Consider the following 239,108-nt stretch of genomic DNA (forward strand, 5'->3'; position numbering starts at 1 on the left):
TATTTTTTAAAAAGTTAAACACACCCTACAATCCAGCAATTGCACTGTTGGGGATTTACCCCAAAGATTCAGATGCAATGAAACACCAGGACACCTGCACCCCGATGTTTCTAGCAGCAATGTCCACAATAGCCAAACTGTGGAAGGAGCCTCGGTGTCCATTGAAAGATGAATGGATAAAGAAGATGTGGTTTATGTATACAATGGAATATTACTCAGCCATTAGAAACGACAAATACCCACCATTTGCTTCAAAGTGGATGGAACTGGAGGGTATTATGCTGAGTGAATTAAGTCAATCGGAGAAGGACAAACAGTGTATGTTCTCATTCATTTGGGGAATATAAATAATAGTGAAAGGGAATATAAGGGAAGGGAGAAGAAATGTGTGGGAAATATCAGGAAGGGAGACAGAACATAAAGACTCCTAACTCGGGGAAACGAACCAGGGGTGGTGGAAGGGGAGGAGGGCGGGTGGTGGGGGTGAATGGGTGGCGGGCACTGAGTGGGGCACTTGACGGGATGAGCACTGGGTGTTATTCTGTATGTTGGTAAATTGAACACCAATAAAAAATTAATTTATTAAAAAAAAAGTTAAACACAAACAAACAACAAATCATCCTATGCTCCTTCCAGTAATTATATAAATGGGGCCATTTGTGTGCAATAGCTTGCTCCTTCAGCTCTCTATAACAAATACAGACTATGTTGGAAGAGAACATTAATTCTAGAATAACATGAAAACTGAAAATTACCTTTGCCTGTAATATCAAAATAGTGACAATATCACACTTACATCTTCGTCCTGGGTTGTGGATATCATATGCTTGCCCTTCACTCTATAGGCCTTGAATAACTCCCTGGCCTCTGCAGAGATGGGATTGACATCAGGGAACGGCTGAAAGAGAATATTAAGCTCTTTTCAGATGGCATAGTCATAAAAATCCAGGGAGGCAAGATCGTTTACTGTAAAGGCACTATTTGTGGCAAAAATTATACCACATCAGCATATTTGAAATAAGCATGGTATTTCTACGGTATATAGCCAAGAGTAACACAGTTTTGATGTCTGTCCCTAAAACTTAAGGTCTTTTTTTTTTTTTTAAGATTTTATTTATTTATTCATGAGAAATAGAGAGACAGAGAGGTAGATACACAGGCAGAGGGAGAAGCAGGCTCCATGCAGGAAGCACAACGTGGGACTCGATCCCAGGTCTCCAGGATCATGACCTGGGCTGAATACGGCGCTAAACCACTGAGCTACCCAGGCTGCCCAAACTAAAGGTCTTTCATTGAAGATTCATACATGCTGTGTAATATGTGTTTCATTCACATAAATGCACTCAAAATTTTAAAACCTTCCAAAGTTTGATCAAAGTTAGTCAAATTAGCTCACTACTTAACTAGGTAAAATTAGGGATACTGACATTTGAGTGTCTCAACACTTGACAAACAAAAGTTTTAGCCTAAAATTCCTCAACAGAGATTTAGCACAAGTGTGAAATGCTTATTAAGAAACATTATTCTGAGCCATAGTTTTTACAATGCTCATCTCTAAGAGTCTTTAGAATGCTACTTTTGCTTAAAAATAGTGACTCTAGGGGCACCTGGGTGGCTCAATCAGTTAAGTCCTTCTCTTGATTTCACCTCAGGTCATGATCTTGGGGTCCTGGAATCAAAGACCCCCACCATGCCCAGTTGGGCTTCCCACTCAGCAGGCAGTCTGCTTCTCTTTCTCTACCTCTCCCCTTGCCCCTCCTCCCCCAATATATAAATGAATCTTAAAAAAAAATAATGACTTTAAATCAATTGAATTTCACTTTAGTTAAAAACATACAAAACCTCACACCATTTATAGAAATCACAGATTATATAAATGCAAAAAATTCACCCAAATCGGAGACAGGAAATTAATTCTCTCCAAAGCTTAGGAATCATGACCTTAGAAGAAACTAGGTGTTCATTTTTCTCCCAAGTCTACATTTTTCTAACCTCTCATCATTCCAGTTACTTCACAGGTAACGTCCAGGAACAGCTCTGGTAGGATTTTTTAAAAATTAACTTAATTAATTTATTAAAGTAATCTCTACACCCAGTATAGGGCTTGAACTCACAACCCTGAGGTCAAGAGTAGGACGCACCTCCTATTGAGCCAGCCGGGTGCCTCAACCTTAGCAAGATTTTTAATTAGCCAAGATTCCAACATCTTTACTATAGCAATTACCAGGAAATACTAAAAGTTAAGAATCTAAAATCAGTCATCATTGCTCTTGCTCTGGTCTGCACTGAGGTGGTGGCATGAAGATGTTTTAAAAAACCTCTGGACCTACCTCCTCAGGTAAGGATGGAGGAAAAAACTTGCATTTTACAGGTGCCAGAGAGAGCTTTAGACTTTGAGGATGCCATTGGTAAACCAAGGTGATGGCAAAGCGCCCAGAAATCTCCACTTTAATGAACTTGTTCACCTGGGGGCAACATAAAGGATTGTCATTTCCTACACAGAATTCTCACGCTCATAATTCAAGTGGAAATCTTAAGACATGTGCATGATGTGTGGAAGGAAATTTGAGATCAATGTTCACAGCTTCATTCTGGTTCCATTAAGTCAGGGATAAGTTTTAGGTTTTGTGTTGCAAATTATTTTTAATTTTGTTTTTTTAGATTTTTAAATTTATTAATTCATCACACACACACACACACACACACACACACACACACACACACAGGTGCAGAGACATAGGCAGAGAGAGAAGCAGGCTCCCTGCAGGGAGCCAATGTAGGACTAGATCCTGGGACTCCAGGATCATGCCCCGCCCTGGGCTTAAGGCAGGCGCTCAACTGCTGAGCCACCCAGGCATCCCTTGTGTTGCAAATTTGTGTGTTGTTATGACTTCTTGAGGGAAGGAAGGCAATTAATGGGGTCATGTCTTATAAATAAAGTCAGATTCACTTTAGATTGAGAAAATTCTGGGTCAGTTTGCAGGTACTTCTGTGTTGTAATTCTAGCTCTTGAGACAGTCTCTTATAAAATAGAGTTGACAACATCTGATTCCCTTGATGATGAGGCAAGTCATTAATGGCTGCCAAGGGCTTAGAAGTTTTACAAGTCTTACTATTACTGGGAAGCTTATTGAAGCTGGAGAGATTTTATAAATGACAAGGATAGAAAAGTAATGATGAACAACTTTTAAAGGTCAATTGAACACCTGCAGATTTGCAAAGCATATTTTTAAAAGGCTTGCTGTAGATAAAGCATCGTAGTTAACTGTTCTAAGAATGCATGGACTTTTGGTTGGTTACAAGCTACACTCCCTTGCTTCCTGAAGCTTCCGCCTGAGATAATCTGAACTGAATAATCTATCCTATTAGGGATCCTGGTTTTTTATAGACGAGGAAGCTGAGTCCTGAGTGTCAGGAAACTTGCATGTACAGGCTTGCTGGAGCAGTTTCTCTACTGACTCTTTACTTTCTTAACTTTCAGAGCTAAGCAGTACTTCTTTAAAAATAGCAATCCAATCAGGATACATGGTCACTGTGTATGATTTTGTAAACTGTCTAGAACAGAGACCTGGAGGTACTTTCCACACAATAGTGTGTCCAGTATAAATATGATGTGAGCCATAAATGTGAGCTACATAAGTAATTCTAAATTTTCTGGTAACTACATTGAAAGGTAAAATGCAGATGAAATTACTTTTTAAAAAAAAAAAAAAGATGTTATTTATTTATTCATGAGAGGCACAGAGAGAGAAGCAGAGACATAGGCAGAGGCAGAAGTAGGCTCCCTGTGGGGACTCCAGTGTGGGACTCAATCCCAGGACCTTGGGATCACGACCTGAGCCAAAGGCAGACACTCAACCCTGAGCCACTTGGGTGCCCCTGTGGGTGAAATTACTTTAAAAAAACATTTCATAACTAAATATATCCAAATATTAATGTTTCCATGTGTAACTAATATAAAAATTATCAATAAGATACTTTACATACTTGTTTTTTATACTAAGTCTTTGACATCTGGTGTGTAGTTTACACCTACAGTGCAGTTTGAGGGACCACAGCCCCGGTGTCTAGTGGCTGCCATATTGGGCAGCATAGCTCTTTATAACTGGTACCTCTAAGGTTGGTTGTACAGGACACCTGCACAGCCATATGCAGTGGCCCTGGACACAAAATACAGCACACACATAAAGTAACTATTTATGAACCAATAAATTCTTGCACAGAGGTTACAGACTGGCATCTCAGAAGTATTTGGTTTAGTCATGTTAGAGTTTGAATTAATTGCCAACTTTGAAATATCAGGATATTTCATCAAAAAAATCTGAATTCATGGCATTCTTTTTTTGAACTCATGGCTTTAAAAAAATCATAAAATGTAGCAGGCCTAGGCCCACATTCCCATGTGGCAACAGTGTTTTGGCCCTCACTAAAGGCTGTCTCCTTTGGGGTAGGGGGGGACACATACTTTCCAGCTCACCGAAGTTCCCATTGGTAAGCTCACGCTTACATTATCTGAATTTCTGACCCTGGATCTGAGAAAAATACACATTAAGCTATTTACAAAGGTAATTCTGCAGAGTGAGATTCAGGAGACTTTCACTTTGAATATTATATATCGTCCTATTTTTAAAATATTTTTATATTATACACAAAATGCTATCTAATGATAATTTTTAAAAATTACTGTTTAAAGTAACTGCTTGGGGTGCCTGGGTGGTTCAGTCAGTCTGATGTTTGACCTCAGCTCAGGTCTTGATCTCAAGGTCATGAGTTCAAGCCCTGGATTGGCTTCCACGCTGGGTATGGAGCCTACTTTAAAAAAAAAGGTAACTACTGCTTAGCAAAGACAAATCCATAAGAAAGAACCTACTGAAATAGGGGCACCTGGGTGGCTCAATCGGTTAAGTGTCTGACTCTTGGTTTCAGCTCAGGTAGTCATCTCATGGGTTGTATGATTGAGCCCTGAGTTGAGCCCTGTGTGGAGCCCCATGTGAGGTCCCGTGTCAAGCCCTGTGCTCAGGAGGGAGTCTGCTTCTCTCCTTCTCCTTCTCCCTATGTCCTTCCCCTCTACTCCCAAATGCATACGCTTGCTCTTTCTCAAATAAATAAATAAATAAATAAATAAATAAATAAATAAATAAATAAAATCTTAAAAAAAAAAAAAGAAGCAAGTGAACTAAAAAAACTGAAATAAAGATTTGTCAGATTAATTGGCTGGTATAGACACCCAAACTGAATAATTTAGTCCTCTCAATCCTATTTTCCCTGATAGTATATTTTAGGAGCTTAAAGTAAATTATTGGCATGGCATAAGAAATAGATACAAGAAGGATAAATTGTAAAATAATACCCAAATGTCAACTGGATCATCAAGTTTTCCCTTTGAAGGCCACATCCATTCCCTTACGATTTTTCTTTTTTTGCTGATCACCAGGCCACCATCCTGATTAAACATCATTGATATTATTTGGCTACAAAAAAGACAGAAACATGACTTATTTAGAACCAGAAAAATTCATGGACTCATTGATTTGACTGAGGCAATGTAAGTCACCAGGTCGTAGCCTTTAAGGATTCCTTCCCATCATATTCTTGGAGGATGGTCATCTTGCCTCTACCTGAGTATTTTTCTTGAAGGGAAGGTTGATATATATCTGCTCAAATGATCAAGATTCCCCTTTCTGAGAAACACTGTTTTCTATTTTGGCAACTCCCCATTTATACAGTCATAGGAATGGGCTCTGCTGGCCGATTATTGTATCATGTGGTACCACCATCTTGGCTGTGGCTCATTGAATCAGGGGTGGACATTTGCCCATGAATGTGTTCTAAATGGTTGTATATGTATATATATATATATATATATATATATATATATATATATATATACACAAGGCCATGAGAAAGGTGGTAGGCATAATGCATTCAGGGGACTGAAAGAAAGCCAGTGTAGCTAGAGTCTAGAGTGGTATGAATGAGACTAGAGTGACTGGCAGCCAGGGGCCATGTGCAGGGCTTCCTACACTGTACCATGGATTTTATCTTAAGAGCAAAAAGTGACAGAAGGGTTTCATAACAGCAAAGAGGTGACATGATCAAACAGATTGATAAGGAACCAAAGTAGGTGCTAGAGACCAATTCAGAGGTCAGAGAGAAGGTAGTAGTTTGGACTGGGGCTGGGATGAGAGAGATGGAAAATACATGTATGGATTCAAGAACCATACAGATTTGGAAAGATGGGATTTGGGTGATGAAGAACAGGAGGTGTCAGTTTTATCTTCCCTATACTTTATATGTCTATCAGTGCAGCCTAGCATTTTATTAGCTTTTCTGGATCAGAAGCATCACACTATGTGTTCATTTCTAAGTTATCTTTGTATCTTCTTTCTTTTCAGCACAGCACCTGGCAGAGAAGGGGCTTAAAGTCTGACCTGCCCTGACAAAATGGATTCAATTTAACAAATACATATTGGGTAATTATTGGATGTAAGACACCACCTAGGCACTGTTAGGCATTGAGGGGTGCCCGGAATGAGGTGCTCAATCTGTTCTCAGGGCATTTTCAGTCTTATGATATTAATTATTTTGATAAATAATATTTACTGGGAACCTACTATCTGCCAAGTCTTAAATATCTCCTTTTAATAGGCAGTGTTTCTGGGATGCCTAGGTGACTCATTTGGTTAGTTATCTACCTTCCGCTCAGGTCATGATCCCAGGGTCTTGGGATGAAGCCGAGTCAGGCTCCCTACCCAGCAGGAAGTCTGCTTCTCCCTCTGCCCCCCACCCCCAGCTCTCTCTCTCTCTCTCTCTCTCTCAAATAAATAAAATCTTTTTAAAAAATAGGCAATGTTGCTTAATGGTTTCAAAACAGTGTAGAGCCAGATGGTTAATGATGTTGAACTTGGCTCTCCTATTACCTAATTGTGTGAGCTTGGACAGATTTCTTAACCTTTCTGTGGCTTAGTTTCCTTGTCTTTTTTTTCCCTAGATTTTATTTATTTATTCATGAGAGACAGAGAGGCAGAGACAGAAGCAGGCTCCATGCAGGGAGCCCGACATGGGACTCGATCCCAGGTCTCCAGGATCATGCCCTGGGCTGAAGGCGGCGCTAAACTGCTGAGCCACCCAGGCTGCCCAGTTTCCTTGTCTTAAAATTGGCAATAACAACAGCATCTGCTTCACAGAGTTGTTGTAAGAATTAAATGAATTAATAATGTAAAGTGCTTTCAACAGAGCCAGGCACCTTGTAAGTTCTCAAGAAGTGTTGGCTTTTGTTATTAAGTCCTCACAATTCCATCTATGGGTACTATGAGTCCATTTTCCAGATGGGGAAACAGAGGCTGAGGAATGTTGGTTAATAGAATACATGCAGCCTAATGTAAAGTTCAGGAAGGAAAAAAAAAAAAAGTTCCTTAAGGCAGTTCACCATCTAATAAAAGATTCAGAGTAGGTGATAGTATAAAAGGGGTGCTTTTGACTTAAGGAAGAAGCCTGCAGTCTAACAGACAGACAGGAGGAACAAAGCAACCAACCCAGTACAAACATCAGGAATTAGAAGTTCCACTGCTTGGACACATGGAGGGCGTTCCTCTCTTGAACAGCCTTTCACTCACCCTGGGCAGTCCAGCCGTCAGCTGTTATCACTCCTTGGAGGAGCCTCAGGGGAGATCTGAACTGTCCACTGGTGCACTGCAATGGGAGTTATCTCCCTACAGGCCCAGTGTTTCTTTCCACACTGGATCCTGGCAACAGGGGTCCCAGTCCACGCCCTCCTTTTATTCATCTTCTTGCTGGTACAGGCTGCTGAACCTTCTCATCAAGACACCCCTTTGGTGGGATGACAGATGTGCAAGAGGAGGATTGGTTTAAAAGATAATTAATGATTAAATAATGAAGTCTCTTTGAAGATAGTTTTTTGTTTTTGTTTTTGGCTTTTCTCTTTCAGAGGCTTTAGTTCTGAGGCAGACCATATTCTTTCCCATTGAATGGTATATGATGCCCACGATGAAATTGCACAGGGGCAGTACTCAGACGTGAGGCTTAGTGTTTTGGGCTTCTGTGACGTTCCCAAAATATCATCAGCAGATGGTGTTGTATTCATTTGCTAGTTACCATCAGCAAAGAAGACAGGAAGAGGATGAAGATGACAGTCACTCCACAGCGGCAAGTGGGGGGAAATCCCCTCCTGTTTATGAATATAACCCTCATCTTGGACATTTAATTTTATGTAACAAATAGTCAAGGGGACAATTTCCCAGTATAAGCTTAACTCTTAAGCAATATTAAAGCCTGACCAAGGCACTAAACATTCCGGTTTCTACCCAGAAAGTGAAGATTTGAGATATACTTTTATTTCAATTTTAATATTGTTGACTTGTTGGGATGCCTGGGTAGCTCAGTGGTTGAGTGCTGGCCTTCAGCCCAGGGCATGATCCTGGAGTTTCAGGATAGAGTCCCACACCGGGCTCCCTGCATGGAGCCTGCTTCTCTCTCTGCCTATGTCTCTGCCTCGCTCTCTGTGTCTCTCACGAATAAATAAATAAAATCTTAAAAAAAAAAAAGAATATACAACAAACAGAACCAATGAAATCTTTTAAAAAAAATATTGTTGACTTGTAATTCTGTAAAATTACCTGTAAATTAGTCCTAAAGGAAATCTCAGAAATCATGTGGCCCAATCTTTTGCATTACCCACTATTCTTTTTTCATTTATAGGTTTTATTTTAAATTTAACATGATTTAATGACAGGGGAATTTAAAAATATTCACATGATTTTTGCAAACAAAGAGTACAACATTTAGGTCCAATGTTGATGCAGGCAAAAGGGAAACAATGACATCTACATTAATGATGCAATATAGGACAGCAAATTACATATTAATGTTCTGAGTTCTTTCTTTTTTTTTTTTTTAAGATTTTATTTATTTATCCATGAGAGACACACACAGAGAGAGGCAGAGACACAGGCAGAGGGAGAAGCAGACTCCATGCAGGGTCTCCAGGATCACACCCTGGGCTGAAGGCGGATATAAACCGCTGAACCACTTGGGCTGCCCATGTTCTTTCTTTTTTTAAGAGATTTTATTTATTGGGATCCCTGGGTGGCGCAGCGGTTTGGCGCCTGCCTTTAGCCCAGGGCGCGATCCTGGAGACCCGGGATCGAGTCCCACCCGGGATGGAGTCCCACGTCGGGCTCCCGGTGCATGGAGCCTACTTCTCCCTCTGCCTGTGTCTCTGCCTCTCTCTCTCTCTCTCTCTCTCTGTGATTATCATAAATAAATAAAAATTTAAAAAAATTTAAAAAAACCTATCTAAAAAAAAGATTGATTTTATTTATTTATTTATTTATTTATTTATTCATTCATTCATTCATTCATTCATTCATGAGAGACACAGAGAGAGGCAGAAGCAGGCTCCATGCAAGGAGCTCGATGTGGGACTCGAACCCGGGAATCCGGAATCACGCCCTGAGCCAAAGGCAGACACTCAACCGCTGAGCCACCCGTGTCCCTTGAGTTCTTTCTTTTTCTTTCTTCTTTCTTTCTTTTCTTTCTTTCTTTCTTTTCTTTCTTTCCTTCTTTCTTTCTTAAGGTTTTATTTTTTTATTCATGAGAGACATACAGAGAGAGAGAGAGAGAGGCAGAGACACAGGCAGAGGGAGAAGCAGGCTCCATGCAGGGAGCCTGACCTGGGACTCGATCCCAGGTCTCCAGGATCACGCCCTGGGCTGAAGGCGGCGCTAAACCGCTGAGCCACCCGGGCTGCTCAAGTTCTTTCTTTTATATATGACAGCTTTATTAAGATATAATTCACATGTCATACTATTCACTATTTAAAATGTACAATTCTGTGATTTCTAGTGTATTTGCAGAATTGGACAGTTACCACCACAATAAATTTTAGAATATTTTTATCACTCTCAAAAGAAAACCACATGCCCATTAGCAGTAACTCCCCATTCTTCCCTCCCCTAGTCCCCCTGGCAACCACTAATCTCCTTTCTATCTATATAGATTTGCCTATACAGGACATTTCATGCAAATGAAATCATACAATATGTGGTCTTTGAGACTGGCTTCTTGCACTTAGCATAATGCATTCAAGGTTAATGCATGTTGTACCATGTATCAGTCCTCCATTTTGCTTTATGGCTGAATAGTATTCCATTGTATCAATAGACTACATTTTATTTATCATTTATTTATCAACTGAGCTCTCTTTTTGGGGATGTGTTAAGGGTGTTGCAATGAATGATTATAGGACCTCCCAAATGGAGTCTCGAATTTTAGCTCAGACTTTAGGACATGAAATACTTTTTTTCGCTAGGAATTTAAAATGCCTATCATAAAAAGAAAAAGAGAAAACTAAGCAAACGTGTGATTGGATGTATGTGTGGGGATGTAAATACACTATATTTTGAAGAATAAATAAAAATGTTCTTTGCTGTAGATACACTGATAGAAGGGGTATGAGGTTGAGAATTTTAATTTCTGTCCAATACAATTTTTTTGTGATGTCCATGAATTACTTTTATGTACAAACAGTAATATACCCACCCTCCTACATCATAGTGCACTTTCTCATTGAGAAGCTGTAAATAGTTAATTCTCTGGTTAGAGTTGCAGAAAGCTTCAGCAACCCTTAGTCAGAACCAGTATTTTCTGTTTGTTGAAGGAAAGTGAAGTCTCACACAGGAGTGAATTAATTAATAAGGATTTAACATTAATAAACAGTACTTAAGCAAAGATTTTGACTCAATTATCAGAATATTCATGCAACAAATGGGCATCTCAGGATAGTCTAGTGCTCTAGAGTCTGGGGCAGTAGGGTCCAGCCTGCAACGCAGGCCTAGTCCTGCCAGTTAGATGTTTAGATGTTTTCACCTTCTTAGTTATGTAAAACCAAACACTAATCCCACATGCCTCTGAACAAATGTCCTTTGCAGTTTTCTTTATATCAGTATATTGTAGAGGATTATTTGGAGTTTATCACCATAGGCTATAGGCTTAGACCTTTTTCTTTTTTAAAAGATTTTATTTATTTATTCATAGGGACAGAGAGAGAGAGAGAGGCAGAGACACAGGCAGAGGGAGAAGCAGGCTCCATGCAGGAAGCCTGACGTGAGACTCGATCCCTGGTCCTCAGGATCACACCCCAGGCCGCAGACGGTGCTAAACCACTGTGCCACCGGGGCTGCCCAGCTTAGACCTTTTTAAACAATTCTTTTTTATCTCCACAACTCTCCCGAGTGTCATTATATATTGATACCTAGATTAGGCCGACCCTATCAGACTATTAAGAAACAGATTCACGAGCCAATACTAGGAAAAACTAGCTTCCATAAGGGAGTTATGCCTTAAAGGGTTTTTTGTTTTGTTTTGTTTTGTTTTTTTGCTCTGGGTGAGTTACATATTATATCATAGGGTTATTTGTAAAAGACAAAATTAGACAAGATATACTTCTACAATCTGAAAGGGGTCAGAATCCACAGTTGTTACAATATATTATCTAGAATAGCTTCAGTAAAAAATTATAAGACATGCAAAGAAATAGGAAAATGTGGCCTACACATAGGGAAAAAAGGAGGAAATAGAAGCTATTTTTAAGAGGTGCAGATGTTGGACTTACCAAAGACTTTAAATCAGCTAATATAAATATGTTTAAAAAAACAAAAACTAAAGGGAATAATTTTTAGTTGAAGAAAAATAGGATTATAATGACTCCTCATTAGGGAATAGCAACAAAAAGAAATTTTTAAAAAATGATGAGGATATTTTGGAATTAGAAAGTACAATAATGGAAATGAAAACTTCGCTACCCTGTTTGAGTTGGCAAAAGAATTGGTGAACTTGAAGATAGCTCAGTAGGGATTATCCAGTCTGCAGAACAGGAAGGAAAAAGAGTGAAGAGAAATAGAATTTCAGAGTCCTGGGGTGCCTGTGTGGCTCAGTTGGCTAAGCACCTGGGTCTTCATTTCGGTTCAGGTCATGATCTCAGGGTTGTAAGATTGAGCCCATATTGGGCTCCACACTGGGCATGGAGCCTGCTTGGGGTTCTTTCTCTCTCCCCCGCCTCCCCTGCTCTCTCTCACTCCCTCTGAAAAAAAAAAGAATTTCAGGGTGCTATGGGGCCCTATTAAAAACACCAACATATATGAAACAGGATTAAATATTTAAAGAAATAATGGCCCAAAGCTTCCCATGTTTGATGAAATACACTAATATATACATCCAAGAAACTGAACAATTCAAAGTTCAAAGAGATCCACACTTACATTGTAGTCAAACCATTAATAAGCCAATGACAAACAGAAAATCTTGAAAGCAGCAAGAGAGTAATTAGATAAATAATGAAATGCAGATGAGCCTGACACATAGTAAGTGCTCAATAAATATTAGGTATTTATGAATTAAATCTTCAAGCTTAGAGGAGAATCCTTGTCTAAGAGTACATACAAGAATGAAAATGCTGATCCAACTTTAGCAAAACATGACTTCTAAGCTGTTTTCTCAATAGCAAGGATAATTATGTGATTATTATCCATGGTCTAGGTCAAGAATAGGCAAACTTTAACCTACAGACCAAATTTGGCCCACTGCCTGTTTTTGTAAAAATATTATTAGAACACAACCATGCCCACGTGTTTATGTGTTAGCTATGGCTGCTTTCATGCTACAGTGGTAGAGTTGAGTAGCTGCCATAGAGACTGTATGGCATGCAAAACCCAAAAGATTTACTATCTAGCCCTTTATAGAAAAACTTCGCCAGTCCCTGGTCCAGGTACTTTTCTCTCTTCCACTGACTATCACCACATCTTTGGAAATCCTCCTGCTGCCTTGCCCTTTCCCACTGGATCAGATCCTTACAGATTGCTGACCCAAATCAAGTTCTATCTACTTGACTGTTGATTGCCTACCTAGCATCCATTCCCTATCCCTCCCTCCCTCCCTCCTTCCCTCCGTTCCTCCCTTTCTTCCTTTTTTTTTAAATTGCCCCTTGTTTGTTTAAGAGCCTTCCTCCCTTCTGAACAAATTCCTGTTCATTCAGCTCTTCACCCTTCACTGAGTCCATCCCCATTTACAGGGGTTAGATGCTGAGTATCCAAGCCCATAGGTGCATGGCATTCCCTTGACATTGGACCTATGACTAAATTGGTCTAAAGAGACTGAAAGGAAGGACATATATATATATATATATATATATATATATATATATATATATAGTTTATTCTGGAAAAGAAGTTTTTAACTGCTAGACATAAAAAAGAGCATGTAGCCACTGTCACTAGTCGCCACAAAGGAGAACCACCTTGAAGGAAAGGATGCCAAAGATGGCTGAGTGGAGAGATGAAAAGAATCTGGATCCTTCATGGGACTCCTGGGTAGCTCAGTGGTTGAGCTGAGCCTTAGGCTCAGGGCATGATCCTGGATAGGGGGAATCGAGTCCTACATCAGGCTCCCTGTGAGGAGCCTGCTTCTTCATCTTTTTGTGTCTCTGCCTCTCTCTGTGTGTCTCTCATGAATGAATGAATGAATGAATGAATGAATCTTAAAAAAAAAAGAATCTGGATCCTTCATGACATCACCAAATCACAAATTATACTGTATCTAGAGTCTATCCTCTCTATAATTTGGAGTAGAATTTTCTGTTATTTGCTATAGCAAAGGATCCTAACTCTACTTTCAGCAACAAAACAAAACAAAACAAAACAAAACAAAAAACCCTCTAACTGCTACAACCTTTTTGATTACAATTTCTATGACTGGTTTTTATAGAATTCCATCTATCCTAGCCTCCCCACTCCCCACCACCCATTCCCAATAGCTTGACACAAATATTTCCAAGAGTCTTATTCACTCACTATTCAATCATTCAACAAATATTTATTAAGCACTCACTATATACTAGGGACATAGTAAGTATTTGGGAACAACGGAGTGAACAAGTTATAAGTGATCCCTCCCAACATGGAGCTCAGATGCTAGTCCATAGACCCAATAAATGAACATTTCATTTCAGATCATGATTAGTGCTAAGAAACAATAAAGTCATCACTAGAATAATGGAAAGGAGAGGCCTTCTTAAAATGGATGGTCAGAACAGACTTCTTTTGGAAAACAGTCTGGAAGTTCCTTAAAAGTTTAAAAATTGAGTTACCATATAACTCAGCAATTCCATTACTAGTTATCTATTGAAGAGCAGTGAAAACATATGTCCACACAAAAACCTGTGAATGTTCACAGTAGCATTATTCATAGTAGCACCCAAAATGGAAGCAACACAAATATTTGCCAACTGATTAATGAAGAAATGAAAGGTGGTATATCTATACAATAGAATATTATTTGGCTGTCAAAAGGAATGAGGTTTTGACACATGCTGCAACATAGATGAACCTTAAAAGCCTAATGGTAAGTGAAAAAAGCCAGTCACAAAAGACCACATATTATATGATTCCATTTATATGAAATATCCAGAACAGACCAATCTATAGAGGCAGAAGGTAGACTAATAGCTGCCTAGAGTTAGAGGTGAGAGTGTTGAAGAGTAAGTGGATGCTAATTAGTATAAGGTTTCTTTTCAGGGTAATGAAAATGTTCTAACATTAGATAATGGTAATGGTTGCAAAACTCTGTAAATATACCTCCCAAAACCTGTAAATATACCTCCCAAAACCTGTAAATATACCTCCACAAAACCCATTGAATTGTGTGTTTTAAATGGGTGAGTTTTACAGAATGTAATTTTTCTCAATAAAGCTATCTAAACAAAAAGGAAAAAAAAAAAGCTCTCTCCAGGGAGGTGACATTTAAACTGACACCTGAAAGATAAGAAACCCGTCTTGCAAAGAGTTGGGATGAGAACTTTCAGTCCCAGGGAACAAAGGCTATGAAGGCCACAAAGAGAGACAGAAATTTAGTAAACAAGGAGGTGAGTGGTAGGAGATGAGGTTGGAAAGAGGCTAGTACAGGAAAAAGGTCTTCTGAAAGTTTCAAAGTCACCAAGTTCCACTTTGATACAAACTCTCATTGGACAACAAAATCCACATGGAAGTCTTTATGAAATAGTTAATAGTGAAACCCCCGGATGAGGCAGCAGGTGAAGAGCTGTTAATTCCAAATGCTAGAGCTGCAAAACACCTTGTCATGAAGAAAAGAAGCATCAAGTTTCAAAAGGGAAAAGTATTTAAAGCATCATTAGCCTATACCTGGGGAATTCCACTAAATTACTTCCATCATTGTTTTAAATATCAATTTCTAGGAGATATTCACAGATATTCTAGTGAGTCCAAGAATTCACATCTCCAGACAGTTCAGAATGTAGAGATCCTATAGAATACCAAACAGTGAAAGAAATCATTAACACAATATAAATTTCATAGTATCTGAACTTTGTGAGCAGTTATAGATAACATACTTGAGACCTGAAATAAAAGGGCATGACCAACCCAGGTTGACTCGTCTACAGACTGTAGCAAGGAATCAGAGGATGACAATGACACAGAATTCCAAGTGAGAATATAGGAACATCTGGACCAAAATCAGGAGAAAGAAGATAATCAATCATTGCAAATTTTCATGAACATTCTTGAGAGGAGGGATTGGATGTTAACATACTAATACTGTTAAGTGATCATTTTATGTATTCATGATTCTCAAATTCTACTACATGCAATTGATTAAAGTAGAATCAGGGATGGAAAGAGAGAAAGAGAGAAGTCATGATTTAGATTCAAGTGTTGCCCTTGTGATCAATTCCAACAACGGCCGCAATATTTTGCAGCTTCTTCCAAGAAAAGTATGTCTATTTCTTCACTCCTTGAATCTAGGTTTGGTCACATGACTTGCTTTAATCAAATGAGTCATTAGCAAACATGATATTAGAGAAGACTTGAAAATTGTGTATGCACTGAGATTTATCTTTACTTTTACTGCTTTTGGAACATAGCTACCTGTCAAGAAGCCTGAGCTTAGCCTGCTAGATACTGCTAGATACTTAGCCTGCTAGATACACATAGCCCAATTTCTCTGTTGCTCCAACCTATTGCTAGATACATCTAACCCATGCTCATTACCAAATGATTATGTTTATGATTACTACTACTCTTTATTTTGTTTAAGAGAAGGATAGAGAGAAGGGGATTGGAGGAGCAGAGGGAGAGGGAGAGAGAAAATCTTAAGCAGACTCCACTCCCAGTACAGAGCCCAATGTAGGGCTCGATCTCACAGCCTTGAGATCACGACCTGAGCCAAAATCAGGAGTCGGAAGCTTAACCACTTGTACCACTAAGGTGCCCCTGATTATTACTACTCTTATTATTACTCATATGTTGTGTTCTCAGCTCTCAATGTATTAAAGGTTGGAAAGAGGAAAAATAGCATTGGGATTAGAGTCTGAAAACTGACTTCAATGTTTTTCTCTACCATGTAGCCTGGGAAACATTATCCACTTTCTCTGAGCTTCACTTTGCCTTAGCTAGGAATTATACCTAATCATGATAGTTCCTGGGAAAATGAAAAAACATGAAAAAGTGCCCTCAACATAAAGTGATATATATTAGCAGTCAATAAGAGTGAGATGTTTTAATTGAGCTCTCCAGAAACAATTTCCGAAGAATCTAACTTTAATGATCCCTGGAAAAACTGAGTGAAAATACATTTGTACTTCATGAAAGCAATTGTTACTTTTCCACTTTGTGGTGTCACAGAATAAAATGTTCATTTAAAATGCCATAAAACTAGGTAGTATTTATTAATCTTTCTTTTGAAACCATTGAGTTACTAGGGCTGGGAGAGGGAGTTTTTTGAAAGTATGTGCTTTCTCTGCCTTTGAAATGCTTCCAGATTCTGTCATCATCTTTTCATCACAACATCAAAGTTGGGAAAGGCTCTGCACATGTAGGGCAGGTATTTACATGCCACTCACCAAGGCACTTTGCTGCCCCATCCGTCTCTCTCTATTTGCATCTTGAGAATCAAGCATTAGTTTTTAAATTTATTTTTAGTTTTTTGTGGACCTGTACTCTTTTTGCTGGTAAACTTCTGTCACATTCAACAGGTGATTTGGCTCATAACAGTTAGGGAAGGGGCTTCACCCAAAGCATGGTCATCATATGAAATGCTTAACATGCCAGAAACACATAAAAGCATATCTATGAAATGGTTTTAAAAAGGGATGAGGGGGATCTTGCTTTCTGGATGACCTAACCTTCAATTCCCATCACCTTGAAATCAAGAGAATTCAAAACACAAAAGATGGGAAAATAAGAGATTAGGGCTCAAAAAAAATTCAAATGCAGCAAATCTGGAGGATGAGTTTACTGACATGGTGCCTTAGTTCACTGAAAAGCTGTCATATGAATAGGCTACAATGTCAATCTCTTCCTAAAACTTCGAAGGCTAGAAAATGTTGGTTTGTTTTTAAAGATTTATTTATTTATGATAGACAGAGAGAGAGAGAGAGAGAGAGAGAGAGAGAAAGGCAGAGACACAGGAGGAGGGAGAAGCAGGCTCCATGCCAGGAGCCCAATGCGGGTTTCGATCCCGGGACTCCAGGATCGCGCCCTGGGCCAAAGGCAGGCGCTAAACCACTGAGCCACCCAGGGATCCCCTAGAAAATGTTTTTTAAAGCCCATATCTTATGGTTTTCTTTTATTTGCTGCATATATATATATTTAAGGTAACTTTGGTCAAAATTTTCCATCTGTGGTGCTTTAAATATGAATCACCACTAAACTGAAATTAAGTACATGGACGGCGAGCAGGGAGAGGTATGAGGGTACATAATATCTCAAATAAAGGTAAATATAAAGGAACAGTAATTATTGTGAGTTGCCATAGTGTACCTCCCAAATTCCTGGTCACCTTGAATCTCAGAATGTCATTTTATTTGGAAATAGGGCTTGCAGATATACTTAAGACTTCAAGATGATTTAGAATGGGTCCTAAATCCAATGGTTAGTGTCCTTGTAAGAAGAGGAGAGGTCACAGAGAAAAAAGCAATATGGAAATAAAGGTAAAGATTGGAGTGATTGTCTACAAGCCAAGGAACACCAAGGATTGCCAGCAACCACCAGAAGCTAGGAGAGCTACATAGCATGGATACTCTCTCGGAGCCTTCAGAAGGAATCAACCTTGCTAGTACCTTGATTTCTAACTATTGTCCTCCTGAACTCCAGAGAATAACTTTTTATTACTTTAAGTCACCCAGTTTATGGCAATTTGTAATGGCAGCCCCAGGCAACCAACAATAAATTAACACCTGCTGGAGGTGGTGGTCTTGAAAAAGACCTGCAGCTTCTGCCACCTGCACTTGGTTGGCTGTGGACATTTTGACACTGTTACCTGACTCCTTCAGGCTACCTCTCTCCTTACTCTGACACCTAGTGCCATACCTTTCCCTCCTTTTCCTGATTTCTGAAATATGAGATAGGGAGGGATTCGAATTGGGGAAAGCTGCAGGTGGAAAGCAGGGGGAGCTTTGGATCAGGCACCGGTTAGGTTCAGGGATATCACTGGGATAAGAAGTTGAGATCAAGATCCTCATGGGCAATTTCCAAGGACAAATAGAAACCCCAGTATTATTGAGAACAGTATAGGTCTTCCAGGTCAGACTCCATTCTTAGTATTGTATCTCTACACTTAACCATCTCTGGCTTTACAAAGAAATATTAGCTATGGCACATTTCCTAAAGCAGTATAGAGCCATAACACTTTAAAACACATAATTTCATAGTCCCTATGATGGCATCTCTCAATGTTGTTCCTGCCTGTACACTGTCACATGTGCACACATTCTCAGTCTTGGTAGTCTCAAGACTCCCCACTCCACACACTCTCTGCCCCCTCTTCCTGCCACACAGCATCACCATTTCATGAACTTTTCAAATCTTTATCTATTGACCTATTTCCATCTATCTATCCATCAATCCATCCAACCATCCATCCATCTATATCTAAAAAAAAAGCCACTTTGAGTTATGACAGACATACAAAAGCTGTACAGATTTAATGTATACAACTAAATGATTTGGGAGATAAGTATACATCCATGAAACCGTCACCACATTCTATGCCATAAACATAACCATCACATTCAAAAGTTATCTCTGTCTTATCATCCCTATCTTAGGATGCCCTAAGAACTTACATAATAATTTGTCTTATTTAGGTCTTCACAACCATACTATGGGATAGGTACAATGTATATACATAAATTTTAAAATAATACTTAAGTTTTTATGATTATAAAAGCAAGAATGCATATATATTTCTTGCTAAATGACTATAAATACTGTGTATAGATTGCCATGTTTTTATGGTACAATATGTAAATGTATATACATACACATACACACACACACATATATACATTCTAAGTATTTACACTGTTCATGTACTTGTCATCCTTAATGGGAATGTTATGTAATGTAGTGGGAGAAATTTGCACTGTACCCTCTCCCCAGTCTTTCCTTTTTACCCATGGCCTTCTCCTACTCACCTAGATCTTGAACATCACCTGTGGTTTCAGGAAAGTGTTGTGAAAATAAAAGTGTCAAATTCTTGGCTTTTGGAGTAAAAAAGCTGAACTCTAGACACATGGCAAAAGGGATATGGGAGACTGCAATCTGTCAGGAGCAGATTTTCCCACCCTGAAGGAGTGGGCATGGAAAGGAATGTCAGAGGTAAGAGAGTTCAGCAATAGAAACCTTTAGAGAAAAAGCTCTGTGCCATCCTCCTGAGGCCAAGTTGCAGGATGGGGTGGGGGTAAGGGGAGCTCAGTAGAGGCCCCAGATGAATTTGAGGGATCTGAAAATCTGGATAGGTGGTGAGCCTTGGAACTGACCTCAGGCTCAACATAATTCAAGAGTAAGAAAATAGATACTGCATGGGGCTCTACATGGCTGGGAGTAGGACAATCTCAATTTCCCCATGTTCAGCATAAGACAGAGCCAAACAAATGTTTCCTGTGTGCTGAGAAGGATGTGAAAGCAGCTGAGAAAGAGTTTGGTCTTGAAAGACCATATAGTTAGAGTCAGAGGGATGCACCTATGAGCTTCAGAGACCAATCACTGCAGACCATTTGGAATGAAGATGCTTAAGAACAAAACAGTTCCCAACCACTGTCTTCTCATTTCATCAGCTCCTTGGAACTGAAATAAACTCTTAGGGCATGGATACCAGCATTTTAAGTTTCTGCCTAGAAATATACCTAGAAATTAAATTGAGGGTTTAAAAAATAAAGTTGTATTTCCTGCTTATTTGAACATGTGGACTAAAATTTGTATCCATGATAAGAAGACCTTATTCCTCAGCCAGTAGATTTTTGGGTTGGACTCTCCACTCACAGGAAATTATGAAGATTCCATCTCCCTTCCCTTGGTTAGAATAAATTCATCTTTGTCTTCTCATCAGGTTGATATTTTGGTGACATTTTCTGGGAGCCAGCATTCCAGAGATCATGGTTTAATTTGGATTTGTTAAATATGCTCATACTTTTGGTTTTTCCCTCTGCCTAGACCACTTTCCCTATTGACAGCATGGTATGCCCCACATTACCATAGTTTTCTGCTCAAATGGCTCTTTATCAAAGAGTTCTTCTTTAGCCATCAGTACAAAATAGCAACTTCCTATTCCCACGAATCTACTTCCCCTTATCCAGCTTAATAATTTATTTTTTTAAAGTCCTCTTTATCACCTGATATGGTGTATATTTGTTTATTTTTACTGTCTGCCTTCACTAAAATATAAGCTATATAAGGACAGGACTTTGTTTTAGTCTATGCTACATCCCTTGTGCTTAAATAGTGCTCACACCAGTAGGTCCTCTGCAAATGTTTGTTGAATCAATGAATATAAATAGTTTCTACAGATACCTTTTTGTTTCAACTTTATGCATTTATTTCCCTTTCTAAATATTGCTTTTCAGTGTTCCTATAACACATCTCCTGACAAACAGGACCTTTGTATTACTCTCTGAGTGTCTGACATGTGATAGATGGTCAATAAATATTTACTAAAGGAATGAAGGATGGGATACCTGGGTGGCTCAGCAGTTTAGTGCCTGCCTTTAGCCCAGAGCATGATCCTGGAGTCCCGGGATCGAGTCTCATGTCAGGCTCCCTGCATGGAGTCTGCTTCTCCCTCTGCCTATGTCTCTGCCTCTCTCAGTCTGTGTGTCTCATGAATAAATAAATAAAATCTTTAATAAAAAAAAGGAATGAAGGAAAGGAGAAATACACAAATGAATGAATGAGACGTATGGTAGTAATGGTGTGGCTGATAGCAATGTGAGGCAATAAAAATAACCTCACTCCTTCTTTGATCCCTCTTCTATCTCCTCACGCCTACTCCCAGGATGACTTATCCAGATTGTTAGCTAAGTGCCTGAATATACAAATGTTAATTGGTTGGGCATATAGCTATAAAGACCTGAACTTCTCTTTCATTAAGAAATGGATAGATTTGGAGGGTGGGGAATGAAAGGGAAGAGGGGCTCCTAAAATAGAAAGGATAAGAAGAAAAGAGGATCTTGGAGAGGAAAATGAAGAATTGGACAACATGTTGGATAGATGAACCACTTTTAAGAACATATTCCTACAGGAGCACCTGGGTGGCTCAGTCAGTTAAGCATCCGACTCTTGATTTCAGCTCAGGTCATGATTTCAGGATGGTGAGATGGAGCCCTGCATCAGGCTCTGCACTCAGTTCAGTACGGAGTCAGCTTGTCCCTCTCTCTCTACTCCTCCACCCACTTGAATGCTCTCTCTCTCACTCTCTCTCTCTCAAATAAATAAATGAAATCTTTATTAAAAAGGAACACATTCTTACATTTTACACTTCATTTGAGATGTTTGATGCACTAAGCAGTAAGTTACCTGTGACCCAAATTACCAACAAATTCAGCCATCCTCACAGAGGCCTCCCGTGAGTGGTATTTATGGAAAAAAAAAAAGCAATTTAAAAAAATTGGTTAAAATCAAAAGAAAGTCAAAATAAACTCATAGTTATAAGAGAGTGGGGAGAACAAGATTCAGAGGAGACAGAGTATCAAAGTCAGAGGAGACACCAGATCATAACCCTTAAGAATTCTGCAGCATTTTTGTGGAGGATGTGACTTTTTTTTTTTAAGGTTCAGTGAGTCCTTCTTTTTTTTTTTTTTTTTAAAGATTTTATTTATTTACTCATAGAGACAGAGAGAGAATGAGAGGCAGAGATACAGGCAGAGGGAGAAGCAGGCTCCACCCAGAGAGCCCGTTGTGGGACTCGATCCAGGGTCTCCAGGATCGCACCCTGGGCTGCAGGCGGCGCTAAACCGCTGAGCCACCTGGGCTGCCCAGGATGTGACTTTCTAAGGACATGGGATGGTGTGCTGCCAGCATGATCACATTCTTAAGGGGACAGAGAGGCCGAGCTGATACCTGGCTCACCTAAATAAATCTCCCTGTTTCACTTCCCAGCAGTTTGCATTCTTGGGGCCTTCCCTTCATTCAGGTCCCTCTGCTCTTGAGAGCCACAGCATCACTCCACGGATGGAACAATTGGACTCTCTCGGCCTGTTACAACTTGCCAGTCTGTATCTAGAGCTGCTGTGAACACATGCGTATGTTTCATTTTCCTTATCTGTTTTCCCAGTGAGATTGATCATGTGAAAGATCACTTTACTGTTCTTCCCCTCTGTTGGGATTTAGCTCTTGCTCCACCCCTCAGCCTACCCACAGATTCTAGTTTGTCTGGCAACTCACATACCCATTAGGAAAAGAAATGCTACCACATCCAAAAGGCGTGAAGGTTCCAAGGATAACTTGATTTGGCAAGTCACTGAATATGTTGGTGTATGTGCCACCCCCAGGGAGGGCAGAGTAGCTTTGGCAGATAGCTAGACGGCCAGAAGGATAGATAAAATACAGGTTAAGGAACTCATGCTGATAAAAAAAACAACAATGATGGTAATAATTATTCTTATTTGGAATGTTAACTCACATCCAATTTAATTTTTAAAAAATATTTTATATATTTATTTGACATAGCACTAGCAGGGGGAGGGGCAGAGAGAGAGGGAGAAGCAGGCTCCCCGCTGAGCAGGGAGCCTGAGGTGGGGCTCATTCCCAAGACCCTGGGATCATGACTTGAGCCAAAGGTAGACACTTAACCAACTGAGCCACCCAGGGGCCCCAATTTGATTTTTTAAATCAGCTCTTTACAGATAAGCTAACAAGAAGTCCAAAGAGGGTGACTCACTTTCCCATAGTCACTGAGGACAATAATGGTAGTGCCAGGTCAGCAGCCAGGTTCCCTGACTCCCACTTGCATGTTCTTTCCATTTGTCCACATTACTTGCACCCCCATTTTATTTATTTATTTACTTATTTATCTATTTATTTTTTTCAGGCGTAGAATTTAGTAATTCAACATGTACATACAATACCCAGTGCTCATCAGAAGTGCCCTCTTTAATCCCCATCACCTATTTAGCCCACCCTACCCTCCTCCCCACACCCACCACCCCTCCAATAACCATTAGTTCTTGGCACCCTCATTTTAGCCCCCAATTCTTTGAAAATAGTCTTGTGAATACTAACAAGGGAGTCTGGTCAGACTGGTCCTGTTAGTGGAAGAGTGACTGGAAACCAAAGTTGTCCATCGATATCCACTATGGCCCTACAGCACACAGCAGGAGGATTGTGTCTCCCTGCCAACATCTAAGGATACATAAGAGCAAAGGAGGGCTGAGGGACCATTATGGATATGTAAGCAAGTTCACAAAACCTAGCTGTACCAACCTTTTGAGATCTTTTTCATTTTGGATTTGTAGGAAATCTCTTTTCTCTAGGGAAGAGAAAATCTCTTTTGTCTCTAGGGTAGATCCTCCTGATGCTAAACCCCCATGTGGTTCTCTGTACTAATCAGTAAAGTCAAGGAGAACTCATTTTCTCAGAACCATGTGAGTGAGCCCTTAGGTGCTTCACAGAAATACCAGCTACAACCAGAGGTTCCCTTAAATAGAACTAAGGCTTACAAACTGGAGAACTTGCCCCAGCCTCTTTCTTGATTTGACTTCTCTTGTCCCCAGCAGGAGAGAATGTGGACCCTTGGGAGAAAAAGACTGAATAAACCATAAGGCACCTGACTTCCTTTTCCAATGTGATTTTCTGCTGAGACAGAAATGCCCTACCCATCACTCCCTTCCATCATGCCTGGCTCGCTCCCTCCATCCTCTTTTCCCCTTGGAATGTCAAAAGGATATTAGGTCAGAGAGGAGCCATCTACCAGCGCATAATGGAACTTCTTCATCTCTGGGTCAGCCTCTTTGACCGTTGGCATCTTAGGCTTTCTCTTCAGCAGCTCTAGCCAGAAACATTGAGAAACTTTGGAACTGTGGCTCACATTTATCATATCTTTTGGATCATTATAGTGGCATAGGATGAGTTGTTTGTTGAATCCCTCTTTTTTAAGCTTTGCTTCCTCTGCTTTTCTGTTCAAGACAAAACAATTCAATGGGGCACCTGGGTAGCTCAGTTGGCTGAGCATCTGACTCTTGATTTTGATTCAGGTCATGATCTCAGGGTCCTGAGATAAAGCCCCATGGCAAGCTCCACATGCAGCAGGGAGTTTGCTCCTCTCTCTCTCTCTCCCTTCTATCTCTCTCTCCCCTTCTGCCCCTCCCCCTGCTCTCACACTCTTTCTCTCAAATAAATAATAAACCTAAAAAGAAAAGAAAAGAAAAATTCAAGAACTAGCTATTTCCTGATCTTATCATCTTATCAAGGGCTGGAGGGTGCGTAAATGGCTGTGACTTTACCACTGTCAATCTAGTAGGCTTCCTTAGATCTGGACAGCTGGATTTGGAAATCCTCAGTCAAATGTTTATTGAGTGCTTACCATTTTTATTTTATTTTATTTTATTTTATTTTATTTTATTTATTTATTTATTTATTTATTTATGATAGTCACAGAGAGAGAGAGAGAGGCAGAGACATAGGCAGAGGGAGAAGCAGGCTCCATGCACCAGGAGCCTGACGTGGGATTCGATCCTGGGTCTCCAGGATCGCGCCCTGGGCCAAAGGCAGGCGCTAAACCGCTGCGCCACCCAGGGATCCCTATTTTTTATTTTTTAAAAGATTTTATTTATTTATTCATGAGAGACACACACAGAGAGAGGCAGAGACATAGGCAGAGAGAGGAGAAGCAGGCTTCATGCAGAAAGCCTGATGCGGGACTCAATCCCGAGACTACGGGATCACGCCCTTGACCAAAGGCAGATGCTAAACCGCTAAACGGCTGAGCCACTCAGGTGTCCCGTGTGCCTACCGTTTTTAAACAGTTCTTGAGGATCTGCTGTGTATGAAACACTGTACTAGAGGCTGCAGCAAATGCAGGACTAGTAAGTAGCCCCATAGGAACAGCATGATACAGGACAGGCTTTGGACAAGACCCGAGGTAAACACTGGTGCTACCTCTTGGAAGTATAAAAAGTATACAAAATACTTTTTGTGTGTTGTTTTTCTTCTGCAAAATGGGAATAACAATACCTCACAGAAATGTAGGGAATCTCTGGTTAATTGATGCACACAGACCTCTCGGCATAGATCCCAGTATTTAGCATGCCTTCTAAATATACTAGCTGTTTTTTTTTTTTTTTTTACAATTTGGTGAAGAACATATACATATATGTTTATTAATAATAAGGTGGTAGAAAGAAAGGATAGGTGAATATGAAACTATCTATGTTCTACATTTCAGGCAGAGACCCTGAAATTAAGGTAGCTCCCTTGGAACATTCATTAAACCATTCGTAAATATTCACTAGGTATCTTCCATGGGCAAAATTCATACATTCCTAGAGATAGGTGCTATCTATCCTCATTCTAAAGAGTGCTTGAGTTTTGTATCTACATGATAAAGCCAGGATGCGATGTCATTCATATCAACTCCAAACTCTCTACTCTCTTCACTTCATGAGACTGCTCCTCATATTCCTACTGTCAGGGGCTATAGGAGTTGTGGCCATAGCATAAAATGCAGATTCACATTTTCTTTATCTGAGGGTCAGCCAATGAAGCAGACCTTCCTACTTCTTACCCAGTTCCCTGCCCTCAACACATATGCACACACATATACACTCACATGCGTGCACACACACACACACACAGGCACACATGTGTTCATACATTTGTGCATCCACGCATGCCAAGTAGAAGCTGTTGGCAACATGGCATTAGAAAACTACTCCAGGGCAGCCCAGGTAGCTCAGTAGTTTAACGCCAACTTCGGCCCAGGGCGTGATCCTGGAGACCCAGGATCAAGTCCCACATCCGGCTCCCTGCATGGAGCCTGCTTCTCCCTCTGCCTCTGTCTCCTCCTCTCTCTCTCTCCCTGTGTCTTTCATGAGTAAATAAATAAAATCTTAAAAAAAAAAAAAGAAAAAAAGAAGACGACTCCGGAATCAGGATGGGAAAGCAGAGGCCATATACTAAAGACATTCTTGGCTGTCTTGGAGCTCAACATCACCTGAGGCTGGCTTTGCCTCTACTCTTTGGTCCCAGCTACTCAGAGCATGATTCTGGAGTCCCGGGATCGAGTCCCACATCAGACCCCTTGCATGGCCTGCTTTTCTCCCTCTGCCTATGTCTCTACCCTTCTCTGTGTCTCTCATGAATAAATAAATAAAATCTTTAAAAAAAGAAAGAATGTGGGGATGGAATTGGGCAGATCCATGACCAACACTTGAGAATAATCAGAAATATCAGGACTCTAACTAGGAGAAGTGGGAGCTACCTTCTCAGAGAAGAGTTAGCACTTTCGGCATTTCTAACATGGGTATAGAGTGGAATGCAAAACAAACAAACCTCAGAAACAGGATAAAAATAATATCTAAGGTGGCCCTCAGCAAGTCCCTTCAGATTCAGAGCATATTCAAACAGGAATCCTCAATGGTTTTCATTTTAAGGTGCACTTGAAAATTCCTAAAATTGAGCTGGCATCTCTCAATAAGGGTCTTGGAGTGTTTGGAAGAATTAGTCTGTGCGTATGTGTGGGTGTATGTATGCATACATGTGCATTTATTGGTTGAGTGTAGAATTTGGGGTATGAGAAGAGCTATGCTAAAAGGAAAATTTTTATTTTATTTATTTATTTATTTATTTATTTATTTATTTATTTATTTATTTTAAAAGATTTTATTTATTTATTCATGAGATACACAGAGAAAGGGAGAGAGAGGCAGAGACACAGGCAGAGGGAGAAGCAGACTCCATGCAGGGAGCCGGACGTGGGACTCGATCCCGGGTCTCCAGGATCTCGTCCTAGGCTGAAGGCAGGTGCCAAACCACTGAGCCACCCAGGGATTCCCTAAAAGGAAATTTTTTAAGGGATTAAAAATAAGTAATTGGATGGAGCACCTAACTGTTCAGTCAGTAGAGCATGTGATTCTTGATCTCAGGGTCATGAATTCAAGCCCCACTTTTTAAATTTTCTTTAAAAAAAAAAAGCAATTGGACAAAACTGGAGGTAACACAATTTCAGATTACAAGTTACATTACAAAATACCATTGACATTTTTTTACAGAGTTAGAACAAATAATCCTAAAATATGTATGGAACCAGAAAAGACCCTGAGTAGCCAGAAGAATGTTGAAAAAGAAAACCAAAGCTGGTAGCATCACAATGCCAGACTTCAAGCTATATTACAAAGCTATAATATCACCATCAAGACAGTATGGTACTGGCACAAAAACAGACGCATAGATTAATGGTAGAGAAGAGAGAACCCAGATTCTATGGTCAACTAATCTTGACAAAGCAGGAAAGAATTTCCAAAGGAAAAAAAAACAGTCTCATAAACAAATGGTGCTGGGAAAATTGGACAGCCATATGTAGAAGAATGTAGCTGGACCATTTTCTAATACCACGCACAAAAATAAACTCAAAATGGATGAAAGACCTAAATGTGAGACAGGAATCCACTAAAATCCTAGAAGAGACACAGGCAGCAATGCCTCTGACCTCAGCCACAGCAACTTCCTGCTAGACATATATCTAAAGGCAAGGGAAACAAAAGTAATAATGAACTACAAGGACTTCATCAAGGTTAAAAGCTTCTGCACAGCAAAGGAAATAGTCAACAAAACTAAAAGGCAACCTACAGAATGGGAGAAGATATTTGCAAATGACATATCAGAGAAAGGGCTAGTATTCAGGATCTATAAAGAACTTATCAAACTCAACACCCAAAAAACAAATAATTCAGTCAAGAAATGGGCAGAAGACATGAACAGATGTATCTCCAAAGAAGACATACAAATAAACAACAGACACATGAAAAATGCTCAACATTACTCGGCATTAGGGAAATACATATCAAAACCACAATGAGATACCACCTCACATCAGTCAGAATGGCTGAAATTAACACATCAGGAAGCAACAAATGTTGGTGAGGATGAAGAGAAAGGGGAAACCCTCTTATACTGTTGTTGGGAATGCAAGCTGGTATAGCTACCCTGGAAAACAGCATGGAGAGTCCTCAAGAAGTTAAAAATAGATCTACTGTACAATCCAGAAATTGTGCTATTGGGTATTTTTTTTTTTTGCTATTGGGTATCCCCAAAGATATAAATATAATGATCAAAAAGGGCACATGCGCCCCAATATTCACAGCAGCAATGTCCACAATAGCCAAACTATGGAAAGAGCTGATATGCCCATCCACAGATGAATGGATAAAGAAGATGTGGTGATATATATATATATATATATATATATATATATATATATATATATATAATGGAATATTACTCAGCCATCAGAAAGAATGAACTTACCATTTATATCAATGTGGATAGAATTGAAGGGTATTATGCTGAGCAATATAAGTCAGAGAAATATGTTTTACTCATATGTGGAAAAGAAACAGTGCAGAGGATCATAGGGGAAGGGAGGGAAAACTGAATAGCAAGAAATCAGAGAGAAAGATGAACCATGAGAAACTCTTAACTATAGGAAACAAAGTGAAGGTTGCTGGAGGGAAGGTGGGTAAGGGGATGGGGTAATTGGGTGATTGGCATGAAAGAGTGCATGATAGGATGACCACTGGGTGTTATATGCAACTGATGAATTACTGAACTCTACATCTGAAATAAATGATGTACTATATGTTGGTTAATTGAATTTAAATAAACACAAAGCAATAAATAAATAAATAAATAAATAAATAAATAAATAAATACAAACAAACACAAAGCAGTACTAATTTAAACACTATGGTACTAGCATAAAAATAGACACAATATCAATGGAATAGAACAGAAAATCCAGAAATAAACCCACAGTTATATGGTCAATTATTGTTTGACAAGGGAGGAATTAATATACAATGGAAAAAAGTCTCTTCAACAGTGTTGGGAAAACCGAACAGTAACACGCAAAAGAATGAAATTGGATCACTTTCATATACCATACACAAAAATAAACTCAAAATGTATTAAAGATCTAAATGTATTAAAGATCTGAAATCATAAACATCCTTGAAGAGAGCACAGGTAGTAATCTTTCTGACATCGGCTATAGCAACATTTTTCTAGCTATGTCTCCTGACGCAAGAGAAATAAAAGCAAAAATAAGCTATAAAATAAGCTATTATGTCAAAATAAAAAGCTTCTGCACAGCAAAGGAAACAATCAACAAAACTAAAAGACCACCTATGGAATGGGAGAAGATATTTGCAAATTACATATCCAATAAAGGGTTAGTATCCAAAATCTATAAAGAAAGGATATAACTCAATACCCAAAACACAAATAATCCAATTAAGACATACAGATGGCACATGGAAAAGATGCTCAACATCACTCATCACCAGGAAAATGCAAATCAAAACTACCATGATTCTCATATGTGTCTGAATGGCTAAAATCAAAAACACAAAAAACAACATGTGTTGACAAGGATGTGGTGAAGAAGCAAGCCTCATGCACTGTTGGTGGGAATGCAAACTGGTGTAGCTATTGTGGAGAACAGTATGGTGGTTCCTCAAAAAATTAAAAAAATAGAATGACTCTATGATTCAGGAATCAATCATACTACTGGGTATTTACAAATACAAATTATAAATTGTAAATACAAAAACACTAATTCAAAGAAATACATGCATCCTGACGTTTATTGCAGCATTACCTACAATAGCCAAATTATGGAAGCAGCCCATTCATCAGTAGATGATAAAGAATATGTGGTATATAGATAACAGAATATTATTCAGCCATAAAAAAGAATGAAATCTGCTTTGCAACAACATGGATAGAGCTAGAGAATATAATGGTAAGTAAAATAAATTAGAGAGACAGATGCCATATGATTTCATTTATATGTGGAATTTAAGAAGCAAAACAAACAATCAAAGGGAAAAGAGAGAGGCACACCAAAAAAATAGACTCTTAACTCTAAAGAACGAACTGACCTGACGGTTACCAGAGAGGGGTGTGGTGAGGCGGGGTGGGTGAAATAGGAGATGGGAGGACTAAAGAGTACATTTATGATGATGAAAAAAAGTAATTGGGAATATCAGAGCTGAGTAATGGAGGGAGAGAGAGGTATAATAGCCATAGTGCTGTTGGCACAGGAGGTGCTGGGGATGGGAGTCCCTAGCAACCAGCAAGGGTTGCTTGCCCCTCTCAGAAGGCGGGGGTGGGAGACTTCTCAGCAAGTCCTGTGAGAAAGGAACCAGAGCCAGGAGGTTGGACAAAGGCCAGATCTACCACTCAAAAATGGAAATGCTTGATTAAAACAACTGGTTTCTCTTGCCATTTGTTTCTTGTTTTGCTTTCCTTCTCCTTCCTCTGTTTCTCACATTCTCATGAAAATGTATCCCACTGTCAAAAACGAGGTGAGTGGGCAGAACTTTTTAACAATGTGACAAAAAACAAAGAGCAATTATAAATTGCCACTCTTCTCCACACAGAACACACATATGCCACTCCATTTATGAGCATCAAACGCTGGCAGGATGTCAGCCTAACAACACACATTTATAAACCAATTGAAAACCTGAGTCTAATGACCATTAACCCGGCCCACATCTTGGCTCTTTCATTCAATGCGGAGACATGATTCCATTTTTCTGTGACTCTCTACAAATGGACCTTTCGGATTATTCTTAAGAAAGGTAAGTATGCCTCTAAAGTGTTAATAGTTATAAACATTGGGAGAAAACAAAGTCATGCTCCCCCTCCTTACCTGCAAGGCCAGAAATCAAGATACAAAAGTTGTAGTGCAAAAAACTTTCATGCAAAATCTCCTACCTTATATGAATGCCAGTGGGCAACCATTATTTGGGGAAGTTCCTCATAACTCCTTTAAAAGTAGTAAGTGCTTCCTTTTCTAACCCCTTTAACAAGACTCTAGACAAAGAGTATTGGTTATTGTGTAAAGACAAACCAGCCTCTCTCCCAACAAAAGGCTGCCCTTCTCTGCCTTTTCTCAAGAAACTAGCAGTGGGTGATTTTGCTCTCCTCTTGCCTGAGGGGCAGAAATTGACCTCTGGATTCTCCAGCAGGTGATAATTATCACCAAATTGATTAGTTCAACAAAGGAGCCCTAATATTTGCATAAAAGGCTTTTTGGAAGTTTTGGGTGATTGGTCATTCCCAGGAAAAGTCATTGTTGGGGCTTACAAAAGAATCCTTCTCTAAATCAGAAGTTACCCAATTATCCCAGCCCTCTGGCATCTGGACCACTTTAAGAGAGAGGCTGGAATAGAAAGGGAACTACATCTTGAATCATCTCAAATCAAAACTGCCTAGGAATCTAAGCTAAATTCAATATAGTGAGGGCATTCACTGACTCTAAGAACTGAAGGATGCTTGAACAATATCTCATTCCATCTTACAGATGGAGCCAAAGCACAGAAAAAGGAATTGATAAATCCTAAATAATGGTTACTGTTTATCAAACAGTCACTATATTCTACAGTTTGTGCTAAGTTATTTAACCCCATGATTTCATGTAATGCTTTCAATAACCCTATGAGGTACATTCTAGCAGGACCTCCATCTTCTATAAGGAAAGTAAGGCTTTGAGAAGCAGAATAAGTGCCCCAAGTCACACGGTTGGCAAATGGGAGCATGAGATTTTTGTGAACTACAAAGCTCGAGCTCTGTACCTTTACAGACATTGCCTCTTGTACCCCAGGTCACACAAATAAGAAACGGCAGAGACAGGGCTAGGAGCAAGCATGGGATTCCTAGCCTAATGTGTTTGTACCACCATGCCATAATAGTAAATATGAATAAATCAGAAGACTAGACCTTCACTAGTCACAGCCCAGAGATCTGATTCAGGCTCCACTGTGGAGGATATGCTCTGCTGTAAGGAGCACTTTGGGATCTGGCCTGGGATGGGAGGGTTCACTACATTTGTCAGACTAGTCTTCCAGTGATAAGAAAAGAGAGTCTATTTGGCACCTGCCAATGGAGTTACAGAAGATTCTTTCTTCTCTAATTTCCCTAGGTCTGACTTGATATTAAACTTCTACAATGTTCTGTGTTGAGCAAATGTGATAGAAATTTGGTAGGGTACAAAGGCCAATAGTTCTGATTTGCCTAAAATTGCATTTCATCCAGCAATCATTTTTTAAATCTACATGCTCTATCTCTTACCCTGGGAACCAAGGGATGTTATAATTTGGCTGATTTTCTTACAGAAATGCTTTGTAATGCACACATTGTAAAATTACACGAGTTCTTTTTAAAGCTTGGATTCTGTATATGATAAATGCCTTGGGAATGAATTTCTACCAACATTAGCAATTCTCACTGTTAAAAAAACCCCTCCTTTGACATAGTTTATTACTATGGGTGATGTATAATAGCACCATACTCATCCTTGGTGCTGTGTGCCAGCTAAATTCACCTCCTCCATCTACTCTGCCAAGCCATCTCTTCTTGGTTCTAGGCTTGTTTCAATAAACCACTTCTGACAGTACTGGGTTATTAAAAAATGGTTTTTGCTTGCTTAGTGCTTCAGTGTCTGCAAAGTACGCTTATATATACTGAGTCACAACTACCTGCTGTGGTAAGCAGAAGACATGTTATTATCCCTAAATGACTAAAGGAGCAGAGGTTCAGGGAGTTCAAGAGACTTACACAAGATCCCACGCCATTGACTAATGAATCTAGATGTTCTGACTCCAAGTTTGTTTGTTTGTTTGTTTTCAATTTTTGCTTTGGTCTTTATTTATTTTTTTAAAAGATTTTTATTTATTTATTCATGAAAGACACACACACAGAGGCAGAGACACAGGAGAAAGGAGAAACAGGCTCCATGCAGGGAGTCCAACGTGGGACTCGATCCTGGGACTCTAGGATCACACCCTGGGCCAAAGGCAGGCGCTAAACTGCTGAGCCATCCAGGGATCCCCTGGTCTTTATTTTTTAGAGCAGTTTTAGGTTCACAGAAAAATTGAGTGGAAAGTACAGGGAGTTCTTATACTACCTATAAGTTTTTCCCCCCCTTAAAATACAGTGCCTGCTCCTATCACTTGAGGCCTTTTTAAACTTGAAAAACTAATTATAAGTTCACCTGGAAGAATAAATTGGTGAAATTATTTAAGCTGGGTTTTTTTTATTATTATTATTCATGAGAGACACAGAGAGAGAGAGGCAGAGACACAGGCAGAGAGAGAAGCACGCTCCATGCAGGGAGCCCGACCTGGGACTCGATCCCTGGACTCCAGGATCAAGCCCTGGGCTGCAGGTGGCACTAAACCGCTGCGCCACCAGGGCTGCCCTTTAAGCTGTTTTTGATGTTGAAATAGTAACCAGAGGAAGTTCGTTGTATCAGATATTATTAAGGTGGTGATAGCTAACAGTTATTGAATGCCTCTTCATTCCTATCCAAGCACATCCTCTTTGAATGTGCTAGGAAGCTTTACAACTACTCTAGAAGGTAGTTAGTTACTATCATTACCCTCATTTTACATATGAGGAAAATAAGGCAAAGAGAAAATTAGATGCCCATCCCAAGATCACATGCATGGATGGAGCTGGGATTGTAGACCAATAAATTTGGCTGGCTTCAAGCTCCCTTTCTTAACATTCTGCTTGTCTCTCTCATATTGTATAATCTGAATTCTTGAGATAGATGAAAACTCAATTAGGCAGATCAAGGAAATAGAATAGACAGCTCAAAAGCAGACTTTAATGTATGTAAGACTGAAGGTATAATTAAGTTGAGAACTCAAATCAGGGGATAACACAGAATGTATTCAATATGTGGCTCCAGAGTGATGATAGTGCTCAGCCCTTGGTATCAGACAAATCTGAGAGTATATAGCAGCTCCGCCATTCACTAGCTTTCTGACTGTGGCATAAAAGCAGTGACTTATGGAGGCTGTAAATTGCTTTGTGTAGTGGCTTATACAAGACAAGCACTCGATAAACATTAGCTATTATTATTAGCACTCAATAAATACTAGCATGGAAGAAAGAAAGCTAGAATCTTCATACCACACACAACAAAATTTCCAACTAAATGCAGAAAAAAAGAAATTAAAAATAGAGTAGGTTTACCTAATTTTAGCATGAGGAAAGATTTTTCCAGTCATAGAAACTAGGGGGAGAAATCTTAAAACATTAACTGCACAATAAAAGTTAACTTAAATACTATGCATAGTTGAGGGAGAGAGAGGAAGTGCACAGGAGCCAGGAGAGGCAGAGAGTGACAAAGAATTTTAAGCAGGCTCCATGGTCAATGCAGAGCTCCATGTGAAGCTCAGTCTCACAAACCTGAGATCATGACCTGAACTGAAATCAAGAGTCAGATGCTCAACTGACTGAGCCACCCAGGCGCCCCTAAGCATAGGTGTTTTATAATAATAGTTGTAATATGATGTAAATTTAGATACTAAATTTACCAATATAGTAAATTTAATAATTTATTTATTTTTTATTTATTTTTAAAGATTTTATTTATTTATTCATGAGAGACACACAAAGAGAGAGGTAGAGACACAGGCAGAGGGAGAAGCAGGCAGGCTCCATGCAGGGGAACCTGATGTGAGACTGGATCCCAGGACCGTGGGATCACGTCCTGAGCTGAAGGTAGATACTCAACCACTGAGCCACCCAGGGGTCCCTAAATTTACTAATTTAAATGTAAAAATCCCTGGTGATTCAACCAATAAAGAATAATTTCTAGTGAAACGAAGTTTAAAAATTTAAATACTAATTTCAATATTAAATTTCACTAGAAACTATTCTTTGTTATTAAATCACCAGGAATTTTCAGCACAAGATCTAACATCTTAACCAAGGCCCGGGCTCTGGGCTTACTCTGTCTTTTCCATTTCTTAAAGGGGTTTAAAAAGAGAGACACCATCAAATAGACTGAGTCAGATGATTGCAGTTCCTTCTTTCCTAGTCCTTGCACAAGCTGTTTGATTCCTGTCCAGAGCAGGAAAAGCCAGTATTTTAGAAAAATCTAATAAAGAATTTCACATTTCAAGATCTCTCTTAAAAATTTAGATTTATCAACAGTATTAAAATATATTTGCTTCTGATCTAAACATTTCTTGTTTTGCAATTTACTTTTTGTATGTAATTTTATTTTATTTTATGTAAAGTTTATTATTACTATTTTTTTTAATGATTTCTACACCCAACATGGGGCTCCATCCCAGGACACCAGAATCACGACCTGAGCTGAAAGCAAATGCTCAACCACTTAACAGACTGAGCCACCCAGGTGTCCCTTAAATAAGTATTTTAAATACTAAGCATGTATCACATTTAAAAGACATTCCACAAAGCATAAGTGGTTATTTTCACACCAAAGGTCAGGTGGAAAACTGGAATGAAAATAAAGCATGGTTGATGAACGTGGGTGCACTTTGGAGTCAGATGGACCTGGGTTTCACTCCTGGCTCTGCCTTTTTCTAGCTCTATGACTCCCAACAAATAGCCATACTTCCTGGCACATTAGTTTCCTCATCTGTAAGATGGAGATGATAATCGCCTTTCTCTCATGGGGTTATTCTAAGTAGTATAGATAACAAATGAAAACCATCAGCTCCATTGTCTAGTTCCAGAGTAGATATTTTGTCAATGCTTGCTCTGGTTCTTATCCTAATTGTTTCATTTATCCTCTGCTGATTGTTAGACAACTTGCTGAGATGGTTAGTTTCTCATTTTAGATGACATGTTTCTTCTTTTTTTAGGTGACATGTTTCTTGAACAAAGGGACTAGTTTCATATTTCTTTAGAATAGCTTTTCCTATTGTGGGCACTTCTTTCCCTGACTTCTTTTGTTCTCTCTCTCCTCTCTACTGTTTTCACATAGGATTCTGTACTGGTCACTTGACAAGGCTGACTAATGGATAAAGTTGTATAATGCAGTGATTTATTTCTGTGAGTTACTAGGAAAAGAGGGGTTTATGTGTGCATACAAGTATGCATTTTTTTCATATTACAGATACAAGGCAAATTGATAGAGTGACTTGCCCAGGGTCCCACAGACTTTGCATCTCTTCTTGCCTATCTACCCATCATATACCTCATAAAAGTATACGATTCTAAAGATTGAAGGGGTGCCTGGGTGGCTCAGTTGGTTAAGCATCTGACCTTTGGTTTGGGCTCAGGTTGTGAGATCCAGCCCAGTGTGGGGCTCCTCGGTCAGCGGGGAGTCTACCTGAGATTCTCTCTCCTTCTCCTTCTGCCCTTCCCCTTCTGTATGCGTGTGTGTGTGTGTGTGTGTGTGTGTGCGCATGCACTCTCTCTCTCCTGTTCTATCTCTGAAATAAACAAATAAATCTTAAAAAAAAAAAAAAAAAAGATTGCAGAGGGCTCCCTACATTTGAATGATGGCTTCTTGCAGTCTTTTCACAGCAGTACTGAGGATTGTCTTCCATTTCAGAATTTCCATGTTTGAATGAGGATGTTGAAAGATCCAACCTTGAAATAACAACAACATGACCAAACATATTAACTTAAAGGGGATATTTAAAAATTTACCCATTATATAAATCCTGCTCAGCCATCAGTCTACCCAAGCCTACTTAAAAAAGGAAATAAAATCTAGGGGCACCTGGGTAGCTCAGTCAGTTGAGTTACCAACTCTTGGTTTTGGCTCCGTTCATGATCTCAGGGTCATGAAATTGAGCCCCTAGTTGGACTTCATGCTCAGTGGGGAGTCCGAGATTCTCTCCCTCTCCATCTGCCCCCCTCAGCTTGAATGCTTGAATGCTTGAGCACTTGAGCGTGCGTGCACACACAATCTCTCTCTCTCTCTCTCTCTCTCTCTCTCTCAAATAAATAAAACCTTTAAAAAAGAAAAAAGAACCCAAGTCCATTCATATAAAATATAAGTAATTAGCTTAAGAATTATTCCTCCTCAGGAGATTTGCACTAAAATGGGACCAAATCTTCTACCCAAGGAATTAAATCCCTATGATGACTTCTGAAGTATTAGAGGACTTTTAAGAATCCTACACACTCTGCAGACCTACAGATGAGCTTCGTCAGCATCCCCTAGTCTCGAGATCCCATCTCTCAAGAGAGAACATTTTATTGGTAGTCCACAGACTTGGGTTCTGTTCCTGTCTCCTTTGTGGACACTAGAGGAAAAGAAGCACTTTCTTTCTAGACACAGAGCATGTGAATTTAGGGCTGGCAGTGACTATCCTCCTTCACTGTGTAAAGCAGCCTAACTGTAGAATTTAGCCAAGCAGAGATGGACAGAGAAGAATCTCTGCAAGTGTTGCTTCCCACCATCCTGCCTTGGATCTTTGCTCCTGCAGTTCTCCCTTTAATCTTGTGAGCTGCCCCCAGTACACTAGCAAAGAATTCTCTTGTTGCTTATGCTAGTGTGAGTTGGGCTCTTGTCACCTACAGCTTAAAGATTCCTGACTAACAAATCACATTCAGTTTCATCATCCGGATCATGAGAACCACCCTAACTCTAGACTAGAGAAGACTGAACAAACCCTATCCCAGTTTCCTAAGGGTTATACAATGTAATCCCAGACTCTCACTTTGGTATTTCAGTCTTGCCCCTTAATGACTAAGACTTTGCTCCTTTCTCACAGATTATCTGCTTGCCATTCAACTGCCTATCACTGACTCTACCCACCTATTTGGATTCCTGGACATTTTCATGCTGAACCCTCTGGATACCTCACAACTTACTTCATTCCTATTTGCTGTTTTGCCATGCTTGCTGAGCTTGTTCTTAGCATATGCATATTTCCTCAATACCTATCCCAATCCAGTGAGACAGTTCTAATAATAAAATTTTATTCCTTAATTATAGAGCATGGGGCGGTGTTGGAGGGATACTTGACTCCTAAAAGCACATTCTCTAAAAGTAGAAACTTTCAACAGTTTCTAAAGTTCTTAGATTATGACAAAAAGATTATGAAAAGCAAATCTATTAGACCCAGGGCAGCCAGCCCCAAATCTTACTCACTCCCTGAGCCACACAGCAGCTAGCTACATAATGTTTGTATTTCAAGGGATGACAAGGTTCCCTTTTCCCAACAACCCATATCCTATCCCTTTTACAACCTCATTTGGGGATAGACTGTATTCTTTCTAGATTTTTGTAACCATAATCTTCCTTGAGAAGTCTCCTGTATAACATTTAAACAGTTTAAGAAACAATATTTGTCTTTTAACACAGAAGCTTTAGTTTCTTATCCAAGTTGGTATGTCTTTGTGATGGAAGACCATGCCTGACCCTAAGGGGACAGGCATGTCATTGTTACCAAAGGTGGTTTCTCAGAACCATGAAGAAGAAACTCCCAGGTATAAAAGTGGAGATACCGGGCAGAGTGGAGATATCCAGCAGCCCCTGTGGCTCAGCGGTTTGGCTCTGCCTTCAGCCCAGGGTGTGATCCTGGAGACCTGGGATCGAGTCCCATGTCAGGCTCCCTGCATGGAAACTATTTCTCCCTCTGCCTGTGTCTCTGCCTCTCTGTGTCTCTCATGAATAAACAATTATATAGCTTTTATATTTTATAAACAATTTATAAAATTTATAAACAATTTATAAAAAAAAAAAGAGTGGAGATATCAAGGAAGACTGGGTTAGAGGAGATGCATTTGAAAACTTTGACTAAGCATTCATGAACTTAAAAGCCTGGCTTTGATTATGGTTATACTAAGAGGATGACTGGGAGAAAGTTTCCAAATTCAGGGAATGTAAGTGATTCTCACTGTGGTTGCTCATCAAAGTAGACCCTAATTTGGATGGGTAAAGGGATCTTACTTACCATTTTCTAAGCAGATCTTGGATAACAGTGAGAAGTGGATGACAACAGGTAAATTGCTATCTTGGGGTACATGACAATGTTGGTTTTGGTTGACATGAGCTAAAAAAAAAAGGAAGGAGGAGGAAGTTGAGGGGGGAGAGGGAAAAGAGAAGAGAAAGTGAGTATTTTTCTAGGTCATCATCAACACAAAAGTCAGTTGTCAATATTTTAATATTCTTACCAGGGCATCAGCAAAGTTTTCCATAAGAACCCATAATGACCCATGACCCATTAAATATTTTTATTTGCTCTGGAAATGAAACTGCTTTTTAAATTGAAAATTCCTCTGCATAATTTCTTGATTTACTAAAAGATTGTTTTAATGTTTTTGTCCTAAGAACTGCCCTTCCACATGAGAACTACTGAGAAAACATTCATGTTTTATTTTCATTTATTCTTTTAGCAACTGGAGGATAGCAGCAGCCTGTTGCTGGTAAAGACATTTTTTAAAAAAGGCTACATGGACACAAGACTTCTTTGTATCTTTATTAAGTTTTATGCTAAATGTAAATCTAAAACAAGAAATCTCATTAGTCTATGAAGAAAATTTTCCTATAGAGAAAAACTAGATCTTAAAAGCTGTCTAAAAACAAAATACTAATGGGTATTTTGAAAAGAGAGCAAAACTCATAGTAGCTTCAAACTTTATATATGAATTGAGAAGTCCACAAGTCCAGGATCCCATAGCAAATAGGCTACATCTAAGATTTTTAAAAATAAAAATAAAATTTAATTCAATTTAAAAGATGAGAAAATTATAATGATAAAAAGTAAAAGAAATAAGCAACAGATAAGAATGTACAAAATAACTATGACTAATGTTTATTGAACACTTACTATATCCCAGCCACTATGCAAACACATTATGTGCATTATATAATTTATTTCTTTCAACAAAGTTCTATCATTAATAATTCTCATTTTACAGATGAGGAATTCAAATAAGTCTAGATTTAGACCCAGAAAATTTGCTAGGACTTGTTCTAACAAGTTCCCAGTGATGTTGATACACTGGTTCAGGGACCGCACTCTGAGAACCATTGCTACAGAGACTTTCAATCTCTTAATAAACAGCAATCACTTGATCTTAAAAAGTAAAAATTGTATTGCTAGAACTATCTTGTTAAAGCAAATGTATTGGGCTTCATGAACCATCAGGAACCTATAATAATATGAACATACTGAAGGGTTACTCTGAGGATCATATGAGATAATGAAGATAATAATAATAATAATAATAATAAAATAACAAACATATAAGTAGTGTCTACCACTGGGTGATGGGTGGAAGTGTTGAATCACTATGTTGTACACCTGAAACTAATATGACATTGTATCTTAATTGGAATTTAAATAAAAACTTTAAAAAAATAAGTAGTGTAAAAAAAAAAAAGTAGTGTCTACCATACTTAGTTACTTTTCCAAGTGCTTTAGTGTTAACTTATTTAATATTCAGAACCACCCTGGAAGGAGATACAACTTGCAATACCACGTCACAGAAAACGAAACTGAGGCAAAGAGGGATTAGGAAATGTGTTCAGTTATACAAGTAGTAAGTGCGATAGTCAGGATTTGAACCCAGGAATCCTAAGAGCAAAGGTTACTCACTACACTGGGTTACTTCTCTGTCTCAGAGGGGTCTTGTAGAGACAGCTGCCACTACTAATTATTCTCCTTGTCAAAATCATTATCTCTCATATGATAGCAGAATAAGAGTTAGGGATAAAGTAGCAGAAAGGACACTATACTGGGAGTTAAAAGACTAGGGTTGAGATCATGGCTCTATCAGAAACTGTATGACTTTGGGCAAGCTGACCCTTTGGCATCTCAGTTTTCTCCTTAGTGAAACAGAAATCCTGGACAGGGGTGTTTGGACAACTAAATTAGATGATGGCTAGAAAGATCTCTATGATCTGTAAAATATTACAGACTAATATGATTGTAATATTTAAAATATCAGTTCTTTTGCTACATTGAATCTTGCTTGTATATATTCAACACAATTGAAGCCAAAGTGAAAAATCTTAAGTCCTGAAGATAAAGCTATACTCTGGGGATAAAAACGGGGTCTACCAGTACTCTTCACAATATAGTGCTAAGCTCTGGTGAGGTTCCTCATCCTTTTTTAATTGCATGTCTGTACCAGTGACTCATATTTCCCTATCAAGTTTTCTAAAATCATTATCAGGAAAAATTTCAGACCCCTAAGGCTTTATTATTATTTTTAACATTGTCAGGGGTGGTACTTGCAAATATTTTCCCCCTCTCCTGCCCTTTTTTTTGTAATGTGGTAAAATATACACAACAAAATTTACCACTTAACCATTAAAATATTTTTATTGTGGTTAAATTTGCATAACATAAAATTTACCATTTTAACCATTTTTAAGTGTATAATTGTGTAGCCTTAAGTTCATTCACATTGTAGTGCAACCATCACTACCATCTTTAGAAATTTTTCATTTTCCTCAACTGAAACTCTACCCATTTAGTTATAACTCCCTATCCTCCCTTCCCCTGAGCCTCTTGCTACCATCATTCTACTTTCTGTCTCTATGAATTGGGTTACTTTAGGTACCTCATATAAGTGGAATCATATTATATTTGTCCTTTTGTTTCTGGCTTATTTCACTTTGCATAATGTCTTCAATGTTCATCCATATTTTTAACCTGTATCAGAATATCATTCCTTTTTAAGGCTGAATAATATTCCACTGTGTGTACATACTATAATTTGTTTACCCATACACACGTCCATACACAATGGACATTTGGGTTGTTTCTACCTTTTGGCTATTGTGAACAATACTGCTATGATATTGGTATACAAACATCTGTTTGAGTCCCTGCTTCCAATCACCTCCAGTTGAAGACAATTTCATCTAGCCCTCAAATTATTTTTAAAAATAATTTTTCAAATACAATGTCTGACACAAAATTTAAAATAATCATATTCACAGGGAGTCAAGAGAACATGAATGAGAATGAACAGAAACAAAAGGAGAACCCAGAAATAGATACACATTAATATGCCCAACTGATTTTTTAGAAAAATGCAAAATCAATTCAATGGCAGAAAGAGCATTTTTCAACAAGTGATGCTGAAGCAACTGGACATCCATAGGCCAAAAAAATGAACCTCAACCTAGGTCTCACATCTTACACAAAAGGTAACCCCAAATGGGTCACGGGCTTAAATGTAAAATTTGAAACTATAAAACTTCTAGAAAAAAAAATAAGGAGAAAATCTTCAGTATTTAAGAGTAGGCAGTGAATTCTTAGACTTGATATCAAAAGTACTATTCATAAAGAAAACTTTTGATAAATTGGATATCATCAAAATGTAAATATTTTTCTTTGCAAAAGACACTATTAAAAAGTTGAAAAGACACTAGGAGAAAATTTTTACAAAGCACATATACAACAAAGGACTAGAACCTAGCATATATAAAGAACTCTCAAAACTTAACAGTCCAAAAAGCAAATAATCCAATTAGAAAATGAGCAAAAAAAAAAAAGATATTTCACTGAAGTGGATATATAGATGGCAAATATTCAATATTTTAGCCATGAAAGAAATGCAAATTAGGGGTGCCTAGTTGGCTCAATGGGTAGAGCATGAGACTGTTGGAGTTGTGAGTTCAAGCCCCTTGTTGGGTGTAGAGGTTGTTTGAAAATAAAATCTTAAAAAAAAAAAGGAATGCAAATGAAAACTACAAGGAGATACCACTACATACCTCTAAGAATGACTAAAATAAAACATGGTGATAATACCCAAACACAAGAGAGGATATGGAGAGATGGTATCATTCATGCATTGATGGTGAGAATGTAAAACAGTATAAAGCCTCTTTGGAAAACAGTTTGAAAGTTTCAGATAAAAGTAAACATGCAATTGCCACATAGCCCAGTAATTGTACTTTTGGACATTTATGAAAGAAAAATCAAAACTTTTATTTACATAATTCCTATACATGAGTGTTCTAGCAGCTTTCAAAACAGCCGAAAAATGGGGGGAAAAAAACAAAATACCCAGATATTCTTCAAGGAGCAAATGATTAAACAAACAGGTACATTCATGCCACAAACTGCCACAAACTAAACAATAAAAAGAACAAACTACAAGTATGTACAACCTGGATGTATCTCCAGAGAATTAAGCTGATTGAAAAAAGGCAATCACCAAAAGTTATGTATTGTATGATTCCATTTATATAATATCCTTGAAATGACAAAAATATAGAAATGGACAACACATTGGTGGTTGCCAGGATTAAAAAGGGGGTGGAGAAAAGAGGGAGGTGGGTGTGGCTGCAGAAGGACAGTATGAATGATCCTTACCTTGACGGAAATATTTTGAATCTGGACTGTATCAGTGTCAATATCCTGGTTGTGATATTGAACTACAATTTTACAAGATGTCATATGGAGAAAATGAGTAAAGGGCATATGGGGTCTCTCTGTATGTGGGTCTATTATGACCTTAAGATAAAAAGTTAATTTAATGCAGTGCCTGGGTGGCACAGTTGGTTAGGCATCTGACTCTTGGTTTTGGCTCAGGTGGCAATCTCAGGGTTGTGATTTCAGGGATGTAAGATCAAGTACTGTGTCGGGCTCTGTGCTTAGGCAGACTCTGCTTGGGTTTCTCTCTCCCTCTGCCCCTCCCCCACCTCTCTATCTAAAAAAAAAAAAAAACCTTAAATAAAATTAACTAAAAACATTATGTATGTGGATAGCATCATATTTCTGTTGGACCCTGCCACAGTAAAAGAATTTGTAGGATCCCCTGAGACAGAGTTCATAGCACAAGAAGTATAATAGATAATTTCATTGAAAGCATTACAAATTTTTGTATCTTTCTCCTGACTTTCACTAATACACATTAAAATTATTAACACAAAGCAAGTATCACTAATATAATGTTTTGCCAATATCTCACTCACTTGCTGTTTTTATTCTTTTTTTAAAAAACCTGGATGATTATTTATAAAACTAACTAATAACTTCTACTTACCAGATGGAACATGGTGGTCTTTCTTTACTTTCACAAGATGATTTTCCTTATGATATTCCTCCCTTGAATAGCTGCTGATTTGGGTCATAGCTTTGGGATCTCCTTGCAAGGCACTGTTTTTGATTGAATTTTTGGTTGCACACTCATAAGCACCTTCGATAAGATCATGCCAACTGTAATTCATAAGATTTACAATTCCTGCAGGGTATATACGGTTACACTCTGCATATTTCTGCAATATCTCTCCAAGCTCATGCAGTATTTCAGAAGCAAGGAGTTTATATTCAAGTAGATTCTTTTTCAGGTATATTTTGGAGACTTGAAGTTTAGGAGAAAACTTGGCAACCTTAGGCGTTTGTGAGATGCTGAATGAATGGACCTCATCTTTCTCCTCAGCTTCAGCTATTGTAGGTAGTCTTGCATCCTTTAGTTTTTTAGATATTGGACTCTTTGTATGTCTGTAAAAAAACATATGTAAGCCTTAAAGATATTTTATCTTCTTTAACCTAGCAATTCAACTTCTAGAAATCCATCTTAAATTGTAATAGAAAAGGTATATAACATGTGTGAATAAAATTGCTAACTGTAACATTATCTTTTGATAATAGAATTGAAAGAAACCTAGTGACTATAAGGATATAGCTAAATAAGTAATGCCATTCTCATACAATGGGTAGCATGAAAAAGTGTTTGGAGGGCAGCCCGGGTGGCTCAGCAGTTTAGCGCCGCTTTTGACCCAAGGCATCGAGTCTCCGTCAGGCTCCCTGTGTGGAGCCTGCTTCTCCCTCTGCCTCTGTCTCTGCCTCTCTCCCTCTCTGTGTCTCTCATGAATAAATAAATGAAATTTTTTAAAAATAAAAAAAATTAAAATATATATATATTATGTTATAATATATAAAGATTATACATAACTGTATATGTGGGATGTCCTCAAAGTGTGTAATGTCTATATCACATATCTGGTAGTACAGAGACTACGCAAATATCCTCCAAAAAGTACATTGATTTTCTTGGATTGTGGAAGTCATTTTTTATTGGATATTTTCCAACTCTTCCTTTTTTTTTCAAGTAGGCTCCCCACTTACTTAAACTCACAACCCTGAGAGACCCCATGTGAGAGTTGCATACTCTACTGACTGAGCCAGCCAGGCTCCCCTCTAACTTTTCACAATGAATATTTATTATGTTTGTACACAGGAGATAAAAACATGATGTATGTTGCTTATTAATCACTTTAATTATAAGACAAGACAGAGGTCATTTCTTCCAGAAAGCCTTCCCTGAATTTCTTAGGTTAGTGGACAAACATGTTCTTTGTTCTCTTAGCCTGTCTTACACACCCCATCAGATGTTACTATATTATACTGAAACTCCAAAGCAGCAGCATAAATAGATATACAAAGAGACTAAGTGTTTCAAATAATGGAATTTTTAGCCACAGTTTATGAAACAACTATGCATAGCATGTTTAAAACTTACAAGTGGTCTTCCCCATTTGCTAATAGCACCTAGGTAATTCAAAGTAACCCTCTCTTGGGGACAACTAGAAACGCTGGACAAAGTTTGAAAAAAATCTTAAAGACTACAGAGAGCTAACAAGAAAGTGACAAATTACCATCAGTATCTGGAAGAAGATGGAATCCAAAGAGAAAAACCCCATTATTTTCCCCCCTCGCGGAAGGTCAGGGGTGGGGAAAGATAATTTACTAATTCTATAAGAGGCATTTAAGAGACTGAAAGACTAGTAGGGCTTTTTATAGCTTTGTGGAGGCTAAGGGTTAAAAATTTGGAATCTAGGGCCTTCCATGGCAAGGTTACTGGTTGAGTCTCAAAAGGCTGCATGCATACTAGAAGTAAGGGTTATCCAGAAGTACACCTAGTCCAGCTCATTATAACATAGCTTCAATTATCGCATTCCCTGACATTTAATTAAGGTGACCCCAAAGTGTTGCTATCCCCAAGCCTCTGACAAAAACAAATGTAAATCTCCTCCAATGGAAGCTAACTCTGTCCTAGCCCTCAAATTATTTTTAAAAACAATTTTCAAGCACAATGTGTGATACAAAGTGTTTTATAAAACAAGATTCACAAGGCATCAAGAGAACATGAATGAGAGCCAGGAGAAACAGCAATTGATAAAATAGAACCACAGGGAGATACAGAGTTTAAAATATATCTGCTTACTATGACCAAGGAAATTGAGAATTTCTGCAAAAATTCGAAAACTACACACACACCCCCACACATGTATAAATATTAGAGCATATCTGAAAAAGAACTATATAGAAATTATAAGCTGAAAAATACAATCACCAAAATTAAGAACTCAGTAGATGGATTTAACAACATATTAGTTAAATGATTTAACTAATGTTAATGATTTAACAACATTAATGCCTGAGTGTCTCAGCAGTTGAGCATCTGCCTTTGGCTCAGGTCGTGATCCTGGAGTCCTGGGATCTAGACCCGCGTCAGGCTTCCTGCACGGAGCCTGCTTCTCCTCTATCTGTGTCTCTGCCTCTTTCTATCTGTGTCTCTCATGAATAAATAAATAAAATCTTTAAAACAAAACAAAACAAACATATAACATATTAAACACAAAGCTGAAGAGAAAATTAGATACATGAAAGATAAGTCAAGAAAATCTTCACAATGAAGTATGGAAAGTTAAAATTGAGCAGAAGTAAGATTATAAAAAACCATCTGTTTATAGTCATTGAAATTTACTATTAATTTTAAAAAATAAAAGGAGATCAAGGCGCCTGGGTGGCTCACTCAGTTGAGTGTCTGACTCTTGATTTTAGCTCAGGTCATGATCTCATTGTTGCAGAATAGAACAGTACATGAGGCTTCATGCTCAGTGGGGAGCCTGCTTGGGGTTTTCTCTCTCTCACTCTGCTCCTCCTCCACTCGTGCTCTTTCCCTCTCTCTAAAATAAGTAAATAAGTAAAAAAATAAAACAAAAACAAAAGGATAAAATGAAGGAGGATCCTTTTGGTGATTTAAAAAGTGTATAATTTGACCTACCCCATGAATTTATATATATATATATATATACATATATATATATATATATTCACATGATCGTACACACATACAGATGTTGTATATCTATATGTATGTATATATGTAATTTTTATACTCACTGGTTTTTAGAAGACAGAAATCTTATTTTAATAACCTTTGTTAACTATTGTAATAATGATACTATAAATGTATTCATCACTTTATAGTTATAAAGTACTTTCACATAGGCAACTTTATTCAACTCTAAAAATAACTCTATTAAATAGGTGTTATTTCTATTTCATAGTATTCTATATATAATATGATAGTTTTACTATCATTTATTTATTAAATAATAACTGTTGTTGATCTAAAAATTTTAATTAATAGGCAGTTGATATTGGACTAGATATTTCAACAACCCTAGGAGGTAAATTTTTTCTCTCTTATTACTGAAGGGGAAATGTTATATTTATTTCTAGAATAAAGACTTTTCACTTCAACAAAACTAAGTTTAAAAAAAGATTTAATATTAAGGAGCACTCATCTGGGTTCTTCGATTTCTTTTGCATTTTCTGGAGTGTTGTTAGATATAAAGAAAGGATTATGATTTTCAGATGAGTCCAGAAAAATACCAGCCTAAGCAATATTTTATGTGACAGTGAACAAGTTTCTGAAAATCCTGTAAACTAGGTAGCTCTAGGCCAGAATTCAGCAGCAAATAGCCATGGGGCAGAATTCAGAGATATATTTTGTTTGGCTTATCCAGTGAAGTGTACATGGCATTTTATTTATTTTTTTTAATATTTTTAAATTTTTCTTCAATTTATTTATTTATGATAGTCACAGAGAGAGAGAGAGAGAGAGAGAGAGAGAGAGGCAGAGGGAGAAGCAGGCTCCATGCACTGGGAGCCCGATGTGGGATTCGATCCTGGGTCTCCAGGATCGCGCCTGGGGCCAAAGGCAGGCGCTAAACCGCTGCGCCACCCAGGGATCCCCCCTGTACAGATTTTTAAAAACTAACTCTTACCTTCCAAATCACTTCTCTAGGTTTAACTGCTCTATCCCAACCCCTTAGTTTTGTCACATTTTCATAGTTTATCACTTTCTCCAATGTAGTATATAAGCATTCAGGTCTAGTTGACTAGGTCTTCATTCTTGAGAGGGCTTCTATATATGATGCAAAAATTAGTAGATAAAATTTGTATGTTTATTGGGGCGCCTGGGTGGCTCAGTGGTTGAGTGTCTGTCTTTGGCTCAGGTTGTGATCTCAGGGTTCTGGGATCAAGCCCCACATTGGGCTCCCTGCAGGGAGCCTGCTTCTCCCTCTGCCTATGTCTCTGCTTCTCTCTGTGTGTCTCTCATGAATAAATAAAAGCTCCAGAAAAATTGTATGTCTCTTACTGATCTGTCTTATATCCATTCCAGCAGATGACCCTGAAAGGGTAGAGGAGAAATGATACACCCTATATACCAATATACTCTATTCCCCTCACCCCCCAGTCCCTGGTAACCACCATCCTACTTTCTGTTTCTATGATTTTGACTACTATTAACTTCATGTAAGAGGAAGCATACAGTATTTGTTCATTTGTGACTCTCTTATTTCACTTAGCATAATGTCTTCAAGGTTCAACTATGTTGTAGCATGGTCAGGATTTCCTTCCTTCTTAAGGCTGGGTAACATTCCATTGTATGTGTGTACCCCACTTTGTTTATCCATTCATTTGTCAATGGACTTGGGTTGCTTCCACCTTTTGGCAATTATGAATAATGCTGCTATGAACATGGGTATACATTATCTGTTGAAGTCTCTTCATTCATTTCTAAAATTGGAATTGCTGGTCATGGCAATTCTATGTTTAATTTTTTGAGGAAATCCCATATTACTTTCCACAGCTACTGCACCATTTCACAGTCGCATCATCAGTGCACAGAGGTTCCAGTTTCTCCACAACCTTGCCAACTCTTGCTACCTTCTGTTTTTTGTTTTGTTTTTTAAAGATTTATTTCTTTATTTAAAAGGGGAGATAGGTGGGCAAAGGGAGAGAGATAATCTCAAGCAGTCCCCACTGCACACAGAGCCTGACTGGGGCTGGGGGCTCAATTTCATGATCCTGAGATCATGGTCTGAGTCAGAATCAAGAGTTGGATGCTTAACCGACTAAGCCACACAGGTGTGCCCATTTTTGCTTGTTTTTTTTTTTTTTTTTTTTTTGGTTTGTTTGTTTTTTGTTTTTTTTCAGACCAAAAAAAATCACATTTATTTCAATAGTTCAAAGTGCAAATACAGCAAGTCAGTTCACAATGTTTCAAGATACAGTTTTAAGAATAATGAAAACTTGATATATAAAAATGAAAGGGTAAATAGCAGAAATAAAGCTCAATTAAAAAAAAATTCAAGTAACCCAAAAACCTTTAGACTAAAATATTCCATTTATGACAATTTGAAAACACCTTATAAATACCAGTAGCACACTGCCATCCAAAAGGGCGTCTCAGGGGATCCCTGGGTGGCGCAGCGGTTTGGCGCCTGCCTTTGGCCCAGGGCGCGATCCTGGAGACCCGGGATCGAATCCCACGTCAGGTTCCCGGGGCATGGAGCCTGCTTCTCCCTCTGCCTGTGTCTCTGCCTCTCTCTCTCTCTCTCTCTCTCTGTATGACTACATAAAAAAAAAAAAAAAAAAAAAAGACAAAAGGGCGTCTCAAAGAAGGAGAATCACCCCAAACCAGTCAGCTCAGGATCAGATTGGAAGTTCTTGGGGCTGGCTATTCCTGATTTGGCAGCCTCACTCTCACTGTGGATCGATATGGTTCGACCCATGATACTTGGATGTTTAGGCAAATTCTAGAAAATGCTTAAAGTTCAATCTGAGGCCAACACCCTGATAAGAGACACTGAAATGGCCACTATATACTTACAAGATTTTAAAGACCAATCTTAGCTTCAGGCCTCTGGTGTTACCGGGGGAAAGAAACAGACTGATACTTCTTCCATTACTTAAAACCTTTCTGTAAGGTTGTAAGGTTCTGTAAGGTTGGCCTTTACAACCTCCTCACGAAAATCATACTTCGTTATATATTTACTTATTTCTACACATACAGAACTTCTATGTAAAGTAGAAAAAGTTCCCACTAGGAAGATAATTAAAGGTTGTTAATGTTCTTTGTATCACTTAGCTAAGACACATGTTTATTTCTGCTCCACAGAAGCAATGTTAGCTACTCGCTTTAATTCAGGAAAGGTGTGTGCTTTCAGGATAGTTGAGATAAGATATTTATTGCATCTTTTTCTCAATCTTCTTCATCTTTTCATTATAGACAGTAAACTGAGAGTCTGTTCCGAAAATTCTATCCCACCATGTAAATGTGGAAGAATAGTTTCCGATGAAGTTCATGTGGTAGAAATCATGATGCCAAGAACCAGCATTGAAAGGGATCAGATTTAAAGGGTTCAGGGGAATGTCATAGCCACTATGGACATCAATAGTTTCTATCAAACGAATAGTCACCCATACCCAAAGGAGAATGACATGATCACATAAAAGCATGATTCCAATGAAAAATCCAGTTCCAAGAATCAGAATTTCCAAAGGATGTGCATATTCAGCTTCCATTCTAAATGGAGCCTGAAACTCATGATGAACTTTATGAATATATTTATATATTCTTTGTGATGTAAGAGCCTATGCAGGAAATAGTGCCAGGTATCCTCAATCACCACACAGCCAAAGCATCTTGCCAAAAGCATATACCATCTTGGCATCCTTTCCCAATCATAAGGTATATTAAAATATCTGTAAAATAATAAGTTCCACAGATCAAAGGAAGCTGGATACAAAAGTGATTAAAGAGAAGTACTTTAAAACAATTCCATTGGTTTTCCCATGTTTCTGGTTTATCCTTTTGAATTTTGTACTTTTTTCATGAAAGGTATAAATTGAAACAAAAATCCAGGTAAACAGAACAAGAAATAAAGAACTTCATGAACTATCAAGGATCCCCATGTTGCAACCTGGAACTTTGTATAATTATTCAACATATAGTTCCAAGCATTTAAAAATGGTTCTTGTAGAGGGTTCTCAGGTAAAAGTGAATCTACATACTCCATAGCCAAGGATGCTGAACCAAAGATGCTGATACTTTCATTTGTTGCCACTTTTCAAATCTTTGTAGAAAGTCTTAGAATTCTGGCCAAGGGGCAGGAATGTTACATTTTTGTTTTTTAATAGCCATTCTATCAGGTGTGAAGTGGTATACAGTAAAAGTTGTTTTGCTTTGAAAAAGCAAAGCTTTGAAAGTTGTTTATACTTATTCTCATTTCAACCCTCTCTATGTGTCCCTACCTTTCCACAAATAGGCCTCTTTTTTTGGGTGGGGGTAAGATTTTATTTATTTATTCATGAGAGACAGAGAGAGAGAGAGAGAGAGAGGCAGAGACACAGGCAGAGGGAGAAGCAGGCTCCATGCAGCGAGTCTGATGTGGGATTCAATCCCGGGTCTCCAGGATCAGGCCCTGGGCTGAAGGCGGCGCTAAATAGCTGAGTCACCTGGGCTGCCCAAATAGGCCTCTTTTAAGGTCACCAAAATCCTTGATCATGCTGAATCCAATGGTCACTATTCAGTCTTCAACTCACACAACCCCAATGTAGCACTTGACATAACTGAACATTCTTAAAACATTTTCTTCATTTAGTTTTCTGAATAACACTTTCTCTTGGTTCTCCTCCCTCACTGGATATTCCTTCTCCAACTCTTTTGCTGGTTTCTCGTCAACTTCTCCCTCTCACACCCCTCTTCTTCTCTCTACCAATATTCCCCATGTAATCAAGTAAAAGGTTTTAAAAGCCATTTAGAACTTGACAACTCACAAATATCTAGCTCTGACTTCCCACCTGACCTCCAGACTTGTATATCTAACTTCCTACATAACATATCTAATAGGCACCTCAAGCTCAGCTTATCCAACATGTCGGATTTTCCCACCAAACTTGTTCTTCCCTTACTTTTTACTTCAATAAATAGCAATTCCATTCTTCTAACTGCTCGGGCCAAATGTTCTGGAGTTATCTTTGGATATCTTTATCTTCCTTCTCGCACATTCAATGTCCATTTCATAACAAACCCAGTCATCTCTGCCTTAAACTATATCCAGAATGCAACCTCATTGTCCCTCTTTCTAGTTACCATACTAGCTAACCTACAATCATCCCTTGCCTAGATTATTACTATAGATAGGCTCTTATTGAATCTTCTGCTTTTTCTCTAATCCTTAAAATTGAATTTCAACATGTAAGCCTGGTCATTTATTCAGGTCAAGTGACCCCTCTCCACTAAGATTCTGCAACAGCTTCCCATCTCACTCAACGTAAAAGCCTGTATAACAATGGCATCTAAGGTCTTTCAAGATCAGACCCTCTCCCTTTCCTCTTATTCTTGTGATCTTATCTCCTACTACTACTCTCTTCCAATTCATTCAGTTACACTGGCCCCCTTGCTGTCTTCCAACAGACAGGTATGATGCTTCTCACATTTATGTATGATACACCCTCACATCCAACTTCCGCTCAAATATTACTGTAGAAATGGTGCCATTCTGAACACCCTATATAAAACAGCATCACTCTCCTCCTCTTGAATCAGTTTTATTTTCTCCAAGGCACATATCACTATTTGGTATTCTATATATTAACTTGTTTACTTGGCTTTTTTTGTTTCCTTTTGCTTCAATGACAGCTCCATGAAGCAGAGACTTTGTTTTGTTCACTACTGTTTCTCTAGCACATATTTGCTCAACAAATATTAGAATAAAGAAAAAAAGATTGATTTAGGTACAGGTAGCAACTTTAGTGGGTTCAAGCTTTGCCCAGATGTGATCCTTCTTCAAGATAGGAGCCATGAGTTAAATATAGAATATTTATATCCCAAGCACATATTTCACTGAGCAACATCAAAGGTATCTTCAAGCCTCTAGATAGTTGATTAATAAAATCTAGGAGGATAATCAAGCATACATTGTGTGGACACTGTGTTACATAGAATACAGAGAGAAGACTCGGTCCTTCCCTTTTCAGGACCTAAAATCTGTAATCTGGCTACCATCTTTATTCATTCATTCAACAAATATCTATTGCATAAAAAAAAAAAACTAATTTCACTACACCATCAGAGGCGTGAACAAAAATACTTTAAGTGAACTGTCCTTTGAAATGTTCTCTAAACTAGTTGCTCAAAGATTTCTAAGACAGCTACCTAAGTCATAACAATTTCAAAGTGTTTTCTTTCACCAAGTCAATGTAGTAAAACATGTTGGCATTGGATGGAATTTCACCTAAATAAAGTTTTTATAAAATGGTAAACAGCACTACAGAGCCACTTGCATTTAACTTCTTTTTTTTTTTTTGCATTTATCTTCTAAATAATAATTCCATTCACATAGTTTGAAATAATACTAGTTTCCCAACTAAGTATTTAATGTAAAATAAAAGGGATGTTTTTTAAGATCAAAAGGTATTTTAATTGGCATAAGAATTCTAAACATAGATCTTAAATCCTGATCTTCAAGTAATGTTTATCTTCTCACAGATATTTAAAAGATGGAAGACCCATTTTTGAAAACTTTAAATATATTACAATAATAACTCCTTAAATTTCTATATATCTCTATGGATTTCAAAGCTGCTTTCATAAACATCATTATACCAACTCTAATACTAACCCTATGAGCCAGCTATTGTGTTATCTTCATTTTAAAGTTATTTTCTTTGCAACATTCTATAAATATCCATTCATAATTGCCAGATTTGTCTATTGCTCAAATAAAATGATAAAAACTGTACATATTACAATAATATTAATACCTACCATTTATTAATTGCCTCTGTTTTATCATATATAAAATAAGGTCAATAATTTTACCTCCTTCAGAATGTTAAGAAATTTAATGTACACTTAAAAAGTATTTATATGTCTGGTTTATTTTTCAGACAGAAACTTTAATAATGGACTATCCATTTTAAAACCAGACTTAATAATCTTAACAAGGGATAAGCAACAATAAAGGTCTTAACACCTGGCCCAATCTTAAAGTAGCCCCATCTCTCTAAGCACCGCAGATGTGAAGAAATGATTCATTCATTTAAGAAATATTCATCAGGCATGGTTCTAGGCACTGGAGAGACATGGTAAAGAGGGCATAACTCTGTCCCTGTGGACCTTAGACTACAGTTGGGGAAAGACAAGGAAAACATGAAGGGAGAAGAGGGAGAAGGGAAGGATATAACAAGCATGGGTAGTGTTAACTAGGATGATGAAAATAAAACAAGACACTATAATAGAGTGATGGGCAGGTGTATGATTGGCTTCTTTGGTTTGGTTAGTCAGGGATGGCTTTTGTGAGGAGGTGACATTTGCACTGAAACTAGAATAATGATGAGGAAGAGCCAAGCATAAAATAATATGGCAGAAAAGCATTTAAAGCAGAGTGTACAGCAAATGCAAAGAACCAAAAGCAGGAATGAGTTATGCTGTTAAAAGAATAGATCAGCCATCATGGCTGGGGAACAAGAGACAAGGTGTGATATCTGAGGAGGTTGGAGGGCCTGCAGGAAAGGAAATGACAGAAGGACATGCCATTCATGGTTAAGAAGTGTGGATTTTATTCCTGCTGTAGTGGCAGCAGTAGGATAGTCAGTGGTTGAAACACGGTGTTTCCAAGTAGAATAAACAGAAGCAATGCTTAAGACATACATCAAATGAAAAAGCTGGGCAGCCAACAAAGCCCTGGAGCTTGATAATAAACAGACCTACTTACTGCCCATATGACAACCGGAACTCACTTACTGAATGCCAATTATAAGCCAAGCAATGTGAATACAGAATAACCAAGTTGTGTTGAATCACTTTTCAAACAGAAAGAGTTGGAAATGAAAAACAATAGACTTCTGAAAAGAGCAGCAATTTGCAGTGGTCTTGAGAAAAGTTACAGCATGCTCAAAGCAAACAAACAAACTCTACCAGATTAGTATACACCAGTTTCTCAACCCTAGCCTTCTCGACATTTTGGACCAGATATTATCCTTTTGTGGGAAGCTGTCCTGTGCATTGTAGGATGTTTAGCAGCATCTCTGGTCTCTACCCACTAGATTAACAATAGCACCACATCCCTAGACATTACAACCAAAAATGCCTTCAGGCTAAATGTCCCTTTGTGAGGCAAAATTGCCCCTGCTCAAGAACTCACTGGTATAAGTGACAACTTTTAACCTTATATAACCTTGAGATATATGTTCTAAGACAGGTTGGGGTATTTTAATTTCCAAATTAATAAACTATAGTAAAAAAAAAAAAAGAAAGAAACTGTAGTAAATAGTGGGTAAAAACACTGTGAAATGGCTAGTTCCATTATTTCATTTATCTTTGATGGCTGACACAATCCCATGGTTGTCAAGTTACAGATCTCTCATAGGCCCACTCTATGTGCTCAAGCGTTGCTTTTGGGACTGGGTATAGATAAATGAGCAAGTAGATTAAAAAAATCTTCCCTTGGGGCACCTGGGTGGCTCAGTCAGTTAAGTGACTGACTCTTGATTTTGGCTCTGGTCATGATCTCAGGGTGGTGACATCGAGTCCCCCAAAGGGCTCCACGTCCCACATGGAGTCGGCCTGAGATTCTTCCCTTTCCCTCTCCTCCCTCTGCCTTCTCTGCCCCTCGCACATTCTCTCTCTCCCTCTCTTATTTTAAAAGATAAATAAAATCATAAAAATAAAAATCTTTCCCTTATAGACTTGATACTCTCATGAGGAAAGGGAGGGCAAACAAAGAAATAAGAATGACATTTAGAATGTCAGAAAGTGACAAATACAAGAGGAAAGTTAGGAAGACAGATAGATAAGCCAAGGTGGGGATAGGGTAGAAATTTGAAATAGGATTATCAAGAAAATCTCAACAAAAAGGTGCTATTTAAGTAAAAACTTAAGAGGAATAGAAAGTAAACAATGAAGAAAGCAAAGGGAACAGCTACTACAAACTCCCTAAAGCAAGAGTGGGGGCTGGGTGTGTTGTGGAATAACCAAAAACAAACAACAACAACAAAAAACCAGGGTAGCTAGTCAGATATGACCAATTATGCTTTAATTAATCACTGATCTGGCTAAAATAAAGTTCTCTGATCGGCATCATGGTCAGTTTTGAAATGGAAAATTCCTTGTTATGGTTTCTTGAAAGTTGGGGAATAGGGTAGGGAAGCACTGGTCCTGAACACCTTATAACTCTTTGAAAATGTACAGTAGGGATGCCCAGGTGGCTCAGGGGTTGGGCACCTGCCTTCAGCTCAGGTCATGATCCCGGGATCCAGGATCAAGTCCTGTTTTGGGCTCCTTCTGAGGAGCCTGCTTTTCCCTCTGCCTATGTCTCTGCCTCTCTCTCTCTCTTCTGTGTTTCTCATGAATAAATAAATAAATCTTAAAAAAAAAGAAAGAAAATGTAAAGTAACCCAGCAATTGAAGAATAATTCCAAATATTTTACTTATAATTAGCTCCTGAGGTGTATCTCAAATGGAGGAAATGGTCTTCATGTTCTCTCTTTTTCCATGTTTTCCTTTTTTGTTTCATCTAAGATGAAAGGAAATTTTCTAATTAAGAAAACAGAGAAAAAAATTAAAAAAAAAAAAAACAGAGAAAAATGCTGGCCCAAACTGAATTATTTTTAGAAGAGTAAACTACAATTTGATGAGACTGAGCTATATTATTACCTGATCAAAGAAATAGGTTGGCCCAATGTCCAAAGATTTAGCTTCAGTAAACAGTAAAGGCTTCCATTCTGCCATGAGACCTAAAAAGGAGAAATTAGTACTCTGAAGACAAGTTATCATGTTTGTAGCTGATATCCCAAAGCACTTCATAGTTTTAAAGTTTAGATGTTTTATTTTCAATGAAATATAAAAAAATTGTGGGATGGGGGAATGGAACTGTTTCTTTGCCTGTATTTTCACTTTATGGGCTATCAACTCGGTATAGATACAATCAGAAGGATTGCATGCTGTGGGCAAACAAAGCAATAGCATGTCACTACCAAGTTGTTCAACCTTGGCACTAATGACATTTTGGGCCAGATAATTCTTTGTGGTAAGAAGCTATCTTGTGCATTGTAGGGTGTTTAGCAACATCTCTGGCCTCTACCTACCAAACATCAGGAGCATACCTTCTTTCCCAGTTATGACAAGTGTCTCCTGACATTGTCAAATATCTCTTGGGGATCAAAAGTGCCTCTGGTTGAGAATTATTATGCCAATGCAATGTCCTGGGTTTGATGTGGGAGGAACTGATGAAGATAAGTGACACTGCTGATGACAGGGCCATTTATAGCAATGGCACTCAAAATGTGGTCCTTGGACAAGAGGCCTCAGCATCACCTGGGACCTTGTTAGAAATGCAAATTCTCATTCAGACTTAATGTATACTGTGTCAGAATCTCTGGAGGTGGCATCCAAGGAAACTGTGGTTGAACAAGCCCTTCAGATGATTCTGAAAAGTGCCCAAATTTGAGAAGCACTGACCAAGAGGACACATTTTACCAAGCAGGTTGTGAAAACCACCCTCGTGACTGGAGGAGGAGAAAGTCTAGGACAGGCTAACTCAAAGCTAATGAGCCTACCGGATTTACAGTGGAAAGATGGAACACACAATGGAGAATGGGTAGCAGCCACAGCATCAATGGAATGGGAAATGTGAGGGACTGAGGATTGTTAGCTGTTACTATTATTAGTGGAGAAAATTTTCAGAGGCCCAGGTTGGACTAGCTCTTCCTTAAAAAGAAGTAGGAGAATCTCTTTAAAATGAAGATTTGAGGGACAGCAAAACTCCTATTTACCTAAACATCTCCATCTAATTCCACTTTAAGTAAATCCAGTATCTCAAAAATCCTCGGTTAAAATGTAAAAATACAAGCATTTACATTGTAACATGTGACACACAGTAATGAAAAATCTCATGTCCTACAATGTTGTGCACTAAAAATAATAGGGTTTATGGAAAAAAATAGGGTTAGGGCACAACATTTAAAATCTACATTACTTTGGAACCAAAGCACAAAAAAACACGTGTCAATAATTGGCACCTGAGGTGAAACTTAAATAGCCCAGGAAGGCACTTATAGCCAGAAATTACTTCAGGGGATATTAAACAACAACAACATAAAAATAAAAATAAACTTAGGGGTACTGAAATAATGTGGATAAAGTAGAGTTTCTTGCCAGTGGGGTTGCTTTAAGGTGGACACAGAAAGAAGTGAAACCTGCCATAGTCTAAGAGCCGTAAGTCTGAGAGAGTGCCTTTCTGGGGAGGGATCCTGAGAACTAGTACTCTTTTTTTTTTTATGTTGTTATTGTTGTTGTTTTTAAGAGTTGAAAGAGTTCTTGCCTGTGCAGCAGCTGAGTTGAAGGCTTTTCTCCACCCTAATAAAGGTTATATAATTCTATTATCTCTACTGCTAGAAAAATCAACTATGAAAAGTTAAGGATGATAACTTCCATGCTATGCTGTATCATTCCCTTATTTAATTATTATCAGCTAATGTGCATTACAGAAACACAAATTGTGGCAAAACAGACTACAGTTGACCCTTGAACTATATGAGTTTGAGCTACACGGGTCTACTTATATGCACATTTTTTACAGTACTGTAAATGTATTTTCCCTTTTTTGTGATTTTCTTAATAATATTTTCTTTTCTCCAGCTTACTTTATTATAAGAATACAGGATATTATACATATTATAAGAATACAGGATATTATAATAAGTGTTAATTGATTGTTTATGTTATTGGTAAAGCTCAGATAAACAGTAGGCTATTAGTTAAATTTTGAGGAGTCAAAGGTTATTTGTAGATTTTCAGCTGTGTAGGCGGTCAGCACCCCAACCCCAGCATTGCTCAAGGGTAAACTGATATGTTTCCTTAAGAGGAGAAAAAACACCTTAAACAAGTAAATGTATACAGCGTTTCAAATCAGGTCATTATTATCTTGAAACATAGGGATTTCCTCCCTGAGGAAATCAGGGAGGTAGTATTGCAAGAAGAAGGAAATAAAAAGATGATCCTGAGAACATCAACAAACTGTAAACAGTTCTAGCCTAGACGCACAAGGAAAGGAAGGTTGGAAGTCTCAAAAATCAAGCATTAAGAGTACCCCAGACCCTTCAAAAAAGTAGAGGAGAAAAACCTTCCCAACTCCATATATGAGGCCTGCATTACCTTGACACAAAAACCAATGGCATTATAAAAAGCAAACCACAGATACAGACTCTTATGAATATAGACTCAAAAATCCTCAATAAAAATACTAACAAATCAAATCCAGCAGCATATAAAAAGGAATAGACACTATGGTCAAGTGGGATTTATCTCAGAATGAAAGGTAGCTTTAACATCCAAAACTCAATCAATGTAACAACCATATAAATAAAGGACAAAAAATAAATAAATAACAAGAAACCACATGATCATATTTATAGACACACAAAAAGTATTTGGCTAAATCCAACACCCTTTTATGACAAAAAATATTCAACAAACTAGAAATGGAAGGGAACTTCCTCAACCTCATAAAAGATATCTACAAAAAAAAACCCCACAGTTAACATAATATTTAATAATGAAAGGCTGAAAGCTTTCCCCTAAAATCTGGAACAAGATAAAAAAGGTATCCTCTCTTACCACTTCTATTCAATATTGTATTGGAAGTTCATGCAATGACAGTTAGGCAAAAAAGAAGGGAGGACCATCCCATTTGCAAAGGAAAATTATTTGCACATGACATGATCTTATATATAGAAAATCCTAAGGAATCCACAAAAAAAATCTATACAGATAATAGATTCATCAAGGCTGCAAGATTTAAGATCAATATAGAAAATTCAGTTATATTTCCATGTAATTGTAACAAAAAACCTGAAAGTAAAATTAGGAAAATCCCACTTACAATAGTATTAAAAAGAATAAAATACTTAAGAATAAATTAAGGAAGTTCAAGACTTGTACACTGATGGGACACCTGGGTGGCTCAGTGGTTGAGCATCTGCCTTTGGCTCAAGGCATGATCCCAGATTCCCAGGATTGAGTCCCATGTCAGGCTCCTTGCATGGAGCCTGCTTCTCCCTCTGCCTGTGTCTCTGCTTCTCGGTGTCCCTCCCTCATGAATAAATAAATAAAATCTTAAAAAAAAAAGACTTGTATACTGAAAACTATAAAATATTGTTGGAAAAAACTGGAGACCTAACTAAATGAAAAGATATTCTGTATTGATGCATTGGAAGACTTAATACTGTTAATATGGCAATATTCCCCAGATGATCGATAGATTCAGTGCAATCTCTGTCAAGGTTCCAATGATCCTTTTCACAGAAATGAATATGCTAATGCTTCTTTCTCTCTTTTTTTAAAAAAAGATTTATTTATTTAAGAAAGAGGGAGAGAGAGAGACCACAAGCAGGGTGGAGGAAAGTAAGAAGTAGGCTCCTTGCTGAGCAGGGAGCCTGATGCGGGACTCAATCCCAGGACCTTGAGATGATAACCTGAGCTGAAGGCAGACACTTAACCAATTGAGCCACTCAGGTACCACCTATGCTAACATTTCTAAAATTCATATAGGAATTCAAGAATATAGAATGGTCAAAATAATCTTAAAAAAAGAACAAAGTTGGAGGACTCACATCTCCTAATTTCAAAACTTACAAAAGCTACAGTAATCAAAAGTGGTACTTGCATGAGTATAGATATATAGATCAATGAATTAGAATTGAGTCTAGAAATGAACCCTTATGGGATGCCTGGATGGCTCAGTGGTTGAGCATCTACCTTCAGCTTGGGTTGTGATCCCAGGGTCCTGGGATTAAGTACTGCATCAGGCTCCCCCCGGGGAGCCTGCTTCTCCCTTTGCCTATGTCTCTGTCTCTCTGTATTTCTCATGAATAAATAAATAAAACTAAAGCAAAAAATAGAAACAAAACCTTATATTTATGGTTAATTAATTTTTGACAAAGGTGCCACAACAATTCAATGAAAGAAAAAACAGTTTTTTCAATACATAATGAGACGACTGGATATCTACATGCAAAAGAATGAAATCAGACCTCTATACCACACTGAATACAAAAAATCAATTCAAAACGGATCACAGAATGGGAAAAATATTCACAAATCATATATGTAATAAGGGTCTAGTACCCAGAATATATAAAGAACTTAAATTCAACAATAAAAAAGATAAAAGATGACGGACTCAATTTACAAATGGAGGAAAGTTTTGGATAGACAGTTCCTCAAAGAATATATGCAAATTACCAATAACACATGAAAAGATGCTCAATATTTTAAGTAATTAACTGCCAATCGAAAACAAAACGCGATAGCACTTTACACCTATTAGGATGGCTATAATTAAACAAAGACAATAATAAAGTTGGCAAGGATATGGAGAAATTAGAAATCTCATATACTGCAGGTAGGACTGTATAATGGCACAGGTTTTTTGTTTGTTTGATTTTTTGCGCAGCTGTTTTTGAAAACAGTCTAGTAGTTCACTGAAACGTTAAACATAGAGTTATCCCATAAGACTCAGCAATTGTATTCCTAGATATATATCCAAGAGAAATGAAAACACATACATCCATATCAAAACTTGTAATGTTCATAGTAGTATTATTTATAATAGCAAAAAAATAGAAACAACCCAAAGGTCTATCAATTGATGTATGAAAAATATTCTATAATTAGATAGTGGTGATTATACAGTTGTAATATACTAAAAACCTAAAAATGGTGAATTTTATGATATTTAAATTTACCACTTTTTAAAAAAGGAGTACCCAAGAGCTTCAGTCAGTTCCAGCTTCTACCCATAACCTAGAGATGTCAGATTCCAAAGATCAAAAATATCCAAATGCCTTTAAAAGTACCAACCTCTTGTCTCACCAGCTTCTGCAATTTTCAGACCCAAAGAATTCTAGAGATCTGTTGGTTCTGACTCCAAAAATAACCTTATACAAGAGTTCCATCCAGAACTTCAAGACCAGCTGATTCCATTCATGTCTTTTATCTCAGTCATCCTCAGTCACTGGGAATGTCAGCTTGGAATTTCTAGATTAAGAAAGCCAACTGAGGGATCCCTGGGTGGCGCAGTGGTTTGGCGCCTGCCTTTGGCCCAGGGCACAATCCTGGAGATCCAGGATCGAATCCCACGTCGGGCTCCCGGTGCATGGAGCCTGCTTCTCCCTCTGCCTGTGTCTCTGCCTCTCTCTCTCTCACTGTGTGCCTATCATAAATAAATAAAAATTAAAAAAAAAAAAAGAAAGCCAACTGAGCACCAATTCCTCTATATTTTGGAATACCCATGAGACATTTAAGGAAAATGTGCAACATGGAAGTGAAAGATTATAATAAAGAATTCTACTTTCAATCATGATGTAGTAACTAAAACTGACACAAGACTTCCCACCATAAACAATGATCAAACTGGACAAAATAAATAACTGTTTTTAGATATTGATCAATAGGGAACATATAACTGTTAATCCTAACCAAAGAAAAACAAATGAAGAAGCTTCATGATTACAATGGCTTTTTGCCTGGGGGTACTTTCCACTGGGCAAGGCCAAATTAAACATGGTGGTCTATCTGAACTGAGGAGGTAGATGGAGATCAGATATCAATGAGAAGGAAGCTACACAGGGAGGTCTGCACAGGAAATGACTCCACAAGACAAAGAACAACTATTAGGAACAGAACAACCATGGAGAAGCTATGGGCTGAACAATGATCAGAAGTTGGACAGGGGATGCCTGGGTAGCTCAGTGGTTGAGCATCTGCCCTTGGGCTCAGGGTGTGATCCTGGGGTCCCAGGATGGAGTCCCGCCTAAGGCTCCCTGCAGGGAGCCTGCTTTTCCCTCTGCCTATGTCTGCCCCTCACTCTGTGTCTCTCATGAATAAATAAAATCTTTAAAAAAAAAAAGTTAAACAATAATGTGAGATGTTGGTATTCCAAACAACAACAGTGGAAAGATCTAATTAACTACTTCAGAAATTTAGTAGGTATCCCAGAAAGGCCAGTTTTTATGAACAGGGTTAATCTAGCAATACAGTGACACTATTCAATAGAAATATAATGATGGAAGTGTTATTTAAAATTTCCTAGTAACCTCTTAGAAAAAAAAGTAAAAATAGACAATATTAATAAAATATCTTATTTTACCCAATATATCCAAAAGGTTATCATTTCAACATGTAATCAACATGGGAGATTATTTTTTTTCAACAGAGATTTTTTTTTAAAAAGATTTTATTTTTTAAGTAATCTCTATACCCAATGTGGGACTTGAATGCACAACCTCAAGATCAAGAGTTACATTCTATACCAATTGAGCCAGCCAGGCACCCCATGAACATGGAAGATTATTAATTAAAAAGAGATAGTTTACAGTCTCTTTTTCATAACTAAGTCTTTGAAATTCAGTGTTCATTTTACACTTAACACACACTTTGATTTGGACTAGTCACATTTCAATTATTTAATAGCCATACATGATTAGTGGATTTCATATTAAAGAGTGGTACCCTAGAGTAAGTGTACTATAGCTCTATGTAAAAAACAAACAAAAAAAAACTTAAAAGAAACCTTGAAATCACATTGAGATGCAAGTAAATTTTTTAAAGATTTTATTTATTTATTCATGAGAGACAGAGAGAGAGAGAGAGAGAGAGAGAGAGAGAGGGAGAGAGGCAGAGACATAGGCAGAAGGAGAAGCAGGCTCCATGCAGGAAGCCTGATGCGGGATTCCATCCCCGGTCTCCAGGATCACAGCCTGGGTTGAAGGCGGCTAAACCACTGAGCCACCTGGGCTACCCATAAAGGTTTTTTTTTTTTTTTTTTTAAGATTTTATTTATTTATTTGAGAGACAGCTAGAGAGCGAGTCACCCAGGCACTCTGAGATGTAAGTAAGTTAACCATTTTAACAATATTCAATTCTCTATTATGAAAGAGAACAAAGGTCACTCAAAGTAGTATCTGTAGTATCCAGCATAACACATTATTAGACATGAGAATTAGTAAATGTGACTCTTAACCAGGAGAAAAAGTTGTAACCTCAGAAATGAGAGAGATTAGGGGCACCTAGATGGCTCAGTCAGTTAAACATTTGGCTTTGCCTCAGGTCATGAGCCCAAGGACCTAGGATGGAACCCCACTTAGGCTCCCTGCTCAGTGGGGAGCCTGCTTCTTCCTCTCCCTCTGCAGTTCCCCCTGATTGTGTGTGCTTGCTCTCTCTATCAAATAAATAAATAAAATCTTTTAAAAAATGAGAGAGAGAATGAAAATAGGGGATAAGAACTTTAAAGCAGCTATTATAAAAAAAATAATAAAAAAATAAAGCAGCTATTATGTTTAAAAATTTAAAGGAAAACATAAATGTAATAAGACAACACATCCTTTTTTAAAGATTTTATTTATTTATTCATGAGAGACACAGAGAGAGAGAGAGGCAGAGGGAGAAGCAGGCTCCATGCAAGGAGCCCCATGTGGGACTCGAACCCGGGAATCCGGGATCATGCCCTGAGCCAAAGGCAGGTACTAAACTGCTGAGCCACCCAGGCATCCCAGAAATAGAAAATCTTAATATAGAAATGGACACTTTAAAAAAGGAAAACGGAAATTCTAGAACTGAAAAATATAGTATCTGAAATGAAAAATTAACTGGATAGATTTGACAGGAATTAGACGCTATAAAATAAATGATAAGTGACCTTGAGAGCAAAGCAATTGAAGCCATCCAAACTGAAGCAAAAGAGAAAAAGATAAAAACAAAAAACAAAACCAAAGTCAACCAAACTTCAGTAATTATAAGACAATATCAAGTTGTCTGATTCAGTGTCTGGTGAGGTCCAGCTGCCTGGTTCATAGATGCCTGTGTCCTCATATGTGGAAGGGGTAAAGGGTCTCTTTGAAGCCTGTTTTATAAGAACACTAATCCTAATCATAAAGGTTCTCTTCTGATGATCTAATCACCTCTCAGAAGCTCCACCTCCAAATACCATCACATTGGGCCTATTTTTCAACATATGAATTTTGGAGAGACACATTCAATCAATGGCATCATATAAACAAATATGTGGGGTCCTCCATAATTTTTCAAGTGTGAAAGTTTCCTGAGGAGACCAAAAGCACCTATCTTTCTCCATATTACAACCTCATTCATAATACATTACTAGTTCAACTCTGCACCACATTCACAGGATACTCCCAGTTCTACTCAGCCTACCCTGATCTTTAACACCAAAATAACCCTCACCTTTTTTTTTTTTTTAAGTAGGCTCCATGAGGGGCTTGAATTCACGACCCCGAGATCAAGACCTGGGTTGAGATCAAGAATAGGATGTTTAACCAACTAAGCCAACCAGGAAAGATGGGAAGAGGGAACCTATGAATGGTACTGTTGTTTGTCCTCCAGTATTTCATGTAGTTCTTATCTTTCTTTTATGAACTCTTAATATTGATTCCTATGTGTATTTGACTAATAAACACTTGAAACTTCCATGTCGGTAATGATACTCCTGACATCTTGGCCATAGGATATGCCATGTTTATATGCAACCATATAAACCTTTTCCAAAGTCCAGCCTAAATGTAGTTCTTATCTTTCTTTTATGAACTCTTAATATTGATTCCTATGTGTATTTGACTAATAAACACTTGAAACTTCCATGTCGGTAATGATACTCCTGACATCTTGGCCATAGGATATGCCATGTTTATATGCAACCATATAAACCTTTTCCAAAGTCCAGCCTAAATGTAGTTCTTATCTTTCTTTTATGAACTCTTAATATTGATTCCTATGTGTATTTGACTAATAAACACTTGAAACTTCCATGTCGGTAATGATACTCCTGACATCTTGGCCATAGGATATGCCATGTTTATATGTAACCATATAAACCTTTTCCAAAGTCCAGCCTAAATGTAGTTCTTATCTTTCTTTTATGAACTCTTAATATTGATTCCTATGTGTATTTGACTAATAAACACTTGAAACTTCCATGTCGGTAATGATACTCCTGACATCTTGGCCATAGGATATGCCATGTTTATATGCAACCATATAAACCTTTCCCAAAGTCCAGCCTAAATACATACATGCTACACAGAGATTATGGGGAAGATAAAGAAGTTCTATTATTAAGTATCTATTGCCCAGTTACAAAAAGAACAAAGTGTAAAATAAAAAGTAACTTAGGATATTGTTGGACAGAACTAAAATAGGGAAAGGTTTATAGAAAAGCATGTGGCAAAAGAGCCAATTTAGGGGTGCATGGGTAGCCCAGTTCATTAAGCATCTGACTCTTGATTTTGGCTCAGGTTGTGCTCTCAGGGTTGTGAGATGGAGCCCCACACTGGGCTCTCTGCACTGGAGCCTACTTAAGATTCTCTCTTTCCCTCTCCTTCTGCCACTCCCCCTGCCTCTGTCTCCTTCTTTAGAAAAAAAAAAAAAAAAAAAAAAAAACAGCCACACTTAATTTCAAGAAAGGTCCTGTTCAAGAGAACAAAAGAGGGGAGTACTGCAAGGGTCACTGATAAAATAGGTTTGGGATAAGGGATCCTTTGCTTCTTGAGCTGGTGTTCAAGACTGTGCATCCCAACCTCTTGTGAGGATCCCTTTTTGGTGCAAACAAAATTTCTCTCACTAAAGTTACCAGTAGCCTCCTGAGGCTAAAATCAATGGCCTAGTTTGAGGCTTCATACTACTCAATCTTTCTTCAGCAGCTAATAGAGCTGATCAAACTTTTGTTCTGTAAAACTTCTATCTCTCAGGCAACCCCGGGTGGCTCAGCGGTTTAGCACCGCCTTCAGCCCAGGGCCTGATCCTGGAGACCCAGGATTGAGTCCCATATCGGGCTCCCTATACGGAGCCTCCTTGCCCCCTCTGCCTGTGTCCCTGCCTCTCTCTCTCTCTCTACGAATAAATTAATAAAATCTTGAAAAAAACCAAACTTTTATCTCTCCATACTTCCATCTGATTATTCTCTAAAGCATTTTCTCTGTCTTGCCCAAAACTATCCTTTGCAGTTTTCTTTCTTTTTTTATTTTTTATTTATTTATTCATAGAGATGCAGAGAGAGAGAGAGAGAGAGAGAGAGAGAGAGGCAGAGACACAGGCAGAGGGAGAAGCAGGCTCCATGCAGAGAGCCTGAAGTGGGACTCAATCCAGGGTCTCCAGATCACACCCTGGGCTGCAAGCGGTGCTAAACTGCTGCACCACCGGGGCTGCCCTCCTTTGCAGTTTTCTTTTTTTTTTTAATAAATTAATTTTTTATTGGTGTTCAATTTACCAACATACAGAATAACACCCAGTGCTTATCCCGTCAAGTGTCCCCCTCAGTGCCCGTCACCCATTCACCCCCACCCCCCGCCCTCCTACCCTTTGCAGTTTTCTTAATGGAATTTCCTACTCCCGTTGTAAACAAAACCCCCAAACATTAGTGTCCTTTTCTCTCCTCTCTGAACTACTGCATTCACAGCCTTCTACCATACCCAACCCCTAATAACTCACATGTCTATATCTCTGGATCCATATTTCTAACTGACTACTAGATATCTTTGCCTGGATGCCCTGCAGGCATCTCAAACTTAAAATGCCCAAAGCTTATCTTCCTTTCCAACTCCTACAAAGCCTACTCCTCCTCCTTTATTCTCTATCTCAGGGAGTGGTACCATTAACCACCCTGGAACCCAAGCCAGAAACCTGGATGTCATCCTCAGCTCCTACCTCTCCACATTTAATGGACCATCAAGTTCTCTTAATTCTGTTAAAAATGTTTCTGCAATTCAACCTCTCTCTGTAGCCTCCCAACAGCCTTAGTTTGCTAGAAAAAATATTCTTGTCTATGCTGGTATTGAATTATACTTTTTTACTTAGATTCTTAGTTCTCTTAAATTCTTAGGTTTTCAACATTTGTCATTCCTTTGTCCTATTCAACTTCCTCTTGTAGAGAAAACCAAATGAAGAAAATGATGAAAACAAGGAGTGTCATGGGTTATTATTTTAAGTATTTACTTAGTTACCTCAAACTCTGGAGTATCCTGGAAAAACAGTCATCCAGTAAATATCCATTACCATACTGTTAAGATACGTATTGTTTTTATACTACTGCCTTAAAATTTTATCTTCTTGCCTCTTTCAATAAAGAAGGGATGGGCGCCTGGGTGGCTCAGCGGGTCAAGTATCTGCCTTCAGCTCAGGTCATGATCACAGGATCCTGGGATTGAGCCCCATATTGGGCTGGAGGGCCTGCTTCTGCCTCTCCCTCTGCCATTTCCTTTGCTTGTGTTCTCTAACTCTCTCTCTCTCTCTCTGTCAAATAAATAAATAAAAATCTAAAAAAAAAGAAAGAAAGAAAAGGTAAGTAGAATACAATCCCTTGGGCAGCCCTGGTGGCTCAGCAGTTTAGCGCCGCTTTCAGTCCAGGGCCTGTTTCTGGAGACCTGGGATCAAGTCCTGTGTCAGGCTCCCTGCATGGAGCCTGCTTCTCCCTCTGCCTGTGTCTCTGCCTCTCTCTGTGTCTCTCATGAATAAATAAAACCTTAAAAAAAAAAAAAATACAATCCCTTTCAACAAAGAAGTTGTATTTTATCATTGCATTTTAGTTTTTTTTACTGAATAAATTTTATCTTGACACTGATAATTCTATAGATCAACTTATGCCTCCAGCACTCCTTTGTGAAAATTCATTTATCGATCCTACTGTTCTGTTTCTGTCCTCCAGGACCCTGTGTCTCCTGTACTGGGTCCGAGGTAGTAGTCATAGTCCAAGTGTTCCTAGAATTTAGGGAGGAACTGGGAAGATTTAAAACAAACTTTAAAGGCATTTTTGATGTGGCAGATCTTACTTAAAGGATGTTGAAAAGCTTCTGACAGTGAGTTAGCACCTCAGAAGGGTGAAAATTTTTTATTTCTCCTGAACTTAAGTCACATTCTTGCCTCTAGTCTGAGGATCTTTTGGACTCTTAAATTTCTCAGCTTTGTGATACACTAGTTTGGAATAGAAAATAATAAATGGCTTAAGGAAAGTACTAGCACCTAGTTTTATTCATATTTATTTACATGTCTACCTTATTGAATGCTACTTTCTTGAGGGTATAGATTTGTGGCATTCACTGCTTTTTTTTAAAGATTTTATTTGTCTATTCATGAAAGACACAGAGGGAGAGAGGCAGAGACACAGGCAGAGGGAGAAGCAGGCTCCATGCAGGGAGCCCGATGTGGGACTCAATCCCAAGACCCCGGGATCAGGACCTGGGCTGAAGGTGGCGCTAAACCGCCGAGCCACCCACGAATCCCGGCATTCACTTTTTTAAATCTTCCATTATGAAAAATTACTTCTAGTCTACAATCAATAAATATTTACTGACTTGAAATTCCAGTTGGGAAGGCAGAGTACAGGATTATTAAACTTTTGGTGCCTGATGGCCTGGGTTTAGATGCTGACTCTCCCATTCACTTGCTGTATGATCTGATGCAAGTTGACAAAACTAATTCCCTCGAACTCAAAAGCGGATGAAATGGCATAATAAAGGGCTTGGAGCTCTTGAAGTGCTGTTTAAACAATGATTATTTCCTGAGCTCAGAGTATGCTCTAGGGTGCTGGCGATAAGAGTACAAAACACGCAGGGTTCCCTTCTTTACGGAGCTCGAGGTAGTTGGGAAGATAGAAAACAATTTATCAAACAAATAGATTATAACAAACTGCCACGGAAAAGGGTTAAGAATTCAACAAGGGGTTGTAAAAGCAGAGCCTGATTTAGATTGTGGAGTGAGGGGTCTCGGAGGGAGTGGCATTTAAGCGGAAATCTGGAAGGATGCGGAGATGCCCTATTTCCTCACCTCTTTCTCCTTCCTCAACTCTCTGTGGAGTCCGGCGTCCATCTCTACCTGAGTAGCTTCGCTAAAGCCACCAACAACGGATGTTTTTCAGTCATCCGACTCGACCTCCCCCCCCCCCCCCACGACCCCCGCAGCTCTCTGCAGTTAATCCATCGCTCCCCTCGCCTTCTCTAACGATAAACCCGTCCATCTCTTCCTGCCTCTTCGAGGCTCCTTTGCAGGTTCATCTCCTTAAGGGCCCGGACAGCCTTGCCGCGAGCTCTAAAGAAAAAAACAAACGCAATCCTTTTGAGTCATAAAAAAGGAGTGTGTACAAGCGAACACATTTGGAGGCCCTCTCCTCGCTTCCGGGACGCTTCTCGATACCACGAACTTTGGTTTCAGCAGAGACGCCCTTCTCTCTCCTGCGGGCTGGGCCTGTCCACAGGGCAAGAACAGTCACTCAACTTGCCCCAACGCGGGGCACATTTGCCCAAGGAACGCCCAACGCGCCGGGCGAAAGAGGAGTTCAGGGCAGCACCAACCGCGCTGCGCTCCAGCCGAAAGGACCCCAGCGCCCTTTCGCGCGCGACCCGCGCGCTAGAGTCCTCCGACATCCCAGCATTCCCTGCGCCCCTACCATCGAGAGCGGCTTCCGGTGTCGCTGGTGTAGGTGGGTGAAGAAGGAGCGGGCCCTAGCCGCTCGGTCTCACTCGCGCGCGCGCTCTCTCAGGCAACATGGCGGGCGTGGAGGAGGCAGCGTCCTCCGGGAGCCACCTGAATGGCGACCTGGATCCGGACGACAGAGAAGAGGGAGCTGCCTCTACGGCTGAGGAAGCAGCCAAGAAAAAAAGACGGAAGAAGAAGAAGAGTAAAGGGGCTGCCACAGGTAAAGGGAGTTGTATGTGTTCCCAGTCCCCTTTAGGGATGGCCGAACGGCTCGGCCCAGGCCCTGCTGGAGTGACAGAAACAGGGGCCTCGGAACACCGCCTGGAATGAATCCCAGGACAGGGTGTGTGTCAGAACGGGCTACGGATCCCCAGGGTCGGGGAGAGGCTGCTTCTCTTCCTGTGGGACGGGGGAGCTGTTGAGGGTGGGGTGGGGTGAGAAGGGTGCCTCAGCCATATCGTGAGGTAGTCGCGGGGCCGCCGGGCCTCAGCCCTTGGAAGTGCCAGAACTCAGGCCGCCGCACAGGTCGTGCAACGGACTCGAAGCCGCGCACAGGGACTGAGCCCCGTCACTCTCCCCGCCGTCCGCCCTCCTCAGAAACCTGGTTCTGACCCACACTGTCGCCTCTTGGCTGGAGGAACCTGGAGCGTATTTCCAAGGACGGGGATGGAGTGGGCGAGTCTTAGTGCCTTGACCGCACTCCTCCTCCCCCCTCCCCCTTCCCGGTTTACAGAGGGATTTTTGTTGCCGGCTGCACTTTTGAGATGTGTGTCTATGTGTGTATGCCCACGCGGTCACGTCACTGAGTAGTAATGCAGAATGTGTGGTCGTGCTTCCAATCTTCACCTGCCTAAACCCAGGGCATCGTCAAGCTTCAGGGCTTTTAGGCCTGAATTATGATGCCATTTGCAGGCAGTTCGGATAGAATATTCTGTAGATGGGAATGGAACTTCTCTAAATCCACTGGTAAGGCAAGGAAAACAGCTGAAAGTTTATACTTGGATTACATTATGAGTTAGGACCTTAAATATTTTGAGAAGTCAGTGTTCGTGGTCCTTCGTTTTAGGAAAAACAATGTTTGTACCTGTTTTTAAAATAAGCCACACAGAGATTGAGAGACAATTGGAGAGAGGCCGTAAGTGATGAAGATGAAGTTGACAGGGGTTGGAAGTCTCTATCTTTCTGAAATTGTGATTAAGTGGGAATTGGAAAGGGAAAGTTGTGGGTGCTGGACTCTTGCAGAGACCATTTAATCCCAGGACATAGTCTGGTGGCTGTTCTTGGCTTTCCGTGAAATACAGGCACTTCCGTTTGTCCATTCAGGTCCCGTGATATATTATTAAACAGTTGTAGCTCTCAATATGAATCCTCTACAGTAGCCAGAATATCACTTCAGTATATGCTAACTGGTAATACTATCTCTTTCTACACACACCTATTGCTACTACAGCTAGATTGTATTCACTTGGGGGGGGGGGGCAATGGGGGGGTTGGGTTGGTCTTGTGCTTAGCTGTTTAGTAATTTTGTTTTTTAGTAATGGAAATATCTTTTCTTATTTATTTTGATTTTACCCAGCCTAGCTTGACGACATATTTTTCGTGAAGACTTGAAGTTCCCAGTGTCCATAGAAATCCTCCTCTTCCTAAGAACTTCCAAAGAACTTACCTATTTTAAGTACCTGTTTCGTTAGTAAGCCATTTGTTATAGTAGTCTAATTGTTAAATACTTTAAAAAGTTAACAACTTACAGATAGGGACAAACTCACAGTTTTGTTTATCCTTTGGTTGCTAGCACAGAGACAGTGTAATGGATATTTTGTTGAATGGACAATGCTACTTACAAGTGAAAGATTTTTCTTTGTCGTTACATAAATTCTATTATGTTCCCAATAATGTTTCTGGTTTTGTTTCTCAAGTACTTATCAGGTAGGAAAGGACTTCTATGTTCTCCAGAATCCTTAAAACATATTCTAGTTGGAAAGTACCTTTATTAGATTTAATTTATGTTATATTTGATCAGCAGGGCAACAAGAACCTGATAAAGAATCAGGAGCCTCAGTTGATGATGTAGCAAGACAATTGGAAAGACAAGCCTTAGAAGAGAAAGAGAGAGATGATGACGATGAAGGTAAATGGTAAATTTGATTTTTGTGGTTGGAAAAGCAAGAAGATATGACATCTTTAAACAAAACTACTTAATTTGTGCATAAAGTTTGTGATTATCTGATGTTTTACTTAATTGACATTAAAGCCTCAATAGCACAGATAAAAAGGAAAAGGTATTTACTAGCAATTCTTAAAAAGTTGGATAGGTGGAATGGCTGTTCAAATAACACGTCTTAAGTTTTTAAAAATGTACTTGGTAAAATGCCAAATAGGAGGTATTAAGATGAAATTGAAGGATTATGGGGGTGGGGGGTGCCTGGATGGCTTCTTTGTCTAAGTGTCTGCCTTAGGCTCCAGTCATGATCCCAAAGTCCTGGGATCAAGCCCCATCTAGGGTTCCCTCCTCAGTGGGGAGCCTGCTTCTTTCTCTCTCTTCCTGCTTCTGCTCTCTCACTCTTGCTCTCCCTAAAATAAATAAATAAAATCTTAAAAAAAAAAAAGAAATTAAAGGACTGTTTATTTAACTAACATTTATTGAACAACTAATACTTATTGTACTTGTGAAGACAATGATAGTCATTATGTCATTTGCTGAGAGTGACACACCTGATATGTGTAGAGTGGAACCAAAGTTTCAAATCCAGAACCTGATTTCAAGTTTGGTTCCTTTTACTCTATATGAAAGCTCCCTCTCTTTATTCTCAAGGAGTATATTGGAGTGCTGCTAAACTCGATTATAAATTCCCTGACCCTAGCTTCTTGTGGTCTGTTGGTCCTGTAAGATTTCTTTAAAGATAGTAATTTTTGGAATTCTAGAAATTGGTGCTATCAGTAAGACAGTGGAGGGAATATTTGCAAATTATTCTATAGCCTCTTTCGGTAGAAGGGGAGATGGGGCTTTGTCATTCTGAATTATCTACTATTACAGTTTACTGCTCTTCCTTTTTTTTTTTTTTTTTCAGTTTACTGCTCTTCCTTAAGCACTGCCAGCTTGGGCTTGTGCCTTCCAATCCTTAGCAAAAGAATACCTGCTATACTTTAACTGTCACTTTAGGATAATGCATAAGCTCTCTACCTTCAAGGAGCTTATATAGTCAGAATTTGGTGGAAAAAGTGCTAAGGTTCAAGGGAATAGTTAGCTTTTCCTTAAGCAAACCTCTTGTCCATTTTATCTTGGTTTGTGCTTCAAATTATGAACATATTTTGAACTCTTAGCAAGAAAGGGACTTGTAAATTCAAGGTTATATAATAGATTACTGTAGGCCTACTGTGTAGAGTGTTACAGTATTAATCTTAAAATGCATTCCTTGTTCCATTGGTCCACTACAAAGTTGTATTAATCTCTTGCCATTGAAGAGAAAATTTTGCTTGTCAGATTGGAAATCGTCAATGTTTTAAAGATGATTTTTACGGGACGCCTGGGTGGCTCAGTGGTTGAGGATCCGCCTCTGCTCAATGCATGATCCCAGGGTCCTGGGATTGAGTCCCGCATCAGGCTCCCCATAGGGAGCCTGCTTCTCCCTCTGCATGTCTGTGCCTCTCTCTGTCTCTCTCATGAATAAATAAATAAAATCTTAAAAAAAATTAAAGATGATTTTAGGACTATTGGTTTTCTCCAAGTGAATTTCTCTAATTCACTTTAATAATCAGTGTCAATCAATACTGTTAATCTGTTGTGAGAGTTCTTTGAAAGGATGGAAAGTTAGTATTTCAGAATCTTTGTTCTGAAGGAAAAAACTGATGGTGGAGGTGGAGAGACAAAGCAAAGAGGGGAAAAGATATACCAGTATCTGCTATAAAGTTTTTTGAAATTTGGAGTTGGAAATCTGGGCTGAGTGCTGAAGGCAGGCTTGGAAGGAATGGAATTTGAATAAAAGCAAACAGAAGAGACCACTTTGGGGCAGGACAATGCTGAGAATGTATTCAAAGTGTAGGGAATAATGCAGATTGACCATATGATTTGTTGAAGGAGCCTTGGAGCATTTTTAAAAGAATGTTTTAGGGGTGCCTGGCTGGCTCAGTTTGTAGAGCATGTGATTCTTGATCTTGGAGTTGTGAGTTCAAGCCCTACGTTGGGCATAGAGTTTACTTAAAAAATAAAATGATTAAAAAAGGGAGAAGAATGTTATAAAAAATTAATTTCGTCTTCATATATATGCAGGGTTGTTAGAAGGGGAGGAAACATCTAGGAAAAGGTTTGGAGATCATTTTGGAAGGCACTTAACAGCCCAGGCATATGGTAATGATGATTTAAATTGATGGGGTAGGGTGCCTGAGTGGTTCAGTCTGTTGATTTCAGCTAAGGTCATGATCTCAGAGTCCTGAGATTGAGCCCTGAGTCAGGCTCCATGCTCAGTGTGGAGTCTTTTTGTTTCTCTCTACCCCCTCCCCCCCACCCCATATGTGTACATGCACTGTCTCTCAAATATCTTTAAATGGGTGAACATAAATGAGAATGGAAGGGAAGGGTTCAATGGAATAGTGATTGTGGAAGCAGAATTCAAAGGACTTAAATGACTTTCAGTAGGGGAAGAAGAAAAGAGAGGCATTCGACTCTAGAGGTTTTAGAGGTTTGAACTTGGGGGACAGAAAATTGGTGCTGGGGACGCCTGTGTGGCTCAGCGGTTGAGCGTCTGCCTTTGGCTCAGGGCATGATCCCGGTCCAGGGTCGAGTCCCACTTCAGGCATCCTGTGAGGGGTCTGCTTCTCTCTCTGTCTCTCATGAATAAATAAATAAAATCTTTTTTTTTTTTAAGATTTATTTATTTATTATTTATGATAGAGAGAGAGAGGCAGAGACAAAGGAGGAGGGAGAAGCAGGCTCCATGCTGGGAGCCCGACGCGGGACTCGATCCTGGGACTCCAGGATCGCGCCCTAGCCAAAGGCAGGCGCCAAACCGCTGAGCCACCCAGGGATTCCCCCCCTTTTTAAAAAATATTTATTTATTTATTTATTCATGATAGACATAGGGGGAAAGAGAGGCAGAGACACAGGCAGAGGGAGAAGCAGGCTCCATGCAGGGAGCCTGATGTGGGACTTGATCCCAGGACTCCAGGATCGTGCCCTGGGCCAAAGGCAGGCGCTAAACCGCTGAGCCACCCAGGGATCCCCAATAAAATCTTTAAAAAAAAAAATTGGTGCTGTTTACTGAAATGGTGAAGTAGGGAGAGAGAGTGGGTTAAGAGATATGGGGAGGTGGGTGTAGGCAAAGAAGAAGGTATTGAGTTAAATTTAGATGGGTTTAATTTGAAATTGGAGTATTGGTGTGAATAGTTAATCCTGTGGGCATTTGCCAGTGTGCTAGAAGTAATTCAATAAAGTTTTAAGTCACATTCATTTGTTAAGGCATAAATTCACCATTTTTAAAAAACAGACTTTATGTTTTGGAACAGTTTTACTTAGATTCACAGCAGAATTAAGCAGGAGGTACAGAGATTTCCCATATACCACACATGCATAGCTTTTCTTATTATCAGTATCCCCCACTGGAGTGGTACATTTGTGACAATAGATGAACCTACATAGATACGTCACTATTATGCAAAGTCCATACTTTTCATTAGGCTTACTTATGATATTGTACATTTTATATATTCACCGTTTATAAGTATATAGCTTGGTGAGTTGACAAATGTATGCATTTGGGTAACCACAACCAAGATATAGACCATTTTCATTTAACATTTCCATCTCCACCAAAAAGTTGCCTTTTACCATGTTGTAGTCCATTCTCTTGCTCCACATCCCAATCCCTCACAACTACTGATGCACTTTGTGTTACGTAGCTTGGTCTACAATATTATATAAGTGGAATTATTGTAGCTTGCAGCTTTTTTTGATTTTCCCTTAGCATGATACTTTTGAGAGTCATCCATTTGTTGCATATATATCAGTAATTGATTACATTTTATTGCTAAGTAGTATTCCAGATGTTTTTAACCACTTAATAGTTGATGGATATTCTGGTTGTTTCTAGTTTTTGTATTATGAATAAAGACAACATTTGCATAAAAGTCTTTGGGTGTAAGTTTTCATTTCTCCTGTGTGAATACCTAGGAGTAGGGTTGCTGGTCATATGGGAAGTGTATATTTAATCTTACAAGAAACTATCAAACTATTTTCCAGAATAGCTGTATCATTTTGCTCTCTTGTCAGCACTGGTTGAGAGTTCCAAGTCCTTTGTATCTCTGAAGCACTTGATATTCTTAATTTTTAATTAGTCTTTCTAACCGGTATGTCGTGGTATGTTATTGTGGTTTTAATTTGTATTTCCCTAATAATGACTGGTAGATATTGAACATCTTTTCATGTTTTTGCCTTTCATATATCTTTGGTGAAATGTTCATATCTTTTGTCCACTTTTCAGTTTGGTTATTTATTCTCATATTGAGTTGTAGAAGTTCTTTATATATTCTTCATACAAGTTTTTTTTTGTTTGTTTGTTTTTTAAGATTTTATTTATTTATTCATGAGAGACACAGAGATAGGCAGAGGGAGAAGCAGGCTTCCTGCAGGGAGCCTGATGCAAGACTCCATCTCAGGACTCCAGGATCACGACTAGAACCAAAGGCAGATGCTCAACCACTGAGCCATCCAGGCTCCTCTCTTCATAGAAGTTCTTTGGGGAAAAAAAAGATTTATTTATTTGAGAGAGCCAGCTTGTGCACGTGAGCAGCAGAAGCAGAAGCGGGAGGAGAGGAAGATAGAAAGGGAAAGGCAAACTCCCCACTAAGCAGGGGCTTGATTCCAGATCCTGGGGACTCAGGGATCAAGACCTCAGCCAAAGGCAGATGCTTAACCAGCTGAACCACTCAGGCACCCCTGTTTTTGATACAAGTTCTTTATCTGATATGTTTACTAATATTTTCTTTCATGCCGGTATTATTTGCAGCAGAAAAGATTTTAATTTTTATAGTCTCATTTATTTTATTTCTTCCTGGATTTTTTTTTTGTGTGTGTGTGTTTTATCCAAAAAGTTAAATAATTGTTGTCTGTAGGGTCATGATAATTTTTTTCTTATGTTCTCTTTAAGAAGTTTATATCCATTTAGAGTATATAGTTCAAGGTAAGAGTTGAGATTCCTTTTTTTCCTTGCATATAGATGCCCAATTTTCATTCAACAAACATTAATTGATTGGAACATAGGGCTAATACAGAAATAAATACGAACAGCCTCTGCCTGTTAAGAATATCCTGGGATGCTATGAAAGAAAGACATAAAAACATAATTGTGGCATGGTATAATGGATGGGAGCATAAGCGTATATAGTTTGGTATTTGGATCCACACTGTTACTGTCCTGATAAAAGAGTTTAATAAACAGTGACTATTATACTAAATACAGACCTTGATTGAGTATCAAAGGAAGAGCTTCATCATATCTCATTTTAAAGATGAAGAGACCGAGGTAGAGAGAGGCTAAATAATTTGCCCAAGATCACACAGCTTGCATGATTTTTAGTATGTTTTTAAAACTGGTTATACGCCTTTTTTTTTTTTTTTTTTTTAAGATTTTGAGAGTGAGAGACCACGTTCATATGCATAAGTGGGGGAGCAGAGTGAGTGGGAGAAATACATTCCCTGCTGAGCAGGGAGCCTGATGTGGGGCTCTCTCCCAGGACTCTGAGATAGTGACTTGAGCCAAGACAAATGCTTAACTGACTGAGCCACTCAGGCACCCCTAAAATTAGTTATACATCTTGAAGCATTTGTTTTAGGTTGAATCTAGTGTATGTAGCACTATGCTAAGCATTGTGTGTTCCTCCAGAGTAAAGACTACCTTGTTTTTCTCTCCCTGTTACCTAGCACTTAAGAACTCAGGAAACATTTACTGAATGAATGAAGGTTACTATTAAAATTGTAGTACAAGTTATGTGAATTAGATTGTAAGACACATGAGGAAATTGAAAGTTGTGTTTTCTAAAAAAATTTTCAGGTTATTTTTGTTGGACTTTTGAATCTAGAAGCCAATAATGAGTAAGTCAGCCATGTTTCCACGGTGTTCCATGTTTCTTATACCCAATTTTATAAGATTGAACATAGGAATTGCAATTTTGTGGGGTACCTGGCTGGCTCAGTTGATAGAATGTGCAACTCTGTGTATTGGGGTTGTGAGTTCAAGCCCCACATTGGGTTAGAGATTACTTAAAAATTAAAAAAAAAAAAAAACTTAAAGAAAAGAGGGAATGCTTGTAGCAACAAGGGGTTTAGCGTCTGACTCTTGTTTTTTGGCTCTGGTCATGATCTCAGGGTCATGAGATTGAGTCCCATCTTGGGCTCTGCTGAGTGTGGAGCCTCCTTAGGATTCTCTTTCTCTTTCTCTCTCTCTCTCACACAGAAGTAGAAAATAATAGAAATAAGTTGCAATTTTGTAAGTAAAAAATTATCATATTGGTAGTTTCCTATCACTCAGTCCATTAAAGTCCTATATCTTGTTATCTCCGTCTTTGCTAAACTACTGTTTCCTATTTCTCATTTAGGTGGAAAAAAAAACAGGATAAAATAAACTAAAAGAACATTCATTTGTTGAATAGAGTGAATATTTATCACACGCTTAGCCCTGTGCCTTAACTTAGGAAATGGTATATAATCTTTAAGGAGCTCACAGACAATTGAGGGTCATTGAAACCCCTAATCATTTTGCAAAAAAGAAAAAAGTTGCAATTTGGTCTGATAATTAGAAGAATATTGCAATGAAAAATTTATGTTTCCTGCTTATTGGTCTGGGAGTAAAAAAGGAGCTCTTTGAGAAGAAAATGTAAGCAGTCATTTGACATTATTTTATGGGTGTGGATTTCATGATCTACAATTATTGATACTAGCCATGAGTTACTGCCACTATGTGAAACATCTAAAAGAACACTATATGGTGAACATACTATTAAGCTGTCAACTTCCATTTGTCTGCCACAGCTTCCTATTCATCCTTATTTTATAGCAGTGTGATTTGTGGGTAGCTGGGAGTACTTCATGAATGTTCTAATTATTGAGCAGTATTTTTAGAAATTCAGACACTTCAGTCTATTTTTGATACCTTTATTGAAAACATTTTAAGTTACTGTTTATTTAATTTTAGCCATAATAGCATTCTTTATTTTTTCTCCAAGTTCAAGAGTATAGTATGGGCTTCATAAGATTGTTATAAAAATTGACAGACAGGGGCACTGGCGTGGCTCAGTTGGTTAAGTGTCTGACTTTGGTTCAAGACATGGTCTTGGGGTCCTGGAATCAAGCCACAAGTCTGGCTTCATGCTCAGAGGGGAGTTCATTTGTCCTTTGCCCTCTGCCCCTCCCCCTGCTTGTGCTCTCTCTGTCTCTCAAATAAAAGAATCTTAAAAAAAAAAATCTGGCAGGCAGATACTGTGTTTGTTTTTTGTTTTTAAGTAGGCTCCATGCCCAGCATGGAGCCCAACACAGGGCTTGAACACATGACCCTGAGATCAAGACCTGAGATCAAGAGTTGAACACTTAACTGATTGAATCACCCAGGTGCCCCTTTCTTGAAATAGTTCTCAATCCCCATTTTTGGGCATCAGGTTCTTTTGAGAATCTGAGAACTGTGAACCTAGTAAAAGTATATATACTTTCTGATTTTTGCATATAATTTGATCAGAAGGAGAACTCTTTTTCTCTAATAATAACTATGCAGGAAAAGATATTTTAAAATATGACATTGCAAATACTCCTACCTGGATTAGGAATTAGGTGACAAATTCTTGGTCTAGTTCTTTTCTTTTCTTTTCTTTTCTTTTTATTTTATTTTATTTTTTTAATTCTTGGTCTAGTTCTGCTGTTTACTGGTTGGGATTATCTTGGGCATGTCCCTTAAACATTCCTTGTTTTATCTCATAAAGTTGCTTTAAGGGTCATATGAAGTCATGAAATACAGGTCTTGAACCACAAAGCATATGTAAGCAAACTAGTATTATTTTAGGTGAAGTCACATGGTCATTATTATTAGTATTAAATTAACACTAGTTCTTCTTAGCTCTTGAAAAAGAGTGTTAATACAGTTTTTATTCTTAAGAATGTCTTATTCAACAATTATTTTATTAGAGTAAATTGAAGTCAAGTTTCCTTAGTGCTTTTGATTACAAAAATTCTGTTATATTAGCAATATTCAGAATTATTTTCTAAGAATATTGTGCCAGCTTCATTATGTGCTATTTAAGATGCTTTGTGTATGTGTACTTGTCTGCTTATCCTTGCCTTGTTCCTCTGCTTATGAAGTTTAAATAAATATATACTTTAAATGGTCTTTTCCTAGATGGAGATGGGGATGGAGATGGAGCAACTGGAAAGAAGAAGAAAAAGAAGAAGAAGAAGAGAGGACGTTAGTGTTTTAAGTTGATCTAACCTGACAAATTAAAAATGTGTATTAACCAGCAGGTTTGAAGAGTAGGTTTGAAGTTCCTTAAGATCCCATTGTATGTCAAGGAAATACATTTAGGCTTTATAGAGCTAGAATTTAGTGAAGCTCACAACTATTTTTTCATTTAACAATCCTTTTGGTATTTTCTTTACCTATTATTGAGTTAAGGGATGTTAATAATAAGTTGATTGCATTTTACTGCAGTTTAGGAATAAGTTGATAATTTAAAACTTGAATAACACAAATAACAATTCTGTCAGGGATGAGTAAAGTGGTACCACTGTACAGTAATAGGATAAACATCGTTTGCCAACTTTGAAGTTAAGAGATTCTTGATGAATATTTATTAAACTTTGTGCATGTGGTTAAATTTTATTAATAACATTGTACTGTTTTGTATTTACTTAAAATATGATCATGCTTGTGCTTTGTTTTTATAAATGGCAAACCAAGCCTCTTCAGGGACCTGAAATTCTATTAAGGAGACAGGGAGACTGTAAAGTATTAGAGAATAAAGGTTGGGTTGAGAATCAGAGCAAGTTCTAATTCTGGATGCCCTTTGGGTTATTAGGGACCACTGAGTATCTGGTTATACCTTCCTTTAAGTCTTTTAGGCTGAAATTTTATGAATCAGGATGTTGGGGGCTTTACTCATTTTTATCTCTAGGTTGGGAGAAGTTCTTAAATATTTTTTAAGAAAACTTTTGGCTCTATCAGCAATATTCCTGATGTTTCTCCAGATGAGGATGGGGGATAGCCTTCCTTCTATTCAGGCAACTACTTTTAGATTTTTCTTATCATAGGATGTCAGATATGTCCCTTACATAGTCCATATTTTTTTTTAAGACTTTATTTATTTATTTATGAGAGACAGAGAAAGAGAGAGGCAGAGACACAGGCAGAGGGAGAAGCAGGCTCCATGCAAGGAGCCTGACATGGGACTAGATCCCTGGTCTCCAGGATTACACCCTGGGCTGAAAGCGGGGCTGAACTGCTGGGCCACCGGGGCTGCCCGCATAGTCCATATTTAATGAACACAGGTTACCTGTGTTCTAGGAATCTTCCAGAGATTGTGATGTCCTATTCCTTCCATTCAAAAATTGTTAACAGTGTGCTTGTGAGACATGGTATTACCTGAGAATGGCTTCAGAGAACCATTTCTCCCAGTCTCTTAAATTACTCCCTGATGAAGATAGGTAAGCAGGGAGGAATGTTAAAGGGCTACTTCCTATTTGCCCTTGGTAGAATTCTTCCACTGACACATGTTTTAGTATGACGCCATCAGCTTTTATTGTGCCTCCTCTGAGGATGTTACTGAACTTGCTGTTCATTTTATTTCTTTATGAGTACTCTCGAGAGAATCTTTTGTCTGGTCTTGGTATCAAGAATAATTATATTTTTCCTGAATACCTAATGTGTTTATCTCATAAACATGACCCATGCAAATAAACTAGTTTTTTTGTTTTTTTGTTTGTTTTTTGGCTATTAGAGGGCTTAGAGCCAAATCTGTGGTTTTGTATTAGCAGTATTTCAGGTTCTATTTTATGTTTTTTCCATGTTTTTATTTTTCTCTAATTTATTGTCTCTATTTGTGTATTTTAAATACCTCATAGGCTATCATAAATCACTTCTGGAATAATCCAAATAATGTAATTATGGGCTATTTACTGCCCTCATTTTCCTCATCTATAAAGTGAGAGAGTTATAAATGATAGTTAATGATAGCTGCAGTACAGATTATTATTATTATAATTCTATATAGTTTTAGATAATAACTTGGACATAGTGCATTATAATTTTCAAAGGTTATCCAAGATTTCATCTGGTTCTTCATTTTGTAGATGAGGAAACTGAGGCTTGGCACATCAAGCCGTTTGTCCCAAGTCACAATTAATAAGTTGTTAAGGCTGAACTTCAACCCTCTTGTTTTGAGTACAAATTTTTTTGTCTAATGATCTTTTCGAGTCCTTAATAATTTATGGATAATATAAAAGGCATCTTTATCAGAATTGTAGATGAGATCAAGCTGAAGATAATGCGATACTACTTTGGTTGATAAAACTCAAGATTTCAAAAGATCAGGAAGACTGAGAAATAGGCTAGTATTAAGTTGAAATTTAATAGACATATATAAAGTTAATACAGGTGATAGGATCTAAGGATTTTGAGTGCTAGTGTGATATAAGACAAAAAGGAAGTCTTAACTAGCAGCTGTAGGATTTTTAGAATCATTATAGCTTTACAGTAATTTATACCTTATTTGGACTATTAATAGAAGTCCATTCTAATACCAACCTAAAAGAAACATTGACAAATTCTGGGTTGGCAAATAGGGGTGAGGGGGTTAAGAACCATATCCCTTCTTTTTTTTTTTTTTTTTAAGATTTTATTTATTCATGAGAGACAGAGAGAGAGAGAGAGGCAGAGACATAGGCAGAGGGAGAAGCAGGCTCATAGGGATCCCAATGCAGGACTCGATTCCCGGACCTGGGATCATGCCCTGTGCTGAAGGCAGATGCTGAACCTGTGAGCTACCCAGGTGTCCCCATTAAAGTGGTTTCGTTTCGTTTTCTTTTCTTTTTTCTTTTCTTTTCTTTTCCCTTCCCTTCCCTTCCCTTCCCTTCCCTTCCCTTCCCTTCCCTTCCCTTCCCTTCCCTTCCCTTCCCTTCCCTTCCCTTCCCTTCTTTTCTTTTCTTTTCTTTTCTTTCCATTTATTTATTCATGAGAGACACAGAAGAAGAGGCAGAGACACAGGCAGAGGGAGAAGCAGGCTCCCTACAGGGAGCTCGATGCGGGACTTGATCCCAAGACTCCAGGATCATGACCTGAGCCAAAGACAGACGCTCAACCACTGAGCCATCCAGGTGCCCCTTTAAAGTGGTTTCTTATAGAGAGAAAGGAGTCAGTAAATATGAGAAGTAAAATTCTTTCAACTGCAAAGAATGAAGCTAGAACTAACAGATGAAAGTAACAAGGAGGTATTGAATTAATGTAGGAAGAGCTTTCTAATAGTTACAGTTCTTTCAAAATGAGTGATTTTCACTTGGGAGATAAAGACTGTCTCCATTCTTAGAAGCTCACTGCCATCTGTCAGGGGCATTATGGAATTCCTGGATTTAAGTGTAAAACAAAATTAAGATGACCTCTGAGATTTTTTTTTTTTTAAGATTTTATTTATTCGGGAGAGACAGAGACACAGGCAGAGGGAGAAGCAGGCTCCATGCAGGGAGCCCAATGCGGGACTCGATCCCGGGACCCCAGGATACACCCTGGGCCTTTGGCAGGCACTAAACCACTGAGCCACCCAGGTGTCCCCCTCTAAGATCTTTTTTGATTTTAAATTCTAAAGTTCTCTCTTAGGAGGAACTGAAAACAGTGTTTTCTTAAGATTATTTGCCCATAGAACACTTAAACATTATGTAAAGAGAGAAAAACATTTAGTGCTCATGAGATGCTGTGTGTTTGGGTTAAAAGAAGGAACCGAAATATGGTTCCATAGGTAAATGATTTGACTCAATGAACAGTTATACTTTATTTATGTAGTTCTTTTTCCCCCCCTGTTGCAGAACAAAGAGAGCAAAATGTGTTGAAATTTAAGATCCACAATCCATAAGACCAGTTATAATCAAATGGAAACCACATATTTCACCTCAGTAGTTGAAATGCTGCAGATACACATTGAATATTCTATATCACTGCATAAATTAATATACTCTGTTTCCTGGCATTTTTTGGAAACAACATTCATTACTAAAAGGCAGTTCCAGGCAGCCCCGGTGGTGCAGCGGTTTGGCGCCGCCTGCAGCCTGGGGTGTGATCCTTGGGGACCTGGGATCGAGTCCCACGTCGGGTTCCCTGTATGGAGCCTGCTTCTCCCTCTGCCTCTCTCTCTGTCTCAATAAATAAATAAAATCCTTAAAAAAAAATAAAAGGCAGTTCCATATAATAAGAACTCTAGTTCTTAGGTATTTAAACATTTTTTTAGAAGACAAATCATTTGTTTTTAAAAATCATCTTGGAACACTGGTATCTTTTAGAATATAGTTTGGGAAATAATGTCCTTAAAACATATGCTAAGGACTAACTTTAAGTATCAGGAAATTTGTATATGGCTACCTATATTCTTTGGCACTGGGTATGTTTATCTTAACTTTTATACCTAATATACCCTTGAAGTAAATTTTTCACTTATTAATACATAATATCTTTATATATTTTACTTCATTGCTATAGAGTCTCTTTCATACTTTATTACTCCTTTGATTTTTATTTGTGAAAACTGGCCTCTATTTGCTATTCTTTTTCCATTATAGTAAATAAAGACAAAAACATTAGAAGTATGCTTTCTGCCAAGACATACACTATTTAAATACATATTGGAATTTTGAGAGTTGAATATTTCTATTCCTAAGCAATAGTAAATTGGAGAGGAGGTGGCCATTATGGTGAAATATTTTCTGTTTTTAACTATAAGGCTGTGATAACAAGGAGGTTCCTTAAAATTAGGACATAAAACAATCATTAGGAACTGAGAAAAACTGTAATGAAATGATAACTGCTTAATTTTACTTTTAATTACAGAAGTTAATACTTTATTTGTATCTCACAGCAAAAGTTCAAACAGACCCTCCCTCAGTTCCAATATGTGACCTGTATCCTAATGGTGTATTTCCCAAAGGACAAGAATGCGAGTACCCACCCACACAAGATGGGTAAGGATCATAAAATAACTTCCAGTTTGACTTTTGAAAGTTATAGCTTAGCAATAAAGCAGATTTGATTTTTCTCAGAATTTGCTCCACTGCCTTAATAAAAGCTTATGAATTTGTTAACAAAAAATACAGTAGAAGCCCTCTTATCCAAAATGATTGGGACCAGTAATAATAGTTCAGTTAATCAAAAAAGTATGTTAAAATGGCGATCACAAAACATTAAAATTTTCATTGATAAAAGTTAACTTTAAACAAATACTTGTTTTTCATCATTCTGGATATTTGAAGATGGATTTTGTATCGTACTGCACTTTTTTCTTCTCATAAGCCATAATGCATTGTCTATGAAATATTCCATTTTGAGTTTCTGTGAATAAAAACTAAGTAATCTGAACCTGGATGTTTACATTTTTTCCCTGAAACCATTTGCAGTTCTTACCTACACTTAATTTGACAGAAGTGTTTTTTGATGACTTGCCTTTATTGAGACTTTTCTGAGTGTTCAATTTAGTTTTCATAGAAACAATTCTTTGTACGTACTATATAACTAATTACATAATTATAGTTACAAGTGAAAAAGATTTACACTGGTTTGGAAACAAATCTCCTGATTGTTGGAAGTGTTCTTAAAGGATACTTTTGAGCTGGTCAGTAGGTATTCATCATGGCATTATGCTGACTGGTTAAGAACACAGAAGCTGGGATTCACTTCAGTCCCAGCTCTAACATTTATTAGCTTTGTGACTTGGGCAAGTAACTGATCATGTCTTTGCTTTCATTTCTTCATCTATAAAATGAGCATTTCATAGGGTTGTTGTGAGGAATAAACATTTGTAAAGCACTTAGGAGAGTAACAGACACATAGTAAACATTAAGTGTTAACTGCTGCTACTATTCAGAACAGGAACCTGTCAGCCCCTTATATTCAGCATACAGTGGGCATTGGTCAGTATATTTTACAGAGGGATAAAGAGCATCAGTTAATCCAGTGGTTGCAATAGTTGGTTAAGAAAGCTTCTACTGTAGCCTTGTTTCATTGACCTGTAAAGACCTCATTGTTTTCTTTAAATTTTAGGACTTTAGGAAAGAATGTGATATTGTTATATTTTAATCCCCCTCCTTCATTCCCAGTACTTAAGGGAATAAATGTAAAGTTCTGAAATATTATGTCAGGAGCATCTTTTCTTTGAATTTAAATTAATTACTATCCCTATCTTAAAGCAGCTATTTTTGAAATGTCACAGACATGTAATTTCACATGAATTATCATAAATTTTCGTAGTACATATAATCACATTTATTTTTAAATACAATTTAAAAAAATTTTTTGTGTGTGTGTGCTGTTCCTTCTTCTTTCCCTTCCTTCCAGACCTATGTAACCACCCAGCAGGTAGCCTTCCATATTTTAATATGCTCATATATGTGGTCATCTGTGTCTGTTTATATAAGGGGACTGTTTTGGTCTTGTTTGTTTTCCAGAATGGAATCACAGGCACACTTTCCTCACCTTTCTCCTTCAGGACTATTTCTTGAAAGGTTCTCCCAAGTCCATCAGAATAGCTGTTATTCTTTTGAATGGCTTCATAATATGCTACACTTTAATCTACCATTTTCTAATTGATGAGCATTCATTTTGCCTCTAATATTTTAGCTGTATTACAAACCATTCTGTAATAAACATTTCTGAGTATATAATGTATATGTATATATGTGTATGTATGTGTATTATTTCCTTATGTTATGGAAGTTTTATTATGGGATAGTTTTTTAGGAGTGGAATTGCTGAATCAAAGAATATGTAATATTTTAGTTTATGATTCCTGGACTGCTAATGATTTTGAGCATTTTTTGATTGTTGGCTTTATTCTTTTACTCTTCCAGAAGTTTTAAAATTTTGTATATAGTATGTGTTTCTATTTTATACTATTTTATATTTATTTACTTATTTATTTATTTATTTTTTACTATTTTATATTTATAGATACCTAGCAGTCTCATAGCTTTTTTTTTTTCCTTTCAAATTCTTACTCTGTTTTATTACATCCTTTGGTTAGTGTGGAGCTTTTTTGTGTAAGGTTGAGAGTGCTAATTTTATTTTATTTGAAATGGAAAGCCCATTGTGCTAGAATTGTTTATTAAATAATTCATTCTAGGGGCACCTAGGTGGCTCAGTTGGTTAAGCATCTGCCTTTGGCTCCGGGCATGATCCCAGAGTTGTGGGTTTGAGCCCCTGCTTAGTGAGGAGCCTGCTTCTCCCTCTCCCTCTGACATTCCCCCACTTGTACTCTCTGACTCTTTCCATCTCTCTGCCAATTAAGAAAATAAAATCTTTTTTAAATAAATGAATCTTTCTACTGAATTGAATGACAACCTTTGGCATATACTATATTCTCATATGATGGAACTATATTTTCATAATCAACCAATTTCTTTTATTCTATTGATCTGTTTGTGTATTCTTAGCTAGTACTATTTGGATCTAATTATCAGCAACTTTAATTTTTTTAAAAAGATTTTATTTATTTGAGAGCAAGAGAGCACATGTGAGAAAGAGCATGAGGGGTGGAGTGGGGAGAAACAGAAAGAAGCAGACCCTGTCCACCCCCCACTGAGTGGGGAGCCCGATGTGGGATGATGTGGTACTCAGTCCCAGAACCTGGAGATCATGACCTGAACCAAAAGCAGACTCTTTACCCATCTGAGCCACCCAGGCATCTCTGATTATCATCAACTTTAAAATATATATTGATAATTTGTTAAGGCAAATCTCTTTCTGCCACACACACCTGAACACAGTTCTTTTTTATATTTAGCTATGCTCAGGCTTATATTCCTAACATACATAACCCACAGAAAAATGCTTTTCATTACAAGTCTGATCAGAATTGCATTTATGCATTTATTTCAGAAAATTGACAGTTGTGTCATATTGTCTTAACTTGTTGTCATAGTATGTTTTCCCACTGACTCTGTTTTTTTTCAGATAGGTCCTGTCCCTTTTTTGTTAAACTTATTAAGTGTTTGATGGTTTTGTTACTGATGTGAACAAGATGTTATCACACCTGTTTCCATTTCTATGTGTTTATTGCTAAAGTGGAAGAAAGTCCTTGATCTCCTATGCTTTTAATAGATTGTTAATATTTTTATTAACCATGTGAATATGGTGGAACACTTGAAGTAATGTTTAATACAAGAAAAATTGAGCTTTTACAAACCTTTAAAACTATCTTTCCATCCTTACTATCATTTTCTATTGCAAATTAAATATTACGGAGGTGGAATAACTTCTGTTTTTGAAACAATAGAGAAAGATGGTAATTATAGTATTTTTTTGAGTAATGCTTAAATATTGAAAAGCAATGTTGTATGCTGTGGAGAAGTAAAAAAATTATTGTGATTGTTTGGTCTTCAGTAATTTTTTGATATTTTGATATTTTTTGACATTCATATAAACCAGTTTTGATTATTTGCAAATAGATCAGCATCAGTATTCTTACAGATTTGGTAAAGTATTACTGTTTTATATCTGCCTTCATTTAAAAAATTTTTTTTCATTTAAATTCCAGCTAGTTAACAGTTTCACGTGTACAGTTTCACGTGTACAATATAGTGACTCAGCACTTCCATACATCATCTGGTGCTCATCACAGCAAGTGCGGTGCTTAATCCCCATCACCTGTTTCACCCATCCCCTCCCCCCACCTCCTCTCCTCTGGGAACCATCAGTTTGTTCTCTAGAGTTAAGAGTATGTTTCTTGGCTTATCTTTCTCTTTTTTTCCCCTCTTCATTATTTTTTAATAAACTTGGTAAAAATTGCATGAATTATCACAAAGAACTCACCTGTAACTACCACCCATGTTGAGTGCAGTATTTAACTTTTTATTTTGAAATAATTCCATATTAAGAGAAAAGTACAAAGAAAAGTACAAACTCTTGCATACCTTTTATTCAGGTTCTCTTTAATATTTGTTTCATCTATTGTTCTCTCAATGGAGTATGACAATTATGCATATACTGTGTAATATACCAGTAACGTTAAATTTTCTCCTTGCAAGATAGATAGAAGGCAAATGTGGAACATGTTATTGGTGAATCTGTATTCATACTACTTTTTCTGAATTATTTGAGTCTTTTGTGTATTTTTCTTTTAAGATTTTATTTATTTGAGAGAGAGAGAGTGCGCGCATGAACCAGGGGGAGGGGCAGAGGGTGAGGAAAAGGGAAAAAAAAAGCAGATTCCCTGCTTATTGCAGAGCTACCTGAGGCTCAATCCAAGATCATGACCTGAGCCAAAGTCAGATGTTTAACTGACTGAGCAACCCAGGCGCCCAGTAATTTGTATATTTTTGGATGGAATACTGGACAAGTAGATAACCTATCCTTTTCAGATAACATCTTGAGGCACATAATGTCAGATTTCATCACTTGGATAAGGTATTATCCAGTTTCTCTAGTGTGATATTACTATTTTTTTCCTCTTATAATTAGTAATTTTCCCTTTTAAAAAACTGACATTCTTTGTGCATTTCCTGTGTCATTAAACATTTTTTAAACCAATTTTGAATGACTATAATGCTACTCTATTTTGTACCTAGCATAATTTTATTAGTGATTTCTCTATTTTTGAATATTTCCCTAGTTTCGAATTTTCATTTTTTACCATAGCAAAAATTTTATGATGAACATTTTAGTATATTAATCGGATTTGATTTTTCTCTTATTCTAGATCTCTAGATGTAGAATGAAGAATTATTTTCAAATTCTTGATACCTATTTCTAAATTTAGTAGGCAGTTATTTGGGACAGTTCTATAAGCAATACACATCCATTATAGAAGAGGTAGGAAATACAAATAAGCAAAAAGAAAAAAATTAAAATATTCTTCTACATTCTACCAATGAATTTTAAAACCACTATTGCTATTTCTTCCTCTATAGTCCCTATATAAATGTGTATTATAAATACCTGGGAATGTCTTCAAAATAGATCTATACTGCAAACAGCTTTTTAATCCATTTTAATTTTTTAGTATTTTTTATTTTTTTATTTTTTAATATTTTAATTTAATATTTTAAAAAGATTTTATTTATTTATTCATGAGAGATGCAGAGACATAGGCAAAGAGAGAAGCAGACTCCCTGTGGGGAGCCTGATAAGGACTTCATCCCAGGACCCCGGTATCACAACCTGAGCCAAAGGCAGATGCTCAACCACCCAGGTGCCTCTGTAACCATTTTTAAATATCTTTTCATGTTAGTAGAGAAATAAACAGTATTTTTATATGTCTATGTAGTTGTATGTATTTGTTTCTTTTCTTTCTTTCTTTTTTTTTTTTTTTTTTTTTGGTTTTTGGTTTTTGGTTTTTGCTAGACCATTTAAAAATGAGGTGGTTTTGTTTTTTTGTTTTTTGGGGTTTTTTTTTTTAGTAATCTCCAACCCCAACATGGGGCTTGAACTCATGACCCTCAGATCAAGAGTCGCTTGTTCTACTGCCTGAGCCAGCCAGGTACCTCAAGTCTCCATTGAGTCTTCACTTCTAAAAACTTTAAGGATCAGGGCAGCCCGGGTGGTTCAGTGGTTTAGTGCCACCTTCGGCCCAGGGTGTGGTCCTGGAGTCCTAGAATCAAGTCCCACGTCGGGCTCCCTGTATAGAGTCTGCTTCTCCCTCTGCCTGTGTCTCTGCCTCTCTCTTTCTCTGTGTGTCTCTCATGAATAAATAAAGTCTTTTTTAAAAAATTTAAAAAAAAAAACTTTAAGGATCTATCTGGGCTGGGTGGCTCAGTCAGGTGTCCAACTCTGATCTCGGCTCAGGTCTTTTTTTTTTTTTTTTTTTTAATTTATTTAATCATTTCAGAGGGATGGGATATGGACAGAGGGGGAGGGAGAAGGAAAGAAGCAGACTCCCCTCTGAGCACTGAACCTATTGTGGATGAATCTTACAACCCTGAGATCATGACCTGAGCAGAAATCCAGAGTGGGAAGCTTAACCAACTGAGCTGCCCAGATGCCCCTCAGCTCAGGTCTTGAACTCAGGGGTTGTAAGTTTGGGCCACATGATTGTTTTAGAAAAACAAACAAACTTAAAGCATCTCCCAAGAATTAGATATTCTCCAAATTATCACATTTATATAAATTAAGAGTAATTTTCCAGTATTATATACATACCTAGTTCATATTTAGAATTTTTTTTTCCATTGTCCCTGAAATATCTCTTAAGCTATTTTTGCCCTCTCAACCAGGGTTCAGTCAAGGTTCATACAGTGCATATGGTTAGAATTCTCGCTTTCTTCTCTGTTGCACTGACTTTTTGAAGAGACCAGTTAGTTTAGAAAGACTCCTATTCTGCAGTTTTTCTTACTGTTTCCTTGTGGTGTCATTAAACTTTTTTCTCTATTCCTTTATTTTCTGTAAACCAGAATTAGTTGTAAAGGGTTAGATTAGATTTACATTAAATGTTTTTGACAGGAAGAACATGTCATTTATGATATGTGCTCCATATTATGTCATAGTCTATTACATCAGTTGTAAAGTTATGTTTTTCTAGTACTGGTTTTACTGTTTGATCACTTGGTTAATTTGGTAACAGCCAACTGTTTCTTTTTTAAAGATACTTTTTTCTTTTTGCAGGTTCCAAGTAATCTGTGGGGGTAGTTTGGTACCATTGGAATATTCTTTTGGAATATTCTTTGCTTCAGCAACTTTCTACTTAATTATTTTAGTATCCATCCATGCTTACTCAGTTATTTCACTGGGGACTGCAAAATGGTGATTTTCTAATTTTGTTTCCTTCTACATTTATTAGCTGACGTTCTGTAAGAAGGATTTTCCTTTATCAGCTGAGTATCAGTTAACTTTATTAGTTAACTAGGCAGAGCTAAAACATGCTTTATTTTTTTCCCTTCTAAGTACCAGTTTTCAGAAGAAGAAATGTCATGTCTGCATGCATTCTTAATTCTTCTGGGTAAAAACATGCATTTAAAAAAAATTTTAGGGACATTTTTAAATGGTTTTTAATAAATATGCCATACAGTGCTTTAAAAATACAATTAGCTTTTAAGTTATCCATGTGTTTAGTTTACAAATGTTTATGAAATTTGAAATTACTAGTTGGGGACACCTGGGTGGCTCAAAGGTTGAGCATCTGCCTTTGGCTCAGGGCATGATTCTGGGGTCCCAGGATCAAGTCCCACGTTGGGCTCCCCGCAGGGAACCTGCTTCTCCCTCTGCCTATGTCTCTGCCTATCTCCCTGTGTCTCTCATGAATAAATGAATAAAATCTTTTTTTAAAAGTCTGCGATTAAAAAAAGAAATTATTATTATTTTAAATTTTCTTTAATTTATTTATTTGTGATAGACCTAGAGAGAGAGAGAGGCAGAGACACAGGAGGAGGGAGAAGCAAGCTCCACGCCAGGAGCCCGACGTGGGACTCGATCCCGGGACTCCAGGATCACGCCCTGGGCCAAAGGCAGGCGCCAAACCACTGAGCCACCCAGGGATCCCAAAAAAAGAAATTATTAATTGGATTCCTTTGTATCTTTTGGTCTTAACTTATATTTATGCCCTTAATCTAGTAAAAATGATGAAATACTGAAGACTCAGAAATATGAAAGAGGTGTAATTTACATACTCTGTAAACACTTCTATAAGGATTCTCTTTTGAGCAGTTATTATGATAGTTTTGTTGTACAGACACAACATATTTCAAAAGCCTTTTTTTTTTAAAGATTTTATATATTTATTAAAGTGAGAGAGCAAGAACACATGGAGGGGGAGGGGTAGAGGGAGAAGCAGATTCCTCATAGAGCAGGGAGCGTGATGCAGGGCTGGATCCCAGGACCCTGGCAAACACCCAACCAACTGAGCCACCCAGATGCCCCTTAAAAGCATTTCTAACCCACCTCTGTCAGTTGAATGAATTAATTGCTCTTTTAGATAATTATTATGAGCTCAGCATGTTTTTTTTCATCTTAATTAATTTCTCTATTTTTGCTAAGTAGACTGAACATCAAAATATTAGGTTTTGGAAAGGGGAGCAGTTCCTTCATATTTTTTGTAATTAGTACAAGTTTAGAATTGTAATTTTAGATGCTTGAATACTACTTTAATGACTTTCAATTTGAACTCAAGACTTAGAATTTCTTTAATCCATTTTCTTTTCCTTTTTTTTTTTAAGATTTTATTTGGGCAGCTCCAGTGGCGCAGCGGTTTAGCACCACCTGCAGCCCAGGGTGTGATCCTGGAGACCAGGGATCGAGTCCCACGTCGGGATCCCTGTGTGGAGCCTGCTTCTCCCTCTGCCTGTGTCTCTGCCTATCTCTCTCTCTCTCTCTCTCTCTCTCTCTCTCTCTCTCTGAATGAATAAATAAATCTTTAAAAAAAAAAAAGATTTTATTTATATGAGAGAGAGCACAAGCAGAGGGAGGCACAGAGGGCGAAGCAGGCAATCAGCTAAACAGGGAGCCCCGTGTGGGGCTCAGTCCCAGGTCCCTGGGATCATGACCTGAGTTGAAGGCAGATGCTTAACTGACTGAGTCACCCAGCACCCCCTTTAATCCATTTTCTGATTGGTAGCTCTTTACCAATAATGCAGTACATTCCATAATCTTTTGAATTCACTGCTTCTGTGAATCAGCTATGTGGCTTCAGAAATAAAAGATCAGGGATGCCTGGGTGGCTCAGCGGTTGAGCACATGCCTTTGGCCCGGGTGTGATCCTGGAGTCCTGGGGTCTAGTCCTGCATTGGGCCCCCTGCATGGAGCCTGTTTCTGTCTCTGCCTATGTCTCTGTCTCTCTCTCTGTGTCTCTCATGAATAAATAAATAGAATCTTAAATATAATAATAAAGTATAAGATCATGTGAGGCCAATTGATTTCAGTATTGGGGATTTTTATTGTACTGTATTTTGATTCTAAAATGTAGTCAAATAGCATTTGTAATTTAATTATACTTAACATTTTAACCTGTAAGAAGTGGGTTTGAAGAATTGGGAAGAAATGGGAATTGATAATGACCAATTTCATATTCGTGGCTCTACATGCATGATATCCATCAGTTCCCTGTCAATGGTCTGTCATCTTACCATCCTAGAGTAAACATTTGAGGATATTTTTGCTTTTCACAAAATGTTTGGCTTTTGAGACAAGGGTGTGCATATAGATATGGCTGTTCTGTCATTGTCAAGTATATGTGCCAGAGTTATGGCCTTGGATGAGGTGAAGAGTTGTGATAAGTTTTGTTTAAAAATTGATCTGAGACTTTAGCCACTACTCTCTTCTGCCAGGAAATGATTTGTTCTTAGAATATTCAGGTTCTTTGTTCCTGGGAAATATTTTTGGATTCATGGGAGAGCATAGACTGAGGAGTTACATCTTCAGATTAGGATATTGTGGCTGGTCTGTCCCATCATTTTGAGAATATACTTGTTAATGGATCTTTTCCTGTTACCTTTCAGTCTGAGGATGTTCATTTGAATGCTTTTATTAGGAATTGCCTCTTGGATTGTCACTATTTATTCATATGCATTTAAGTATTTGTGGAGATAAAACTGACCTTAAGAGATGGTGCTGCAATATTTCAGTTCTCCGATAATGTCAGTATACAGATCCAAAACACATTTCCAAACAAAATAAGCCAAAGAAGCCTCTGTGATGATTAAGTACCCTTAAATTGACATAGGACAGTCCCTTTGGGTCTATGTAGCAAGTTAGAGGTGCTAGATGTTGGCACACAGATAGCTACTGCAGTAGGAAGTAATCATATGAACTTGACAGTGACAGAACAATTCACAGCATTTGAAGGCATTAACTTAGGGGCATAGTGTAGAGCAGTTATATAAACTTTAAAGAGACATACAGTAAATATTTCAGGCCTTAAGTGTTACTCAGTTCTGCCTTTGTAGCATGCAGGTAGCTATAGACAGTCTAAACAAATGGACATAACTGTATTGCAGTAAAATTTTACTTACAAAACAGGCACCAGGCTGGATTTGCCTGCAAGCTATTCTTTAAGACAAATAGGAATTTCTTGAAGGCATCACTTTTTTTTTTTAAAGATTTTATTTATTCATGAGAAACCCAGAAAGAGGCAGAGACGCACAGAGGGAAGAGAAGCAGGCTCCATGCAAGGAGCCCAATGGGAATCTGGGATCATGCCCTAAGCCAAAGGCAGACGCTTCAACTGCTGAGCCACTTAGGCATCCCGAAGACATCACTTTTATTATAACTGAGTGTATTTATACATCAGTGATCACTGAGTTTGTGAACTGTATATTCAATATTGCTTAATGTGTGAAAGCTACAACTTTTTACAAGATTTTCATTTGAAAACAGTTAACTGTTTTTGAAATGTGCGCTTAAAGGGAGTCCGTGGATCTCCTCATTCCCAGATACTGAATAGAAAATGTTTGTTGCTCTTGGCAGTTTTAAAATACGAGCTATGTCCTTCAAGGAAGGAAGATCACTTCTTATATATATGCAATTAGAAAAATCCTACAAAAACACATAATATTTTGTGTTTTGTGGGAGGTATATGTAGATTTCCAGGGCAAGTTTTCACATTAGTACTTACCCTGTGTATAAAGTTAAATGCTAATTTTTGGTATAGTCTTTTGAAGTCTCCCTAGACTGTAACCTTGAGTGGAAGAAGGACTTTTTTTCTCCCACTGCTTGGTTTCTAGGACTCTCTTCTGAGTTCTCTGGGGTTTTTTTTTTTTTTTCTTTTTATGTTTTTTTTTGTGTGGCAGAGTTTTAGTCTCTGTATGAATAAAATCTCACTTGAGGATTTTGAGTCTCTCAAAAGGTTTAACTTGATTTGGCTTGATTGTAATTGTGTGACTAGTATTTCAGAAACTTTGCTGACTTTTAATAAAAGAAACTGAATATGTAACATTTTTATCTAAAATGTCTTAATATATTTTTATCTCTCAGTCTTAATGCTTATCTGCTGTTTCTTAAACGACTAATACTATGCTGTACATACTATAAAGGCGAACAGCTGCTTGGAGAACTACGAGTGAAGAAAAGAAAGCATTAGATCAAGCTAGTGAAGAGATTTGGAATGATTTTCGAGAAGCTGCGGAAGCACATCGACAAGTTAGAAAATATGTTATGAGCTGGATCAAGCCTGGGATGACAATGATAGAAATCTGGTAAAAGGAATATGTTTTTGTAAGAACATGATAATTTTTTTTTTTTTTAGTGCTAACTCTGACTGTAATGTTTGACTTTCATTACTACTTTGCTAAAACCTAAAGTTAAGCTCCTAGAAATATCTTCTGACATCTCGTACTGTAAATGTAATGAGAAAATTGTAAGAGGGGCATTAGTACCTCAGCCACCCTATTTTGTACTCATGTACATTTACATGTGCAAATGCACACATTACTATGATTCTTATGTTTTATTTAGAGATCTGTTATTTTGCTAGCTAACATTCATATTAAAATTATTGGTCATAAGTTATAATGCAGTGAAGAAACCAATAAAGTAATTATTTCTTTAGTTTTTCCCTTTTAGAAGTAATTAGCTATAACAAGCAACAATTCTGTAATTCAGACGAATTTTTAAATGTGCAACATTGAGCAAATAAAATATAATTAGCATTTAAATTAGTCTAAGTCAAGAATCTCATTTCCTAGTAAACTAAGTTAAAAGTGGTTCATGTGGTTCTGTTTCTTTAGATTTCTAGTGGAACTAAATTCTTACATCTTTTAGAGATGAGCTACTATTTTCATAGCATCAGAGAGCTCTTACTTATTCACATCCAGGAAGTGCTCAAATCACTTCAAGAAAGTAATTTAAGAATTTTTAGTAAACTCTCTGGAGCTCATGATGTGTAAGATATATAAGGATAAAAATGTAAAAGTAAATAATTTTTTTTAATAGTGAAAAATTGGAAGACTGTTCACGAAAGCTAATTAAAGAGAATGGACTAAATGCAGGCCTGGCATTTCCTACCGGGTGTTCTCTGAATAACTGTGCTGCCCATTATACTCCAAATGCTGGTGATACAACAGTATTACAGTATGATGACATCTGTAAGATAGACTTTGGAACACATATAAGTGGTGAGTTCTTGGAAATATGTAACCCCTTCCCCTCCCCTTAAAAACTAGTCTTTTCGGGATCCCTGGGTGGTGCAGCGGTTTGGCGCCTGCTTTTGGCCCAGGGCATGATCCTGGAGACCCGGGATCGAGTCCCGCGTCGGGCTCCCGGTGCATGGAGCCTGCTTCTCCCTCTGCCTGTGTCTCTGCCTCTCTCTCTTCTCTCTGTGTGACTATCATTAAAAATAAATAAATAAATAAAATAAAAATAAAATAAAAAATCTTTAAAAAAAAACTAGTATTTTCTCTGTTGGATGGGGATATAGTTACTTGAACTCGCTAGTTTTCTTCTTTACGCCACACTTTTCAGTAGAGCTGTGTTGAGGCAGGTTTTGAAATGTATTCTTAAGCATCCTACTAAATGGAGTATAATGCAAATCGTTGGGTAATTGAGGTTTATTACTCTTTCTATTAAAATGTGAAGAACTTAATCTTATATTTCTTCACGTTGTTTCAGACATTTATCCGTACAACAACAAACATTTACTGAGAACCTTTTAAGTTTACCAACCTTTATATACTTGCTGGCTTTTCTAAATTCTGTCCCAAACCTCATTAGGTTAGTATCTTTTTATCTCACTTTAGGTGAGAAAATAAAACTCAGGGGATCCCTGGATGGCTCAGCGGTTTAGTGCCTGCCTTCAGCCCAGGGCATGGTCCTTGAGTCATAGGATCGAGTCCCATATCAGGCTTCCTGCATGGAGCCTGCTTCTCTCTCTCTGCCTGTGTCTCTGCCCCTCTCTCTCTTTGTCTGTCATGAATAAATAAATAAAATTTAAAAAATAAAGAAAATAAAACTCAGATTAAGTACTTACCTGAGGTTTTGATAAATCGGTGAAGCTGGACTGACGATTAGTGTCTGTGGACCTTGTACATTTTCTCTGCCCACATTGCTATTTCTTAGTCCCCTGGGTTTTTCTCTGATTAGTTTCTATTTTTGCTTTATCCACCTGGGTTAGTACTAAATTGATACTATCTTGAAGTAATATACTAACACTGGAATTAGTTTTTTTAATCTGAAACCTTTATATCATTTATACTTTTTTCCACTTTGATTGTGAATGCTATCTGGGTACTTGGATTGCTGCCTTCATTTGAACCCACGTTTTATTTTCCTTTTAACTAGCAAAGTTAATAGAGTAGATGCTATAAAGTAGGCAAATTGACTAGCTGCTAAATCAACTTAAATAATTTTCTCTTTCAGGTAGGATTATTGACTGTGCTTTTACTGTTACTTTTAATCCCAAATATGATACATTATTAAAAGCTGTAAAGGATGCCACTAACACTGGAATAAAGGTATGTGAACTAGAAGGAAATTTCATTGAACATATTTTGAACATTTTATAGCCCATATAAGGTCTTTGGATTATGTAAGACCAGTCCACTGGCCTTAGGGTTTTAAGTGGGTAATTCTAGTACAGTGTACTTTTATAAAGTTATAATGTGCAAAGCAGTTTATCTAGTTGTCCTTTATTTAAAAATACTAACAAATTGCTATAAAATTCTAATATACATCATTTTGTTTTTAGTGTGCTGGAATTGATGTCCGTCTATGTGATGTTGGTGAGGCCATCCAAGAAGTTATGGAATCCTATGAGGTTGAAATAGATGGGAAGACCTATCAAGGTATTTTTTTTTAAATGTATCTTATTTTGAAATGCATATGACCTCTTGCAGAATTAATTTTACAGAATAGTGTTGAATGCTTTCTTTGGGTCAGCTGCTTTATCTTTATCTCCTGGGAATATAAAGAGGGAAAATGTCAGTGATCCTCGAATTAGGGAAACTGTGGTCACTAGGTGGGAACTATTGCCAAGCTACTGTGGTAACAAGGACACCCAGGGATTTATCCCATGCTGGCCAAAATGCAGGCTTGGTTTTCTGTGACTTAGTTAAATTGAGGCTGAGAGATAAGCCAGAGGCTCTTTCCATTGATTATCTCTCTCCCTTTTTAACTACATCCTCTCTCTTCTTTATGTTCCTCTTTGCAGAGACACTCATGCCTCCTTGCCCTCAGTAAATCCCACATCACTTAGCATTCTTTGCATAATTTTGTTGATACTGATAGAGTATTGTTTCTGCCAACTGCAGAAGGATTTCTTCCTCTGCAACCTGATGGTGTCTATCCTTGTTCCTCTCTCAGAGATCTTGTGAACATCAGTACAAATCAAAAAACTTTAAGGCTGCTCACACTTGGATGGGAGGTATTATGGGGTAATGAAGAAAACATACTATAGGGTCAGACAGGTTAATCTTTGAGCCTAGATGAACTTTGTAAAAACTCCAGAACCCAAGTTTCTTTGACTGTAGTGGGGCTTTAGGGCTTTTTTTTTTTTTTTTTTTTTTTTTTTCTTAAAGAAATGTATACTTGTCATTTCCTGCCCCCAGATTTGGGATTGCTGCCACAACAAACAATGCTTATTCAAGTCCCTCTCAGATTATCTTTCCCTTCTATTTTTTCCTAATTTTACAACTTTGGTTGGCTTATGGTCTGCCTTTCAAGGTGTATTAAGCGAGTTTGATTTAATGTTGAGTCCCCACATAACTGCAAACCTGCAGGGGCACCTGGGCAGCTCAGTTGGTTAAGCATCTGCCTTTGGCTCAGTCATGATCGTAGGGTTCTGGGTTTGAGCCCCACGTCGCGCTCCCTACTTGGTGGAGAGCCTGCTCCGCCAACTCGTGCTGTCAAATAAATAGAATCTTTCAAAAAACAACAACAAAAAAAAAATGCCAACCTGCAATATTGGAATCAGTATCTGCCTTCTTATTCTTTCCATTAAGCCGGTGCAACACTTTAGGTTCTATTGTTTAACATAACCCCCACCCCTTTTTTTAAAGATTGTATTTATTTATTCGTGAGAGACGCACAGAGAGAGGCAGACACACAGAGGAGAAGCAGGCTCTGTGCAGGAAGCCTGATGTGGGACTAGATCCTGGGACTCCAGCATCACGCCCTGGGCTGAAGGCAGGCACCAAACTGCCAAGCCACCTAGGGATCCCCCTCACACCCCTTTTTGATACCAGTTATTGTGTTAAGGTCCTTAGTGGAGGGTGGCATAATTAATTTTTACTAGTTTGAGCAGAAAGGGTATAGACAAATCATGACATTGGGAAGATGAAAAAAATGGACAAGCTGTACTCTGAGCAGCAGTTTCCAAAAACCACATAACTGAACCATCAAGGGAGTGATTCTACCTTCATCAGAAGCTGTAGAATTGAAAGTTACCTTTACAGTTAGTCCCAGAATTAGCCTGGTGTTGTCACAACTTGTATAATACAAAGATGTATACTCCTGTGCCCTGCTTTTATGTAATTTGGTTGTATGTTAGGTTGGAATAGCTAAGAAATCTTTTTATGTCAATGTGTTTTTGATTGGCCTGTGGGGTAAGTTTGCCACATCTTGGAGAAATGTAAAGCTTGCTGAATTTTTATTTTTATTTTAAGATTTTATTTAGGTATTCATGAGAATACACAGAGGAGAGAGAGGCAAGAGACACAGGCAGAAGGAGAGGCAGGCTCCATGCAGGGAGCCCGAAGTAGGACTCGATCCCCAGTCTCCAGGATCACACCCTGGGCTAAAGGCAGCACTAAAGCACTGAGCCACCTAGGCTGCCCACTGAGCCACCCGGGCTGCCCAAGCTTGCTGAATTTTAAAGCAAACTTAGCTTATCGTTTGTATAAGGAGAATTTTTTTGAAGAGCTAATTTTTATTTTTCTGTGCCATTTTCTAAATATAATTGTCATCGTTTCATTGTTGTAGAGTTCAAAATCCTGCTACCTGGGATCCCTGGGTGGCGCAGCGGTTTGGCGCCTGCCTTTGGCCCAGGGCGCGATCCTGGGGACCCGGGATTGAATCCCATGTCGGGCTCCCGGTGCATGGAGCCTGCTTCTCCCTCTGCCTGTGTCTCTGCCTGTCTCTGTCTCTCTCTCTCTCTCTCTCTGTGACTACCATAAATTAAAAAAATAAAATTAAAAAATAAAGATTAAAAAAAAAAATCCTGCTAATTCTACCCTGATAAAAAGATAGCTTGTACTGAGAATTCTAGCACTGTAGAGCTAGATTTTTTAAAACCTTTTTTTAGGGCAGCCCTGGTGGCTTAAGAGGTTTAGCGCCACCTTCAGCCCAGGGTGTGATCCTGGAGTCCCGGGATCAAGTCCCATGTTGGGCTGCCTGTGTGGAGCCTGCTTCTCCCTCTGCCAGTATCTCTGCCTCTCTCTCTCTCTCTCTCTCTCTCTCTCTCTCTCTCTCAAATAAATAAATCTTTTTTAAAAAATCTTTTTATTGTGAAATATACACTAGAGATACACAATATAAAAATTCAACTAAACTGTGAAAGCTATATAATTTTATCCCTTACGGAATAGAATGTTGCCAGCACTCCAAAAGCCTTTCAATTCTATATACCCCTTTGAATTAGTGCAGCCTTCCTTTAGCAGACCACTGTCTGGAGTACTAAAGTATTTGCATTTGCTTTGGTCTTTATCACCTAATTATGCATCCATAAACAATAGCATGATTGTGCTTAATTTTGATATATAACAAAACGATATATATGTAATTGTGCCTTCTTTTGTTCTTTTTTCTTTGGGTTTATTTCAGTTCAGTATCACCAACTTTTTGTTTTTATTGTTTCATTTTGTTGTGTAGTGTTCCATTGTGTGAATATACCACAATTTGCCATTGGTCTCTGGACCTTGGAATTATTTAGATTTTCCTTTATTAACACTGGAATTGGGAACACCTGAGTGGCTCATTTGTTGAGCATCTGCCTTTGGCTCAGGTCGTGATCCCGGGGTTCTGGAATCAAATCCCACATCAGGCTCCCTGCATGGAGCCTGCTTCTCCCTCTGCCTATGTCTCTGCCTCTCTGTGCATCTCTTATGAATAAATAAATAAAATCTTAAAAAAAAAAATTTGAACTATAAGTGCTATAATTATAAAATTTAAGGTTTTATAATCCTGACATTTCAACACAAAATTCTCCTTTTCACATTACCTTTTGGTCCTTAACCATAGCCATATTTTTTTTTTATGTTTGTAATCCCTAATCACGTGGCATTTTATAACTTTTTATTAACAATACCTCTTTAGATGACCCTGTTGTGTCATCACATAATTTGTTCTTTTCCCACTATCTCCTCTTACTCCCTTCTAGTTTTTAATCAGTAACACTGTAGCAAACATCTTTTTATATTCCACTGGTTTTCCAGTTTGCATTTAACTATGTCAACATGGAGTTTAGTAGAGCCATGTCTTAATTTTAAGTCGATTCTTGAACTCTTTGCCAGAAAGCCAAGAGATTGGGGCAGCCTGGGTGGCTCAGCAGTTAAGCGCCGCCTTCAGCCCAGGGCCTGATCCTGGAGACCCAGGATCGAGTCCCACATCGGGCTCCGTGCATGGAGCCTGCTTCTCCCTCTGCCTGTGTCTCTGCCTCGTGCTCTCTCTGTCTGTCATAAATTAATTTAAAAAAAAAATCCAAGAGATGTTTGTGTTTCTGTAGACCTTGAATAACTCTTTTTTCTATTATTCCAGTGAAACCAATTCGTAACCTAAATGGACATTCAATTGGGCCATATAGAATACATGCTGGGAAAACAGTGCCCATTGTGAAAGGAGGAGAGGCAACAAGAATGGAGGTATATATGCCATTATCAGTGTTTCTGTGTTCTTTAATTTTTTTTTCCAAACTAAAGTTGGTGATAGTTGAGTATATAGTATATTGAGTAAAATTAACTTGCCATCTGTACTCCAATAGGAATTGGTCTCTGTGTGTGCAAATTGTGTCTGGTCAGAACAGGGCACAGTTAGCTGTGGATATTGGGTATGCCAAAAGATTGCTTATACACCACTTTTTATTAAGCATCTCTTAGGTGCCAGACTCTAGGAGTCATTGAGGATGTAGTAGTGAACAAAATAAAATTTCCTGCCCATGTAAAGGCTACATTCTTTTTTAATTTTTTATTTTATTTTATTTTATTTTTATAAAGATTTTATTTATTTATTCATGAGAGACACAGAGAGAGAGAGAGGGGCAGAGACACAGGCAGAGGGAGAAGCAGGCTCCAAGCAGGGAACCCGATGTGGGACTCGATCCCGGGATCCAGGATCGTGCCCTGGGCCAAAGGCAGGCGCCCAACTGCTGAGCCACCCAGGGATCCCTGCATTCCTTTTTTTCCATGCCCAGCATGGAGCCCAATGTGGGGCTTAAACTCACGACCCTGCGATCAAGACTTGAGCTGAGATCAAAAGTTGGATGCTTAACTGACTGAGCCACCCAGGTGCCCTATAAAGGTGACATTCTAATAGGAGGACACAGATCAAAAAGGGCTAAGGAGATAAAGCAGAGAAGGGTGGGTAATGACTATTAGAGGTTTTTTTTTTTTTATGTTGTTTCTTATGTGAAGAAAGTAATACCTCAGCCTGAAGTTAACAAATGACAATTTTAATTAGTTCTGGATTCTTCTTCTCTCCCTGTGACCTTTACATACTCTAGGAAGGAGAAGTGTATGCCATTGAAACCTTTGGAAGCACAGGAAAAGGCGTTGTTCATGATGACATGGAATGTTCACATTATATGAAAAATTTTGATGTTGGACACGTGCCAATCAGGTGAGAGACCATTGTTTTTAGGAGTATTGTTTCTTTTCCCAGTTAGCATTTTAAAAAATTTGACAAACATCCACAATTGTACATTCATAATGTAAAGTTCTGTGGCCTACCAATAAGTGTACAGTTCTATAGCCTACCAATAAATTCTGTGGATTTTTGTAGTACAGCATAGAAATTGCCTCTTAAAAATATTAACTGAAATAAAAATGATATAAACAAGTATTCTGTTCAGATCCATTTTCCAATAATTTCACATGTAATTATTTTGCTGTCATTTCTAGGTTTTTGTTAATATTTTCCTTTTGGTAAACCTTGTATTTTTACCTTTTTTCCCCCTTAAACTTCTTGGAGAAGATTGAAGGATGGATTTATACCTCCTTTATGTGCAGGTCTTTCAGCTTGATGTACAAAAAAGGAAATTGCCACCATAATACTGTTGATGAGTCTCCACTGGGAATTTAACACACAGATGTATAGACACATAAACGTGATAAGATAGCTTTCAGGGGATCCCTGGGTGGCGCAGTGGTTTAGTGCCTGCCTTTGGCCCAGGGCGCGATCCTGGAGACCCGGGATCGAATCCCACGTCGGGCTCCCCGTGCATGGAGCCTGCTTCTCCCTCTGCCTGTGTCTCTGCCTCTCTCTCTCTCTCTCTGTGTGACTGTCATAAATTAAAAAAAAAAAAGATAGCTTTCAGCTGGTCTCCCATTCAGTTGCCATGTAGGATTAGGTATGGGTTGTTTACATTCTGACTTGAATATTCAAAGAGGCAACAAAATGTTTTTTGAGGGCAGCCCCAGTTGTGCAGCGGTTTAGCGCCGCCTGCAGCCCAGGGCGTGATCCTGGAGACCCTGGATCGAGTCCCACGTTCGGCTCCCTGCATGGTGCCTGCTTCTCCCTCTGCCTGTGTCTCTGCCTCTCACTCTCTCTCTGTGTCTCTGAATAAATAAAATCTTTTTTAAAAAATGTTTATTGAATTACTGAATAAAGCAATGTGTACTATATAAATTTTCCTTAATGGGGAAAATGAGTTGGTAACTCATTTAACTACCTGTTAATTTTGGATTTTCTCCTCTTAGGCTTCCAAGAACAAAACACTTGTTGAACGTCATCAATGAAAACTTTGGCACCCTAGCCTTCTGCCGCAGATGGCTGGATCGCTTGGGAGAAAGTAAATACTTGATGGCTCTGAAGAATCTGTGTGACTTGGGCATTGTAGATCCATATCCACCATTATGTGACATTAAAGGATCATATACAGCGCAGTTTGAACATACCATACTGTTGCGTCCAACGTGTAAAGAAGTTGTCAGCAGAGGAGATGACTATTAAACTTAGTCCAAAGCCGCCTCAACATCTTTTATTTTCTAAGCTTTGTTGGAATACATTATACCAGAAGTAATTTGCAACATGTTGTCTGTTTAACAGTGGACCTATGTAATGCTTTTATCCATGTTTAAAAAGGAAGGAATTTGATCAAAGGCAAACCATCTGATGTAATTAGTCAAGGAAAAAGCTTTCAGGACTTTCAAATGTTAACTGTTTTTCCCATCTAGGAAATGCTATAAAGCTCAAATTAGTTAGGAATGACTTATACATTTTTTTGTTTTGAACACTTAAGAGATGCTTTTCAGATATTTATATTGCCATATTCTTAATTGAATGCTTTGAATGACTACATCCAATTCTGCACCTATACCCTCTGGTATTGCTTTTTAACCTTCCTGGAATCCATTTTCTAAAAAATAAAGACATTTTCAGATCTGAGAGCTATATTTCAATGTCTGTGGTTATAATTCTGCACAGTAAATAGCTAAACATGTAGGGAAATTGTAGAGCCTTTTATCTAGATTGTAAACCTCTACACTGAAACTTCTGGCATAGTGGCTAAAACAAGATCTATACATGCATAAAATTGGAGACTCTTCATAATATAGAGCTTTAGGAATAGTTTATTTTCTTTTTCAAACCATGTTAGTCTTTGTCTTTCATTTTTTTTCCCTGACATTGGAAAGATTAATTGAAACATGACCTAGTAGGAACATTGTACCAGCTTGAAACCTTGACTTGGTTAAAATTTTAACATTTAGATCTATTGTCCAGTGGTGGTATTTATCAGGAAATGTGTTTACTCAGTAAACCAAAAGGGCATTTGAAACTACAAATACTAAAACAGGGAAACTTCCTGTATTTGGATCATTTTCTAGTTAGAAGAGTTTAATTGAATCATTAGGCTTTTTCATTAATGAACCAAATTCTTTTAACACTTGACTGGCTTGAATTCAAAACTATGGGTGGCATTTCAGGGAGTGAAGTTACAGTAACACTTATGGCAGCTAAGTGCATAAGTTGAATGTAAGATGCCTAATACTTTGGAACTGAGTCCCACTATAGATTCTTAAACAAATTGCTTGAATTCTTTGTAACTGATTTGTTGGTAATGTTCCAACCTAATTAAACAATTGTTTATGTACCAAGGTAAAGCCTTAATCTGTATATGCTTTAGCACAGTAAGATTCACTGCCTCTGGGATGCTGTTTAGTTTGTATTTTGTTTAACATTTTTCTCATAGGAATTAAAACCGGACTTCTGTACTTAGATCACTTATACATTAAAAAGCTGCTCTTTCAGCATTAGAGCTATAAATGAATGTTACCTGGTGGGATAAACAGTCTAGTTTTTAGCTATATGAGCCATGTTTATTATGGTGCTAATGTTCAATAGCTACTTTTGGATTATTTTCTCCATTTTCTGTGATGTGCTTAGTGGCAGAGCTCACCAATTCGTGCTTCGACATGTTACAGGGCTTATGCCCTCCAGCTAGTTCTTCTGGGGTTCTGAATCCATATCTTTTTGATGTGTTTTGGTGGGAGACAGAAAGTATCTTGAAAAAAAAGAAAAGAAAAAAGAAAGTATCTTGATTTCTAAGCTAAAGAGTTTTCAAATGACCTTATGAGTGAAGAATTTTGGAGCTTTGTAAGACCTCTTTAGCAGTAGTCATCTCAAACCAGTTAGGAGCTCCAAGCTCCCCTCTCAGGTAACTGTCACAAGCAGTAGCATCACTTGCAAGCCCCTGGAATAGCTGGAAGGAATATGATCTTGTAAATAGGAAAGCTGTCACTTAAAATTGTATTGTTTACCTACTAGCCATGTATCTCTCGGAATCATTTTGTCATGTTTACAATGATGTACCTTTTTGGTAACAAATTATTAGTTTGATGTTTAACAAATAGTGCCTTTAGTAAATTATTTTACAAACAAAACATGTTGTTTTTTGTTAGATCAACTTAGCTGAATGTAGAAGTCTACACTGAGATACACAATAAGAAATCTAAGTTTCTGTTCATTGGCTAGGTTTTAGTTTTGTCTTAAGTCTATTTAATTTTATATCAATTTTAGGTTTGTAGCAAAATTGAACAGCAAGTACAGAGTTCTCATATACCTTCTTGACCTCTCACACACACACACAGCCTCCCCCATAGGTTTTGGGTTTGAGGGATTAAAAAGTAAAAGCCTAAGGCACTTTCCTTCATATATTTTTATATTGAAATTAAGTACTGAAATAAGCAACTTATACTATTATAAACAGCAAAGCTTTCAGAGTGGTTTTAAAATTAGGTGCTAGAGTATACGGCAGTTAACCCACATATAAAGTAATCCTTAAAGTTAAAAAAGGCTAGACTCTAGTATCTTGAACACATAAATCTTTAATGAGGTATAATTATGTTAACAGTTGAGGTAACTGTTTGCATAGGTATTTAAATGAATGATTTTTTAAACTTCAGCCATTTAATACTTAAGCTATATATTTGGCATAAATGATTTGTTCAAAGATAATTCTCATTGCACTTCATGATCAGCTGCCCAATGACTTGCTCTCTGAAATTTAAGGAAAATTTGCTAACAAAGGTCCTTTTCAAGCTTATACTTAATAGATGATTACTAGCAGAGAATAACACTCTGTAGAATATGATCTTTCATTAAGATTTCAACCTGCGGGCAGCCTGGGTGGCTCAGCGGTTTAGCGCTGCCTTCAGCCCAGGGTGTGATCCTGGAGACCCGGGATCGAGTCCCACGTCGGGTTTCCTGCATGGAGCCTGCTTATCCCTCTGCCTGTGTCTCTGCCTCTCTCTCTCTCTCTCTCATGAATGAATAAATAAAATCTTAAAAAAAAAAATTTCAACCTGCAAGAAAACCCATTTAATAAAGGAAAAAATGATCTTCCCGTGGTTAACACTGAGATGTTAAATAGCTGATTTATAGAGGTTAGTGGATAATTAGCAGCAGTAGGATTTTAAAAAGATCTAGTGAGATTATTAGGGAAGAGCAAAGAGTATGTCATGCTATATTTTAAAAAATTACCTAAACTTGCACTCTTATTAAAGTAAGGGCCCAGTGCTTGACTATCTAAGTTCCTAGTCTTCACATAATCAGAGCAAAAGTTGTCCAAGCCTTTAGTTATTTAGAAATAAGAGATGCTGAACATGTTGCCAGTTGCCAATTTTGAACAATTATTTTCTCTGTCCTATGCAATTTTTATCTCCAAGATTTCTTCCTTTAAAAATCTCAAGGTAGGATATGGTACAAAGCTTTTTAAGAGATTAATGTTAAACATATCAAATGAACTATTCAAGTTAAAAAGTACTTATATATCATAATATGCTGCTGAATTCAGATTTTTGGTAAGACTTTATTAGATTCTGGACAAACCTGTTTGTTGCCAGACAAATCATCATTATAAATCCCAGCCATCGTTTTCAATGTCCACAGTACTGAAGTAATTTAAACATACTATTTATAAAGCTGTCATTTTCATTTGTATAAAGTTGGACCACGCCAAATAAAGAACAATTAAAACTTAATAAATTTTTGGAAAAATAGAAGTTCCATTAAGCAAAGTAATGTCTATTCTGAGCCCTGTAACACACAGCGTCAGGAATATCAATTAGTGTAATTGATGAGTATTTAGGTGATACCTTGATAGTTCACAATGAATGTAGTAGTTTAACTCCCTTCAAGGGGCAAAAGTAACTTCAGGTGTGCAAATGGCCTGAAAGAAATTTTTTTTGGTATGACTATCAGTGAAGAAAGTATCTAATTAAGAATTTGTATAGAAAATACCTACAAAAGATAAATAAATGTATAAAATGATGCCACCTGAATTTCGGTAAAAGATTGCACAAATTCATGATCTGAGCCAATTTTAGACAACAAAATATAAAAGAGGTAATGCCAGTCTGAAGTAAACACTAAAAGTTTAAAACTCTGAAGTACTTGAAAAAAGTTGTGTTACTTGCTGTCATTGATAGTACATATTTATGCTAACCTTGTCTCTGTAAAAAGAGCTTTGTTGTAGATACAAAATGTATAAACAGTGCACTGATTCCTAGGTAAAAAAACAAGCTCAAAATTGTAAGCCCTTTTAAAAAGTATATATAAAATCACAAGAAGAAAGCCCCACTGTCTTTGGATCAGCTTAGGATTTCATTAGAAGAGGTATCAGCTTCTTCATTGGGATGTTGGCTACCAGACAGGAGTTCTGCAGGCAAGAGTTTAGAATGTCCATTCTCAGTAACTCGCTGGGTATAAAACAAGATATAAGCTTGGGCCTTGCATACTTCATCCATAGTGCACATGCTTAGCTTGGAATCATTGCAGTGTACCCAGAACCCTAGAGTGAAGCACAGAAATATACCTTAGGGTTTATAAAATAACTAAAAGTTTCAAGTATAAATTAAAATGGATTTAGGGGTATTAGTTTCAGTGCAAGTTAAGTTTCTTTGAGGAGAAAATAATTATCTAGCCAATTTACTTTTATTACTGAGAAATATAGCTTGGGCTGTATGTTATTCTGGAATTGTTTGCTTTTATTCTAGAAGTAAATCTGAAGTTTAAAAATCTGATTAGTTCATTTGACACGACCTTTAATTCTAGGTATAATCTTGCCAGTTAATGCTTCTGCTGCTAATCATACTGTAAAACAAATAATGTACAACTCACTCTTGGTAGTTCATTGTTAAATTAATTGCCTTCATGGATTATGTGGATTTCTGTCCACGCCCCTTTTCTGGGTGAGGGGAAATGGTACAAACGGGGAGGCTCAGTTTTCATTCAGCAGTAGTTAAGGGGAGATAAAAAGTGAAACCTAAATCACTTGTGCTACCTATGAAGACTGTCCTTGAAGGTCCATGGAGGCAGTAAGGGGAAGTAAGTTTTGTTAAAACCTGAACCCAGAGTTTATTCTAAATATGTGATTCCCAGTTCACTTAGATGCTCTGTTCTCTAACAAAGATAATTAGAGGAAATCAGTGAATAGGGCACTTGCCCTTAGAAATGTGCTTGTAAGATAGCACTGACTTAATTAATGTGACCACCCTTATTATCCTATCGCTATAGCCTTTGAAAGTCAAAACTACTATCCTGCAGAATATAGCCCATTTTCTGCACAAATCCTTGTTTTTTTATTAACTGCAGAAATATTCTTGGGAAAAAACAAAAGGTCATGTGGCTTCACTAAGTGGCCAATTTAGAAATCATAAAGCCTAAATTCCAGCTTTCAAGTCTGACCCAAGATAAAATACTTTTCCCCATCTATACCTCCTTCAGAATTATAACAGTAGGCAGTGTAGTGTCCTGAGCCAAATCCTTTCCCATGGTGCATTACTACAGCAGATAAGTCATAGATAAAACATTCTGGTCTGAGGGATTTCAGGGATTCCCTGCAGCAATAAGGTTCCATGTTTAAGATTTCTTCAAAGCCAACATGAACACCAATTTTCTCTCGGTTATTACGTCCCGACCACCTGTGAACAAACCAGGGTAAAATTATCAAAAAGTGTACTAGGTTCAGACAGTCACAATAATAGACTTAGGCCTCAGTATAGAATACAAAGTATCATATGTAAAATAATGTAATTATAAAATCCTTTTTATGCTGAAGTGGGCTATAAATGAAAGAATTTAGGTTTATTAAACAGGTCTGATTAGGTTTTAAAATATCTGCCTTCTGGGATCCCTGGGTGGCGCAGTGGTTTTCCATCTGCCTTTGGCCCAGAGCGCGATCCTGGAGACCCGGGATCAAGTCCCACATCGGGCTCCTTGCAGGGTGCCTGCTTCTCCCTCTGTGTCTCTGCCTCTCTCTATGTCTATCATGAATAAATAAATAAAATCTTTAAAAAAAATATCTGCCTTCTGTAGTTAGATGATAATATAGGAAGAAAATGAACTTTTCATCAAAGGAAATTATGGCCCTATAGCAGTTTCCCCCTTCTAATAGATTAATTCAAGGTACTAATGGGTTTTTAATTCTCTGTTGCCTTGTCACACCATGAGGAGGCTACCCAGAAGCTAGAATTTGTTCTTGTGAGACATAATCTGGACCTTCTTGGCCAGATTTGGAGAAAAAGCAGGACAAAGCAAGGCACTTCTAATTTCAGAACGCTTGAGAGCTCTTCTAAGGGGAAAAAAAAAAAAAAGGAACTGGGATCCTGCACTATACTCTCTAGGGACAGACATAAATAATGCCTCTGTACTGTCATTTGCTCAGTTTGATGGTCATGCTTCCTGATACTGGACCAAAGCATAGCAAGCAATGTTTTCATCATACACATCGTATGAGCTGGTGCTACAGGGGAAGATAATGTGTTGTTCAAGAAATTATAATGCAGCTTGGTATGTGGTGGTGAAGAGACTAATGATATACATAGATGAAAATATAGCATTAAAGCATAAAACATGAAGCTATGATAAATAACAGTGATAGAAAAGGAGAAAGGTTTTATGAAGCAAAATTATTGAAAATGCTATTAGTACAATATAAAATCGTATGGAACTAAAGGTGAGACTTGCAAATTAAATTATCTGTTGAAGTAGGAGTCATATCACAAAACTTACCCATGAAATCTTTTTTTTTAAAGATTTTATTTATTTATTCATCAGACACACACACACATACACACACACACACAGAGGCAGAGGGAGAAGCAGGCTCCCTGCAGGAAGCCCCACATGGGACTCGATCCCGGGTCTCCAGGACCATGCCCTGGGCCAAAGGCAGGCGCTAAACCGCTGAGCCACCCAGGCTGCCCTTCCCCACGAAATCTATAAAAGATCCTATATTCAATGTACCTTTAACTAGTCAACATGGAAGACCAAGCATGTAAAAACAAAAAAAAAGGGGGGGGGGGACTTGTTTCACACACATTCCTATAATTCCTATCATTCAAAAGATTATTTCAGTTCACCATAAAATTCAAACCTGACATTATCTAATAATGCTAAATAAACACTTGTAAACCACCTAAATAGACAATACTCATTCCCATGGATTAAGCTGGGTGCCCAGGTTTTTTTCCCGCTGATGGAAATACAGTAAAATGATAACAAGAAACCCCATCCCCCTAGTTCATAGTGGTTTGCTTCAAAGAGAAGGGAGAATAAGGACTGGGAGGCACACGTGGGGAGTAGTACTAAGGTACTAGGAATGTTCCATTTTTTTAGTGCTTTTTCAGAGGTTCCTGTATGCCCCTCCCCAATCCTGTTCTCCCTTTTATCTTTTATATATACTATACATTTTATGAACTGGCAAATACAATAAAGACAAATGTGGTAAAGGCAGCATAAACAAAATCTCTGAATCAGTAACAAATACCACATGAAGGGTCAAGAAGGTTTTGGGTAAAAGATGGAAAGAGAGTCAAATAGGTTTAACTCGAAGGAGAGCTTCAAATATCAGATTACAACGGCAATTATGAAGAACAGGAACTCTTCAACAGATTACAGTAGCCAATTCAATTCAAATTTAAGTAACAAAATTTTAAATCCTTTCAGTTCTATGTTTACAGAATCTTATTTATGCTCTTACCTGTCCATGCTCCCTGTACCTTCTTACCTTACCATGAAATACAAAACTAACCTCCTAACTAATCTTCCTGTTTCCATTCCACTTGATTTTATGCATAATGACAGGTCTCACCTGATTCCACTAAACCTTTTGTTGTGTACACTTCCCTGTTCCTTCCTCCATACCTTTGTTCATGTTGCTCCCTTGGGCTGAAGTGCTCCCCCTTCTGTATATGCCCCACTCATTCACTTAATTAACATTTGTTGGGCAACTACTATGCACAGAGCTCAGTTCTGGGCCTTGGGATACAGGTGAAATAGACAAGGTCCCTGTCATTACCGAGCTTCTGTTCCTCTGCCAGAGGGAGAGAAATAAGTAAATAAACTACTAATTGCAGATAGTGGGTTTTGCCATTTAAACAAAAATAGGGGACACCTGGTTGGCTCAGCAGTTGACCATCTATCTGCCTTTGGCTCAGGGCAGATGTGATCCCAGATTCCTGGGATCAAGTCCTGCATCGGGCTCCTTGCATGGAGCCTGCTTCTCCTCCCTCTGCCTGTGTCTGTGCCTCTCTTTCTGTGTCTCATGAATAAATAAATAAAATCTGGGATCCCTGGGTGGCGCAGCGGTTTGGCGCCTGCTTTTGGCCCAGGACGCGATCCTGGAGACCCGGGATTGAATCCCACGTCGGGCTCCCGGTACACGGAGCCTGCTTCTCCCTCTGCCTGTGTCTCTGCCTCTCTCTCTCTCTGTGTGTGTGTGACTATCATGAATAAATAAATTTAAAAAAAATCTACTTCTTAAAAAATAAATAAATAAATAAATAAAATCTTTAAAAAATAATAAATAAATAAACAAAAATAGGTAATGTAATGAGGGTTAGGTGGTGCTACTTTTAAACAGGATAGTCTAGGGCAACCTGGGTGGCTCAGAGGTTTAGCGCCACCTTCGGCCCAGGGTGTGATACTGGAGACCTGGGATCGAGTCTCACGTTGGGCTCCCTGCATGGAGCCTGCTTCTCCCTCTGCCTGTGTCTCTGTCTCTCTGTCTCTCCCTCTCTCTCTCTCTCTCCCCCAGTGTCTCTCATGAATAAATAAGTAAAATCTTTAAAAAAATTTAAAAAAAGAAACTTTAAACAGCCAAAAACCAATGTGTGAAAAACATGATTTCAATAGTTTCAAATCACAGCACATAAAGTAACTTAAGAATAAGCTCTAAGGTTAACATAGTTATTGCAAGGTGTGAAAATCCATATGCCTTGCTTAACCAATAGTTATGCAAACTAATTCACCTGACTAAATGTTTCTGAACACTAGAGATTTTTTGTTTTTGTTAACTGCTCTGAATTGAACTATACAATACCTTAGATATTTTCCAAGAATGAAGCAGTTAGGTCAAACACTCTTAAGTTAAAAATTTTAAACTTTTATACCTAAAATATGCTGAATATTAAACTCTATAAGCAGAAGTTTGCAAGAATAATATTACTACGCAGAAAATGTGAAGGGTCTACTCATCGTCAATCCAGGGAAGCTAACCAGAGTATTCTTATTGAATACGGATGGTGTCCATGGGTCAAGGCTAGAGATAATGACAGAATTTCTTTGTCTTTAAAAAAAAAAAAAAAAATCAGGATCCCTGGGTGGCACAGCAGTTTAGCGCCTGCCTTTGGCCCGGGGCGTGATCCTGGAGACCTGGGATCGGATCCCAGGTCGGGCTCCCTGCATGGAGCCTGCTTCTTCCTCTGCCCGTGTCTCTGCCTCTCTCTCTCTCTCTTCTGTGTGATTATCATGAATAAATAAAATCTTTAAAAAAATAGATGTTAAGTCATCTGCTAGCCGAATATATACTATTAAAATCTGCTTCATCATGTGTTAAGTTTTGAGGCACTATAAGCAAAAGGAATGACTAAATGAGAAGTGTATAGTTGGAAGAGAGACTGGCTGGCTCAGTAGAGCATGATACTCTTGATCTTGGGATTGTAAATTCAAGCCCCACATTGAGTACAGAGATTACCTTAAAAATAAAAAAATCTTTAAAACAAACAAAAGAAGTGTGTAGTTGGAATATTACTACTACTGACCTGAATCGTTTGAGATGTAGTCTGAGAACCTGAGGTAGGTGGCAAATCATAAGCTGTTTTTGTGCTTCTGTGAGTACAACTGATTTTGAAGAAAACCTTCTACGCTTTGCTGTGACATCAAAGACAGAATGAGAATCAAATTTAAAAATACAAAGAAATGCTGAGTAGACTTTAGATACTTTAGAAACATATTATACTGTGCTAAAGACATGGCCTTGTTCTAAAAAAACTTGTAAGTACAAACACACACACAATTTAAGAGCTAGTTAGGCAGACAGACACATAAACAATTAAGTATCTGATTTAATATACTCCTACAAATAAGGCAACAGAATGATCTAGTGCTGTAATATTTAAAAATGAATTTGACTATTCCAATTAATAGAAAAAAGTTAAAACTTTCCCTAAACATACTTTAATATACCCTTCCCAAATTCTTTTAAATTACCACGGTCAGTTCATTTACTGAGGGAAATTGGAATCCCAGGAGGGTGGGCCCTTAATAGCTCAGAATACTCTTTCCTACTTCCTGATAAAGCAGTCCTCTTCCAGCTCAGAGCCTGAGGCCTCCCTCAGTGTCTTGCTTTTGCTATTTTCGTACCAGATCTTAAACAAGTGGCACTTGGGATTCTGTGTTGTTGTCTCTTCTGCTTCTCTAGAGGTCCACCTGAAGCTTCTGGCTGGGGCACTATTTACCAGAGCTTGCTCTGGACACCCAGGAGTGGTCCTTCAGCATATACAAGAGCTCTGACTCCAGCCACAGCAGCAGCTGCTTCTCCTAAGGTGGAATTAGTCTCCCAGGAGGCTGTCTTCTAAGCCATCTCCACCTGCCATAGGTATCCTGTCTTCCAGGTCTCTGTTCCTAAGATCCAGGTATCTCGTGCTGCTTAATGTCCTGGACCTACTTTTGGATCACCTCCCTGAATGTATCGCCTCAAATATGGCTATATATGTGATGTCAACTCCCTGACTTATAATTTTAAACATTGGCCTTTATGTATTAAATTATAACAGCTCTTATAGGACTTTAGTTGGTAAACCCAGTAAACACATAAAACCATATTCTATATTCATTCATAATATCTTTCTATTCCCAGATTTGGTGATGAAGGCATCTAGAACCATTCACATTTATGTCCAAGAAAAAATTTACTTCATCATTCGAATTTGATAAAGGTTTTTTTCAAACATTATAAATCTTAGGCTACTTATCACAGAGTTCCTATTAGACAGCACTCAGAAAATGTTAATAGAAGGCATTCTTAAAAAACCATCAATTGATGTGACATTTCTTCAATTCTGGAACATCCAATATTTCTTTTATATTACCTTAAAAGTTTAGTATCTAAGACCCTAGGATCCTTTTTTTTCAAACATGGAAATTAGAGAACACCTGAATACCTGGTATACTAAGATACCACATGCATACTGATAGAGAAGATAAAGATACCAAAAAGACACAGCAGATCTGTCATAGTTTCATACACAATTTCTCTGGAGTTTGATGCTTTCCTTTAATTGAAATTACTATTTCAACCCCCCAGTGCTGGGTTCCTGGGTTCACCTCTAGTAGAAAATTTCTCATAATAGATCTTAATTGTCTGTTTCTTCCATTAGGTATGTGAGCACCTTGAAAGTGTTTTATTTCTATCCATAGCAATTAGAATAATAACGAATATAGAAGAGATAGCAGATGGTTTTTGACTAAATCTTTGTTTTTATGAAGCCAATCTCCATAGCAGCAGTCCAGCTATATATTTCCTTTAATATATATATGCATATATATGTATATGCATATACACACTTATATACGTATATTATCTATATATCAAAAGGACTGTATAGATAGCAAAAGGACTCATAAAGCAAACATTTTATTTAGTACTAAATACCATGCTTTCCTTTTACTATTCCCTATTGCCTCTTTATTCTGCCTCACATATTAAGTTCAAATTTCTTATTAATCTTTTCCATAATTGACTATGAGATCAAAAAAGTTTAAAGGTCATCAATAAAGGAAAACACATAATTCACCAGCGCCAATTATAAAGTAGAAATATCTATCCCAGTTTCTTTTTTTTTTTTTTTTCTATCCCAGTTTCTTTTCATGAACTAACAAAGTTTACTTCCATAACTGCTTTCAGGATATCTCTCAGCTTTCTCTCAATATAAAGTCTCTACTTACTGTTACAATGGTCACATACGTAGATTTTTCCTTCTAAAGCTTCAGTTTCTGTGAATTTGGCCAACATTTCTGTAACCAGACATGGCTGGGAAGCAATATCTTTTCCACTGCATTGGTATCTTTCTGGAAATTCCAGTGATAAGTCCCAGAAAGGTTCTATGGTATTTGATTTGTTGTCACATGCAAGACATGTAACCTGCAAATAAAAATATTAGTTCCTCAGATTACAATCCCATCAAAACATTTACTCCTTTCACTCTAGAGGTCACTCCCAGTAAATTAACTTTTCTTCTGAAAATGCACCATCAAAATTCTGAGTAATCTGCTTTTTATATACTTTCAGGAATTTTTTTCATTATTACAATTTTTCCTTTCGATGACTATCATTAAACTCATTATGTACTCCAAAGCCATTCATCAAATCTGAACGTAGGTAAACAAACACCTGTGGACTCATTTAATTAGGTATACATTGTGTGTGTGTGAAATTGATTTACGGGCAGCCCTGGTGGTGCAGTGGTTTAGTGCTGCCTGCAGCCCAGGGTGTGATCCTGGAGACCCGGGATGAGTCCCATGTATGGCTCCCTGCATGGAGCCTGCTTCTCCCTCTGCCTCTCTCTGTATCTCTCATGAATAAATAAATTAAATCTTAAAAAAAAAAAAAAGAAACCGATTTACATGCATTTAATTTAATGTGTTTAGATTATTAGCCTTGTTTTTTGCCCTTTCTCCTTCCTCATCTTCCACTAATTTTCTCCCCCCAAATCCCTATAGCTTTTTAACCATGATACAAACAAAATACTATTTGTATATTTTTATATATACTGGATACCTACCAACTGATAATTTCAAAAGACAATACATTTAATGTAAATGATGCCATACTATCACTTAAAGCAAACGTCACTACATTAAAATCTTCATCAAATACAGGAACCACAAAGAACATGGGGCAGTTTTAACCAGTGAAGCACTCAGCAGGATTTAATGCCAACAAACACTGCACAAAACTGAAGACAGACTTTATAGATCTAAGAATCCCTACATGATACATTACTAAATTCTTTTATAAAAGCAAGGTTCCTGGAACAGGCAATGAAATAAAGAAGCCATGTCTAATGCAGATTCTAGATTTAACAAACTGACACAAAGAAAAGAATACTTTTGGTGTTTGGAGACTCATTGGGCGGGGATTTAACCTTTTGAGAACAGCTTCTTGAATAAAAAAAAAAAAGAAAGAAGAAGCCATTCCAGGAACCAATCATCTGAATCTCCTTGGATGACTGGTTTCCAGTTTCCTAAGAGTTTATTATGTGTCTGAAGGGAAGAGAATAAAAATTATTATGCCAGTTTTTGGCTAATTTCAAGTCATCCGTAAAGGAAAAAATAAGCATACCAGCACCTTGCATTACTTGAAATAGAAAATAGTAACTTTCTGGAAAGAAATTTGTAGTCAAGTATCAAAAGTCTTAACTTCTGACACCAAGCAATTTTACTTCTAGGACTCTGTCTTAATGAAATTGCTAGAAAAAAATTTATTGTGACATTATAATAACAGAAAAAGTGGAAATAGTTTATAAGTCAACAATGCAGGAATGGGTAAATAAATTATGGTCTCTACATATAATGGACATTAACATGCTGTAAAAAATGATCAAATATTTTAATGACCTTTATATTAATAATGAAAAAAAAATCAGGTAAATTCATCATGACCATACAGAAGGAGAAAATATAAATGTACAGAAGATAGGGGCATGTGGGTGACTTGGTTAAAGTGCCTGACTCTCAGCTCAGGTCTTGATCTCGGGGTCTTGAGTTCAAGCCCCATGTTGGGCTCCACACGGAGTTTACTTAAAATAAATATAGAACTTTAAATAAAAAATTTTAATCTACAGAAGGAAAACCAGAGGATATATACCAAAATATTAATAGTTTTATGTGTGAGTTGTGGGGTTATGGGACAAGGGGATGATTTCTCTTTTACTGCATAGATTTAATGTATCATATAGGTTTTTTAGGAGTATAAATTACTTCTACTTATAATCGTTCATTTTAACTTTTTCAGTAGGCTCTGTGCCCAATGTAGGGCTTGAACTCATCACTCCAAGGATCAAGAGCCACGTGCTCTACTGACTAAGCCAGCCAGGCACTCCTATTAATAGTGCATTTTAAACTTTCATATAAAAATGATGGAAAAATAAAAATTCCATGCAACACAAGAAACAGCTCTTACTTGCTAAATGGCACAATGTAGAATCTTTACATTGCTGAAACATTAAGTGGAATAAGTGTCACAGATAAACTCTAAGGAAAATTATATTTGAAATACTTAAACTACAGGGGCACCTGGCTGGCTCAGTCCACAGAGCATGTGACTCTTGATTTCAGGTTTTGAGTTCAAGCCCCATGATGAGCTTTAAAAAAAAATTTTTTTAAATATATTTAAGCTACATTCCAGAAAAGTATGCTATAAAGATGGTATCATTACTGTGAAAGTTGAACTGAGGAGAAGAGGCAGGTGTACAAGGGGAAAGAAATGACCTAACAGCCCAATTACCTAAAACAGAAAAAAATTTAAGCTCTATGCTATGGAAAAGTAGAGAGCGTTTTGCCTAGTAATAGTTTACCAATAAGTCCACTCATTACAGAGAGCTATTAATTAGATACAAGTTTCTGGTTTCGTGATTCCTTTTCACAACAAGGGGAACTTTTACAGCTGTAATTAAAATAAAGGAAACCATTCAGGATTTTTCTCAATGAAATCGTTATTTATTTACTTTAAAATTTCCCTACCTATTTGTTAAAGCTTTCAGATCTTATACCCCTTTGGTTTTATAGAAAGTCCTCCAGGGCTACTTCTCGGATCCTGAGATTACTAAAATCCATTCCCAGTACAGCAGCATCTTCAAATCTATTCTCTGTGGAGTTAAACCCTCTCTTCTCAATCTCTCAGAAAATGAATTTAATATTAACCTAAGAGGCTGTTTCCTGATTCCCTCCACCCCCCACACACAAAAACAAAAATAAAAAACATTGATATCATAGATGAAAAACTTTAAGTGATTCATGAAGGAAACCCATAAATGAGTCAAACACTACGTGAGCCGACTTCTGAAAAAGCAATTTTTACCTAAAAAAAGTACTAGCTCTAACACACTAGACATACAGAGAAAAGGTGTATCTTTAGGCTTCATTTTATGAATTCCCCAAGATGAAAATGATATTTTAAAAAACCCATACCTGACTAAGAAGTTGTCCATGAAATATGTTATTCACAACATTCAGAACCTGTTTGATAAGTTTTCTTTGAGAAGTGGGGATAAGAGCTGGTAACCTAGTACCAGTTGTCTCTAGTTCATGTTGTATTTTATCCAAAAGTTCACAAAGAAATTCCTGAGCATCTTGTTGGGCATAACCACGAAAGGCTGGAATAAGTCTCCACACAGAGTGTAGCATAGCAAATGGTGAGACCAAGGCCCACTTTCCAGACCACATGACTTGGAACAAGGTATGCAATTCATGACAGAGAGAAATGTATTGTGAACTGGGCTCCCTTGGCTGAATAAGTTCCATATTTCTACTCTTGGATGCTCCACCACTTAGTCCTAAGGATAAACTTGGATGTCTGGAGAGAGCACTGCATGTATCTTTTTCTTGGCATTCATTCATTTGATATACTGCATCTGTGATTGGTGGATGCTTATAAGGTGATCTTGTCTTATCACCACCAGCTGTCACAGCCAGCCATCGGTTCAGATCAAGTTTTAAAAAACATTGCCGAAAAATAAGTAAATGACTCAACACTTGAAGAACAGAATTCATATAGCAGGTATTTCCCAAATTTCTCAATCCTGTCACACCAGGGGTTACTATTGGCCTTCGTTTACCTGAGGAGTCACTGGCTTTTTTTAATCTTACATCTTCTGAGGTAGATACTACTTTATCTTTTGCTGGTGATGCTGGGGTTTGTTGTGGAACTTGAACAGGAACTATTTCTACGGTAGTAGACTGAGCTAGACTTTGCAAACGTAAACTCTTTCTTGGATGTATATTTTCCAATTCTGCTTTAACTTGATACTCTAATTCTTGTTGTCTTTTCTTCACTTCTCTTTTTGCTATTTTTTCCTGAAATTGTTCCTCTTGCCTTTTTCTTCCAATGGGTGATTGTTCAAACCAAATTCGAAATATTTTACCCATCAATATCCTTCTCCTGTGCCACAGGGCAGTATACATTTGATCTTCATTTTGAAGGAGAGATTGGGTGCCATCAGGTAAGTAGTAAGTATCATCACTTGTACCCACAGACCGCAAAACCCTTCCACTACGAGTGGTGCACTGATAATTTTGACTTTTGATTGCACTTAACATACTTCGTAGCAACTTCAGGTCTCCAGTTGCATTATCATTTAGAACATAATCATCACAAAGATAACAAAAAACATACATCTCATTCACCTCCAATGCAACAGGATGACTGCTTTCTTGAAAGTGCTTGAGTGCATGTTCTTCAATATATCTTCCACAGGCAACATGAGAACAGCTAAGGCAAGCCCAAATTGACTCAGTTGTATTGCAGTCCACACAATGCCACTTCTGAGGGTTGAGGATGGAATGGTCTTGAGCAAGCTGCAACTGCCCAATATGTTTGCACTTATCCATTGTTAACATTTATTTAGTCTAGCTGAGAAACACATAATCCAAACAAGTCTCTGTTCACGATACCTGAAGCATCTGAAAACTAAGCAGAACAATACCATTTTTAAATAAAAGAAACCAGTATCTTTCTTTTTTATAAGGTATTTTTCCAAGAATAATTTTATAAATTTGCTTCCTTTCCTCCCAATTTCTGGGCTGCCTATCATAAACACAGACAGTTCTCACTTTTCTCTTGCTCTGGAGGTCTCTAATCTCTCATCTGCCTTGCTCTGAGAGAACCACACACTTCACTTTATTTTCTCTAAAGGGTTCCCTTTGAAAACCGTTTTTAATTTTCTGCCACCATCTACTGGTAAAGAATGGGTAGTGACCCCTTTTCAATGAACTAGAATAAGATCCATCCTCCTATGTAACAGTTGAGGGCAATTTATAAAACTACATTCCCCTTCTTAAAAATTGGAGCTGGCAGGACTCAAATAGATCTTACAAATATCCACATTTTGAGAGCCTTATCAACATAGTTATTAAAGCATAACCACAGTGTAAAAGCATGAGTTCTGAAATAAAAACTTAAGAGATAAGAATTCTACCTTTGCCACATACTGTTTGTCTGATTTGGGCAATTATTTTAACTTCTCTAAAATTCTTCTGTAAAACAGGGAAGAATCACATCAATTTCAATGAAGAATTGAGATAAAATATTTATCTACCACATACTAAACACCCAATAAATTGTAGCTATAATGGCGGTTATAGGGCAGCCCGGGTGGCTCAGCAGTTTAGCGCTGCCTTCAGTGCCTTCAGCACAGTGTGATCCTGGAGACCCGGAATCAAGTGCCACGTCGGACTCCCTGCATGGAAGCCTGCTTCTCCCTCTGCCTGTGTCTCTGCCTCTCTCTCTGTGTTTCTCATGAATAAATAAATAAAATCTTAAATATATATATATATATATATATATATATATAATGGCAGTTATAGTGAACAAAACTTAATATTCTATTTATTTAAATAAATCACAATATTCTACTTAATTACCATTTTAAATTTAGCTTTTTGCTAGTAAATCAATAATAACCTTCAATTTATGGCTTTATAACATACTTTTAATTTGATAGACTTTACAATTTGCCTTAGGGAGGGAGAACACAAAAGAGGAGAATTGTGTTTGAATGGCCTCTTAGGAAAGTGCAAGGATACACAGGCAAAGAGAAAAAAGGAAGAATATGAAGTGGATGACAATATTATGAACTTTTACACTCTGGCAGGCCTACACACTATCTGAAATCATAAGCTCATTCTAAAAACAAAAACAAAACCCCCCATCAAATAAAACAAATGAAACCTATATGGTTTTGACCCAGAAACATGTTCCTTTATCATAATAGAGTCAGGAATACTTACTTTTGCTACAAGTATCTAAAGATAGGGGCACCTGGCTGGCTCAGTTGGTGGACCACATGACTCTTGACCTCGGGGTTTTGAGTTTGAGTCCTATGCTGGGTTAAGAGATTACTTAAAAATAAAATCTTTAAAAACAAAAATAAAACTAGTAAACTGAAATCTAGTTAAAAAGCAGGGATCACAAAATAGTTCCTTCACTGATTTAACGCAAATCAATCACAAATTTCAGGTCACAGGTGGAAACCTAGTTACAAAACACTCAGATCATTTTATGTAGCATGATCGATGCTTTAAATTTTTTAGGGCAGCAAGACAATATGAATTTCAGCAGTACTTGCAGATGCCACCTCCAGGGCTCTAAGAAAGCTACAGAGGTGAAGCTAATTTTTGATTCCTCCCCACCTCTTTTTTTTGTAAAATCTCCTAGCAAACAAAGAGCCCCTTTCCCTCCACTTAACTTTTTCAGATGCTGGGTGTATCCTGAATATGGACTTAAGGCTGACCAGTCCTAACCATTACATGTGCATACAAGAGCACATTTTAAGTTTATTTCTCTTCCTCCAAAATTTCCTAAAGTCCAAAAACTATTCAAATATAGCATCTTAATAGAACTGCTAGTATTCAACAATAATTGCTAATGGCAAAATTAAGACATCAGTGATTCTCCATTATCCTAAATCCTTCCAGGTACTGAAGCTAAATGCTCATTCTTGACTCCTCTTTCTTTCCCCACACCAATCCTTCAGGAAAAATGGTTGGTTTTACCTTAAAAATATATCTAGAACCTGACTACTTAGTACCTCCACTGCTCTCACCATGCCAAGCACAATCAAGTCTCACCTGGATTACTGCAATAAGGCTCCTTAAATGGTCTCCCCACTTTGATTCTTGCTGCCACCAAAATTTACACAGCTACAGCACACTCTGCCTTTGAACCCAAACCACCAGGGCCCAAACCTGACATTTTAGAGGGTCCCTGCTCTTTTAGGATGTGGTCACCAGCACACATCCCTAACTCCCCTTTTGGACTCATTCACCAGTACCTGGAACCTCAAAAATTCCCTGCCCCAATCATCCCCAAGCCTGCTTCCAGGGCCTGTGGGCAATAAAAAGCCACTGAAGAATTCTGAAGAATGACATGATCAGATACATAGGTTACAGATGGATCTGAAACAGCAGATCTAGAGACAGGGTGAGTGATTTTAAGAAATTATTACTCCAGGGCAGCCCCGGTGGCGCAGCGGTTTGGCGCCGCCTGCAGCCTGGGGTGTGATACTGGAGACCTGGGATGAGTCCCCTGTCGGGCTCCCTGCATGGAGCCTGCTTCTCTCCCTCTGCCTGTGTCTCTGCCTCTCTCTCTGTGTCTATGAATAAATAAATAAAATCTTTAAAAAAAAGGAAATTATTACTCCAGCTTTATATGGAAATTAAAGCTGCAGCGGCATTGAAGCAAAGATGGGAGCAGAGGTAAATTAGTGTTACACACACATTGGCTGAAAGGACTGATCAAATAAGGAGAGTAAGAGAAAAATCTAGAGCTCTCTTCTACTTTTATTTACTTTTATTTTTTAAAAAGATTTTATTTATTTGAGAGAGACTGAGAATGAAAGAGAGAGCACACAGGGAGAGGGAGAAGCAGATTCCCCCTCTGAGCAAAGAGTCTGACATGGGGCTCAATCCCAGGACCCTAGGATCATGACCTGAGATGAAGGCAGACACTTGACCAACTAAGCCACCCAGACACCCTTCTACTTTTATTTTTAAAAAGATCATATGGGGGGGGAAATCCCTGGATGGCGCAGTGGTTTGGCGCTTGCCTTTGGCCCAGGGCGCGATCCTGGAGACCCGGGATCGAATCCCATGTCGGGCTCCCGGTGCATGGAGCCTGCTTCTCCCTCTGCCTGTGTCTCTGCCTCTCTCTCTCTCTCTCTCTCTATGTGACTATCATAAATAAATTAAAAAAAAAAAAAAGATCATATAGGGGGATCCCTGGGTGGCTCAGCAGTTTAGTGCCTGGCTTTGGCCCAGGGCATGATCCTCAAGTCCTGGGATCGAGTCCTACATCAGGCTCCCTGCATGGAGCCTGCTTCTCCCTCTGCCTGTGTCTCTGCCTCTCTCTCTTTCTGTGTCTCTCATGAATAAAAATCTTTTTTAAAAAATCATATAAAAATAAAATTAAAAGGATCATATAAAGAATACAGAGATAATTTAAACATTTATTTCTGGTAAGTTAGACAATAATTATTAGTTCAGCTTGAGATGAAGAGAGAAATGCCATTTATCTGCACTAAAGGGAAATTATTTCATTCTAAAAATGTTTTAAAGATTTGAGGGAGGGATCCCTGGGTGGCGCAGTGGTTTGGCGCTTGCCTTTGGCCCAGGAAGTGATCCTGGAGACCCTGGATCGAGTCCCACATCGGGCTCCCTGCATGGAGCCTGCTTCTCCCTCTGCCTGTGTCTCTGCCTTTCTCTCTCTCTCTCTTTCTCTCTCTTGAATAAATAAAATCTTAAAAAAAATAAAATAAAGATTTGAGGGATGCCTAGGTGGCTCAGTGGTTGAGTGTCTGCCTTTGGCTCAGGGCATGATCCTGGAGTCCCCGGATTTAGTCTCATGTCAGGCTCGCTGCATGGAGCCTGCTTCTCCCTCTGCCTATGTCTCTGCCTCTCTCTCTTTGTGTCTCTCATGAATAAATAAATAAAATATTTAAAAAAATTGTTTTCATTTGAAAAAAAATTTTGAGAGAGAAGGAGCAAAAGAGAGAGAGAGCACAAGTGGGGGTGGGCAGAGGGATAAGTAGAAACAGACTCCCCACTGAGCAGGATTTCCCAGACACAGGGGTTCAATCCCAGACCCGAGCTGAAGGCAGAGGCTTAACTGACTAAGCCACCCAGGAGCCCCTCTTTCTAAATTTTAAAGGTGGTATGAGTTAACACTTTACACAAAATTCAGAGAAGACTCAAAAGAAAAAAAACCCTACAAAGTATATAGCCTATTCTGGGGTTATTCATATTTTCAAATATCTAGAAATTATGAGCATATTACTTGTATAAGTCTTAAGTAGGAACATATACATATTAGTGTATAATTTAGCTATATATATGTGCTAAATATAGCCTCTTTACTCCCTTTTCTATATTCTGCAAATACATGCCTAGATATTACTAAAAAAATCTATTTAGATGATGGTAAGACCTTCCACACCCTTTAACATGATTCCATTCAATAAAAAGTCATGAAAAGGGTGAAATGATGATCAGATGCCATCTCTCTGGGAGGCAATATAGCAGTGGAGAGGTATCACAACAAAATGGTTAGAAAGCACACTCTGAAATCCAAAAGCCTCAATGTTAACATGTGTCTGTGTGCCTTAGACAAATTATTTATGCTCCACTCACCTCACTCAGTTTTCTCATCTTTAAAATACAATAGTAAGAACACCAGCAGAGTTGTTGAGGGAATTTTATAAATGTATATGTATAAAGCACCTAGAATAAACCCTGTCACTTAATTATGTGGCTCTCAGTACATGTTGGCTGACAATACTACTGCTGCTGGGGCTGCTACTGTAAATACACATTTCCTTCTAGTTTTATCACTTTTAGCCAAGGGTTCATTCTTCTCACCCCAACTAAGGTGCTAGCTGATAATTAAGATGTTTGCTGAGAACTAAGGTCTGATCTCTACCAGGGTATTTGCATTTTAAAAGAGGATCTCTTAAAGATAAAATCCTTTTAAAAATCCAAAGAAGTGAAAACCAGGGGTCCCTGGCTAGCTCAGCTGGTAGAGCCCAAGACACTCTTGATCTCAGGGTTGTGAGTTCAAAGTGCATGTTGGGTGTGGAGATTACTTCAAAATAAATTTTTATTTTTTTAAAAGATCTTATTTATTCATGAGAAACACGCAGAGAGGGCAGCCCCGGTGGCTCAGCGGTTTAGCACCACCTTCAGCCCAGGGTCTGATCCTGGAGACCTGGGATCGAGTCCCACGTGGGGCTCCCTGCATGGAACCTGGTTCTCCCTCTGCCTGTGTCTCTGCCTCTCTCTGTGCGTCTCTCATGAATAAATAAACAAACTCTTAAAAAAAAAAAAAAAGAAACGAAACACAGAGAGAGGCAGACACATAGACAGATGGAGAAGCAGGCTCCTAGCAAGGAGCCTGATGCAGACTCAATCCCGTACCCCTGGATCACGCCCTGATCCAAATGCAGACACTCAACCACTGAGCCACCCAGGAATCCCCAAAATAAATTTTTAAAACCAAAACCAAAACAAACACACAAAGAAGTGAAACCAGATGCTGGAATGACAGATCAGGAGATTAATATTTTAGAGCAGGGGGCCCACCCTGTTTACTTATGAAAGAAACCAAGAGGGGGCATACAACCAAGAGAAGGGCAGGGAAGTAAGCAAGAGCTAGCAAACAAGATTGCTGCCTGAGATTTCCAGCTAGCACTGCTGCTTAGAGCCAAAGCTCAAAGACACTTACTAAGGTATCCCCAAAGGGGCCTCAACACACAAAGACCTAAGAGCTGGGAGGAAAGGAAAGGGGGATGGGAGTATTTTCTTGACACTTCCTATTTTCCTCTACTGGGTTCAGAGCACTTCTTTTCACTTGCTAATCCACTGTGGAGAAGCTATGTATTAACTGGTTAGTTTGGAGATTGGTTATGTAATTTTTAGCAATATATTCACTTTAAATAGAGATAACCAAATATTTCTGCATCCTCATGTAGAATCTGATAAAATATTACCTGTCCCTGTATATAATAGCAACACACACAAGTCATGATGTTTTGAACAAAATCTATAAAGATTAAAATAATATACATACTATCATTTTTGTGTATTTAAAAAATGTTTCATACTTAAAATTCCACTGAATACCTACAAAATGTGTTTTTTGAAACCAAGTATGCTATCTTTATTTTAAAGACAGATTTATAAATATTCTGAGGGCTTTGTCATTCTTCACTGCTTAAAGACAATAAAATTTTCAAATGGCTCAAAGAAAACCATTTAAATGATTTAAGCTTTTCATCCCCTATAACTAAGCATTTTTATTTTTAAAATTCCCTGTAGTAAATCTCTAAAGTTCAAGAAAATAATTGTATTTGACTCATTGAAATCTGATTACTTTACAGAGGGTTAACCTATAATTAAGGTAATTACAAAATATAAAGCTAAAATGACTAGAAGAAAAATAAAACATTCAATCTTACTAAATACGGTATTTTTAGTTAAAAATTTATATCACAGAAAAAAATCAAATATCATGAGTAAAACATTTAAATTGTTACAGTTCAATAAAACAAAATTGCTCATGCTTACCACCCAGTGTAGAGTGTCTGAAATTAATTTTAATCTACTCAAATTATAGCCCTTTGCATCATACAATCCAGGGTTTAAGCATGTAGTAATACGTTTCTGACACCTATTTCAATAGCTCATCCTATTGGCAGTTCTAAATAGCTGACCACCAAAATCTTTCTGCATCAGTCTCAGGCACACTGCAAAACAGCTTACCAATACATCTTATCTTCACAGAATTAGTTCCTTTTCCAATATTCTCTTATTAAAGATAGTATATCATCACTGAAGTATTCAGACTAGGTTTTGTTGTTTTTACTCCTCCCTCCCATCTTTTCCACTCAAACATTCAATTTGTCACCTATGGATATAAGGTTATCACTTCCCAAGTCTTTATTTCTTTTCTTTTTTTTTTCTTTATTTTTTTTTCAATTGAAGCGTTATCATTCTCATTATGGACTTTTATTATATCATTCCTGAGGTACAGCAGTAACATCCAAACTGGTTTCCCAACATCCAGGCTCTCCCTGTACTATCTTGGCAAATTAATCTTCAAGTTTGGTTTGACGGTTTTACTCTTAAAATCCTGTTCCCCAGGGGCGCCTGGGTTAAGCATCTGCTTTGGGCCCAGGATCAAGCCCCATGTCAGGCCCCCTACTCCTCCTCTGCTCCCCCTCCACAGCTCTAATATATAAAATCTTAAAAGAAATCCTCTGTTCCCCATAGTCCAATAAAACAGCAGATTTCTGAAGTTCCTAGCTAGCTCACTCTGTAGAGCCTGCAATTCTCCATCTCAGGGTCATGAGTGTGAGCCCCATGTTATGAGAGAGAGAGAGAGAGAGCATCAGAGACAGCACAAGCAGGGTGGAGGGGCAGAGGGAGAGGGAGAAGCAGACTCCCCACTGAGCAGTGAGCCTGATGAGGGGCTTAATCCCAGGACCCTGAGATTATGACCTGAACTGAAAGCCGACACTTAACCAACTGAACCACTCAGGTGCCCCACTTCCTGTATGCTCATGGTTTTAAACACCACTTAAATGATGACAATTACCATCCTATAGGTTTTATAGCCATCTTGTTCCAGGTTACCCAATTCTTGGCACAATCAACCAACTTGTTTAAATGCAGGTTTTGCTTTAGTTCTCTTTATAACATTTGAGTAAGTGGTCAAGGATAGGAAGTCAATTATACTTCAAAAGAGAGAGAAAGGGAAAAAGAAAGAATAGGAAGTCATGGATCATTAGTGACCAAAATTGCCCTCCATCCCCACCCAAGTGGCCATTTCCCCCCTCAGAGTCAGTCAAGGCAGTTTCCTGATAATTTGTGATGTCATTATCCTACTTTCTCCATCCTTAACCACAGCCTACCACATGTCTTGTTCCATTCTTTGTGCTTTCAGATACCCAAATAGATTTTAAACAAAAGTAAATGGAGATATACTTCCCCACCCCTATTAAGATTGTTTTAGGCATCTGGCTAGCTCAGTCTATACGCATTCAACTCTTAATAGAGCATTCAACTTTTTTTTTTGCAGGGGGGATGACACACACAGGGCTTGATCTCACAACTCTGAGATCATTACCTGACCTGAAATCAAGAGTCAGGAGGCTTAATGGGCAGAACCGAGCCACTCAGGTGCCCCTAGAGCATTTAACTCTTGATCTTGGTGTTGTGAGTTTGAGCCCCATGTTAGGAATAGAGATTACTTAAAAATAAAATCTTTAGGGCTCCTGGGTGGCTCAGTTGGTTGAGCATCTGCCTTGGCTCAGGTCATGATCTCAGGGTCCTGGGATTGAGCCCCGAGTTGGGGCTCCCTGATCAGTAAGGAGTCTGCTTTTCCCTATCCCTCTGCCTGCACCCCTACTTGTGCTCGCTTGCTCTCAAATAAATATTTTTAAAAATCTTTTAAAAATTTAAAAAATAAACAGGGGCACCTGGCTGGGTCAGTTGGTGGAGTGTGTGACTCTTAATCTTGGGGTTTTGAGTTCAAGCTCTATGTTGGGTGTAGAAATTACTTAAAAATAAAATCTTTCTTTTTTTTCTTTTAAGTAGGCTCCAAGCTTGAATTCAGGACCTTGAGACCAAGATCTCAGCTGATATCAAGAGTCAGAGGCTTAACAGACTGAGCCACCCAAATGTCCACAAAATAAAATCTTTAAAAAAATAAAAAATAATAGATCAAAAAGTTTAAAAAGATTATTTTAGGTTTTGGTAAGATATGTAGTGACACTTTAAATATATATTTATGCTCCAAATATAAATATTACTAAGAGCTACAAATATCACTGAAAAATTAGAAGGGTAGCTAATATTTTCTTCAAAAATTAACAATCTGGGGCACCTGGGTGGTTCAGTAGGTTAAGCAACATCTGCCTTCAACTCAGATGATGATCCCAGGGTTCTGGGATGGAGCCCTGAATTGGGCTCCCTCTTCAGTGGGAAGTCTGCTTAGTCCCCCCCCCACCCCCCAACTTCTTGGTCATGTGTGCGTGCTCTCTCTCAAATAAATAGATAAAAGGTTTTTAAAAAATTAACATTCCACTATAAATTTGTTAACCTCAACAAAATGATCTTTTCAGCTGGCCACTCCCTTTACACCTTAAGACATTTAGAAAGAAACCATGGGGGGATCCCTGGGTGGCTCAGCGGTTTAGCACCTGCCTTTGGCCCAGGGCGTGATCCTGGAGTCCCTCCCGGCATGGAGCCCGCTTCTTCCTCTGCCTGTGTCTCTGCCTCTCTCTCTTTCTTTCTATGTCTATCATGAATAAATTTTTAAAAATCTTAAAAAAAAAAAAAAAAAAAAAGAAACCATGGAAAGGTACAATATTATTACAAGCTTTGGAAGTTCCTACAGGAGGTCAGTTACTAAGACCAGTCAGGTAAAAAAAACCTCAATCTCCTAATGATTGCAATTAACAGCACAATTTTCAGATTCCTTGCTTTAAAAAATACGTTTTTATGAAAGACAGAAGTTACCAGAAAAAACAAACACACAAAAATAGCCAAACTAAATTACTATTTAAAAAAGTGACACACAGGGGCAGCCCTGGTGGCTCCGTGGTTTGGCGCCTGCCTTCAGCCCAGGGTGTAATCCTGGATTGAGTCCCACATCGGGCTCCTGCATGGAGCCTGCTTCTCCCTCTGCCTGTGTGTCTCTCTCTCTGTCTCTCATGAATAAATCAATTTAAAAAAAAAAAAGTGGTACACAGAACTCAGTGGCTAAATGTTTGCCTTCTCTCAGGGCCTGATCCCAGGGTCCTGGGATCTCCTGAGATCCATGGAGTACCACGTTGGGCTCCCGGCATGGAGCCTGCTTCTCCCTCTGCCTAAGTCTCTGCCTCTTTCTCTGTGTCTCCCATGAATAAAGTATAAAATCTTTAAAAAAATTTTTTTTAAAGTGACACAGAATGAGGGATCTGGCTAATATATGCTCCTAAAAATAATCTGTATTTTAAAATCTGAATAAATGCTAAAATATTTTGCTTTATTAAGAAGCTTCTCCCTTTCCATAGCTCATTCTTTGTCAAATGATCATATAAGTTGCATTTTATATAATTCCTAGTGTGTCTCATAGCACTGTTGCACAATTTTTAAAGATTTATTTATTTATTTAGTAAGGGGTTGAGTAAGGAGCTCTTGGTTTCTGCTCAGGTCATCTCAGAGTGATGACCTCAGGCTCTGTGCTCAGTGTGGAGTCTGCTTAGGACTCTTCTCTCTTTGCCCCTCTCCTTGTGGGTGTGTGGGCTCTCTCTCTCTCTCTCTAAAATAAATAATTTTTTAAAAAAAAGAATATTTAATAAAATCATGTTACAGTAATAATCTTTATCTTATTAGAGAACCTCCCAGAGGGACAGATATTAAAGAGTAGGCATATGTTGAATTTAACAAAGCTAATTTTTATAACAAAACTTACTTTTTTAAGAAAGATTTATTTGAGGAGGGGAGGGGCAGAGGGAGAGGGAGAAACCCAAGCCAAATCTGTGCTGAGCATGGAGCCCCACACAGGGCTGATTTCACCCAGAGATCACGACCTGAGTCAAAATCAAGAGTGGGCTGCTTCCGACAGAGCCACCCACAAAACTTAATTTTCTTTTAATGGTACCAAATAACCTAAACAGATCCTCTAAAAGCTATTAAAAGTAGGGAGACTTGTTATTTTCCATAATAAAAGATAGGAGGAAATGGCAATTTCAACAGGAAGTAGGCCTTAAAAATTACTAGCCACCACAATCTTTGCATGCATTTGGATTAAGAATGAAAATAACTAAAAAAAAAAAAAAAAAAAGAATGAAAATAACTTTATCCATAGTAATTAGGGCAAACCCTACCCACTCCTTATGAGCAGTTTACAAATTTCCATTTATTTTATGGAACTACCATAGTACCCTGTTCTCTTAAGAAATGTTTACAAAATGCCAAGGGAGGGCAGCCCCAGTGGCGCAGCGGTTTAGCGCTGCCTGCAGCCCAGGGCCTGATCCTGGAGACCCGGGATCGAGACCCACGTTGGCCTCCCTGCGTGGAGCCTGCTTCTCCCTCTGCCTCTCTCTCGCTCCCTCTGCCTCTCTCTCGCTCGCTCTGTATCTCTCATGAGTAAATAAAATAAAATCTTAAAAAAAGTACCAAGGGACATGCATAGTGCCTGGTACAAAAGGGTTCAAAATTCTGGAGGAAGAAATTATTGAATGAACGAACACAATGAACTCCCTTTTCCCTCTTAGGTATGCTATTATGCCTATTATGTGCTTTGCCACCTCTTCTTGTCAATCATGATGTATTTCCTTTCCTTTATCCTAGAAAGGCTGTCGTTATTCTTTCTGCTTCTAGAGATCTAGAGTCTATAATTACCCTGATCTTGCTTGAAACTCCTCATTAGACAAAAAAGGATATCCTTTTACCCTGGATCTTCTTCACGTCTCTTAACATTGCCCCCCCCCCCCACACACACACCAGAAGCGCAGAAATTGAATCTAGTTGATAATGTTCTAAGAAAAAGCTTCTAGAAAGCAAGTTCTGCCACCAGGTTAATTGATTTCCTCACCCATCACTGCTTTTAAGTATTTCACTCATGGGCAATTTTGTTCCAAAATATTTATCATTAGTGTCACACCACCATACTTATACATCAATCTATTGCAGCTAACTTCATAACAATGAGGGAAATGTTCACAAAAAGATTGACCCTTCTACTAAGTGTCTAGAAAACGGATTTCAAATACTTTGCATAAAATGCCTAGACTATCATTCTAGCATATTCACGATTTGGCCTAACAAGTATATTCTTGGGACTATAAATAAATTAGCTTTTCCTATGTAGAACTCCACTAAAAAGGAATTCTTTATAATAAAGTTTTATGGTACCTGAAAGTGCTGCGAAAAACCAATGTACTTCAATACTCTTAATCTTTGCCAGAAAGCCAGTATTATTGAGTCCTACAGTTTAGTTACTTGTCATCTATTTAGGTTGGGCCTACTGGCAAAACTGTCCGCCATTACTGAATTCAAATTTCCTACCTTGATTAGACTCCTAAGCCTGTGCCCTAGTCTCTCTCTAATCTGCCATTAGAATCTGGCAACCATGTTTGTTCTGCCTAACATTACAGGAAGGAGAAAAACTCCAGAGCACCCTTTTTCTTCTGCTACCAAGAAGTCAAGATACTGCTTTTCTCTGTATCTCTATACCATTTGAAAACACAATTCAACAAACATTTACAAGGGGTTTTCCAGCATGTTAAGCAGATAGGTACTAGGGATACAAACAAAATACAACCAGACTCTGCCCTCAGACAACCCAATGAGCAGAAAATCCTCTTATGTACCACCATAATAATAAGATGCAAGTATGTAGAGGAAAAGTTTGGTAGAGGATATATATGATAACTTACTCCTTTCTTTTTGCAGTACAAAATGAAAAAAATCTGTGAAGGGGGGGTATACAGATAATTAAGTAGAAACAATATATTTTAAATATTTTAACCCAAATCAATATTTTCATTTTAAATATTCCAGTAAGTGTATAATTGTATAGTATACAACACAGATTCACTTATCACTTAAATGTTTTTAAACTGAAAAAATTTGAGACAATTGATATTTTAAAAGAAAAACAAGGGGATCCCTGGGTGGCTCAGTGGTTTAGCACCATTCCAGGGCATGATCCTGGTGTCCCGGGATCGAGTCCCACATCAGGCTCCCGGCAGGCAGCCTGCTTCTCCCTCTGCCTGTGTCTCTGCCCCTCTCTCTCTCTCTCTCTCTCTCTCTCTCTGTGTCTCTCTCACGAGTAAATAAATAAAATCTTAAAAAAAAAAAGATGAATGTTCAATCAAAACAGACAAAAAATTTCAACTGTCTACAATGTATGCATTGAACTCTGTTCAATATTAGAATATTTCTAAATTTCAATACAGAAAATCTACTATGAAAAATCCTAGATTAAAAAATCTGCCATCCATTGCAAAATTAATGGCTAGTACACAAAATGTTAAGAGAAATCAGAGCAGGGAAGATAGAAGCTCAACAAACCAAAATGTTTAAAATCTCTTTAAAATCTGGGAGGGGGGTGGTAGTGGGGGAAATTAAGTAAAAATCTCTTTCAAATCCCAAGATGCTAAATTAAACATAAAAAGATTAGGGTTCCAAGAATACAAAGTTTTCCTCTCTTTCAAGACAACTAAATATTGAATCTCACTGAGATTATGAAATATTCTATAAACATGTACTTAACTCATGTTTGGCTTTCTGAATTTGATCACAGTGAACAGCCAATTCTTTTTCCTTGTTTACACTGAATACTGGTTTTAAGGACGACTCAAAATGGAATTCCAGGCCCCAATGTTACCACCCCCCTACTTTTTCCCCACAGGCAGCTACTTCACAGATAATAAGCAATTCAAGTGCAGGGCCTGAAGGTCCTATTTCCATGCTAATTTCACAATCCCGTTACTTGCAAGATATGACCATTAAGGGGGGGGGGGGGCAGGGATCGGGAGGGCTTCAGAACAAAACGACTCTCCTGAGACTCGCTAAATTGTTTACTTCCAAAATTAAGACTGCAAGAAATTATCCAGTTACCTGTAGAATTTACAACAGCTCAAACTTGCAGTTGCAACAATTACCACGTTTCACCTTTTTTTTTTTTAATTGGGGGTGAGGGTTAGGAGGACCGTGTCCTACTACCTCTTAAACTTGAGCATTTTTTTTTCCCCTAGTGCTGACCCATTTCTTATGCCTCAAAACGAGGTTAGCTTATTAGCATTCCTTCCCCGAAGGCCAGTGGGGATGGTTTAGGAGGCCAGAATCCAAAAAATCCTAAGCGTCTCTAAGTGGCAGCAGGTGCTGGCAACGCTGGGACCCGATCGAGGGCAAGCCGCTCCTCGCAAACGGAGGACCAGAAACGGCGCTTGCAAAGCCTCCCAGAGGGCGTGGAGCATCCCTCGGGGGCAGGCGGGGCAGAGGGAGGACGCGGCTTTATCTCTCCGCACCAGCTCCGCAGAGCGCCCGGTGCGCGCGGGATTCGCTATCCCGTCTCCTCAACGCTTCCGACCGCGGGCCTCGCACATCTGCCTGCCCCCCACCCCCGCGTCCCCGAGAGTCTCGCTCTTCCCCCCTTCCCCTCGCAACCCGTCCCCCTCCAGCCCCGCGCGGGGTGGCCGCACGGCGAGCCTGGCCGCCGAGGACGCGGCTCCTCGCAGCATCCCTGCGCACTCGGGAGGCGGCCCCACGAGGACGCCGGCCGCGGCAACGCACAACCCACCGGAACTTCCCACAGGCGCCAATTCTAAATTCGCCGGACCGGCCGCCGCTGCCAGCGCCGCCTCCGCGCCCGGGGGCTCGCTCCCCTCCGTCCGTCCGTCGCAGCCCCCCTCCCTCCCTCAGGGGCCCCCTGCGTCCAGCGCGGCGGGAAAACGCCGCCAGGTGCCTCCCGGCCCCGGGGGGCTCCCGTGGGACCTCCGCGCCCGCACAGCCCCCGCCCCCTTCGGCCAACGCAGAGGCAGCGCGCCCGTCGCCACACTCACCCGCCTGAGCCGGCGCGGCCATTTTGCGCTCACCGCGGGCCGCCCGCCCCCCGGTTCGGCGGCGGCGGCGGCGGCGGCGGCGGTCCGGCCGAGCGGCTACGTCAGCGGTGACGCCGCGCCGCCCCGCCCCCCGCGCCTCGGGAGCGCCCGGGCTGGGCTGCAGCCTCGCTCCACAGCCTCGCTCCACAGCCTCGCTCCACAGCCTCGCTCCACAGCCTCGCTCCACAGCCTCGCTCCACAGCCTCGCTCCACAGCCTCGCTCGGCGGCTGCCCGCGGGGGCGCTGGGAGCCGGGCTTCCCTCCCGAGGCCGGCTTGGCACCTGTCCTCAGCGCCGCGGCCCGGGAGGGCGTTGCCAGCGTTCACCGCGAGTCCGCGAGACGCGGGACAGCCCACGGAGTTTCTGCGACTCAGGCCGCGACGGACTGTTTGGCAGAGACGCGCGCTAGTTCGGTTTTCTTCAAAAAAAAAAAAAAAAATCAGCGCAGGTTAACTGGCGTAGAAATTCTTCGACAAAACGTTTCCTTTCTGAGGAGGAACCCAGGTGTGAGCTCAAGGGCATCCCCTTGGACTCAGCCTCCTCAGACAGCTGTCGGGCAAGGAAGGTTCCAGAATGGCACACTTAGTGAGAAATAAACTTAAGGGGCCCGAAGGGACACCCCTGTCCAGAATTAGTTGACTCTGAAGTTGCCGACTGACCTGAAATTGCCAATTTAAGATAATGAGATAGACACCGAAAGGAAGAGCCGGGAGAGAAAAATCTGAAGAAGAGGAAAGCCCAACGTCCAGGTAGATGAAGATGAAGCTGAAAAGTCTGGACTAAAGTCAAACGTACAGGTACACGAAGACTAAGCCGTTAATACTTATCGAGCTTTTACTCTCTGCTCAGCTCTGAGCCGTTTCCGCCTCCGCTACCCTGAGGAGAGTATTGCGAGTGGAAAGCCCCTGATTTCTGAGGTGGGAGCAGCAAGACGGACGCGCGAAGTTAGTAGCACGTCCGTGGAGTGCATTACGTTGCAATATGTAAGGCGAGTTATAAAATTGTGCATGTCTTCTAGTCAACAGCTACTTTGGGGAATTGGGGAATATCTTTCCATAGCACGACCTGGAGAATAAAAACGAGCACACGAAGGTATTCGTAGTATATTATCGGAAACAGAAGTTTGAAGGGAAACGGCTAATTAACATCTGGCATATTAACCTCAAGAATTCTTATGTAGGTCACAAAGCGGCCACAGCGTAATCAATTTATATTTGAAGAAATACCAAACAGGGACGCCTGCGTGGCTCAGCGGTTAAGCGTCTGCCTTGAGCTCAGGGCGTGACCCTGGACACCGGGGAGCGAGTCCTGTATCGGGCTCCCCGCGTGGAGCCTGCTTCTCCCTCTGCCTGTGTGTCTGCCTCACTCTGTGTCTCTCATGAATAAATAAAATCTTAAAAATAAAGGAAAAAAAATACCAATGTACATGATTCAACTGCATAAAATGTAGTTATGCACATAAAGATTATACATAAGGAATGAATTTATAGAGCTTAATATTTCCTTCATTTCCCCCTCATACTTAAGTGCATAATAATTCTTTTAATTCAGTTCTGTCCCCTGCACTTTCCTCCCACTCAAAACACATCAACCGCTGTCTTGTAATCTTTCTCATCTCGTTAATTTCTAAAATGTACTAAATGCATTGCGACAGAGTATCTCTTAAGAGGGAGTTTTTCATTCTAAGTGTTTCTGACGTAACAATATAGTTCTTCCTGCATTTCCTAGAAAGCAAAATAGGAGTTCAGGACCCTTGCTCTTCATTTTTAATACGATAAACCCCTTCTGGAAGGTCTTTGGCAAATATTAAAAGTCTGCCACTGCCAATCTAGGGATTTTACTTTTGGGAATACAAAGAATTTTTACCTGAGACTCCAGCAACTTAGAAAGCTATCAATCTCAGTGTTATTTAGGATAGTGAAAATCAGAAATAACCTAACTTGGGCAGCCCGGGTGGCTCAGTAGTTTGGCGCCTGCCGTTGGCCCAGGGCGTGATCCTGGGGACTCGGGATCGAGTCCCACGTCAGGCTCCGTGTGTGGAGCCTGCTTCTCCCTCTGCCTGTGTCTCTATGTCTGTGTGTGTGTGTCTCTCACGAATGGATAAATAATCTTAAAAAAAAAAAACAAAAACGAACTTTCAGCACTATGGGGTAGGTTAAGTATATCTTATAAGATTGACAGAATATTATATAGTCCTCAAAAATCTTATTTTCAGGGGTGCCTGAATGGGAAGACAGGGGCAACCCGGGTGGCTCAACAGTTTAGCGCCTTCTTCCGCCCAGGGCGTGATCCTGGATCAAACCCCACATTGGGAGCCTGCTTCTCCTTCTGCCTGTGTCTCTGTATCTCTCATGAATAAATAAATAAAATCTTAAAAAGAAAAAAAAGGGGGGGGGGGGAATCCCTGGGTGGCTCAGCGGTTTAGCGCCACCTTGGGCCCAGGGTGTGATCCTGAAGTCCCAGGATTGAGTCCCACATCGGGCTCCCAGCATGGAGTCTGCTTCTCCCTCTGCCTGCGGCTCTGCCTCTCTATGTCTCCCATGAATAAATAAAAATTTTTTAAAAAATTTTAAAAAGAAATGGGAAGACAACAAAACAAGGGCAAGTTGAGTAAGGCATAGGACTGAATACAAAGCTAGGGAGAGGTACTGGATGGGAAGGATGAGCTGGAGATAAGAAATTTTCTGGAGATTATTGTGTTAATAATTGGAATCCCTGGGTGGCTCAGTGGTTTAGCACCTACCTTCGGCCCAGGGCATGATCCTAGAGTCCAGGGATCGAGTCCCACATCAGGCTGCCTGCATGGAGCCTGCTTCTCCCTCTGCCTGTGTCTCTGCCTCTCTCTGTGTATGTCTTTCATGAATAAATAAAATCTTTTAAAAAAATAATTGTGTTAATGACTAAAGATAAGCAATGAGATTGTAGTTTGGCTTTATATGTATTGTTATTACTATTTATTCAGCTTTGAAAATTTCCTCAGCTATCATTTTATACTAGGCCTTAAGAATCTAGGCCTAAATTTTGGTGTGTCCAGCTTGTTTCCTGACCCCCAGAACCTCTCTACTGCAATCTCATTTTTACATAGCTGTCATACTCATTTTTTTCTCATGCAATTTTCCTACTTGTTTTACACCAATTTTCATGAAATCTAAGCTTACTATAAAACAAAGAAAAAAGAAGTCTTCTTCCCTTCACACGTCATCAAGTCTTCCCCAAACTTACCTATTATCTCCTCAGAATCAGTCTTCCCCTTTATCGGCCTTTGCTAGGTCAGTCTCTTTACGTCTCACACACTTCAGGCACTTCCCACCTTTAAATCAGGGCAGATGTTTATCTCCTACGTAGAAGGCCCTCCAACTTTCACTCCTGCAAATCATTACAATCAAACTCTTTCAGGGCTGGCCTAAACTCTCACCTCCTGGAAATTGCTTTCCTAGTAACTAGGCTCTCAGAGCCCCATCCCCCACGCGCCAATACCTTATTATGCAGTCAGAACAGCTTTTGTTCTGAGTTCCGCGCCTGGTTCTCTCTTTGCATTGTAACCTCTTAGGGGACAAGGAATGTGCACTTGCTTTGCTTGTGTGTCTCTTTACAGCTTTTAAGAGTATACTGCTGGCCAAAAATATTCTCAAAATGCTTCATGAGTTAAAATTAGATGCTCCCTCACAAAATACGGGATCATGAAATGGTGTATGGGGGTTTCCCTTGTTTCCACAGTTCCCACATTGGAAGAAATGGCAATTTGCCCTTTTTCTAAGGTAAATGGACAGTTTTCTAATGATGAAATTTTAATGACTCCTATACCTCAATTCTCTGGCCATATACAACTTCTGAAGTGGGTAGAACACAAACCTGTTCTTCCTTGGATCCTGAAAATGTGAATGAATTAAAGGAAGACAAAACACTGCAAATTTTGTATAATCTTAGAGCTGCTTTTTAATCTTTGTGCAGATTTTTAGAATTCTGTATTCCAGTCTTTCATGAAGATACGAAATATATTAGGAATCCTAACGGTCAATAAAAGAATTTGAGAGCTTGTTAACTTTGAGGAAACTACTTACAAGAATTTTCAGAGTTTGGGTGCCTGGGTGGCTCAGCGGTTGAGTGTCTGCCTTTAGCTCTGGGTGTGATCCTGGAGACCAGGGGTCAAGTCCCACATCGGGCTCCTTGCATGGAGCCTGCTTCTCCCTCTGCCTGTGTCTCTGTGTCTCTCTTATGAATAAATAAAAATCTTTTTAAAAAAAATTCTCAGAGTTTGATAGACTATATGTTCCTTTTTTTTTTTTTTAAGATTTATTTATTTATTCAGAGAGCGAAAGAGAGGCAGAGACACAGGCAGAGAGAGAAGCAGGCTCCATGCAGGGAGCCCGACGTGGGACTCGATCCCGGGTCTCCAGGATCACACCCCGGGCTGCAGGCAGCGCTAAACCGCTGCGCCACCGGAGCTGCCCAGACTATATGTTCCTATTAATAATTTTAAAGTTATGAAAGAGGGTGTCTGGGTGGCTCAGTCGGTTAAGCGTGGACCTTTGGCTCAGGTCATGATCCGAGGGTCCTGGGATCCAGTCCCATCTCATGTTGGGGAGCCTGCTTCTCCCTCTCCCTCTGCCCCTCGCCCTTGCTAGTAATATCTCTCTTCTCTCTCTCTCTCTCTCTCTCTCTCTCTCTTACACACACACACACACACACACACATACACACTCACTCTCTCAAATAAGTAAAATCTTTAAATAAAAAAAAAAGTTATGGGTGCCTGGGTGACTCAGCGGTTGACTGTCTGCCTTTGGCTCAGGTGGTTATCCTGGGGTCCTGGGATTAAGTTGCAAGTCCTGCATCAGGCTTTCCTATGGGGAGCCTGCCTCCCCCTCTGCCTATGTCTCTGCCTCTCTCTCTTTGTCTCTCATGAATAAATAAATAACATCTTTTTTAAAAAGTTATGAAGGATTCATTTAACAAATATTTTTTGAACACGTATATGCTTGGCATCATGCTAGACAGTGAGAAGTCCATGACATTCATTTCAACATTAGGAAGAGATAAAGGATTTAATGGAGAAAATAGGTAAAGAAAATACTAAAGGACTCAGACCTATAGTTTGATTAAGGTGTAGCAACACCCTGCAGTTATTTTTTTAAATAGAGTGACCCAAAGAATCTTAAATTTGAGGCAAATATATAAGAAAAGAGAGAGTAATATTGAAATAGAATGGCAGATGACAAAATATGGTCTTAGTGAATATAGATAGAAGAAAGTGAGGAGAAAGAAATGGCTTTAAAATTAGCCTTTTTAAATTCTCTTTTTTTTTTTAAAGTAAGCTCCATGCCCAATGTGAGGCTTAAACTCACTACCTTGAGATGGAGAGTCGCATGCTCTATGGATAGAGCCAAACAGACACCATTTTTAATTCTAAGAAAGAATGAGCGTGGTGCCAGGTAAGGGAGGCAAATTAAGTTAAGAAGTAGAAGATACCAAAGCTGATTTCATTTTAAAGGGCTGTTAAGTGTTTATTTGGTGGCTTGTGAGGGAAACTTGTACATTGGCAGTGAATTTCCAACATAGACCTACCAGAAACTGAAACTGAGCCCAGGGTTTTGTCATTAGCAGTAGCAAAATTGTGAGGCTAGTCATTTGGGGTCTCCTTTTAGTATCAACTCCATCTCCACCCTACTCAGTTTTCTCAGGGATCCACAGGCTGCTTTGCCCAAGGCTTTATCTCAGATCTGTCAGGGCCTTTCTCTCTTTTCTCCCAGCAAAATGATTCCCATTTTGTTCTAGTACCCTTTATCCCAAACTTCCATTTTCTAAGGAGCCCAGCTATCATGTAGTAAATTATTTGTGCTTGGAAATGTTTTTGCATTTTTCTCTAAGACTATTTGTAATGGACCTCCTGTAGACACTGATTATGAGATTTCTTTCTTTCTTTCTTTCTTTTTTTTTTTTTTTTTTTTGATTATGGGATTTCTAAAATAAGACTTTAGGGGTGCTTGGATGGCTCAGTCAATGGAGTGTTGACTTTTTATTTTATTTTTTTTAAGTATATTTAGTTTTTTTTTAAGATTTTATTTATTTATTCATGAGAGGTACAGAGAGAGAGGCAGAGACACAGGCAGAGGGAGAAGCAGGCTCCGTCCAGGATCATGCCTCAGGCCAAAGGCAGGCGCAGAACCGCTGAGCCATCCAGGCGTCCCTGTTTATCTGGTTATAATCACAATGTATGACAGTTTACCTACATATTTTTAGTTCTTTAAATGTGTTGCAAGTTTTACTTCTATCTCCTCTGTAAAATTAAGAAGATAGTTGCTGTCCTTTTTCCTTACAAGGATGTTTTAAATATCAAATCAACTTTTGCATGTGTAAACTCTTCATAAAGTGTAAAAAGAAAAGTAAAATATATTTATCATTATTATTTTTCTCAGGATTATTACTAACCTGTAAAATTTCTTAAGGTCAGGAACTGAGTTTTGTTCGTGTTTATAATCCCTTAAATTGTGTTTTCCTTCTATACTGGAGGATAGTTAACTGGAGGATAAATACTATAGAAGTTAAAAATTAGTATTCTGAGAAACATGTAGAGCCAAGTTTTAGTCTCTGTTTCTCATAGCAAGCAAGGGAAGAATCTGGAAAAGCAGCGAGAGAAAGGAAAAGGATTAGAGTTGGAAATTTTAATTTATAAAACTTTAGTAAACCATGCCAAAAAGATACTAAAAGTACCTTTCATGAGGGAAAGTAATCTTTCTCTCTCTTTTTTTAAAGATTTTGTTTATTTATTTATTCATGAAAGACACAGAGAGAGGCAAAGACACAGGCAGAGGGAGAAGCAGGCTCCATGCAGAGAGCCTGATGTGGGACTTGATCATGGGACTCCAGGATCACACCCTGGGCCAAAGGCAGGCGCTAAACAGCTGAGCCACCCAGAGATTCCCTCTTTTTTTTTTTTTTAAAGTTTAAGTATTCTATACCCAATGTGGGGCTCAAATTCATGTCTCTGAGCTCCATAAATCCTTGTTCTTCCAACTGAGCCAGTCAGGCACCCCTCATTAAGGAAAGTAATCTTTCATGAGGAAAGATGATTGAGATACCTAAATTTTGTTTTATACTCTGTACATGTTTTTAAACCCAATTCTTAAAAAAAAAATAAGGAAAGTATAGGTGGTTAACCATAATTGCTTGTATAATCATGTACATCTTCCCAAACAATTTGGAAATTGAAATCCTTTAGAGTTGCACAAGACCAGAAAGCTGAACATAAAGCAGCAATTAATGTAGTAAAGTACTACATCATATAAAAGAAACTTCATACTGTAGTTTCAGGATCTATGCATGCAATAAAAAGAGCTAACAATTCTGGCATACCTGGCTGGCTCAGTAGGTAGGACATGTGTTTCTTAAGTTTGGAATTGTAAATTTGAGCCCCACGTTGGGTTTAGGGATTACTTAAAAATAAAATCTTTTTTTTTTTTTTTTAATTTTTATTTATGATAGTCACAGAGAGAGAGAGAGAGGCAGAGACACAGGCAGAGGGAGAAGCAGGCTCCATGCACCGGGAGCCCGACGTGGGATTCCATCCCGGGTCTCCAGGATCGCGCCCTGGGCCAAAGGCAGGCGCCAAACCGCTGCGCCACCCAGGGATCCCAGCTTTTTTTTTTTTTTTTAAGATTTTATTTTTAAGGGATCCCTGGGTGGCGCAGCGGTTTGGCGCCTGCCTTTGGCCCAGGGCGCGATCCTGGAGACCCGGGATGGAATCCCACGTCGGGCTCCCGGTGCATGGAGCCTGCTTCTCCCTCTGCCTGTGTCTCTGCCTCTCTCTCTCTCTCTGTGACTATCATAAATAAATAAAATAAATAAATAAATAAATAAAAAAAAGCTGACAATTCTTCATGTGCAAAGCCAGGATGACCACCCTGCTTTTCTCTGCCATCTTAAGGTTTTTTTTTTTTTTTTTTTTGAAGAATTTTATTTATTATTTTGAGAGAGAGCACAAGCAGAGGGAGGGGCAGAGGGAGAGGGAGAAGCAGACTCCCCACTGAGCAGGGAGCGCTATGAGGGGCTTGGTCTGAGGACCCTGAGATCATGACCTGAGCCAAAGGCAGACACTTAACCAACTGAGCCACCAGAGTGCCCCTCTTTTTAAGATCTTAAGGTGACTTTCTTTCAGGCCAGAGATCCCCCTTGGTGACAGTCATTGGTTCAGCTGTCTATTAGTATCAGTAAGCTTCTCCTTGCTCAGATAACCAGAGATGAATGAAGTTCTAGAAAACCACATTTCCACAGGAGAGTCTTAAAGGGAAAGGAGGTTGTATGTAAGACAGATAGCCTCCATCTATTTCATTTTGTCTTTGGTCCTGAAACAAGTGTTTACAGAACTAAGCAGAACAGATGCTTGATAGAGGTTTCTTAATTTTTAAACTAGATATATGTGGCTCCTGATCTTTAGAAAAATAATGAAGGATGAGTCAGTAAGTAGAAAACAAAAGGTGACATAAACGAGATCTTTTTAGCAACAATGAAGTTTTCTTTCATCTATTTGCATGAAAACTCTAAAATGTCTCAGGATTGATCACGAAAGGAAAATGTATAAATTCACCAGCACTTATAAAATTTTTTTTCATGAAAATGAATAATAGTATTAAAGAGTAACTTAAACATTTTAACTTATTTGCTTATGCTTGTAACATTTTACTGGATTAAGATGAAACTGGTTTAATATTATCATCAATCACAAAATTAAGCTGGGCAAAAAGGATTATAATTTTGGCTAGTCTTATTATGAATAATTTTCTCCCTTTTTGTTTAATACTGCTGTACATGTAATGAAGGTTATGGTTATTCCTACAAAAAGTCCTATAAAGTTTGCCTCTGATGTGTTGATGTGATGGGATGCCAGAAAAAAACAAACTTCCTTGGCTCCATTATGAGGGTCAGAAATGCCATCTTCAATTTAAGGCCCCAGGTTAAAATGCAAATCTAGGAGAGGATAATTTGTTCAGCCTCTATCAGTTTTTCTCTTTCCAAGCAAGCTCCACACCCAACATGGGGCCTGAACCCACAACCCCAAGATTAATAGTCACATGTTCCCTGACAGAGTTAGCCAGGTACCCCAAGCTCTGATCAGTTTTAATATCTTAATGCAAACTAATGAATTAGATAAATTAATAGTGCTCTGAAGATAATGGAAAATGAGTTTTTAAATTTGGAGGATGATGGGGAGGGGTGGGGAGAAATGAGAAACACGTATAGATATTATGTTACCTCTGAGAGGTCTGATCAAGAGTGGAATAGCATCAGAGCACTCACTGGGTCTTTGGGGAAATAGAATCTGAATGAACAAAAAACATTTTAAGATGAGTGCTAGTTAGGAAGTCTGACACTTTATCTCTTGAAAATTTGAGAGTTATATCTTCATAATCAACTCTGGGCTTAAGAAAAATAAAAAGAACCCTTTTCAAGTCATTTAACATTTATGTATTTCAATTTCTGTATCTGAAAATAAGAATTACAAAACCGACTCAGCAGATTCACATTGTTGAAGATTATGTGAATGCTGTTGTAAAACATGCAGTATGACATGAATTCAAAGTGAAATTTAAGTGCAAAAGGTGAAGGGGTGCCTGGGTGGCTCAGTCAGTTAAGCGTCATGGGATTGAGCCCCTGTTGCTGGGCTCCCTGCTCAGCAGGGAGTCTGCTTCTCCCTCTCCCTCTCTCTCTCTCTCATATAAATAAATAAAATCTTTAAAATAAAAAAGTAGGGCAGACCGGGTGGCTCAGCGGTTTAGCGCCACCTTCAGCCCAGGGCGTGATCCTGGAGACCCGGGATTGAGTCCCACGTCAGGCTCCCTGCATGGAGCCTGCTTCTCCCTCTGCCTCTCTCTTTCTCTGTGTCTCTCATAAATAAATAAAATCTAAAAAAATAAAAAATAATAAAAAAATTAAATAAAAAGTATACCTTTTTTAAAAAGGTGGATAAATGATCTTTCTACATACTTTACAAATTTTTTGACAACAGTAAGAATCAGAATTGCACTATTCCTATTAAGCTGCTACTGTGTATAACAGAGATGTAACAATTTTAAAATGATAATAGTTCCCAATAAATCTTAGGTTCCTTGGGATCCCTGGGTGGCGCAGCGGTTTGGCGCCTGCCTTTAGCCCAGGGCGCGATCCTGGAGACCTGGGATCGAATCCCACGTCGGGCTCCCGGTGCATGGAGCCTGCTTCTCCCTCTGCCTGTGTTTCTGCCTCTCTCTCTGTGTGACTATCATAAATAAATAAATAAAAATTTAAAAAAATCTTAGGTTCCTATTATCATTATTGAATCATATCCTATCCTATGTGAAGTACTTGGTGGCTAAGCTTTCTTGCTTTCTTCTTCTATTTCTTTGTTCTCTTACTTTTCACTGGCTCCTGTAGACCTCTGCTTTCAAACATGCAGTTTTCCACATCTTGAAAAAAATTGCCTGACTTATGGTTTCTTGTCTCAACCACTGTATTTCTCTTCTCCCTCATATCATCAACAACAAGCTTGTATCCGTAGAAATAGTTGCCATGAAACCATATTTCATCACAATCACTAAAAATTCATTTTCTGTCAGTCTCCTATTTAGAGATATGGCTTGCTTCCCCCTGCCCACTTTACTTACCATTTCTTAATGCATCATCAGTGTTCTCTGTACCATTATAACCTCAATGGTTTTATATATTGTCAACCACTAATAGGACATTTTGTGAGTTAGACCATGGTAACAAGACAGTCTCAGTAATTGTTTTTCTCAATTCTAATATTTATTGTAAATGAGAACTATAACAAAAAGCCTAGAAATATAGATCCTTCTCTGATTTAGAAAAATCATCATGACTCTGATAGTGATTGCTGGAGGCAAACTGTTGAAAACCTCTGGCTTACACCTGCCATCTCCTTTTTTTTTAAAAAAGATTTTATCCATTTATTTATTTGAGAGAGAGAACGAGAGAACATAAGCAAGGGGAGCAGCAGAGGGAGAATTAGGTTCCCCACTGAGCAGGAAGCCCAGTGTGGGGCTTGATCCCAGACCCTAGGATCATGATCCATGCCTAACTGAGCCACCTTAGTCACTTAGAATCAGGCTTTTCACTTTACTGCTTTGAAAATGTTCTAAAGCAAACTTTGCAACAATTCCTTCCTGACAAATTCAAAAGCCATTGATCTTCCTTCACCCTTTGCTAAAGTTGATCACCCTTTCCTTCTTAAAACACATTCCTACTTTTTATTCTAAGACCTATACATAATCTCCTATGCATTAGGACAGAATGAGAACAGTGAGGGCTGCAGCTCTGGGTACTACTATTCCTGCTTTTGCTTAGTTAGCTTGTATTCACTACTTACTGTACTTACTGTAATTCTCTCAATTGTCCTAAGGAGGTCAGTGTTATTATCCTCATTTTACAGCTGAGGAGGAAACAGGCTCAACTTGTTCAAATTCTCCCAGAGTGGAATCCACTCTGGGAGGTGTTCAATTTAGCAATAGAGAGGAAAACCCTTTCTTGACTGGATCACAGCATGCTCTGTTCCCTATATTTAGAGTACGTACTTCATTTGTGAAGGGGTACTGTACTTCATTTGTGAAGATGGCATTTTAAGTAGTTTTTTTGCCAAGGCTATTCATCCACAATTTTGTCAAGTGCCCTTTGAACTCAGTTTTGACCAAGATCAGGGAACTTGGGGAGATACCAAGTTGTGATAGGTTACTGATTTTATCCTCCTTTTCAGGTTAACTGGCTCCTGTAGGAATGGAAATGTACCTTTGGATTTATTTAATCTAGGCAATGGTCTAACCACATACACTAAATTGTAAAGTATGGTTATCAGACTTTGATGCATGACAACAAAGATTTTAAATTAAGCTATGTAGTATAATTTGTTCAACTTTTGACTGAGTGGATTTTATTGAAGGCTTTTACATTAGGATTTAGATACATTAGTTACTACATATTTTGTTTTTTCAAGTAAATGCATACTAGTATAAACTAGCTACAAAGGATTTCCTTAATGTTTTTGTTGGCATGTCAGTGTTAACAATAGGGACTTAAAAGTGTTTTAGATTTCATCTGAAATTAGTGGTTCAAATACAACAATACGTGGTTTTCATGGTCATCAGCTTTGATTAATGTAATATTAAGCCTATGGAGTATATTACACCACTACTTTTGTTTTTCAATTGACAAATTTGAGAAATAATAAAGACTGAGTATTACAAATACACTAAATGTATATATAGTCTTTGATTTTTTCATTTAAGATATTCTTACCTTTTTCAGAGGCATTCGGCTTTCTTTTTTTCTTCGGCAGGGTTTGTCACTAAATCTTTTACCTATCTACCAAAATACTTTTAATCATTTGATTAATAAATCTGATGGAGGTAGGAGAGGATTATGAATTATCTCAAAGATATTAATTAAGGACCCCATTTCTGTATAAATAGATTGAGGAAAGGAGGAATTATGCACTAGTTATAAAGCCTTTCATTGCAGAACAATTTATACCTCACAGGATTTTCATATACATTCTCTTTCTTCATACTTCTCATTACATAGGTTAGGAAATTAAGGTATTAACTGAATTGTTTGAAGCTACACAGCATTCATCAGACCTGGGATTAGAAAACAAGTCTTCCTATGAACAGCCATTGTTCTTTACAGTGTGTATACATTATAGGTACCATTTTTCTTTGCAGTGTACTTTATAGATACCATGGAAGTGATTTCTTTTGAGAAATAGTAATTAAAACACCCCCAACCCCTCAACTTGTCTACTTGTGAAAAAAAAAAGTACTTAAGCTTGACTGTCTAAATCAGATGGAATATACTGTGTTAGAATCTCCAAGCAGAATTTGTATAAGTATAATGAGAAAAAATTGGCTTACAGAATTTTACCTACATTTTATCTCCTGTTAGATTCTTGCTTTGCCAAGCTAATTTGATATGTATTCAAGGTGTCCAAATTGATTGAGATGTTGTTCTACATAAGTTATAGAAGCTCTTCTACTATAATTTATTCACTCATAGGTAAACTCATGACCTTGAAGAATGGACAGAAAAATAGGTAAGGAAAGATGGTCTCAAAGAAGAAAACAGAACTGTTTCTGTTAAAAAGTATCTGCTTTCTAAACTACTTATATGGGGATCCCTGGGTGGCTCAGTGGTTGAGCATTGGCCTTTAGCTCCGGGAGTAATCCTGGAGTCCCCGGGATCAAGTCCCACATGGGGGTCCCTGCATGGAGCCTGCTTCTCTCTCTGCCTGTGTCTCTGCCTCTCTCTATGTGTCTCTCATGAATAAATAAATAAAATCTTTTTTTTAAAAAAAAACTACTCATTTTATGAATAGGTGTGGGGATCAACTGGTTCATAATTAAGGCTTTATTCATCTTCCTGATCTGAGTTGTAACCTTACTTACTCCATCTGCATTTTATGTGAAATCTGTTTCTTCTGTCACATTCAGTGATACAGGAAGTGTCCTAATAGGCACTAGCACACAAATGATAAGGATAATAGCTTTGGTATGAATTTTACAGATGGGACAGCTTGAGGGTGAAATGACTGATCCAAAATCATACAATGGGATACTTAGCTTCCAGAGTTTATGTTATCAGAAAATTCTCCCTTATGGCAAATAAAAAATTTATTTACTTGTAACATTTACCCCCTTGTCCTATTTCTGCACTCACTGAATGAACTGCTTTCTCCAAGCTCCTACATCCTGCTCGCCCTTTGTTTCCTGAGGAAATATCCCCAAACCAAGCATTTTTAGGATTTTAGATTCTTTTCTCTTTCTCTTTTTTTTAAAAGAAAGATTTTATTTATTTATTTATCTAATTTATTTGAGACACAGAGAGGCAGAGACACAGGCAGAGAGAGAAGCAGGCTCCATGTAGGGAGCCTGACATGGGACTCAATCTGAAGGTGGAGCTAAACCGCTGAGTCACCCAGGCCACCCTCTTTTCTCTTTTCATTGCCAACCTATGCCTACTTGCAAAATACTTAGCATGTCCCTAATACTTTTTGTCCTTCCTTCTACCACCCCCAGTCTCCAATCTCTTCTTTTTATTTTACTCCTTATTTTAGATAATAGAATCATCTAGTCAACCATTTATTTTAGACACCTTAGTATCATCTTTTATCTCCACCCCCGCATTATCCATCACATTGAATCCGAGGCCAGATTTTGCTAGCTTTATTATTAAAGTGTCTCTGAGACCCATTTCACTTTCCACTGCCACTGCCTCAGTTCCTATTCTCATCATCCCTTGTCAGAGCTATGATAATTAGCCAGTGTGCTGGTTTCCCTCCTTCTGTTCTCTCTATGCTACCCTATTATGTAGTCAAAAAGTTTACAATTCCATGAGAAAAATGAGATATGCACATAATAAAAAATTAGAGAATGGGACAAGATAGAATTTATAATCCAATGGGTCACTCAGTTTCATGTGAAGTCAAGAAAAGGTAGTTACCATTCTGAAAATTTCTGGAGATGAAAAAAAGAAATTTCTGGAGATGTCTGCCTGGAAATGGTTTAAAGGACAGGTGAGGTTTTTTTGTTTTGTTTTGTTTTTGTTTTTGACAGGTGAGGTTTTGATATGCAGAGAGGAGTTAAAAAAATGCCCCACTTTTTAATGAATGAATTAGCTAATTCATTAACAATAACAACAATAAAATAACTACCATTTAATTGAACACCTATAGCATGCTAGTTTGCAGGATAGGCATTGATACCTGTCTACTGGCCTTTCTGATCTGGGCTGCAGATAAAGTAACTGAGCTCTGAAATTTTAAATAGTATGCCTAGTATCATAGTTAATTTCAGAACTGGGATTTAAACTCAGATGTGGGGGATCCCTGGGTGGTGCAGCGGTTTGGCGCCTGCCTTTGGCCCAGGGCGCGATCCTGGAGACCTGGGATCAAATCCCACATCGGGTTCCTGGTGTGTGGAGCCTGCTTCTCCCTCTGCCTGTGTCTCTGCCTCTCTCTCTCTCTCTCTCTCTCTCTCTCTGTGACTATCATAAAATAAATAAAAATTTAAAAAATTAAAAAAAAAACTCAGGTGTGTTTGGCTTTAAAGCTCAGGGTTATTTCACTGTTTCACTAAAACTCATTCAGGTATCTCTGACAGTGTGGAAATTAGTACAGACAAGTATTATTATTATTATTATTATTATTATTGTTTATTTTTATTTTTTATTTTTAGACAAGTGGTATTAAAGGGGATTGCAAGCCCCTCTATCTGATTTTGAGGTTATTTCTATGGCACCATGGGCTTGATTCATTACCTCATCATCTTTAATCAAGGGATATATTATAGACAGGTAAGACATTGTTACTGCCTTCCAGGAATTCTATGGGATGAGGAAGACTGGCAATACAATGTGATCAATGTTATTATAATAATGAGAAAAGATCAGGGACTTGGTTAAGGCTAAAAGACCTGTTGCTTTATAGCCCTGCTTCTGACAGTAACTAGTTGGTTTTTTTTGTTGTTGTTACAGTAGGTTCTATGCCAAACATGGGGTTCAAACTCAGAACCCCAAGATCAAGAGTCATATGCTCTACCCACTGAGTCAGCCAGCTGCTCCCAATAGTAATTGTTTAGGCAAATCATTAAACTAATACAATTTTGGTTTTTTTTTCTTCTGTAAAACGAAAGGGTATGACTAAATAAGGGAATTTTTTCCTTTTATTTTTATTATTTTTTAAGATTTTATTTATTCATGAGAGAAACAGAGAGAGAGGCAGAGGGAGAAGCAGCCTCCCTGTGGGGAGCCTGATGTGTGGCTTGATTCCAGGACTCTGGGATCATGACCTGAGCCAAAGGCAGATGCTCAACTGACTGAGCCACCCAGGCACTGCTCAAATAAATAAATCTTAAAAAAAGAGAAAATGTTCTAAACTTGCTGTCTTTAATTCTCTTTCCATTATCTTTTAATTTTTAAAAATTTTTAAAAAGATTTATTTATTTTAGAGAGAGAGCATGCAAGTGGGGGGAGGCACAGAGGGAGAGAGAACCCACAAGCAGATTCCCTGCTGAGGGCAGAGCCCTACCCAGACTCCATCCTAGGACTGTGAAACAATGACCTGAGCCAAAACTGAGGTAGCCACTTGACTGACTGAGCCACCCAGGTACTCTGTCTTCCCATAATCTTTTTTTTTTTTTTTTAAGATTTTATTTATTTACTCATGAGAATACACAGAGAGAGAGAGAGAGAGAGAGAGAGAGAGAGAGGCAGAGACACAGGCAGAGGGAGAAGCAGGCTCCATGCAGGGAGCCTGACGTGGGACTCTATCCCATCTCCAGGATCACACCCCAGGCCAAAGGCAGCGCTAAACCACTGAGCTACCCCGGCTGCTGTCTTCCCATAATCTTTAAAACTTAATTCAGTTAGGCTTTCATCTCTATCATTCCATAAAAGCAGCTCTTGTGGAGCAACCTAGTAGTAGCAACTTCTAAATTGTTATAAACAGAGGTCAATTCTTAGTTTTCATCATTAGGAGTATTAACACAATTGGTCATTTTCTCTTCCTGGAAATATTTCCTTTCTTTTGTGTGCCAAGAATACCACACTTTCCTGGTTTTCTTCCTCTGTCTTTGGTTATTCCTTCTCAAGTTCCTTTCTGAATCTTTCTTTTTTCTCCACTTTTTAATTATTTTATTAATTAATTTTTATTTTTTAAAGCAATTTATTTTTTAAAATTAATTAATTTTTAAAGTAAACTCTGTCCCCAACATGGGACTTGAACCCAAGACCCTGGGATCAAGAGTTGCATGCTCTGTCAACTGAGACAGCCAGCTGCCCTTCTTTTCTCCACTTTTTATGTTGGAAAGCAACCAGGGCTCAGTTTCTGGTCCTTATCTCTTTATTTTTCTCACTCTGTTAGTGGTTTCATCTATGCTGATGGTTTTAAATACCACCTAAATAATGATACTTCCCAAATTTTATCTTCAATCCAGACTTCTCCCCTTAGTTTCTGACTCATAATATCTGCCTATCCAACATCACTTGGATGTCTAATAGACATCTAAATTTAACATTTACAAATGTCAAATTCTTCAAATCTACTTGTCTTGTTTTCCTTCTTTTAGTAAATAGCACCTCTACCCTTTTTAGTTGCACAGACTGAAAACTTCAGTGTCTTTTTTGACATCCTATATGTTTACCCCTCACACTCCACATCAGAGAATCAATCCCTTTGGCTCTACTTTCAAAACATAATGAGAATCCGTTTCTCTACCTCTGCTGCTGTAACCATGGACCAAGCTGCTGTCATCTCGTGCCCTGGATTATTTAATAGCATATTCTAACTAGTCTCACTGCTTCTACTCTTGTCCCCCCTGCAGTCTACTCTCATCCTAACAGTCAAGAAGGCTTCCCACTTCACTCAGAATAAGAGCTAAAAAGCTTTTATAAAGACCTCAAGGATCTTTATAAAGGATCTGGCCCCATGCCTTCTCTCTTGTCTTTCCTTATCTCTTATGATTTTCCTCATCACATTGGTCTTTTTGCTGCACATCAAACAGTCCAGTCAAGCTCCTGCTCCTAGACCTCTGGACAGACTGGTCACTCTGATTGCCTACTCTTCTCCAAGATATATTATTTCTATTTTTTAAAAGATTATTCATTTATTTGTTCACGAGCGACACAGAGAGAGAGAGAGAGAGGTAGAGAAATAGGCAGAGGGAGAAGCAGGCTCTATGCAGTGAGCCCGATGTGGGACTCGACCCCAGGACCCTGGGATCACGACTGAGCCAAAGGCAGATGCTCAACCGCTGAGCCACCCAAGTACCCATATTCTTTCTAAATTAGGCCTGTCTTGACAATGCTATTTTTTAAAAAGATTTTATTTATTTATTCATGACAGACACACACAGAGAGGCAGAGACACAGGCAAAGGGAGAAGCAGGCTCCATGAAGGGAGCCTGACGTGGGACTTGATCCTGGGTCTCCAGGATCAGGCCCTGGGCTGAAGGCGGCGCTAAACCACTGAGCCACCCAGGCTGCCCTATTTTTTTTTCTTTTGTTAAGATTTTATTTATTCATGAGAGATGTAGAGAGAGAGAGAGAGAGAGGCAGAAACATAGGCAGAGGGAGAGGCAGGCTCCCCGCAGGGAGCCCGAAGTGGGACTCAATCCCAATCCCGGGATCCTGCCTTGAGCTGAAGGCAGATATTCAGCCGCTGAGCCACTCAGGCGTCCCTTATTATATGTATTGTATATTGTCTCTTTCTTACTGAAATATAAGGTATATAATCACAGAGATGGAAACTACAGCATAGGAAATATAGTCAATAATATTGTAGTAACATTATATGGTGATGGTGACTACCCTCATTGAGGTGAGCAATGACTAATGTGTAGATTTTTTTTTTTTTAAGATTTTATTTATTGACAGAGGGCACACAAGCAAGGGGAGCAGCAGGCTTAGGGAGAGGGAGAAGCAAACTCTCCACGGATCAGGGAGCCCCACATGGGGCTTGATCCCAGGACCCTGGGATCCTGACCTGAGCCAAAGGCAAATGCTTAACTGACTGAGCCACTCAGGCATACCTGGGTGCTTTTTTTGTGTGTTGTTTTTTTTTTTTTTTTTTTTTTAGATTTTCTTCTTAAGTAATCTCTACACCATATATGGGGCTCAAACTTACAACCTTGAGATCAAGAGTCGACTGAGGCAGCCAGGCGCCCCTCATGTGTAGAATTGTCAAATCACTATATTGTACACCTAAAACTAAAATAACATTACATGTCAATTATCCTTCAATGACTAAAACAAAAAACCTTGTAAGCTAGATGAGAATAGCAACTTTTATGTCTTGTTTGCTGCTGGATTTTCAGTACCTCAAACAGTGTTTACACGTTTTAGGCACTCTATACTTGATGGAAGGAAGGAGGGAAGGAAGGAAGGAAGGAAGATGAGAGGGAAGGAGGGAAAGAAGGAATTGAGTGTAAATAACAAAAATGGTATCTGAGCTTCAACTTCCTGTGAACAGTGGTAAGTATCTGAGAGAATGGATATGACAGCTCTTGGGAATCATGGAGCAATAATCAGATTAAGATATTATTATTATTATTGGTAGTAATAATTAATGTTATTGTCTTATCAGTCTGCCTTGTAACCTTTAGGACTTTCCCTATACATGCCTATACATGATTTTTTAAAAATAATTTTTTTGAATGATTTTATTTATTTATTCATGAGAGACACAGAGAGATAGAGAGGCCGAGACATAGGCAGAGGGAGAAGCAGGCTCCATGCAGCAAGCCTGATGTGGGACTCAATCCTGGGACTCCAGGATCACACCCTGAGCCGAAGGCAGATGCATAACCACTGAACTACCCAGGCGTCCCCCTATACATGATTATTGAGTAAAGCTAGATAATTGGTCTTATGAGACTAGTACTTACATTTAGACAGCCTCTTGAGATTAAATTTTCTTCCATACATTCGACTATCAATATCCATTTATATTTCCTTTTAGCTCTTAATACAGCTTTTTGCTCATCCTCCATTATACCCCTACTTCATGTGGAATAGTTGTTTCTGAATATCCTTTGTGTATGTGTGTCCTGCTGGCCATCTTGTGTGTACATGTGTACACACATGAAAGTATGTATACATGCTGTATATGCTATGCTCTCCAATCTGGATCTCTGGGCGAGCATCAATCAGATTGGCTAGAAAGAAGTTGTTTTTATGAGGTTTTAAGACCAGCCAGAAGCTTCAGATGAGCCGGATAATGGGGGTGGTAAGGTAGGGAGCAGGAGGAACAAGAGATGGGCATTGTAGATAGGATGATAGGAATTTTTAAAGAATTTTGCTTTTCTTGTTTTCTGTTTCTTTCAAGAAGCTTGAAAATTGCACAACAATGGCAGCTTGTTCTACCTGAGTTCTTTGTCATTCTCCCTACTATGAGCCACATATAGGAGCCATAATAGAGAGACAGGGAAAGAGCTTAAAAGGTGTCTTTTCCTGGAATATTTTGGAAAATCGAACTTTTATTTTCTTTTTAGCCTTCAGAAGAAAATAGATTATACTATTATCCCAGATTATGAAATTTGGGCTGGGAAATGTTTCACCAAATGATAGGAGTAGTTGTCATATGTAAAACTTTAATCTAAGAACCTCTCTATAATTCTATCAGCCAAAGAGCAGTAGTACTTGATGGCGTCTTAGACTGCCTTGGACTTTCTCTGGTTTGGTTATCTGAAGTATTTTATTGCCAGCCTGTTTTTGTGAAGCTGTGCTTATACTGACTGTGATTAGCTGCCTCCGGGATTGATTTAGCCAGTTTAGCTGATTGAATAGGCATCTTCTCCCTGTCTTCCCACTTCATGTTTTCTTCTGCCAGAAAGTATACTCTCTCAAAGAGGACTACCTTCGCAGACATGTTTTATAAGTCTTTGTCTCTCTAGAAGTCTAATATTCTAGCATAAATCTGAAAGATGTTATGTCAGAGTATTATGAAATGTGAATGTGTCAAAACTCTGAAACGAGGTGTGATCAGAAAAATATTTTTCTTTTTTTTTTTTAGAAAAATATTTTTCAAAAAAAAAAAGAAAAAGATTTTTCAGGGTATGAATTAGAATAAAATTTCTGTGATTTTGGAATCAAAAGAGGTCTTGATTCAAATTCTCTTTTCTTCACCTGCATAATAGGTAATCTCACAGAGTTGTTTTGAGGATTGAATGAGCTAATATGTGTAAAAATAGATATAACCAATTACTTAGACACATGATAAATGGTAGGTGTTTGCTGATGATGGTGATAGTACCTTATTATGGTGATATATTTTATTGCTGAAGCAATAGCTTAGCTACTTAGCAATAGCTATAGTAAGAATGAACTACACAGTTAAAAGTACTAGGTTAGAGGGGTATCTGACTGGCTCAGTCGGTAGAGCATACAACTCTTGGTCTCAGGGTTGCAAGTTATCTCAAGTTTGCAAGTTTGAGTCCCACACTAGGTATAACGATTATTTAAAAATAAAATCCAAAAATAAAAGTACTAGATTCAATGGTAGTAGTTGATAATTTCTACTTCTGATAATCATTGTGCTTTATTATAGAGTGAGGAACAATTTCTGGACTATCCAGTTTAAAGTTATATTGGTCATACTTATTTATTTATTTATTTTAAGTTTATTATTATTATTTTTAGTAATCTCCACACCCAACATGGGGCTTGAACTCATAACCCCAAGATCAAGAGTTGAATGCTCTTCTGACTGATCCAGCCAGAATGCCCATTTGCTGTACATCTAATATGAGGACAAATGGGTAATTATATATATGAAGCTTTATGTACTTTGTAGAGTTATAAAATGTTGAAGGAAATCATGGTGAGAAAAAGCTCCAACTCTAAACATCTCTCTCCACACAGTCCAGGGAAGGAATTCTCCAGAGCCAGGCTGGCATTGGAGAAAAGGAGAGAAAAGAAGTTTGGGTTATGAAAGAAGAGGGTATCTCCCAAGGTGTTCAGGAAAGAGAGAGACATTTGAAAGTCAGAAAATTCACATTCTCTCTCTGTCTCTCATGAATAAATAAATCTTTAAAAAAAGAAAATTCACATTAAGAAGCCAGGGAGGGGCAACTGGCTGCTGGCTGGCTCAGTTGGTAGAGCATGTGGTTCTTTTTTTTTTTTTTTTAAAGATTTTATTTATTTATTCATGAGAGACACAGAGAGAGAGAGAGAGAGAGAGAGAGAGAGAGAGGCAGAGACACAGGCAGAGGGAGAAGCAGGCTCCATGCAGGGAGCCCGACATGGGACTCGATTCCGGGTCTCTAGGATCAGGCCCCGGGCTGAAGGCGGCGCCGAACCATTGCACCACCCGGGCTGCCCGAGCATGTGGTTCTTGATCTTGAAGTTTTTTGAGCCCCAAAACAGATGTTGAGATTACTTAAAAATAAAATCTTAAAAAAAAAGGAGGAAGAAGCAGCAGCCAGGGATCACAGGGCTATGCCCTTACTAGGTAGGTAGTAAATTCCTGGAGAAAGAGGATAGTGAAGAAGAGGAAAATATAGTTTTTCAAGGTATATATGGGAAGACTTCACCTAGACACTGAAGGAGGTGAAGCTCTAAACCTTAGTTTTTAATCTATTAGACTGTGAACATATGATCCCCAACTATGGAAAAGCATACAAGAAAAAATATTTTGGAAGAAACACACCAAGTGTATTAGCCCTTTCCTTAATTGGTAGGATTATGGGTAATCGATGTTCTTTTAAAGTTTTTTTGTAGTCATTACCATATTTTACAATAAAATGTTTTAAAATTTCATTTTAAAATATTTCAACGGGATCCCTGGGTGGTGCAGCGGTTTGGCGCCTGCCTTTGGCCCAGGGCGTGATCCTGGATACCCGGGATCGAATCCCACATCAGGCTCCCGGTGCATGGAGCCTGCTTCTCCCTCTGCCTGTGTCTCTGCCTCTCTCTCTCTCTCTCTGTGACTATCATAAATAAATAAATTAAAAAAAAAATTCTTAAAAAAAATAAAAATAAAAATAAAAATATTTCAACAAGTCTGTATTTAAAACCTATCACCCATCCATAGGAAGCTACTGTGTTAATGGTATCTATTACTTCATAAGCACTCACTCATATGTCTGGGGACTATGCAAACAGCTTTATAAGTATTTCATTATTTAACCCTCGTACTAAGCCTATGAAGTATATATATTGTTAATCCATTTTGGCAATGAAGACACTGGGGTACAGAGATCAAGTAACTTATTTTAGGTCATGTACCTAACAGGTAGTGACATCAGGATTTGAATCCAGGAAGAGGTTATGTGTATATATCCAGAGATTTCTGTGTATATTACCACTATATACAGTGCTTTGATCTATATACACATTGAGACAATTGGCAGCTCTCTGCTTTGGGTTTGCTTTTAGGTATGCCACACACAACATCTATTTAGTAGTTTCTAGCTTATTTTAACTTCAAAAGTCTTCAGATGCTCTGATAACATATTTGTTTTTCTTAGAATTCTTATGAAAAAAGAGTAGTTCATTAAGAAGGTAAACTAGAGAACTGAATTCAAATATATACATAAAAGTTTGTATTTGTTTTTAAGCAAACAATCTGAAATGTGCTACAAAATGATTTTTATGTCATTAATGTAGCTTTTGCTTTTTTATTTTTTTACATTTAAAAATATTTTTAAAAAGATTTATTTTAGGGACCCCTGGGTGACTCAATGGTTGAGCGTCTGCCTTTGGCTCAGGTGTGATCCTGGGGCCTGGGATCGAGTCCTGCATCAGGCTCACTGCAGGGAGCCTCCTTCTCCCTCTGCCTGTGTCTCTGCCTCTCTCTGTGTCTCTCGTGAATAAATACATAAAATTTAAATAAATAAATTTCAAAAAGATTTATTTGCGAGAAAGAGAGAAAGCACACGAGGGGAGGGGTAGAGGGAAAGGGAGAATCCCAAGCAGGCTCCCTGAATTCAAGGAGCCTGAATTCAATTGACTGAGCCACCTAGGTGCCCTGTAGCTTTTGCTTTTTTAAAAAAAATGTTTTATTTATTAATTTTTAAAGTTTATTTATTTGTATTAATCTCTACATATAACATGGGGCTTGAACCAGAGATTAAGAGTTGCTCCACCTACTGAGCCAGCTGGGTGCCCATGTAGCTTTTGCTTTTTAAGCCACTGTATCCTAGAGCTGGGTGTTTAGCTACCATTGACTGAGTGTTTTTAGAAATAATTGCAAAGAAGCAGAAAATATGAATGGATATTTTTTCTTCAGTTAGTGCAACCAGTGCAACCACTTAGGAAACATGCTAGTTGGAAAGTAGATCAAGGGTGTAGTGTTTTTTTGGATTTTTGTTTTTCAGTGAGCTCTACACCCAATGTGGAGCTTGAACACACTACCCACAGATCAGGAGTCCCATGTTCTACCGAGTGAGCCATCCAGGTGCCCCATGATGTAGAATATCCTTTTGTAATTCTCTAGCTAAGGGTTTTCAGACCTGATAAAGTCCAGACCAGTGGTTGATCTGGACATTCATGAGTCCCCTCTTCATTTCCCTCCCATCATCTTCCCCAGTCCTAGGATCTTTACTAACAGGGAACTCACACTTTCCAGAAACAGCCCTTCTGTTTTAGGACTTCTGTCGGTAATTTTTCCTGATGTTGAGTAGAAACTAATCTTCTGGTAGCTTCGTATTTGTCCTGCAAATTATTGAAGGAGCAATTTTAATAGATCTGAAACAGGTTTTAGTCTATTTTTGTTGTGTGTGATGGCAGAAGTGAAAGCTCAATATGCTCTAAATCATCATGGATTTATTAAATTACTGTTCCTTATATAATACCTTTGTTTTTCAAAGTGCTTTCTGTATAGTATGTTGTATTTTGTCTTAGTCTGTCATCCAAGAGGGGGCTGGGATAATTCACACACACACACACACACACACACACACACTCCTAATCCTTACAAGGTAGAGTTTATTATTTCCTTTTTACAGATAAGGAAACTGAAATTAAATAACTTCAAAATCACCCAGCCAGAAAATAGCTACATTGGCATCTAGATCTCAGAGTTTGCAAAGGATTAAAGCCTGGACTTTGAATCCTTGGACTTTTCGCTGTAATATGCTGAATGTCTGATCATGTGGAGTATCTTGTGGTAGCAAGAAGATAAGGGACCTGCAAAGGTCACAGAAATGGTTTTGGAGCTGGAATCAGTCTTTCAATCTCTTGGTTTTGTTTCTACTTGCTTATGTAGTCTAATGGATGTTAATTGGCTTGAAGGTACACATTTGGCTCATTTCCCCCCCCAAAGTGCTTGTAGACAGAGGTGCCTGTTTGATCCTTTGATTTGAAAAGAACCTGTTAGTATCTTTAGGACAGTATGGATGGCAAACTGCTCCAAAATTGGACTATGCCTCTATTTTGAGATAATTCCACTATAGGATTTACAGTTTGATTGCTTTTAAGACATAGTATAAAACCCAGTTCTTTGCATAAGCCTGACCAATTCTGAGGGAACCCAGTGCTGAGACAAGAGAATATAGTAATTTCCCTGGAGGATTAGGGAGAGTGTGTACGTACCAGGATACCTAGAACCATCTACAAGTGGACAGGATTTTTGCTAGATATTTTAACAATAAAGTCAAATTTGATAAATGGAATCAGGAGTAATATTCAAAATCAAAGGCCTTTATTTTCTAAAGCACTCTATAGTCCAAACTCCCCAGAGATGGTTTAAGTAAACCTCAAAACCCAAATCTTCTATCCCTAACAGGACAGAAATAAAGCGCAGTTTTCTCAGCTCTCTTTTCTTTCAGGCTCACCTGCTCACACTTCAGAACTTTTTAAATTCTCAGACTTTATACCGATGGCAGACTCCAGCTCCACTCATCCAAAGCTTTCCATTTTGGTCAGTTTACATTCCTATGAGGCAACTGCCATCAGAAGGCTAGGTATTGTGAGCTCACACAGGGCTGTGGGGGAGGGGTGGGCTGGCTTGTGGGGATTCCCCTGTCTAGAAGGGGGTCACTCCACTTCAAACAAATCTGCATCACACTGAGGGTTTCCACCCCTTTTTCTCTGTCAATGATCCCCATTTGTCCCTAGCGCCTGGGGTTTCGGGTCCTGGTGAGCCATTCTCATGTTATCTTCCTTTTGTTTTTAGGCTGAATTCAGACTTAACTGCAATTATCATTGATTCTGTACCTTTTAGTTTGGTGGTGAATGCTGAAGTTTTGCTTGCCTTTCAGTTGCTGTCATTCAAGCCCTTTATAAAGAACAGGGGGTTGAAACATCAATTCCTTGATCTGTTTCTGGCTGGCTGAGAAAAATCGTAGTCTTGGAGAAGGTTTCATTTTTTTTAAAGGATCTATTTATTTATTTATTTATTCATTCATTCATTCATTCATTCATGAGACACAGAGAGAGAGAGAGAGAGGCAGAGACACAGGCAGAGGGAGAAGCAGGCTCCATGCCGGGAGCCTGATGTGGGACTCGATCCTAGGTCTCCAGGATCAGGCCCTGGGCTGAAGGCATCGCTCAAACCGCTGAGCCACCTGGGCTGCCCTGGAGAAGGTTTCAGAGTCCAAATTTCTCTTTGAATTTTCTTAGGTGACAGGAAAGAGTGGGTGGAAAAAAAAGAGCAGCTCTGCCTGTGTTTTTGAGTCCCTTATCTCTTAAATCTCTCTGAGGATCTCTCTGTCCTCAGAAAAACACACTTGTAGAGGGTAAGAGACCTTCTGATACCCATGGACGTACTGTCTCCAAATTAGGAGCCCTGCCTGCTCTAGTGTCCTACTGGAGTCCTACGGGTTCTGTCTACTATGAAGGGATAGGTGGTGAATGTGGCTTTTCAAAAGCAGTAGACCAATTTCCTCTCAATTTTTCATAATTCCCATTAACACCTTTAGCCTCCTCTGTTTGAAATTCTGGGAACACTCTGCACCATGGCATGAAAAGACATATTAATTCCCAAGTTGCTATCCTAGGTCCTTAGAACTTTTAACATCAACACTGTTATTTTCATAACCTTTCTAGGAGAAATGAAGCTCTGAAATTCCCCATCCATTGCAGGTCGCAATAAAGTGACCTCTAGTGGACTTTCCTGGTAGTTCCCAGGAAATTCTGGAATAAGGAGCTGGTAGAGGTATAGACCGCTGAAATGAGATCAACTGTTCAGCTGCCCTGGTGCCCTGAAATTCAGTTCAGTGTGCGGTAAGCTTCAATGCCAAGGCTGGGACAGGTGAGGGAGGCACTTTTTGATGAAGCATGATACATCACTGGTAAAAGTGGCTGCAACAGTTCTCTGGAACTAACATTTCTCGAGAGAAGGACTGAGGACTGAGATAGGGCTTTCCTTACTTCATGGTGGGGGCCATTCGCAGTGTTGTGTTTTTTTTGTTTTTTTGTTGTTTTTTTTTTTAAGATTTTATTTAGGGTAGCCTGGGTGGCCCAGCGGTTTAGCGCCGCCTTCAGCCCAGGGCGTGATCGTGGAGATCGAGGATAGAGTCCCACATCGGGCTCCCTGCATGGAGCCTGCTTCTCCCTCTGCCTGTGTCCAGGATCAGGCCCTGAGCCAAAGGCACATGCTCAACTGCTGAGCCACCCAGGAGTCCCTACAGTGTGGTATTTTTTAAAGACTTTATTTATTCATGACACACACACACAGAGGCAGATAGAGGAGAAGCAGGCTCCATGGAGGGAGCCCAATGCAGGACTTGATCCTGGGACTCCAGGATCGTGCCCTGGGCCGAAGGCAGGCACCAAACTGCTGAACCACCCAGGGATCTCCTTGTGTGTGTGTGTGTGTGTGTGTGTGTGTGTGTTTAAAGATTTATTTATTCATTCAGAGATAGAGAGAGGGGCAGAGACACAGGCAGAGGGAGAAGCAGGCCCCATGCAGGAAGCCCGAAGCGGGACTCGATCCCAGGTCTCCAGGATCACACCCCGGGCTGCAGGCGGCACTAAACCGCTGCGCCACCAGGGCTGCCCTGTGTGGTATTTTTGAATGACAGTCTTGTCTACAGAATCATGGTCATCAAATGTTACAAAAGCAAAGCATCTCTTGTTGCCACTGCCTCATTTGGTCATGATGTCAGTCACTTCAGTTTTCCCATACGGTTCAAAATAAGGCCTCTGGAGTGGTTAGTGTTTGGATCTCTCATTACCACACAGTCCATAAGCGTTCCCCATTGCTCAGAATGGCTCCTCAGACTCTCTCATCGGTTGTTGCAAATCTCAAACCTCCACAGAAGAACTTCCACAGCTGTTCATACTCTTTGGGATATTTTGACTTAGACATGACCATGGTGGGAAGGGAGACTTTATTTTACTTATAATTTTAAAAAATTTTTATTTATTTGAGAGAGCAAGAGAGCGCACAAGCAGAGGGAGTGGGAGGCTCCCTGCTGAGCAGGGAGCCCAACTCAGAGGCCCCATCTCAGGACCCTGGGATCATGACCTGAGCCCAAAGCAGATGCTTAACCAACTCAAGCCAGCCATCCTAGCTCCACCTCCCCCACCCTGCCCCCAGGGGAGACTTTAATGATGCTTACTCAGCAGTGTCCATGGGCAGAAAGCTTTATGTTCTGTTTTGAGTCCTGGGACTTTTTTGTTGGAAGGGAAAAAAGGAACATTTTATTTATTTTTTGAAGAATTTAAAAAATCTTAATACAGTTCAAATCAGTGGGCCAGGTTCATTTCAGCTCGTTAACTGCTAAACCTGGTGGCAGGGACTGCTTCAGTTTCTATGCCTTTTCTTTGTGATAACCAAGGTATAAAGATATCTGCTGCATGAACTTTACTGGTTCCTTTACCGGCTCTAGGTCATGCTTCTACCCATTGGACCTGCACTGATCTTGGTTACCTGGCTGGCTACTTGGAATTCTTCAAGAACATTTATTTGGACTTACCTTTCAGTAAGTAACCTACTCTTGGATGTTTTAGGGAGAATACCCTGCCCCAGCTCTTATCCATGAAGACACAAATCCTGGCAGCAGCTGGCCCACTCTTATACTGGGAAATAGCTGGTTTGGACATTTGGTTTGGGCCTTTTGTCTAATAATAATCCCTCCTGCCCTTGCCCCCTCTAACCTGGTATTTAGTTTTGTACTTGTGAGCCTTTTTCTCAAGTCACTACCCCCTGGCTTTGGTCCCATGTTTAACGCCTAGATCTCATCTAACTCTGTAGGACTCAGGTTTCCTTAGTTAGTCCTGACCTTGTTGGGACACTGTTATGATGGGATTTATATCATGCCTCAGGATAAAGTGATTATAGATTAATAATGAGAATGTTTTCTCAAAGGAATAGGAAAATTCAATACCTAATATTCTTTTGATTAGCATTTAAAGATGCTGTTAAAGCAAATTCTATCATGCATTTAAATTCAAATGCCTTTTTCTAAAGTTTAATACAAGAATACAAAGGTGTATTATAAGTACATATACAAAATTCAAAGTGTATTTAATTGTTAGAAAAAAACAAGTTGGGATGCCTGGGTGGCTCAGTGGTTGAGCATCTGCCTTCGGCTCAGGTCATGATCCCGGGATCCGGGATCAAGTCCCACATTGGACTCCCTCTGAGGAGCTTGCTTCTCCCTTTGCCAGTGTCTCTGCTTCTCTCTCTCTCAGTCTGTGTCTCTCATGAATAAATAAATAAATCTTAACAAAAAAAAGAAGAAAACAAGTTATGTATGGGTTTCTGGTTGTGCTAAGTTATTATGAACATTTGCCTGCCTGCAGAATTATTATCTCATTTATCTTTCTAGCTGCAGCAAAACCCTTCCAGAGAACCATGTGTACAGCTGTGCCCATTCATGATCTAAACAATAGGACTTGATGATCCCGTTTAGTAAATAACAGCTCATATGGCACTCATAACATGTATGGGCTATAAAGCTGACATCCAAGAGGAATTCAGAGGTTAGTGGGTATGCATGGTTTGATGAAGAACAGCACTTGACAAAACACTTCAAATTCAGTAGTAGTCGAAGAAGGCTATCTGAGAATTAAGTTCAACAGGTGTATAAAAACTGGTTTAGTTTTACCTTTATCGGGTGAATCTAAGGAATAGAATTCCATGTTCTGGCATGAAAGAAATTATTTTTGTAGTAAATAAATCTACCTATAAAGTGAACCGGGACTACTTTTTTTATAAGTGGCAAGATGATTCCTAATTTCCCAACAAAAATGAAAAGGGAAAAAAAAAATAAAGAAGAGAACTTGATGGTTCAGTTGGTGGAACATGTGACTTGATCTCGAGGTTGTGAATTCAAATCCCACCATGGCCATAGAGCTTATATAAAAAAGGAAAGTAAAAGGAAAATGAAGGGCAACCTAGGTAGCTCAGTGGTTTAGTACCTGCCTTTGATCCAGGGAGTGATCCTGGAGACCTGGGTTCAAGTCCTATGTTGGGCTCCCTCTCTCTTTCTTGCTCTGTCTCTCAAGAGTAAATAAATAAAAAAAAAACTTAAAAGGAAAATGAAGAAAAGGTCTTTAGAGTGGAATAGCAATATTTTCCCACTTATATTGAAGATTTGAAACACTTTTTTACTTTTCCAATGGAAGCACTTTACATTAGTGCATTTTGCCATCAGGGGGTGCTCTGGGATAATACTTTTCCACAAAGCAGCTATCTTTTCTGCTTTGCTACCTGAAATAAAAGCAAACATTTACATTTGTTAATTCTATTTTGCATCCAGATTCATTAATCTTCAAAAAGTGTCAGTGTAAATTTAAAAGGTGAAAGGAATATTGAAAATTGTTGAGAGAGAGAGAGAGAGAGAGGCAGAGACACAGGCAGAGGGAGAAGCAGACTCCATGCAGGGAGCCTGATGTGGGACTTGATCCCAGGACCCCAGGATCACGCCCTGAGCCAAAGGCAGACGCTCAACCGTTGAACCACCCAGGTATCCCAATTTTTGTTTTGTTTTGTTTTGTTTTTGTAGCATTGTTTTCACTATGTCTTTGGCCAATGCTGCAAGATGTGCTATAGTTGAAATTGCTTTCTTTCTAAGTTGTATCAGTGTTTCTGTAAGTAATTTATTCTTAAGGCAGAGAGTTAGGGGGACGCCTGGGTGACTCAGTGATGGGTGTTGCCTTTGGGTCAGGGCATGATCCCGGACTCCGCAGAATCGAATCCCACATCAGCTTCCTGTGGGGAACCTGCTTCTCCCTCTGCCTGTGTCTCTGCCTCTCTTTCTGTGTCTCTCGTGAATAAATAAATCTTTAAAAAAAAAAAAATCAGAGTGTTAGGAACCAAGACTTCCACAATAGTTTTACCGTCACCCCTGCCACATTTATTGATCAATTCTTAGGTTTTATTCTTGCCTCCCTACATTGGTGGGGTGGAGGTTGAGGCAATGGGGAGGAAACTCAATTCTGTTTTTATGGACTGGAAGAGAGAGTGAGAGGCAATCACAGCATCTATTCCAAGCACAGAATGCTAACTAGTCAAGGTCACCAACAGGACATTTGGAGAGATAGCTACAACATCTGGTGGCCAGAACAGAGGGTCTTCCCTCTTTTGGTCTAAATAACTCATAGGGTTCTACTGCAAAATGTCTGTTGCTGTTGGCTCCTTCCTGCCTGGGTGGCAAATGGCCTTGATATACAGCAGAAGGATAGAGAGAAATGTTACATCTTTGATTATGAAAGATTATATAGTCCTTAAACTCATCTCCTTGGGCAAAAGTAGGTAAGCCTTCTTTAGTCATCTTTATGATCATTTAACTCTCTATATGCAAAAGGGAAATATAGTTGAGGGTTTATATAATATAACTTGGGAGATTTTATTTGAGAATAATGTCTAGACATCAGTCTTTGGTGCATTCTTTATGCACTGCATTAATTTTTAAAAAAAATATATTCATATCAATATATTTTGAAAATACATTTTCCTTAAATATGTTTCAGATTCTACTTCCCAAGTTGGTTACCTTTATGGCTTTTCTTTCTAGAGGTGACGCAGAGAAAAGAGGAAAAGAAAGAGTTCTAGGTAAAGAAAAATGTATGCAAGTTTTCCTTCCCACTTAATTTTGATATTTAAAATTATATTTTTCTTGTTCTTTCTACTCATAGAAAAATAGCCCAAGTCTTTCTTAGACTCTTGATTATAATAGAATATCCTAAGGAAAAGATTTTCTTTGGGAGTCTAATATTAGAAACCATAAGACATTATCAAGTGGCCAAGAACTAAAACAGAAAGAAAGAAAATGTTCTCTAAGATTTGTTTTTGTTTTTTGTTTTTCTCGTGACCTTCTCATCTATTAGTTTAAAGGTTTTAAGATTTTTTTTAAGGTTTTAAGATTTAAAGTAAGCCAAAAACTTACTGATAGGCTGATAGTTGTCTCATATATTTTGTGAGCTGATCTAACATCTGAAGGGGGATGTACAGTCACTAGACTGGCTTCTGACCTGCACACACATTTTTTTTTTTTATTAATCCTTTGCACAGAACAGATGCTCTGGGTGCAGTTTTAGGCCAGAAGAATGTCCAAAATATGTGGGTGTGAATTTGGCCAAAGGGTTAGTTGAATGTGGAGCACAGATACCAGCCTGGAAACAGGTCACATTTTAATGAAAAATGCACATTCAGCATGGCATTGTGTTTTTCAAAGAGGTGATTCCCAGCCATGGAGAACACAAGGGAGAAACAGGCATTCATGTGGAACTGCTTTAAAACAGAATTCTTGTGTATCCTGGCTGGTGGGGCAGGGCTCACTAGCACCCCTTGGGGAAATGAGATAATGGAATTTTGCTAGGCATAATTGAGTTTTTTTGAGCATCAGTCGTAATTCTTCAAAAAGAAAAAGAAACTTCACAATGAAATAAAGGAAAGACTTCATAATTGTAATTGGCTATGCTAGAAAAAAAACTTTCTGAGAGGGGCAAAGGTGTTGTCCCATTCATATTCTGAGAATGTGACTAGGCAGAGAAACAGAATTTTCCTTGGTTCATTAAAAGAAAAGAATAGTGAAGAAAACAAAGTGACCAAAAAACCCTCTATTTTTACATGTTAAAGAATGAAATATAGGACTCACTTAGATACATGTTTTACTAGAAGTGATTTTAATTCCTCTCAAGAAATGTGTGTGTGTACATATGTATTTTAAACAATTTGAAACGATCGATAAGTAGCTAAGCAACATAACTGAGGTTATTTTTAAGAATGAGAGAAATATAGAAATATTAGACTCAATCACTTGTTTTTCAGAACAAAATGCCTTTTGGTAGTGTTAACAAATAGACATTTAAATTTATGTCAGTATAGTACTTAGTTGTGGATAGCATACAAAAGCAGCAGTGGAAAGTGGTTTCTGAAAAAGCAAATACATTAATGGAGGTATTATATTTGAAGTAAAGAAGGTGATAGTTTATTCTACTTTCTGCTCGTCAATTAGGATGATGAGAGGATATAAAATTAGGACATTAAGGAAGAATGAAAGAATCTTTGTGTTGTTTAGTCTGAAGAAGGCAAGACTAGGAAAGTCAAGAAGAGGAAGAAGAAGGTTGCTTCTGGATGGGTCTTCCAAGTTGAATTGTGTTCAGTGAATGGAAAAAAATAAGGATCAGCCAAATTTTGGTGAGTACCACCATTCTTGGTACCAGCCCCCATGCTGTTCCCTCACCATGTGGGAGACTTACTCTTCATGATGGCCTTTCTTTCCATGGGCGGGCCTTTAGGCTTCCTTCTGATTAGGAGGCTGTCCTAAAATTTAAAAAAAAAAAAAAAAGTCAAAAGGCAATATAAAAAGAAAAGGCAAGACATATTCTATTCTATAATAGAAGATTTTTACAACCTATAACACCAGTCAAGTACATACTAGTATACAGAATAAATAACTTCTTAAAAAACAAACTACTCTATATAAAAAAGGATAAAGCCAGTGTCACCATTTCATAATAAGGGATATCTAAATCTTTGGTAAAATATGTGAAAAAAATATTCAATTTCATTTCTAATCATGGCTATGGAGATAAGTAGGTTATACTGACCAGATTTTTGAAAATTAGAAAAATTTGGGGTTGGTCAGGATAAGAGCAATAGTAGCTCTCATACATTTCTGGTAGCAGTGTAAGTTGGCACAACCACTTTGGAAATTAGTTTGCATTACCAAGTAAAGTTGAGACACTCATATTCTATGACACAACAATTTCACACCTAGGAATATACTGTGTGCTTATGTTTATCAGAGTTCATGTTTAACAGTGCTTTTTTTTTTTTTTTAAAGATTTTATTTATTTATTCATGAGAGACACAGGGAGAGAGAACGGCTGAGACATAGGCAGAAGGAGAAGCAAGCTCCATGCAGGGAGCCCAATGTGGGACTTGATCCCGAGACCCCAGGATCATGGCCTGGGCCAAAGACAGGCGCTCAACCGCTGAGCCACCCAGGCTTCCCTAACAGTGCTTATAATAACAGCACGGTTCATAGTAGCCCCCAAATGGAAACATCATAAATATCTATTAACTGTATAATGGAGGAATAAATTGAAGTATACTTATAAATTGGAAAATTATGCAGAAATGGAAATGAGCAAAATACAGCTGTAAACAACAATATGGAGTTATCAGCAACAATGTGGAGCAACAAAAGAGAATACATATAGATGATTCCATATCTATAAAGTTCAAAAATAGACAAAACTAAATTCTTTTATTTAAGGATACACACATGGGTAGTAAAACTAAAGGAAAGCAAAGACATGATCATGATAAGAGTTAAGATAATGATTAGCTCCAGAGGGATGGGAGAATAAAAAGGGGTCCATTCTCCAGAGTTGGCAAGTATTGATGATTTCTGGAAGGAACAAGGTATATATAGGAAGTTCATTGGGCAGCCGGGTGGCTCAATGGTTTAGTGCCGCCTTCAGCCCAGGGTGTGATCTTGGAGACCTGGGATCGAGTCCCACGTCAGGCTCCCTGCATGGAGCCTGCTTCTCCCTCTGCCTGTGTCTGTGCCTCTCAATCTCTCTCTGTGTCTCTCATGAATAAATAAATAAAATCTTAAAAAAAAAAAGTTCATGAGTTGAAAAGAAAGTGTGTCTAAGAGAAGAGATATCTATAAGTAAGGCATTCTCTATCAGTTATCAGATCCATATTTTGAAATGTTTTAAAGGATAAATTAATATACAAGCCTAAGTCAGTAAGGATTTATTTTTCTGATTCATTTATTACCAGAAATGTAATGAGAATAGAATAGACTACTAGTAAAATTGTAATATAGGCAAAATTTTTTGAGTCAGTGGCCTTCTTTCTCTTTCTGATTATATCTCTTTGCCCAAATCCCATGTCTTATTTCTAAATTATTTAATGAAGATGGATCTCTTGGCTTAAGGGATTAACTCTCCCAAGAATTTGTATTTTAAGAGATTTTTTAGTAGAGTGAAAAGCTTTAAAGACTCTAAATAAAATCCCAATGATGGAATTTAAGCTATTTTCACAAGGTGGTTCACTTGTAAGTTTTTGTAACAAGCAGCCTCTGCTTATAGATGATCCACTGAAGAAAAGATTACCTTTAGTCTGAATATTGCTTTCTTTTGGAACTGACAAAGACTTCGCTTTGCCTGAAGTTTTTGCCATGTGATTCAGAGATAAAATCTCTACTAATTCCATGGACTGTAAATAGAGATACACATTTTAGCTGCCTCTGTATGAGAGGACTATTCTCATCTTACACAAATGAAATATAACTAAACACTCAAATATGGAGGTTAGAGGTCCTTCATAAAAGAAACTGGAGGGCAGCCCTGGTGGCTCAGCAGTTTACCGCCGCCTTCAGTCCAGGGTGTGATCCTGGAGACCCGGGATGGAGTCTCAGGGCGGGCTCCCTGCATGGAGCCTGCATCTCCCTCTGCCTGTTTCTCTGCCTCTCTCTCTGTGTGTCTCTCATGAATAAATAAATAAAAATCTTAAAAAAAACTGGAATAAAATTATACTCTTGGCTGGGGTGGAATGAATTTCTTTGACTTATAAACTATAAATTGTTAAGATCACTAGTTTGGCAAAGTTAGAAAATATATATTATGTGGAAATAAGAATAAGTTATTCATTGAATTTAGAGTGTGGTCCTTAAATAACTGTAGGATTGGACCATCTCTTGGGATAGAAACAATCATCAGAAAATACTGAATAGCTAACTGATCTACTTGGTAATATGTGGAAACAGCCAACAGAAGACTTTCAAATAATGTGGACAATATTCTGACTGTTGAATACCCAAAATTCATTTGGTGACAATAACTGCTAAGTCAACTCAAAACTGTGGACAAAAACAGTTGGTTTTAACCTATATTGGTTTATTTATTTATTTTTAAAAGATTTATTTATTTATGAGAGAGAGAGAGAGAGAGAGAAGGAGGCAGAGACCCAGGAGGAGGGAGAAGCAGGCTCCATGCCAGGAGCCCAATGCAGGACTTGATCCTGGGACTCCAGGATCGTGCCCTGGCCTAAAGGCAGGGGCCAAACTGCTGACCCACCCAGGGATCCTCACCTATATTGGTTTAAATGTTAGTGCAACAATATCAAGTGATAAAATACACATTCTCTTGAGAGTCTCATTAGCTTCTTTTCTGAGTGGTTGGGGATATTTGTAATAGATTTCAAAATGATTCTTTGAGCTTCTTGATGTGGATTCATCTTTGTTTTAGGGTAGCAAATCTAGTTGTCACAGTTAATACCTCATCTGTTTCTATTATCTAATTTTTATGGAAATCTCACGAGTACCTAAGGATATATATGTTCATTCATTCTCTGGAACATTTTAAAAGAAAAAAATTGGAGGCAACTAAAAACCCATTACAATGGGATAGTTGTATTATGGTACAAGGATAAGATGAAATACTATCCAGCTGTTAAAATGAATGACCTAGGTTTATACTACAGATATAAAAGTATCCCTACTTCTACTACATTACCTTTTCTTTCTCAGCTGGTGCCTCTTTCCTACAATGAGTTGACAGAAGAAGCAAAATTGTAGGCCTGGTTTATAGGTAGTTCTGTGTGATATGTAGGCATCCCTTGAAAATGAAAATGGGACATGAAGGACAATGATGAAGGAAAATTCTCTCAGTGGGCAAAATGTTAAGCAGTGTACCTGGTTGTTCATTTTGCTTTGAAGTAAAAACAGCCAGATTAATGATTATATGCTAATTCATGGATTGTGGCCAATGGTTTGGCTGGCTGGTAAGAGACTTGGAAAGAACATAATTAGAAAATTGGTAACAAAGAGATTGAGGAAGAGGTATGTGGATAGATCTTGATGATTGGGTGAAAAATATGAAGATATTTGTGTCATGTGAATGTTCACCAATGTATGTCCTTAGTAGAGGAGGACTTTAATAACCAAATGGATAGGATGACCTATTTTGTGGATTCCAGTCAGCCTCTTTCCCAAGCCATCCCTGTTATGTGCAATGGGCTCATGAACAAAGTGTCCATGGTGGCAGGGATAGAAATTGTTCATAGGCTCAATAGCATGGACTTCACCATAGCTAACCTGGCTAGGACCACTGCTGAGTCCTTAGTCTGCTCCCCCAATGTAGCATCATTTCCTGGAGTGATCAGCCACCTACCTGCTAACAGGTTAATTATATTGGGCCACTTCCATCATAGAAAGGGCAGCACTTTGTTCTTACTGGAATAGACACTCTGAATCTAGATTTGCCTTCCCTGCATGTAATCCTTCAGTCAAAAGTAGAATACCTTTTCTATTATCATGGTATTTCACACAACACTGCTTTTTTTTTTTCTTTTCTTTTAACAGCACTGCTTCTGATCAAGGAACTTGCTTCACAGCCAATGAAGTGTGACAGTGGGCCCATGCTCATGGAATTTACTGGTCTTATCGTGTTCCTCACCATTCTGAGGCAGCTGGCTTCATAGAGTGCTGGAATGGCCTTTTGAAGACTCAGTTACAGTGCCAGCTAGGTGGCAATATCTTGTAGGGCTAGCACAAGATTCTCTGAGAGGTTCTATATGCTCTATATATTCTGCTGTCCTTCCATAGCCAGTATTCATAGGTCCAGGAATCAAGGGGTGGAAACCAGAGTGGAACCACTCATTTTTACCCCTAGTAAAGTTCTTCTTTCCTGTCCTTATGACCTCATGCACTCCTTGACTAGAGGTCTTGGTTCCAAATAGAAGAATGCCTTTACTAGAAGACCCAACAATAATTCCACTGAATTGGAAGTTAAGACTGCCATCTGGCCACTTTGGGTTCCCCATGCCTCTAAATGGGCAAAGAATGGAGTTCTGTGCTGGATCAGGTGATTGATCTTGATTACCAAGGGGAAATTGAACTGCTACTTTACAATGAAGGGGAAGAAAGGTATATTGGGCCTTTTTTTCTAATTTAATTTTTCTTTTTTTAGTATTCGCTACAGCCAACATGGGGCTTCAGCTTATAACTCCGAGATCGGGAGTTGCATTTTCTACTGACTGAGCCAGCCAGGCATCCCTGGCTATCTCTTGTTATTACCAAGTAGTTAAAGTTAACGGAAAACCACAACAACTCCATTCAGGTAGAAGCAGAGATGACCCAGACCAATTAGGAATGAAGGTTTAAATTACCCCACCTGGTAAAACCCCTTAGGATTGAAGGTTTAAGTTACCCCATCTTAGCTGAGGTGCTTGCTGAGGACAAAGGGAATACAAAATAGAGAGTGGAAGAATAGTTTTATTTATTTATTATGTTTATTTATTTATTTATGTTATGTTTATTTAATACAAAATAGAGAGTGGAAGAATAGTTTTATTTATTTATGTCTATTTATTCATGAGAGACACAGAGACAGAGACACAGGCAGAGGGAGAAGCAGGCTCCATGCAGGGAGCCCGATGTGGGACTCGATCCCGGGTCTCCAGGATCAGGTCCTGGGCTGAAGGCAGATGCTAAACCGCTGAGCTACCCAGGGATCCCAAGAGTGGAAAAATAGTTTTAAATACTAGGTATGACCACATGATCAGTAATAATGAGGTCTATAATTATCATGAGTATTTTTTCTTTATTTTGTTATGAATATGTTTATGTGTATGTATGTGTGTAGCAAGTATCTTTGTTTTCTTCCCTTATCATATTATATAAAACTGACTTTATATCATAATATTTAAGTTATATGATTTTTAAAAAAGATTTATTTATTTATTCATGAGAAAAACAGAGGCAGAGAGAAAAGCAGGCTCCTTGCAGGGAGCCTGATGTGGGATTTCTTCACCGGACCCAGGATCACTCTCTGAGCCAAAGGCAGACACTGAACCGCTGAGCCACCCAGGCATCCCTAAGTTATATGCTATTAAGAAGAGTGAACATCACCCAAGAACTTTGCATCTTCATCTGGGGAAAAGGTTAATGTTTTTTCAGTTGTACAAAAGTTAGTTGTATCATTTTAGGTGGAAGTATAACCATGTTGTTATGGACTGAGTGCTTGTTTCTTCCCTAAACTAGTATGTTGAAACTCTGTGATGGTATTAGGAAATGGGGCCTTTGGGAGGTAATTATGATTAGGTCATGAGGGTGAAGTCCTCATGAATAGTATTAGTGCCCTTATAAGAGTCTTAAGAGACCTTTCTTCCCTGCTCTCTGCCATATGAGGATACAAGAAGTCAGCAGTCTAGAAGGCCTGGCTCACTCAGTAACTAGAGTATATGACTCTTGATCTTGGGCTTGTGAGTTCAAGTCCCACACTGGGTGTAGAGCTTACTTAAAAAAAAAAAAATGTCAGCAACCAGAAGAGGGTTCTTACTAGAAATCAACCATGCTGGCACCTTGTTCTCAGATTTCCAAACATCAGAACTATAAGAAATTTCTGTTGTTTATAAGCCACTCAGTCTATGGTACTTTGGTAAGTGGCCTGAACTAAGACATTATCTTTAAGAAAAAAATTTAAAAAAAATTTTAAAGTAAGCTCTATATCCAACATGGGGCTTGATTTCATGACTCCAAGATCAAGAATCACATGCTCTACCAACTGAGCCAGCCAGGTGCCCCAAAGACACTTGTTATCTTTATTTAGATATTAAGTATGGTTTAAAGAGTGCCAACTTGACAAGAGGTGGTCTTGTGATGATTAATTTTATGTGTCAACTTGGCTAGTCTGTGATGCCCAGATGTTTGGCCAAACACCAATCTTAGATGTTGCTGTGAAGGTGGTTTTTTGATGTGATTAACATTTAAATCAATAGTTTGAGTAAAGCAGATTACTTCCATAATGTCAGTTGCTGAGCAGCACATACCATAAATTCCACTTTTATTAAAAATTCATATTCAAACATATGTACACCTATAATTAAATACTCACGGAAAAAAGTCTGGAAATAATGCACACCAAACCAATAGTGACTACCTCTGGGAAATGGGACAAAAACTGAAGTATGAGGAAAGAGTGTATTTTTCCTTTTTAATTTTATAAAATTTCTGTAATTAAAAATTTCCCAATCAGAATGTATCACTTAGATTTGTCCTTTTTTCCAGAGGAAGATCCTGCTTTTCTTTATTTTGATTTTATTTTGGTTAAGGGATCAGTTATCACCTTCAGTCTGACAAGTTTTGTTTCCCAATATTTACCCACTCTGTATGCTAGAACTAGCTCTGTGCTCTGTCAGAGCATAGCTATCCCATGGCCATCTTTCCTCCAACATGCAGGCTATGGAAGTGTACAGAATAAGACTAAGCATAATATAAATTGCCTGGGATTCCATATTTTATGATAAGTAAATTTAATAACATATTATTAAAGATAGATCTTTTGTGTGAGTGAAAGTAGCCTTTTATTAGTAGTGTATTTGCAGTGTTGCAATTGGGTTTCCCAGGCCACAGACTCTGAGACAGAGATGAGCATGAAGGATGTTTATTAAGCAGAGCCCTTGGGATCAAAACTTGTCAAAACATGGGGAAGGATGCAGAGGGATAAGTCCAGCTGTGATATGCACCAACCACAATCCCAGCCTACCCCACAAACAGCTCTGAAGCTAGACTGGCCCTTCAGAGTTGTCCTAAGTTGGCCCTAGATGGCCAAGACTTTATACTCTTGCAACAGTCAGTCATTGGATGTGGGCCACCCTGGAAGGGGCGTAGTTTCCGACAAAGATGCTCTCTGCTTCTCAGGCAATCCTGGAAGGGGCTGGCTGATAGCTGATAGCTGATTGAGACAATTTCTGAAAGGTGTTAATGCAGGGTAGGGCTATCTGCCAACAGTTCTCCTAGCAGCTGGAGTAGCAAGTCCTTCAATGATGAGGGATCTGGGTGGCACATCACAATGTCTGTCTCATTCACCCTTCTTATTCTTTGAATCAACTTCTTAAAATTGCTCATGCATCTCTTTTTTTTTAAGTATATAATATGAATCAGTATGATAATTCAATGAGATAATTCATGTGGAACACTTACAGTGCTTATTAAGTGCTGTCATTATTATCATTATCAATACTATTATTAATATTATTCTCACCTAGTAAAGAGCAATCTTGAAAAAACATGGTATTATTTTCTAAGTTTAATTTTTATTAAGCGTGAAGAAGTAGAAAAGAATATTATAACCTTTCTGTTGTGTATTCATTCTATCAAGTTGATCCTGAAAAAGTTTCAAAGTTAATGAGTGCTAGTCCTTTTCACATGATAAAGGGAATTCTATTCTTCCCTTTTGCTTTTAAAAGATATAATTTGCCTGTCATAAGGAACTCTTTTGCTTGGTTTATTAAGGGAAAAACCAGTTCCAGATTTTAAATTCATTCCCTTGATAAATGTAATCCCATCGTAAATCATAACAATAAGTGAAAAGCTGGCTTCTGCTCTAGAAAAAAGTAGTCATATGAGACTATTGTTTTAATGCTGTTGACATTTGGTTTTGAACATTTGATTTCTGTGCTAGTGAAAAATAACTGTTAACAGAAAAAGAAAAAGAGGCTAACATTTACTGACCACTCTAAGTATCTCATTTGTATTAGCTCTCTTAGTATTATATCAGTCTTATGAGGTAGATACTGTTACTGCTTCTCTTTCATAGATCTTGAAATTGAGGTTCCGAGGGGGTAAGTTAAGGTAAAATGTCTAGTTAAATGGCAGAACAGGAATTAGAACCCAGGTTAATTGGACTAAAAGATTTGTATTTCTGGCTATTCCACTTTACTGACACGAAGGACTGACTTGAGTCCATTTCTTTCAACTAATCGGTCATTGGGCAGCTCGGGTGGCTCAGCAGTTTAGTGCCTGCCTTCAGCCCAGGGCGTGATCCTGGAGCCCCGGGATCGGGTCCCATGTCGGGCTCCCTGCATGGAGCCTGCTTCTCCCTCTGCCTGTGTCTCTGCCCCCTCCTTCTGACGAATAAATAAAGTCTTTAAAAACTTTTTTTTAAAATTAATCAATCATTTATTGAAAGAATACTATGAACCCAGCACAGCACAGCTTGGGGAGAATAAAAAATTATAAAAGCCCTCTCCGTGTGTTTACAATCTAGCTGAGGGATTTCTAGGTAATTAAGGGGCGTGTTTCCGAAACCTTAATTATTCATTTACCATTTTTCTTTGTTGTCATGTGTACCATATGAAGTATTATTTTTCCTTCCCTGAACTCTCTTACCTCCTAAACCTGAACGTTCAAATTTCTCAAGGTTATAAAAAAAAAAAAGGAAAAAAAAAAAAAAAAAAAAGACTCAGGGATCCGTGGGTGGCGCAGCGGTTTAGCGCCGCCTTTGGCCCAGGGCGCGATCCTGGAGACCCGGGATTGAATCCCACGTCGGGCTCCCGGTGCATGGAGCCTGCTTCTCCCTCTGCCTGTGTCTCTGCCTCTCTCTCTCTCTCTCTCTTTGTGACTATCATACATAAATAAATAAAAATTAAAAAAAAAATACTTTGGTCAGTACAATAAGAAACTGAAGGAAAAGAAAAAGAAGCTGAAGAATGTTATTATATTCCACTATTGCACATGCTTCTCAGTAATTTAATATTTCTTCCATTGTTTTATTATTTTCGTCTTTTTAAAAATCATGGTTGAGAATAATTAGTTGGTAATGATGAACTTATTCCAAGGTTGATGAAATAGCAGAATATTTCAAGATATATGAAAAATAAGATCAACTAATATCCCATAATTTATCTTTGATTTTTAAAGGGTCAAATGGATCCGTATGGCAATTGCAAAATAGAATGTGAGGTAGCTACTATTTATCCCCATTTTACAGATCAAAACCTTAGTGTTTACATTGTTAAGAAACTTGCAGTGAGTCCAACTCACTATTTTATCTCCCCAGGTCAGTGGTCCTCTTGTTTTGTTTTTTAAAGATTTATTTACTTATTTGAGAGAGAGAGAGAGAGAGAGAGAGAGAGAGCAGGGAGGGGCAGAGGGAGAGGGAGAGAGAGAAACCTTAGCAGACTCTGTGTTGAGCATGGAGCCCCACACGTGCTCGACCGCATGACCCAGAGACTGTGAGACCATGACCCGAGCTGAAATGAAGAGTTGGATACTCAACTGAAATTTTTATTTCTAATTTTTCTAATCCATCATATATTCTGGGAAATTCTTTAGCCTGAATCTTATATGATCAATTTAAATAGATATCCTCTTTTCCTGTTCTGGGAGCATAGAGATTGGTGGTAAATGTTGATATACTGCTTTGAAATTCATTATCAAGTCACACTACAGTCTTCTTTTCTTCAGGCTATATAACTTTCTTTTCTAAAAGTTTTCATAAGTTCTGTTTTCCTATCTTCCACTCCTAATTACTGTTCCCCTCTGACTTATCTCTAAAAATTTCAGGTTTCTTTTAAATTGTGAAGCTGAGATTTGACCAGGGTCCTTATAATAGAATCATTATTTTACTATTTATGTCTGTTTTCCCTTATTTTTTTCTCTTCTTTTTCGGCCATACAAAGCAATCATCTCTCTCTCTTCCCCTTTGCTTTATTTTATGGGCTTATTAGCATCAATTTTTCCTCTAATAGTAGCATATAGTTAACTTTGTACAAGTCACATCTCCTCTGTGGTAAGCTGAACCATGCCTCCTATTTTCGTGCACCTGTGTTCTGTTGGATCTGGACTGGCCACACTTTAACCAATAGAATTCAGAGGAAGTGACACTGTGCTTGTTCCAGGCTTAAGCCTTAAGAAGACTTAGCATTCTGGGGATAGCCAACTGCTGTGTAATATGTTTACCCTGAGACTGCCATCTGTGAGCAGTTGTCTTCCACATGGCCTCTCCATGAGTCCAGCGTAGCCACATGGAGAGGCCATGGGGAGGAGAACCAGACTCTAGCCAACAGCCCCAGCTGATCTTTTAACCGACAGTTACACCAACTTGCCAGCCTGTGAGTAAGGCCATCTTGGAAGTTGATTCTCTAGTCATAGTTGCGCCACCCCAGCTGACACCATGTGGAACAGTAACAAACCTTGCCCAAATTACAGAATTGTGAGCAAATAAGCAATTTTAAGGCACTAGTTTTTTGGGGGGTAATTTGTTAAGTAGAGACAATTGAAATATCTTCTCTGGGCAAGACCTATTTTTTGTTTGTTTGTTTATAAATCTGTGAATTAATTTGAACAAGATACTTTCTACATACTCTAAACTCTCTATTAGAGTGTGATATACCTTGTTCCACTGCTCCTCAACTTCTGCCTACAGCCTATGTTGCTCCTATGGATTTTTATTTGATGCTAATTTGTGACTAGTCTTGTTGAAGTTTTTTTCTTAGATCCAAGTCTCTAATTTAGAGTCATTGGAAATACTTATTTTGTCCTCCACTGTGCTAATACTGCTCTCAGCTTGGTGGCATGTCATTTGATGAGCTTGCCTTCTACTTCATCATTTCCTTCAGCAATCTCACAGCTGCATTCTCACAGCTGGACTGGCTGATTCACTATCTTTTTTTGGCCCTCCAAAAATCCTACTGGCATAGTTTCTAGGATTCAGAAACTTGCCTTTCTCACCATTTTGCTGTTTCTGGCTCAAGCATACCCTAAATGGATCACTTTTCTAAGATATCACATGCCCATTCCTGTGAATTTCTTGTGAATAATAGTGCTATTAGAAAGCTGATGAGAAAAATACTATTCTTTTTTGGTGGAATCTTGGCTCAGAATATTTCTAAAGCAATCATTATCAATTAATTATGCCTCAAGACTTCTGTGATAGGGATATGAAACCAGTAATTTTTTCATATCACTTTGAATTCATGTCTTAGAATATTATAGCACATTTGCTCTCTTTGAGCTGAATTCATTCCAGAAGGCACATGTTTCTTAGTAAATATTGTCCAGTCATTTTTGAAGGATATTTAAGCTTGGAGGATATGAAAGTAATTGATTCTCAGCATTTTAAAAACTACTTTCAATTTTAGCCACTGCTGGCCATCTGTTTATTCACTTCAGAAAGAGTTCCAAACATAGCCTAGAGTCATCATGAGTAATCTTAACAGACTCACTGGAGCATAGGCTATAACCCCAGTCTTCCCAGGATTTCAACGTGCTTTAGAAAAGAACTGCTGCCATATTAGGGCCCATTTATCCTGTCTCACACATGATATACTCAGAATAGGAGTTATCTGAGATAACAGCAAAATAGAAGAGTTGATCTGTGGAACATGTAGCCGGTAAGGTTAGCATAACACAAATACATTCTCATGATGCAAGGTAATTAGTTCTAGGACAGAAGACCAATGCCACTGGTTGGTTCCCCTTGCCACCAATCTTCTCAAACTTGGTAGAACACAAATTGTTACAGGCCTGTATATGGGCCTAAAAACGTTCTGGGGCAATATGATTTATGTATGTTATACTTTCTTACTATACCGGCCATTAAACATTTTTTCAATACAGCATCTCTTCTTTATAGGAACTACCTCTTCTCTACTTCCTGTGATTCTGATGGGCTACAATTCCTAGGGCCTCATTCATTTGGCCATAATGGAGAAGTTGCTAGATTAGAATACAGCATGGAGCCACACATGGAAATCTTCTCAAACCTCATGGGGGCTGTCTTATATTAGGAGAAAACTAACAAATAGGAGTAGGGTGGGGACACGGAGAAAATAAAAGTCACCAGTGTTGGTCTGGCTTCAGGATACAGCTGTATTTGAACTTTTCAGACAAGCTGCTCATTTGCTTTTCGGTTTAAACTCATTTAAATTGTCCAGGGAGCCTGTATCTCCTCCTGCCTATGTCTCTGCCTCTTTCTGTGTCTCTAATGAATAAATAAAATCTTTTAAAAAAATGAAGATGCCTGATGGCTCAGTGGTTGAGCATCTGCCTTCAGGTCAGGTTATGATCCCGGGGTCCTGAGACTGAGTTCTGCATTGGGTTCCCTGCAGGGAGCCTGCTTCTCTCTCTGCCTCTCTCTCTCTCTCTCTCACTCTGTCTCTCATGAATAAATGAATAAAATCTTTTTTTAAAAAAGCTATTTTTATGGTTACATATATTTTCCTTAAAGAATAGGTTGCTATTATTTATAACTCTTTTTTTTTAAAAGATGTTATTTGTTTATTCATGAGAAACAGAGAGACAGAGAGGTAGAGACACAGGCAGAGGGAGAAACAGGCTCCGTGCAGGGAGCCCGACGTGGGACTCGATCCCATGTCTCCAGGATCATGCCCTGGGCCGAAGGCAGCGCTAAACCACTGAGCCACCCAAGCTGCCCTAAAAATAGCTTTCTTATCCAGCAATCCCACTTCTGGATATATACCCTAAGGAGTTGAAACCATTATCTTGAAAAGATGTCTATACTCCTGTGTTCTTTGCAGCATTATTCACAATAGCCAAGGTATGGAAACAACATTAATATCCATCAGCAAATGAATGGATCAAGAAAGATGTACATACATATTTTTGTACATATATACATATTTGTGTGTATGTATATACACACTGGAATATTATTCAGCCTTAAAAAGAAGGAAATCCTGTCATTTGCAACAATATAAGTGAACCTGGGGGTATTATGCTAAGTAAAATAAGCCAGACAGAAAAAGACAAATATTGTCTGGTATCACTTACATGTGGATTCTAAAAATATATGTATATCAAACTCATAGTAACAGAGAGTAGAATAGTAGTTACCAGAGGCTAGAGGCTGGGAAATGGGGAGATATTGATCAAAGGGTACAAATTCAGTTATAAATAATATATATTACAGTTATAAATAATATATATTACATTTTTTTCAAAGTTAGACACATCCAGATTTATTTACACAATCCTTATAAAGAAATTTAAGTTTGATTTCCATTTTGTGGGATTTTACTGTGGGATCTGGCTTTGCTGTGTAACTGACATGGGTCACAGAAACTTGATCATCCACCCCACATGCAACGTTCTGTCCCAAGGGAACAGAAGACTTGGGTTTTTAGCGCACATGCAGTAATGATGTTAATACTGCTTTACATGTTAGGAGGAACGTGTAAGGTGGTGTAATATATATAATAAATATATAATTTCAGTTATAAAATGGGTGAGTTCTGGAGACCTGATGTACAGCATGGTGATTATAGCTAATAATAATGTACTGTGTACTTGAAATTTGTGGAGAGCAGATTTTACTACATACACATATACATCACAACTATAGGAGGTAATGGATACGTTAATTATCTTGGTTTTGAACATCATTTCATATTCATAATGTATACTTATAACAAAACATCATGTTGTACACTTAAATATATACAATTTTATCAACAAATGAATGAATGAATAAGATAGAGACATGGTTTAAACTGAAAATCACTAATCAGAGTGAACACACAAAATTCAAGTCCGTAATGTGGGAAGGGAAGTAGTAGAAGGAAGGAGGAGACAGTCTTAAACTTGGAAAATCTTGAAGGATTATTCTAGTTTTCTTTGTAAGGATAAAAACATGTAATTTCAAACATGGCAGCTAGAGATGCATTAAAAACAAGTTTACTGATCTGTGCTTTGAAGTGTCCTTTTCGCTGTTCCTGACACACCCATCAGAAAATAGCTCATGCTCAGTGCATTCATCACATCATCAGCACATCTTAAAATCAATATCATCTATCTTTACAGGCATTCTTAAGGAGGTACGTTGGTTAATGTTCCTTAATTCCATTGATTTCTCTGGGTCCTGTATTCCTAGTATTTCAGGCTAAAGTGAATCTACAATTATATTCCTTGGGCTAAAGCCTCTCAGTGGGTGCCAATGTCTCTTCAAGATAGTGATTTTTATTTCCTTTGGATATATACCCAGAAGTGAGATTGCTGGCTCTCCTAGGGTAGTTCTATTTTTCATTTTTTTTCAGTAACCTCTAAATTGTTTTCCATAATGGTGGCACCAATTTATATACACATCAAGAGTGCACAAAGGTTCTCTTTTCTCCATATCCTTGCCAACATTTGTTATATTTTGACTTTTTGATAATGGCTATTCTAACAGGTATGAGGTAATATCTCATTGTGGTTTTGATTTGCATTTTCCTGATGATCTGTTAGCCATTTGTGTGTCTTCTTTGGAAAAATGTCTATTCAGATATGTCCCTATTTTATATTTTAAGGTACCTTAAACACATTTTGAAAGCACAACAAATACATACACTTGCACACTAGATAAGGCTGGAGACAAAATAGGAGGAAATTTTAATGGATATACATGCATTGCATTTGAACTCTTAACCTATAAAAAATCAACAGGCACATCCGAGAACTATATTAACCAAATATTATTGAACATCTGTGTACAAGGAATCATGCCAAATATTGAGAACCAAAAGATGAAAACAATTTGAATCTTTGCTCCTAAGGAATCTAGCTAGTAAGGGAGACAGACTTGATTTCTCAGACAAGCAAAATTAATACTTATTCCATTAGGCTCACATTGCACCTATCTCTATTGTAGTACATACTATAATCATTTCTTTGGAGATACATGCCCTGTTTTAGAATGGAAATTCTACAATGGGCCAATTGACTGTCTTACTTTTATATTCTCAGTGCCTAATACTATCCTTGGTATGGTAGGTATTTAATAAAAACTTGATTTTGACATAATTCATGGAATATGTAACAGACTTTAAAAATGAGGAAGTGTGTTAGTTTACATAAGAGAATCTCCATTGGCAAAGTAGGTCCAGTGGTTTCAGTAGGTCATCAAGAATCAGAGGTTCTTCATATTGCTCTGTTCTATTTTATTTTAGCTTTATTTTTTCAAAAGATTTATTTATTTATTTGAGAGGAAGAGAGAGCACACACCAGTAGGAATGGGGAGGTGGGGGAGGGAAAGGCAAAGGGCGAGAGACTCTGGAGCAGACTCCAAGTTGAGTGCAGAGCCTGACATAGGGCTTGATCTCATAACCCTGTGATCATAACCTGGGCTGAAACCAAGAGTTGGACACTTAACTGACTGAGCTACACAGACTCCTCTGCTCTGTTCTCTTTTAATCCTAGGTAGTTTTCTCTTATGGTTAGAGGATGGCTGCTGGAGGGATTAGACTGTTTACTAAGTTGGCATGTGATGGGGGCAGGGGGAACTCCTGATCTTCTTAGGAGAGATGAAAAGCTTTCCCTAAAGCATCTAGAAAACCTTTTCTCATATTTCATTGATTAGAATTGGATCACATATTATTCCCACTCATAAGAAGGGTGGGATTCCCTTTAGACAGGGTTTCTTAATTTTGGCACTATTGGCATTTTGTAGGGAATAATTATTGTGAAAGGCTATCCTGTGCATTGTGGGATGTTTAGTTGCATCCCTGGTTTTCTACCCTAGCAGCACCATCCCACCAGTTATGACAACCGAAATGTCTCTAGACATTGCAGATGTCCCCTGGGAGGCAAAAGCACCCTGACTGGAAACCATTGCTTTAGATAATTTAGAATTATTCCCAAAGCTGAGAGTGAATCAGGTTTGTGTAATGTAGATGGGGATATATATCCTTGAACCCATCAGGGTTCTGTCAGGAAGGTAATGGATTTGGTTAGGTAGCTAACAGTGTCCACACTGTGTGTTGAACATAAGGCATAACAGGTTCCGTATGCAATTAAAAATTTTAGTTTTCCTTCATATTAAATGTCTTGAAAACAAATTTTCACAGTTCAGTATAATTCGAAGTGAAAAAATGAGCTTATGTTGAGGGATTGGATCTTTTTTTAAAAAAAGATTTTACTTATCTATTTGAGAGAGAGAGAAGGTGTGTGTGAGTTAGTGAGAGAGAGTATGAGTAGGAAGGGGAGGGAGAAGCAGGCTCCCCATGTGTAGGGAGCCTGACATGGGGCTTGATCCCTGAACCCTGGGATAATGAATTGAGCCAAAGATGCTTAACCAACTGAGCCAGCCAAGTGCGAGGGATTGGTTCTTGTCTCTTAGCAGTTTCTTACAAAGCAAAACTGAATCAGGCCACTTTAAGTTGGAAATTATAGAAATACAGTCCAAATTGCTTATACAAAAAATAGAATTCACTAGCTCATGATAATAATCATAGCCAAATTTTATCAAGTGCTTTCCCACTTGTAACAGGAATTGTTCAAATGTTTCCCAAATGTTAATAAATCTAATTCTTATAATAATTCTATGAAATCTTTACTATTATTTCCAAGAAGAAACTAAGTCATAGGAAAATTAAGTAACTAGTAATCAACCACTAAATGGTCACACTTTGTAAATGCTACTGGAGCCTGAGGAGGAATTGATTAATTCTGATCTGGATATGAGAAGAACTCATAGACAATGGGAATTTTTACTTTGCTTGGAGGGAAGAGTAAAATTTTTATATTAATGCCATATCATTGTATTGAAGGTGAGGGATAGAGAGGAGAAAATGTTTCCTCTTTCTGGGTAATGCTTGTTTAGGGCTGGACTCTGGCAAAAACTCTGTGGATCCTAAAAGGTAGAGCTTCACTCAACTTATAAGCCCCCAGCCATTTCCCCCAGGGGTGCACTCACAGCTCTGTTGTGGCTGGTTCAGGATGGATTCTGATATTAGCTGCAAAGTATTTGGAGCCATCACTCTGAGTTTCAACTCTTCTTGGTAAGCTTGGCTCACTAGACTAATTCTTTCTACCTGTCTTCTAATGGGTCTCTTAAGAGCCATCCTAGAATTTGACCTCGATCAGAGTAAGGGTCATCACATACAGCCTTGCAGTTTGTGCACTATACAACTCCAGGAGCACCACTAAAAGAAATCTCTTAAATGTCTGCGAGAAGCCATAAACCTATGATTTTATAACCCCTAATACAGCCCGTGGGGCCTCCAAGCTCACACCAGTAGGAAACAGGCTGGGAAAATTTTCAATCTCCAGGAAGAACATAGTCTCCAATACTCACTTCAGATGTGGCTACAGAAGATAATGGGTGTGAAAGAAACTCCCAGATAGCAGAATCAGGGCTGAGCAGGTGAGCCAACTAAGGGACTTACTTTCTGTCAGGGTAGGGAATCTTTTTTTTTTTTTTTTAAGATTTTATTTATTCATTCATGAGAGACAGAGAGAGAGAGGCAGAGACACAGGCAGAGGGAGAAGCAGGCTCCAAGCAGAGAGCCCGATGTGGGACTTGATCTTGGGTCTCCAGGATGACTCCCTGGGCCAAAGGCAGGCGCCAAACCACTGAGCCACCCAGGGATCCCAAGGGCAGGGAATCTTTGCAGTTTCTGCTTATTAGGATTTGACAGTTGCTATGGGCCAGTGACTACTACATATTTCCCATTCTTCCCTTTTCTGACCTGGAGTTTTTATTGTGGTTATCATGTCTTTGCCACACCACTGCATATTAGATGTCTTAGTTTATGAGTTGGTGTTCCAAGAGGAACCACATCCAAACTTGATGGAGAGGACTGCCTAACTCAGAGACCTTGGACTGCAAAGTGGGAGTAGTAATTGGCTTGTATTGGTTCCCTTGGGATGTATTGGTTCCCTTGGGAAAGAGGTATGTATTGGTTCCCTTGGGAAAGGATGTATTGGTTCCCTTGGGAAAGAGGTAAATGTGTTCTTACATATCAGAAGGGTATATATTAATACTTGGGCAGCCAGAGAGGTGGTTTGTAAAAAAAAAAAGTGCCTACTAATTGGCCTTTGATACCCATTCCCTAAATCTTCTTTTTAGGAATAGAGCCTCTAGATTTTAGTTGGATACATGGTTATCAGGCTAGAAAAATTTTCCAGCTGTACATAGGTGGGCCCTAGAACTATGTACTGCCTGATGAATGGGATGTGAAAGGAGATAATCTGTGCCTTAGGAAGATATCTTTACTTTGCTTTTTATTCTTTCACACAAGCTGCAATGTAGTAGTAAATTATTTGAATTGTGGTTGGGAGCTTCATATAGTAACTTTTTTTTTTTTTTTGCAGGGTTGGCAAATTTTCTTAAAGGGCCTGATAGGAAATACTTTGACTTACAGTCTTACCTGCCATAGAGTCTCTATCATAACTACTCAGATCTGCCATCATAGTTCAAAAGCAGATAGACAATTGAGCATGGTTACGTTCCAAAAATTTTTATTTACAAAAGCAGGTGTCTAGCCTACCAACTATAATTTCTCCATCACTAATCTAATAGAACAATAAGATAGGTGAGGGCAGCCCGGGTGTCTCAGCAGTTTAGCGCTGCCTTCGGCCCAGGGTGTGATCCTGGAGACCCCGGATTGAGTTCCATGTCAGGCTCCCTAGAGGGAGCCTGCTTCTCCCTCTGCCTGTGTCTCTGCCTTTCTCTCTCTCTGTGTGTGTGTGTGTGTGTGTGTGTGTGTGTGTCTCATGAATAAATAAATAAAATCTTAAAAAAAAAAAAACCAATAGGTGAAATCTAGGTCCCTGGTGACCTCATGGAAGAAAGCCACCCTACATTCCTTCTTATCTATTAGCTCAGACTTTTATGTGGAAAAAGAAGTCTTCATTCTTATTTGAATCCCTGTTATGTTGGATTCTGTTAAGGTGTTCAAACCATTATCTTTTTTTTTATTTAAAGATTTTATTTATTAATCTGAGAGAGAGAGAGAGATGGAAAAAGCAGAAGTGGGGTGAGAGGCAGGCAGAGGGAGAGGAGAAGCAGACTTCCTGCTGAGCTGGGAACCTGACATGGGGCTTGATCCCAGGACTCCAAGAGCATGACCTGAGCCAAAGGCAGCTTAACCATCTGAGGCACCCAGGCAACCCTCAAACCAATGTTTTTTAAAAAATTTATTTATTCATGAGATACACAGAGAAACTGAGAGGCAGAGACATAGGCAGAGGAGGGAGAAGCAGGCTCATCACAGGGAGCCTGATGTGGGACTCTATCCTGGATCCTGGGATCACACCCTGAGTCAAAAGCAGACACTCAACTGCTGAGCCACCCAGATATCCCTCAAACCAATATCTTAATGTAAGTGTATCTTATTGTAAGAATTCCCTAAATACTTACAATTATTATACGTTGGAAGCATTGTTACTTTATTTTAATCACACAATCTATTTCTAGAAAGAGAAGTGATGATTGGGAAAATAACTTTCTCAAAATCCCACGGCAAGTCTGTGATGGTATGGAGAAATGCTCCCATTTCCCTTGACTCTGAAGATGTCAGTTAAAAGTGGCAACTTAAGTATCTGTATATAAGTAAAAGAATGCTTATGTTTTTTATTTTTAACCTGAAATCATTATGGAGGTAGTTAGATGTCAAATGACCTCTGAGCCACTTATTTATTAGTAAGTATATAATGAACAACATTTCATTAAATGCACATTAGTTGCAGGCTCCTACCTGTAATTCTGGTTAAACATAAATATTAAATATCCTAAAGGCAGTATCCTTGGGCAGCCCCGGTGGCTCAGCGATTTAGCACTGCCTGCAGCCCAGGGTGTGATCCTGGAGACCGGGGATCAAGTCCCACGTCGGGTTCCCTGCATGGAGCCTGCTTCTTCCTCTGCCTGTGTCTCTGCCTCTCTCTCTCTCTCCTCTCTGTGTATTCTCATGAATAAATAAATAAAATTAAAAAAAAAAGGCAATAAGCTTGTAAAGGAAATTCCAGTATGTTGCCTAAGATATTCACATTTTACTCATCATTCAAGGCATTATATGTATTATTATGAACTTCCCTATAAGTACCTTTTTCAATTCATAATCAATATGAAATTGAGAATAGTGCAATATTTCCTTTCATAATATGAAAGGAAAGGGCTGACAGCCCACTGTTTTTTAAAGAACAAGATAATCAAAACAAAATGGTCATTTTAAAAAGAAAATTGAAAAAAAATAAATAAAAAGAAAATTGCTAAGTGAAGCAGGCAGTTGGAGCAGTTGGATGGAATGGTTTATAATTATTTTTGAGAAGTTTGCGTTAATTGTTCATATTAAAAAGTACATCTTCAAAGTATTCTTTTTTTGTTTTGCATTTTCCCTTTAGTGAAAGCATCTGTATGCACTCTATGTTCTTTGTAGTAAATACATTCATTCATTTGCTTAATTTCATCTTTTGGTGTTCATTTTTTTAAGTGCAAAGTGATGCATATATTGCCAGCTTGGAGTTTTGCAGTAGTAGGTGTGGTTGTATAGCAAATGTCATGTTTCTTATTTGTGTGTTATTTTCTAAACATATTCAAGGCAGCGCCCCCTGAGACAGCTGTGACAATAATGCCCCACCATGACAACAGAGGAACAGTGCCAAAGCTCAGCAAAACAAAATTTACTTGGCAGGGGAGATAGAATAGAGGCTTTTCATAGTCCTTTGGAAATGCTAATAAGGTCTCAACCTTGAATCATGTTTGCTTTTTATCTGGGAAACCCTTTCCAGTTATGATACCATCTGTATAAGTAGAAGGAAGAGATTCCAAGTTGGAATTATATACAGTAGCAGATTTAGGAGAAGAGCTAGTCCAAAATCCAGGTATTTCCTTTTTACCTGGGAGAACAGTGCATTTGGGGACATTTTAAAGCCCACAGTCAACTTCTTTGGGTCCTTAAACTTAAGACAATCTGGAGCTTGGCAGGCATCACCACCAAGGGTGGTGGTGTGTTAAAGTGCATGAAATACATTTGCAATGTGTAAACAGTTGACTCAGAGCTCAAATTTTGTTCTCATGAATAGCTCTTTTAAGTTTCCCTGCCTTTTTGTCCTTTGTTGCATAGTGAGAAAAAAAGATATTATTATGTGATAGCTCAATTTAAAGACCCCCACTAAATGAGCTACACTCAGCCTTCACTTGCACACCCTCCCTCCAATATCTGGCACTAATCTTTTAAATAACTTGTCAGAGGAATACTGTTCTGTGGATGTATTAAAACTGCTCATGCCATTATGTCCAAACAACACATGAAGGCTTAAAGCTGGGTTGCTGGGTGGAAGCTCTCCCCTCCCTTTCTCTGTCTCATCTTCATTGGAATAATTAAAAGGATGGTGCTTTTCTTCTGTGATTTATCTGTGTTTTTAATGGCATAAATCCCAAGAAGAGATGAGCCATTACGAATACCAAAAGTCAACACTTTATTATTTTAGTTTTTAAGGTTATATTTATTTATTCATGAGAGATACAGAGAGAGAGGCCGAGACACAGGCGGAGGGAGAAGCAGGCTCCATGCAGGAAGCCCCATGTGGGACTCCCGAGACTCCAGGATCCTGCCCTGGGCCGAAGGCAGGCGTTAAATTGCTGAGCCACCCCGGGGAACCCCAAGTCAACACTTTAAAACATGTTTGAAAATTTCCATTTCTTCTTTGCTGTTTCTGAAAAACTTAGAAACTTGAGGAGTCACATATAAGTGGTAACTTTCCTTTTGATCATTTTTAGAGTTACTAACTTGTAGCCCAAAGAATTATATAAGCCGACACTGTTTAATATAAAGACAGATATTACAGGATCGTGAGAAACTTGAGTTTTATCATTGCATAGCAAAGGCCGCCTATTTGCTATGATTTACTGTCTTAAAATTTCTATTTTCTGGGCAACCGAGGTGGCTCAGCGTTTAGCGCCGCCTTCAGCCCAGGGTGCCATCCTGGAGACCCGGGATTGGGTCCCACGTTGGGCTCCCTGCATGGGGCCTGCTTCTCCCTCTGCCTGGTCTCTGCCTCTCCTCCCTCTCTCTCTTTCTTTCTCTCATGAATAAATAAATAAAATCTTTAAAAAAAATTCTCTTTTCCTATAGAAGAAATAATATTATTATTAGCTGGCTCCTTTGAATATTTACTGTAACTCTTTAGTACTAGATGTCAGAGAATATTTTTCTCTTTATAATTTTCACATATACCCAAATACTAAGAAAATTAGATGGAATGAAAACAACATAGGAATATTATGTTCATGTAAGTGAACATGGCTTAAATAAATGTAGTAATATGAATAATAATATAAATATACACTGAGTAGTCTCTGTAATAAAATGTTGGAAGTTCTGTTTACATGGATTTTTTTTTTTTTTTTTTTTTTTTTTTTTATTTATGATAGTCATACAGAGAGAGAGAGAGAGAGAGGCAGAGACACAGGCAGAGGGAGAAGCAGGCTCCATGCACCGGGAGCCTGACGTGGGATTTGATCCCGGGTCTCCAGGATCGCGCCCTGGGCCAAAGGCAGGCGCCAAACCGCTGCGCCACCCAGGGATCCCTGGATTTTCAAATTAAAGTGATTTAGAAAAAAAAAGGAAAAAGAAAAAAAATAAAGTGATTTAGGACCAAAGCATATTTCATGATAAAAATCATTTTTCAGTAATGTGTGTATCTGTATATAAATAAAAGAATGCTTATTGTAGAAAATGTGGAAAGTTTTTACCTGAAATTTTATCAGAGATGATTACAAATATTTTTTATATACCTTTCCAGTCTTTTTAAAGAAATTGACACAAGCATTTTCTCTTCACAAAATTGATATCTTCAAAGTCTGTATAAATCCAACACTGTTTACTATTTGCTTTTCCTTTCACCATATGATATTTCCTACATTTAATTCCTAAAATATTACTTGGTAATATGATTTTTTAAAAAGATGTATTTATTTATTTATTTGAAAGAAAGAGAAGGAGAAAGCATGATCAGGTGGGAGGGGCAGAGGGAAAGGAAGAAGACTCCTGGCTGAGCAGGGAGGTGGTGCTCCCTCCCAGGACCTGGAGATCAGGACCTGAGTGAAAGGCAGGCACCTTAGCACTGACTGAGCCACCCAGGCGCCCCTGGTAACATGATTTTAAGCTTAATCTAATGAACATAGCACAGTTTAATAAAATTACTACTGTTGGACACTTAGATTGGCCTCAATTTTTCCTTTTTATAGGAACATCAGGAACAATAGCATTGAATATAAATTTTCAGATATATCTTATTTCCTTAGGATAAATTTGTAAATATAAGATTAATGAGTTCAGGGCAGCCCAGTGGCTCAGCGGTTTAGCGCTGCCTTCAGCCCAGGGTGTGATCCTGGAGACCTGGGATCGAGTCCCACATCAGGCTCCCTGCATGGAGCCTGCTTCTCCCTCTGCCTGTGTCTCTGCCTCTCTGTCTCTCTCTGTGTCTCTCATGAATAAATAAATAAAATCTTTAAAAAGAAGATTAATGAGTTCAAAATTATAGTCACCTCAATTTTAATGGATGAAATAATGACAAAACTTGTCATTTCCAAGACTAGTTCATTTCAGCTTCTACGTGTGAGAAATTAATTCTCTAACAAAATAGTTTTGTTTTTTAAGATGGGAAATGTATTTTTGGCTTGTTCAACAAATGAAACTTTATCAGTTTCATGTGTTTGTCACTTTATAAGCCTTGTGAATATATTTGGAGAACAGATTGGCATGGGGTCTTCTCCTGCTGCCATTGCTTCATTCATAGCTATCCACTTGCAGCTATAGACTTGATATTGTCACTCATATCTTTTTTAAAAAATATTTTATTTATTTATTCACGAGAGAGAGAGAGAGAGAAGCAGAGACACAGGCAGAGGGAGAAGCAGGCTCTATGCAGGGAGCCTGATGTGGAACTCCATCACGGGTCTCCAGGATCATGCCCTGGGCCGAAGGCGGGGCTAAACCACTGAGCCACCCAGGGATCTCTGTTGTGCCCAAGATTGCGAATCCGAGAAACCACCAAGGAGCCGACACCGACACCTACACCGATGCAAGCGCATGAGGGTTTATTAGCAAGCTCGAGCTTGGGTCCAAGTATACCCGACACAGCGGAGCAGGGACTTGGACCCCGAAGTGGGTTACAGCTGGGTTTTTTTATAGGCTGGTCTAGGGGATTTTCAGAAGGGGTGGAGGAATTTCTCAAGTTCTGTTTACATTCTGATATGGGGCTTAAGGGCATTGAGCTCTGTTCTCATTCTAATATGGGACTTTCTACCAGGGGCGTGGGCTCTGTTGTCTTTCTGATTTGAGATTCTCTGCTGAGGGCAATTCTGAGCTCTCTTGTCTTTCTGATATGGGATTCCCTGCAGATTTTCCCATAAAGTTCAGCTCTTATTCACAGGGACCTAAGATGGCTGTACTTGTGCTAATGCTAAACTTTAGTGGGATGGCCTTAATTTTTCCCCCCGGGCCTCCACAATCCCCCATATCACTCAGAGGTTTAGAGGTTAGAGAAAGAGACAAAACTCGTGACCAAAGACAGATTAGGAATTAATGCCAAGTCAGATAAGAAAGTAAAGGGTGATAATTGAGGTTGGTCAGAGTGGGTCTGAGAAACAGTAGATACTTTAATCTATTTTAATGAATGCTAATCAGCTGGTTTAGTGAAAATCTTCTCTTGATATCCCAAAACACAATGGCTTATGCAAACATTTGATAAGCCATTCTCAAGTGTGGATACAGTGGGTTATTAAGACATGACCCTGGGAAGAGATTGCATGATTGTATTCTCCCTCAATCATGTACAGTGTGCGCGCACACACACAGGCACATGCATGCACACGAACCCAAAAATGTAGCTGTATGAATCAAATTAATTATTAAAAGCATTTATTTTAGGGGCACAAGGATGGTTCAGTCTGTTAAGCATCTGCTTTTGGCTCCGGTCATGATCCAAGGGTCCTGGGATGGAGCCCCACATCCCCCCTGCTCAGCAGGGAGTCTGCTTCTCTCTCTCCCTCTGCCCTTCCCCTCACTCATGCTCACTTGCTCTCGCTCTCAACAAAGTAAATAAAATCTTTCAAAAAAACATTTATTTTTGGAAGTGGTAATATTTTGAGCATAAATGTAACCCAAAGATAGTGGATAAGACATAATTAAAGGCATTCTGCATTGAGCCTGGCCAGATGGTTGAAAAGCTATTTTGTGCTTACATTGCTACTTTGGGAATGGAGATCTTTCTTTTAAGGGATAGAAGACCAGTCCACCTGAGAAAGTTGTCCATTATTACCTAGGACAGTCTTCTTAGTAGGAAAAAAATGTCTTGGAAACTATCCTTTTCCATCTAAAAACCAAAGAGTAGGCCTAAGTAATTTCTCCTCTCAGAGATCAGAAGGATAATTGAAATCTTATGAGTCAGAGTTTATCAGAAAGATAAGCCCATGGAGGGCGAGGCGATAATATTAGAACCAAACAGGTATAATCACTGTTATCACTGACCCTGTGGTCCTTTGGCCAGGGCTTGAGTCTCTTAGTACAGTGGTTTCCACCCTATCACAACTAGGGTGTTAACATGATTTAAGTTGGAATTTTGGGGAGTGGGGCTTGAGATTCTATCTTTTAAAAAGGTTTTTCAACTCAGGCAGGTTAGGAGCTGCTTTCTTGGGGCTTTATAACTCTTAAATTGTGAGATTGCTAACTCTGGTCCTCAGACCTTCTGAGAGTTTCTTAAAGTGATAGTTTCCATAGTGGGATATCATAAGAAAATATTAGAAATATTTGTATACTGACATTTAAAAAATCTTATTTAAAAATGTTCTACTTTAGGGCATCTGGGTAGCCCATTTGGTTAGCCATCAGGTCTTGATCTCAGCGTCCTGAGGCCCAGTGTGGAGCCTACTTAAAAAAAAAAATAAAAAAGAGTTCTACTTCATGTTTTGTGAAATACATAATATATGAGTACATATTATATAATCTATAAATAAATACTTGTATGATGGGACTTCTCACAATGTTTTGCTGCTAAGGTTGAGTAGTCAAAACAAAATTTGGAAACCACTGCCTTAGAATGCTGGGAAAATTAAAACAGCCTTAAGAGGCAAGTATCCAGAAAACAATGTTTGGCCTTCAGAAGTAGATATAATGGACAATACATTCCTAGAGTCACTGGTATCTTAGAAAATGACCAGTTCAGGCAGAACAAGGTTAAGATTCCAGGAAAAGGAGAAAATGGATAGGAATTGGGGTTCTGGCCACTGATAAAGATTGAGAAGCAGTATGACATAATCAAAAAAGAATAGGCTTAGGAATCAGCAGATCTGACCTAAAGTTTGAGTGCTGCGACATCACAGCTGTGTGGCCCCATCTCTCAGTCCCTTTCCCCATCTGTAAAACAGGGATAGAAATACTTAACTGGCAGGAATGCTTTGAGGATTAAATGAGATTTTGTGTTTAACAGAGTTCAGCACATAGTAGGTGCATTATAAAATGACAGGTGTTGTTATTAAGAGCTATAGTTGGGATTTATACCACTTCTAGAGATAGTATAAGGCAGCAGTTGATAGTTTGGGCTTGAAGTCAACTGGCCTGAGTTGGAATCCTGGCATTGCCACCCACTAACTGTGTTATATTGGGCCAGCTCATGGCAATAACAACAACAACAACAACAACAACAACAACACCTATCTCTTGGGGTTATTGTGAGGTTTTAAAGAGATTATATGGGTAGAGAACATAGTATGATGACTGAATAATAATATATGCTTAATTAATATTAGCTACTATCATCATCATGGTCATCATTATCATCATTATCGTCATCATGACCAGGTTTTTTTTTTTTTTTTTAAGTGAGAAGGTACATGATAATTAAACAATTGTAACCCTGTAGTTATAACCCTGTTATTAATAACTAAGTAAAATGGCCAGTAAATCTGCTGGTATGGTTTATATAACAGTGATATGCGTTTGTCTTAGGTGTTTGTCTACACTAAAATTATCAGTGGGGCTTATGAAGAATACAGCTGAGTCCCACTTTCGATTTCCTGAATCAGAATTTTTATGATGGATCCCTGGCAGCTGTATTTTCCACAGGATACATGAGTGATCCTGATACACAGGAAAATTTGAGAACCACTGATTATAGTGTTCTATTCTCAATAGTCTTAGTTCTTCTCAATTACTTCAGTTTTCCTCAAACCACAAGGATATGCCTCCATGATCCAATTGACCATCTGATTATTACTTGGTGCCTAGCAAATAGTACTCTGGATTTTTTTGATTAGGCCACTCGTTGGGAGTTTTAAAATGCTTGCCTTTCATCTGGAGGCTACATTTTGCTTTTTATTTTCACTAAACCACCATATTAGTTTACTGTTCAAGATAAAATATTCTTAATTGGGACTGAAAGAGAATTTAGGGATTAACTAAATGCAATCTCCAAACTTTTAAGAGGCTAGTTAATACCAAAATCTGCCTTAAAATTAATTTTCTTGATTTCTGGTTTTGTGGTCTTTTTGTTACCACATGCTGCTTCCTATATTTTGACTTGATTTTGCACTGAAAAAAAAAAAAAAAAAAACAACAACGTGTTCACCTTTTGGAACTCTATTTCTTTAAAGTCACTAAAAGCATCATTTAAAAACATTCTTTCTCCTACATCTTTGGAAATATGAAAGGACTAGTACTTTCAAAGTGAGAAGAGAACTCCTAAAGAAAAACTAATATGAAGTTTTCTTTTATTAATTGTTCTCAATTTAAAGCTTCATTGTTAAGTGAAAATAATGGAAAATTACTTCCCATTATCACTCAAGTCAGTTAAAAGTGATCAATATGCTACAATACATACTGAAATGTGCTAATGCTTTCAAGTACTGTGTCACAGAAAATTTTTGACTTATTTTCATTTATCTACTTGGAGTAACTCTCATCTAACTGTGGAAGACAAAGCTAACCCAGTATCAATGACCCATCAATTGTCTTTAAGTTCTGTTGTTATTGTCTCATAATATGATCTTTCTCCTTTATAAACTTATGAAATAACTTAAGCATATAGGAAGTGTAGAAAATAATAGGACAAATAACATACCTACTACCCAGCTTTAAGAAGTCTTAGCATCTTACCACATTTTTTTCAGATCTTTTTGTTTCTTTCTTTTGGAATAAGAGTACCAAAAAGTAAGATATAGTTGAAATACCTGTGTACCCCTTAACTGCCCCTTTCCTGTGATAACCAGTATCTTGAATTTGGTGTTTAATATTCCCATGCCTGGTTTTTTGTTTTTATTTTTGCTTGTTTTTTTTTTTTTTGTTATGCCTCTTTTTATTATATGTATACATATATCTATAAACAATATAGCATATATAGTATATATATACACAATATAGTATATTGTGTAGTATGTAGTATATTGTGTAGGATATAGTATATTGTGTAGGATATATGCTATATATATATATTGTGTACAATATAGTGTATATATCTATCTAAACAATAGGTAGGATTGTTTGCATGATTTTAAACTTTATATAAATGGCATTCTATACCTATAGTCTGTAGATTACTTTGCTTTTTTGTTTAGCATAAAAGGTTTAGGAGGCAAGAAGGCAGAGGACTAGGGGACACTAATTTTGTCTGTTCTCCGGAATTCAGCTAGATAGCTATCAAATCATTATAAACACTTGCGAACTCAATTGGAGATCTAAGAAAATAATTCTTGCAATTCTGCAAATAGAAAAGCAACCACTTTTTGCAAGGTAGGAGATGCAGAGAAGTGAATCCAAGGCAATATATTGAAAGATAAACCTTGGGTGGGGCCTCAGTAAGCCAGGTAGCCAAAAGGGATATAAGCAGTGGAGTGCAGAATCGGAGCTTTTATAGGTTTGCTTCAGAGAGGGATGTCCCTTCCTGAAAGGCACTCAGGTGGCCAAGCAGGGTGGAATCCAAGGTGGGACAGCATGGTCTCAGGATCCCCGGGGTCACGAAAAGAATGAGGGTGCCTGAGTGCCGCAGAGTTCGCAGGCATCGGAGCGGGAAAGCCAGCTGCAATCAGCGAGCGCAGGAGTGGGCTCTCAGCTGGGGGTGCCACAGAGCATGACCTGGGGCACAGGGTGGGTTCAGCAAGTGGCGGAGCCCCACGGAGATACCGCCCCCCCCTCCCGGAGAAGTGTGTGTTCTGCCGCCAGAGTCTGTGAAGTTTGGAGACTCCAAACAGGATAAGATACCTGAGATAAGCCACAGTCACAGGCTGGGTGAACGCAGAGTGTGGATGGGAACTAGGCAGACAAAAGTGATTGATTGCTTTTCTGTGATGGCTTATTGGAGAGTGGGGGGTGTGAACTTCCCTTTCCAGGGCGGAGATGGGGCGCTGCCACTTCCATTTTCATCCCCCAAAGTGGTACGGAAAGTCTTTAGGGGACAAAAGCCACATACAGCAATCTGGAGGGGCTGACACTGAACCCAGCCCCAGGCAAAGATACCTGAGAATCAGGACGATGAGCGGCTGCCTTCGGCTCAGGTCATGATCCCGGAGTCCTGGGATCGAGTCCCACCTCGGCCTCCCTGCGGGGAGCCTGCCTCTCCCTCTGCCTATGTCTGTGTCTCTGCCTCTCTCTGTGTCTCTCACGAAGAAATAAATAAAATCTTAAAAAAACCCACTCACCCCCACCTCTTTGAAAACAAAACAAAACAAAACAAAACTTGAGAATCAGCACAACAGGCCCCACCCCCAGAAGATACAGCTAATACCAAGTTTACCAATCATACAGAACTGCAAAACTCCAGCGCTAGGGGAAAAAAGTATATAGAATTAATGTTATTTTTTTCATGATTCTGTAGTCTTTCAGTTTAAAATTATTTTTCCTTTTCAGCTAATTTCTGATTTTATCAACTTTAAAAAAAGATTTTATTAATTTGAGAGAGAATGAGAGAGAGAGAGAGAGAGAGAGAGCAAGCATGAGTGGGGGCAGGGGCAGGAAGAAGGCTCCCCATTGGCTCCATCCCAGGACCTTGAGATCATGATCTGAACTAAAGACAGCTGCTTAACTGAGGTACCCTTATCAACTCTTTTTTTTACATCTTTAAATAAACATTTTTTTACATTTACATTATATATATATATTTCATTTTTGGCTTTCTTTCATTGTATTCAATTTTATTTCTGTATGTGTGTGTGTGTGTGTGTGTGTGTATGTTTTTTTTTTTCTTTACAATTTTGGTATCTAGTTTCTTATAACAAACAGATCAAAATGTACCCAGGATCTAGTTTATTGTTCTGTTCTTCCGTTCTGTTCACCTGTTTGATTTTATTCTTTTTCTTTTTAAGATTTTATTTATTTATTCATGAGAGACACAGAGAGAGAGGCAGTGACACAGGCAGAGGGGAGAAGCAGGCTCCCCACAGGGAGCCCGATGTGGGACTCAATCCCAGGACCCGAGGATCAAGACCTGAGCCGAAGGCAGATGCTCAACCACTGAACCGCCCAGACGTCCCTCCAGCTAGGGTCTCATTCAAAATAGAAAGAGAGATAAAAAGCTTCCAGGATAGGGCAGCCCAGGTGGTTCAGCGGTGTAGCACCACCGTGATGCGCTCACGGCATGATCCTGGAGACTCGGGATGGAGTCTCACATCAGGCTCCCTGCATGGGGCCCGCTTCTCCCTCTGCCTGTGTCTCTGCCTCTCTTTCTCTCTGTGTCTCTCATGAATAAATAAATACTTTAAAAAAAAAAAAAAAAAAGCTTCCAGGACAAACGAAACTAAAAGAACTTGTGACCATTAAACCGGCCCTGCAAGAAATATTAAAGCATATCTGTAAGTGAAGAGAGAGCCCAAAAGTAACTAGAAAGAAATAGAGACAATATACAGAAACAGTGACTTTACAGGTAACACTAAATTCATATCTTTCAGTACTTACTCTGAATGTAAATGGACTAAATGTTTGAATCAAAAGGTCTCATCTTGTATAAGAAAACAAGACCTATTGATATGCTGCCTACAGGAGACTCATTTTAGACCCAAAGACTGCTCCACATTGAGGGGGTGGAGGACCATTTATCATGCTAATGGATCAAAAGAAAGCGGGATAGCAATCCTTATATCAGACAAATTAGATTTTAAACCAGACTGCTAATAAGAAATGAAGAAGGACACTATAATTTTTTTTGAAAAGTTGTATTTTTTAATTTATTAAATAGATTTAGTTATTTTCCTTCTGAAATACAAAAGATAGAATAAATCATATCATAAAAGAAGGCATGATAGTATGATGGTGGCCAATTAATACACATAAATCTATTTTTTCTGGACAGACACAAAATTTTTTTTTAAAGATTTTATTTATTTATTCATAGACACACAGAGAGAGGCATAGACACAGAGACAGAGGGAGAAGCAGGCTCCATGCAGGGAGTCTGACGTAGGACTCACTCCCGAGTCTCTAGGATCACACCCCAGGCTGCAGGCAGCGCCAAACCGCTGTGCCACCGAGGCTGCCCCAGACACCAAATTACTAGAGAGGATTAAGATATCATTCTAGAAGCAGCACTACCTGGAAGATTATTTGGCATTTAAATACTGATTTCCAAAGTTTGAGATGGCAAGTCCAAGCAAGCACATGTGGTCACATGCATATAAGTCCCAACAGTTACTTGGGATGAGAAATTGTCACTACTATGACCGCACAACTTTAAAAAAAAATAAATCGTGTATTCTAATTGCTCACCTGAAATGACCTTGAACACAAAATCTCTAAGAGTGTGGCTTGTTTCCTCCAGACATTATCTTTTTCATTGTGGAATCTAGGCAGGCAATCCTATTAGAACTGAGTAGGGGCAAGGCATCGTGTTTCTTACATGCAGAACACGGAGTTTTCTGTTTGGTTCCATCAACCCCCACACATTTCAGGCTCATGGAAGCAAGAGCTCCTTCATTGATGACGAGCTTGCTACTCGTGACTTATCATAGGCAATCTTTGAGGGGTCCCGTTGAGGCATCAAGGCTACTGTCTGTGTCTGAGGCCAGCGTCTGCTCCGTGGACATGCATGAGATGGCGTTGATGGATGATGACCGGGAAGGAGTGGCGTTGCTACTTACTGCTGCATCTGAAGGCTGATCTTTCACAACACCATTCTTGCTTCTTTCTTCCCAATCCAGCACTTCTTTATAAATCAGCTCTTTCCACTCTTCAATTGCATGCTTTCTTCCAACTGGGCATCGTAAATCTGAGGTGGTGGCGCTTCGGCTTCAGCAGGGTCATACCAAATAGTAATGAGTGATGTAAAGCTTTGTCTACAGAGATCCACTTGTCGGGATCTATCACTAACATTTTTGACAACAAATCTCTGGCTTGACTCGTTTTAATCTTGTCTCATTCGGATTCTGATGGGAATATTCAATCTGGGAAGAGCTCTTCAAATTTGATTCCAGGGTCTGTTTTCTACATAATTCCTCACGGTAGGCTGGAGTTTCTACATAAAATCTGCAGCAGGCATTCCCAGCTGCTCAATGACTATTCCACTGATCAATATGATCAGTGCCTTGGAATATCACACAACCTTTCACCAGCACTCCCATGATGCAACCAACTGACCAGATATCAACATTCTCTTTGTAGCCTATGCCCAAGATGACTTCGGGTGTATCACCATGTATGGTGTCATCATGAAGTTGGTGCACCCTGTTCGGGCCAGGCCAAAGTCAAGGATCTTAAGCATGCTGTCTGATTTTACTATGATGTTGCTAGGTTTCAAATCTCTATGAATTCTACCAGCTGAATGCAGATGTTTAATACCACAGAACATCTGGTAAAGAAGGTAGGACATTCTTTCATGGTCTAACTCCATGTGAATAGCCTGACATAAGTTAGCATCCATTAACTCCATAACCAAATACACATCTTGAAATTCTTCTGGAGTCTTTTGTGGTGTAAACACATTTAACAAACTAATTATATTTTTATGATTGACACATTTTAAGAGGATGAATTCAGGGTAAGCTCTCTTTGCATGAGTCTGATTCTGAAAAGGATGACTTAGTTTCTTGACTGCATTATTTAGCCCAAGAACTGTATCAAAAGCAGCACAAACAATTCGTTGGGCTCCAGAGCCAATTGGTTTCAACTGCTGATAACGTTTTAAGACAAGTGAAAGCTGGGGATCCCTGGGTGGCTCAGCGGTTTAGCGCCTGCCTTTGGCCCAGGGCGCGATCCTGGAGTCCCGGGATCGAGTCCCACGTCAGGCTCCCAGCATGGAGCCTTCTTCTCCTTCCTCCTGTCTCTGCCCCTCTCTCTCTATCATAAATAAATAAATCTTTAAAAAAAAAAAAAAAGACAGTGAAAACTGAGTTGGCCACTTGCACACTGTAATATTGTCACATTTACTGTCACTCATGATGTAGTATCATGATGTACATGTACCACGTACATGTACATGTACCAGTACCATGATGGTACAGTCATCAGGTTCCCTCACCTCCCAGCCCCCGCGCTGGGGGAGAGGGCAGTGGGCAGACTGGTGGCAGGCGCTGCAGCTACTCCCAGCTCTGCTGCGGGGGTCTGGGTGGGCCACCCTGCCCCACTCCACCCTATGGCCACCACAGGGAATGTGAGGGGTGCCCGGGCTATTCCACCCTTCCGGTCCACCTCCCTTTTCCTCCTCTGCCACTGCCACAGGGGCACTGGACTGGACACTATATCATAATTAAAGGGTCTATCCAACAAGGAGATCTAACAATTGTAAATATTTATGCCCCTAACATGGGAGCAGCCATTATATAAACCAATTATATATAAACCAATTAATAACAAAATTAACGAAACACGTTGATAATAATACAATAATAGTAGGAGATTTTAACACTCACTGCAATGGACAGATCTTCTAAGCAGAAGATCAACAAAAAAAACAAGGGCTTTGAAAGACATAGTGGACCAGATGTACAGATATATCAATGCTCAGATATATTCAGAGCATTCCATCCTAAAGCAACGGAATACATATTCTTTTTGAGTGCACAAAGAACATTCTCCAAAATAGATCACAGACTGAGTCACAAACCAGGTCTCAAGTGGTATCAAAAGATTGGGATTACTCTCTTCGTATTTTCAGACTACAGTGCTTTAAAACTTGAACTCAATCACAAGAGGCAATTTGGAAGGAACACAAATACATAGATGTTAAAGAGCATTCAACTAAAGAATGAATGGATCAGCCAGAAAATTAAAGAAGAATTTAAAAAATTCATGGAAACAAATGAAAATGAAAGCACAACAGTTCAAAACCTTTGGGATGCAGCAAAGGTGGTCCTAAGAGGGAAGTATGTAGCAATAAAAGGCTTTCTCAAGAAGTGGAAAAAGTCTGAAATACACAACCTAACTTTACACCTAAAGAGCTGGAGAAAGAGCAGCAAACAAAGCCTAAACCTAGCAGAAGAAGAGAATTAGTAAAGATTAGAGCAGAAATCAATGAAATAGAAACCAAAAGAACAGTAGAACAGATCAATGAATCTAGGAGCTGGTTCTTTGAAAGAATTAATAAGATTGCCAAACTCCTAGCCAGACTTGTCAAAAAGAAAAAAGAAAGGAACCAAATAAATAAAATCATGAATGAAAGAGAAGAGATCACAACCAACACCAAAGAAACATAAGCAATTATAAGAACATATTATGAGCAATGATATGCCAACACATTAGGCAATCTGGAAGAAATGGATGCATTCCTAGAAACATATAACTACCAAAACTGAAACAGGAAGAAATAAATCTGAAAAGACCCATCACCATCAAGTAAATTAAACTAGTAATTAAAAATCTCCCAACAAACAAAATTCTAGGACTGTATGGCTTTCCAGGGGAATTCTACCAAACATTTATTTGATTTTTTTAAATTTTATTTATTCATGAGAGACACAGAGAGAGAGAGGCAGAGACACAGGCAGAGGGAGAAGCAGGCTCCACGCAGGGAGCCGGATGTGGGACTCAATCCCCAGACCCCGGGATCATGCCCTGAGCCAAAGGTAGATGCTCCACTACTGAGTCACCCAGGTGTCCCTCTACCAAACATTTAAAGAAGAATTAATACTTATTCTTCTGAAGCTGTCTCAAAAAATAGAAATGGAAGGAAAACTTCCAAACTCTTTCTATGAGGCCAGCATTACCTTGATCCCCAAATCAAAGACGCCACCAAAAAGGGGAAGTATAGATCAATATCCCTGATAAACATCGATGCCAAAATTATTTTTTTTTCTTTTTTAAAGATTTTATTTATTTATTCACGACACAGAGAGAACGAGAGAGGCAGAGACACTGGCAGAGGGAGAAGCAGGCTCCATGCAGGGAGCCGGATGATGGACTTGATCTCAGGTCCCCAGGATCATGCCCCCGGCTGAAGGCAGCGCTAAACCGCTGAGCCACCGGGGCTGCCCCGATGCCAAAATTCTTACCAAGATACCAGGAAATAGGATCCAACAGTATATTAAAAAGATTATTCATCATGACCAAGTGGGATTTATTTCTGGGCTGCAAGGGTGAATTCAACATTTCCAAATCAATTTATGTGATGCACTACATTAATACAAGAAAGGAAAAGAACCATATGATCCTTTCAATACAGAAAAAGCATTTGACAAAGTAGAGCATCCTTTCTTGATTAAAACTTTCCACAGTGTAGAGATAGAGGGAACATACCTCAATATCCTAAAAGCCATATATGAGAAGCCCAGTGTGAATATCATTCTCAATGAGGGAAAAACCAAGAGCTTTTCCCCAAAAGTCAGGAACACAGCAGGGAGGTCCATTCTCACCACTGTTGTTCAAAAATAGTACTAGAAATCCTAGCCTCAGCAATTAGACAACAAAAAGAAATAAAAAGCATTCAGATTGGCAAAGTCATACTCTCACTTTACAGATGACAGGATACTCTATATGGAAAACCCAAAGGCCTCTAACCTCACACAGAAATTCAGCAAAGTGGCAAGATATAGAATCAGTGCACAGAAATCAGTTGCACTTCTATATACTGACTGAAACAGAAGAAAGAAACGAAGGGATTGACCCCATTTACAATTGCACTAAAAACCATAAGATACCTATGAGAAAACCTTACCAAAGAGATAAAGATCTGAAAACTACACAACTCATATGAACGAAATTAAGGAAGACAAAGAAATGGAAAAATGTTCCATACTCATGAATTGAAAGAACAATTATTGTTAAAATGTCTATGCTACCCAGAGCAATCTACACATTCAGTGCAATCCCTATCAAAATACTATTGACATTTTTTCACAGAGCTGGAACAAATAATACTAAAATTTGTGTGGAACCAGAAAAAACCCTGAGTAGCCAGAGGAATTTTGAAAAAGAAAACCAAAGCTGGTGGCATCACAATTCTGAACTTCAACCTATATTAAAAAGCTATAATTATCAATACAGTATGGTACCAACACAAAAATAAACACATGGATCAATGGAATGGAACAGAGAACCCAGAAATGGACTCTTTTTTTTTTTTTTTAAGAAATGGACTCTTAATTCTGTGGTCAACTAATCTTCGACTTAGCGGGAAAGAATATCTAATGGGAAGAAGACAGTCTCTTCAACAAATGGTGTTGGGAAAATAGGACAGCCACATGCAGAAGAATGAAACTGGACCATTTTCTTACACCATACACAAAAATAGACTCAAAATGGATGAAAGACCTAAATGTGAGACAGGAATCCATCCAGACAAAAATCCAGACAAAAATCCTGGAGAAGAACATAGGCAGCAACCTTTTTGACCTCAGCTGCAACTTCTTACTAGACATGTCTCCAAAGGCAAAGGAAACAAAGGCAAAAATGAAGTATTGGGACTTCATCAAGATAAAAAGCTTTTGCACAGCAAAGGAAACAATTGACAAAGCCAAAAGCAACCAACAGAATAGGAAAGGATTTTTTTTTTTTTTATGATAGTCACACAGAAAGAGAGAGAGAGGCAGAGACATAGGCAGAGGGAGAAGCAGGCTCCATGCACCGAGAGCCGGACGCGGGATTCGATCCCGGGTCTCCAGGATCGCGCCCTGGGCCAAACGCAGGCACTAAACCGCTGTGCCACCCAGGGATCCCGGGAAAGGATATTTGCAAATGTTTTATCAGATAAAGGGCTACTATCTGAAATCTATAAAGAACTTACCAAACTTAACACCCAAAGAATAAATAATCCAATCAAGAATTGGGTAGAAGATATGAACATACATTTCTTTAAAGAAGACATATACATGGCCAACAGACACATGAAAAAGTGTTCAACAACACTTGACATCAGGGAAATACAAATCAAAACCACAATGAGATACCACCTCACACAAGTCAGAATGGCTGAAATTAAAAAGTCAGGAAACAACAAATGTTGGAGAGGATGTGGAGAAAGGGGAACCCTTTTACACTGTTGGTGGAACTGTAAGCTGGTACAGCTACACTGGAAAACAATATGGAGATTCTTCAAGAAGTTAAAAATAGATCTACCCTACAACCCTGTAATTGCACTACTAAGTATCTACCCCAAAGATACAAATGTAGTGATCCAAAGGGGCACCTGCACCCCAGTGTTTATAGCAGCAATGTCCACAATAGCCAAAATGTGGAAAGAGCCCAGATGTCCACTGACAGATGAGTGGATAAAGAAAATGTGGTATATATATATAATAAAATAGTAATCAGCCATCAGAAAATGAAATTTTGCCATTTACAATGAGGTGGATGGAACTAGACAGTATTATGCTAAACAGAATAAGTCAATCAGAGGAAGAAAATTATCACATGATCTCACTCATATGTGGAATTTAAGAAACAGAGGAGCATAAGGGAAGGGAGTGAAAAATAAAAACGAAATCAGAGAGGGAAACAAACCATAAGAGACTCTTAACTATAGGAAACAAATTGAGAGCTGCTGGTGAGGAGAGGGGTAGGGGGATGAGGTGACTGGGTGATTGGCATTAAGGAGAGCATGTGGGTATCCCTGGGTGGCTCAGTGGTTCAGCGCCTGCCTTCGGCCTAGGATGTGATCCTGGAGTCCTGGGATCGAGTCCCATGTTGAGCTCCCTGCATGGAGTCTGCTTCTCCCTCTGCCTCTCTCTCTCTCTCTCTCTGTTTATCATGAATAAATAAATAAATATTTTTTAAAAAATAAGGAGTGCATGTGATATAATGAGCACTGGGTATTATATACAACTGATGAATCACTGAACTCTACCTCTGAAAGTAGTAATACACTCTATGTTAATTAAATTTAAATAAAAATAAATTTAAAAATTAAGAAAACATTAAAGTTTATCCATGTTGATAGGTGTTGCTTCAATACATTTATTTAAACTGCTGTTTAAGGGGGGAAGAAAACTGCTGTATATGGTTCTATTGCATAAATATACCATAATTTACTCATCTCTTCTGTTGGTGGATATTTTGGTTTTTGCTTGGTATGTTTCTTTGAGCACATGTGTGAAAGTTTTTCTAAGGATAAATCAGGAAGTGGGGTGTACCTTTAACTTTGTTAGATATTACCAAATTGCTCCGTTATACAAATAATAGTCTTATAGTTCTTATTTTTTCCATTTCTTCGGTATCACTGGGTATTATCAGGTACCTATCTTATATCTCATTGATTGTTTAAATTTACATTTCTTGTTACTAGTAAGATTGAACATCTCTTTAGATGTTTATTGATCATTCTTTTAAGTGCTATATGTATTTCTAAGAGTGTTTAAGTTTTGCTTTTCATATTTAAATCTTTACACTTCCTAGAGCTGATTGTGTGCATGTGTGTGTGCTCATAGTATATTTTTTCTAAATGTAACACTACTTTACATGTTCTCTGTGTTAAAAAGTAGGTCCTTTATAGTGCAGATAGAGTTTTATCTTTGCAACTACCTACCATTTACATTTTAATGATTTTGAAATTACCAACTGTCCAACAGAACTGTGCGTTAAAATGATTTTTTACATAGTTACTTAATGGAAACTTAAGCCATGTATAGAAATTCCTATTTGTCACTTTGGTGGAGTGATTTCTATAATACTATAAATATTAAATTTAAATTTAATATAAATATTTATTTATAAATAGTATAGTATTTATAAATACTATAAATATTAAATTTAAATTTGGGTCCTTTAGTGCCATTCAAAATAATTTCTAAAAGATTACACTTTCATATAACAATGAAAAGTTTCTGTATATTTGAAGGGCATGAAAATCTATAGGATATACTTTTTTTTCAGGGAACAAAAATTTGTCAAAGATGGATTTGCTGTCCATATTTTCTTGGTTAGCAAAAACCACATGCTTTCCAGGTTCCAAGAAAGGGATCCATCCACAAATACTTTGTTTCATTTTGTCAGTGATTTGGGCAAAATAATTAGATATCATGGGCTTGACAATGCAAATAAAGGCAATGGAAATTACTAAATATAGGAGAAATTGGTATAACTGATTCAGACATCATGAAAGACTCAAGTAGTAAATTATGTCAAAATTTTCTGGATAATATTCAAGGAAAGCTGTCTGACTTGCACTCATATGCAATTCAACTAAGAAAATAAAAACAAATGCAGAGTGCACAATATATCCTGGTATTCTTTAAGTAATCTGCTTTGAAGTTATTCTGTTAATCCAAAAGGAGGTAAAGAGGAACAGCAAGTATTATTCCAAATCAAGGTTGCTGATACCATGTATCATGCTTTCTATAAAAAGTGATTTGGAAGTTCATGAATAGGAGAAGTCATTAACTTTGTAATACTGCACAATAAAGTGTAATGTTATTATATAGTAAGTTTATACCATTGTTTAGTAAACCATTTTTTTAAAGAGTTTATTTATTTATTCATGAGAGACACGGAGAGAGAGGGGCAGAGATACAGGCAGAAGGAGAAGCAGGCTCCATGCAGGGAGCCCGATGCAGGACTCGAATCTGGGAATCCTGGATCACGCTCTGAACCCAAGGCAGCTGCTCAACCATTGAGCCACCCAGGAGTCCCTAGCAAAGCATTTTTATTTACATTTAATATGTTTTTTTTTAAACTGCATTATATTGATGCTCTCTCTGACAATTGATGCCACTATTTAGAATCAAAGAACTTGAGATGCTTCTTTTCCAGGTATGGATGAAGACTCCTCTGTCTGCTACATCTTGCTTTTTCTTGGGGAGAGCTGTTATATTCTGCTTAAGCAAGATTCACTACATAGTCTGAGTTATAGGGCCAAGAAAACTACAGGAAAGGGGATGTAGGCCTTATTTTTATCTTAAAACAGAGGAGAGACTATAAAAAGAACTGGATTGGACTTGGTGAAGCTGAGTTTGGACTGTTAATGCCTAAGCCGTGATGTTATTTGGGAAAGAAATGGCCCAGACTTCAGAAAATATATTGAAGTGATTATCCTTGAGATGCTCAGAGCAAGATCATGCCTTTTGTAAGTTGGAGGGGTCGTAGTTTCCGTGATGACAGTAGGAATTCTGTTTTCACACATCTCAGAAGAAGCAAATCCTAGGACTGGAAATAGGACTTGGGTGAGCCTTAGACTGAAGGCAACAGAGAGAGCTCTTCTCTCGTTGGACCTTTTGGCACTTTGCCTGGGTTTTGCTGCATGGCCATGCCAGTACACTACCAGTGGTGGGACTGAGTCAGAGCTTCTGCCATGAATGCTGGGTGAAATCTAGATATGAAAGTACCTTGAGGTTCCCTGGATGTTGATTCCTTGTCCTGTAGGCTCTAGGAGAAGGCATATCTTACAGCAGTTGTAAATTACTTCCCATGCCAGTGATTCAAGTATTGGTGTGCATATTGGTATGCTCTTGGGGAGTTTTTTTTTTTTTTTTATAGATGCAGATATCTGAGACCCACTTCTAGAAATTCTAATTAAATAAGTGTGAAGTGGAGCCCTTAACCTTGTTTGTAGCAATACTCCAGACAATTCTAATGCATTTAGTTCACATTTTAGGAGACAGAGTGTCTTCCAGTTGGCTACTTTTGAACCTTGGTTGAAGTCTTATTAGAGATGGTAATCTGCTGTGATGAAATACTGGAAGGGCCTGTTACGTCTTAAAAGGATGTGGCAGGGGGAGGGTGATGCCTTATCCCTAAAGCCAGAGCAGTAGGAGTTAGTGCTGGTGACCAAGCTGAAGAAAGCCATCCATTCTTAGTTGAGAGGCTGTTTCATGAGGGACATCTCATGAAGAAAGCCATCCATGCTTACGCTGTGGACTTAGGCTGCTGAGAAGGTGGCAGGTTGAAGTCTGCAAGGATTTCTCAGGGGAAAAAAAATAACAGGAAATAATTTTGGAGTCAAGGATCCACATAGTTTAGGGCAAAAGGGCTTGACAGCATAGAGTGGTTTTCAAAAGAAGAAAAGATCATCCTTTTCCCTCTTCGCTGTTATATAGCCAGTAAAGACTGACTTCAGGGGCACCTGGGTGGCTCAGTGGTTGAGTGGTTGCTTTTGGCTCAGGGCATGATCCCGGGGTCCTGGGATAGAGTCCTGCATCAGGCTCCCCACAGGGAGCCTGCTTCTCCCTCTGCCTATGTCTCTGCCCCTCTCTCTTTCTCTCATGAATAAATACATAAAACCTTAAAAAAAAAAAAAGACTGACTTCAGTATCCCTCAAGACAGTTGTCACTGCTGCTCTTGAGAATCATTCCTATCAGCCAGGACTTCCCTGACAGCTCCTAGTGGTGCTGCTGGTCTTGAGGACTTTCTCAGGTTTTAATGTTTGGTAACCATCGCTCAGCCCCCTTCCCAAACACAGTGACTAAAAATGTCAGTTACCTCTGACGAGTGCTTGGGTCTCTACCAAAGCCCTGAATGGCCTCACCAGTTTGGGACTCCACTTGTCTTCCAAGAAATTCCTTTTATAAGATTACACAAGAGGTAACTGATGAATTATTGAAAACTACATCTGAAACTAATGATAATACTATATGTTGGCTAATTGAATTTAAATAAAACAAGAAAAAGAAAAGAAAAAGATTACACAAGAGGAGCAGGACTGTGGAGTCCTAATCAGTGTTCAGTGTTCTCTTTTTCAGTGACAGACTCAGGGCCGGCTTCTCTTTCTCTCCCTTGGCTCAGAAAACATTCTTGAATTTTCCATGTGTACCCCCTTCCCAGTGTTCCTCCTATACTACAACAATGTTCATAGTAGAACCCATCACTTTCCCCTGGCAAGGCCCATTCTCAGGGTTCTTTTTTTTTTTTTTTTTTTTAAGATTTTATTTATTTATTCACGAGAGACACACAGAGAGAAGCAGAGACATAGGCAGAGGGAGAAACAGGCTCCTCACAGGGAGCCTGCTGTAGGACTCGATCCCAGGCCTCCGGGATCACACCCTGGGCTGAAGGCAGATGCTCAACCACTGAGCCACCCAGGTGTCCCACCATTCTCAGGGTTCTAATGGGCTTGGCAACGGCTCTAATGAGCTCTTTCTGTGTTGCCTGAAGTACAGGACCATAGAGGCAGACTGGGTTCAGGTACTACTCTAGGGATGGATCTCAGAGAGCCTTAAGACAGACTAAACTTTGAAAATCATCCCCAGGAAGCACCAATAATATCAATTTCTAGGCAAGAATAAGTGAAAATAAGTTTTTCTATGTTAACCTCAAAGAAAGGTAGTTTTGACCTTTTGTTCTCGATAGACTGGTTGAGTTAAGAAATGTTCACATGGAATAGTTGTCATTAATATGGGTGACCTAAAGGTTAATATAGCTTAGGAAATGCTTTTCATTGTTCTGCATTGTTTGTTTCCCTTTTGTGAAATTCTGTGGCTGGGGAACTGCATAGTTCTAGTACATTACTAGGCCCAGTAGCACATTACTAATTGCATTCTTTAAGATAGAGATTTATGTTGGTTTGTTTGGCCATACCAGGAGGGAAACCAGTGTAGGGGGTTATAAAATGTCAAGGTTATAAACTTCATGGGGCTTTCAGGCAAATGGGGAATTTTTATTAATTCTTTAAATGCAAATGTCCAGTAATATCTCCACTTGTCACACCCCCTGCAGCGCTCCAGGTAGGAAAGGATTTCACCCTGCTCAGTTGGGGGCCAAGTGGAGAAGAAAAAAACCCTGATTACTCAGAGGGCTCTCTGTTGTCAAATAGTATAGTTAAATATGAGATATCCCCCCTTTCCCTTGCCTCCCTCCTTAAAGGAAAGTGTATCAAATACAGATGCAAAACAGAGGAATCACTCTCATTTTGTACCCCCTGGAAGGACACATTTTAGAATGAAATCAGCAAGTACCTTGGCAGGCACCCAAGATGTCAGGTAAATTGTTAACTATCTGACTATTCTTTTACAAGAGCAAAATTAAGTGTGATATTAAAGCAAAACCTCTTTATTTTAAACTAGTGGTTCATAGTCCCATTTTTAAGATGCCCCTAAATACTCCTTCTGAAGAACTTTTTAAAAATGTGCTTTTCTTTTTTTCCTTTTTGTACAATAGGTGTGAAAGTCCAAACCTAGAATCACAAATTAACGTGTATCAATCACCTTCCTATTCTGGTCAAGGGCATATTGGGTTCCATGAGAAAGGTCTGTATTCTCGTGACCAAATCAGCATGGGATGAACTTTTCATACTTTACCATATTACCTGTAGCCAAATATTATTACTGAATGGGGTTTTTGATTATATCACATAGTAGAGGTTTAAAGAAGGTTAAAGAAGGAGGAAATTGCTTTATATGGGTAGTTTTCAACCTGCAGGCTCAGGACTCCTGAGAAACTGGAGACAAGTTTGTTTCCCTCTAATTGGTATGTGAAACAGCATTGTATGTAGATCAATAAATATCAAGTCTTGCATATATATATGTGTTTTTTGAGGTTGGGAACCACATTGGTTTTTGTTCATTTTTGTATCATCAGTGCCTAGGACACATTAGGTATTCTGTAAATAAATAAATGAATAAAGGAAATAATGACTGTTATTTTTCTAATGTATGTGAGTGCTGTTATAATAAATAAAATACAAATTTATTTATATTTTATTAGTTTGTAAAGGACTTTGTTTATTTGATAAAGACAGGGAAAAAGCACAAGCAGGGAGAAGGGCAGAGGAGGGGGAGAAGCAGACTGCCCCACTGAGCAGGGAGCCTGACGAGGGGCTCGATCCCAGGACCCCTGAATCATGACCTGAGCTGAAGGCAGACAGACACTTAACTACTTAACCAACTGAGCCACCCAGGTGCCCCAATATGTAAATTTATTTTAAAAGCACTACTAAATTAATTTTTTGTCCTCATTGTTTTTTGTCTTTTATTTTGGTAAACTATAAACATAATAAAATTTACCATTTTAATGATTTTTAAGTGGACAGGTCTGTAGCATTAGTTATCATGGTTTCTTAACAGATACTATGGCACAAATATTAACTTGGGGGTCCTAACTAAATTTCAAAGTGGTCCTCATAGTCCTACCAAGGTTGGAAATCACTCATGTTCAGTTTTTCTGGCAGAAAGTTATCTATTCTTAACAATTTTCAGTGTCTTATGTCTCACTTCTTCAAAGAGTTTCATGATTAGTTTGATAAAAGCATTAAAAAATGTTCTTAAGGATTGAGTTGAAATCTACTTTCCTGTATTTTCCCATTGGTCTTAGTGATTCTAGTTTGAAGAAACATAATCAATATATTATGCCTTCTTCCAAGGAACAGCCCTTCTCAGTTGCCAGCTTTTCAGATTTGTTTTCTGTTAAAGCAACTTATAGAAGTTTGGTCACATCTAACCAAAATCCTCCTGTTGAGATTTGAAATTGAAGTATTAAAAATTGTGCTGCTTTCTATCAATTCTAAGCCTTAACCAATGTGAATAGCTGTAAAAAGCATTTGTACGTTGAATGGATTGGGCTGTCCACACCCCAAAGACCAAGCTCAGTGGAACAGCTCAGCCTTGTGTTTATGTGGGAAAGGTCTGATCCAAGACAGAGCCTCCTTCACTCCTCCTGTCAGTACCGATGAAGCACATACAGGCTACCCTCCACCTTGCTCCACTTACCTCCAATCGGCCCAGCATGTAGGAGACTTGAAGCTTTCTGCCACAATCTCATATGTGCCAACTTTTAAAGATTTATTTATTTTAGAGAGAGAGAGAGAGCAAGAGAGAGCATGCAATGAGGGGGAGGGGCAGAGAGAGAAAATCCTCAAGCTGACTCCCCATTGAGCATGGCTCCATCCCGTGACCCATGAGATCATGACCTGAGCCAAAACCAAGTCAGTTGCTCAACTGACTGAGCCATCCCACATGTGCCAACTTTTATTTTTATTATTTATTTATTTATTTATTTATTTAATTTTAAAAAAATTTCTTTTTTATTGGTGTTCAATTTGCCAACATATAGAATAATATCAAGTGCTCATCCCATCAAGTGACCCCCTCAGTGCCTATCATCCAATCACCTCCACCCCCCGCCCACCTCCCCTTCCACCACCCCTAGTTCGTTTCCCAGAGTTAGGAGTCTCTCATGTTCTGTCTCCCTCCCTGATATTTCCCACTCATTTTTAGATTTATTTATTTGAGAAAGAGAGTGTATGCACATGTGAGTGGCAGTGGCAGGGAGGTGGGTGAGGGCTAGAAGGAAAGGAAGAAAGAGAATCTCCATCAGACTCCCCAATGAGCATGGAACCCAACATATGGCTCTACTAAGGGCTCCACTCAGGGCTCTACCTGGGGCTTGACCCCAGAACCCCAAGATCATGCCTGGAGCCAAAATTAAAGGTTGGATGCTCAATTGACTGAGCCACCCAGGCACCTCACATGTGCCAACTTTTAAAAACATCTTTGAACCTAAAGCTGTCACTATAGTTTCTTTTCCTTCATTTCTTCTCTTTTCCTTTCATCAGATATTTGGGATATTTATTTATTTATTTATTTAAATGATTTTATTTATTTATTCATGAGATACACAGAGAGAGAGAGACAGAGACAGAGAGACAGAGACAGAGACACAGGCACAGGGAGAAGCAGGCTCCATGGCTCCATGCAGGGAGCCCAATGTGGGATTTGATCCCGGGTCTCTAGGATCAAGCCCTGGGCCGAAGGCAGGCACTAAACCACTGGGCCACCCAGGGATCCCCTATTTGGGATATTTAAAAACAAAAATATTCTTTCTTTCTCCTATTTTATTCTCCTATTACTCTTTTCTCTCCACCATCCTGCCTTATGTCCCACAGACCACTGATTTCCTTTTGTGGTTTGTTTGCCAACAATAACATCTTTCTGAATTATCCATCTTAATTAAAAATGAATATCAGTGTTAAACCAATTCCTGGCCTCACATTTTGATGAAGAATTATTATACTCTGAACACAGTGGACGTAGTGCTAGGTCACATTCTAATGAATGCCCAAGGAAGGTTGATTATTGAGTGAAAGACAAAATGACAAAACAAGACAATTGGGGTTGCCAGTCCATACTTGGCTGTCTCTTGCGTTTTCCTGATTACCAGAGCCAGAATTAGCTATGAGTGGGAGACCATGCTTTCTTTTTCCAGCTTCCACCCCATGTTGACTCACATGGACATTTCAAAAGAATACCCAAGTCCAAAATACTTTGTAATGAATACAAACACTTCATTTATAATTTTGGCCCTTTATTAAGGTCTATAAAGGAATGTTGTATTTGATGGTTAAATAATGTGTATGGGAACCAATATCTAAGTTTTGATTTGCTTCCAAAAGTCAATTCTTGGTCAGAATCTTGAATGTTTATCTCCTTGGTAGTTATTTCTACAAGTGATCTTTTGATAAAATTTACTCATACCATGGTATAGAACCAACAGGGGCTACATTTATCTTGCTTTTTTCCCCTCTTATCCAAAAAAAACCTCTTATTCTCATTCAGAATTTATCAGTATCTCTTTAATTCTTTTGAGTATTGTTCTATTGAATTACCCGAAAGAATTGATGAAAGTCTATTAGCTCTAGTTAGGACTGCAGAGTTGAATTTATCTAAACTAATCCAATTGGGCCATCAGTTTTAAGGGCCATATATAGGCTATCATAGCAATAACTGACCTGTCTTCTTTCACTAGGCAAGAAGTATTCTTGTAATTTCTTACCAACAAAGAAGAATTTCTGATTGCTCTTTAACAGAAAACAGGAAATTCTGTTGGTCATTATCTCATGGTGATCATTTAAATACACGTCTAAGGATAGGTCCCAGAGAATTCTAGGACAGAAGAAAGCCATTAGGTCTTATTGTCTATTGCACAACAGTCCTTTATGTCCATCTTAGAGAGTCTAAGGCCAGCTCCTTACCATATTAAGTGGTATTTTCTCTACAAGAGTTGATAGTATTAACTTCCTCTTTCAGAAGCAGAAAACATTCCCCTTACACCTCTCAGAAAGCACTTGGAATGGGTCTTTAGTATAATACGTAGGTTTGATGTCCTCTGCCTGTGGAGGGAACATTACTAACCTGCCATTAAGAGAACATATCCTTCAAATGACAATTTCTTCCAAAACAAAAGTCATGGGAGAAAAAAAAGGAGGAACTGTCACAGATAAAAGGGGACTTGAGAACCATAGCAGCAAGTGCAATCTACTGGCTTGGTTTAGATCCTGATTTGAGCAAAACAACTGTAAAAAGATATTTTGAGACATCTGAAAAAATTTGACCATGAACTGCATAGTAGATGAGATTAAGAAATGATTGTTAGTTTTGTTAAATATATTCATTGTATTGGGTTATGTTAAAAAACATTGTTTTCTGTTAGGGATACAAACTGAAGTATTTATAGTTGAAATGATAATATATTTGGGATTTGCTTTAAAATATTACAGAAAAAAAGATGAAATAACATTGAATAAATGCTCATTATTGAAACTGTATACATGGGTCTCATTAGGGTACTTGCTTTAATTTTGTATATCTTTGAAAATTTCCAAAAATACAAAGTTTTTTTTTTAAGAGAAAGAGTACATCCTTTATCTTCTCCACTATTAATTTGTTATTGTTATTATTCTAGAAGTGAGAAGAAATGTTATCCAGTCCAGGTCTTGCCTGTATTATTTTTAATAATGGTAAATAATTCAATAATTAATCACTAAATTAAATATAATATCTGGTTACTTTTATTTTTTTAATGCTAATAAAATACAGTAATATTTCAGGTGCTTTCTACATATCTGATTTAATTAATAATTATAGAGTAGATTATATTATTGTCTTTTTGCAGTTGAGGAAACTGAGTTTCAAAGAGGTTATATAATTAGTGCAAGATTATATTATTGTCTTTTTGCAGTTGAGGAAACTGAGTTTCAAAGAGGTTATATAATTAGTGCAAGACTAAGAGAACTAGCTGGTGATGGAGCCTGAGGTCTGGACACAGAATTAATTTCAAAGCCCATGTCCTTTGCACTATTGTCCTACTACTCACTCCATTTGTCCTTTGGGGCCTTGCTGCCTAGAGGCATCCAAGTCAACTGGCTAATTATGAGGAGAACCCTTAAAACATAAACCAGTATGTCACCATACTGAAAACTTCCCAAGGACTTCCCATCTCACATAGAGTAGAACCCTAAATGTTTGTAGGATCCAAAGGGTCTTTCATGGTCGTTTCCCTCCTTGCCACCCATTCCACTTCATCCCTTTCAACTCTCCCATTTGCTTACTCTGCTGCAGCCCTGCTGGCATCTTCAGTGCTTCTCCCTAAGTGTGCAGAGCATCTGGCTTAGGCCCTTCACTTGTTCACTCTGCCTGAAATGCTCTTTCCCCTGATATGACATGGTTCACTTTCTTCTCCCTTCCCTCATTTCCTTCATTCTTTGCTCAAATGTCTTCTTATCAGAGAGCACTTCCTTGACCATCTAAATAGCTGAGCACCTCCACTGAAGTTTTTTCTTTTCCTCTTATCCTTCTTTTCCTCAAAATTCTTATCACCATCTGATGGTATGTGCTTATTTTATTTGTTTGTTTCCCATCAGTAGAATGTAAACTCAGGGAAGAAAGGGATTTTGTCTGTTTATCCACTGCATTTTCTCTAGCACCTAGAACAGTGCCTGACACATAGTAGTTTCTCAATAATATTTGCTGAATCACTAAATGACTCTCAACTTCATCAGCTCAGCGATCTGAGTCACCTGGTCACATACAGCATGCCCAGGCTGGCTGGTCAACTGAGTTGGAATCACGGACAGAACCAGCATACCCTCTAATATCCTGTGTTATTATGTGGACATTACAGAAAGATTAGCATTGCAGATCCATCATTTCCTAGCTCTCTGATTATGAGCAAGTTTCTTAACTCTTTTTAGTTTTAGTTTTCTTATATGTAAAACAAGATAACAATTATCAGACAATTACATGTTTATTAGATACTTACGTAGAATACTAAGCAATTTGTCCAGTTCAAATCTTCCTTTTATGATATCAGAAGTTCCTCCTTATGCTCTGAAACCTTTCTTTGCTTTCATAATTCCAGACATCTGATCAGGCAGCCAAGAGCTCTGAAAGTCCTTTGGCTGGAAACTGAGGATTTATTAAAGCCAATATGCTCTCCCTCTTGTTTGAGCATGTAGATGACATGGAATAACCCTTCTGATTTATTGAATTAGTTTTCCAGTGTTATTTAGGCTGCCACATGATCACTTCCCAGTTTGATAAAAATCACTCCATAATGAGGATTAGATGGTACAGAAATGACAGTGGTCCTTGGTAGATCTATCACATTCTTTTTTTTTTTTTAACCAAAAATCTCCAGCATGCCAACTTTGCACAAAGACTTACTGTTGTTATAATTTTCCAGGACTTAATAAATTAGCCATTGTTATGAGATAACCTCAAAACATTGAGAGAGCCTGGCTGGTGAAATAAATTTTTTTTAAATGGAGCAAAAGTATGGACACATTGGTAAAAAAATTTTTTTAATACCATGTAGCATTTTTTAAAAAGTTTGAGTGGAAAGTGATATAGCCACAGGAATGTACATTAACAAAAAAAATAAGCTAATTAAATAACACACAAATGTTGTATTGTCTGGGTACTAATGCTTGAAGGTCATGTCTTAGTTTATAATAGTGAAGGGAATCTATTAAGGGAGGATTATTTGACAGGAATCTTTCTGTTCCACAAGTTGTGTGTAGGTTAAGATAATAAAAAATTCTTTTTTTTTTCCATATGAGGAGAAGTATAAAGAAATCTCTGCATTATACATTTCTTGCTTATTATATGATGGTAATTAGCTCACAGGGTCTTGGGAAGAAAAGAAAAGAAGAAAGAAAAGAGGAGAGGACTGTGCTTATGGGGCACTAAGCTGGGGGTTAGTGTTCTAGTTAGTTAGCTATAGTGAGGGAGACTGAGCCTTGGGCAGGTTGCTGGGGTTTAATACCTAACAGAGCAGGAAACAAATGAGCACTGAGCCATGTGGCACTTTCCCCCCGCCATCTCTACACAAACAGCAATAGTCCAAAAGCACAAAGGTAGGTCTGGCACCTGGAGCTGGGTTTCCTGGTGACTTTATTTGTGTCTTGGCATTGGGTCTCTGTTTACAGTCTAAGCAACAGATATGAAGTAATGAAGCAAAGGAGGGAAGCACAACATAATGACAATAACATAGAGGTACTGTTTACTCTGAGCGTTTTGGAGGATCCAGGAGGGATGAAGGAGTTAGCTTTACTGGATCTGCTTTTGGTTCATCTGTGGCCCAGGCTTGCTTCATTCAACAGTCCACAGTTACCCAGTGTTGCTCCATAATTACTGGAAGGCAGTGAGGGCTGTGAAAAGCATGTGATGTAATCATGCTTTCAGGGAAACCTGTTGGGACTAGTGATAATAGCTAGGTGCCAAGATCTCCTTGATATTGGGCATAAAGAAGGTGCTCAATAAATATTTGAAGCAACTTGACTCTGACTCAGGCTCTAGTCATGGACTCCATTTCTTTACCAATATAACCCATGGTGCTATAGGTCTATGTTGGAGAAACTAAGAGATACTCAGGGCTGGTTTTCTCATGTGTTCCTGTTTCATTTGGGGGTAGTAATATGGATGGAAGTCATGGAGGAAAGGCCAAGAACACATTTCAAGACATTGGCTAAAAAAGGGTCAGTGGGCCCATGTCCTGTCTCAGAGACCCAAACGACAGAGTCAGGTGGCAGCTTTGAGTGTAACTGTGATGTGTTCTTTTTTTTTTTTTTTTTTTTTTTTTTTGTGATGTGTTCTTTTAAGCTAACTTCCCTACTATGATATTTTAGGGCCTTACACAAGTTAAATTCAAAAAGCTTGTTTGGAAAAGTTGTGAGGTATGATCTATGCAAGTGATATTGGATCATTAGCCGAGAAAATGCAATGAACCATTCTTTGACAAAGGTAGTACAGAGCCACTCTAAGAAGTGTAACTAACTCACGAGGTAACAAAGGACATCAGAGGCTTTTTTTTTTTTTTAAAGATTTTATTTATTCATGAGAGTACACAGAGAGGGACAGAGACATAGGCAGAGGGAGAAGCAGGCTCCATGCAGGGAGCCCGATATGGAACTTGATTCTGGGACTCCGGGATCACGCCCTGGGCTGAAGGCAGATGCTCAACCACTGAGCCACCCAGGGGTCCGGACATCAGGGTTTATGAGACTTTTGCCACTAGCGGGATGCATGGGCAAAGGGAGCAGCATGAACCATCAGCCTTGTAGTCTACTCTGGTCCCTATCAGACAAGAGTAATTTAGGTAAGGTATCACAAACTGTACAATCCATGAAATAATGAAATAGTCTGATAGCAGAGACCAGAGTTAAAGCTGCTTCTGAAGATGCCTAATTTAATGTGAGAACAAGGTAGCTCTGAGTTGCTCTGTCATCAGGTGGGCAGCTAGTTACTCTTTGCCGTATTTTCAGAGCAAAGACTGAAGGAAGAGGCAGAGGCCACAAAAGGATTCTGTGGCCAGAGGATGCAGCTAGAACCCAGGAGTGGTGCAATCTGAGAGAGTTCACATGTCACTGCCAATTTCCCAGTGAGCACTATGGTCAAATGAAGTACTGTTGAGGTAAGGGGAACAGATTTTTACTATGGTAGTGACTGAGGAGAGTTAGTAATTTCCAATTTTGCCAACTTCAGTCTTTTGTTAACAGTATAAATCAAGGTTGAAGGAGAATATTTGTTTTTACCTTGTCTTTTGTGATTTGAATACTGATGTCATTACTTCCTAATTTCCAGTTTTATGATTTTCTCCATTTCCTGCTAGCACCAGTCAGCTAAAGAATATTTGGCTAGCAGACAACAGGAAAATACCATGCATAGCAATTGAAGATGTACGTGTTAGAGAAAAACATCATGGCCCTATAAAATTAAGATTCCTGGCATATATCAAATAATGACTTCTCATTTTAAACCACAGCTCAGGGATCCCTGGGTGGCGCAGCGGTTTGGCGCCTGCCTTTGGCCCAGGGCGCGATCCTGGAGACCCGGGATCAAATCCCACGTCGGGCTCCCGGTGCATGGAGCCTGCTTCTCCCTCTGCCTGTGTCTCTGCCTCTCTCTCTCTCTCTGTGACTATCATAAATAAATTAATTAATTAAAAAAAAATAAACCACAGCTCATTTCAAGTAATCCTTGTGTTCTAGAGACAACACCTGTTCATCTTTCTGTAGATCTGTTGGAAGTCCAGGCATGAGAATGCAGGAGAAATTTTCCAAGCCAAATTACTATGTAATACCAATGGTAATATTTCACTATGTGAGACGTTTGTTGATGCATTTTCCTTTAGGCTTCTTGGGAAATGGTGCAGATTGAGCCAAAGCGGGACAAAGAGGTTGCTTTTTAGGATCATTGTTTGCTCGCACCCTATCCCTACCTCACCATCCTGCTAAGAATCACTAAGAAGCCCAATGGGACTTCAAGTAGAAAGAGGATTTGTACAAGGTAGATGTCCCTCAGAGGTAAAGCCTGAGAGGAGGAGGACTAGGGAAGGAATGGAGCATATGATAGTAGTGATTTGGAGGCTACCACCATGTTATGAACTCTGTGAACTTTCAGCATGCTCTGGGAGAATGGAAAGGGATGGGCTAGGGGAAGGAAAGCTGCAGGGATGAGGGGGAACAGGTCTGAAGAGCAGCAACCTGGAATTGTGAATAAGATAGGCTGTGGTTTCATGCTGCCATCTGAAGCCTGTTGGTGCAGGAGCTTCCTACATGGACACAAAAGGAAAGGTGATAATTCTAAATAAGTGAGTGCTGAGATGGAAGGTGGAGGCCAAGGGTTAGGACCCAGATTTTTTTTTAAAGATTTTATTTATTTATTCATGAGAGACACACAGAGAGAGGCAGAGACATATAGGCAGAGAGAGGAGCAGGCTCCATGCAGGGAACCTGATGCGGGACTCGATCCTGGGACTCCAAGATCACGAGCTGAGCTGAAGGCAGGCACTGAACCACCCAGGCATCCCAGGACCCAGATTTTGATTAGAAAGTTATCATGAGTCAACTAAGTTTCAGCCAGGCAAGGAAGAAGCAGACAAGAAAGTTTAATAGTAACAAGCATCAGGAACTTGATCTAAGGGAACCGAAGTTTCTCTCAGAGGTCAGGATCTGGGCAAGAGGTCTGGCTGATAGAACAAGGATAACCTGTTCTTTGCCACCAGTCTCTTCTCTATCAAATCCATCTTACACTTCACTTATTTATTTATCTTAAAATTTTTATTTGAAATTTAAATTCAATTAACATATAATGTATTATTAGTTTCAGAAGTAGAGGTCAGTGATTCATGAGGCTTATATAACACCAGGTGCTCATTACACCATGTACCTGCCTTAATGTCCATCACCCAGTCCCATCCCACCACTCCCTTCCCCTCCAGCAACCCTGTTGTTTTCTATGAATAAGAGTCTCTTGTGGTTTGTCTCCCTCTCTGATTTCATCTGATTTTTTTTTTTTTCTCTTCCCCTATGATTCACTGTTTCTTACACTACATTTAGATCCAACACTTGGAATTCATCACTCCTCTGCTCAAAAAGCTTTGAATGAGTTCCTGTTGTTTAAAGGACCAAGTTCCAACTCCCTAGGCAGGTATTGAAGAACATCACCAATCTGGCCTTAAACAACCTAATAATTACTCACCTTCCTAATCCCCACCATTCCTGATGGAGTGGTGTGTTTTTGTTTATTGTCCAAACATAATTTGCTTTCCTGCTGTCTGAGAACCTAGGATGAGACAACAGGGTCTTATGCTCTCAGCTATCCTGGTGTCCTGTTATGGAACACCTTGGATTGGTGGATCATATTGCCAGTTATCATAGGCCTCTCTCTGTTCGTGTCCTAGTGTCCTATTTGATGTCTCAGCAACATTCAACAGTCTCCTTGAAACATTGTTCTCTTTTACCTCTCTCATTTTCTCTTAATTATTCTCCAACTGCACTTGCTGCTCCCAAATCCTTCCTGGTTTGTCTTCTTCTAGGTGACTGGTAAATGCTGAAGCACCTTGGGAATTTGTCCAAGCCTGGCTCTTTTTACTTCTTACATTCTTCGCCTGGCTGATCTCATCTGTGGCAGACTAAATTATGGACTCCAATTTTGCTCCCCTCTCCCAATTCCTCAACCAAGATGTCATCATACAAGTCTTGGACGTGTAACTTGCTTTGGGTAATGATATACTGGTGAAAGTCAAGGCCAGTATCATGAGCCCAGGACTTTAAAAAAAAATTGAGATACAATTGACATGTAACACTGTATAGGTATATGAATGTATTGATTTGATACATTTATATATTGCAATAGCATTACTACTGTGGATTTAGCTAACAGCTCTATCACAGTTCATTATATTTTTTGTGTGTGTGTGTTACGAACATTTAATATCTGGTCTCTTTGCAACTTCGAAGTGTATAATACAGTATTGTGGACAATAATCACTATGCTGTGCATTAAATCTCCAGAACTTGTTCATTTTCTAGTTTCAAGTTTCTACCCTTTAACAACATCTCTCTGACTCCCCTCTACCATGGCCCCTGGTAACCACCATTCTATTCTGTTTTTATGAGTTTGAGTTTGGTTCTTTTAGGTTCTACAAATAACTGAGATCATACAGAATTTGTGTTTCTCCTTCTGACGTACTAAGCATAATGCCCTCAATTTCCATCCATATTGTTACAAATTGCAAGATGTTCTTTTTTCTCATGTCTGAATAATGTTCCTGTGTGTATATATATAACATCTTTTTTATCCATTGATGGATACCTAGGTTATTTCCCTATCTTGGCTATTGTGAATAATGCTACAGTGAACATGAGAGCACAGATATCTTTGATACCTGTTTTCATTTCCTAGAACTTTCTCAAGACCTTGCTTGTTTCCTCTCCCTCACCTGAGCCTCTACCATTGCCTCTCTGGTCCTCCTGCTGGTCCCAGAAGGATGAGGCATTCAGAGTATAGCCACTCACCTGATCCTCAGATAGAAACAGAGATGCCTAGATTGAACCCCAGCCCATCTGCAGATGTGAGCAAAAATAAACTATTATTGGGGCATCTGGGTGGCCCAGTTGGTTAAGCATCTGACTCTTGATCTCAGTGTGGGTCTTAATCTAAGGGTTGCAAATTCAAGCTCCATGCCTAGCATGGAGCCTACTTTAAAAATATATATTATTGCTTTACGCCACTGACTGATGATAATGGTTATATAGCAGTAGCAAATCAACATATCACCTATTTGTCTAATATAAATTTCCAAATATAAATATTTAGCCTTTTATCTCTCTTTTGTGCTCTGGACTTGTGTATCCAGCTGACTACTTGGCATCTCTACTTGATGTCTAATAGACATCTCAAACCAAAAAAGAAATCTAAGATGTGACTATTTTCATCTCTTAAATTTACCTTTTTTTTTTTTTATCTCAATATATACCATCATCCTTCCAGTTGTTTAAGCCAAAAAACTAGGAGTCATTTTTGATTGCTTGTTCTTTCACTTTCCACATTTATTCCGTTAGGAACCCCTGCATGGTTTCCTACAGAGTTCTGCATGTAAATTCATCCACTTTTCTCATCAATATACCATCTCTTGTCTAAAAAAGTTCAGTAAACTTTTAGTTTATCTTCCTGCCTTCATTTTTCTCCTTTCTTCCACTTATTCCTCATATATTGTCCAGAGTGATCTTTTAAAAGAGTAAATCAGATCCTTCCACTTCCCTCTAATAGCTGCCCATCAAGACTCAGAATAAAATCCCAACTCCTAAGGGTTCTCATATTTTGGCCCCTGCCTGCCTCTTCAGACCTCACTTTATACCACTCTCTGGCCTCACTGCTCTTCCTTTTTGCCCTTCACACTGCCAACGTATTCTGACCTAGGGGACATGGTACTGGCTACTTCCTATAACAAGAATGCTGCCTCCTCATGTATCGTTCTATCAGCTTAAGTATTACCTCCTCAGAGAGGTCTTCCCTGACCATTTTCTTTGAGGTAGAAACTCACCCTTACCGTCCTGTCTACTGGGTGGAATGCATACTGTGTTGTGCTGCCCTAGCCTTCTGCAGTGGAGGCTCTGCTGCCCTCGCTGCTGAGTGCTGTTGGCAGACAGTCTTCAGTTGTCAGCCCTTTTGGGGGATTGCTTCAGCTGCAGAGAGCAAGGCCACACCCCCTCCCAGAGTGACCCACACCCAATGGGGTGTAATGGTCAGGAAACTACAAAGGGTCGGTGCACTTCAACATTCCCAAAGGGGTGGGTTCAGGCTGTGGTTGAGCCTGCTTTGCCACCAACTTCTCTCTCTGTCTGCCTCTAGTTACTTCTCTCTCGCACAGATGCTGATTTTAAGGACCCTCTTTAGCAAATAGTTTGCATTCTAAACTCCACCTCAGTGTCTGCTTCTCAACACCAAGGAAGCCTTATTTTCTTCATTTTCTTATTTTCTTCATTTTAAAATGATTTGTAATTGTTTTACTGGATCACTGGCAGGTTGATGGTTTCTCCTACTAGAATGTAAGCACGCAGAGACCTAGACTTCTTTGGTATTATATCCTCAGTGTCCTGAAGCCTGGAATACCATCATCATCATCATCATGCAAACATTTAGTATTTTCTATATGTCGGGTGCTATTCTAAATACTTTACCTATATTAATTTACTTCATCCTCACAACAGTGTGAGTTAGGTGCTGCTATTTCTTGCATTTTACTGTTGGCTAGCCCAGGGCCACACAGATAGTACCAGAACCAATACTTGAATCCAGGCAGTCAGTATCTAGATTCTATGTACTTAACCAATCCATTATTCTGTTTTTGCAGCAGCTGTTCAATAAATCTGAATGATCGAATAAATAAAGAAAAGGAGGTGGGGCTGGCTGGGTGGCTCAGTAGGTTGAGCGTCTGACTCTTGATCTCAGTTCAGGTCTTGATCTCAGGGAGTGAAGTCAAGCCCCATGTTGAGCTCCATGCTGGGTGTGGAGTGTACTTAAAAAAAAAAAAAAGAAATAAAAAAAGAAAAAGGAGTAGTTGTATATGCTTTTCAAATTTGGGGATATCACCTATTTGTACATTTGACAAATATTTTCTGAGCACTTCCCATATGCCAGGTATTATGGTATGCACAGGGAATACAATGTGCATACCATAAAAATAAAACAGATGTGATTCTTGACCTCAAAAAGCTTGTATAATCTAATAAAAGAGAATAGATTAACAAAATGTGAAAATGAGCAAATATATTATTGTGAACCATTACTTTCCCTCCTTTTTTAAAAAAAGATTTTCTTTATTTATTTAGAGAAAGAGGGTGAGTGTGCATGGGTATGTGAGTGGGGAAGGGGCAGAAGGAGACACAGAATCTTCAGCAGACTCTCCCGCTGAGCGAGGACATCATGACCTGAGCCAAAATCAAGAGTCAGATGCACTCAATCGACTGAGCCAGCCAGGTGCCCCACTTTCCCTCCTTCTAAGGTGGCAGTCTAGAGGCATAGCCACTATCATGGCTACCCATGATGTTTGGTTTTCTTTTCAATAAGATGTATCCTTTCAGGTAATCAGAGTATCACCAGTGCCTGTTCTATAAGGTATACTTTTAGGTAATGGAGTCTTGATGACAACATTTCCTACACAGTGACTTTTTAAAAAAGATGATAGAACTGTCATCATTTCTTTGTCTTAGCTGGGAGATGAGAATGGAGGTGCTGAAGCTCCTATCGGTGGTGGAGCGTATCATTAGGAAGAGTTACCCAGTTGTTGTCTCAGGACTCAGTCCCTGAGTTTTTTCATCAACTGACCCAGAGAACCAGAGAGAAGTCAGAGATGCAGGGGGAGCCAGAGCAGTTGGCCACCTCTGTGGACTGAAAAGGAACATATTAAGGAAGGAGTGCTATAGTATGATGACCTAGAGCACAGAGTCTGGGGCTTAGACCTGGGCTTGTACTCTCACTTGCTCACTTACCATGTGGATTACAGCAGCCTACTTGTCTGCTTGGGGTCCCTTTCCCTCCTAGGTAAAAATGGGAATAATAATAGCACCTGCCTCAGAGGTTAGCATCAAGTTGTTGTGAAGATAATGCATATGAAGCAGATCTCAGTGACTGCGGTATTTGGATTTCAGGGGAGTCTGGGCATCTGAGTCATCAAAGTTGTTATAAAACCACAGTGTAGAGTTTGTCTCCTCTGCCTAGTGAAATTCAAAAGCTGAGCGGATGCTGATAGATCCATTTAAAGCCATCTTCTCTGTAATGCTTTCCACAATCTCTCATTCAAGGCTTTTCAGCACTGCTTATTTGTAGTTCATTCATAGCACTTCTCACAGGGTGACACACTATTGCTTGTCAGTATTATTTTCCCACCTGACCTCTGTTTGCTAGTGTTTGAATTGTATTAGTCTTCTCCCTCTTCCACCCCTCAATTATTGGAATGAGGGTATGTGAATTCTCTATTGAAGGAAATAAGTACTGAATCTGTGGCACAGTAATGTATTGCTTTCTCTTGCAGGGTATAATAATTCTGCCGTGTTATCAAGGTCTGTATGTTTTTTTAAGGTTTTATTTATCTATTCATATAGACACAGAGAGAGAGAGAGAGAGAGAGAGAGAGAGAGGCAGAGACACAGGCAGAGGGAGAAGCAGGCTCCATGTAGGGAGTCTGACCTGGGACTCAATTCCGGGTCTCCAGGATCACACCCCAGGCCGCAGGCGGCACTAAACCACTGCGCCACGGGGGCTGCGCAAGGTCAGTATTTTTTTTTTTTTTTAAGATTTTATTCATTTGACAGAGACAGAGAGAGAGACCACAAGCAGGGGTACTCAGAGGGAGAGATGGAGAAGCAGACTCTCCACTGAGCAGGGAGCCTGCTGTGGGGCTTGATTCTAGGACCCTGAGATCATAACCTGAGCCAAAGGCAGATGCTTAACCAACTGAGCCACCCAGGTGCCCCAAGGTCAGTGTTTTTGACTCCTAGTAGCAGTAGCCAAATTTGTACCAGTTGAAGAATACTTCAGGAATACTTCTTAATGATGAGAGACTTTTTTTTCCTTCACCTTAAGGATCAACTTCTTCTGTTTTTCTGCTTATTTTTCTTCCTTACTTTGTAGAGGAAGAAAAAGGCAAAAAAAGAGTTAGGAGGTAAGTAATAAGTAGGATGTCTTCTAAATAGAATCACAGATGAGAATGAAATTTACAGAGAGGATTAGAAAGAGGAGTGATGTTGGGAATCCGTTGGGCCTAGAAAAAAAACAAAACAAACCACGAGAACATTTGGCTTTCTGGAACTTGAAAAGAGTAAAGACTTATCCAATAACAGTTGTAAGTCATCATGGATATGGATTTTAAAGCTTAAGGAATAAAATATTTTGCAAAATTTCCAGATCACAAATGATTGGCACAGTACTCTGGAATAGCAATGCTTTATATTGAGAATCTTCAAACATCTGAAATCTGTCATTGCTTGAGGATTATCAAAGCCTAAGGATAATTCACCAAATCCCAGATTCACCTATAGAATCACCTTGTGGTTCATGATAAAAAAAAGGGGGGGGGCAGGGAAAGAATTTGTAGTTAATTACTAGGTTTTGGGGGTGCCTGGCTGGCTCAGTTGGTTAAGTGGCTGCTTTCCACTCAGGTTGTGATCTTGGGGTCCTGGGATTGAGCCCCACATCAGGCTCCCTGCTCAGTGAGGAGTCTGCTCCTCCATCTCTTTCCTCTCCCTTTGTCCCCTTCCTCATGCTCTCTCTCTCTCTCTCTCAAATAAATAAAGAGTCTTAAAAAAATAATTACTAGGCCTTGGTCTAGAAAATGTACAAAGCACACAAGAATGGTGATGGAGTTTTGACGGGAGTGGAGGGACTCGAATTCTTTTGCAACTGGAATGTGCTGGAACTTCCCAACGGTTTGAAAGAATGCCTAGAATTCCTTTTTCTATTATGGTCACTGTTATTTCTCACAGAAGCAAGTGAGTCTTCCCAAGCTGCCCTGGTTCCAGTAGATGAGTCCCCAGCAGGCTTCTGGGGAGCAAAGCTGGCCCGTGCACCATGGTTTGGGCACTGAGGGATCCCTGTGTTTCTCACGCAATAGGTGTTAGAGCTGTTATAAATCTTTAAAGCCAACAGGAAAATTAAGAAGTATGGCACAGAGCAGGACCTTGTCAGCTCCATAATGGGTGGTGGGTAAAAGAATTCTGCTACTTCCCTTGAGGCACTTAGTATAACTTAAAAAAAAAAAAACCCAAAAAACCCACAAAACCGCCTGCTTTATGGTCATTATCCAATTTTAACAGGTTTTCACTTGGAAGAATTTAGTCATGTATTGCTTTCAGTTCATCTGGGGAGAAAAACAGTGTTGAATTCAATCAGGATGAGGGGTCTGTGACCCTCAGTGATGGAAAAAGACTATTTCTCTTAAATCATTTAGGGCAGTGAGTGCTGTAGAACATGGATAGAAAGCAGGGAATATTACAACTATCTTCTGGAGGTCATCCCCCATTAGAATGTGAGCTCTATGAGAGTAAGGATTTTGTTGTGTTCACTGCTATATCCCCACGCCGCCCCCCCTCTCTCTGTGTGTGTGTGTGTGTGTCTTTCATGAATGAATGAGAGAATGAATTTTTAAAAGATTTTATTTGTTTATTCATGAGAGACACAGAAAGAAAGGCAGAGACACAGGCAGAGGGAGAAGCAGGTTCCATGCAGGGAGCCCGATGTGGGACTCAATCCTGGGACTCCAGGATCACACCCTGAGCCAAAGGCAGACACTCAACCACTGAGCCACCCAGGCATCCCTGAATAAATAAAATCTTTTTTTTTTTAAAGGACTCTTTATGTTGTAGGGTATTTATTGTTTGTTTTTTAGACATGTGTTATTTTATTTTCTGTTTAAAAAAAGGAAAACACATAAAGATATTCAATGGGAATCTTGCAAATCAACTTCAGCCAAAATGAGGCTTTAAACATCACTTCTCAAATAGCTTTTGCCTAATCTTACCAGATAACATTTGGGGGCAAGTTAAAACTTGGAGCTATCTTTTCTAAACTTGGTCTTCTTTACCGAGACATTTGGTAAAACCTGCACAACTTTGGAGGATGCTAATTAAGTGTTCTTGTAGCTACTGCATTAAAAAAATGTATTCATTGTTTGTGTTTTTGCTTCAAACTGCTTAGAGTAACATTTATCAAAGCCAGAGCACATGCTGATAAAAATATCCAGTTGTGCATTCTCAAATGTTATAAAAAGCTCTCTACGTTGCTGAAGGTCACTGCTGGACAAGTCTCCATGCGTCAGAGGTTGGAGTGCGTATGTGTATGTAATGTGAGTGTTTCTGAGGTTAAGGAATAGAAATTTGCTGTGATGGATTGCCTTGATTTTTCTCTCCATACCTATCAAGGAAAGGATAATCCCTGTTTTTTATTTCTTGTTTACAAGAATGGGAAAGAAAAATGTGAAGTCTGCGTGGTTTATTATTTTATTTGTGGTTGAATCCTCATTTCTGAGAGAGGGCAAGTTAGGTGGTCCCCTCTGTTTTCCTTTCTCAATGTCACTGCTTTTTCACCTTTCTCCTTACTTCTTACGCCTCTGACTAGGGTACAATTAGGAGGCTGCCTAAGCAGCCTGATTTATGAGGCATTGAAAGGCACATCTGACCAAAAATAACTCTTTCACTCGCCTGCCATCAGTGCCTGAAATTCCCATGATAAGAATCACCCATTAAAAATTTTCTGCAGACACGCATGGTTTATTTGGGTCAATAAAGCATTGTGTTAGGGAGAAAGAGGAAAGTGGGAAAATGGGAAAGTATCTCATTAGAATGATTTTATCTTCTGAATCTCTCAGCCTCTTGGTCAAGGGTAGCATCTTAAATCAATATACTATTTAAGGCTGAAGGAAATTGGGAATTAGAGTCTTGTGTAGGATCTTCTTGTAGACTAGAGCAGTGTGAAGCCAATGAGCCTTGGGGAGATTCCCCAAACTAGACTGAAGAGCTAAGATATCAAAGACACATTTAGATATTTCACAATTCTGTTTAAGGCCAGGTTAGGAAGTAGGGTACATAAAGCTGGAGGGATCTCCTTTCAATTCCCCTTTTCTACCATCTTAGTCTTGGGTAACTATAACAAGACTAATGATTCTTTTATTCATAAGATAACATTGTGATGAAGGCCAAGTAGACTTATGACCAGAGGGAGATACATTTGGAGAAACAGAATTAATGATAAATTCTATGACTTTGTTGAGACTATTCTGTAAAAGTGTCTGGAGTGATGTTTCTGGTATTGCTAAATTGTCCATTCCTGGTCCTCACCAGACCTTCTGAAACAGATGTTCTGAGGTAGGGGCCTGGGACTCTACCCTCTAACAAACATGTCTGCTCACTTTTATGAACACTATTCGAGAATCACCAGTTAAGAGGCATTAGTATATCATAAGGTGGCTAATTTTTTCCCCAAAGATTTTATTTATTTATTCATGAGAGACACACACAGAGAGAGGCAGAGACACAGGCAGAGGGAGAAGCAGGCTCCGTGCAGGGAGCCCAATGTGGGACTCGATCCCAGGATTGCGGGATCATGCTCTGAACTGAAGGCAGACGCTCAACTGCTGAGCCACCCAGGCATTCCTAGAGGTGGCTAATTAAGGTTCAAATGCTAGCTAGCTTGGCTGCTTACTCACTTTATGACCTCAGACAAGCTATTTAATCCTCTGGTTCTCAGTTTCCTCATTAGAATAGCGACTTTGCAAGGTTATTGAGTGAGGTCTGAAAAGTCCTGTGAAGTTAAGCACAGCACCTGGCATCTACTAAGGGCAAAAGTGCTAACCATTATTATGATGAGTATGTATATTGAAAAAGACTCCTAGACAATGCTTACTGACATTAAATATTTTATGGACTATTTACTTTGTAAAAGTATAATAAATTTAAAATTCTGTTTCAGTATATGGTAAAACCAATTGGTTTCCCAATTTCCCAATTACAGTTACCTAAGGTTTCTTTGTTGCTTGATTACCTTTTGCTTTTCTGTCTCCTCAAACATAACTAACAGCAAGAAACTTGGATGGAAAAATTTCATAATAAATATTCAGAACTATCTTGCATAAATCATAGTATCTCGCAATGGAAGAATTGGTTAACTGAATATGTTCTACTTTGAAATATTTTGCATATTGTTACTAGAACAGACCACCTGATTTATTATTTTTTATTAAAAAATATTTTATTTATTCATGAGAGACACAGAAAGAGAAAGGCAGAGACACAGGCAGAGGGAGAAGTGGACTCCATGCAGGGAGCCCAATGTGGGACTTGATCCTGGGACTCCAGGATCACTTCCTGGGCTGAAGGCAGATGTGCTTAACCCCTAAGCCACCCAGGCGTCCCCCACCTGGGTTCTATACCAGCTGTTGCTTTCCTTTATTTTTTAATGTAGTTTAATACATTAAAAATATTTTATTATAAGTAATCTCTACACCCAGCTTGGGACTTGAACCCACAACCCTAAGATCAAGAGTTGCACGCTCTACCAATAAGTCCACAACATGCCCCTATTATCTTATATCTTTACCCCTTTTTCCTGCCCCTTGCTCTCTCCTTGGTTGATGAAGTGCCTACATTCTCCATTTTTTTCTGGTTTTTTTTGCCTTTCTCTTGTGTAATGTCTTCTCCTTCATTTTATAAGCAGAATTACTCTACACAGCTAAAGTCAGAGCTGAGAGAATTTATTTGGAATGCTGTTGAATTTCATAGCAGCTTATTCAGAGTTGGTATCGATAAATACATAAGCAGGTCTATGCCTAAAATAGATCTTAGAGTGCCAAACCAAAAGGATAAGAGCAAAGGTAAAAAACGGACTCTTACTAGTTTATCTTGGTATAGATTACGGTAAACACTATTACCCAATGGCAATGTAAAAATGAGAAAGTCAGTAGAATATTATGTAATTGCAGGGTATAGTAAATGGGATACATTATAAAGTGGAGTATGGAGGAGGAGATCTGGGAGAAATGCTGACTTTCAGTGTTCTTCCTTCAACTACGACCTAAAAGACACGGCCAATGAGGAAAATGGTGCACTTGGCATCACCTCCCATGCATTCCTTTCTAAAGGCCAGAATCCCTTTTGAGTGGTGGAAATATAAACTCTGGGAAGTGGAATTCTTAGGTTCAAATCCAGGCTTCACAATTATAAGCTGAGTGTCCTTGGACGATTTACTCTCCCTCTGCCTCGGTTTCCTTATTATAGAGATAATAATGGCATACATTTCAGGGGTGCCTAGGAGGAACAAATGGGAATAATACTTAGAAAAGCACGTTGAAAATACCTACCTTGAAGTAAACTCTCAATTATCAATTGCCGTTAGTGTTATTATCTTTGGTATTTTTTACTCACTAAGTTTGAAATATCCTGACAGAGGAGGTGTGCAGGGAGTTTCTGGGCAGACCAATTTGCTTGTACTGTGTGAATTTACACAGTAGTTATTTTTCTTTCTGGGAAGTGAAGAAATCCCTGCCTGGCTGCTGTTCACATCTTTATTCAGTAAAGTGCACTATGATTTCTAGTAAATCTCAGATATTTCTGTATTTATAAATTAATTCATTGCTAATCCACCTGTAACTACATATAATGAAAACAGAGATGTATTCAGCATGTACTAAAACTCTCCCTTTACAGCATGCACATCTCAATTCTGGAAATATCTATTTGGCCCAGTGCATCTTTCTTTCTCATGATTAACATTCTGCTTTTGTTGTTGTTGTTGTTGTTGTTGTTGTTGTTATTCAGCATATGTGAACTGATAGTAAATCTGGGAATTTGTCACTTAAAATATTGTAGGTCTCATACATAACAGTAATGGTAAGTAGAGGAATTTTTAAATCCCTTTGGCAAAAGTGTAAGAAAGCAAAGAAAAGGGCATCATATTTCAAAAAGTATTTTCAGACAAATCATTCTCTGAGAGACTGAAAATAACATCAGTCATGCAAGACACACCCCTTTACTTCTATTCCATTTTTATCATATCAATCTCCTTTGCAAAATTGAAGTTGTTCATAAATATTTTCCTTCCAAACTGTGGGAAATAAGTCATGAGTAACTTTGGCTCTTTGATAAAGTTAGGTTAAGGGACTGCTTATCACTGAAACAATGAACACAAAAGCAGTTCAATCCTGGGGCCTCTGACAAAAACTCCTCAATACCCAGGCGGTACTCATGCTCCTTGTTCTCAGGCATTCCAGGGGAGTGGCTACAGGACAGCCTGCACAAGGAATTTTCAAATACTTGAAAATTCTTTCCAATTTTCCCACCCTTCAGAGTTGATAAGTCTCTGATCCTTTAGCAAAGGATTTGTTCTGCAAGAACCCAAAGTATCCCAAAGAACTATGTTTACCCATAACAAGCCTAGCTCTCTGTTTAATGTAGCCAGAAGGACACTGCTTTTTGGACTCATGGTCACATCCCCACAGATTTGACTTCATTTGGTGGACACTATTAAAAGATTATCCCATTATTGAGAATTTCCATTGCATCACATTCTAAATATTAGTAACGTCCCTCTATGGGGAAAGTGATGTAATGAGAGGGCATAGACTGATTTGACCTCAGGCAAATCATACAGATAGGTATGTGGACTAATCGGCTGACTAATAAAGCCCAGTGGTACAGGGAGTAATGCTCTTGGGGCAGAGACTTTCCTAGTAGTTCTTGAAAGAGGTAAAGCCATAGAAGGAAGTTTTATATGACTCTGTTGCCTTGGTCCTGTGATGGTTATTTTGAAAACTGCCAAGGAAGACAAAGTATAGATAGGAACTATGGCAGAATGATGGAATGATGGAATGGGAATGGAGCCATGAGTAGCTTGCTGACACTTTAACAGGTGGGGAACATAGCATTTCTTTTCTTCTTCTTTTTTTTTTTTTTTTTTTCTATTTTGGAAGCCAAATGATGCTCATAAGGAATTAAAACTGCAGTTGAGGGCTGCAGGTGATTTAAGAATGAAGATATATATTTTTAAATATTTTATTTATTTATTCATGAGAGGCAGAGACATAGGCAGAGGGAGAAGCAGGCTCCCTACTGGGAGCCTGATGCAGGACTTGATCTCAGGACCCTGGGATCACAACCTGAACCAAAGGCAGACGCTCAACCACCTAGCCACCCAGGTGCCCCAAGAATGAAGATACTAAGAAACAGTTATAACAATGATTTTTTTTTCAATGTTACCAGAAAAAAGTTTTGAAAGAGCACCTAAGGAAAAAGATTCTAGTTAAAAAGGAATGAGAAGACATAAAGGGGCTCAATAATTTGACAAACCAGTTAAAATTAAACTTTTAATTATAACTTTGCTTGAACAAACCTTACAAACAATTGATTACATTTTAATTGTTAAAAAAATAAATTACAGAAGTAGTACATGATCAATAAAAGAATGTCAAGCACTATAGATATATGCAAAATAAAAAGTGAGAATCTCTCTTCTTTCCCTTACAGGGGTAAATACTGCTATAATCTATTTATCTTTCAGGCCTTTTAGAACACTGTATATATTATAAATGTGTTTTAGGGTGGGTGCTATGACTATATGTATTCTGCTATTTTTAAAAAAGATTTTATTTATTTATTCTTGAGAGACACACAGAGAGAGGCAGAGACACAGGTAGAGGGAGAAGCAGGCTCCATGCAGGGAGCCTGATGAGGGACTCGATCCTGGACCCTGGGATCATGCCCTGAGCTGAAGGCAGACACAACTGCTGAGCCACCCAGGAGTCCCTTTTTTAAAAAATATTTTATTTATTTATTCTTGAGAGACATAGAGACAGGCAGAGACACAGGCAAAGGGAAAAGCAGGCTCCTTGCAAGGAGACCGTGCAATTTTTTAAAACTTAATATATTATGTACATTTTTCTACTCTTAAAAAATAGACATTATTTGTATTCTTCTTAATGGATAATCAATTATTTAAATAAACTGAAATGGATTGCCAGCCAAGACTCCTTGGCAATTCTGAAACTTAAGCAAAATTCTATATTGGATGTATTTAAAATATTTTTCTTGATGTGATATACTTGCTGACATGTTTGATAATTGCTTGTAAATGATGCCCCACTAGATGGCATTCCACTTACCAGGATAAGATAGGAAAAGAAGACATGCCACAGGTTATAAAAGCAGATTTCATGAGAATATGTATAGTATAATTCCAATTCTATAAAAGGTATGTACATGTGTAGAAAGCAGTCTAGCAGCCTAGATACTAAAATGCTAACAGCTGTCATTGCAGGATGGTTTAAATGTAGGGTTCTTTTTTTTTTTTTTCCTGATAAGGCTTTTTGTTTTCCTTTTTTTCTTTTTTTAAGATTTGTTTATTTACTTTAGAGAGAATGAGCATGAGCAAGAGGGGCAGAAGGAGAAGGAGAGATAATCTCAAGTAGACTCCATTCTAAGCATGGAGCCCACCATGGGGCTTGATCTCATGCCCCTGAGATCATGACATGGCCAAAACCAAGAGTCAGGTGCCTAACCAACTGTGCCATCCAGGCACCCTAGTTTTCTGTATTTTCAACAATGAGCTTCCATTGCTTTTTAAAAAGTAAATGTAGTATAAAAATGCATCTGATAAAAGTTCATGTACAAAGACTATAGTAACTAAACCCATCTCAATTAGCTTCCACTCTATCGCCATACCTCAGAGTAAAAGAGTATAAGTACCAGGCCCTTCTTTGATTTTCCTAAGGAATTAGTTTTGAGTTCCCTCATTAAGATAAAGTAATCTTTAGCATCATTAAAAAAGTTGATCAGGAAATGAGACAAAAATCGGGAAATCATATTCCTTTATTACATATATGAAATATAAAAATTAACATATATATATATATATATATATATATATATATATATATATATATATATAGCAAGTCCACAGGACCTCAGGAAAAAAAAATATGTTCTTTATGTGAAGTTAATTTTATG

General features: G+C 38.6%; 2 protein-coding genes, 2 long non-coding RNA genes and 2 pseudogenes across 6 annotated transcripts; 1 reads left to right on the plus strand and 5 right to left on the minus strand.

The window, feature by feature from the left end:
- Positions 1 to 36,847: 36,847 nt before the first annotated feature.
- Positions 36,848 to 44,776, minus strand: LOC140594226 (uncharacterized). Its single transcript, XR_011994912.1, has 3 exons — positions 44,319 to 44,776; positions 39,266 to 39,364; positions 36,848 to 36,947 (listed from the first exon to the last, which is right to left on the minus strand). It is a non-coding gene; the product is annotated as an uncharacterized lncRNA (long non-coding RNA).
- Positions 44,777 to 50,602: 5,826 nt separating this feature from the next.
- LOC112930714 (methylsterol monooxygenase 1 pseudogene) lies at positions 50,603 to 51,090 on the minus strand (annotated as a pseudogene).
- Positions 51,091 to 61,318: 10,228 nt separating this feature from the next.
- Positions 61,319 to 70,805, minus strand: LOC140594227 (uncharacterized). The gene is made up of 2 exons (XR_011994913.1): positions 70,254 to 70,805; positions 61,319 to 62,634 (listed from the first exon to the last, which is right to left on the minus strand). It is a non-coding gene; the product is annotated as an uncharacterized lncRNA (long non-coding RNA).
- On the plus strand, positions 70,438 to 106,581 carry METAP2 (methionyl aminopeptidase 2). Of its 2 annotated transcripts, none has more exons than XM_026013020.2 (11): positions 70,438 to 71,121; positions 72,922 to 73,029; positions 81,275 to 81,340; positions 85,989 to 86,091; positions 97,078 to 97,239; positions 97,976 to 98,157; positions 99,398 to 99,492; positions 99,726 to 99,822; positions 103,730 to 103,833; positions 104,691 to 104,806; positions 105,886 to 106,581. In XM_026013020.2, the coding sequence occupies exons 1-11, from the start codon at positions 70,971 to 70,973 to the stop codon at positions 106,136 to 106,138; spliced, it is 1,437 nt and encodes a 478-aa protein (XP_025868805.1). In that variant the 5' UTR covers positions 70,438 to 70,970; the 3' UTR covers positions 106,139 to 106,581. The 2 variants fall into 2 exon arrangements, with proteins under 2 accessions (XP_025868805.1, XP_025868806.1); XM_026013021.2 differs by having other exon boundaries at positions 70,662 to 71,121; positions 72,925 to 73,029.
- Positions 106,582 to 109,476: 2,895 nt separating this feature from the next.
- USP44 (ubiquitin specific peptidase 44) lies at positions 109,477 to 137,368 on the minus strand. 2 transcript variants are annotated; one of them, XM_026013098.2, is made up of 6 exons: positions 137,296 to 137,368; positions 121,160 to 122,657; positions 117,917 to 118,112; positions 115,732 to 115,840; positions 111,404 to 111,609; positions 109,477 to 110,477 (listed from the first exon to the last, which is right to left on the minus strand). In XM_026013098.2, exons 2-6 carry the CDS (start codon positions 122,585 to 122,587, stop codon positions 110,278 to 110,280), a joined length of 2,139 nt encoding a protein of 712 aa, XP_025868883.1. In that variant the 5' UTR covers positions 122,588 to 122,657; positions 137,296 to 137,368; the 3' UTR covers positions 109,477 to 110,277. The 2 variants fall into 2 exon arrangements, with proteins under 2 accessions (XP_025868883.1, XP_025868884.1); XM_026013099.2 differs by lacking the exon at positions 137,296 to 137,368 and adding an exon at positions 137,034 to 137,108.
- Positions 137,369 to 202,694: 65,326 nt separating this feature from the next.
- Positions 202,695 to 204,139, minus strand: LOC112913003 (mitogen-activated protein kinase 9-like; annotated as a pseudogene).
- Between the last annotated feature and the right edge of the window lie 34,969 nt (positions 204,140 to 239,108).

Source organism: Vulpes vulpes, chromosome 10 (genome assembly GCF_048418805.1).
Source record: "Vulpes vulpes isolate BD-2025 chromosome 10, VulVul3, whole genome shotgun sequence".
In the NCBI taxonomy this organism is placed as follows: Eukaryota; Metazoa; Chordata; class Mammalia; order Carnivora; family Canidae; genus Vulpes; species Vulpes vulpes.

What these genes read in the sequence shown, in the direction of transcription:
- METAP2 (XM_026013020.2), top strand. Translation starts at nt 70,971, where the DNA reads ATGGCGGGCGTGGAGGAGGCAGCGTCCTCCGGGAGCCACCTGAATGGC. An exon ending in GAGAGATGATGACGATGAAG is followed by an intron (nt 73,030 to 81,274) that starts GTAAATGGTAAA and finishes GTCTTTTCCTAG; the next exon opens with ATGGAGATGGGGATGGAGAT. An exon ending in GTTGGACACGTGCCAATCAG is followed by an intron (nt 104,807 to 105,885) that starts GTGAGAGACCAT and finishes TTCTCCTCTTAG; the next exon opens with GCTTCCAAGAACAAAACACT.
- USP44 (XM_026013098.2), bottom strand. Translation starts at nt 122,587, where the DNA reads ATGTTAACAATGGATAAGTGCAAACATATTGGGCAGTTGCAGCTTGCT. An exon ending in ATGGACAACTTCTTAGTCAG is followed by an intron (nt 118,113 to 121,159) that starts GTATGGGTTTTT and finishes TTTTATTTGCAG; the next exon opens with GTTACATGTCTTGCATGTGA. An exon ending in CGTATGTGACCATTGTAACA is followed by an intron (nt 115,841 to 117,916) that starts GTAAGTAGAGAC and finishes TTGATGTCACAG; the next exon opens with CAAAGCGTAGAAGGTTTTCT.